The 288,358-nt window shown below is 40.6% G+C and overlaps 2 protein-coding genes and 1 pseudogene across 4 annotated transcripts in view; 1 reads left to right on the forward strand and 2 right to left on the reverse strand.

The window, feature by feature from the left end:
• Positions 1 to 11,020, forward strand: part of SLCO5A1 (solute carrier organic anion transporter family member 5A1) — a 118,519-nt gene extending 107,499 nt beyond the window's left edge. For 2 of the 3 annotated variants that reach the window (XM_029222827.1, XM_029222828.1), the window contains 4 exons: positions 1,821 to 1,980; positions 4,316 to 4,557; positions 6,638 to 6,702; positions 10,022 to 10,479. In XM_029222827.1, coding sequence (XP_029078660.1) covers positions 1,821 to 1,980; positions 4,316 to 4,557; positions 6,638 to 6,702; positions 10,022 to 10,479 — 925 coding nt within the window. Of the gene's footprint in view, positions 1 to 1,820; positions 1,981 to 4,315; positions 4,558 to 6,637; positions 6,703 to 10,021 lie in introns of all 3 variants that reach the window. The other variant, XM_029222829.1, reaches the window with a different exon arrangement.
• Positions 11,021 to 25,249: 14,229 nt separating this feature from the next.
• Positions 25,250 to 186,834, reverse strand: SULF1 (sulfatase 1). Its single transcript, XM_029223225.1, has 22 exons — positions 186,512 to 186,834; positions 151,852 to 151,946; positions 98,099 to 98,171; positions 97,562 to 97,791; positions 83,454 to 83,693; positions 74,367 to 74,518; positions 71,784 to 71,953; positions 60,582 to 60,732; positions 59,460 to 59,635; positions 57,613 to 57,741; positions 57,279 to 57,335; positions 56,367 to 56,496; positions 44,896 to 45,112; positions 42,397 to 42,649; positions 40,777 to 40,873; positions 40,249 to 40,343; positions 39,654 to 39,719; positions 38,531 to 38,703; positions 36,749 to 36,891; positions 36,531 to 36,654; positions 34,661 to 34,694; positions 25,250 to 25,444 (listed from the first exon to the last, which is right to left on the reverse strand). Exons 4-22 carry the CDS (start codon positions 97,731 to 97,733, stop codon positions 25,414 to 25,416), a joined length of 2,610 nt encoding a protein of 869 aa, XP_029079058.1. The 5' UTR covers positions 97,734 to 97,791; positions 98,099 to 98,171; positions 151,852 to 151,946; positions 186,512 to 186,834; the 3' UTR covers positions 25,250 to 25,413.
• A 70,190-nt stretch (positions 186,835 to 257,024) lies between these two features.
• On the reverse strand, positions 257,025 to 257,772 carry LOC114895355 (annotated as a pseudogene).
• Positions 257,773 to 288,358: the final 30,586 nt, after the last annotated feature.

Below are 288,358 nucleotides of genomic sequence, written 5' to 3' on the forward strand. Positions count from 1 at the left end.
GGGGAGGGGCTGTTCTGTATATTGTTGAACTTTTAGAAGCAGCCCTGGCCTCTACCCACTAGATGCCAGTAGCATCCCTTTAGTTGTGACAAACAAAAATGTCTCCTGACATTGCCGAAATTGCTGCCCCTGTGAGAACTACTGGTCCCGAATCACATTTTAAAGGTATATTCAATTTATTTATTTATTTGGCTGCATTGGGTCTTCGTTGCTGTGCGCAGGCTTTCTCTAACTATCAAATGGTATGATTCTAAGAGTTGGTGAATATAATAATTATGAGATTCTTGTGACAATTTCTTCTGTGGAGGGATATGAATGAAGAATAGAGTTTATTTTCCTTCTGCCTCTTTGGAAGTCTCTCTTGGTATGGTTTAAATATTGCTGTGAACTTGTTCCTTCCATTAAAATTCGATGACTCAGTTATCAACGTGTGACAGAGGACACAGGAGAAAAGCCTTTGAACAAACAACACTTTATGTTTATGGATTTAATACATATGGTTGGGATGGACTAGGCTACTGGGTGAGTGGTTACTCAACATAGTCATTAAAGGTAAGTCCTGGAACATAACAGACATTCCAAACTATCGGCTGAATGGAGGGAGGATGGTAGTTGGGCAGGTGAATGAAGGATCTGCTATTGCCAGTTCATGAGGCTTTAGGAAGGGTACGTCATCAGTGACACCTAAAAATGATGGTCATGAAAGCAAAGGAAGGAGGTCATTGGATGTGAACATTCAGAGCCCCTTTCATCCTTCCATGATTCCCTCCGGGTACCTGCCTGCCTCTGTCTTTCCATAGCCATTTCCTTACATCTCTCTCTCAGGCCCTATATCCTTACTTGCCTGCCCTCCTCCCCTTTTTTAGATTTTTTGGATGTGGACCATTTTTAAAGTCTCTATTGAATTTGGTACAATACTGCTTCTGTTTTATGTTTTGGTCTTTTGGCCACGAGGCATGTGGGATCTTAGTTCCCCAACCAGGGATCAAACCCGCACCCCCTGCATTAGAAGTGGAGAGTCCTAACCACTGGACTGCCAGGGAAGTCCCTTTTCCCCCTTTTATATTTCTTGCCTGAACTGATTTTATTAGAGTTTAAAATATTGTATCACTTCTTTGAATCAGACATCATGATCTCATGAAAAAACGGAACCCATCACGTTTGCCTGTAAATCCACATCTGGGCATTCTTGAGGGAAGGAGAGTTTAATGGTTCTTCTCTGGTCATCTGAATCAAACCAGTGATGTGATTCCTGACGGTCTTTGAAAAATCACCTCCTTTTGATTTTCTAGAGTCCCATGTCTTTCTTTGATAATTTATTCCAGAAAAATTAAAGGTTTTGGTCAAAGGACCTTATGTTGATAACTCTGATTGATGGATTCCATGTTAATGTCCTCATCATGATATTATTAGTTTGGCACAGAAGAGTATTTCTTCCATTTTACAGTTAAAGAAATCGAGGGTCCAATTTGTTAAGACATAGAGCCAAGTGTCTATAGTAAGTGAGTAGTTTAGTTATATGAAGGTTAGAACTTCTGAGCTCAGATCCGTATCACCAAGATGGAGGATAGGATCGAGGTATGATAAATAATTTGATACGAACGTCGTACTGAATCTGTAGGACCAGAAAATTGAAACATTTTTCTTCATGTTTTGTTTTAAAGTCATAAAAATAATTATCTAGGGTGCTACGTCAAGGTACCATGGCTTTGATTTCATGGGAATATCTTCTCTAAAACGGACACATGACTGAACATGAAGAACTGTCCTGTGAGTTTTATTTTAGCAAATTTTTCTCACGATCTACTTTTTTCTCTTAGACCTTCTCTGACCATGCCACATAGGAATCTGACAGGAAGCTGCAATGTGAATTGTGGTTGTAAAATACATGAGTATGAGCCAGTCTGTGGATCGGATGGAATTACATACTTTAACCCTTGTCTGGCTGGCTGTGTTAATGGTGGTAACATGAGCACTGGGGTGAGTATATTTCACAAGTTCCTGTACTGTTGTTAGATTTCATATGCAAACACAAGGCTTCAGTCTCCCTTTTCAAGAAACTTCAAATAATCTACAAAATACCTTCTGTCAAACACCCAGAGGAAAGAAAATTATGCAATACTATATCATTTTTTTTCCAGGGATGATTGGAGCATTTGTGTATAGTGATCTGATTCCACATCAGCACGCCCCTGCTTACATTCTGTGCCAACCCAGTGAAATTTTATAAGGTTGAATGCTAGCTCTCTCCTTTGTTACCCTGACAGGGCCCTTGTGATGGGCTTGAAGGTCAAGACGACCACATTTGGTGCTGATAGAAGAGAATAGGAGAGCACCTCCCCTGATCAGAGCCTGTAGATGGGCAATGGCCATTTTTCATAGACTATCAGTTCAGACTTTTTTTTTAAACGTTCAGAGTAAAGATATTTCTGTCAGTTCAAGAATAGGCTATTTTGAGAATTCCCTTCCCCGTGAATTATAAATAGTCTGTAATACTGTGGGAGAAGGTTTTCATATTCTACTCAGTTCTTTATTGAGCCTTGTTTCATTCTTTACATAAGAACAGATTGTAGGAGGCTGCTTTCATTAAAAGGTTAAAGTGCATTTACTTGTTCTGTGCAGGCGATATGGGACTATACTGTTAACTGCCTCTTTTGGGGATGTCATATTTGATTTCTGAGTTTTAAACTATAGTGATAAATTGAGATTCCTTTTGCTGGCCCCCCGTTATGTAATTGGTGAGCTCCAGGGTGTGACTGAATTGAAAGGGACAATGAGATCTATTCTCAGTGGCTAAGTTCTTCCCTGGGAGTGAGTGAGTCCTCTGGTACAGCGTGCTTATTTTGTTTTAACTTTAAAAATAACTTTATTACACTCACTTGATATCATGCTGAAAATTGACAACACAAGCGTATAAGTAGCACATAAGCGTGAAGTGTCTCGGTCTTATCACAATTTGAAAAATTGATACATACTTTGCTAACAACAGAGGCATGGATTATTCCTATTTAAGCAGCCATGTATACAACTTGTCTTCTAGTCTAGTTATTGGAAAGGATAAATCAGAAATATGCAAAGACGTCTTGCTACACATTGTAGGGTTAACCAAACAACACACTAAAAACTCAATTCATAAAGAAAACCAAGAGCATTGCATAATTAAAACTCGATAGCAACTTTGACCAACCTTACCCGTGGCAATAAATGTGGACGTAAGTATGCCTAAGGAGGTCATGCACACAGATGACCACGTGTCCTATTTTATGGAATCTAGTTCCATTTCTGGACTATCTTTCCTGGGAGTGCAAAAAGAAGGGGGTGGAAGGAGATAACATCAGGCTTTCTGGACCTTACTCTGGTCATTTGCCAAGATAAACAATAACCTGAGGCTTCAAAACTCTCTTCAGGGGAGTGGGGAAAACATGGGCTCCTTGGGGATCATATCCCCGGGTCAGCCATCATTCTTACAAAGAGGCCCACAGTCCTTGGAGCACAGGCAGTCAAACAGTGGCCCATTTGTTCCTCCTGCTTCTCTAGGGGGTCAACAGGTCACAATGACAGTGAATTCATCTGGTGTCCATTCAGTAAAAGCAGCATAATAGGCAGGAAAGGTTAATTGGCTGTTTTGTTTGAAACACATTTTTAGTCCCTTGCATTAGCTGGTTTCAAATGAAACAGCCAATGATATGTTCACTATTATAGACGCTGAAGTCATCACGGTTGCGTTATGAATTCTCTGTATTTATTTAACAGATGTTTACTTTAGGTCCTACACTGTGTTCAGGGTTATGCTAGGCACTCTGGTGAGCACAAATAAAAATAAGGCTTAGTTGCTGTTTTTGAAGGGCTTCTTTAATTGGAGAGCCCAAGAATTAAGCAGCCATGGAAACAGCATACGATTATGACCCCGAATGAGCATATGGGATGTGAATGGTATAGAATTGAATGCTGAAAGCTTCTTATCAAACTTTAGGTTTAAACAATCTTGACCAGCAGATTGTGACGTTGTTAGATGCACTCTTTGGATCCTAACTGTTAAAACGAGGAAGATATTTTCTTTTCTTTCTTTTTCTTTTTGACCGCTCTGTGAGGCTTGTGGGATCTCAGCTCCCCAACCAGGGATTGAACCCGGGCCATGGCAGTGAAAGCCTGGAATCCTAACCACTAGGCCACCAGGGAACTCCCAGAAGATATTTTCAATGAAATATTCTGCATATTTTTAAATACTAGAGTGATTTTAGAGCATTTTAACTTTGTCTGACTATTCCTGTGCTGAATTTTGCTTAGCATCCAACTGATCTTTGTTATCACTTAGATACGGAATTACACAGAGTGCACCTGTGTCCAAAGCCGCCAAGTGATCACGCCTCCCACAGTGGGGCAGCGCAGCCAGGTCCGCGTGGTTATTGTCAAAACGTATCTCAATGAGAACGGCTATGCTGTGTCTGGGAAGTGTAAACGGAGCTGTAACACCCTCATCCCGTTCTTAGTTTTTCTGTTCATAGTGACCTTCATCACAGCATGTGCCCAGCCATCAGCCATCATAGTAACTCTCAGGTGAGGACAGCATTCAACGTCTAGGGTGGGTTATACACTCAGAGTTGCCAGAATTCCTGGTCCAGACTGCGGGCTGATGTGGTAAAACAGGGAGGAAAGCAACGTGAGATTGTGCAGGAAAGTGCTCAGACATTTACCTGGTGAACTTAAGAGAAGGGAGTTTTCCCATGTCAGGAAAGGAAAGGAAGACGGTAACATTTCATACTTCCGAACTTTCTTTATTCAGATGCGTTCTCTCCCTATAGGTCAGGGAAACTTATTTTGGGTGCCTTTGGTCCCTGAAGTCTCTACCCTAAAAGGTTCAAGTTCAGGAACTGAAAGCCGTGACCGTTGTAGCTACAAGAAACCTGGCCCTAGAGGAGGCGGCAAGTCATTTGGGGAAGTTGCTAAATTGTGCACATAGCGAAGAATATTATCTCCAACCTTGTAGATGGTTAATACTGCAGGATCCGTGCCATTGCTGCTGGTCTTGCAGTTCCAAATGCTGCTTTAATAAATTTCACTGTCATAAAATTTTGACATTGAATCAAGGAAAGGGCAGACCCGGAAACGTATTTATTAGGTTGTTCATGCTGTGCTTTCTTTGCTGTGTTACATATCCTGTTCGTGTTGTTTGGCTTCTAAGAGAGAATGTGAAAGTTACCTGAATGGAAGCCCTATTTAAAATGCTGACACCAGCACATTCGGATCAGAGCTTTGGTATTCGCAGTAAAGACTGCAGTGGACCAAGGAAGGAAGGGGGCAGCGTGGTGAAGAAACAAAAGCACGCCCACAGCAGCCTTAGGGGGGCTGGGATGCAGGGTGATGAGGGAGTGAGGGGTGTCAGTCTCTATTCTCCCTTTTATGTCCTCCCTGGTTCCTCAGTACCCCACAATGCTGGGCACCTGGTGGGATGCATCTGCTGAGACGTCATTCTTAGCAGGGCAGTTGGGCTGTTCCCATGCTTTTTCTGCATGTTCTGACTTCCCTTCTATGGGATGCTGAGTTAGACGATGTTCAGCCGATGCATTCCTTGATAGATAACAGCACACGAAAGTCCCATTGGTCCCAATGGTTGACTCACTCAGTTCCTCCATCAGCAGATACTTACGGAGTATCAAAAATGTGTTCCAGACTGGGGAAATTGCTATGAGAAAATAAAGAAATTAGGGGAAAAGATGACAAACATGCTGGTCCTTGGGAATTTTACATTATATACTAAGAACCCTATGTGTATGGGATAGAAAGGATAAAGTACTTCGTCATGAAAAAATGTGAATCATTAATAATGTAACACTTTGAACTTTAATTCTACAAGAGATGTTAAATAACCCAGATAAGGGCTGCCCATTTTATAATGTTCAAACATGGCAGATCACCAGTTGGCTTCTAACCCAAAACTTGAGAAAAGGATCCCTTTAATCTTTACTAATTACAAAATCAATAGACTCCAATCTTCCTGCCATGTGGGAATTACTTGGAGCATAAGTTTTAGGAAAAGAAGAGAATGTGAGGTGACTGGGGAGGGTTCATTCTTTTTCTAACTTTTGACTTGTTTCCTACACATTTGGGGACCATTTTTTTTAAAAAAACCTGTTTTCTCTATACTTGAGAAATTACAGGAGTCATGTTCAGTGTACACACCTACCATTCTGGAAAGTGCAGGCAAACAGAGAAAAAGAATGCAATAGTTAGGATAAAATGCTATATATATATATAAATATATATATATATATATAATTTTCTTAACAGAATTGATTTTGCAAACTCAGAGCCACTTCTGTACCTTCAGCAAACTCAGTTAGAGCCGCTCCTGTACCTTCACCTTCTATACCTTCAGCTCTGAACCTTTGTCCTTCCACCGTTATTTACACAAAAAATAGAGTTAATCGGAGTTTCTTTGCAGTCTCACTGGGGAGACCTTTATTTGGTGATTTAGCCATAATCGGTCTTGTTCTGCTATTGTTAGTAAATTCTAGCGAATTCAGTATTTTGGCCCAGCATGTTTGGTCCCTGGCTCTGCCGCTGAGCAAGCTTGATTTGACATTCATTTTCCTCAGGCCGTTATTCTAAAACATTTCTTTCTTTACCTTCTTCGTAGGTCCGTAGAAGATGAAGAGAGACCTTTTGCCCTGGGAATGCAGTTTGTTTTATTGCGAACACTTGGTATGTTCCTGTATTTCCAAGAGTGCCTCTCTGTTCCTCTTTGTAGATGGCAAATTTCCACTGTCCTTTAAAAATGGCAAGTCATTTGTTACCATTCATAGTAGCTAGGATTTCACAGGTTAGTGGCGAGGCACAACTTCCTCATTTCCTGACTTGGACTAAAAGCTGACCAATTTTGTCACTGATGAAAGAAAACAAAACTGACTTTAGATCATTTTCTCTTTCACTGTGAACATAAACTTGGGCTAAATTCCCCAGAGTTTTGTAGAGTAAGAAATCTTGAACCAAGAGATTGTTACGGGCTTATGATCCTGTTTTTTTGGTCCCTTTTGTGCCTTTGTAACATGAAAGTGATGGGAATTGGTGCTCATTTTTTTGTGTGTGTGTGAAAACTTCAATTCCTTACTTCTTTCCAGTCATTTTATTGGGCCGGGTAAAGAGTATACCGATCAAGTTTCCTGAGGAAAAGAGATTAAAAATTCTACACACACACACACACAAAAAAGAAAGTTTTCCAAACTGATATATAAGGACTAGGTTTTGCTTATTAACAAAAGAAGCTCGTTAGTGCTATGTCAATGGGGTAAGTCCCAGAGTTTATTTGGACATGAAGAATAGCCTTCTGGTTTTTACAAACACTACATCACTTGTGATGTCTTGCGACAGTGACTGGGAAACAGCGTGTGAAGTGGCCCATTCCCTTGGTGGATTTCAATGTATTTTTATATGACTTCCTCATCGTCAGGCATATTTTTTCTGTCTTAAGTGGCAGTCTGTCATCTTCTTCAGCTGTTATTTTCCCCAGTAATCAGTATCATTGTCCACAGCACAAAAAATTACTTCTTTGATTCAAGCTGCTTATTTCAATCTTGAAGGATGAAACATTTTAAACCCTTAAAAATCGTCTGGCCCTTGACAACATGAATGCGCTCTGAAATTCTCATTTTGTCTCATGTTGTGCTCGATGGCCCAGACTTAGAGTGAGGACTTGTCAGTGGGCATCAAAGGCTTCTGGTTGCTTTGAATTAGGTGGCTTATTATTTTTTTTTAAGTATCAGATTTTAATTTTACTTATTTTGCGGAGGGGGCGCCGTGCCGCATGGCTTCTGGTATCTTAGTTCCCTGACCAGGGATTGAACCCCCGCCATGACAGTGAAAGCACCAAGTCCTAACCACTGGACTGCCAGAGAACTCCCTGGGCGGCTTATTTTTTTGGTAACATTAATACTTTGAAAGCACCGTTTTCCAAAGAACGCTGGTTCAAGGAACTACTGACATTCTTTGATTTAGTTAAGAAGTTTGCCTTATACTTCTCATTGAAAACAAAAAAGTTATTTTCAAAGAAGGAAATTTGTTTAGCAAAGGGGTAGTTGAATAAGAAAAGAAAAAAGTAGTTCCTCCTTTTTGCTTGGCCTGTCTCTGATGCCAGGGGCTTGGGTGATTTCATATGGATGCGGAATAAGTCAAGAGATGCACACCACAGCGTAAGGAATTAGTGGAGGGAGAACAAACATATCAGGCATTTATTATTTAATTCAACCTTACCTTAAGTTCCACTGATTATGAAAAAGTATAGTTAGGCCAACCAGCCACTTTCCATTTCCCCAAGTGCCAAAGCAAAAAGAGAGTTTCAGGTATTTCAATGATGTTAAATTTTTGAAAAGTGAAACATAGTCGATGTGCAATATTATGTTAGTTTCCAGTGTACTACATAACAATTGGACATTTGCAAACATTACAACATGATCACGATGATAAATCCAGTAACCATCTATCCCCATACAACATTATTATAATATTATTGACCGTAGTCCTTATGCTGTGTATTACATCCCTGTGACTTATTTATGATTTAAGTTTTGTACCTCTTAATCCCCTTCATCTATTTTGCCCAGCCCAATAATGTTACATTTCAGTTGTAGTGACCATATCTCCTTTTAAATGAATACAGCGTATTTAAAAATGTATCACTTGGGGGACTTCCCTGGCAGTCCAGTGGTTAAGACTCCGTGCTGCCAATGCAGAGGGCTCGGGTTCGATCCCTGGTCAGGGTATTAAGATCCCACATGCCGTGCGGTGCAACCAAAAGATAAAAACGTACCACTCGCAGCCTCCTGGGCTATTAGCCCACCTGTCCTCTCTCCCTTCTTCCTCTCCTCCTTCCCTTCCTCCCTTCTCTCTTTTCTTCTTCCTTTCCTTCCATTCATCACTTCCTTTTATAAACTCTTATTGAGGATCCATGGGCTGTCCTGGTAGGTCCTTGGGATGTGAAGAATAAAAGGCATGGTCCCCGCCATCGAGGAGCTTATGGGTGACAGATTTACAAATAGTTTAAATACTGGGTGATAGTGAACAAAATGGAGGTGTACACAAAATGCAATGGTAATATGGTAGCATCTGAATGAGTCAGGAATTTAAAGGGGGAGTAGATATTTGCAAGGTGAACAAGTTGGGAATGGCATGTGATGAAGGAAGTCTACTTGGGTAGACATTTTTCCTTATGGGAGTAAAGAAATGTCTACATCGTAGCCCAAACAATGAAGCTGCTACTCATCACAGGTGCTGCATAAGCTGTAAAGATGAATATTATGCCTTATTTATTTCCATTCTCCAAGAGCCATTTGATGTGGTTTCCGACTTATAGGGCACAGTGCTTGCCTTATACTCTTCCTGCATCCAAGGCTAGAACCCAACCCACAAGAACTAAGTGTACTGAATTTTTGTGGATCATAAAGGGTTCTAATATGGCCAGTTGTGTATTTCATAACAAAATCTGATTTTTTAAGTTTAAAAGGAATCCCTAATTGCATTTCTTTTTTTTCTCAGCTGGGCAGAGAGGCTTGTGGGATCTTAGGTCCCACACCAGGGATTGAACCCTGGGGCTACGGCAGTGAAAGCACCGAGTGCTAACCACTGGACCGCCAGGGAGCTCCCCTCCCTCATTGCATTTTTATCAATAGAAATTTTTATGTCTAAAGATGTGTTAATGCTTTTTAGACATTTTATATCATAATATGTCAACTATAATAAATAATAATAAATTATAAAATAAATATCATAAAATCCCTAAAAACCAAAACACATCCTGACTGAGTTGCAAACTAGAAGATTTAAAGTATTTACAATTTAGTGAGCATTTCTATGATAAGAATATTATGACAAGATGTGGTACATATTTACAAAAAATCAAGTAACACGAGAAAACCACTCCCTTCAACTGGTTTTTAGAGCTAACAAGCATCCTGTTCATTTACAGATCTGTTTCCTCTTATAAGATGTGCTAACTAGTTTCCTTTTTCTTTTTCTCCAACAACTCTAGCATACATTCCTACTCCGATTTACTTTGGAGCAGTTATTGACACCACCTGCATGCTGTGGCAACAGGAGTGTGGCGTGCAGGGCTCTTGCTGGGAGTACAATGTCACATCATTTCGTTTTGTCTATTTTGGTTTGGCAGCTGGCCTCAAACTTGTTGGCTTCATTTTTATTTTTTTGGCCTGGTACTCCATTAAATACAAGGAGGAAGAGCTACAGAGGCAGAGGTGGAGGGAATTCCCTCTGAGCACTGTGAGTGAGACGGTGGGCCACACCGACAGTGCCGATAAGTCTGTCCGGACTAGATCCTGCCCAGCTTTCGGCACCCAGGGAGAATTCCACGAAGAGACTGGTCTGCAAAAAGGGATCCAGTACACAGCACAGACCTATCCGGGGCCCTTCCTAGAAGCAATAAGTTCCTCCCCAGACCAGGGGCTGGAAGAAAGCCCTGCTGCCATGTAGCCTCCCTTCTGAAGCTTGAAAATGGAAGACTTTTGTTGGTTGAGTTGAATATGGTGACTCGAGAAACACCCGTGCCTTCTTTTCTTTCTTTCTTTTTTTAACCTCTAAAGACACAATCCTCAAACCAACAAAACTCAGTATACACAGCCACTGTTGACTGAGGGCTGGATACCTCAACAAGACTGAGCCTTTCCCCGCTTCTCTCCAAGAAGAAGGAGTTTAGATAGATTTGTTACCATTTCTGAGTTGTTAATTTTGACGCTAATGCTCCAATATGGTATAAGGCTGGGTGCATGATTAACAAAATCATGGGAAGTGTGATGGCGGTGCATATCATTAGCATGCACTCTGAACAAGGGTGAGCTTGACCATGATTTTGCATTGACAAAGCAAAGTGTTTAGATACGAACACCTACTGTGAGTCCTGCTACAAAGCACAAATGAATTTGCCTCAACTATGCAATTTGATTGGGAAACTGTAAGTGCAGCATGTTACTTTTGGTGTCAGAGACTAAAGCAGATACGGTTCTGAAATTAGGAAGCTAAACTTTCCCTAAAGTACTGTTAATAGCATTGTAAGCCATAGCAGAGCTAAATATCAGGTAGAACTTTTCAAATGCTTCAAAGGAACCTTAAGCGCAGCGTGAAAAAGGGAACAGCTACTTCGTTTCATAAGACACATTCTCTTTTAGTCTATCTGCCCCACCGTAAAGGAGTTAAAGAAGCTGCTGGATCATGAACCTGAGAGCATGAATAGCAACTTCAGGATTCTTTCATAAGGGGTTTTAACACTCGTGTGCTAAACAATATGGCTAGAAACTGTCATTTGAGATGCATAATAAGGAAAGAAACTGATGGCTTTCTCATCCAAAGAAAATTGCTGCAGAAATTTTTAGTTTTTTTTTTTTTTTTAGTATAAATTTATTTATTTATTTTCGGCTGCATTGGGTCTTCGTTGCTGCGTGCAGGCTCTCTCTAGTTGGCAACGAGTGGGGGCTACTCTTCGTCGCGGTGCGCAGGCTTCTCATTACGGTGGCTTGTCTTGTTGTGGAGCATGGGCTCTAGACGCGCAGGCTTCAGTAGTTGCAGCGCACAGGCTCAGTAGTTGTGGCTCACAGGCTCTAGAGCGCAGGCTCAGTAGTTGTGGCGCACGGGCTTAGTTGCTCCGCGGCATGTGGGATCTTCCCAAACCAGGGCTTGAACCCGTGTCCCCTGCCTTGGCAGGTGGATTCTCAACCACTGCGCCACCAGGGAAGCCCTCTTTTAGCTTTTAAGGACCCACATAAGGGTTGTTGAGGATTGTAACCTTGACACTTAAAATAGTTGGAAAAAGAAATCCCACACAAGTAAGATTGAGTCTCACCTGACCATTTTACTTATATACCTGGAAGCACTAGCCCATGTGTAGCTTTCTTTTTTATGTGCAGAAAATTGCTGCAGTCACTCTGAAATGATGTCATTTAATCAGGAAGATCACCTTGAACACAGGAGGAGGGAGATCTGTGAGCTGGATTTAGGTTATGATCCCAAGTAATGGTTAAAAATTATGTAAAATAAACTGGTCTGTCGTACTGAATCCTACCTTATCTGAATCATTTTATACCTCCATTTAATTCCTTTCTATTGTAACCTTCTTGAAGTGACTCTGAGAGAGGAGTTTTCTGTTCCCAAATGCCCTTGGTGTTCAACATCCATCACCCTTTTCAGTATCTCCCAGCACATCACTTTGATTTAGATGCCACACAGATTGTTTTCTATATGGTCCTTAAGGTAGATGCCTCCTGACGGCACTGTGAACTGATGGCAAGTTAACTCATGGAATCTGGCTGCTCAGAAAAAGAATCATGACAACTCAGACTTAGGAGGGACTATAACGTACAAATATCAATATGATTGTGGACGGTGTCTGCCAATGAGCCTATGCTTCTGTAAGGCTAATTTGGGAAATGGTTTCCTTGGCAGATTTACAGTCTTCCACAGAAGGGATGAGACTGACCCATGGTTCTGGCTTTTTGCCCTCCATCCATGGCTGCATAGGTGGAGTTGTGTGAATATTCCTGGGTTCAAGGTTGTCTTCTTCTCTACCTAGGAATGTCATTGGTTAAATGGTTCTCTTGGTTGCATGCAGTTTATGGAGAGGGTTCTCATTGTTAGACTAAATAATGTCTACAAGGGGTGGAGTCAGTGGTCCCAGGTGACAAGGACTTCCCTTGGGGCAGACTTGTTCGGCTAAGTCATGAGGAGCATCGTTGCCTGTAATTACACTGTGTCTGTCAAACTGGTCAACTCGGTGTAGTTTGAAGGTCTTCAGAGAATTTTGCTGATTATCTTCTTGTCTACTCTGGGGGCTTAGTGATCCCCTTTACCCTTTGTGGGAGATCTTTAATCCTTTAGAAGAGAAAGTTTCCTTTTGTGTTGGAGCTAAAGATACGTAGATTGGGAATAGGTGTTTTCTTAATTTTCCTCTGATGGTTAAGAAACTGCACTGAGAGAATTTTAGTGGGATTGGCACTTTTTTTTTTTTTTTTTTGTAGCTAAGATTGTGTGTTCCAACACTCTTAGAATTTCTCTCTTCTTAGTAGCACATTTTGAAAAGGAGCTGCTCTTAGAAATGTATGACCTGAAACGATGGACTCATCAAGTATTAGAGACCCTCTCCGCCTTCTCTACCATGAACAGTCATCCAGTTCAGCCATCACTGACTGAGCACCATTTCCCTATCAGGCACCATTCTACCAATTACCATCTGCCAACCTATGAAATCCTTTGGGTTGATTAGGCCATAATTCAAAGAAATTGGCCTGAACTGTGCACCACAATGTTAATATTGTACTTCCTCAAGTATCTGGTACTTATAAATAGCAGATATATCATTACTGTGTTGTTGGTGAATGTAGAATAAGTGGTAAAAATCTTGGGGGACTGACATTTTGGAATATGTACCAAATAAGAGTTGTCCCCAAAATGCTTTGGGTTCTGGTGGCATCATTGGACTATTACATAGTCAACTGAAGTGACAACTTGATAGATGACACCATTTAATTGTATATATATATGAGGTCCTTTTATGCTTGATAATAAATTGGTCGTGTTACTTTAGAGTCACCACTCCTGTTAAAAGTTTAATTGCCACTCTCCGTTAGCTTAGGCTCCTAATTACTTATTTTTTGGAAAGGTCACCTTCTTCTTTTAAAAACTCTATAGATGAATGTATTATTTGACTTTAATATGCAAATGTAATATCCTGAGTCTAGCCTATTAATTTAGAAACCCCAGGGGGTGGAGTGGACGGTTAGTACACATTATTCTGGTTATCTTCTGTAGCTTGAAATCCATATCCTTTGTAGGTGGATGTAACTCTTGAAAACAGTCAAAAGTCATTCAGAACTAGGGTAGGGGAAAGAAAGGAGCAGCAGAGAGGAAGCAAATTAGCATTTGTTGAATGTTGACTCTTGGCAGAGTGTTTTTGTCGAGCACTTAATATACATCATGCATTTAAATCCTCGTAATAACTTTGCAAGATAACTATTTTTATTGTTTTTCTTTTTTTAAAACAGATCATGAAAACTGAGGCTCAGAGGGTTAGTGTGATTTGTTTAGGATTGTACATAGTGGCCAAGTCAGGGTTCAGACACATGTTTCTCTGTTGTGCACTTCTTACACTACATAATGCCGGACAGTAGTTTTGGTTAACATAGGTAAGATGTGACTATAAGATAGTGAGGTGAAGCATTTCATTTTTTGATGTGTTACTGTTTCTGAAGAGTAATTATTATTTCCTTGTGTAAAACAGAAAAAAAAATCTGTAGGAAACATCAAAATTTAATGTTTTGATTTTCAAGGTAAATTTACATTTATTTACCGAAGTCTTATATTCACAATTGTTTGTCCTAACATACCTCAAGTATTTATTTAGAGTTCCTATTTAATATAGAACAAATCCAATTTTAATGTTAACATTTAGTCTTAGTAGAGTTTCTGAAATGAATCTTAATGAGGAAAGGTGGTTCCGATTTGTTGAATCTGAGTTTGGGGGATTTCAAGTGTATGCTTTTTCCCCCCCACCCCTTTCAGAATGTTAACATTTATATTAGTTTTTTTAAGTGACTATAGCTTTTAAGTTTCTTAATAAAAGTTTTAAATGGACACATACAAAGTGTTGCATGTTCAGTGAACAGATAAGTGTTGTATGTTATAAACCAAACCACAATCCCATTGTTCCTGATTGGTACCATTAGTAGCTGCAGGAAAAAACAGGAACCTGTGCCTAGAAATGTCAGCTTACCTGCAGAAGGTAATGGCAGCCCTACCTTTTTACCAACCACCAAGACACTTCTCCCTTAGTCTGCATTTCCAGTTTGCATTGTTTGGTAGACTTGGAGCCAGAGAGTTTCTTTTTGGAGCCTGTTTTGTATCAACTACAAGTGCACCAAAGGGGAGAGAAGCTTCATAGTTTGAATGGACCTGAAGCATTTGCAGAGATTCTCTAGTTGTGCCCGGGAGCAGCAGGAGAGGCCAAGCCTGGAGTGGTAGCCAGTTATACTCTGTGACATCGTGTGCACTTCAAACATCCTACGTGGCACAGAAATATGAACGTAACTATTGATATATAGGTGCATACTGAGTAGTCTAGGTAGCAGGTAGATATCAAAATACTGCATAATTCCAGAATTGCCTAGACTGCAGTTTTGCTAATTCTGTTAATACAGACTGGTAGATATCCTTTACACACACATATTGGCATTTCCTCTTTCATGGAACGGAAGGGAGTGCCATGGCTGGTAAGGCGAAGTTCGTGGCCTCGCGCACTTTATCTTTTCTGTCTTCTCTCCTTTCCTTACCTTCCAGGATGCTGCTGGGATCTGTCCCAGACTTCTTGCCACATAGGAGTCAGATCTGTGTATGTTTGAAGAGGTTATTTTAAGCACTTCGTTTTTACTCAGCCCTAGGAAGGGTCAGATATGACGAAAACCCTCCCTGGGTATTTGCTTTTGCAGCATTAAAAAATAAATGCCTCGGTGCTAAAAGTATTTGATGATGCATGCTCACCGCAACAATGCACCACTGAATTCACAGCATTTCACTGATAAGGGGCAGCATGTGCTTTGCTTTTGGAAATCTGAAGAACTACTCAGAAAACAAGCGCTCATTACTCGTTACTACAGTTAATCCATGAACTTTACACTGCAAATATGGAGTGTAAGGGTGAATATTTTCTACGGAAAACTCAGCGCTTTTGATACTTATTTAAGCAAGAATAATCATGCTACAAAGAATTTCAGAGAGAGGGGAAAATATATTTCAGATAATCTTTTCTTATTTCTTCTCCAAAAAAACCTTACGCCCATGTAAGGTGTTTTTAATATTGAGGTTTTGAAGGTGTTGTCTTTTTCTGGTATTCTACTGTTACATAGTAAAATTGAAGGAGAAGATATTATTGAAAACTAAAGTAATTGCAGGGACATATTAAACCAAAGGGGTGAACAAAACAAGTTTAAAGTTTGTATGTAGAAATGAAAACTAAGGATAATTGGTAAGGTATTATAGTGGGCATTTTTCTTAAAATACATACCTCTACCCCAAATATTAATTTAGAAACATGAAACAGGCAGGTCAGCCTCTAACTCTTTAGTTAAAGGAAATGTAATACTGTGTCAAATAAACTGGCATTAGGATCCTAGTGGAGTGTGTGTTCAGCGTGTGTGTTTTTGTGTGTAGGGCTGTGCTTGTGATGAAAGGCTGTTTTGAGTTGTTGCGTAAAGGAGTTTGATTTTGTGATTTTTAAAATGAATATTTATTTGGAGACCTCTTAGGGTAATGAGAAAGATGTATAATTCCTGTGTTTAATGAAATCTATTGTCAATGTACTAATAAACCTTGGTTTATAACATCTTGAATACTTGATCATTGAAAATTCAGAAAAAAAGTAAAAAAAAAAAAAGAATAAAGTGTGTTGGATTGAAATTAGTTTGTCTCTTAGGATTTTTGTTGTTTGAAGAGATGAAGAAGTAACGATGTGAGTGTTTTCTCCCACTATAAAGACACAGGGGTTTAATGGGATTAAATGGGCCTCAACTTACTCTGGAAAATGGCAGTCATGCACTCCTTATGTAACTGATAACTGCCTTGAAGCCAAGTGTCCCACGTGGGATAAGACTATAGTTTCAGAAGTCTGCAGTAGCACATTTTCCATTGAGTTAGCAAAGAGAATAATATTTCACCACTTACCTATGTAAATTCAAACAGAATTTGGGGTTACAGAACTATATGCCTTGAATATGGTTCGTGTTAGTCAGGATAGGCTAAGTTATGCTTAAATAACATGCCAACCCCCAAATCTCAGTGGCCTCATAGCACAAAAGTTTATTTCTCATTTACGGAACATTTCTGTGTGGGTCTGTTCCACAGAGTTCCTCAGGGACCCAGACTGACGAGACTTCCTCATCTTGGAAGTTGCCCCATTTGGAACTTTCAGGGTTGGTTTTGGTTGCTGAGGCAAAGAGCCCAGGGAAAAGCAAAAGTCCTTTTCTCTTTCTCAGCCCGGAAGTGACACATGTCAAACTGCATTAGTCTGAACTAGTGCCATGTTCCTGCCTAACTGCTGGGATCCTGGGAGTGTCGGGGAGCAGATGGTGGGCATTTGATGGGTATTCTTCTTTGCCACACTGTTGATCGTGATAAGTTAAGGATAAAATTGGTAACCCAAGGGAAAGTCTCAAGCCTAAAAAAGAATGATTTCCAAAGAAGTGAATATCAAAACTTGATCAACAAAGCAGTTAAAGGCTCCCTTTCCCCAGTCTCTACTGAATAGCAAGCTAGTCATTGCTCAAGGGGCCCAGGAGCTGGCCTGTGACTGGAGGAAGAACTTGTGGTCAGACCCCAACCATGGAGAAAAAGCGCTGGATTTTGAGGTCTTGTCTGACGGCCAGCAGAGTTTTCTAAGTACACTGGCATCTAAAACTTTTGAGTGAGAGGCGGAAGGAGCTGAAGGAGCCATGGAAATAACAGCATGACTCATGGACTGAAGTGCAAAGTGGTTATATTTAGAAGCCAGCTTCGAGCACTCTATAGGCGGAAAGCAGGGCGATTGATTTCCATTTCTCACTCCATCACTCCCTTGCACACCTAAACCAAAAGGTCACAGTGGCCCGAGATACATGGATAATTGGAGGGAGTGTGTGCTTCTGTGCTGACTTCTGGGTAAAGCTTTCTTTTCCTCCGTGGCTTCGTGCATTTAACAAGGGAGCCGTTTATGTAAAAAGCAAATAGTAATCCCTGCCCAAGTCTACCATCTTCTCTTCAGTTATGTGTGCAATTTAAGCAAAAGGATTCTCTTGAATCTCTTCAGTATCGCACACTTTCAAGGGAGAGGCAGAGCCTTTCTGGAATTTGTGCCATTTGAAATGGACACATGAGAAAATGGTTTCTCTTTAAGAAATGAAGAGAGCAGAAAGGTTATGAAGGTGGCCACTCATCTTCCTTGCTTTAGCCCCAGCCTTGGTGAAACCTCAGCAATTTTAAGAGCTGTTAAAAAATATCCAGTGCCTTTCTTCTTTTTAAAATTGTCAGCTAGGCAGAGATGGCTTCAGTGTAGGGGAGCCAGAAAACATTTTTAATTGCACGGAGTCATTGGAAAGCAAGGAGATCAATATTCGGTGCTCACGCTTGAATTTAAACGTCAAAGTTTGATGCAATTCCAACTCATAATACCAATATAAATCAGTGGAAAGCTAAACTGTTCTTTGGCTCGCTGGAATGGCTAAGATCCTAGGCACTGAAGAAAGAGCGAAAACTTGCCACGGATCAAGTTCTAGATGTTTTCTTGTCGAAATGATAGTGCTGCCACTTTAGAAATCAATGTAAATGGCAGCTTTGCCAAGGGCCCAGGTCCTGGCGCCCAGCAAAGAGGTCTTTAGTTGCACTACAGTGACACCTAATGGTCATTATGGAAAACACAGGCTGTAATCTCTCGGCCCTTTCAGTTCCTGGGTTTGATTAAGGAGCTCCTAGTGACCGGATACATATCAGGGTTGTACGGTGGATGACATCTCCTCTTTGGATGAAACCTTTTAGTGGTTGTGTCCACTCTAGCTCTGGGTCACCTGTGCTGTTGAGGCTAGGAGGTGAGGTAACGTGGGGGAAGAGGTTTGCGGCGGGGAGGATGCAGATTCTGGAGTCCTGGGATGCCCACCTGTGCGGGGGGGCTAGAAACTCAGAACAGAAGGTAGATACCTTCACTCACCACTTCCTTTTGCCAGCAGAAAAGTGAAGCGACGCTGAGCGCAAAAAACCCTCAACATTTGTCGTTTCCTTGTCCCCCAACCTTCTGCAGTGCTTTCCCTAACACCAGGGAGCAGGGACACCCTAGTCCCAACAGGAACAATCTAATTTTTGAAAGTCATTCTCTCTGCTTACTTCGTACAGCAACAGGCGCGCCATCAGCCCAAAGTATTAGGCTGGGCACGTCCCCAAAGTCCACCACACAACTTAGAGGAAGGTGAGTTGTCTAGACCAGCATGAACTACTGTTCCACTGTCCACATTAGGTAAGTTTCTTGGTCAGAAATGGGGGAAGGAACCTATATGGGAAAAGAATCTAAAAAAGAGTGGATACATGTATAAGCGTAACTGATCAGTTAAGTGGTACTTAACTGATTGATTAAGTACCACTGAAACTAACACAACACTGCAAATCAACTATACTCCAATGAAATTTATTAAAGGGACTTCCCTGGTGGTGCAGTGGTTAAGAATCCGCCTGCCAATGCAGGGGACTCGGGTTCGAGCCCTGGTCCGGGAAGATCCCACGTGCCGCGGAGCAACTAAGCCCGTGTGCCACAGCTACTGAGTCTGCGCTCTAGAGCCCACACGCCACAACTACTGAGCCCGTGCGCCATAACTACTGAAGCCCGCGCGCCTAGAGCCCGTGCTCTACAACAAGAGAAGCCACCGCAATGAGAAGCCTGCGCACCGCAGTGAAGAGTAGCCCCCGCTTGCCGCAACTAGAGAAAGTCCGCGCACAGCAACGAAGACCCAACGCAACCAAAAATAAATAAATAAAATAAATAATTTTATCTTAAAAAATTGAAAAATTTATTAAAAGTTGAAAAATTTATTAAAAAAAGAAATGGGGGAAAGAGCAAGGTATAAATGTGGCCAATTCTTCTCACTCCCTTGGCCCCAGACTTGGTACAACAGCAGTGTTTTCTTACCTGGGGGAGAGTGTAAAATGCACAAGATATTATGTCCAGGAAAGTTTACATGGAAGGAAAAGGTAAAATTTGAAAAGGCAGGGGAATGAAAGATGGATGAGATTAAGGTGGGGAATGGGGTTATGGCCCAGGAGGGTAAATGAAAAATTAGAGAAAAATTTAGACCTGGGAAGGTGCTACTTATCCAGGGGAAGCTGGTAGTGAGAGGTTGGTGGAGAGTGGAACAAGTGGGTGGATGGAAGGAGGAAGCTTCTAGAGGGGACAAAAATCACTGGAGATTTCTGAACAGAAGGCTGAGACCTGAGCCATGGCAGTGAGTATGGATGTGTTAGAGACGGAGGGGCAGGAGGTGGGAAAGGGGCTTAGGCAGCTCTTACACCTTTTGCTGCAGCCTCTATAGGAAGTCACAGAGGCCTAATAAACACTAGGGTATAAAGGAGGGAAGGAGTGAGGGAGGGAGGCATGGGGTTAAACAGAAAGAAAAGTGGCGAAGAAGTAGGGAGGGGAGAGGAAACAGGGAAGCAGGGAGGGGGAGAGGAGGAAAGTCAGGGAAGAGGCTTTTTCTAACATTACCCACACTGCCCCTTCAAGGGAGGGCACAAACCCAAAGAAGAATTCTTGCCAGAACAGGTCGCTGTTGTTAATATAAGGGAAAGGAACACTGAAAGCCACTTTCGTGAAGATGATAAAATACCGGAGGATCTGAAGATAAGAAAATTCAATCGTGTGTGTTAACTTTGTAACATTTACAAAAAATTTTAAAAATAATTTTTTATTTTTGTAAAAAAATAATTTTTTTATTCTATGAAGAAATAAATTTTTCATTTGAGTTGATTAAAAACAAGAAAAAAGGAAGTCATGAGGCCTTAATGAACCAGGGTGGTGGACCATACTGAGGTATTAACTTCCTTAGGTATTTTAATTATCCATCAAAAATCTTTCTTTTCTATTAAAATAAATTTTGAAAATCTCAAGCAGAACTGGACTAATTTAGGGGAATTGAGGACCTTCTTATATCTGAGATCAAATCAGCTCTAAAGCAAATCCTAAAAAAGAAGCATTTAAAAATCTTTTTTAGAAGGTCAACATGTGTAGGTATGTCTGGCTTGGGGTGGGAGTGTGAAAGTGTGAAGTATGCATTCCTTCTCTCTCAACCAAAATTCCCTGCAGATGCTACCATCACAAGAATTTTTTTTTTTGGTGGTGGTATCTTAGTTCCCCAACCAGGGATTGAATCTGAGCCACAGCAGTGAAAGCATTGAGTCCTAACCACTGGACTGCCAGGGAATTTCCAGGATTTTTTTTTTTAAAAAAGAAGGCTGGGAGGAGCCTCAGAGATGATCTCATTTGCATATGGCAAATAGGTTTTGTCTTGCGTGCCAACGCCAGTTCAGCAGTGTTGATAGTAGCTGGCTGCATTGAGGATTCTAAGGATACAAATGCTCTGGCTTAATGGAGAACTGTCCCGAAGAATTAGCACTGTCTTCCCTGGGCACATTTTGGGAAAAGCAGCACATATGCTATGCATTTGCCATCCTTGATTCAAACCTCTTATTTTATAGTCAAAGAAGCTGTGTTTGAGAGGTTATGTAACTTTTCCAAGCTCACACAGATAGGAAAAACTAGAGTGTGCAGTGAAGTTAGTCTTGTCTAATTTCATGTCCGTTGTTCTTTCCACTATTCGTTACCAAATGCGGTCCCACTGTGGCCTCTCTTTTCACTAATTTGGGGTGTGTGTGTGTGTGTGTGTGTGTGTGCGTGCACACGTGCGCCCATGGGTCTTGGAATGGAGAAAGTGGAGAGGACTGGCCCTCACCTCTGCTAAATCTCTTTCTCTTCTAAATCTGTGGGGAATGCACAGATGGGAATCAGCTCAGCCCTTCTGGGCATCAGCTTCCTCGGGGATCAAATGAGACCCAGTGGCCAGCCAATCTCTAAGGGCCCTTCGAGATCTGAAATAGTCTCTCTCGTACCCTTTACACAGAGTAGCTACTCCAGGAATAGTTATTGAACTACAATGGAATTCCCTCCAGGATAGCAGCATTTGGCAGCATTTCACATTTTATAGGAAAGGAACAAGGAGGGAGGCACAGTGATGTGTCTTCGGACAACACTATTATCCGGGATTCTTCTCTCGATGAAACTGTGGTGTTTTGGACTGAACTGTGTCCCCTCAAAATTCATATATTGAAGCCCTAATCCCCTGTGTGACTACATCTGGAGAGAGGACCTTTAAAGAGGTAAAGTTAAACGAGGTCCTAAGGGTAGAGCCCTGATCCGACCTATATGACTAGTGTTTTTATCAGAAGAGACCCCCGAGATGGGTATGCACAGAGAAAAAGGCCATGTGAGGACACAGGAGAAAGTGGCTCTCTGCCGGCCAAGGAGAGAGGCCTCTCGAGAAACCAAACCTGCTGAGAGCTTGGCCTTGGACTTCCGATCTCCATAACTGTGAGAAAATAAATTTCTGTTGTTTAAGCCACCCAGTCTGTGGTATTCTGTTACGGCAGCCCTACCAAACTAATATAGATGGTTTCCTTAATTATCCAAGGATGGAACTGGTGATCCCAAAGTCCTTTGCTTTTTTCCTTTATTATTAACCTTCTGAGCTCTGGCCATTTCACAGACTGTTAGCGTCTCTATCTGAAGGGGACAAAGCTCCTCAGGAGATCTGGAGCAGAAGGAAGTGCATGGAATTTGTCAATCAGAACACTTGAGGTTTTGGAAGGTGGCGAGGTCTCCACCCAAATTCATGGTCCCCAAAGAACCCAAACTTCCTTCGGAGGGGGCCGGGGGTCCTGTCCTCTTGCTTTTGAAAAACTACATTTTTGCTGCCCAGGACCGGCTACATGATTTGCAGGTTCAGTGAAAAATGGAAACATGGGGCCCCTTGTTCAAAAACGATTGAGTATTTCAAGACGGCAACAGTAGAGAAATTAACCCAGCGCTGGCCCAGTGCAGCTGCCCAGATGCCTGCCCGGGAAGCGGCCCTCAGGTTGCCTCTGCCACATCCCACCGGACAGCAGTGAGGCAAATCCATGTGGAAATCATTAATCTGAGAGTGTTCTATAACACACTGACTTTGGATCAATTTTACAAGTAAGGCTAATGTTTAATCATGTATTGGTACACTGAGATCAGGACTCCAGTTTACTTGCAAGGAATGAGTATACCAAAAAACTTGGTTAGGGGCTTCCCTGGTGGCGCAGTGGTTGAGAGTCCGCCTGCTGATGCAGGGGACACGGGTTCGTGCCCCGGTCCGGGAAGATCCCACATGCCGCGGAGCGGCTAGGCCCGTGAGCCATGGCCGCTGAGCCTGCGCGTCCGGAGCCTGTGCCCCGCAATGGGAGAGGCCACAACAGTGAGAGGCCTGTGTAACGCAAAAAAAAAAAAAAACAAAAAAAAAAACTTGGTTAAGTTCATTTCACTGAAACAGGTAAAGTTTAAACACCTTTTATTTCAAGAAATAGTGCTTCTAGACTTTCCTGAAGCCAGAATTGTTCTATAAAAGTATCACAGAATATTACACAAGATTAAAAAACACAGTATGCTTCCTAATAACTTGAAACCTTTTTACAAAGCACATCATTCATGACCATAAATATGTTTCATCTGTCATTCAGCCGGTGACACACACATCTGATAAAGAGCTAGTTAATTTTAACATATGTACAGAGTCTATGATAAAGACTTAAAGTTATCAAAAGATTCAACTATAACATATTAAATTGCTTTAAAAGAGTTCACCTTAAACACGTAAAGGAAACATAATTTACCTATGCGTTTGAATCATCTAAAAATAAAACAAAAATTACTGTTAAGCTAAAAACAAACTTCTTGGGAAGCTGGCTAGGATACTGGTAACTTTCAATGAGGTAATAATCGTTTTGCTGGTATTTAAACATCTAATACATGACAAGAATATTTTCAAGAACACAGAATTTCAAAAGCAGTTTTGAATTATGCTTTTAAAAAATCAGAACCTAGTGAAGGCCTTAAAAATAATCACACAACACATACGGTGCATTTAAATTATGAAACATTCATGAGTTTGTTTTACTGAAAGAGTTCCTTATATAAATTCATAACTAGATATATTTTCTTAACACTTAAGCTTATTAGCCAAGTCAAGAAAACAAAACAAAGATAAAAAAAAGTCTTCAGTCCTTTTATGCTGTTAAGAAAATAATAAAAATTTAGCAATTTTAAGCATATGGTGAACACTTTGAGGCTAGGCACAGAGTAAGCAGGCAATCTTTGTTTTGTTTATTTATTTTTACTGCCAATATCCTTAGCCATGCCTTTCTGTTAATCAGTTTTAGCAAGTAGAGGTAAAACACATGCATTATTTTCTGGCAAAAGCGTATGTTGAACAATATGTGATCCATACTGTGTGTCACCCTTGGGGGTCCATTTTCCTTTGTCACACTGAGAGCAAGCAGTGAGACTGACAAGTCTGGAAAAAAAATAAGACTAACCAAATAGACATGGCATTCCGATCTCAAAGTGCAAAATCACTGAGCTAAAAACGAGGGCCTTGAAAAATTCCAGTGGTTAAAAATGAATCAAAACCACACTTTGCAGGCCGTGGAAAATGGATTGAGATTTCACCGATGATGTCAAGTTTCAGAAACTCAGAAAGGCACAATTCTAGCCATCTTGGTTGGATAACATTTATATACTCATGTCCCTACAACTTTCAAAAGATAATACTGTTTTAGTACCCCCCAAACAATCAAAACCCCACAAATCCACCCGTCTTTCTACTCTGGACGAATAGCGACTTAGGACAGAGTCCCTGGGCGCGTACCGCTCGCACGCGCACTTGACTTCCGCTGCACGGGTGTACCCGGGGGAGGACCCGGGGGAGTTTGGAATGTCGGTTGTCATGATTGCCTTTATTAGTTTACTAAGAAAAAGTTAAAAAAAGAAATACTGTGTTTAGGGTAAGGTAACATGGCATCTAATAGGAGGAGACTGGAAAGGAGGCACCGCCTTCCGGGCTCTGTAAGTCCCGCCTCCTGTGACTCTTCTCCACCTGGTCTGACATCCTGTCTTGGCTGCAGGAGGAAATAGGCTGCTCCTATTGGCGGACGCTTTGATCCCGATGAATGGAGTCAACATCAGGATGCGCGGTAAGATGCAGCCGAACTTCAGAAGCATCTTCTCTTGGAGGACCATCCTGGGGAAGTCCCTTCTGGTGCCTGGGCCCGGGCTGCACCAGCTCCGTCGTCGTGCCATCGCCGCTGAAATCAGTTTCAAGAAGATTGCTCTCTTCATGCTCCAACCACTTGTCAGTTTTATGATTTCTCCAGTGTTCAGAATTCAAACGATTAACTTCGGGCATGTCGTTATTCCATTCAAGTTCACTCTCAGGGCTGAATGTTGGTCGGTTGGAATGCAGGGTGGGAAGGTCAGCCGGCAAGGTCAAAGGAGGTGCTTCTCCAACCCTATGCCTCGGGTCTTCATCTGACTCTGCTGGTGCCGAAAGCTCAGCAGACATAGCCAGGAACCCATCACTTCGAGCACTTTTAGTCTCATTTGCTTTATTTTGCTCATGGTGACTGTTCAACAGTGCAAATACTCTATCTGCAGCCTTCACGTGATTAGTCCAGTCAACCAGACTAAGTCTATAGTTTGGTCTGTCCTCGTAGATGCTTCCATTCACACTGTATAGATCCCCCAGGCCTTGCCAGTTGACGTCTGCAGTGAGACTGGGCTGACTAACCTTCCCATCCGTCCCATAACTGTCCTCTGTGAAAAGAGATGAAGGTGGATCCTTAGTGGAGAAAATATTTCCTACTTACTGGCTAAATAACTTACATTGTTTTTGTGGTACAAGTCAATTTGAAATAAAACACTAAAAAGTATGTTTCCCTAGTAATTTGTTGTCAAGGAGGGGCCAAAGGTTACAAAAGTGACTGAATGATAATGAAATTTGGAAAGAAGATCGAATGAGTGAGAACTTCTATGACCAGGCTTGGCTGGTACTGGAGATACACTGGTATTACCGGTCAGGGGGCTTATGTTTTACTCCTGGCTCTACTCAAGTCTCCTGTGCAATCAGGAAGTCAAGTGAATGAGTCTCTCTGAGTCTTGGTCCCTCATCTGCCACATGTGGGAATAGTTGTGTGATAAAATCTTTACTACTTATAGGGCTGCTGGATGAATGCCCTGGTGGCGCAGTGGTTGAGAGTCCGCCTGCCGATGCAGGGGTCACGGGTTCGTGCCCCAGCCCGGGAAGATCCCACATGCCGCGGAGCGGCTGGGCCCGTGAGCCATGGTCACTGAGCCTGCGCGTCCGGAGCCTGTGCTCCGCAACGGGAGAGGCCACAACAGTGGGAGGCCCGCGTACGGCAAAAAAAAAAAAAAAAAAAGTCAAAGTAATTTAATGTAATAGGCAACGCTTAGTAAGATATTTTTATTTTATATTCCCTGACACTCAGTATAAAAACACATTTGAATGCAATTAAACTCTTCACAGTAAATGGATCTATTTCTTTGATTGCTTTTTTGCCCTAAAAGTTCTATCCTTTACATAAATCAATCATTGAGTGGTTTTTCACAGCATGCAAAGAATACACCAGCTTTCTCTCTCTCGGATTTTTCTACATCACTAATATGACTATAGTTCTGCAGAAAACAACAGCTTTTCTCTAGGTGCGCCCAAGAATGCAATGAACTACCCACAAAGCAATACAGATTAGCAGGAAGAGTGAGTAAAACTATACAAAACCCACACCCTTAGTATAACCAGAAGATAGAGAATTCTAGAATCTTCAAATCACCTGTAAGTGAGAAAAAAGTTAATACCAAGTCCCAGTAGAGCTGTATGTCACACTTTGGGCACCAGCCCTGGGAAGATTGCATACAAGAGAAAAGAAGAAAGAGAGAATGAAGTCAAAAATGGATTTGAAACCATTGCTGGAAAGAATGTTAACCTGAAGTATAAAACACTGTAGAGTCTTGGTAAATCGCGGTACTGACAAATGAGGAAAAGACCTAGAAGGGCACATGAATCGAGGTGGCAGTCTTGAAAGGCATCATTTCAGGGAGAAAAGGAGACAAAGGAAGAGAGAAACAGCCTTTGGAAACTGGCAATAAAGGAAAAAGGAAGCCAAAGGGGGGAAATTTCAGGTCCTGCAAGAAAAAGAGAGAAACAAAGAGATTTGAGGACACACAACCTCTTACAATCCCATCCCCCAATAATAAGAAAATAAAAAAGTAAAAAGAAAGTATAATTGGTTACACAGAAAAGGATCTTCTTAAACCAGGCATCTTGTAAATACTTGAAATTAATAGAAGCAGTCTAAATATAAACAATATTATTAGAAGAGAAAATAGAAAATAAGAACAAAAAGTCTACCATCTTATGAAAATGCCCCTGCCAAAATAAACCGTAAAGTGAAGACAACCACAACGTAACAAGGCTAAGTAAATTGAACCTTCTCAATCAAGCATCCAAGGATGTAAAAGTCACCTTAAATCAGAAATTAAAGTAGGAACCAAGGATCATATATTCAGTCAAGCTCTCCTTCAAGTATCAAGGCTACAGAAAAACAGATTCAAACATGTAAGGGTGCAGAGAATACTGCACACATCAGTTCATCTTGAGCAGAGTCTCCTAGAGGATGAGTTTCATTCATCCAAGAAATCACTGGGGAAACTTCAGCAAAAGGATTGATGGTGAGCACTTAACACGTTTATCAGATCCAGGAGTAAACCAAAATTAATGAGGTAGAGAACAGAAAAAAATGACATATCTAATTAATAAATCAAAATCCTGGTTCTTTAAAAAAAAGGATCAAAACAGATAGTCATTAGCTTACCTAATTAAGAAAAAGGGGAGAAATTTCAAATATACAAAATAGAAAATGACAAGGGAGAAATAATCATTGACATATACAAAATTTAAAACGCAAGCAACTATGTGCAGACATTAAAGTGAACAGATTGGAAAATCTAGATGAAACACATAATTGTCTAGGAAAATACATTTTATTGAAATTGACCCAATAGAGATAGAAAGCTTACACAGAACAATTTCCAAAGAAGGAAAAGAAAGGTTTATAACCTTTATATAAGTTTATAAGAACTACTATAGGAAATTTCTATCAGTCTTGTAAGAATTACACTACAAAGAAGCACCAGGTCTCTATGATTTCACAGGAGAGTTTTACTAAACCTTCAAGGAAAAGAGAATCTCAATGCTCTACAATGTGTTCCAGAGCATAGAAGATCGAAGAACACTTTCAAACTTTTTAACGAAGCAAGTATAACATTGTTAGCTGTGGTAGGCAGAATAGTGGACTCACCCCCCAAAGATGTCCACATTCCTAATCCCTGGAAACTGGGTATGTTGCCTTACATGGCAAAATGGACTTTGCAGATGCAAATTAAGTTATGGATTTTGAGATTGGCGGGGGTGGGGGGGGCGGGGTTATCCTGGAGCAGCCAGGTGGGGCCGATGTAATCCCAGAGGTCTTTTTTAGAAAAAAGGGAGGCAGGAGAGTCAGAGAAAATGTGACCTCGGAAGCAAAGGGATGTGTATGTTGGCGGGGGTGGGGTAGAGGTAGGTATTGAGATTTGAAGACGCTACATTTTCAGCTTTGAAGCTGGAGGAAAGGGCCATGAACAAGGAATGCAGGCAGCTTCTAGAAGCTGGAAAAAGCAAGGAAATGGATTCTTCCCTAGAGCCCCCAGAAAGAACGTAGACCAGCTGATAGCTTGATTTTAGCCCAGTAAAACCCATTTCAGACTTCTGACTTCTAGAAAAGTCAGAGAATAAATCTGTGTTGCTTTAAGGTACTGGGGTAGTTATAAGAGTAATAGGAAACCAGTATAATACCTAAAAAGAGAATGCTAGCATAAACAGAAAGACAATTTCAGACTGAAATCATTTATTAAGATGCAAAAATCCTAAATATTAGTGAAGAGAATTCAATACTATATTAAGAAAATAACACATGATGACCTACTGCAATGGAAAGTTGGTTCATTCTTAGCAAGTCTATTAATACAATATACCATATTAGTAGATCTAAAGAGAAAAATGATCTGCATATCTCCATAGATGCTGAAAAGGCTTTTGACAAATTCAACACTCATTATTGATAAAAACACTAAAAAAAGAATTGATGACTATTTCCCTAACATAATAAAAATGTAAATATCTTAGTCCTAAACATGCTTCTCACTTCATGGGAAAATCCTGAAAGTCTTTTCATTAAGAACAGGGACAAGGTCACATTGTACTGAAAGCATTAGTTTATCCAATTAGATAAATCAGAGACACACAAGTGGGAAAAGAAGCAAAGCTATCTCTACTTGCAAATGTATGGTAGTGTATCTGGAAAATCCAAGAAAATCCATGACAAAGTTAACTCAAAAAAAAAAAAATTTAAAAGGTAGCAGGATGTAAAGTTAATATACAGAACCCAATAGCCCTCATATACACAAACAATAATCAAGTAGAGGTTTTAAGGATGGAGGAAAACCCTATTTACAATAGTAACAAAGAAGATAAAGTACTTATAAATAAACTTAATAAGAATGTGCAAAACCTTTAAGAAAATACTTTTAAAAGCTCCTGAAAGACCCATAAGTATACTTAGCCAGATGGAAAGATGTCCTTTGCTCTTGGATAGAAGACTCAGCATCATAAAGGTATAAATTCTTCCCAATAGCTAATACTTTATAATAACTATAAATGGAGTATAACCTTTAAAAATTGTGAATCACTATAATGTATGCCTGTAACTTACATAATATTGTATATCAACTATACTTCAATAAAAAAAAAAAAGTCTTCCTGATAATTCTTTCAGAAATCAGACAGAAAAATGGTCAAAGACATAACCAGATAATATACAAAATATGTAAAATGTCCTTTGAACTTTCAAAAATACGTGCAACTCTGCTCATAATAAGAGCAATACAAATTAAAACCATACTGCCATACCCTTTTTCTTTCTTATTTGATTGGAAAAAAATTAAAAAGCCTGACAGCTGTCAAAAGCAAACACTGTCATACACTGATGATGGGAATGTAACCCTTATGGAAGAGAATTTGGCAATATTTAATACATCCACATATGCATTTACCTGTTGATACAGTAATCCCACCAATTCATGACTAGGAATTTACTCTGAAGATATTCTCAACAACATGAAATTACACTTGCACAAGGCCCTTTATTGCAGTACTATTTGTAATTGTAAAATATGAAAATAACTGAATAATACATAAAAGAGCAGTTGAATAAATTATGCTTTTTGCAGTTTTGACTTTGGAGCTAGGTGAAGGCATTACATACTAAAAACCAAAATCAAATGAATAATGATGAAGATAGAAAAAACCTAAAATGGAATACAAACAAATAAACAAACCTTACTTTATTTCAAATGAATAACATAACCATAATCAAAGAGGGCGGGGCACAGAACAAGCCCAGATAACTTTGAACATAGCACTGTTTTTTGTTAATCAAAAGAGAAACAATTGAAAAATACACTGAACTCCAGACAGCAGGTTTGTTTTTGCAGTAGTGTGATTTAGCAATTCTGAAATTGCTCTCTGTGTACCAGCAGCATTTGACAAATGACTTAATCCACTGGGGATAATGGAAACTGGATTTCAGTGCCTACCTGTCCCTCCACGGCACACTTCTTTTCAGGGTGCAAGCTGCACAGCAGCACCCAGGGCTCCTGGTCCTGACCCACACCTTTAACAGCCCTGACACAGGTCCCCTCTTCGTCTTAGGAAGCCGACCTCACCTCCAGCCCCTTGAACTCCAAACCCTGGCTTTGACCCATCTCTTGGTCTAGTGCCTTAAACAGAAAAGTTCAACAGTGCTAGCAAGGCAGCTTGAAAAGAAAACGGAGCCCTGAGATGTGACTGAGAGAAGAGACCCGGGGGCAGCTTCCTTAGGACAACACAGAGCAGGGCAGTGAAGGCTGTGTTTTTCCTTTCTGATCTCAAGAGGTTTGGATGGTTCAGAAAATGCATTCGTGTGCTGAACTCTGGGCTGCCAATGAGTGATGATGGAGATGGTGTTGGTGTTGATGAATATCTTTTTGTGTTTCTTATAAAATACAGTAGCATTCTTTTATCACTCATTACCCCCTTTCACATACCGCTTTCTTCATGTGAATGTTTTGGGCCCCCATATTATACCTGACTAATAATACCCATCATCATTGGGGCTTGCTATATGTTAGGCTCTGTTCTCAGCTTCTGACTAGTGAGGCTGGGATCTGAACTCAAGGCAGGGTGGCTTCAGTGTCTGTGCTCTAACCACAGTACTTTGCAGCCTCTAACACACAGCTATGCCACCCGTAACTGTCTACAAGGAACGCACTGTGGCCACAGGGGCAAATTAGTCAAAACAAGCAGAAGCGGTTCCTTAAAAACTAAAGGACACAGTGATCCCATTCCTGGGCATATATTTGGAGAAAACTCTAATTTGAAAAAATACATGCACGCCCATGTTCATAGCAACACTATTTACAATAGCCAGGACATGGAAGCAACCTAAATGTCCATCGACAGAGGAATGGATAAAGAAGATACGGTACATATACAACGGAATACTACTCAGCCACAAAAAAGAATGAAATAATGCCATTTGCAGCAACATGGATGGACCTAGAGATTATCATACTAAGTGAAGTGAGTCAGACAGAGAAAGTCAAATACCATATCACTTATATGCGAAATCTAAAAAAGATACAAATGAACTTGTTTACAAAACAGAAACAGACTCACAGACATAGAAAACAAACTTATGGTTACCAAACGTGAAAGACGGAGGGGAGGGATAAATTAGGAGTATGGAATTAACAGAAACACACTACTATATATAAAATAGATAATCAACAGGGCCTACTGTGTAGCACACGGGACTCTACTTAATATTCTGTAATAACCTATACGGAAAAAGAATCTGAAAAAGAATATATGTATATACATGCATAAAAGTGAAACACTTTGCTGTACACCAGAAACTAACACAGCATTGTAAACCAACTATACTTCAATAAAAAGAAAAAGTCTACTTTACATTTGGAAAAAACAAACAAGCAAAAGCAATGTGGACAGAAGCATGGTCGCTGAGGGTGGGCACGACGTGGCCTGCAGGGTGTGGGACAAAAGGGGGCAGGAAGCAGCCATGCCAGCCTTAGGCTGCCAAGAAGTGACCGTGACCGCCAGCAGCTCATCAAAGGGTAGTGGCATCTGCTTTCACAGGCAATGGGAAAAATAAACGCCCCATCAACCTGTGGATCTGATTCTATTTTGCAACACAGAACTTATTACTTTCAACTCAAGCCAGCAATTATTTCCTGAGTAGAATGGGGGCCACTTTACTGAGCTGTGTCCCTACTCTGAGCTTGTCCTAACCGGGAAAGTGACCAGTGGGAAAAAGCAAAGCGTTTCAGCTACCCTGCCTCATGGACCTCCCACGCCAAAAAAAAAAAAAAAAAAGGAAATTGAACAGGGAACAGACTGGCTTTTAAAAGACCTTCTAAATAAGCCTAAGGATTAATTTTTGAAAATTCACAAAACTGAAGGCAGTTTACAAACTCTTTTGTAGTCAGTCTCGTACAAAGTACATTTTCTAAAATATTCTTGAATTTTCAAATTTCAAATTCTTCAGGTGTGATTGTTCTCATTTTTCTCAAAGGCTTTTGTAATCAAATTGCATGATTCAAAATGCATTTTAATTAGTTTCCTAAAATAAATAAATAAAAATCGTAAAGAATCGAAGCTTCCAAAAACCCATTAGTGGTGCCGTCACGGGAGGGCTGTGGGCTGGTAAACTGGGACGGCAGTTTTTTCGGCCTTTCCACATCTGTTGCCTTTCAATCCAACAGGATGCAGTGGACGGGGGGAGCACATCAAGCACTGCCTTTGGGTGTCCAGTGAGAGCCCAGGTCTGACAGGTCGATGCCCTCCTGTTTCGTCATTTCCTGCCTACGATGTGGATGGCAGCTGAAAAGGTAGTTTGCCTCATGGATTATGAAATGGTGGAGTCTGAAAACGCCAGTCATTCTGAGTTAAAAAGGATCCTTAGATTTGTCCATTGGTAGGGAATTTAGAAGAAGAAAAAAAAAAAACAGGTAACACGAGGTTACCCTGCACACACACTTTCACTGGCCACATTACCAGGGAAGGGACGCCATGCCCTCAACACCTAAAGCTACCAAGGGTTTGCCCAAACGACCCCAGAAATGATGCATTTGGCCCCGTTCAGTGATGGTGGTGACAGGGATCAGGGTAGGGGGAGTCCCAGATCCTGTCCTTTACTCATGACTGGAGTGCAGTTAGCCATTCTTCATCTCAAAGCTGTCCAAGGATGGCTCGGTGAAGAAGAACTCTCTTCCTCATCTCTGACCAGACTTGTGTCTTAAATAACCCGTTAATACCCTTTTCCCTCTGTCATGACAGAAATAAAAGTGGGCCAGAAGGAAAATCCCGAAGCTGTAGAACTGAGCGCATCTTAAAATAACTTAAGTCAGCATCTAGTGTGAGGTCCACTGAAAATGCCCCACTTCAGAAATGTCTTAATGGGACCCCCGGGAAGCAGGTAGATCAGTCCTGGGGTGTGAGATGTTACCTCGTCAGCCCATAGCCTGCGGGAGACCCACGTAAGAGGGGGCTGTCCTGCTGTGTCTTACGTGTGCTGGTGCGGGGTACGCAGGGTGGGTGCGGAGGCAGAGTGAGGAAAGGAAAGGAGAAAGACAAGAGGGGAGAGAAAAAGAAGAGATAGAGAGACCGTTATCAAGGATCCTCAAAAGTCCAGCTTTCTCTGTCTTGTTTGCTTACACCTTCTCCGCCATCATTCAGCTTCTCATGGGACCAATGAACTGCCCTCTGAAAGGAGGAACCTGAGACCACAGCTCAGGAGGCTGGAGGAGGGTCAGGGGGGCCACCAGGGTGCCCCGGACAGGCGATAGTATTCTATTTCTTTGAGACAGTATCAAGATGGGTGACACCAGTGAGGTCCATGTTCCTTTGATGAAAGTGTTTCTCCCAAGAGGATTCGTGAACTAAAGCAGTGACACATCCGTGCCTCAGTTTCCCCTCAGTAAAGTGGTAAGGACAGACCCCTCCTGCCCCACACGGCATGTTTCTGACAGACCTGCTTGAAGTCTAAGCTTGGAGTAGAAGTTTCTGTGCAAGGGCTGCCACGGCCGCCAGGCATTCTGGGTCCCCCTCCCCGACCCTGGGGCACAGGGAGGTAAGCGTGATGGATGGGGGGCTGGAGGGGATAAGAGGGCTGGGCTGAGGGCCGTTCGTCAAGCTTTCATGTGTCAGGCACTATTGTCTCCAGGCTGTGCTGGGGCCTTTCTGCGAGACTTGATTCCAGATACCCTGACCCCGACTCCCACGCTTCCTATTCACTCACCACCACCCGGCAAAGCTTCTGAGCCCCATCACCGCTGCTTTCACCACCAAAGTTAATTAAAGGCTGTGAACGAGGAAACGCCTTCTCTTTGCCCCAACTTTGGCTCTAGCGTGCTCTTAAAATTCCCGTGACGCCTTTCATGATTTTGACTTCATAGTTCATAAAATCTCTACCTCATTTCTGTGAAGGCTCTCCACCAAATCAACGTGTAAGCACCACCAGGAAAATAATTCTCCCCCCTTGTCCCCAGGGCTCCCGAAGGTCATTCTGTTTTCTCCCTCTTCACATCATTCCGTGCTTAAAAGCACCATCCAACAAGCAATCAAGCACGGGACTGAGTGAATGCTCTGAGAGACATCTTGTTGTGACAATGAGTTGATTTAAAAGCAAAATGACAGATCTGTCCCCAGTGACACAAGACGGTGGAGAAAGCTGTTAGAACATGCATGCACCCCAAGCTACGCTCTGTACGACAAGGTGAGAAACAGAAATGAGTTAAAGTGGCTGAATCATGCAATGACTGGGAAAGAAGCTGCCAGGGAGAATAAAAAAGTGTGAATACCTGTGCAGGTCATAGCTTCCTCCATCTTTATTTCCTGATATAGGAAAATATAAGAGTAATTTATGTTAGCTTTACAACTCATAAAACCACCCACTGTGTCATGTTCCATGCACAACATCTAAACCCTAGAAAGAAATATATCGTGTGAAATACAGACAGTGCCGGAGCCCAACAGAGCTTTTCTATTAGACAGGTTCAAAATGAGGATGGAAAGCTATAAATAAAAAGGTTTAAGATAAAACGTATCAGACTTCACATGAAAAATGGGTGAGGGTGAGATAGGAAAGCCCATTTCAAAGCGATAAAACGGTACTTCCCGAAGTCCATGTAAGTCTCAGGAATAGTTAACTTTTGGTTATTTTAGACAAAACACTTGGAAAAAAGGGCCAATAATCATCTCCCTCAGGAAGCGTCTAGAAGGTGGACAGGACTACTTGAAGCGTAACGGTAACAAGAGGTCCGCCTGGCGTGTCGTTCACCACTTAGAGACTCTATCAGGTTTCACTAAGTGGAGCTGCTGTGTCATCACCAGTAGGAGTGCTATGTTCTTCAGGGCAGAAATATCCGGGTGTAATATTTCTAGTGCCTCTAATACTTGTTTCAATTTCCAGGCCTTAGGGGGCTTTTTGGGGGGTAAAATTTGAGGAAAAGGTCAACAGATAAGCAGGATATCTGAAAAGATTTAAGCTGAGTGGAGTCAGTGACCAAAAGACCTGGCTGGACTCTTCTGGCTGGCAACGAATTCCAATAAGGTTTTTACTGAGGGGTGGTGACTGACAGCTGTGATGGGACCGCCCACAGGATTTAGAATTTCCTCTGGGGTTCACAGCTTGAATGCAGTGAGGACCCTATAATGGTGGAAATGACAGGTGACGATGCTGATCATTTCAGGATGTGCCACTGCCCGCCCCCCTCCCCGCTGAGTCCCCCATCAAGGCTCATGGCTTGGGGAGCTGCTTACTTTTATTGCTGGTTCTGCAGGGGACCCACAGAGACACAGGCCCTTAAGGACACTGAGAAAACTCAGCTGCCCAACAGAGGGTTTTTGCAAATTGCTCCCCACTGCCTTTGGGTCTAGCTCTTCACCCTTTTGGGGTTGGCATGCTGTGCCCTTGGCCAGCCTCAGCTCTTTCTCCTTCCTCCTATGGACAGCTGACATTTACATTTCCACAGGAATTATGAGAAAATAAGTATTCTCATTAACCAGGAAAGAGCTGGGACGGACCCTGAAAAGAACTGCATCTCCATGAGCCAAAGGAGAAATGAGTTTAACATTGCAGACCAGGGAGGGAACATCTGGCTGATTCCATACAGGCCCTCTTATACTTTCAGATCTCAAGACCACGTTGTGCTCAAACATCTCTAGTTTCAGATGGGAAATACTTGCAGAAGAAATCTAATTCAATGTGTCGTGGGCAGGGATCCAACTGGGGGAGTTCCAAACTCTGAGAAGCAGAAATAGGGCATTGTGTGTTTCCATCCCAATTCTCTTAAAAAAAAATAGGATATCCTGGTTGACCTAGAGTATATCTTATGACTGTTGACATCCATAACAAATAAACCCCCAATACTTTCATCCCGTTTTCCAGTGGATGCTTCCATCAGGAATTGAGGTTTACTAAGAGAATGGATCTTTGGGAGAGATGGAATGAAACACTCCCCAAATCTTCGGGGGTATTAAATTTTTCATTAGTGCGCCAGAGCTAAACTAGAGAACAAAATATGTTTGGAATTGCCTGGCAAGTTTCCCCTGTAAGGATCCCAAACTAGACGTTTCTATGTCTTCTATCCCCAACTACATGTTTCAAAGGCAGAAAACTTGACAACAGAAAGAACTTACTATGGGACACAAAAATTTTTTTTTCCTTACCAACTTCTAGGCCCTTAGGTCTTGGGTTGCACTGCTTATACCCCTGACAGCTCCTGAGTTCCACCAGCTGCATGTGTAGCTGATTCAAAACGCCCCGTTCTATCGTGTGCACGGTATTTGTGAGCTGTGGATGAAGCGGCCAGGACAGTATCTTTAAGCTCACGTTCTGCTTATTCCATTTTCAATAAGCTTCATAAAACGAAAACATATTGACTTACCTGATAAGGATCAGTATTCATATCAAAATACTCCAAAAAGCCAGTGGCGAACTCACAGAAGAGAAAATTATGCGTGTCATTAACTGTCCGCAAACACCAGTAGGTGTTATTGTTAGAACTCGTGCAAGCACAGAAAGAGCCCACTGTCGGTAAGAAAGAAAAACAAAACGAAAAGAATGAGAAAACCCAGGAGCCCAGCCATTCCAGCGTTCCCTATCTTTACATTTCGAAGTTCACATTTTCTTTCTTGCAAATACTGTGCGTGTAGACGTGAAAAACAATGACATTTCTCCCCCTCTCTGTACAAATTTGCTGTGAGATTAGGTGAAGATGCAAAACAACAGTGGCAACCTAGGAGGGTGATGATAGGCTGAAGGCGAAGGTGAAGTTTCAGGCTCTTTCGTTTGCTGTCCCCTTAGCTCTGTGGGGCACTGTCTCCAAAACAGGGTGACTGAGTAGAGAACGGGAAGGAAAGTATCGGAACTCCTATTTATGGTTGTTTTAATTTTTTTTAAAGAGGGAAAAAATGGTTCCTTAATAAAAAGAGGGACCCAGTGCCTTAGCTTGCTCTGAATGTCAGATGGTCGCGTGTCACAAATGGTGCCTGGAAAGAGAGGGGATTCTGCAGTGTGGATGGGTTTGGAGGAGGCTTGAGCGCCGCTCAGTGGATTTAAGGATGACAAAATTTGTGATCTTGCAGACTCTCTACAACACTTGAACATGAGATGGACTGTCACCATGAACATCTTTTGTACCACGCAGAGGTCCACTGGTTGACTTGTAGAAAGTACGGGAAAGAGAGGTCCAATGAAAGCTTCTGCTACTCCCTCTGCCTGGGGTGCTGCACCCCCAACCCCTGTTCACATGATTCCTTCTCTCCACGCCTCAGGTTTCAGCTTCAATTTCACCTCTTCAGAAAGGCCCTTTATCCCTACCCTCTCTAAAAGGGACCCTTTTAAAAACTTTGATCACTGTTTCCTTCACAGCATTATTACAACTTGTAATTATTTTATTGATTTCATTTACTTTCTTTCTTTACCGCTCTTGGAATATAAGTGTCTTGAGGGCAGAGAAGGAGGTGTGTCTCGCTCATGGTGTGTCTCCCGTGCTCGGCCCAGAGCCTGATGGAGAACAGATCGCCAGCAAGCTCTGTGACCGTCAGATCCCCACATTCAAAGTTAAAGCTAGGCCTTTAAGAGTTCACTCAGCCTCGAGTATGTAAACATTATGTAAACATAACTGCAAACATAGACCCTGAAATCAAGATGCACCAAAACAGAAAGAGAAACAAAAATGATCACAAATAGGCCCTAGGTCTCCCCAAGGATGATCTCTGGTTTCCTGGGAGTCTCCAAATCCCGGTTTGAGAAACATTGACCTGGACTTCAAGTGCAAGTCTCCATGCACTTGAAATAAAGCAGAAATGAAGTATATTGGGGACAAAATTGTTCATCCATTTATTTAGTTCCTTAGTGGCAAAGCAGTCTTGCTGGGCCGGAAGTCGGTCAGGGTCTGGGTACTCTGTGAAATATCGTCAGGAGAAAAACCCACGGAGAGCTGGGCATTTTCAAACAAAACGTCAAAATAAAAATTTCTAAAGAAAAACGTAACTTTGGGCACAATGATTCTAGTTGTCAGTATAGACAATGATATGATGCTTTAATCTAGAATCTTTCTAGAGTCCTGGTTTCAAGCTGCTGAGTTCCTAGTCTAAGTGACCGGGCACGAGCTGCTGGCTGTTGGGACGGTGGCAGGAAGTGGCAGTTAGATGGGGCAACTCACGGTTCCAGAACGGCGCCGTCTGCCAGTGGTTGTTGTCATGCGTGAAGCAGGTGAGGCCAGGAAGGCTGCACTCCTCACCCTTCCGCTGCCGTTTCTTCTCCTTCCTCTCTTTCTTCCTCCTGCGGTTCTCCTTGAAAAGCTGCAGTTTGCTGTCTACTTCTTGAGCGGCTTCTCTGTTCCAATATAAGGGACTTTTTAATGATCAGAAAGCACTTCTCAAGTAAAAATAGGATTGTTGCTATGAATCGCACACACATATTTTTAGGCATAAGATAGCAGACACACAATAATGGATGGCCTTACTTTTCCAGAGGGCCTCGAAACACAACATGTAAGCAATATTGAAGACAAACTCATGAAGTGACGCTCTTAGAATTTTACTGAATCTTAACAGGATTGACGGTTTCTTCCTATTGACATGCAAACATTGATGGAAATAAATGTCAATGTGAATCAGTAGATCCTGTTGGCCATGCCCTTTGGGCAAGTGACTTAACTTCCTGGTGGCCCGGTATCTATCAGCCATGAAGTCAATGATTGGTCGGATTAGATGACTTGAATTAGGTTTCTAAAATTCTCTGGACAAATCCTACAAAATAGGCTTGGAAAGAATTAAAAAAAACTTTTTTTTATTATCTTGATCTTTCCATGAAGGGCTCAAATTTTGTTGAGGCTCAAATATTAAATTCCCTTTACATGCACATTTTACGATTATTTTAAGAAGATGTCTTTTTCTTCCAACTTATAGAATTCAACACAATTGCGTGCTGCTCTGCAGAACACACAGACCTAATTCAGCGAGTCCACATCTCCTAATCACTGTCCACAGAAAGCAGTGCATGGAGTACAATCTAGATACCAGCCGATACACCAGCAGAGAGCACACACGCAATTAGAGCAGAACTTCAAATGATGCTCCCTCCTGGGATTCCAAAAATATCGATTGCCATGGTCCCTTGGCAAGACGTGTGCTTGTTTTCAACTTCTTGAGCTAATGCCCTCCCAGTTGCGTCTACTTTTCTTAAGCAGCACCACTTGGAACACAGGAGTCCCAGCAGCCTTTCAGAAAGGCCCTGCAAAAAGTCCTTCACTCCCAGCAAATGTGGCAAAAACAGTTACTTACTTGAATGGGTGAAGGTGGCTCTTTAATTTCTCTTGCTTTTTCACACCTTTCTCTTTGTTGTAATAGCTGCAGGCAAGAAGGTTGAAAAGTGAGTCTTCATAATTGTGCATTTGATCAAACAGTTGATTTATATAATGGAAGAAAAATACAAGGTAGGCAGTTATTTTGTTGTATGTAACAATCTTTTTTTTTTTTTTTGCGGTACGCGGGCCCCTCACTGTTGTGGCCTCTCCCGTTGCGGAGCACAGGCTCCGGACGCGCAGGCCCAGCGGCCATGGCTAACGGGCCCAGCCGCTCCGCGGCATGTGGGATCCTCCCGGACTGGGGCACGAACCCGTGTCCCCTGCATCGGCAGGCGGACTCTCAACCACTGCGCCACCAGGGAAGCCCTGTAACAATCTTTTAAGTAAATGGGACTTTTTTTTTAAGCTTCTGCTTAGGTTTATGACGTGTTTAATTTGACATACATGGTTTAGATCATTACAATATATGATATCAATTTATTAAGCTTTCTATTGGTAAAAGAGAGAAACAAGCCTACTGTGCATCACTGCAGCTTGTGTGAAAATGAGACCATGGATGGACACACACCCACCTCTGTTTATTGCAGCCACACTCCTCAGGTTTCCTTCTCTTTAGATGTCCTCTCACCTCTCTTAAATTCTTAATTTTATCTTGCAAAGCCTCAATCTGGAAAACACGCATGTCAACCGCGGCATTTTAAGATCAACATTTTCTATACAAAGCATCTTTCTTTCCACCCTATTTTCCGTGTTTACAGCTACACAGTTACAGCTCTTCATCTGAGGTGATAATTAATTTGGAAACAAGCTGGGCATAGACTATGTCTACCTCTATATTCCAACGATGTGTTATAATAAACATTAACACAGCTGCCTCTTTTATAATTGAATCGTTTTGCTCACAGAGATTTCAAGAGGTCATGCTTTTTTCACCTTCTATTTTGTTTTCAGTCAGGAATATCGCTGTATCACTGGAGAAGCAGAAGCAGCTTGTTCTTCTGCTCTTCACATAATTATCAAAAAGATGAGTGTACACAGCAGGGCTGGCAGGTGCAGTGCGCTTTTGGAATATACCTTCCAAGTACATGGCCATGGCTCACCTCTTTATCAATGTACGCCTTGTGGTCCTTCCAGGCTCTGGCTGATTGATAAAGTTCTCTCTCACAATGGATTGTATCATTTGGAAGAATAAAGCACCTGCAAAAACCAAGCAAACAACATTAGAAACAGGCTTCTATTCTAATATGAAAAAGCAATTAAAAATAGCCAAGGGAACTTCATTATCCTCTATACCAGAGGTCCCCAACCCCCAGGCCATGGACCAGTAGTGGTCCGCGGCCTATCAGGATCTGGGTGGCACGGCAGGAGGTGCACGGTGGGCAAGAGAGTGAAGCTTCATCTGCCTCTCCCCATCTCTTCCCATCGCTCGCAATACCGCCTAGACCATCACCTGCTCCCTCCCCGCCCATGTAGAAAAATTGTCTTCCATGAAACCGGTTCCTGGTGCCAGAAAGGTTGGGGACCGCTGCTCTAACTGTTTAATCGGGATGCAAGCAGTTACCTGGAGCTGAGCTACAGACAAGGATAAGTGGGAATGTTTCCTGGCTACTGGTGAGGTCAGAGGATGGTATCAGAGAGACGTCATTCATCACAAAGATCAAGGCAACATTCAATATTCACACCCCCATGAACAAATATCACCCCCCCAAAAAAAACTCCATTTTTGAAAGCCCCACCAAATACTGTAGGAAAAAAATGTTCTCACAGTTGTAACGGAAATGGTTGATGTGAAGAAATACAGAGATAGAAGGTGGTTATTCATCCCACTCATTTTGTTACAAAGAGCCTGTCTGAGGTGTCCCATTAAGTTTGAAGCAAAGAAGCAGCCCCAGGGATGGACAGCAGGTGGGATGGGGGAGCAAATCAACACTGAATGAGAAACAAACCCGGGTCTCAATCTTTTAGCCTCTGGAACCATAACCACTGCGGGCACCAGGAGACCCGTCCCAGAGATAAAGATGCTGGCAGGGCTCACAGCACCCCACCTCCCTAAAGTGATGAAATGAAAGAGAAAACAAAGATCTTGCTAATAAATTCAGAAAGAAAAGATGTCTCTATCAAGAGGGCACACAGATTTTGGAAGGAACTGAAGACCCAGGGCAGTCGGTTAAGGCCGAGGGGAATCTCCTCCCTCCCCATCTCTGTGACTCTCTGGGATCTGGAGAGGTCAGGTGTTTCTGCATCTCATATCCATCCTCAACCCACGCCATCTTTCTGGAAGCTTCTCCGGGACCCAGAGTCCTCCCTTGGGCTGTGTTTCATTTCTGAGAGCCTAACACTGTAACTGCTCTGAGCCGCAGTGCCCATGAAGCACCGAGAGCCTTTCCAGCCCCGGTAATGTTTTCCATGTGTTTTCTAGACTCCACAAAGGTAACTGCTTCAGGGCAGCACTCCACTCCTGCTGAGTCAAGATGTGACGGCATCACTCTGGCTAAACGCCCAGTTGATCAGCCTTCATGTGAAACTGACCCAAAGCAAACGTCCAAATCTATGACTGTTTGGACTCCTTGTTGCTTCTTTAACCCCCAGGTATGTATCACATCGGCCAGCTCTAGGAACACCGTACTGCTGAGTGATATCGCTTTTTGTAAAGGGGCAAAATCATATGATACGGAGGGATGACTTTGAACTCAATCCCCGTGAACACAAAGCCTTCCTACTTGTGCGTCACTCGGACAGTGGCGGGCAGGCCCACGGCATTGCCGCTGTCGGCCAGCATCGCGTCCCCATCACCGCCGCTGGTGGCCTGGCGGCCTCTGGGCCCTTGGCGACCTTCATCGTGACGCTTGGCAATGTTTCGTGGTCGCAGGACTTGCAGTTCTTCTTCTTCCAGGTTTATGTCATATATTTCGCCTTCAAATTCGACTGACAAGGAGCGTGTCTGCCGGGTATGGACAAATCTGGGCTTGTACTCTGGAAATAAGGGAAGACAGGTTAACACGGATGGCCAGGTGTAGTTTAGGAGGGAAGAAGATGATCGCCAGGCTTGGTGAGCGTTTTGGGGAAGGCATTGCTGAGGGGCGCATCATGGTGCAGTGGCCGGCCCAGGGGAATGCACACCGGGAGAGGCAGGCCATGGTCCTGGCTTTGCAAGTGCAGAGCACTGTGTTGGATGGTGTGTTTCTCTGGGTCTCAGGCCTTTCATCCCTCAAGTGAGGGGGTAGATCCAGGTGATCTCTAAGACCCTTTCCCCTTAGGGCAGGCTGTGAACTTCTACATCAAGGTTTCAAAGTGAACTACAAAGCAGCTCGGATAAAGCTATTAGTAATAGTAATGACTATAATTAGCTGTTAATAATAAAACTATTAATAGTAATGACTATAATGAGCTTTTGCTATATATTATTCCCATCGTCCTTATCTCTAATGCACAATCATGAAAGACAGGAATTATGACAATAAATCCTCACATTAAAAAATCTATCAGATGGTCAAAACAGGCTCATGAATTTGTTATCATCTTTATATTATGATGAGAAAACTGAAGCTTTGAATGTTACATACTTTTGCCAGGTGACGCAGCCAATAGTTGTGGGATCTCAGACTACAACCTATCAGATTCTAAAGATTACAGTCTTCCCACGACACTGGGCTGCTTTCTCAAAAAGGTGAATGTTCCAGACACTTTCTATTTGCACAAATAATAGAAGATTGCTCTAAGAAAAATTAAATTTTGCAAATGCTTTCATCAGCCAACTGACTAAATGCCTGGCCGATGGACAGTAACGCCAGGGGGAGATGAATGTGCTCTCTGGTCACCAGAGACCACTGTCAAGGCTCATTGTGGGCTAGATAAGAGCTTTAACATGCACACACTGCTCCCCGCTGATCAGATGCACTCAGGCTCTGCAGGGGGGCCGGGGGGGCCACTCAGTGGCCTTATGTGTCCAGCCCGCTGCGAAAGCAGGAAGAAAGGGAGCACATTGGCTGTGAGATCAGAATCATTTCGTTCTCTGCAGGATGCAGCTCTCAGAGGAAACGCCCCTGTGCATTGGATCAATGAGAGCGCTCACGAATTCCATCATTACGCAAAAGAAGAGCATTCACTCCCGTTCTCAAACACACAATACTCCACGTGGCTTGAAAAAGTGGCCCCAGACTTCTTGAGCTTGTGCTCCACACGGAAAAGTCAGTGTGTTTTATGGTCAGTGCCTGGGGAGCGACAACTGAACTTCTTGAGAGAAAAGAGGCTTCCCCCACCTCCAAGCTGGACACTGGAGATGGCTTCTGTTAAGGGAGAGGGTCAGGGGTCCTGTCCCTTGTCGTTTTCCCATTTGAAATCTTTGTGTGAATTATTAAACCTGGCATTTTCTCTCAGGAGGAAAATCTCCAAAGTCAATTATTTTCAGCCTCTGGGGTTATTGATTCCTTTAATATTTTGTTGAAAGTTACGGACATCCAGAAACATGTGCATATATACACATAGAATATACTTAAGATTTTGGATAAAATGCTAGAGGCTCATGATCCTATAAAGTTCATTTGTGAAGGCCAGGATAAAAAAGCCTGTTCTAAGAGCTTCCATTGTCCTCTAGTGAATGATTTGATTCCCTGGTTTTGGGCATAGAATTTAATTTAATGTATCCTGCTTTCCAAAACCAGTTCAGAAAGGCGTTATCATAGAAATAAGTCACTTTTCACATTACGCCACTAGATGGCACTAGACTCTCACTCTTTTATGGAAGGTGCCGCTTCATAGGAATCTGACAGCTGCCTGAGAAGAGTTTTTATGAAGATGCTAGGCACTGCTTCTCATGCTGAATTCGGCTAGTTTGACCCCGCCAGTCAATAAGAGGAATTAGAAACATATATCATCCTAAAACAGATATGCCGTTTAAAAAAGCATTTATGCTTCTCCTGTTAGTTAAATGCACAAGCACTGAAACCTCGGAGTTTTCTTTTCCTTCTTTTTTAAGTGTGCATGTTTTGTGTCTGCTGCTTTTACCGAATATATTTTCACCCTAAGCTTAATATTCACGAAGCAAAATTTCAAATGACCTCGGCTTTCATATTGTAAACAGAACTATTATTTGCTTTTAGCCCCAAACCTGTGCATTGATAATATCTAACATGTAGATGGATCAAGACGTTTTTGTCTCCCTAACATCCATTCCCAAAGGCCTTGGGCTGCCACTGAGAGGGTCACGGCGAATGGCTTACTCGGGGTCCCCTGGTTCCTTAGGTACTGCCTCTGACTCTTTCTCTGGCTTCTGCCGGCCCGATAACCGGCATCTCCACAATTGCACTCTTTGTCATTGTCGTGGAAGCTGCGAGAGAAGAGGGGCCTCGTGCTGTGCCGGACGGCTAGCAGGTCACCAGACCCCTTGCACTTGTGAATCCGAAGCTTGCCAGATGCGTCCTCGACACACCGCCACTTCTGCAAAAGCCAACGTGAGAGCAAGTTACCCATCCCGAGTCAGGTGTTCCTGATTAAAGACTGCTGCTTTTGTTTTTGGAACCCTGGCGGCACCCTTAAAAAGAGCCAAGGACAAAAGGCCAGCTTTTCAGTGACCCTGGACTACGTTGACTCCTGTTCTCTTAGGTATTTCCTTCACTGCAGGCAAATACAGATGACCACAAAGTCATGGGAAATCAGAGCTACCTCAATGACACCAGAGCCCAAAAATTGATATATAAATCCTCAGCATCCAGTCTAAACAGAGTCTTGAATGAAACACGTAAAAGCCCTTACTTAACTCACCAAGCCACAGAGCACAGCTGTCAGGGCTGTTTTCACCAGACCCTTCTTTTTCTGGAAAAACAAACGTGGCTGCTTTGTTCTCTGTCCTTGAATTTTCTAATTGCAAGCCCGGGAAGAGTGGCACATGAGGAAGACAGAGATGAGTTTAATCTGAGTCCATCACGGGGCAAGGCGAAGCTCATACAGCCCAGACATTAGCAGATGTGCCAGGCTTTCTCTGTGCTTTTTCTTATCCTTCTACAAACAGCGCACAGCCAGCAGAAGAAGCTGCTCCCTAAAGAGGCAAAGGTTCACCTCCCCGGAGACACGCGTGAGGATCTGGGCCTGGGTTTTCTAGTTCGAGCTTTGTCTCAAGACAGCCACAGAGCTTGCAGGCTAAATTCCGGATGAGTATGCCCCAGGATCGGCTCTCAGTGCCCCCCACCCTGTTTCGTGAGTATCAAACCTGGCTGCAATAGCAGAGCTTTGCCTGGGGGTGATTTCATGTGATCCTCTATAACTGACTTAAAGATCTAATAACCTTCCTTTTACTTTTCATTTTCCCCTTTCTCCCTCCCTAAAATGTTAATCTGGCAAATAGGAAGAGCAATGACTTTTATTTTAAATTGATCGTGTTTGTTACAACATGCTACAGTGTAGTATTATCAAACTTGTGTCTTTTTTATCCCTTCCATGTATGAGTGTCACCTGTGTAAAATTTTTATCGATACTTCTTTTCTTTCAACAGACATGTTTCTAAACTGTGGCCAAAGCAATAGTATTTGTAAAATTATGCGTTTGTTGTGCCAGTTATATATTTTCTTTTTTTTGTGTGTGTGTGGTACGTGGGCCTCTCACTGTTGTGGCCTCTCCCGTTGCGGAGCACAGGCTCCGGATGCGCAGGCTCAGCGGCCATGGCTCACAGGCCCAGCCGCTCCGCGGCATGTGGGATCTTCCCCGACCGGGGCACGAACCCGTGTCCCCTGCATCGGCAGGCGGACTCTCAACCACTGCGCCACCAGGGAAGCCCAGAAAACCTTCCTTAGTTTTATAACCACAATGCATTAAAATTTTTCTTTTTTTTTTGCCCTGTAAGAGCTGAAGGGACAAGTAGATTCCTGTAGAACACAAAAATATAGGCAAAATTTTTAGTGACTTAGCCTATTTGGATTACAGCCTGCATTTTCCCATTAGCCAAACTCCTTGTTGATTTCTATGGGATAGAGATGAAGAGAAAGTGTGTTTCTTTCCTGAAGAGTTGAATTTAACCACACGTAAGGTCTGGCATGGTCCTTGGCATGGATGATGTATCATACAAACTCAAATAGACATACATATATGCATGCACATGTACACACACGCACACACACATATACCCACAAACACCACATACATACATGTACCCGCACACATTCTTGTATGAAACAGGAGCCACTGACAAAAAAGCCAATTATTTTCTATACCACGGACTCTCTGAACAAGTCATAGACCCTATTAGATAGAGTAATTATCTAGAGGCTTTGAAAACCTTCTCACCAGCAAGCATACTAGGAATTTTAATGAAATATAATTACCACACACTGGCCACAGTCATCTTAGTGTCCGATATCATGACAGTTTTTATGGCTGAGCAATCAAACCTGGAAATAGTGGCAACTAAACGGTCATCTTACTTAGAGAGTTTATAGAGGGAGGCGGAGAAAGAGAACTTTTAAAAGAATTGCATGGATATATATACACTACCAAACGTAAGGCAGATAGCTAGTGGGAAGCAGCCGCATAGCACAGGGAGATCAGCTCGGTGCTTTGTGACCACCTAGAGGGGTGGGATAGGGAGGGTGGGAGGGAGGGAGACGCAAGAGGGAAGAGATATGGGAACATACGTATAACTGATTCACTTTGTTATAAAGCAGGAACTAACACACCATTGTAAAGCAATTATACCCCAATAAAGATGTTAAAAAAAAAAAAAAAGAATTGCTCTGAAACATGCTGCAAGCCATTTACAGGCTCTAAATAATGAGATGACTTTGCATTGCAGAAGAGTTGCCAGAGTCAGATGAGAGCCTGAGCTCAGGCGAGGCTAATGCGACGTGGAATCAGCCTCAGAAATGAGCTTCGTTAAGTCAGCGCCCTCCCGAAATACAGATGGCACGCTGCCTCGCTTTCATCTTGTTTTTGGACTTTATCGGTAAATCAGTTAATGGTCAGATCCAGTTTTGCCCATCTTCTCCAACCACTCACTCCTGCAAATTCCTTTTCTGATCTCTGGGACACCATCTCAATCCTCCTCCTGCCTCTCTGACGTATGAGTCTGTGCTGATAATTTAGTGCACATTTATTCCGCAAATATTTCTGTACATCTACTGTGGGCGAGGCGCTCGATAAAACTATTTCAATAATTCCAAAGTTATTATTATTCCATTTTAGCCTTTCCAACTACACTGAAACTTGGGATGAAGGGCAAGGACCAAGTCTCTTACTCCTGAATCGTTCCCTGGAGTTAGCTCAGCGTTGAATCACTCCATTTAACAATTATGTCTTAGTGTTTTTGATGGATTATATGTAACTTAAGGCAAATCACACCTGATGAAGAAGAGAAGGTTGGCTATTTTGGTTCAAGGAATCATGTGTGCAACTGCTTGGGTGGAATCCAACCTAATGAGAAATGTCACATTATCATCACCTATTAAACTCTTACTCGATATAAGGTACTGGTGTAGAGTGCTTTATGTAAAGATTTATTCATTTAATGTTCACAATAACCTAAAGTGCTACCATAATTCATTTATTGGAGTAGGGTTTTGTAGTAGTGAATATCACCTATATTCTGCCTGGGACTTGGGAGGGGCATTTCATACCCATATTGATGTCGCTTAGTGGGAAAGTCTGGACTTTCAAGCCAGAGAAGGCTGGATTTGAATTATCAGCTTTATCACATTGCTATGGGGCCTGGGGCAACTCAGCTACACAATCTAAGTTTCTGCAGGGTCATATGAGCACTAGAGATAACACACAGGAAGAACCTAGCACACGGCAGGCCATCAACAAAGGTAGCTGCTATTATTCTTATTCCTATGACTGTTACACACAGTTTATTATTTGAAGAATTTGATCTAATGTAAACTTGATGAGAGGCAGCCATTTTTAATGGAGATAAGTATTGGGTTAGGGATCTGAAGACCTCAGTTTTACTCTTCCTTTGCTGCTAACTCTATGGCCTTGAGCAAACTGCAGAATCTCTTTGTTCTTCCAGATTCCACATCTGGTAAAATAATACTTGCTCCTCCTGACTTTAAGGATATGTCATGAGAATAAATTGCTGAGTGTTTTCAGAGCTCTGAGGAAAAGATGCACTCCACGAATCCAGAGGACGACTATTAGAACTGACCTTTAATAAGGCTACCCAGTCCTTGGGCAAGGTACTGTTCCCTGGCTGTAAACTGTCTTAAATGTAGTAATTAGGATTTAGTGGGGAGACTGAGAGCGTCACCCTCCTAACTGTGCGACTTCGGTCAAGTTACTTTCCTGTCTGAAACTCATGTTTACAACGGGCATAATACCTATTTTTTAGAAGAGTTTTCAGGTGTAAAATGTTCCATGTAAAATGCTCAGCATAGTAGGAGATGGTGATAGAACTTTGGTTACTTCCCTTTCCTGAAGTGACCACTAGGGGATCATTATAGTTTCTACGTTTTGAACTGTATATATTTCTCAGATTGATTAGGAATGTTCTGTATTCTTATTTAGACCTACTTATACCCGTTTTCATGAGGAAGAAAAAAACTTTGGCTACAACTTGTTCGTAGATACACTGCAATGAAAGCTTAATTTTACACACAGGCACACACGCACATTAGTTTTCTATTATTATACGTCTTACTACATGGATTTGGTCCTAATTCGGGTCAAATCATATTCTCTGAGATGCAACCACAATACAGTAGTTTTCTGATAACCTGATTATCCTTTAAGCCAGTGCCAGCATCATGGAAAGCAGTTACCTGCATGTGGACATGTGTTTGGAATTTTCATCTAGGGTGAGGGTGGGCAAAATGGGTGAAGGGGGTCAAAAGGTACAAATTTCCAGTAATAAAATAAATAATTCCCCGGGAGTGTAATGTAGAGCATGGTGACTACAGTTCATAACACTCTATTGCACATTTAAAAGTTGCTAAGAGAATAAATCTTAAAAGTTCTCATCACAAGGAAAAAATATTTGGGATTGACCTATGTACGCTACTATGTATGAAGTAGATGGCTGGTGAGGGCCTACTGTATAGTACAGGGGGAAGAAAAAAGAAGGTACCATCTGTTTGCAGGACATATATTAAGTTAACCTTAAAAATGCATTCCAGGGACTTCCCTGGTGGCATAGTGGTTAAGAATCCCCCTGCCAATGCAGCCCTGGTCCGGGAAGATCCCACATGCCGTGGAGCAACTAGGCCCGTGCGCCACAACTACTGAGCCTGCGCTCTAGAGCCCGCAAGCCATAACTACTGAGCCCACATGCCATAACTACTGAAGCCCGCGCGCCTAGAGCCCGTGCTCTGCAACAGGAGAAGCCAACGCAATGAGAAGCCTGCGCACTGCAACGAAGAGCAGCCCCCACTCGCCACAACTAGAGAAAAGCCTGCACAGCAACGAAGACCCAACACAGCCAAAAATAAATAAAATAAATTTAAAAAAATGCATTCCAATATACATTAGGTGCAGACAAATACTGTTTGATTCCACTTATACGAGGTACCTAGAATAGTCAAATTCATAGTCAGAAAGTACATTGGTAGATGCCAGGGGCGGGGGGTGGGGTGGGGAGGGGGAATGGGGAGTTAGTATTTAATGGGGACAGAGTTTCAGTTTAGGAAGGTGAAAAATTCGGGAGATGGATGATGGTGAGAGTTGTACAACAATGTGAATGTACTTAGTGCCACTGAACTGTACAGTTAAATATGGTTAAAATAGTATGTTTTATATTATGTGACTTTTACCACAATAAAAAAAAATTTTAACTGTGCGGTGATGGATGGTAACTAGATTTAGTGTGGCAATCACGTCACAATATATGCAAATATCGAATCATTAAGTTGTACACCTGAAACTAATATAATGTTATATGTCAATTATGCTTCAGTTAAAAAAAAGCATTTTCATCTTAACGCTGGGGAATATAAGACCACATAAGCATCCTTGTTCAAATCGCTACTAACTCAAGCTCTTGTCAAACTTTCTCACAAATATGAAATAGAGTTGCTTGTGCTGAGATTTATCTCCTGCTTTCTCTGAGATGGGGCAAGATGGGATTGGGGAGGGGAAAGGGGAGAGGGAAAAGCAGAAGAGAGAGAAAATGTTTCCTCCTTTAGATTTTAATGTGAATAACCATTTGTAAAAGTCAGTGTTGGAATGCTGGAAGAAGTATGGTTCTTGCGAATGAGGGAAAGTAAAACTGGTGAACTGACCTTGGCCAACCATCAATAGCTAGTATTTGCTGAGTGCTTGCTATGTGCCAAGGACTACTCCAGCTGCTTGATATATGTAACTCCTATAATCTTTACAGTAACTCCCAGAGGCAGGTACTATTATTACGCCCATTTTACAGATGAAGAAACTGAGGCAGAGTTAGGTTAAGCAACTTGCCCACGGTCACATACCAAGCAAGCAGTGGACCCAGGATGCAATCCCAATGGATGAGGACACCGATACGAAACGAGAGTGGTTTGGGGCACAGTGTGAGGCTGCAGGTGGGCCTCGGTTGAGGGAATGGCACCTGGGAAGACAGAGGTGACAACCTACATGCAGGTGAGAATGTTACGTTTACGAGACAGGGCGGGCATATTGGGAAATGAGAGTAAAAATTAAATAAGGTGGGGCCACATTATGTAGTTGATGGAGAAAGTGTCTGTCCTTAACGTTTGTCTGTTTCTGACTTGTTTGGAACATTATTAAATAAGGTTTGATGTTTAACCCTGCGATTTGTATTTTGAAAAATGCAAAGAAGCCGAGCATCTAGGCAGATGCCCAACTGTTCAGACTCATCCTTCAGTGCAGGCTGAAGCTAGGAGGAGGCTTGCCTTCCACACTGGGCCCCTGTGCAAATGAGAGTTCAGCCAGAGCAAAGCACTGGGGGCTCAATCTTTCTGGCCAGCTTCTCTGGAACCAGGAGAGCCAGGGCAGGGAGAGGTGGGTCAGTGGATGGTTACAAGCCATCCTGTGATCTTAACTAGGGCTCAGTGGGTTTCTGGAAACAGGCAGCCCATTTCTGGCACACTAACAATTCTAGCCAGAACTTACTGGCAAATGTCTTGTTTTTCCTGCTCTGTAGCTGGTCACAAAGGGTCTCAGGGATCTCTGGTCAGAGGGATAATTTCAGGATGACGACATAGATCCTGGAGCTAAACCAGCTTACACTCAACGTGCTACATTCTAATTTACTTTGCTTGATGCTGGGGTCCTTTTAGAATTTCAACAGATTTTTTATTTTGTACTGATACAATAGTAGAAAGGCAAACTAAATTACAAAGATGCTGGAATTCAACAACTTTACAAAAGGATATGACACTTGCTTTATAAAAAGAAAACAAGTTGCTTTTTCCTCTTAAATGACAGAGAGTATATAAAATGTACTTCAAAATGGAATGTCCAGGAATTTCTCATTTATGTAACTCCTATTTAAGGAGTCAATATCTGTACCTGGAAGAGGAAAGACAAACCCAATCATGCTCACCCAACATGAATGGTTCTCCATCTTGCCTGCTCATAGGAATCATCCAAGAGCTTGAAAAAAAAACCACTGCCACCTGGGTCCCATCCTCAGAGATTCTGATTTAATGTGTCTGGGTTGGGATTCGAACATGGGCATTTCCAAAGCCACCTAAGTGATTCTAATGTGAGGTCATGGTTGAGAACTGCTACCCAAGATGCTGTGAGGGCTTCAGGGTAGCAAATGCCATTTACAATTTCAAAGAGAAAAATCTACTGTCTTCTATTTTTGTAGAGGCAGCATGTTCTGGGGAAGAAAAGATTGAACATGAAGTGAAGAGATGCAGGTTTTGACACTGGGTTTGTGGCTTAAGTTTTCTGGATCTAAATTTCCTTATTAGGAAAAGAATATCATTCGACTAGAAGCTTTCTAAGCCTCCTTCCAACTTTGACATCCTCAGATTCCAGGTCTGTGGTTTGTAACTTTGTTAAAAAATACAGATGCCTTGGCCTCACCTGCGGACATGTCCATCTGACTGGTCTGCAGCGAGGCTGTACGTCAGTGTTTGCGAAAGCTCCCCAGGTGATTCCAATGTGCAGACAGAACTGAGCGTCACTGATCTCTGTTCTCTGTTGAGCCAAAGTCTTCAGACAGAAGTTGAGTTTGTACATGAGTGGGTGCATGTGTGCATACATGCACACATACGTGTGTGTGTGTGTGTGTGTGTGTAGTGTGTACGTAAATATGCTTGGGGGTGCAACGCCAGCTGAGAGGGTGGTGGGAATTCACGTTCAGCCTCGTATTAATTCAGGAACATGGAAGTAATGCAAACGCATATGTCCCTGCTGTCTTAATTAGTCCCTGCTGGTTGTTTTGTTCACGTGGTGAAGTGATGCCAACTGTCTGGGATCCTGGCCCATTTTAACTGCCTGTTGGCTTCACAGGAATGAAAACAACAGGTAAGATGGCCTGGAACAATAGTAACACCCAACATCCAATAGTTGCACATGCTTTACAGCTTATCTAGCGCTTTACATATATAATATCACTTCCTCCTCCAAAGACAGAGATCAAGTTTCTTTCTTGAGCTAGAAAACCCAAGACTCAGGAGAAATTAAGCTTTTTGTCCAAGAACACACAACCGAAAGGTAGTGGATGTCAATATTCTAAGCCAAACCTTTGAACTTCACATTCTTCTTTCCTATTTACTCCACTTCCTGCATCCACATTGACCCCAAACCATCCTTCGGTGACCAGGCACGGGGGTCTGGTGAGGGGAGATGCACTGTTTCTTTGGGGAGTAGGAGTGAAAGGAATGGGACTAATGGTGCTGATTTTTCCTCTACACCACACAGAAGGTCAAACCAAAACAAGATGGTGCTGCCTTTGAAGGAAGGCCGTTCACTTTGGTTAGAGGAAGAGAAGCAGGGCACAAGCCATGTGTGAATCCCATGTCAAGGGAAGGAAACCCAAGCAGGTTAGCTCTAGCCTTAGCTGTTGCCTTGTTCCTGAACAATCTCATTATTCTGGACTTTTTTTCTTTTCTTCTAAAAGTCAGTGATATTGTAACTAAAAAGATAATCTTCAAAGTGGAGCCAGATAAAAGAGCAAAAGGCCAACATATAAAGATTTATAGAATACAGCTATGTCAAGTTAGACCTACAGATTTAATAACTGCCTTGAAGAGGCTCAAAATTTTCTCAGTTCTCAGATTCTAAAGCTATGGTTTGAGCACCACCTATAGAAAGAAATCACCATTGGTAAGAGTCTAATTCTTTGCTCCATTAATTCAGGCACTTCTCAAAGAGATTGCTCTTTGAGAAGTTCTCATATATTTATGTGATAGAATCCAAATTCAGGCTGATTAACATAGAAATAAAGCAGCAGAGGAAAATTCCAGGGAGCCAAATATTAAAGTATTTCATGGGGGCAAAACGAGTTTAGAAAACTATTAATATAAAAAAGCAAAGTGAAGTTTTTAACATAGTTGGCATTCAGCACATGAGTGAAGAGCTTGTGCCAATAATCTAGTTTATCCTGCATTTGCCCTTGAGGACATATATGAAAATTTCAGCGCAAGCCATATGGATAGGTTTGCAAAACTGTATACTGAAAGGTAGGCCATGTATCTTATTCTCAAAGGGTTATAAGTCTCGCCACTTAAAGGGCTGAAATAGTAAGATCACCAATGTGCATGAGATACATTTAACACTGAATATTTCCAACTCCTGAATAGAAGTAAAGTTAGTCTATTGAAGCTGGCTCATAAAAATCATTTTAGAGCTACAAAACAATTCTGAGAGTTTAATCATAATAATACTTTGAGCTTCCATAAGAAGGATTTGAAGACTTCAAATTGAAATATAATGAATAGGTCTAAGCTTCTCCACTAAGCACTTGAAAACTGACTTACCAGAGTGCCATGAAGGCCTGGTTTTATCCCTTCCTTCAAGAGACCTCCCTCCTCACCTCTTTCTACTTCAAAGGGATTCCTGTGTATGAAAAGGCATGAGGAAATTCAGAGCATATGAGGGTCAAGTAGTTCATTATGAACATCTATTCAATACGCTAGATGCCGTAAAAATAGAGTATAATGAGTGAGGCCATTTTCATAATAACGGGGCTATTTATTTCATGTGTCTGATACCTTGGATTGGTGTTGGCTAGTTGTGTGCTTATTTAGAGGTCAGATAAATTAAAAAAAAAAAAAAGACTCACAGAAGAATTGAACTTCTCTTCACCTTGTTAATGAAATTTACCTTGGAAAGCAGCAAGAGGCCAGAGTTTTAATCAGAAAACTTATGGATCCCCAGATTGTAAAATGAGGATGTCTACGCCTTCTTCACTCAACGGATGTGAAGATTAAATTGAGCTAATGTGTATAAAACTCTGGGTGCAGTGCCTTGCATAAGACAAATGCTCGATAAATGTTATTTTTCCCTTTCCTCCAGTTTTGTTCTAAATTGCAATGACTTAGGCAGAAATTCAGTCCCTCTCATCATGACCTAGTGTATTTCTCCCAGCTAGCATAGATTTCCATCAAGAGTGCTTAAAGTAACTTGTGTTCCTATGTTCTCACTTTCCTTAAAAACAGATCTGTGTTAATTCATCACACGGTAATTCTTTAGTTCTTATTGGTAGTAGTTGGTGTTCTGGGTAGCCCTGAACTCCCTGGTAATATTTCTATTAATGAAGAGGATTCATTCTAATGAAATATTTGATGTCAGAAATTTTGTGAGCACAGGTAGAAACAACAATCAAACAGAATATGGCTTCCCTATTCATTCTTCAACCTTGGTCGCAGACTCTGTCCGCCTCTCTGGGTTAGATGACATCTGATCTTAGTCAGCATGGGGAGACCCAATCTCTTGGGGTGATTCACTGTCCAGAGGCTCAGCATCTACCCAAGATCTCTTTTTTTAAATTAATTTTTATTGGAGTATAGTTGCTTTGCAATGTTGTGTTAGATTTTGGCAAAGTGAATCAGCTATACGTACACATATATCCCCTCTTTTTCGGATTTCCTTCCCATTTAGGTCACCACAGAGTACTGAGTAGAGTTCCCTGTGCTCTACAGTAGGCTCTCACTAGTTAGCTATTTTATACGTAGTCATCTACCCAAGATCTTGATTAAGCTGCCACTCGACCCTTCCTGATGGCCAGTTAGGAGGGGCCCCAGGGATGGAGCTTTTTCCTCAGATGGAACCAGTCTCTGATCTTTCTAACCTGACTATCCATTTCATATGTCTGATATCTCGAACGGATGCTGGCTAATTGGGTGGATATTTGGAAGTCTCTGAGAGCACTGTCTTTTTTTTTTTTTTTTTTTTTTTGCGGTACGCGGGCCTCTCACTGCCGCGGCTTCTCCCGTTGCGGAGCACAGGCTCCGGACGCGCAGGCTCAGCGGCCATGGCTCACGGGCCCAGCCGCTCCGCGGCATGTGGGATCTTCCCGGACCGGGACGCGAACCCGCGTCCCCTGCATCGGCAGGCGGACTCTCAACCACTGCGCCACCAGGGAAGCCCAGCACCATCTTTTTTAGTTGGAGGAAGCCCAAGCAGTGATGAGAAGGCCCAGCTTGGACCAGTTAGACACTGCCCAGTCACAGGAAAGATGTCACAGTGGGTACTCCATGACGGCTATGGAGAAATTCTTTATACATAAATGTACATTATTTGACATGTTGAAAATATTTTACGTTAGAATTAGAGAAGCATGTGAGTCATGGTGCAGAAAAGCTGTGTCACTCACCTGCCCAGGTTGTTCACAGGCTGTCTGGTACCTGGCCTGCTGGCACAGTTCTTTGACCCTCTCGTATTTGGGCAAGTGATTGGACTGTTGGATATTCTTGTTGGATTCTTCCTTCTTACGTAGAAATTTCCTTTGACAGAAAGGGAAAAGCTTCTTCTGTGAGAAGGGATCTGAAATGACCTTCGCTGAGACCTGCCTGTTCTTTTTCCTTCCCTGTCACATGACTCCACATTCTCCAGGCAGCAAGAAATTGATATCAAGGGTAAAACCACAGGAACCCCACATTTCACGAGTCCTTTGCAAAAAATTACAAGCTGGGAACTATGAGGACGAGAGGTCAGGGGAGGAAGGGTCATTTCCTCCAAAATCATTCATTTCAAAACTCTGGGCAGAAACGTTTAGCTTTCCAGGCTCAAAGTTCTTTTCTTGTTAAAAAGCAATGATAGAAATGCTTTTCTCCCGCTCAGTGTAAGCATGGAGGAAAACAAGGACACTGGGCGTTATAAATCAAAAGGGCAAACCCAGAAGTGACTCAGGAACAGTTACAATCTCATATATTTGTCTAGTCAAAACTAGTAAAGGCACATAAGGAAAAGAAGGAAAAGCGTGTCAGGCAGAAGATGGGAAAGAAGGTTGAGAAAGTCAATTGACTGGTCCAATTAGGAAGCGAGGTGGAGAAATGCAACTGTCAATCCAGAGCCACGTAAGGGCTGTGGTCCCATCTTTGCAATTCTGATGCAACAATCATTACTCTGCTGGCCAGGGAAGGATGAGTCGCAAATGTTCAGTCTTATGACTAAGTTTATGAAATCTGCACGCTTAGTAAACCAAAATAAGGGGAAAAACATTCCCAGCAGGGAGAGCTGCCCACTAGGACTGGTGCCCAGAAGCACCCTAGGAACCAATAATTACCCTCTTTCCACGAGGAATGTATCACGCCAAATTTTGGCCTTCTTGTTTGTTCGAAACCTGAAAGCAAAATAATAATATTTACTGTTGGCATTTGGACATTTTTCCAAACGAATCTGTGCTAACAGTTTATTTAAAGCAACACCTCTCACTTCCCGCAGACCAGGACACCAGGACTGCATCTCCAGTAATACGCTATTCACAAACAGCCAAGAAAGTCTCAGCTCTGGGTGATCCTCAGGTGCAAAGGGTATTTTGCCTCTACTTCTGCCAGCTGCTGCCCAGCTCTGGGAGCCAATGTGCTCAGGGCTGGCTCAGGGGAAGAAAACTGACGCACCTGTTACCTGGCTTTTCCTGGTCCAGGAGTTTGAGGACAGACTTGCCGTCTATGTCAGGAGGTGCGTCGAGCCCAGCAATGTCCAGGATGGTAGGGGCCAGGTCAATGTTTAGAACAATCTGTGGGACTCTGCAAAGGGACAGATGGTCACGCCCCAGACCCAGCACCAGTGGAGGGTGCCACCAGGGCTGTTTTCTCCATCCCAGGACTCCCTGGCCTTCACTGCCTCTCAGCCTCTCATCTGGTCCCCAAGGGATGGTGGCTGCATCTGGGAGGTGCCTGAGTGGTCAGCAACCAGGGCCAAGAGAAAGATGAACTGGCTGTCACAGGGCTGGAGAGATGCCTGCACCCCTGAACTCTGGCCACACTGACAGACAGATTGTGGCCTGTTTTTGGTGTTTGTAAGCTGTGTGTTTTCTTCTGAAACCCAATAATCCACCACTCCTCTGTTGAACTAGGGCTCCGAAATCAACCTTCTGAAAAAGGACACAAGGTTTTTATACTTGAATTCAATCCATGCTTCCTAGTCTTGCAAACATAAAGCCTTCTCACTCTAGATCTGACACTTCCCCAGGGGTTTCCAATGATCTGGAGAGACAGGATAACATTCTCCAAAGAAGTCCTTCTTACTGCCATCCCCTCGTCTCCAGGATGCAGTGGAATGCAGCAGCGGACGAGACTCGTAGATGAGACTCAGAATATCTGGGATCTGGGCCCCAAGGCTGCCACCTCCATGATCGGGGACTCTGAGAGAGGCACGTACCCTGTCTGTGGAACATCTTCATTGTGAAATCAGGGGTCCAGGCTGGATGGTCTTTAAGGATCATTCCAGCTTTTGAATTCTACTTGCACTCTTTTCTTTCACTCTTTCCATAATTGTTTCATGTACATGATCTCATTTTACACAAAACATTTTTTTAATGATTAAAAACACATTTATTTAAGTGGTTGAGTTGCCTCCATTTGAATATTGCCTATTGCTTCCATAATAATATCAGAAGTTTTTCACAGATGCTTTTTAATGGGCAGCACCTGCTATATCTCTACTAACAGTTACACAAAACATTTTGATCGGTAGGGCATATGAAACCCATTTTACGATGGGAATATCTAGATACAAAGGGATGCAGAGACTTGCTTAAGGTGACAGAAATGGAATTCCAGTCCTCCAGGCTTCTTTTCTTAAAATTTATTTAAACTTTATTTAAAGTTCTTAAAATTTAATTTTCTTTAAAAAATTCTTCAGTAATAATTAAAAAATAAAAACCAAGGGCTTCCCTGGTGGCGCAGTGGTTTAGAGTCCGCCTGCCGATGTAGGGGACACGGGTTCGTGCCCTGGTCCGGGAAGATCCCACATGCCGCAGAGCGGCTGGGCCCGTGAGCCATGGCCGCTGAGCCTGCGCGTCCGGAGCCTGTGCTCCGCAACGGGAGAGGCCACAGCAGTGAGAGGCCTGCATACCGCAAAAAAAAAAACAAACAAAAACAAAACAAGAGGAAGGACTGGTTATTTTTTAAAAAAGATTCAAAGAAGGTAAGGATAATGTTCCTAAAGATCACATTCTGTGTCTGTGCACACAGCCTCATGCATTCTGGTAAATTTGAGAGAATGAATCACTGATACAGTTATTTTTCCTTTCTCTTGAAAGAGTATACTTTAGTTAATTTAACATGTGGCAGAAGTTGGGGAGGGGTGGAGCAGGGAGGAGGTTTTTGTCTTCTGAATTACCAATCTACATGCACCCTTTTTGTTTGGATGAAAGGAAACCAGAGCCTGAGATTGGTAATTGAATTATCTCAGACGTACACGAGCTATGACAGCTGAATGTTGGAAACAGAGAAATACGTACATCGATCCTGGTTCTACACTTGGACCACGAATAAAGAAAGGCACACGGATATCAAAGTCATATGGCATGGATTTCCCCTTGACCAGTCCAAACTGCCCGATATGGTAACCGTGGTCGGCAGTGTAGATGATGTAAGTGTTCTCCAGCTCCCCCGTTTCCACAAGCATATTATACAGCTGAAACACAGCACAGACACCAGTCAGAAGCAATTGTGATGGTGTAAGATGACAACAGTGCTGCCATGATTTCACCCAAACCTTTTTTCCATTATTTTTAGAAGGCAAGAGTTGCTTTAATAAGGCCGACAAACATGTACATTACCCACATTTTCCAGTTGCCTGCAATCCTGGAGGGAAAAAGTCTAATAACGCAGTTGATTTTGTATAATATGTAACTTTTGTGAGTCTGGTACGTTTTATTTAAAGGTTTAGTTTGCCTATTTGGAAAAAAAAACCCCACAAAACAACCTCCACCACCAAACTTTAAGGTTTTACTTTGAAAACTCCATTTAAAAGCAAATTTGACTATCATCACTCATATCTAGTTATCAAGGGTTAAAAACAGGCTATTTCTGAGCCTGATCCAGCTAGATCCAGCCTTCAGGCATGTCTTGTTTGGCTTATGTTTTAAAATTCAGGAAATTTCAAATAAAATATTTGTATTTCTGGCTTCTTTCAGAAGTCAGAGGACTTGATACTGGATCCACATTCTTACACAACAAAAATTAGTTGAAGTTGAGTAGTTGCTCCTTGCTTTAGATGGGGGCACTTAGTTTCAAGTTCACCACAAGCCCCACCATTCCCTATTGCCTTATACTGGATCTGAGTTAGCTACTTACATTATTTGCTTAATTCCTGAAGGTATTTGCGGCTATAGCCCTTGATTTATGATGTCTTGATTTGCATCTCCTCTCTGCTACTGGCTCCACAAGAACCAAGCATGGAGAGGTAATAGAAAGGGGACGAGATAAGGGAGCAATGATAAATTAACTGAATACACACACACTCTCTCTCTTAAAATGAAAAACAACAACAACAACTACAAAAACAGGATTGGCAAGAATGGGTCTACGTAAGGGGAGCTGGACCAAAACCTGTCACTGAGGCAAGTTCGTGTGCTTACCCTTTCCACAGAATCATCCACTGACATCAAAGTCTGAAGCCGTTTGCGATGTAGAACGTTTGTAAATTCCATGTGGATGGGCAGCATGGGTCCCGTGTACTGCATTATCCAGTGTTTGTCCATATTTGGTGCATAGTTATAACTAGGAGTTCTGCAAATATCCAGAAAGGAGTCTTACTATATACGCTTTTTAGCCATTTAGAGACATATCTCAAGTTAAAGGCTGTGAAATAACAATAACAATTTAGGAAAGATAATTTAGACACTGCTAAAGTATTTTTTTCTCCCATACATCTCTCTGTGTTTATATAGAGATCTGAAGTCCGCACCACCCCAAACAGCACAAGCCCTCTGAAGGTATATGGATTCAAACTTAGAAGACCAAGACTGGCAGCTAAAAATCTAATTAGTGCAAGTTCCTTTGGGTCCTTTGATTAAAATGTGTAAAAACACGTCAACATGATTGTGGTCATGTTACAAATCTACAGATAAAACTCAGAAATGTAGAAGAGAATGTTCTCATGGTGATATTAACTCGAAAAATTTTATTGCTAATTAGGCTATGAAATTTAGTCACTAATACATTATGTGCAATGATGAGGAATCAAAATTTCAATACATTTTCTTCTCTTGAATTTACTAGGGTATTTTATGGATTACTTACATATCTAGTCTTTATGAATTTTTCTCATTCCTAACCTTGTATATAGATACATTAATTAATTAATTAAAAAAATTATTATTATTATTATTATTTTTGTGGTACGCGGGCCTCTCACTGCTGTGGCCTCTCCCGTTGCAGAGCACAGGCTCCGGACGCGCAGGCTCAGCGGCCATGGCTCACGGGCCCAGCCGCTCCGCGGCAGGTGGGATATTCCCGGACCAGGGCATGGACCTGCATCCCCTGCATCGGCAGGTGGACTCTCAACCACTGCGCCACCAGGGAAGCCCAAGATACCATTAATTTAATTGGATTTGCTGGAATTATAACCAAGTCTACGGCAATATACATGCTTACCAATAGAGCTATTCATTATAGACAAATCAATATAAGTGCAGGGCATAATTTTTTGTTAACTATAGGGAAGTGGGTTCTGTTGTTCTAGGACAGGTGGTTCAAGCCTATATTTAATCTGTTGCAGAGATCCAAGAGGTGTCCATACTTTCCTTTGGGGCCACACAAAGCATGTCACCTTCTCTTTGAAATATTCCCCAACTCCCTGGACCATTGAATGTTGCTACCTCACACTCCCAAAGAACATATCTATGCTAGAACAATTCTCACAGTGAGAAATGTTTGTTTTTCATTTGACCTCTCCGCCAGACTATAACGTACTTGAACCTTTTCCTTAGCTGATAAGCATATAAGCGTTGTTTAATATTAAAAACTTAGCGAGTATTTACCACGTGTCAGGTATCGTGCTAAGTGTTTTATTCACATCGATTCATTTAATTAGCTCAGTTCTTCTGGGATATAGGTTTATCATTCCTACTTTACAGCCGAGAAAAATAAGGCTTAGCAAAGATAAATAACTTTCTCAGGTTAATAAAATTAGCGGGTAATAGAACCAGGACTTGGTTCCAAAGCCCATTCGCTTTAAAAAAATGAAAAGAAAGTAGAACGAGGGGAGTTTCCTGCATCTGAGATTGCTCTTCATATGAACCACAACTGTGCAAAGAGCCAGTCTCACAGGATAAGCAACAGTCTATGTTGATCGAGAAATTTGATTACCAGTCTCTGTTCTGGGGAGGATCCTATCAGTGAAAGATGGTGGATAATGACGACTGAAGGTGACCCTGTGGCATCATTTATTATAAAACTAGAGAAACAATCAGTCACTGTGAGCCTGGTGAGTCCAGGAGCCTCGACCGTGTTCCAGTGGTTCCGTCATGGAGGGAATTTCGCATGGGGGAACTTGGAGTTTCTGAGATGCATGATTGTACACAGGGGTGTTTCCATGAACACAGGGCTCTATAAATGCCACCTGTGACTATACATTTTCTTCTGCCAGTGGATTTGCAGCACCTCTCTTTTAATGTTTGAAAATGCTGTTTTGGTACCATTGGTCTTCCTGGTGTAAAAAGTTACCCTGATGATCTGTAAGGATGTGGGTTAACCAGCAGAAATGCCACAGCTCAAATGCCAATATAACACAGAGCACAGGAGACACTGTCCCTAAAAGTGTACAAGTTACACTCAGAAGTGTAAGTTAACTCCCCTTTAAGGAGACAGATTTGTAGGGTGGGAAAAGCACCTGCAGCTCGATTTGCTCACCTGTAAATGGGGATAAGAGCATCTCTAATAAAAAGTTGTTTTGAGGAACAACAAATCTGTCTGTCTATCTATCTATCTATCTATCTATCTATCTATCTATCTATCTATCTATCACTTTAAAGTGCCCAGAACAGAAGCCGTACCTGAGTTTCCTACATGAGCCAATAAAAAAATGTATTCTATATAAGGATATGGGTTGAAAAAAATCTCATGGCATTAAAAAACAAACTTTCAGATATCACTTGCCATTCTTTGTAAGAGAAACTTTCAACATTAACTTTCGTCTCCTTACCAAGTAGACACCTCATGAACCAAATGGTCCCATTTTTGGCCTGAAAGCGTTCTTCATATCTAAAATTGCACCATGGGCCAAATCTGACTCTTGTATCTCAGGGGCCTGGGCAGTAGGAAGGGACTTAAGCCCATGCTTCTTATTCTTCACACAGCGTGTCGCCTTACAAACAGGATTAGATTAAGAGACAGAAGAGGAGGTGGAGAGAGGGGGCTTCTAAATCTCGGCGGAAAGAGATTTTCACCCATGGGGGTAGTTTGAGGTCAGAGAAATAGAGCAAGTTGGTCACGAAAGGTCCCTCACCACTTACTGATACGTGCCCTGAAAAACAATACGGCTATAAAAGATTACATGGGGTTTCTTCATAATACCTCACCCTCTCCTCTTACTGCCTTTGATGTTGGTTTGCCTTAATTTTAAAATAAATCTAGTCGATTTTTTTTAAACCACAAAAACTCAACACAAATAAAAATTACAATAGGGAACCGAAAGGCAGGCTCACAGTGGGCCAATCATGTCCTCCACCGTTTACCTTCAAGTGCTTGGCAGGGTTCCATCCACCTCGCTTTGAGGAACAGGGAAGGTTGCAGCAAATTACAAGCCTCAAATTGGACTCCCGGATTTACAGAATGACATATGTTCAATCTGGCTTATATTAAAAGGGAGAGTTCAGGTCCGCTGTCAAAGCTGTCCTTCCCCCATCCCCTGTTTTTCTTAATTTCTGGATGTGGGAGATGACCCCCCCGCCAACACCTGCTCTGGGGATGAGATCCCAGGTGGGATCTCAGCAGGGGGGGAGGGGGGATAAGCATTTGCCTTTTAAAGGAAGACAGGCTTCCCACAGAACATCAGCTGTCCAGGGACCTACAGGTGGAAGGTTGGGGCTCGCTGGAACTGACAGTGTTGTTGAAAAGTGATCTTTTGCCAGAGACCTGTGGTTGCCTCCTGCTGGGGTTTGCCAAATTCCTGGAAGATGCAGCCTTCTGTCCCCCAGGGATAATGAAGGCTTGCTGCCCTAAGAATTGACTTACAATTATTCAGACAGAGCCTGGAGCTGTTGGCTGGCCCACGAGCCACAGAGAAGCAAGTAACTGTTTTAGGGAACAGTGGAAAACCACATATCCAATTGTTCCAGAATGTTTTGGAATCAGACCTGAATTCTCATCCCAGTCCTGTTATTTACTAGTGTGTGATCTAGAGCAACTTTTTTCTCTAGGCCTCTGTTTCCTCATCTCTATAACGGGAGCAAGGATTTCAAAGAGTTCTCGTGAGGCTTCAAAGAGGTGTCAGTGACTCCAGAGGACAAATGCTGTGACCACATCACACCCACACTTACAGGTAGCTGGGAGAGAGCTTATCACATCACAGCTCACCTGCTTGCTGTAGCAGCCCGGAGAAGGCAGGGCATCTTACTCCCACTTTACAAATGACATAGTAAAGCGTATGGAGGTGGCCCTGAAAGAACATGCTGGGACCCCTGCTCCCTCCATGATGTCACACTGAACTGCCGTCCCCAACAAGCACCTCAAAATCCCCATCATTAAAAGCACTGATCCAGGACTTCCCTGGTGGCGCAGTGGTTGAGAGTCCGCCTGCCGATGCAGGGGACATGGGTTTGTGCCCCGGTCCGGGAAGATCCCACATGCCGCGGAGCGGCTGGGCCCGTGAGCCATGGCCGCTGAGCCTGTGCGTCCAGAGCCTGTGCTCCGCAACGGGAGAGGCCACAACAGTGAGAGGCCCGCGTACCGCAAAAAAAAAAAAAAGCACTGATCCATACATTTCTTTCTATAAAAAGTAAGTCCTGAAATCATAAGCCTTCATCCTGATTTAAAATATTAGCTGCGGGCTTCCCTGGTGGCGCAGTGGTTAAGAATCCGCCTGCCAATGCAGGGGACACGGGTTCGAGTGCTGGTCCGAGAAGATCCCACGTGCCACGGAGCAACTAAGCCCGTGCACCACGACTACTGAGCCTGTGCTCTAGCACCCGCGAGCTACAACTACTGAGCCCGTGTGCTACAACTACTGAAGCCCACACACCTAGAGCCCGTGCTCCACAACAAGAGAAGCCACCACGATGAGTAACCCGCGCACCGCAACAAAGAGTAGGCCTCGCTCGCCGCAACTAGAGAAAGCCCACGGGCAGCAATGAAGACCCAACGCAGCCAAAAATAAATAAATAAAAAATAAATAAAATAAAAAATAAATAAAATAAAAAATAAATAAAATAAAATATTAGCTGCTTCTGTTTCCCATTCAGACACCTCCCACCAGCTGCTATGTGTCTATGTTTGTTGCAAATACAGAATCAAGTCTGACCCTCCAGGGCACACTGGAGGCATCCTCAAGAAGGTAGATAACACTGGCTGTTTGCTTGAAAATGGAGAGGACGAAGGACCAACTTGTCGTTTTTGAGTTTCTGTTGCTTTCTTTTAAAAAACCCTCAAAAAACGAAAATCTGTCAGAATTACAGTCACATGTGCCTGGTCTGTTGTTTGTTCAGATACATGTTTGGCTCAGAACTATGCTCCCCAGACCTCCTAACTTTCAGGAAGGTACCTGTAACCCTCAACAGATTATTCCAATACTTAAAAACGTGAGCTTTGCCCAGCAAGGCTTCCCTGCACATTGCTTTTCTCTAGTCATTGTTTGTCTGGAGTTATTGCTCAGTGTACGAGCTCGCGGATCACTCAGACTACTGGCCTTGTACGTTCAACCTTTGCCATCAACGCCAATTCTCCCCGGGCTTTGGTTTTCTTGCTAGTATTGCTTATTGACATAACAGGGATAAGAATTCTGAAAATCAATCATGTCCCCTTTCTATTTGATGGGTGGTTGTTTAGGGAGAATAATTCTTACTAGCACAGAAATAGTTTCAAGAAATGCATGTGTCATATATTAGACCCATTCGCGGCAAAATGCAAAGAACTTAGCAGTTCATTTGTACCACTGATGGTCTTTGCTGTCACCCCAGAGAAAATAAATATATTTTGAGCGTTTTGTATTTGAACATGTTTTCTTCATTTGCTCTTTAGTCTCATATGACAACAAAAATCCTAACTCTTAATATCCTTATTGGTAGCAGGATAATCACTCACTGAAAAATAGGTCTCGATTCCCAGAATAAGTTAGTTGTACAGATTTAAGACGCACACACTCAAAGCATTATATTGGAAATTCTAGACTTAATCTCCCAGGCCACACCATCTCAGCTTTCACTAAAATTAAACTTATTTAATTTAATTGACTTCTTGGAGATCTTCCCCATTTGAGTTCAAATGTCTTTAGGTGGGTAATATTTGAACACATGCAGGATAATACCAAATGATCTTGATTATAGATATATCATAAAACTTTAAAATAAAAAGGCATATCATAAAACTAATTTAAAGAGTCTTCCAATGATGCTGCAAACTCCAATTCTAATTGTGCAAAGACATACATAGGGAACTCTTCTCCTATTAATTGTGACTGTGATGGGTACTGAACAAGCCCGGTGTAGGGGAAAGATCTAGGGTCCAAGAGAGTCGAGTTTGGGCTCCAGTTTTGTCCCTATCTATTTATGTGACCTGGGCAAAGCTATTTGGGTCTTTTTTAAAAAAAATAAACTTTGGGTATTCATTTTTTTAATCTAAAAATTTATGGGATTATACTATCTCTAGGTACCCATTTAATTTATAAAACTGATTGTCCAACTATTTTCATACTAGTTAAAATAGTGTCTTAATGTCAGCTAGTTGGTGGGGTTAACATGTTTACTCATTTGCTAAACAAAAATGTATTGTACAACTAGGGCAACAGGAGCTGTGCTCACCAGACAACGAGAGGTAGAGATGGACCGCTGGGTCCTGCCTTTGGGAAAGGGCGACCTTGCCTAGCAGCAGGCCACCATTCACGTGATACTGAGTGTGAATACGGCCCCCTGGACTTGTGCAATTGCACTTCGGGGATCTGGGTAAACAGCCAGTGCAATGGGATATGTAGTAAACATAGAGAGAAGAAGAGAGTGGGAATATAGGAAAGGGAGCAATGAATTCTGCCCCAATCACAAATGTTTATGGGGGATTTAAAACTCTCTCATCTTCGAAAGCATATCCTTTTATGTATTTGTGGAAGAAATGAGGGACAACGTGCACATTCTTTTTAAAGCAAGACATTTCTTTCCAACTTTAGATAACAAAGGTGTTTCGAAAACTGTTCTGAGGCTCACACAGACGGAGTTTTCCCTTTGACATGCCATGTCCATCCCAAACTCCACTGTCAGAACAATTCCTGCAACTTAGTGCATGTGGATTGTTCTACCGAAATTTTAGATTTCACATGAACCTCTGTGTGTGTGTGCATGAGTGTGCGTGTGTGCGTGTGTGCGTGTGTGTGCGTGTACAGTCATACACATTTCCAGGTACGGAAAGAAAGAACTGTTGAATTGGAACAAAAAAAATTTTTAAGTTCATAGATGCACAGTTGGTAGGAAAGTATTCAGGGAGTCTGAGCTCTTCATAGAATCATCGGGAAGATAAATGGAATCTCCTTTCTCATAAAGGTTTTTGTCCACAGGTGCATATTATCACATCACTGAGGCCAGGAGAGAAAAGCGATGCCAAGTGAGGATGAGGCTATAGCATTACTGTGAGGATACGGGGGAGAGAATTTACTGGGAAGTGCAGTAGGGTCGCAGCCATAGTGAAGGGCTCTATGGTAACGGTGATTATAGGTGATTATCATGACAGAGGCTCCCTCAGAACTCTCAGAGGCCAGGAGTGGCTGAGCCACTGTCTGATCAAACAGCGTCTTCCGTCCGTCTGTAATCTGTTCTCATTCTTAACCGGCTGGCATAACCTCTAGCCGCAATATTGGACTGGCTTCCTTCCTTTGTTGGAACGGCGAACACCATGGAAACCTGATACATTCGCTGCAGGCTGAGGGGGTCAGATAGCTCTAACCCAAGGCGGATGAAAGGCATCTGGAAAATGCTTGACCACCAAGGAAGGTGACCTCAAGGAAAGCGCTCACATGGCTTGCATCCCCCCGCCGAAAGGGGAGAGCCTGCAGCTTCTCGTTCTGCTTTCCTAGGGCCTGCCGAATATCTCTGCAAAGCACTTAACTTCTTGCATCCCTTTGCTTGAATGCCTTGCTGTTGTTCTCGCTAAGGAAACCAGCCATTGAGGAGCTCCGAGCGCCACAATGGAAAGCTTGCCTTCAATTTGTCTCACTCCTTTTGTGTGCGGACTGAGCTGTGAACCTGGGCAGTCACTCACAGTGACAAGAGACGCACACGGACTCTCTCCAGCCCTTTCCTCCAGCGGCAGCCAGGGAGACTTTTACAACAAAGATGCCCTGAATTCAAGGATTCTAAGGTCTGCAGGAGACACAGCGGATCTCCCCATTCTAGGTACACAAAGCCCCAAGCTCAGCAGCAAACAGAAGCTGAATCACTCATCCCACTGTGTGAATTTTCATCTTCTGTGGCCAAGAGTGTTCTCCAAACTGGCACTTGCCTATAGCACATTTCGCACTTGGCAAAGATAACACAGCCCGGGCTGCTGCTTCTGTCTGTGTTTTTAGAAAAGCCAGGTGTGAGAGCCTCATCAATGCGGGTCTTAGCTAGTCAACAGACTTGTCAAGGCACCACGGACAAGTATCAACTCGTCCTTTCTCTAGCTGCTTTCCCCGAACGTTAAGTTGAACCAAACGAAGCAGCACTTTTTGTAGGTCAAAAAAGATCCAATCCAGAAAGAACAGTTTTTTATGGTTTGTCTTAACAGAAAGGATCAATGAGAATTAGCATCTATGAAGTGGCTTCTGTGTCCCAGGCCCAAGGTGGGGCCCCTTTTAATTGTCACTCATGACACCACGTCAAGGTGCTAGTTATGACTCCCATTTTACAGATGAGACAATGCAGGTTCTGAGAGCTTAAAGAAAGGGCCCACAGGCTCAGTGAGGACAGCTGAGATAGGAACCCACACTTGTCTGGCTCCAAGGCCTGAGGACTTTTCACTCTGCCATGTGCAGATTTCACTTAGTAGAATCACTACTAAGGCGCACAGGTGGTTCATTTGCATTAAAGAGGAATAATGGAAACTTTGCATGAGAAAATGATCAACTCACATATGATGTCATTCTACCTTTACTAAATGGCCTCCAGTGACTCTCTGCTTATGGTTACATACAAATCACACAAATTCCCAATATTCTGTGAATTTCTCTTTCTAGCTTTGTCCCTTATTGCTTTCCTAGGTCACATCTTAGATGGCCTCATTTACATGGCAACCACGTCTCTATGCCATATTCTCTTCCTGAATTCATCTACCCAATCTCTGCATATCAGACGCAGAAATTTTGCCCATCCTTTGCGGCCCACTTTGAATGCCTCCTGGGCCCCGAAGTTTTCCTGGTTCCTCTAAAAGATGTGCATGCTTCCTCCTCCAAACTTCCACAGCCCCTGGGATCCCTGCTCTAGCGCTTCTGGGCCTGCAGCTGATAAGGCTATTTGGACACTACCCCCTAGAGCAGGGGACCAGGACAAACTTATCTGTAAAGAATCATACAGTAAATAGTTTACGCACTGTGGGCCATACGGTATCTGCGGCAACTACGCAACTCCACTGTTGTATTGCAAAAGCAGCCATAGACAATACCTAACTGTATGAGCATGGCTGTGTTTCAATAAAACTTTATTTATAAAAACTGGTGGCAATCTGGATTTGGCCCCTCTGTGCCAACCTCTGTCCTAGTTCATTGGGTCTCCAGGGTTAGCAATTGTGTCTTCCTTGTGCCTATATCCCTGCTGTGTTGTACAATGTCACAGGTGGCGCTCCATAAATATTTGTGGAACTAATAGAATTTTAAATTGCTGGAATCAGAGATGCTTTTTTTTTTTTAAAAAAGCTATTGTTGAGGCCCCGAGAACTTTGCAGATTCCTCTGGTCCTGCACTGCTGTCTGTGCATGCCACTGAGCTGTCAGAACCTCTTGACCTGTGGCTGATTTTCCTGTAGGCTCAGGACCTTGCCCTGAAGCTTCAAAGGCAGGCTGACTTCTAAGGAGCCATAAAACACATTTTGTCAACCCCTTGTCCTCAAACTTGGGAAAACATCAGTGAAGTTTACAGTTGTGGAAAATCACCTTAGGCTGAGATTCTGTTAACGCAACAAAGGGAGCGATTTCTGACTCAAAAGAAAAGAGAAAGATGGGTCCCAGGGCATGGAAGAAGCCTGCAAAAACCTTTTTCTCTCACTGAACCAGCTGGTTACTAAATTTGCAAGTGATTGGTAATGGAGAGCCACTCACCACTCATGGGCTTCATTCATGAATTTAGGTTGCATAGCTATATGTAGGGTAGGTTTTCAGAGGCTTGTATATCCATCCACAGGGTTGATTCCAAAGCACAATGGCTCATCCAGACCGTATTCCCCAGATGCTGGAGCAACCTTCTTTGTCGACAATATTTTATGCATCAAAACACTTTCACCCTCCAAGTTCCTGGGCATGCTCAGTAGGACACCCACCCTGGCTTCATACATATTGTCAGTTCTTGTCTTTCTTTCTTTCCAAGCCACTTGATACGACAGAGAGGATCTAAGTACCACTGACCAGAAGCCAGCAGTTTATTAGTTACAATAAGATAAAAAATAAGAATAAAAAGAAAAAGTTTTCCAGGGATATGTCTTGACCAGCAACTAGAACGCCTTCCGTAGTTACTTACCTCTTTTCGTAAGGAAGTACACTGAATCTTTTTTGTTTGTTTTTTTTTCTGTCTGGGATCATAGATAGAAATCAGCGTGGATGAAAAGGGAGGATATTTAAGCACAAACAGATGAAGAGTGTATTCTGGAGGTTTAGTGACGAAGGAAACACACCAGTACCCTGTTCCCTACCTCTCTGGTGGCCAAACTTTCAGCAGACACAGAGCCAGCTGCTCTGCGTAGAAGACTGTGCTTTATCGCAATGGATAAGAAGAGAGTGTGCGGACAGAGTGAAAATCAAAATCACGTCCTTCGCTGCCTAAGTATCGACTTTGGCTAGTGAGAACGACAGGCACATTACAGCTCTCTGCTCTCTGTCCTGTCCCTGTATGCCATCGGCCCTCTACTCTGTGCCTCCCCACCCCCTCCTCTTAAAAAGAAACATCAGGTTATTTGAAAGCCTGACCTGAGGAGGTCTCTCGGGCAAGCCCACTCCAGCTGCCTCTGTAGCAATGCTAATTGCACATCTGCGGCAAAGCTGCAACAGTCCACGCCCAGGAAATCCACCCGGGTTTTTATAACCAGACCAGGGGTTGCCACCCAGCTGCTATGAGAAACACACTGCTTGATCATTATTATTATTAGATCACGTTTGTGAATATTATTTAAGACAACTGAAGGAAACCCTTGATCAAAATCGCCCCCCATTCACCCCGCATGCTTCTCTTTCTTTTCGTTTAGCCGCTTACAAATGTTGATGTGATTCCTAAACAAAGCACCTCGACAAGCCCTTGAGTTCAGGGTCTTCCTGTTCCGCAGTCTCGGGGCAGAAGCCGGTGTTCCTGTCTCGTGGAGATGCCGCGTGGAAGGAAACGGGGTGCAGGGGAGGAACGAGATGGGGAGCAAAGGAGGGGCCCGCGTTCGGCAGGTCCCGGAGCTGAGGTTATTACTCACATGTGTTGGGAAGCATTGGGGTACAGTTTTGAAAACTGTGGGGCTGAGTCCTCGGGGCCGTGGGGTGCCGCGTGGCTGATCACCATCATAATGGGCCTATGGGGATACATTCTCTTAGACATTTTGAAGTAATTAATGCTCTCGTTAGTGATTAAGTCTGTGAAGTAGTCCTGAAACATATATTTGACACAAAACAAAAATTACAAAAGGTGACATTCATCAGATCACATTTGAATACTGCTTTCCCTCAGAAGCAACTCACTGAACGAGGAGGTAAGATCTTAAGCAGTAAGGGAAACTACTTCCCAAAGGGGCAAAACATCTTCCGGAGACAGAGAAAATCAGCTGCCAGTTACCTTCTGGGTTTGCTAAAGTGGTAACGTGCACAAACCTTTTTTTAAAAATAATGTGCAATTTAGGAATTAGCCAAAAAAAAAAAAGGGTCAAGTCCCCGTTTGCCCAAGATAATGATCAGATCTGGCAATACAAATGCTCCAGCACATGAAACACCGGATACATATTTCATTCTCAGGTTTCGCTGATGTAATTCTTTGACAAAAAAAATTTAATTATTTCAAGGGCAGGAAACACCCACGCCCACTACAAATTCACAGTTGCAGAACACACACACACAGACACACACAGGCATACACACACATGCATAAATGCACAAACAAAAGATCTTTTCCTTAAATTAAAAATTCACCTGTGAGAATTACACAATAAATGCTAATGAAAGTCGTGGCCAAAGTCTGGGTGCCCAGGGAAAAGTGGCAACATTTTATCAATTAATTTATTTGAAACACTCAGTATGGGGAGCAGTTGATCTCCAGCAGATTATACTGTTAATTGCACAACTAAAATTACCCAGCTGTTGGGATTAGAGCCTGACTTGTTAATAAAATAACTTAAACCGGCAGTCCCAGGGGCTGATGCAAAAGCAATAAGGGGAAGAGGGGGAAGAAATGGAATAAAAAAGAAAAAATGAAAACTTAAAACACCTGCTTCCTCTAAGTGTGTATCACTGGCCTGGAACTCCAGTATAAAGTTTATTCAGAAAGTGTCTAGGCAATGTGCACCGTCAGAGGCTTCTAGGCATGACTAATCACATGTAGATTCAAGGACCAGAACAGCTGCAAAAGCAGTGCCCAAGGGACCAAATCTGTGTCACATGTCATTGTTAGGACAAGTCCACAGGCTAACACCTTCGTCCATGGGAGTGTCTGTTTCATTCCTTTCCTCCCTAAAAAAAGATACATATTCTTTTTGACACAGTTGTCTTTGACACTTAATCAGCTGTGATAACGGGCAAGTTACGCTGATTTAGTCTTTGGAAGGAATCTTGATTACTTTGCTCTCCTTAGGACAACAGGGAAAGAAGGGTTAATAGCTTGAACAGAAGCATGACAAGCATCCCCACAAGATAAAAAATGAGCAGTGACAATTACTGCACTTGGTAGGACAGTGCTCAAATCTGCCTCCAAGGTCCCTGCCAGCTCTCAACTTTGATGAGTTTGGAAACCTATTAGCAATGTTTGTGAATTGCTAATACGCATTCATTTGCATGCGTTGTTTTCTGAAGGGTATGAAAGAGTGAGACATACACCCTCACCCCAAGTCCCCTGTGCTCAAATCAGGCCAAGTGGAAAGACAGCAATGTGCCCAAGTTAGATCAAGTCTCCTCTTTCTGACTTCTACCAATAGCTGTTTCATAGTGACCTGTGCTAGATAGAGCAGATTCTCAGCTTCTTTTAGATAAATGAGGAAGAGATGGATATGGCTAGGAGGGAAGAAGACATTTTAGACTAATTAGCAGGCTAAATTCAAAGATATTTTCCCCTCCACTCTTGCGATCTGGAAATAGTTTTAAGTTGGCAATCACAAAACCTGTGTGACTTTTACAAAGTAATCTGGGATCCATTTGTTAGAGAACCATGGGACATGTCCATTTCATTTTCTATGACCTGATTTGGAAATCCTAGGATTGAATTGTGGGGCATGTCCCTTTCAGTTTCTATGAACTGATTTGGAAATCCTAGGACTGACAGCCTTAACAGACTTTTGTGGACTCTAACTGCCATGGGGCAGGTGTCCTTGTCAATATCAAAGTGTGATCAGACAGGAGTAAAAGCAAAGAATGTGGTTTCTCAACTTTTGATTATTGCACTTGTCTGCTGTTATTCTTACATCTAAATTGGAAGCCACAGACAGAATATACTTTCACCCCAGTGAAAAGCAAAACAGCATGAGATGAACATATGATTATGTGGATAAGTCCTCTAGAGGAGGAAAAACCCCAAAATTATCCCAAGACAGAGTAGAGGCATCTATGATTTTTCTGATAATACTTTCATCAAAGGCTGATTGCCTTTCATCCTAATGGGGGAAAAAATCGCTATTCAAAGTCAGTGCTCCTTGAGAGCCTTTTTCTTGCCTGGAGTTTAAAATTACCTTAAAATTTCTCATTCTAATACTGTGAGAATGTAGAAAGCCAATCTAGTATATGGGCTAACACACTGAAAATGGCTTTCCCCCATTATGCACAAAGTAAATTGATGCAGTGTAAAAGTGCCTGAAAATTACCTTCGCATAATCAAATCCATGCTTTTCTTTGATGCCATTGCGACAAACAGTGTAATTATAGAAACGAGAATTCTTGATTAATCCAAGCCATTCTCGCCACCCAGGAGGGATGTAGCTGCCATTATATTCATTGAGGTATTTTCCAAAAAAGGCTGCAATGGGAAAAAAGGATTTTCTCATATGAAATGATTAAGCATAACTAAATGCATCAACGTGAAATTATGACTTAAAAAAAGGCAGTGAAACAAAAGTTAACCTGGTAACAGTGGATGCCAGAATAACATTGATGTAATACTTTGATCCTTTAGCAAAGTGACACATATACATTTTCCTTTTGAATAAATAAAAGTAGTGCCCAAGTACACAGATTATAGTTCCGTAAAATCGCCACCATGATCATGATACTCTGAGTGCAAGCGATAAAAGCAGAATGTACCTTTTTGTTAAGTTGACATAACAATCAGAGAAGTAGCCAGTATGAAATTTGGAATACTGAAAGTTGTCTTTGTGTTAAAATAAGTTTTCTAACTGTTTGAGAGTTGCGAATTTCAAAAACGCTATTGAAAAACTTGTCTTTGTTTTTGCCTATCAGGACAGTACACATTTTCCCAGCCAAGGAACCGTAGTAAACTCCGTTTATATGGGACGCGGTCAGAGTTTTTATGTCACATGTATTTTATGTCATCGGTGTTTGCATTATATGTATTTTGCAAATGTGTTTATTACTGATAATCAAAAATTCTAGCAACATGGAGTTACAACCTAGACGACTAACTTTCATAGAATTATAGTAAAATAGAGGTATATGTGCTACAAAAACTCCACTGCTCGTTGAAAAGGCCACTGGAAGGCCTTCAGATTTGTAATTTTGGCATGGTCACACCCAAGAAAGGCCGCTGTGCAACAGTGGGGTCGGAGCTCTGGGATCTGTCCCTGTTTCCTGATTACTTGACACCCCTCATGGAGGCCCACTGTCTCCTGACCGGCTTTCCTATGCAGGCTCCAGGGTCTTTCCATTCTCACTGTCAGCTTCCTGAAGACCAGCTCGGGTCACATCACCTTCTCATGATCTTGGATGGCCCCCCCTCGCCTGCAGAAGCACATTGAGTTTGACACCTTGCCATCCAAGCCCTTCCTTGCCTCCGACCCCATCTTGCACGTCTCTGTGAATCGTCCCTCTCTCCAGTCAACGTGTTGCCTCTACTTGTTCTGGTTTCCACCTCTCCACCTTTGCCTGTGCTACTGTCTCTGCCACTCTCTGTATGAATCAGCCCAGAGCAGAAGCCATTTCAATTCCAGTCTTCGCCCCGATCCCACAGCACTTTACTTCTGTGGCTCTGAAGCTGTCTTCCCTTTCTTCCTGGTGGTATAGTTATGTTCACGAAGAAGCCTAACCTCCCTTAAACTGTAAGGGTTTTGAGGGCAAACACTGCCTCGACCTCATCTGTGGACCTCCCTTCCCTCATCCTTGCATGTAGTCTAGGGGCTGCATGAATTTTTGTTTCTTGAACTGGACTTCATGGAGCCCCATGCCTTCTGGGGATGGTACCTGTTCTGGACTTGTTAAATGTTGTGTTTTCAATTGAGCTATGATTTTTTTTTTAAAAAAGCTGATTTGGTCTAAATATTTTCATAGAGGAGAGCTTCAGAGTTAGAAAAGTTGACACTTCCCATTGGATTTACTTTCTTTGAAGGGCTGACTCAAGTCTGAGAAACACAGCAATGTTTATTTGTTGAATGAATATTTATATGTTGAATCTGCAAATGAGTAAATCAATCAGGTGGTCAATTAGCCAAACACCCACTGCTTGAGGATTCTGCCAGGGTCCCTGAGCAGATGGACGGGTGTGGGACAAAATGTCAGAGGGTCTCATGTCAGCTATGACTCAGGGTTTCCCTCTGAGCTGGCTCCGAGCAGTAGAAATTCTTCTAATGAGGGGTTCTCGTCTTCAGAGACTAACCACCTTTTCACATTGAACCACAAGATGATTTTCCTTTCCGACAAAAGGCAACGTGATTTAAGAGTCACAGGCGGCGGACCAAAGCCACACCCCACCAGCATGACTTCAGAATGGGACTGTTTCCAGAAGCCTTTCACTTAATAACCTCAAGCCCAGCTCTTTCTCCTGGCCTGCTCCTCTCCCCAGGGTTTTTTTCCCCACTTTTCTCTCTTTTTGTAAAAGATCATAGTGGTTTGCAATATAAAACCTGGAGCCAGCTTGCCTGGATTCAAATCCTGGCTCTGTTATTTGTTAGCTATCCTGCCGGAGGCAAGTTACTTAACCTCTGTCTACCTTCAATTCCCCTTCTGGAAAAACATGAAGATGATAACAGGAATAGTAGTACGATGGTTGTGAGGACCAAAAAGAATGAATACATATGTAAAGCACTGAAAACAGTACCTGGCACATAACGAGGGCTTATTAAATGCTGTCACTGCCAGTTTTATGATGACCATGGCTATGATCATTAGCCTTTCAACGATCTGTGCTCTGATTTTAAATAATTTACCCTCCTGCAATGCAAGGAAATCCTGTTCTAGAGCTCTGCACTTGTGCATCTGAAAACATTGCCTGAGAGGTTACACAGTTTGCTTCCCCAACCTGATTTACTTTGTGGCAACAAATTTCTCTCCCAACTGGCTGACATTTTCGTGCTTAATTAGTTTTTAGATTTTTTCTTTTCCTGCTACTTTTAGTTTTGTTCTCTCTCTGTTTTTTTTTTTCCTCTCAGGGAAGCCATAACAAGTCATTCCTGCCCTTCCCTCATTGTTTTACCCGTTAGATTATTTAGGACTGTTTTCTACCCATTGCCATGGCTATTGCCCTTTCTCTTAATCCTCCCCTTATAAACTATTCCTTGAAGTCTCTTAATAGGGCTTGTTATGTGATTTAGAACTCCCTCCAGGTTTTCGGTGTCTTTGTGTTAATGGGGTGTAAAAAATGTATTCAGTATTCCAGATGTTGCCTCACCCATCACACCGGTTCCAAGAGAGACGGGGGACCTCGTGCGTCATGAGGCAGCACCCAGCGTTGTCAGCTTCAAGTTACTCGGCCTTTCTGGTTGCCTCCTAAGACCGAGGCTCATTTGTAATCACCCCTGGCCTCTTTCAACATTACGCTTCCCGGCAGTGCTCTGCAACTGATTATCTGGGCTTCTAATTATTTTCCTCCAGATGTATTAAATCTCTTTCTCCCTCCCTAAGATGAACTACATTTTCTCGCCCGTGTTGCCATTATATTGGGTGTGGTTTGAAGTTTTTCTATCCTTTGCCACTGGCAATTCAACCCAGCTTAACTAGCTGTCTGAATATGTCACTAACACACCACCTACCCCTCCTTCTGTATCATTCTTTTCTCTGGGCCATTAAACACTTCCCTTCACAGCTGTTTAAGAAGGTGGCAGGGGGTTGTTGGGTGACAGGGAGAAAGATCAGGAAGACCTGATTATAATGATTGTTGACTTTAGGCCATGCTACTTCTGTCCGGGACTACCTGTTACATAATACTTAGAAAAACTCCCTTGAGCCATTTGAGGCAAAAGCATTTATTTTTAGGTCGGCAATAGTGCCCACATAGACAAAAGATTTCTGATGCTGTAGGGAAGTCAAATCTTATCGAATATAACAAATGATATACTAAATGAGCTTTTACTCCATGTATTATTAGATTTGGGGTGGCAGGACTTCACTGGTAGTAACTAAAAATTTACATAATTTTGAACCAAGTTAAAATTATGGTATACTCTTAGGTGACCTCGTACACATGAGTCTGGCTTCCCCAACTAGATTGTAAGTGTAGCAAAGACAGGAATCTTACTTTATAGCTCTTCATACACCAATGTCTAGTATAGTTCTAAGCATAGTGTGGCTCAATAAATAGCATACTATGGTATGCTATACCTTATGTTTGTGTACTTATCAAAAATCGATAATACCATAATTCATAAAGATAAGAATATTACTTTGTCTCACTTTTAGTGAACTCTACATTTTAAAACATCTCATATTAGAGAATAAATAAATATACTTGCTATAAGTAACATAAATAAATTTTGTAATGTAAAAAGACACGAAACTAGAAAATTGATTAATTTGTCTACATCGTTTTGTTACAAAAAGAATTCCCTCCAAAAATTTTTATTGTCGGTCTCTGTTAAATATTGGCCCTTTCACCCCAGTGATATGAAGAAGAATTAGTAGGACTAAAATTTAATTCACATGTGATTTTACATATCCTGTATTATGATTATAATTTGAACACTACCATTTTTAAAGGAATTAATATGATTATAGTGATTATAGTAAAAATTACAATATATAATAGTTTTGGACAGGAAAAACATCTCTGCATTATATAGGTTGGAAAACTGGGCTGGACAAGTTCTCAAAACAAGTTTAAGGCAGAGTAAGGATGTGACTCCAGTTCTCCACCATTCGGTTCAGGGGTTTTTTCTAACACTTGATGCTACCTCTCAAATATGGATTATTATATACTACCAAATGTAAAATGGATAGCTAGTGGGAAGCAGCCGCATAGCACAGGGAGATCAGCTCTGTGCTTTGTGTCCACCTAGAGGGGTGGGATAGGGAGGGTGGGAGGGAGATGCAAGAGGGAGGAGATACGGCGATACATGTATATGTATAGCTGATTCACTTTGTTATACAGCAGAAACTAACACATCATTGTAAAGCAATTATACTCCAATAAAGATGTTAAAAAAAAACATGGATTATTACTCTTACCTTAACATTTATGCCAGGTTTTACATTCAATTCTATACCCTCACAAGAAATTTAAACTAAAACTTTTTTGAGCAGATAGGCAGAATTTTCCTTTTTATGATAGATAATCCAGTATCATTCCCACTATACTTAGAACATAAAATGCAATAGACACGTTACTGTATTTTCCCTTCTTAAACATTTAAGCTGTTGTAGAGTCATATTTTCCATGAGTAAAGTTAGAAAAATTTAAGTTACAGCCAGTCCAAAAATACGCCTTGGTTCTGAAAAAGAAAAATCATGTCACACAATGGTAAATACAATATTGGATCAATTCAATTCATTTAAATCCATGTATTCTGGATGCCTCCCAAAATAAGCCTCTTAGTAATTTGTCTTCTCTGAGTTGTTCTTCATAAAACTGATTGCTGCTTTGTGCTTTTCTCTAGATGGATATTTATGTATAATACATAGTTCAGTTTCCGTCATTATTTTTCTTAGGTTCTCAGTTAAATGTTCCAAATAACGTATTCATTATTAGGAAAACATTAAAATCGTTATATATTGGCTTCTCCCACCTCCCCAACTAGTTTAGTGGCTCATAAATATGCTGGTTTAATACCTACTCACCAATTCTCTTAACTTCCTAAGATGTCTGTCATCCTGATGTGCTTATTTGTGGATTTTCAAATGGGTCTCTGTCCCTGGTTGGATCGATAATTATTGTCACAGAGACATCTCTACTTCCTAATTGTCTGAGACATGTCAGTATTTTCCCATCAAAGATGAATTTAAATTATGTAGCTCATTATCACTGCCATTTTAGTCTTCCAATTTTTAATTTTTCTGATTTACTAATGGGCACATCAAAATTTATTTTCCTGAGTGTATATCATCCGTTTTCTATTCATAGCTAAGTGTTTGGACGAGCCCTAAGTGTTTGGAAAAGTCCCGTTTCCCTTAAAGAATTCCTTTTACTTTACAGGATGACTCACTATAAATTCCATTATTACCTAAGTGTCTAGACCCCTGGGAAGAAGGTTGCCTTCAGAATCTGAGTTAGTTTCCAGGAGCAAATCTCCTCTCCCTGAAGAAGACAACTGATTGAAGCAGGCCTACGGGGCAGCACCAAAGGACTGACAGTTGTCGCCGGGAAAGCCTGATGGTCTGCAGCTTCATCCCAGACCTAACCCATCAGGTTAGGGTAGCATACTGGAAAGAGGCCTGAAGACCAAAGTCCTGTTGCCCACTCTTCCTGTTAGAACATCAGATGTGTCACTTCAGCAAGTCACTGTAATCTTGTAGGTCTAAATTTGTTCGTCTGAGAACAAAGGAATTGAAAAACTAATTATCTCTGAGTTTTATTCGAGCTCTTGTAGGGTGGACGCAACATAGGGTAATTGAAACAAGTACCAGAGTACACTCCACTTCTTAGAAGCAAGATTTATTTTTTCTTGGTGACCCAGTGAGCTGTGTAATGGATGGCATTTCCATTTTTGCTTTTGCCATCTGGAAGATAGCTCCAAATATGCAGCCTTTCTCTACAACTCCGTGGTATGCCTGCAGTTTGCATATTAACCTTTGCCTTGATTTTAACTGGCTCTACCCTTCGTTTCCATTCGACAGTGTCCTTACTGCTCTGTATCTTATTGTGTTTTACGTGTCTCTGCCAGGCACTTCGGAATGAAGCATGATAGAAATATATGTAAAGAAATAAGATAAAGAAAGAAATAAAGAAAGAGGAAAGATGTTGGAGTCAGGTGTGCTGGATTCAGTCTGTCACTGACTAGCTTGTGACCTCAGATAAACCCTCCTGAGTTTCGGTTTCTTCACTGGCAATATGGGCAAATCCTTTCAAAGTTTCTGGAAGAATTAGGTGAGAAAACTTAGCTAAAGTGCCTGGTACAGAGGAGGCAAGCATCAAAAATCAATTTCCCTTTTTTCCCCTTTCTTCCCCGCTGCCCAGCTTTACTGAGATATAATTGACAATCAAAAATTGTAAGCAATTATACCCCAATAAAGATGTTAACTTAAAAAAAAATTGTAAGGTGGGACTTCCCTGGTGGTCCAGTGGCAAAGAATCCGCCTTCCAATGCAGGGGACGCGGGTTCGATCCCTGGTCGGGGAACTAAGATCCCACATGCCGCGGAGCATCTAAGCCCGCGCACCACAACTACTCAGCTCGGGTGCCTCAACCAGAGAGCCTGCATGCCGCGAACTACAGAGCCGTCGTGCTCTGGAACCCGGGCGCCACAACTACAGAGCCCACGCACCCTGGAGCCTGCGCGTCACAACTAGAGAGAAGCCTGTGAGCCGCAGCTAAGACCCGATGTGGCCAAAAATAAATAAAAAAATAAAAATATCTTAAAAAAAAATTGTAAGGTTTACAGCCTGATGGTCTGCTATACATAGACATTGTGAAATATTAACCACTGCCAAGCCAATCAACATATCCATCACTTCACATCTTTGCTAGTTTCTAGTTTTTTCTTTGTGGTGAGAACATTCAAGATCTAGCCTTTTAGCAAATTTCAAGTACACAATATAATACTGTCAACTATAGCCACACTGCTGTTCACCATCTCTCCAGAACTTATTATCTTCTTTTTGCCCTTTCTTGATTTAGCCCTGAAATGAATTAGCAAGTCCTAATCGACAGTTCTAAGTTCTGGGCAGGGTTCTCTGTGTCACCAGCATCTCCATTTCCTAGGATGGACACCGTCCACACCGGTCTGGATACAGTGAGAGTTCTAATTCCCTAAGTTCCAACTCTCTCCGTCTCTCTATGTCTGCTACTAGGAATTAAATTATAAGGGAGCCTGGGAGTTGAAAGGCACTGATTTCATACAATGCTTCCCACAAACGAAACAGAATTTGGTGGTCAAAATCAGGAATCAGGCATCAGGGGACCATTTCTGATTTTGCTTCTGAGCTGGTCATCACACAGTATTTGAAATTCCCACATCAGTTATAAAATGGAGCTAAGTACATTTGCTGTTTATGAACCCTACAGGGATGTTTGATAGATTTGCAAATTGCTTTAGCGCTCGCAGGTGAAAGGTGCTATAAACTTAAATCACTTATGTGGGAAAACACACTCAGGATAAGGCACTTTGAGTAACCTAGTTTCTTTCTGAAGCGTAAGCAAACACCCTTGAGGCTCATGGGAGGAGTTTCTTCTGTGAGTGGAGCTCTTGAATGCCTGTGGATGTCAGTGCTATCATATCCACAATCAATATTTTCATCCATAAATAACAAGTATTAAGTGCGCACAAGGCGCTCTGCAAAGAAGCAAATGGCCACATATTTCCTAAGTCCAGTGGAAAAGGTTAATTTCATTTTTAAAAGAGATTTGAGAGAATACATTTATCTGATATCCTTTCCTTTTAAATCTTCAGAATAGAAAATCTGCAGACCTGAAAATCTTTTTCAACAAGTTTTAATTATGACACCCTTAATTCTTATGAATACGTCTTGTTGGTTCTGAAAAAATTATTTTTCATCACAGCCCCTCAATCAATATCTTTGTTTCTTTTCATAAAGAAATGCTCAGAAAACCCAAGGAGAGCATATAAACGCTAGGAGAATAAAGGTTTTGGGGGCAACCTGACAGGAAGGAGCCTTGCTTCTTTCTTACACTGGTATGATGTTCATGACCTCTCTGGAAGGAGGTCCCCAGTTTGCAAAAGACCAACTAACCAAACCGCTCATCTATGTAGGTTAAACAGTGATAGAAGATGTAGCAATTGGGATGCCCTCCTTTCCTGGGAGATGGGGGCAAACACTTGAGATCTAAAAGTCACCAAAACTAAGCTAAAGAAACTCCCAATGCTATTAATTATGAGTAAATAAACAGATGAATTAATAAGGTACACCTCGTTGGATGATTTCTTTCAGTTACGTCCGAATTCAGTAAATAATTTTGATAATCTATCGTGTCCCAGATCCTGGGGTAGGTGCTAAGCAATTTCAAAGCTCTTGATGATTTCTCACCCAATGGGCAAGAATCTGCCAACAATTAAGACAAGCCTCAAGCTGGGCTGCGATGCCTGGAGGTTTGGAGGGTTGAGGTAAGCACGTTCATGGGATGAAAACTCTTCTGTTGCAGGTTCTCCTGGAAAATTCCAGTTGCCGGTTGCTCTGATGGGGACAACACTTAACGTGTCTGCTGAGAATCACTGACTTTTCTCTAAGGGACCTCTCTCTGGGACGTTAACCAGAGGGAAAAGTAGAGGATGCTGAGAGACACAAGCCTCGGCTCCTTCCGCTTAGGGACTGATTGGAACTTCATATATTTCACCATGCAGTGCGTCTTCCAGAGGTGCACTACCAGAGGTTCACGGGCTGGAAAGCTCCCCCTTTACCTGTTCTGTAGCCAGTGCTGTTCAGATAGACAGCAAAAGTCCGCGGCTCGTGCACTGCCTGCCAGGGGGGCGAGGAGCAGTTCTCATTGTTGGTGTAGGTGTTGTGGTTGTGCACGTACTTGCCCGTGAGCATAGACGAGCGGGACGGGCAGCACATGGGCGTCGTCACGAAGGCGTTGGTGAAGGTGGCCCCCTCGCGCTCCATAATCTTTCTGGTTTTGTTCATGACTTGCAGGGACCCTGGAAGGCACAATGCCAGCGTTGTTAGCAGACAGCACCGCACGATCACCCGCCGATGTCACGTCACTCAGGGGCTCTGTTCCCCCTGCCTTGTTGATTTCTCTGCCTTAGCCTGAAGGAGTCTATCATTTGACGAGCTCTCGTTTCTAGAACAAAATGCAACATTTGGGATTCTGCCATCTCAAATATTTTGCAGAATAAAATTTCACACATTTCAGCTTCTCCCCTCCTTGATCACAAAGGAAAAAAAAAAAAAAAAGAAAAGCAGGTTTATCTGATCACTAAAGCTAGAATTTTAGAGACGGAGCAGATTCCAAGGCCAGCAGCCCTTTGAAGATTATCAGAAAGCACCAAAACAGAGCATCAAAACTCCTAGCCCACCACACTCGCACCATGCCACAGACATTGCAGAGATGACGAGATAGAATGTTTTCATCGTATGAAATAAAAGAGGGGAGAAGTTTTCCAATTAAGTAAAAGTCCTTCCAAAATGCCTGTTTTTTTTTAAACTGGGGTAAAGTTGCTTTACAATGCTGTGTTAGTTTCTGCTGTACAACGAAGTGAATCAACTATATGTCTACATGTATCCCCTCCCTCTTGACCTCCCTCCCACCCCCCCCATCCCACCCATTTAGGTCACCACGGATCATTGAGTAGAGTTCCCTGTGCTGTACAGCAGGTTCCCACTAGCTATCGATTTGACACATGGTAGTGTATATATGTGGATCCGAATCTCCCAGTTCATCCCACCCCCCTTCCTCCCCTGTGTCCACATGTTTGTTTTCTGTCTGTGTCTCTGTTCCTGTGCTGAAAATTGGTTCATGTGCACCATTTTTCTAGATTCCACATATATGCGTTAATATACGATATTTGTTTTTCTCTTTTTGACTAACTTCACTCTGTATGACAGACTCTAGGTCCCTCCACGTCTCTACAAATGACCCAGTTTCGTTCCTTTTTATGGCTGAATAATACTCCACGGTATATATGTGCCACATCTTCTTTATCCATTCATCTGTCGATGGACATTTAGGTAGCTTCCATGTCCTGGCTATTGTAAGTACTGCTGCAATGAACATTGGGGTGCATGTGTCTTCTTGAATTATGGTTTTCTCAGGGTATGTGCCCAGGAGTGGGATTGCTGGGTCATATGGTAGTTCTATTTTTAGTTTTTTAAGGAACCTCCATACTCTTCTCCATAGTGGCTGTATCAATTTACATTCCCACCGACAGTGCAAGAGGGTTCCCTATTCTCCACACCCTCTCTAGCATTTATTGTTTGTAGATTTTTTGATGACGACCATTCTGACCGGTGTGAGGTGATACCTCATTGTAGTTCTGGTTTGCAAAATGCCCGTGTTTAATTAAAAAAAGATCTTCAATGTAAGTTCGTATCCTCTAGCAAACTCACCACATACCTGCCAGTTTTTCTACCAGGATAGTACGAACAGTTTATATTTTCACCTGTTTCCACGTCATTTTAAAAGATGGGTTGTTTGTTTGTGAAAGAGCTATGATTCTATCACATCCAAAAGTATCTGTGTAGTAGTAAAGTGCGCCATTTGAACTGTAAAGGATGAAATTGTACATACGATTGCTGAGGAAGGAAAAAAAACCTATTTCGATTATCCAGCCAAACATGGAAGCTGAAACCCATCCAAATACTGCAGGAAAAAAAAAGCTCAGGCCAGAATTCAATCGTCTTTTCAGGACCTGTCAAGAAATGCACTACAGAGCACTACAGCCAAGGCCATTGCATTTCCATCCTGGAGCCTCACATTTCCAACAGGTCCTACTTCTTCCAAAGAAAGGGAGAAAGTCTACGTAGCTTTCCAACAAGGAAGGAAATCGTAATGCAAACCAGGCAAGCACTCAGAGCAGAAGAGAAGCGTGCAGCCATCCAAAAACCACAGTGTTTTTTTCACATACGAGCTCTTACCATTCACATAAAAACAGAAAAGATGGTTTCTAATTGGGTCTCCTTAGAGCTCCCTGAAATATGCTTCAGTTAGGGGGATTCCTAACTGCTTTTTCTCCCCTGGTTGTATTCAGAGGATCAAGCAACCTTTTTGCCATCAGTGGATAACATGTAGTGAGCCCCCACTTCATGCTGAGCATTCATTCTATTGACCTCAACTCTCTGGACTGATCCCCCAAAGTGTAGCATTAACAAAAGAAATGGAAAATTCTCTGCTGCCTCTGATCTTCAGCAGTAAACTAACCAGATGAGAATTTACATATGAAAATTGCTTAGGGAAATCTGCAGAGCAAGGTAGGCGTGAGTGTGGATATAGCAGTAGCAGGACCTATAAAGACAGCGGGGACGAGAGGCAATGCTTAATAAGAGCTCTGCCACAGGAGATGAGGACAAATGGGAGGAAAGGAGGAAGAAAAACATGGGATGGGCGAAGTGTGTTGTGGGTAGCACGGGGAAGGTGGTATGCGCGGTGCACTGGAGGTGGGAAGAAGTAAGTGGAGTGATGAAAATGGCACGTGGATTTTCTGGAATGAAAACGAATATGAAGACTTCTCTTGATGAAATGGGAGGCAGATTTAGCCAATAGCTTGGAGGCTGGGCAGAGATGTTTGGATTTGACGGAATAGACAAAATGACGGTAGAGCAAGTTCTTTGTCAAAGGCATGAAGGACATGATAAGAAAGGAGTCTTTGAGAGGTGTTGCCATGGCAATGGAAGTATGTGCATTGTTGGATAGGTGGGGAATAGGTTGGTCCATCAAGGGTACGGCCAAAAGGCTGCTGAACCCCCCCGGCCATGGGGTGGTAAGAACCTGAACTGGGCTGTGTCTTTAAAATAGAAGGACTCTTAAGAAGCAGAACCAAGAGATGTTGTAATGCATCAGAAGGCTGTGAGTTGACTCACAGTTTTCAGCCTGGGAAGAAAACTGGAAAAGTAATGGTTTCACTGTTACTCAAGGAGTAACTAACAAGAAATATGTCCTATAGAAGATCAAAGAAGTGCATTTTAGAAATGTTGTGTTTTATATTTGTGTTGGTTGATCACACAGGGGGAAAGAGCCTGGAGAAAATACATGAAATGAGACGCAGGAGTGGGGAGAGAGTTCGAGGTTGATGCCAAAGTCCACTCCCTTATTACTCTTTCCTCTTTAGAAAACTGCAGTGATTACTTACGGTAATAGCTTGAATTTTGGGAAAACTCAGCAAACACTGTTGACCAATTTTTATTGCCTAATAGTCTTTTTATGTCAAAGAATGACTTCTCAGAGTTCCCTTATGAGCCTAGCTGGACTCAAATTAAAAAAAAAAAAAAAATGCAGCTGGAGGCCATCCTCCAAGGTCCCGAATCACAAAGCTGCAGCCTCCAGTTTACAGACTTATTTGGACCGCAGTACAGGATGGGAGGTGAAAATCTGATCTAAGGTCAAATAATCTACAAACTGGGGACTAAAACTCAGCCCCTTGCATCATAATTGCCCCAGCCAGGACTCTCCTCTCATTCTAAATATCTCTCTTTTCTTCATTGACTGAGCTGGTTGTACCAAGGAACTAAAAAGTCCCTCCAAATGCTCTGCTTCCAACCGGCCCACACGTCAAAGGGAACAAAGAAGACACTTGGTCCCTGCAGGTACTGTGACCACGGTAGCACCACGGGCGGGGTTCCCGGATGTGAGGTTCCTGAATGTGGCTTCACGTTTCTCAGTAAGGAGAAGGTTCTGAGACAAGGCTTCTCCAACGTTAAAAATCACCTGGAGCACATGTTAAATCCTAGACTTCTGGGTCCACCCTGAGATGCTGATTTAAGTAAGACCCGGGAAGGACCAGAGAATTTGCATTTCTAACAAGCTCCCTGAGGATGCTGGCGCGGCCCCTCCCCACTCCTGGAGACCTGGAGTCACTGACACGGAACCAGCGAAGCCTCAAGCTGGAAGAGACTTTAGTGGGTGCCTCATTTTAAGTGATCAAAGTGGCTCAGACCGCTTCCAAGGCTGTAAGGTGGGCAGAGAGGAAGAGGAAACACTGATTTCATACTTTTACTCTCACGGATTTTCTACTTTACTCCCACTTCTAAGTGCTTCCCGTGTAGCAACTCATTGAACCCGGACAATAGCCTTCCATAGCAGGTGCTACTATTTATTATTTTCATATCAAGGATGATAAAGCTGAGGAGCAAAAAGGTTAAACAACGTGCTTAGGGCCACACAGACCCTAAGCAGCAGGGCCCGGATGCAAAGGCAGGCAGTCTGCTCAGGGACCACGCTCTTAAGCTGCGTCTAGGCTGAGTCCCGGCTGTGACGTTGACGTTCTCAAGACTGAGACACAGAAATGATGTCTGCTTGGAGTCAGGATATGTCTCATTTTCTGTAATCTCATATCTTGCTTCATCCGGCCTCTTAGGGGAGATGCTAACAGACACTGAAGCCTGTCTCCTGCCCTCTTAGGGGCTGAAGTGATTCAAGTAGCTCGAGCCCAGGTCGAGGTGAGTGGGCTGCAGGCGTGTCTGTCTTCAGAAGCCGACAGTCACACTGGTGTTCAGTGCTACCTCTGACCTCGGACTCCCTGCGTAGACACAGATGATGGAGCACAGGAGTCATATACCTCTTCCCTCTGCCGCGTCGCTGCACTCCAACGAGGCAAGCGAAAAACTCCTTCTTCTCTTTTATGGCTGTGCAATGATTCATGTCAGCCAACAACACTGCCTCATCCTGCTTCTACAGCCACTATGATCGCACCATTGATATTTCACTGGGAAACTACCAAACACTATTCTGCAAAAAGCAACTCATAATTATGCATCTCCAGCTTGAGAGCAGTGGCTGGGACCATGTCTTGTCCTATAGCTGGAAGGACTCAGTTTTGTTTTAAGCTGAAGCTCCCCACTTCTTTGGGTTTCAGGCCTTTGGTGCCTAAAATGCAAATCGTGTTGATTCTTAGTTATCAGAACAATTATTTCATAGGAATGTCATGAAGTTTAAGGCTAAAGAATCATACCAAGATGCCCAAAGCAGGGCTTCAGAGGGTGAGCACGAGAAGAGAAAGAGCCCTGGATTTGGACTTGGGGGGAAACACCTGGGTGTTTGTCACAGATGAGCTTGAACTTGAACAAGCCCTTTACCCTCTTTTTTCTCAGATGTAAAATGCAGCTAATAATAGCTCCTCGGACTAGTTAGCAGGGCTGTCGAGCAAATGGCATGAGCTACAATTTTAATTTGTGATCACCTCAGCCCCAACGTGTTTCCTTTACTCTTGCATTTTCCATCTCCCTATCTGTAATCACATCTGAATTCCAAAGCTAAGGTAAGAATACAGAGGTTGCGATAGGCTGAACTTCCGTGTCCTTCCAAAATGTATAGGTTGAAACCTAACACCCAAGGTGATGGTATTAGGAGGTGGGGCTTTGGGAGGTGATTAGGTCATGAGGGTGGAGCCCTCATGAATGGGATCAGCCCCTCATAAAAGGGGCCTCAGAGGGTTCCCTTGCCCCTTTCTCCATATGAGGACGCAGTGACAAGACAGCCACCTATGAACCAGAAAGTGGGTCCTCACCACACACCGAATCTCCTGGAGCCTCGATCTTGGACTTTTCAGCCTCCAGAGCTGTGAGAAATAATTACCTGATAAACATCTGTTGTTTATAAGTCACTAAGCCATCCAGTCTATGGTATTTGGTTAGAGCAGTCGTCACGGACTGAGACAGAGGTCAACTGCTTGTTCTACACTTCAAGACATAAAATGTTAATGCTGGCTTAGAGACATCAGTTCCCCTCCACCCATCACACATCAGTTCCCCTCCACCCATCACATCACACACTGTTCCCCACGCCCCTCTTAAGCAAGAAGCCTGACTTCAATATCATTTAAAATTGTCCTGGGAGGTGGAAGCCTGACAGGGATGTTATGAAGTGACCGTAATTAAGTCCAGTAGCTGGCATGGGGGCACTGCTGACTGGGCTGGCTTGAGGACAGGGAAGGTCCAGGCCACAGCTGAATCTTGGGGCTGCCAAGAAAAGCTGTCCCAGCACCAGAGCTCCAGGCTGGGACTGGGGACATCTGCCATTCGCTCTTGCAGGGGTGGGGATGCTCGGACAGCTCAGCAGTGACCGAGACACCGCTCGGTGTCAGGAGAAGTGGCACTCTTTGGGAATCCTGCAAGATCCACCATGTTTGCAATTCTGGTGGAGTTAAAAATCAAGGCTCCACGAATGGTCCTTTGAGGGGGTATGTGCTAGGTTACTGGGACTAGACAGAGCCATAGCCAGGAATTTAAATCATTCTACAGGCTTCAACTCACATATTCCCAAATCACATGTGTGAAAAAAGGTCACGAGGGAGAAAATGTCCCACTAATCGGAATGACTTTACCAAAATCACACAGAGAGCCTGGATTACTTCACGTACACGTTAAACTTTACAACAAAGCTTTGCCTTTCCTGATTCAAATATCTTAGCGTTTGATTATTCAATATTTCATACTATCAAGCATTAACATTTTCATCGAGGCTGTTCATCATGTCCAGAAAAACTCACAAAACCAGAAATTCAATAATAAATTTTGTCGTCATCATCCTTTAAGGAAGTCCCAGATATGTGGCATTCACACACACCTGGCTTCATAGAGCGACACACCTCCGTGTGAACTGCCACAATTCATGGTTTGACGAGTGATAACGACAAGCAAACACAACTCATTAAATGTGCAGGGTTGTTTCTAGACGCCATTGTTTTATGATGGGGTAAGGTGAATGATTTAAATATATAAATGGCCTGGGCTAAAGCACATCCCTGCTATTTTCCTATGCCAACAGTTAACTATGGAACCTTAAACAGTGATAGTTCCCATATTAAAAATGGCTTTATTGGTCTATTGAAAATTTTAATTCTGAAAGCATTAAAAAGATAACATGATCACACAGTATACCTTTTTCTACCAAAACTGTGAAGTTGGTAGGAAAGAAAAAACAGATGTTTCAGCTAAAACCAGAGGAGGGAAAACAAGTTGGGGGAAGAAGGGACCAAGAAGCAGATAATAAATCTGTCTGGCATGTTTCTAGGTCACTAGGACTCATTATTTTTTCCCCTAAAGAGCTAAAGGCCATTAAAAGTGGGAACTAGTTTTTTAGGGGAATGGAAGTAAAAACGCCTACAGGCTAGACAGAGAAGGTAGGCAGGTACAAGAAAAGTCACAGAGCTTTCGTCTTTCCAGTTTTCTACGTTTGATAGAGATGTGGGTATACAGAACTCTCCCCTGACTATAAGAAAATCAGCAGGATGGGCATGATGGCAAGTGATCCTTGGCCTAAGTGTTGGGGAGCAGTGGAGAGTGGTGGGGACGGTGAGGGTCTTGGGAGGACACGCCCCACCTAATGGGGGCAGCTTTGACTCCCCTTCAAGCATTTAACTGATGGCTGCCTCATGGGAATGTAAGCCCTCATTCTTCTGAACTTTCAAGAAAAGTCGGAATCTGGATTTCTTTTCTTTTCATGTAAAATCACCTGATCTTTTAAAATGTTGCCTTGGTTTTAAAAAGTGTGCTGGTCAAGCAAAACACATCTGTGGGCTAGCTCTGGACTGTAGATCCCACTTGTGACCTCTGCTTTAGACAAAGTGTTTCCATGTATTTAAGATTTCTTAATTCTCCTTATGATCTAAGAGAAGCATTGGGTCAGCGTTACTGAGATGTTAGCACCAGTCCAATTCCCTAAGAATTTAAGAAATGCCACATTGAGCCAGATCAATGTTCTAACCAGCTCATTATTTTGTTTCTCAGAGTGGCACCCAGGGACCATTTGGGAAAGATTTAGAGCCTAATCTCTTTGACTCTAGTCTCAGAAAGTTAGGGGAGTCCCATGAACATTTCTGATTTTCTTCTTTTTGATTTGTAAAATATTTTCAAGTGCAGGGAAAAACAGAATAAATAACATGTCTCCTAGCTTTGTCAAAGCTTAGCATTTGATCACAGTTTCTTCAGGTACATATTTTCAATTTTAAAATGAAATATGGATACTGCTGAAGTACTTGGTTACCACTCCTTCCCCAGATGGTAGCCATCATCCCAAACTTCATGTTAATCATGTCCATTTGTGTTTTTCTAGCTTAAAAAAACCCCATAATTCGAAAATATACATGTACCCCAATGTTCACAGCAGCATTATTTACAGTAGCCAAGACATGGAAGCAACCTAAGTGCCCATCAACAGACAACTGAATTAAGAAGATGTGGTACTGGGAATTCCCTGGCAGTCCAGTGGTTAGGACTCCATGCTTTCACTGCGAAGGGCGCAGGTTCAGTCCCTGGTTGCGGAACTAAGATCCCATGAGCCATGTGGCGTGGCCAAAAACAAAAAATAAATAAAATAAAATCAATCCTACATTATTTTTAAAAAAGAAGATGTGGTACATATATATACAATGGAATATACTCAGTCATAAGAAAGAATGAACTAATGCCATTCACAGCAACATGGATGGACCTAGAGATGATCATACTGAGTGAAGTAAGTCAGACAGAGAAAGACAAATATCATGATATCGCTTATACGTGTAATCTCAAATATGATACAAGCGATCTTGTTTACAAAACAGAAATGGACTCACAGACATAGAAAACAAACATGGTTACCAAAGAGGAAAGGAGGGGGAGGGATAAATTAGGATTTTGGGATTAATAGATACACACTACTATATATAAAATAGATAACTAACAAGGACCTACTGTATAGCACAGGGAACTATGCTCAATATTTTGTAATAACCTATAAGGGAAAAGAATCTGAAAAATAGATATATATTTATGTATAACTGAATCACTTTGCTGTACAGGTGAAACTAACAGAACATTGTAAACTAACTATACTTCAATTTTTTTAAAAAAGGTGTAAATCTCCACCCATTAACTTTGCCTAAAAACCTGAACTATTTACAGGGAGAGGCATAACCTGAACCACTTCTCAAGTTGTGGAAAAAGCAAATCCAGAAGTACAGGGACCGCTGGTTAAATTACCTAATCTTTCCATGGATCAAATGTTCTCCTGGGATAATGATCTCTGTCCTACCCACCCAACTTGGGTGGGATGACAATAAAATGCGATAATGGGAATAAATGTTCTTTGGAAAAAGATAAAGTGTTATCCACATATGAGGTTCTAGCACTTTTATTAGTAAATTCCTCATGTGTTTCACTCCTTTCACAAAGGACTAGTTTACTTTATTTGTCCTCATAGTTGAGGGAGGGGCCCCAGTCCTACTTAATAAGAGCTTTCCTTCCCAGCTTGTTTCATAAACTTGGATTACAATCCTTCTTAGCCTTTGTCTTTCCAGACAAAGAGATACAATTGTTTTATTCTTTTCCAAAAGGAAAAGTATTCTATTACAATTTTTGTAGTTGTTTTCCTAAGCCTTTTCTAAGTCTGTTATATCCTTCTGGAGGCACAGAAGCCAAAACGCCTGCAGTGTTACAGGTGCAAAAGTTTTGCTTAGGTGAAGATTTATTCAATATTTGGCAAACATAATCCCATGTAAGTAAAAAATCAAACCAAAACAAACCATGTCAAAACCACAATTAGAGAACATATCACACCCATTAGGATGGCTATTATCAAAAAACCAGCAAACAGCAAATATTGTCAAGAATGTGGAGAAACTGGAACCCTTATGTACTGTTGGTGGAAACGGACCATGGTGCAATCGCTATGAAAACAGTATTGCAGTTCCTCAAAAAATTAAAAATAGAATTACCTATTGATCTAGCAACTCCATTTCTGGGTATATACCCCCAAAGAATTGAAAGCAGCATCTCAAAGAGACATTTATACACCTGTGTTCATAGTAGCATTATTCACAATAATCAAAAAGCAGAAGCAACACTAATGTCTAACAAGAGATCAATGGATAGACATAGGGTGGATATACATATAATGGAATATTATTTAACCTTCAAAAGGAAGGAAATTCTGAGACATGCTACAACACAGATGAACAGTGAGGAAGGACATTATGCTAAGTGAAATAAGCCAGGAACAAAAAGACAAATACTGTATGATTCCACTTATATGAAGTACGCAGAGCAGTCAAGTTCATAGAGACAGAAAGTAGAATGGCGGGTGCCAAGGGCTGGGGGTTTAGGGAGTTACTGTTTAATAGGTATAGAGTTTTAATTTTATAGAATGAAAAGAGTTTTGGAGATTGGTTGCACAACAATGTGAATGTACTTAACACTATTGAATTGTACACTTGAAAATGGTTAAGAGGAGGACTTCCCTGGTGGCGCAGTGGTTAAGAGTCTGCCTGCCAATGCAGAGGAAACGAGTTCGATCCCTGGTCCGGGAAGACCCCACATGCCACGGAGCAACTAAGCCCATGCGCCACAACTACTGAGCCCGCGTGTTGCAACTACTGAAGCCCGTGCGCCTAGAGCCCGTGCTCCGCAACAAGAGAAGCCACTGCAATGAGAAGCCCGCCCACTGTAACGAAGACTAGCCCCCACTCGCCACAACTACAGAAAGCCCGCGCAGCAATGAAGATGGAACGCAGCCAAAAAAAAAAAAAAAATTGGTTAAGACGATTAAAAAAACACAAAAGCCAACTAAAGTCTAGAGCAGTTAAGTGTCAAGAAAGATTATGAGAGTGTTACAATCGGCCAGGCAAAAGTCTCCATCAAACTGGACCCACTACCAAGAACATAATTTTTCTGCTGAGAAAAGAAGTCTTCTCTAAATTTTTATCCATGGTTCACAGCGGTTCATCATCAACTTGTTCTGCCAGTAGGATAACAAGACCCATCTTAGCTGTCATCTCGGAACCTAGGGCGTGACCATGTACTTACAGGTTGTTTTAGGAAGGGCTCAATAAATATTTGTTGAAGGACGGATTGAGGGAAGGAATCATGGTCAAATGTGTAGCTGTGGAGACCCAGCCCTAATACAGGTCCTGAGTTTACCATTTCCTAGCTCATCACAGCCTATGTGACTTCTCTAAGCCTCATTTATCTTTAGTATAAACTGAAGAGAGTAATAGTAACCACTTCATAGAGCGACTGTGATGATTAAATGAGTGAATGCTTAGCCTGGTATCTGGGTAGGAAATCAAGGAAGGAAGTAAAGGCAAGGCAAACATGTAGGAAAGAGCTGGGTTGATTGAACCTGGCTGACGACTCTTCACCATTATATCCATGTGCTTCCACTAGAAGCCAGTGTTTAATAACTGCTTAATAAATATCTACTGAATGAATTCATTAACTATAGGATAAGGTTGAAATTTTGAACTCTTAAAAATACACTGATCAAACAATTCCTTAATTTATTTTAAAGACAAGGGTTGTATATTGAAGAGGTAGATCATGACGGATACTTGCATTCATTTCTGGGAATTGTGTTAGCCTTTTCAGGCCCCTGTGGGTCCATTTCCAGTTTACTGAGCACCTACTAGATTCCCAGCACAGTCCCAGCATCAGGACTACAACATAAATAGAACACTACCCTGCCCTCTAGTTGCTCTCAGTTAAGTGGAAGAGACAGGTAGGGAAGTACATGGTGGATTTAGGGTCATACGCTGGAGGCAGGTCCAAGGTGGTGCAAAGGAAAGTTTCCTCCACCCTGCTGGACAGCAGGATCGTTTTGGTAAAGAAGACCCCCCGAGGGGAAGGCATCTGGACTGGGTCACGAAGAATAGGTAGGGCTTCGCCAGGTGGAAAAATGGGGAAAGGGCAGAGGGGATGAGATGTACAAAGGCATGAAATATAGGTGAGGGAGATGAAACCACCAGACACCTTCAGGGAAGTGTAAGTTGTTTCCATGGAGCACAGAGCAAAAGTGAGGGAAAGGGAAATAGCCTTACAGAAATAGGTAGGGACAGATGCCCGGCGCTCATCAGCCTGCAGAGGAGAGGGGCTTCACCGTCTTGGTAAAGAAACCCGGTGGAGGGTTTTAAGCAGCAGAGACCTGATCAGATACTTGCAGGAAATGAAGAATAGGTAGGAGGGGCCAAGACTAGAGGGCACAGGTCACGTGACCAACCAGTTAGGGAAAAACTGGGAGAGAAGAGAATGGCTTCATTGAAAAGGATGGATATGAGAGATGTTAAGGGAAGTGAATTCAAAGGTCTTCACTTTACTTGCCCTGTAGGTGAATGAAAACTTAAACCACTAACCACATACGTACTAAAGTCATACCTGCAAGACTTTTCATTTTGGCATGATGCCTGAAAATTCTTGCTTAAGCAATTAAGTGAGAGGGACTTCCCTGGTGGCGCAGTGGTTGAGACTCTGCGCTCCCAGTACAGGGGGCCAGGGTTCAATCCCTGCTCAGGGAACTAGATCCCACATGCATGCCGCAACTAAGAGTTCACGTGCCACAACTAAGGAGCCCGCCAGCTGCAACTAAGGCCCGGTGTAACCAAATAATAAAAATTAAAAAATAAGCAGTTAAGTGAGAGAAAACAGACTCTGCAAGTCACCTCCAATAATCATTACCTCTGCTGGCTTTTAGTGCCTTTGTTTCCAGCTGAACCCAAAGAGTTGAATTTTTGGGATTCTAGGGTTTGGTTTCCAATTGGAAATCAAAGTCCCTATCCCTGTGGATCAAATTCCAGCCTGGAGGGGTTTATCCTCAAAGACCCTAGCCAGAGGAGCTCTGGAAAGAAGCCCAGGGTGCTCTGCTAGCAGGAAGTCTAAAAGCTACTAGCGACGGTCAAGTTCAGCGTGATGGATAAGCCTAGCTGAGCGATTTCTTGAGAGCAAGGAATTGCGTCCAGGAATGGAAATGAGTGATGGTGACAACCTGTAAGGGCAAGCTTTTCATTTGTCCTAGGTACCCTAGAAGAACTTGACCCTAAGCTTATGGGCAAGACCATAGGGCCGGGCCATTAAAGAAAGTGAGAAGGTGAGAAACCAAATCAGGTGATACAGAAGCTCAGCTGAAACACCAGATGTTGGCAGGCTTTCTAAGTGCTCTAGAATTAACCCAGGTGAGCGAGTTCTTCAGAAAAGCATCCTGTCTAGGGTGGTAGCAGTGAATTACTACCGGGAGGATGTGCAGAATACTGTGACTTTCAATTCCCTAACAATCACAAGCTGTGAATAAAGGAATCACCTTAATAATAATGACCATCGACAAGTTTTTTTTTTTTTTTTTTTAAGGCTTCCGTCGTGCAGGCTCAGCGGCCATGGCTCATGGGCCCAGCCGCTCCGCGGCATGTGGGACCTTCCCAGACCGGGGCACGAACCTGCGTCCCCTGCCTCGGCAGGCGGACTCTCAACCACTGCGCCACCAGGGAAGCCCCGACAAGTTCTTTTTGTATCCACCTATGTTCATATGCAGAGCAGAGAATTACAGTCATAATCTCATACTCTTTGAAACAAATTTGCCCAAATATCTTGAAAAGAGTTTTCCAGGGCTTCCCTGGTGGCGCAGTGGTTGAGAGTCCGCCTGCAGATGCAGGGGACAGGGGTTCTGTGCCCTGGTCTGGGAAGATCCCACATGCTGCAGAGCAGCTGGGCCCGTGAGCCATGGCAGCTGAGCTTGCGCGTCTGGAGCCTGTACTCCCCAACGGGAGAGGCCACAACAGTGAGAGGCCCGCATACCGCAAAAAAAAAAAAGAGTTTTCCAAGGCGCACGATCCAACACTTGACTTCTACAGTTTCGTGCTTCCTCTCGCCTGCCATCTTCCCATCCTCCCAGCCCACCCCCAGCTTCAAAACCTTAAGATCAGAAGAGTCAAGTTGAAACACAAACCAAATGCTTTATCATTAATATGAGTACATTTTATAACCCAGGGTGTTGGTTCAGGTACTACCATTATGTGTCAAACCCCCAAAAGTTAACTGACTGTTACTGATAATGCAAGCCAGTAAATCATTTGAGCGAAAGAGACCAACAAGCGACAAACCAGTGTCTCACCCAACTCCACGTCTTGATCATCAGTGAGCACGAGAATGATGTTGGGTCGGATGTTTTTTCGCTCCTGCTGTATCCGGCCTCTGAACCTCGGGGATCTGATGGTTGAACCGAGGCTCCCCAGTAGCTGTGTGCCCAGCACAGCCAAAACCAGAGCACAGCAAGAATACTTCATTGTGCTTGGTCCAATGTCGCAAAACTGACAAAACGTCTGTCTCCTGGTTCCTGCAGCTCTGGGCAGTCAGAGAGAAAGGGAGAGCGAGAGACGAAAATGAAATCCAAACCCCAGACACAGTTGCAGAAAAAGGACTACAACTCAGGGAGAACTGGCACAAAAACTGGCAGAGAAAGGGCTGCCCATGAGTCAGAAGCGGCAAACCCTACCAGGCATCAGGTCGTTTTTCTAAGCGCTTGATTATTTTGCAAATTCACTTTTGTCCTTTATTCTCATTCCAACTTTTCCGATTTCAAAATTCATTGCCAAAATAGAATTTCCAACACAGAGCTCAGATGTAAAAGCTTTCTGACAAGAGCTAATACCTTGAATTAGGTATCCTGGTTGAATAATCAACTGCTATACTCAGAGGTATTCAGGACGTCTGCAGATGGGGTCCTGGAAGGGGGAGAAAAAATACAAAAGGAAACGTCAGTCAAGGATTTTGACACAGAGTTTTGGTCTGAAAGAGTCTCTTGAAACAGCATAAATATATATGTATAGATATGATTTATATATAAGTATAATAAATAGAAATGTAATATATAAATCATATCTATACAAATATATTGATATAATTTTAAAAATCTGTACTCCAAAAGGGAGAGACAGAAGGAAACCACATTCAGAACTGCTAACAAATGACATGAATAATATCTTAATTTCATAATCATAAATACGGTGATCTGGGTATCATCCCTGCTCACACTTTAACAGTACTTTAAACATCCCCAAGAAAACAAATGACTGATAAGGAAGAACCAGCAGTGCCTGTGAAACCACAGTGCACTGGAGTGTTTGCATCTGGGGAGCGTTAACTCACCTGCGTACGATATTGAGTACTTATCAAGCAGAATGAAACGCAAAGCTGTCATTTGTCATCTGCATGAAGTCACTCACTGCCCAGGAGAGTTCTTTTTGCTGACAGAGACTTCATAGTAAGGGGCTGGGAGGACAACCTTTCCCAGCCTCCAAAAAGCTCCTAACTGTGCTTCATCAATCACCGGGGGAAGGGATGCTTCCTCCCGGCTGGGCTGGTCCCTCAGCCCAGCCCTCGTCCCCAGCGCATCGGCGCCTAAGGGGACACAGCCCTCCTCCGCCTGTCAGCACCAGCTTCACTACTGTTCAGAGCCGGTGCAGCGCCGCTAGCTGAGGTTTGGCTTTGCCGCAGCAGATCTCAACCTGCAAAGCAACATGACTGATGCGCTCTGAGGCTGGAGGTTAGAGGCGACCCTTCCACCTTAAAAAAACCCAAATCAAATCAAATCTGGAGGGGAACACTGTGAAATCTTTGCAAATCTGCACAGGAGGAGACTTTGGAAAGGGTTGGAAAAATGCCCCTTTCACTTTAGAACGCTAACCTGCTGAAAGCTGGTCTCTTGGACTTCCGAAAGATAGCAAAGGGCTCATTAAAAAAACCAAAAAAACACCATCTTTCTCTTGAATGTCATGAGGGAGCATCTGTATGGGAATTTCGACTGCCCTAAAATTAATGAGATAGCAGCCCGCTCCAGCAGCCACTCTGTCCCCACACACCTGAGGGTCTGTATTTTGATGCTCAACAATAAACGGGTATCAGATAAGTAAGCATCACGGATGAAGTGTGAGGACTGCAAAGCAGAAGGAAAGGGACTCCATCGCTCCCTTCCGCGCCTTAAATTCTGGAGGGTGACGTGGAGCAGCGAAAGAAGAATGAAGAAAGACGCTGTACCGTTTCCCCCTGCCATACACATTATTGTGTTTTACACAAACACACACGCCCCTATTATTTTAAACTTTTTGAGCTGTTTTGTAAACAGTTCTAATGCTTTTTACTTTGCAGCCTGTAATTATTCTTTGGGAGGGAAGAAGGGAGGGGGAGAGAGAGAGAGAGAAGGACTCAGTAAGAACTAGATTTTAAAACAAAAGTCCAGCATCTGCAGCGAGGCAGTCCTGACCACGTGATCTGCAGAGCAAAAAGCAAGCCACCTCCGACTGATCCTGTGGCTTGAGAAAGTCAATATGTATGGTTTGGCGTGTGGTTCTGTTTTTTGTTTGGTAATAACTCGGCGTTATTTCAGTGATCGCGGTGCCTTCTGAACGCTGAAAGCCCGCAATTGTTCTGCCTTGACTGTTGGGTTTCTGGGCATTTGTTTTAAATCATGAGAAAACTGATACAAGCATGAAAGGATGGGAAAGCAAAAGAAACGAGTGAAACAATGGCCTTCTCCCACAGAGCGTGCATTAACCTAAGAGTTAAATACAGAAATTTCTTAGGGGGGGTTGGTCCTTGAAGCAGCAAAACTTTGCCCACCTCTCAAAGCAGGTGACGTTGTGTGAAGAGAGAGTCAGCAGGGTTTCCTGTATCCGCTATGGTTTAAACTAACCTCTGCTGACAATGGTGACCCAGAAAATACAGTCAGACTCATTGTATGGAGCGAACAGCAGCGCTTGGTTTAAATAATCAGTCACACACGCAACTGAAAATTCTTGACTATTAAGATGCTGCTAACATTCCCTGGAACCCAATCAATGTTCTGGGTTATTCTTTTCTTTCTCGTATTTACTTTACTTCTTCCTTTAGGAAAAAGAAAATTAGCCTTAATGGTACCTTGTATAAACTACATTGAAAATCATTTCCTAATAAAGAAAAGGGACAGCAGAGAAGATGCACGTTTTACCTATAAAGTAACTTTTCTCTCTGGACAGTTAAAGGTGCAGAAGAGACCTACGTTTATTTTTTTCTGCCACAATTTATTATCGATTCAGGGGATTCATATGTAAAAGCCGAGAAACTGAGTGGTAAAGAAAATGGAACTTTCAGACAGGTCTGGCCAGCAGGAGCGCTCCCTTTACTAAAACACACAAAACACACAACTCTGAAGAAAAGTGCACACAGACAATTCTTTATTCAAATATGACCTTTTAGAACCTGTCATCCTCTCACTGCCTGGTTTCCAGCTCCAGAAGGAAAAGAAGAAAAAAAAACCTGACAGACAAAATGCAGACCTCAACAAAGGAGACAACGATGCAATGTTTGAATTGGATACTTTGTGGCAGACAGCAAGTGTCCTTAGAGACTAACAGCTTGTCTTGAGAAATAGTTGAAAATGGGAGAAATGTCAAAAGAGGTTTTTCTCACACATGGAAAGTGAGCTTGAGGAACGGTTGCTGTATTCACGAATCAGGACCAGAACACAAGATGCCTATTCTTCAAGCTCTAAAGTGAAAACACCAATTGTAGCTACGGCCAATTGGTGGGGAAAGTTTACAACACTTTGTTTGGGGCAGTCAAGCCAACTATAAATGTGACATTAAAAGTTTCAAGTCACATATAAAAGAAAGAAAAGACTGGGAAGCCTTCAAGCCAACTGGACAGAAAGTCTAGTTCACATATGCTTGTCCAGCAAAACCCCATACTAAATCAAAGCCCTCGTTGCCCCAGTAGGTTTAAGGGGGGGGTCTCTGTCTTCAGTAAGCCTCCCTTCGTCTGGGCAGCTGGTGCCGAGGTAAAGGGAATGGTGGCCATATGCTTGTCCACCACTGTGGTTGTCAAAGTGTAATCTGGGACTTTGGGGGGACCCTGAGATCCTTGTGGGTGGAGTCCACAAGACCAGAACGATTTTGAAGAATGCTGACACTTTACTTCCCTTTTTCACTTCGTTGACATTTGCACCGATGATCTAAGGGCAATGGTGGGTAAAGCTGCTTTTGTATGAATGAAAGGAGCATCACATACAGTTAAAAAAAAAAAAACAGTTTCACTCAAGATGAAGCAGTAAAATGATTAATTTGATTAAACCTTGACCCTTGAATGCACATCTTTTCTTTTAAGTTTTCTGTTTTATGAGAGAGAAGGGACACATAAAACCCTTTGCAGCCTATGGAGGTGTGATGCTCGTTGAGGGAAAGCACTCGTGGGACTGAGTTGCCAGGTGAACTAGACAACTTTTTTCCCTGTTTTTGCTCAAACGCTATTTTTAGTTGAAAGAATTACTTGGACTTGGATTTTTGGCAGGCATTTTCTCAAGTCGTGAATGAAATCAGACTGTCATTTCAAGGAAAGCAACTGACGGTATTTGTTGTGTTTGTTGCCAATGACAGAAATCTAGCTTTCAAGTCAAAAGCAGAACTTTGGAAAACTTGTATCTGCCACTGTGAGCTTAGCAGCTTTCCAATATGTAAAACCTTTCCAATGACACTGATGTTGATATTAACGAATGTTATTTTATGGTACTGTACAATGAAATGTGTCAACACTTCGACTATTTGCATAATTCAATGAACCAATGTTTCCCAAATGACCAAATACAATGTTACAAAATCATACACGTGTAAAAAAAATTCATTCAAAGTGCAAGATGACCACTGGATTTTAATGTAACAGAGTAGGAAAAGCTCATTGATATGGTTTCAGATTTCTTACTACACCTAACCTTTAGGAATCACTTGTCAAGTTTTGGTATAGTATCAAAGAAGATCTACAAGTATCTGAAAAAAGTTCTTGAAATACTTCTTTTCCAACTATTTATCCATGTGAGGCTGAACTTTATTCCTATACCTCAACCAAAACAATATATGTCAACAGATTGAATGCAGAAGCAGATATAAGAATCCAGTTCTCTTTTATTCAGATAAATATTAAATTTGCAAAAATGTAAAACATGCCACTTTAGTCACCAATATTGTTTTGGTTTGGAAAATGTAGTCATTTTTCATAAAATATTATATATCATTTAACATATGGATTTATTGTTTTTTAATTAATACTTTTAAAAATTCTCAGTTTGAATTTCTAAGTATCAATAGCTAAAATCCCCATAAACACAAGCTTAATAATATAAAAGGATAAAATCACAATTTCAATAATATAAAGGGATTCCAAGCCCAAAGAATTTGAGAATTACTGGCCTAGAGTATATTTGGTTCCATAGTTAAGCCCGGCCTTTCACCTCTAAGGCTACAGATTTGGCCCTAGTCACAAACGTAATTCATTTTTTTTCCCCTTAAAGCCTTGAAACTCTCCTAAGTTCTAAATGCCTGCAAATCTAATGAGTGATGACATTCTGTGATGGCATTCTGTGTGTGTGTGTGTGTGTGTGTGTGTGTGTGTGTGTGTGTGTTTAATCTGAGGATAACACAGAACTTTATAAATGAATGTCCACAAATCTAAAGTATGTGAGAGACAGGCCCAGAACAACCCACTCAGCACAGAAATCAACCTCTCAGGGATGGGGCAATGGAATTGTTTCTAGTACAAAGCAATGCCACTCCAGAGTGAAGACAGAGAAAAAAAAAAGGACACCATAACCAATCACAGCAGTGGGGGAGATCAGGCCAGCAGCATGCAATTATTCAAAGCTGAATTTAACCAGAACACACTTAGTTTATCGTTAGAGTGAAGCAAAATAGGATTATACCAGCAAGAAGGTGGTACCTACCCTCCCCCATCCCCCCCCAACGCCAATCGACATAGTTCCCACATTTCCTAGGGTCAGTTTACATGGCCCTTTTCCTTTAATTTTGACTTTCAAGTTTGCCATATATCACTTTTTTTTTTTTTAGAGGAAGCCTTCAGGATGTGCTAGCTTCTTTATGATATATGTGAAACCATGAAGGAGCTAATTTTTTCTTTTAAAAACCCCATAGCTGGCAAAGTTCATCTACTGTTAATCCCAAGAAAGCCTGCTTCCCGATCTAATTTATTACAACTCCAAGCAAAGAAGATAGACAACAGTCTCCCTCTGGTGCGGTAACATTTTTATACCCCTCGAATAATAAATCTCTTCCGATCACCAACGACAGCTGGAAAGTGTGCATCTCTGACCTGGAGCACCTTTGGGGAAATCCTTGGCTAAATGATGAGATCCTCCTTGAACAATGTTTGCTTTTCTTCCCTTTTTTCCCTTTCTGTTTTCTCCCCCCAACACTGTAAATCCTGACATTGGAAGGAACCTTGAAAAGTCATCTATTCACAAAATTGTTAGCGTTGGTTATCCCTGGGGTACGATGAGGGAGAGGGACAGATTTTATTTTTTTTTTGTTTAAGTTGGATTTTTTTCCCATGATCTTTGCATGATAAAAATAGAAATAAGTAAGTTTTCTAGGCTTTCCCTCTGTTTTTTCGTGGAGGAACAGAATAGACAGAAAGAGGTAAGCAGTGATAAGAATGAAGTGAGAGGTTACAGCAAGAAATGTACTTTTGAGAGTTAACCCACAAAGGTAGCAAATAAAACCACATAACAACAAGCTCACCAAGAGGATTTTGGAGAATGCAAAGGGTCCAAGACTGAGATTTGTCCAGCTCTTTCAAATTGAAATTAGCAAAACAAAGAAAACCAAAGTGACCTAAAAATTATGAAAAAAAACCCCCAGAAGGACCTGATATTCCTGAAGCAGATGCTACAGAGTGTCCAAAGGGTCTGATAATGGTCACAAGTTTTGATGGTGGCAATGAGCTCCAAGATAATGAGAACAAGAAGACTGTTGAACTTTAAAAAGTGGGGCATTGGAAATTTCAGTTTGGGTCTAGTGCAAGAATAGCATATTGATAAAAAGAACCCCAAATGTGGTCTTAGGCATCTTAGCTACTCCTTATGGTATATGATTTATTACATTAAATTTGCCTTTGGTTTCATATATTTATAGCTTATCTGTATTGAAGTATCTGGAGGTATTGCATAAGTCAGCAGAAATAGTTTGTTGCAATAACGACAAGAAAAAACCCCAAATATCAATGACTTAACACACACTACAAGTCACACAGAGTGACGGGAGCTTTGCTCTGCCTGGTCATGCATGGATGTGGGCTGATGGGGGCACAGTTGATGTGTTGCTGCAATAGCTGGACCAAGAAGCAGAGGAAGAAAAAAACTGAAGAATCTTGCAGAACTTTTCATGGCTTCAACCTGGAAGTGACTCAGATCACTTCTAATATTTCATTGGCTGTAACTAGTCACATGACCCCATCCAACTGCAAGACGGCTGGAAACTGATGGCACAGCTGAAGTGTGCTGAACACTCCTGTCTACCACAAGCATCAAGTTTCATCAGTACCCTACGTATTTATCTTTTTTTCTCACTAGATGCCTGCACACGCACATACTTAAGATACATGTATAAATATATTCACACATGCAGATACATGCTTAAGTAATGAAGAAACATAATCTTCGTAGCTTAAAGTTCTACCATTCCTAGGTACAAAAAATGCACCTTTTAACAGCTTTGGGAATTGGGGGGACATGTTTCATTTTAGTTTGTTTCCCTGATGTACATAATCTGGTACAGTATGAATTTATTTTAAAGTTCCACAGTTCTTGTGATACATTTAAGTTGAAGAAAATATTTTAACAAATACAGGTAGGTGCTACATTTAGATTTCAAAAGCACTTCTCAAAATATTTTCTTGTAGATAACATCTATGTGAGGAAAGAAGAACACCTGACTTAGCTTTAAAAATTAAGCCACAGTCAAGAGAGTTCCCACTGGCTTACTTTCTACGCTATAAAGCTTGCTACCAATATAATGCTCTTTAACATTTTCTAAGGGTTTAAATACAGAAGAATGGAGACACAAGCTCCTTCTGAGGGATGCTGCTGGCCTCACGCGGAGTCATGACCAAGAAAGGGAGGTCTGGGAACACAGAGTGTGAAAAACAAATGTGCATGTCAAAAGACAACAAATTCTAGTTCTTAGCTCAAGATTTAGGGACAAATTATGGGGAATAGCTCTGTTTTTTAAAGTTTTCTTCCAAAATGTATTATTTACAGGAGAACCTTTAAAGAAAATCAAACATCCATCTTTAAGTCAACTCCTTTGCTCAGAGACCCATTTTCAAGGAAACCCTAAAATTCAGACTAGTTCATGTATTATTTCAAAAATACTTCCTTCACAAGTTGTACTGGGAAATGCTGGTTTGAGGTTTTTTTGTGTTATTGGCTAAATATATCATTCCAAGCCTTTTAATGACAAAATCATCTTCAACATGTGCTTTATATGCACCTAAATCCGTCTACTGTCTTCAGATTGTCACCTTCCCTTCAGCTGTATACTTAACTCCCAGTGATTCCCAAGCATAGCTGCACATTTATCAAGTAAAAAAAGCAACTCTAGGGCTTCCCTGGTGGCGCAGTGGTTGAGAGTCCGCCTGCCGATGCAGGGGACGCGGGTTCGTGCCCCGGTCCGGGAAGATCCCACATGCCGTGGAGCGGCTGGGCCCGTGAGCCATGGCCGCTGAGCCTGTGCGTCCGGAGCCTGTGCTCCGCAACGGGAGAGGCCACAGCGGTGAGGGGCCCGCGTACCGCAAAAAAAAAAAAAAAAAAAAAAAAAAAGCAACTCTACTTAACTTTCAAGTGAAATTCAGGCCTGCAATCATGGAAAATATTATTATAGTAGAACAAACTGAGTAGCTAGCAGGCCTCTCTAGGAAAATTAATTTACTAATTTTAGCCACAAAGCACACAAAGCATACAGCAAAGATAAACTGTCTACCCATTTTTATTGACATCCATCTGATTTATGACATTCTTGTCCAATCAAATTCATCAGCTTACCCTCAAAACAGTATTTGGACACAGGGATATTTATCACAGTCTTCAGGTGAATAGCACCTGAAGAGACACAGTAGGACATTTTTAAAACCATAAATTCACTGATTCAAATCACAGTACTTGCATAAAAGGCCTGTAGTAACTTGAAACTTAAAATATGACTTCTGTCTTAGCTTTTTGTCTGGACAGAAGCTGGGAAATACTTTAGCTAACGAAAACTCAAATTTTACTCTACTGTTAAAAAAGAGTGAAGTTTATGAAGTTTTAAGCAAAAGAATTTATAGAAGGAAAATTTTAAGAGCTATATTATCACCATAAACAATTATCTGTCATATCTGTAAAATAATCTTCCTGAAAAGGCTCAGATTATAATCTATGTCTATGGACATTTGGGGCAAATGTATGTTTATTGTCACTAGAGCATCTTTATAAATAGATGTTTACAGCTGGCCAACTCCTTAAATCTCATCTAACCATCTATACTACAAACACCCAATGGTGCTCCATGTCCAGAATTTATTTTCTAACTCCTCGACTTTGTTTGAAACCTTCATTTCTCAGCACACACAAGACCAGCACTTGTCACACAAAAGAGCTAATATAATTAAACCAGATGATGTGTCCCACAAGTAAAATCAGCCATTCACGAAAGCTGGTCACCAGAGGCCTTTTCAAACAATGCATATTTCAAAGTAATCTAAAGTAATCCCTTCTCTCCACAGATTTGGTTCCCATGAAGTCTTAAGCACATGTGTGCTGTAAAAAAAGAGGCTTATTAAAATCTGATGTGATATTAGAGATTATAATGCAACACAGTTGGGCTGATTTTAATACCTGAGTCTTCAAGAAGAAAGCAATTTTCGATTTTATTTGTAAGCTTACTAAAACATTACCCATACAAAGGTACATGATGTTTACTTAATTAAGGAAAAAAATAAAGAATGCTCCCCTGTTAGCTGAATTGGGCTTGTATCAATGTACAGAATTTGCAAATAAAAGTGGAGGAGAAGCTAAAACAGTTTTCACTGATGGAAAGATTAGCAAAGCACAGCATGTATTTATAACTCTAAAGAGTGAGGAGCTTAGATTGTTTAGACAATTCCTTGTAAAGTTGTGAATCTCCAGTATATCATTCTTTTGGCTCGCTCTGGTGAAACATTATCAAAATGTGTCATATAACGGCATGATAGCTTCAAAATACTAGTTGCCGTCATTAGTAGAACTGGATTATTAGGTAAGTCTGACTGCCTATGAAGCTTACCAAGACCTCCAGTCCTGGCGGATCTCTGGAGGATTTGTTTATTTTTCCTGATCCTTTTTCTATGTCTTGATTGTATTTAGTTTCAATTGTGGATGAAAATACAAAGGATTAGATTTGATATGCGGTCCCTCCATTGCAGGATCTCCTACCTACAGCTTTGTATCCTTGAAACGCAAACAAAGGAAACATGTACAAGATCATGAACAGGTTTGCAAAATGAGCAAACGGCAACACCCTGCCACAGAAAATCTGCTGTTCCTCATTGGAACATGGCTTCGCAGAACAGATCATATATGAAAAAGGAGAGAAGCAACCTCTACTCTAGAGAGCTAATGTGAAGGAGACTTGAAAATATGTTATAGCATCTTTGAGTTTGAAGGTGTTATGGAGTAAATGTTTATGTCCCCCTCCTTCCCCATTCATATGTTGAAATCCTAACCCCCAGTGTGATGGTATTAGGAGGTGGGGTCTTTGGGAGGGGATTAGGTCAGGAGGGTGGAACCCTCATGAATGGGATTAGTACCCTCATAAAAGGGGCCACAGAGAGCTCTCCCACCCACCTTCTACCATATGAGGACACGGAGAAGATGGACATCTATGAACCAGGTAGTGGGCTCTTGCCAGATACCCAATCCACTAGCACCTTCATCTTGGACTTCCAGCTTTCAGAACAATGAGAAATAAACGTTTGCTATTTAAGCCGCCCAGCCTATGGTGTTTTTGTTATAGCAGCCTGAATGCACTCAGATGAGGGATCTTAAAGTTCACCTAGATTAACTTTTAACTAATGAAGAAAATTTCTCTAGACCATCAATGAAAATGCCCCTGTCTAGGTAACACAGACCTTGTTAGGAAACCTGTTTAGTTTTGCGTAGCTAAACAGGTTAAAAAATTCTTTTTTTTTTTTTTCTGGTACGCGGGCCTCTCACTGTTGTGGCCTCTCTCATTGCAGAGCACAGGCTCCAGACGCGCAGGCCCAGCGGCCATGGCTCATGGGCCCAGTCGCTCCGCGGCATGTGGGATCCTCCTGGACCAGGGCACGAACCCGTGTCCCCTGCATCGGCAGGTGGACTCTCAACCACTACGCCACCAGGGAAGCCCAGAAATTCTCCATTTTATTGAACAAAAATCTGTCCTCTTCTACGTGTTTAATCATGCTCTATTCTACTAAGCCACACAAAATAATTCTATTTTCTTCTCAATAACAAACGACTTAAATATTTGAAGATTGTTTCCATCTAACCCCTGAATCTTTTTCTCTTAAAAAATATACTTATGTGGTACATTGTGGGAGAGCAGTGGAAGTGGTTATTTTGAATTGGGCCACTGGCTTGTTAAGTAGTGGATCAATAGATCCCACAAAGCTGTAGTTACACAGATAGGAAGCCAGTATATTTAATGTCCATCTGGCTCAAAGGAATTCTGACTACTACGCTACTAATCAATGCTTTCCAAGTTCACTATGAAACATTTCCTTATATAACACTACTTATATAACACTACTTATATAACACTACTTTCGTGTTTGGACTAAATTCAACTCAAATATCTTCCAAAATATGCATAAGTAACTTGTTGATCAGTTTTATTGGAGAACAAAGCCAGACAAGAAGATGAAGATCCAGGCTAAGGGTCCTAATCCAAGGACTAGACATTTTTCATTCCTTTACAATTTAGTCATTGATTTCTCTCTAGATTTTGAGGAAGCTTTCCTTCTAAGAAGAAACATTTTCTTTAACACATTTGGTTCCCAGTTTCAGAATACTGGATACTTTATTTTTTTATTATTTTAAAAATATTTATTTATTTTTTGGGGGTGCATCAGGTCTTAGTTGTGGCACGCGGGATCTTTAGTTGTGGTGTGCGGTCTCTTCTTTGCAGTGTGCAGGCTTCTCTCTAGCTGTGGCGCGTGGGATCCAGAGTGCACGTGTTCAGTAGTTGCGGCGTGTGGGCTTATTTGCCCTGTGGCATGTGAGATCTTAGTTCCCTGACCAGGGATCGAACCGGCGTACCCTGCACTGCAAGATGGATTCTTAACCACTGGACCACCAGGGAAGTCCCTGGATACTTTAAAAGAGCCATGCAAGAGAAGAACAACCATTTTGCTATTAAACAAAGGCCCCAAGCTCAAGTACTTAAATCCTAAGGTAGAGCAGTGGTTCATTATAATCACTGGAGGTCTTGTTAATTATTCCAGAGTTCCTGCTTCAGGGGTAGGGCCTAAGAAATTGCAGTTCTAACAAATTCCTAGGGGATGCTGCTGCTTTTAGTACTGGTCCAGGGTAGAGCAATCAACCGACTAGCATTGGCAAAAGGAACGGTAGATGGAACCAAGCCTGGGGCAGGTGCTTCAAGTCTTTTCATGAAGGTTGATCTCTCAGGCCTTTGCATTGGCAGAGACAGCTGATAATTCACAAAATGGGACACTTGAGATTGCCAATTATTTCATAGCTGGTAGGACCGTTCCGTAAGATCATCTTTTGCAGAGTTGCCGAAAAGGCAAGCATTCCAACACACTCACTAGGAACTGAAAGAGTTTTCTGCTGGACAGCACATATCCAGAAGTGTTCTTCAGAGCAGCTTTCAAATGACCCTCTAATATCCCTTTCTATATATTCTCTATCAATGTCTGAAGAAACTAGATTCCGCAAATCCTTGAATACATGAACTAGCAAAGTCTGACAGCGGCCCCGTGCAATGCTGAACTTTGTTACATTTATTAAACAACTGTCATGTACTAAGGTAGGTTTGCTACCACCAAAATTTGTTTTCCACCTTTAGGTAAATTATCACTAGAGATGAGGGCAGCAGAGTGAGTTACTGCTTTTGTTTGGAGGAAGCCCATCCTCAGTTTGCTAATTCTGTCCAGCTGTTGCTGCCAATCGCCCACTCTGGGTCTTTTACCCTCATCCATCACCTCCTCTTTGACACACTGGCAGACAAATACAGATGTAGTGAAACAACAAACCGACTAAATGACACAGTATGATCCCGGGAGATCTCAACCCACCATGATGCGTGACGCACGTTAGGTGCTCTGGGAAACCCCAAGCTGAATTCTCCGTCTCCCACTGAGCGAGAGGAAGGAAAGATATGAAACCACAGAAAAGTCAACTGGAAAAGTAGGACTGAACTTCCCAGAACTAGGACAGTGGGTGTAAACAGAGCAAAGGTCAAGTTTGCAACCTTCCAACCTACTGTGTGCATCTTTAATTCTTGTAGCAGACACTTCTCAGAAGACTGAGTCGTCCTGGTCGAGAAGGGGCAGGAATTCTGGAGTCCGGGTTTTCCAGCTGCCCGATTTCAGGATGTATAGTCCAACACCATGTGCTGGCTGTGCGGACCCAGGCACTTCTCAGAAGTGGCACATCTTGAATTTGTGGCCTTCCCCCTCACCCCTTCATTTTATTGTCGATTTCTCCTCATTCCTGCCATTCTACTACCCCCATATGCTCCTTGACCACCTAAAGTTCTTCACCACTCCCTCTTTCCTTTTGCTTTCCTGAGTCTCCAACTTTCTACAATTCCCAACATGTGGATCAGACTTTACCTTTTAACCAGAAGTAACAATTTTTGCTAATATGCGTTGAACACGTCCCATGTACCAAACTTGTCATCAGCTCCCTTTAGCCCCACCATGTACCAATGAAGCAGGCACTACTATTGCTTTTTTTTTTTTTTTTAATGAGGAAACTGAGATTCAGAGAAGTTAAGGAATCTGTCCAAGATTACACAGCAAGGGGTAGAATTGGGGCTACCTCCCACCAGAAACTTTGTTCCTAACTGTTCTGTTTTTGTAGTATTTTCTCCTGAAGTGCATTTTCACTTGAAAAGATCTTGGAGGCCTAGTGAATTCTGAACCTGCCAAATCAACAGGGAGAATTTGGGGGCAAAAATGGGTGTCAGGTGTTGCTGACGTTTCCAGGCAGCTGTCAACGTGCCTTAGAGCATCTCCCCCAGGAGCACGCGACAGGGCATTGGTATTTTAGCCACACACCACGTACAGGTCCCCTTTCACCTTCCAAACAGAAGGGGACCCCTCAGAGCTCAGTAAAACAAAGAGTTGTTGCTGGGCGAGAGAGAGGACTGGCGTGGTTGAACATGAATATTCAAGACCACGAGTCACAGCTCCATGAATTCGGGGGTCTCCTCCACTTGTATTTAGCACTGTGTAGTTGCGAGACAACTTGCAGTGATTAATTAATCCTGGGTGCCGAGGCAGAAGGTGAAATAATTTGTGCGTAGTCATGAAGTTGGTCATTCTCAGGCTCCGAGTTAGCGCCGGAGGGCTTTACTTTCCCGAGATGGAAAGAAGATCGGACTTGACTTTCTGCTTTGTGCCTGTGATCCCAGAGATCCACAGCTACAAGCCCTGAAATTTTCTATAAGGAAGGCAGGTGGCTGCCAGCTGTCCTTAACCCACACCCTCATGACATCATCCTCAATATCACCAGTCCATGTAGACTCCATCCACTGAGACCACCCTCTCCTCAGTGGGCCTTGCTTCCCGGCCCACAGAAGCCCTCCCCAACTTGCCACGTGGAGGAGGGGACAATCTCGTTCATATATTGCACATGGCTGCTTGTGGCCGTTTTTCCACCATCTCCTCAAGTGCAATTTTAACTGAGGTCATTCATAGTAATACCTCAGTTACCCATCACAGTTCGGGAAAGGGTCTCCAAATACGTAAATTTCCATGAAACCTTATTTTAATTATTTAAGGGCAGGAGCTTCAAACAAACAAACAAACGGGAACCATTTTAAAGCACACTGAGTTTGCAAAAAAAACCTCCCAAAACTCAGAGGCTTGTAACAACGAAGGAAGGGGTATGTCTCCCTGTGTCACATGGAGGCTGCAGTGGTGGTGGCTTTCTGAGGGTTCCCACTCCAGCCCTCAGGCCGAGGCAGCAGCCCTGATGCGAGACATGCCATTCTCATGGCAGACATCAGGCGCGGGAGAGCTGGTGGAAATCTGGAATGCCGCTCAAAGCCATCTGCTTCCACACGGCATCTGGCGCACCTGCTTACCTGCCTTTGGCCAAAGCAATACATGCAGTGGAGCCCCGGGTGGGGTGGGAGTAGGTTTTGCTCCCTGGGAGGCTCTACAAGTCCTGGGCAGTGGGCGGGGACGCTGAACTCTGGTCACTTCTCTGGTGGGGCAGGGATGGCAATGATTGGGATCACGATTTAATGTATGGTGTGCACTTTCAAAAATTAATCACAGGGGGCCCTGGTGGCACAGTGGTTAAGAATCCGTCTGCCGATGCAGGGGACATGGGTTCGAGCCCTGGTCCGGGAAGATCCCACATGCCGCGGAGCAACTAAGCCCGTGCGCCACAACTACTGAGCCTGCGCTTTAGAGCCCACGAGCCACAACTCCTGAAGCCCACACTCCTAGAGCCCGTGCTCCGCAACAAGAGAAGCCACCGCAACGAGAAGCCCGCGCACCACGACGAAGAGTAGCCCCTGCTCGCCACAACTAGAGAAAGTCCGTGCACGTCAACGAAGACCCAACACAGCCAAAAATAAATAAATAAAATAAATAAATTTAAAAGAAAAGATAGGAATACTAAAAACAAAAATCACATATTTCCTAGTCTTCAAAAAATACTGGGAATGATGTCACTGTTTTGTTTTGTTTTATGGCTCTGGGTCATCATCGTTAACATAAATACTGCTTTTAGCTATAATTCAGACTTTTTCTGTGGGATACTGGGATATGGAAAGCTGTCTGCGTAACACATAAGTGACACGGGACTGATACTGTTTGGAATTCCTTAGGAATATTTTTCACGGTGTTGTTTTACCTCCGTCGCTATCCATTATCACTTCTAGTTATTATAAGGGTATTTACCTCTCACAACTCCACTTGCCCTCTGCTAACACACTAGGGAGATGCTGAAGAGATGGCTTGTTAAATGCACGTTTAAAGTAAGAGTGAAGACATGAGAGTCTCCCTCAAGCGCAGTACGTGGGTGGGTTTGGCGCACAGACTTTGGGACAAACGTCTGGGTATGGGCGCTTCATAGGCTTATTAGATTCCTTCTTGTTCTCGTATGTCTGGCTGGTTGAGGTGTCAGATAAGCAAAGTCAGGGAAGACTGGGTTTAGAGTTGAGTTCCACAGGAGCACCCCTGCTTTGCCATTTTCCATATTCTTTCCTAGACAGTTGACTAAGCACTAAAACTCCCTGTCATTTCTTGCTCAATTCTGTTTACTTTAATCACCACACATACTTAATTCAGTAGTCTTGTAGAGCTCCTGGATAAAGCATGATTGGAGATAATGGGTGAATGAGGGAAGAGCCCTGCTTTCAAATGGAGAGTTATATCCAGTGCCAGGTATAATACAGATCCAGAACGTGCTGGCGACTGCCAACTTTCTAAAGGTTGGACAGATATCACACTTGATAGCCCCCAGCTAATATTCAGAAAAGACGAAAACTCTAATTTGAAAAGATACATGCATCCCAATGTTCACAGCAGTACTATTTGCAATAGCCAAGACATGGAGGCAACCTAATGTCCATTGACAGAGGAGTGGATAAAGAAGATGTGGTCCATATATACAATGGAATATTACTCAGCCATGAAAAAGAATGAAATAATGCCACTTGCAGCAACGTGGATGACCCTAGAGATTATCATACTAAGGGAAGTAAATCAGACAGAGAAAGACAGATATCATATGGTACTGCTTACATGTGGAATCTAAAATATGATAAAAATGAATGTATTTACAAACAGAAATAAACTCACAGACATAGAAAACAAACTTATGGTTACCGAAGGGGAAAGATGGGGGAAGGATAAATTGGGAATTTGGGATTAGGAGATAACATACTACGATATATAAAATAGATAAACAACAAGGACCTACTGTACAGCACAGGGAACTATACTCAATATCCTGTTATAACCTATAGTGGAAAAGAATCTGAAAAAGAATATATATACACATATATATAACTGAGTTCCTTTGCTCTACACTTGAGACATTGCAAATCAACTATACTTCAATAAAAAATTTTAAAAAAGGCCCCAGGACTCCCTAGAATGTGCACGATATTTGCTTTAGGTTGATATCACCCTGAACACCATAGTGGAATCAGATGTTCATTTTTTTTCCGATGAAAACAAACCCCAAAGAGCATATTAGCCTGTCAGGGTAGATGAAAGTCAAATATTTCCAACTTGGTTAGTGGACAACTATTTCTTAGCTGGTACTTTTCTCTGATATACATTTAGTTTTCTTCTGAAAGCCTGACCTTACATTGATAGTAATTGAACTGTGAACAAGATTTTTCATACGCTTAGGTGTTTTCTTGTATCTCAAATCCCATTAGTATCTTTGTTGTTTTGTGGATAAAATAACTCCTCCCATGTTCACAATGCATCACAATTCAGGAAAGACTTTGGCATGAATTATTAGTATTTGTTCTTCACAACAGCTTCTATAGGAGGCTAGAGCAAACATTATTTTTCCTTCTCCAATCCACCGCCATCCTCCTACAGGAGGTTCAGAAAGCTGAAGCTGAAACTCACAATCATGTCTTCTGACTCTGAACCTGGTGGCTTTTTCCCCTAATAAATCAGTTCTTTTCCATTTTACCCCATTATTTTGTGAATAATTGCCAACTTGATCATCCCTGGACACAACTGTTAAAAACATACAAACTAATGTAATGCACAAACTTGCAAAGAAAAAATGCATTTGTATGAGTTTCAAACTTTTCATTGCAACTTTTCATTGCAACTCAAGGAAACAGAATATTGGTTTTTAGGTTTACTTATTCTTTCTGCACAAACCCACAACCAATGAAAATACAAAGAAGTAATAATGTCCCTAGTAATGGAATAGAGTGAGTTAAAGTGCTAGGGCTGCTTTCTAATAATTTCAGCAGAACTATTACGTTGATCAGAATATCCTTAATAGAATCTTAGGTTAAAAAACGTACGGGAAAAACAACTTTTTGGTAAAAATATGTCTATGAGATAATTTGGATTAAATAAGTTGAGGATTAATAACTTGAGGAAAGCCTTGAAGCTATGTTGATTTTAACATTTTAACAAAAGCAGACTAGAAAGTTAGATGGATTACACCGCTGAAAATACATTTGTAGGTGACGTGAAACTCAGTGAAACTCAGTTGAACAGGAAAAGACAGCTTTGTAGGAAGTTTGCACCTTCTCAGTGGACAGCGGCCAGAAAACTTGTAGTTGTCTAGGTAGGAGTCACGGGGAGAGGGCAGTAGGACCTACCGATTATTCCTGGAAATTCACCTCATCTTGAGTCATTGCTTGGCCTGACCATGGGGATGAATGGAGAGCCCAAAATAATATTCCATCCAATGATAAGAAACAACTTTATTTTGTCTGATGGTGACACCCTATTTTTCTCCAGATAAATTCTGAGCTCATATAATTTCTGTCACCATTTGTTGGAAGGAGAACAGAGTTTTGACTGACACAAATGGTTTTAAATTATATGGCAGGGACTGTTCATTGCTCACCTCCTCATTCATTACCATCTTCATTCATAACAAGATCCTGATTTTATGTGCAGTGGTTATGCGCCCAGCTTTAGGTGACATCTCCCAGTTCTCCTTACAGCTCCATGTGCCCACATGACTGAATCTTTTCCAGTGAGATGTAATGAAAGGGTTATGTGGGACTTCTGGGGTGGTTGCATAAAAAAGGGTGAGTGGCCATTTGTCATATAACATGGATGGAGCTTCAACAGTCATCTTTTTTTTTAAAAAAAAAAAATTGAAGTACAGTTGATTTACAATGTTTCAGGTGTACAGCAAAGTGATTCCGTTTTATATATCTATATCTGAATATGTGTATATATACATATATATATATATATATATATACACATACATACATACATACAGTCACATTCTTTTTTAGATTCTTTTCCATTATAGGTTATTACAAGATATTCCTAATTCATCCCTCCCCCTCTTTCCCCTTTGGTAACCATACGTTTGTTTTTTTTATGTCCGTGAGTTTATTTCTGTTTTGTAAATAAGTTCATTTGTATCATTTTTTTAGATTCCACATATAAGTGATATCATATGATATTTGTCTTTCTCTGACTCACTTCACTTAGTATGATCATCTCTGGGTCCATCCATGTTGCTGCAAATGGCATTATTTCATCCTTTTTTATGACTAATATTCTATTGTGTGTATATGTGTGTGTGTGTGTTTGCCATACCTTCTTTATCCATTCATCTGTTGATGGACATTTAGGTTGCTTCCATGTCTTGGCTACTGTAAATAGTTCAGCAGTCATCTTGAACCATAAGATACTCTCATTGATGGAATGTTCCATGGTGGAGCAGAGAGGGAAAAAAGCCTGGGTCCCTAGTGACTATTATCCCAGCCCTGACAACCAGACTCTGGATTTCTTTTACTTGAAAGAACAAAACCTTTTGTGGCTAAGGCACTATTATGATTCCTGCTATGTGTAGTCAAAATCCCTAATGACATCTTCTAACTAACACTATTATTTTTTTCCCTCATTCTACCACCATCCTATATTTAAAATGTTAGGAAAACATGGGTTTTTAAAGCAAACCAGAAGAGTTTGATTTATGTTCAAAATAGAAAAAAACAAAACCTGTGGTTAATGAGAGATTTGAAGACATAAGGAACTACACAAATAAACGTGCAATTACAAGTTATGGTAAATGCTATGAAATCCATAGGGGCAAGTGGGAACACGAAATTCTCTCAGCAGGCTTTAAGCTCCAACTAATAATTAACTAATATTTAAGGCAGTTTAAGGTTTCTGGGTCAATTAAAGAATGTCAGAAATCACTCATTAGCTATGGAAATGAAAAGCAGAAATGGATTCCTCTATCTTTTGGTAATTTCCCAGGCTTCAAGTGGATTTCATTATGGTGTGAATTGCCCTTTAGCATCTTACAAAAAAGCCTGAAGTCTTTTTGTAGACAATAACCAGTACTCTACCTGAGTTTTCTTAAAAGAGGTTAAATTGTAACCCCCGCAATGATAAATTTTCATATTTCACATCCAAAGGAGGAATTTTCATACTTTAAAAAAAATTGCTTAAGATAGTTTATTATTGTCTTACCTAATTGCAGAATTTTATTGGATAAAAAGATGGTAACAAAACAACCCCTCTGAAGGAATGCTGAGACATGTTTATTCATGAGAAAAACTTAATTACCTCTCTTCACCTGCGGACCTTTTCCCTTTTTTCCTTCTCACTCTTGCAAATGAGACTTCTGTTTTTGGTTGAAAATACAGATTCTGCCTTAACTTGAATAGCAAGGATTTTCTAAAAAAAACCTCCTGAAACCCAGGGCCTCTATGCTTTAAAGGAATTTTAAAAAAGGGTTTGTTCTTTTTTTTTTTTAAACACCTTTATTGGATGGAGTATAATTGCTTTACAATGGTGTGTTAGTTTCTGCTTTATGACAAAGTGAATCAGCTATACATATACATATATCCCCATATCTCCTCCGTCTTGCATCTCCCTCCCACCCTCCCTATTCCACCCCTCTACGTGGTCACAAATCACCAAGTTGGTCTCCCTGCGCTATGCGGCTGCTTCCCACTAGCTATCTATTTTACATTTGGTAGTGTATATATGTCCATGCCACTCTCACTTCGTTCCAGCTTACCCTTTCCCCTCCCCGTGTCCTCAAGTCCATTCTCTAGGGGCACGACAGAAATAAAGAAAAAGGGTTTGTTCTTCATATATGTCTCAGTTACGTGTCAGTTATATACCTCAAATTAGGATTTTAGAAACTCAAAGTAATACATAAGTGACACACTATTCTTAGACTGGTGAGACTGACTCCATAACAATTACTAATGGTTACTCCAACGTTGCCATTAATAAACTAGCAAAGTTTAGGAGGAAAAAATATGAATGCACAAACAAAAATACCTTATTCAATTTGATTTATGTTTAGCTACCAGGAAATGGAAATTATTTGGTAAATTTGATTAGTGTAGATTGTGTTCTCCAAACTGTTGCATGATGTGGCACACAAAGAAAATAAAAGTATCAATTATGCACAGCACATTGGAGTAAGCAGATGAGGGGACTCTGGCCAAACTGGCCCTTCCCAGCCATCCTGAACTGCGGACATGGGCATCTTGACACACCTGTCATCTCTTTTTTTTTTTTGCGGTATGCGGGCCTCTCACTGTTGTGGCCTCTCCCGTTGCGGAGCACAGGCTCCGGACGCGCAGGCTCAGCGGTCATGGCTCACGGGCCCAGCCGCTCCGCGGCATGTGGGATCTTCCCGGACCGGGGCACGAACCCGCGTCCCCTGCATGGGCAGGCGGACTCTCAACCACTGTGCCACCAGGGAAGCCCACACCTGTCATCTCTTTGTGGCCCACCGCCAACGCAGAGGGACTACTAGGATGTTGGGTTCTAGAGAACTGAATTGGGCTATGAGGATTTTAAACTGATGTTGCTATCTGTCCAAAAAATATTATGTAGAGATATTGAAAATAGACTATTAAAAAAATCAGAGCCTTAATTTCTATATTTGTATGTATTATGTACCATGGTGTTTTTAGAGTAAAAAAAAAAAAAAGTAGTCTGATTTGACCAATAAGAAGAATCAGTTGGACAACCAACCTAAATGTCCACTTCACAGAAGCACAGACTCATAGAAGTCATAGACTCATAAAATCAAGGATGGACTTTGCAAATCATCTTATTTAACTTATTTTAGAATTGAGGAAATGGAGGTCGCAAGTAATCAGTGATACCTCAAGTAACCAAATGTATACTGTACAAAGATTTTGCATACCTTTTCTAATTGGAATCTCCCAGTAACCCTTGGCAGTACTCCCTATTTTTGTAGGGGTGGAACCAGATTCAGAGAGGCTAACTGACTGACCCCAAATGGCTGTTTCTCAAGGCAGAGAAGGAACCCCTCACCTTGTACTCTCCTACTACATTACAGAACCTTCCATCATGATCACATGTGAGCTATCCATTGCACTTAATGCACAGCTAAGGCAGTTTCCTTCGAGTTCCATGAATATTTTCACTGAGGCCAGTTCTGTCTTAAGGGAGTTGCTCAAATGAATAAATTGCGTTTGTAGCATGAAGAAATGCCATCACCCCTACCCCACCCACATCCCTAAAATTTGCGAAACCCTCTCCAACTTTCTTCAGGGTTTTAAAGTGGTGACGCCCAGGAGAAGTTATGTCACTGAAGAAGGTATGGGAGGGTGTACATCAGGTATATTTCCCTGGAAACTTACCATCGGTCTTTCACTTGTGGATTCTATCTGGCAAAAGGAAAAAGAAGGCATAATAAACATTTATCTAGAGTGGAGCTCTCGAATGTCATCCTGTAGCAAGAACATGCACTCCTAACCATGGTCTCAGCAACACACACAAGTAGGCACAGAAACCTGGGTGGGAAACACCATCCCCAAGCCAAACAGCCTCTGCCTCTGTCCTGGCACGGAGACAGCTCCTTGAAACAGAAGTAGGCCTGCCAGAGCAGAAGGACAGACAGATTTGGAAGTTCTGCTGTCTCACTTACTAGTCGTGTGATTCTGGAAGTCAACATCCTCTCTGAATCAGTAGTTTCTCGTTTCTAAAATGTAATAGCTCTGCCTGTCTTCCAAATGAGTGAAAATTCATGGAGTACTTGATAAACACGAAAGGACTTGTAAATATTAGGTACTGTAATATTTTGGTCTCTATTTACAGAAAATAATCTATGTCATTGTGTCAGAGGGAAAAGTGGCTTAGCGTCTTATCAGTGTCTCTGTCTTCATGGCACAGCTATCACTCCATGGATATGATGGATCCGGAGCCCACATGGATCCCATTTCTCCATCTATTCCAGCACCTTCCCCCCTCATCAGATCAGGTCACTCAACCTGTCGATTTTGTCCTCTAAACGTTTCTCAGTTCTGTTCCCCTTTCTCTATTTCTTTCTTCACTACCATAGTTTATGCCGCCTTCTTTTTTCCAGATCACTAACAGCTTCTAATGGTCTGTCTCCTACCTGCTTCCTCTTAAATTCATCTTCAACTCCCCTGGGGAACCAGAGCAATCTTCTTAGATGCTAGCCTAACCACGTCTCTAACCTGTTCAAAACTCAACGTCTTCCCAAACATGGCGTTAGTGTTAAAAAGGCCTTCTAGATTCAAGCACCAGCATGGTATGTGCCCAACCAACTCTACTCCCACCAAAATGGTTGATCTCTTGTTTATTCACTAAGAAAATTCAGACATCAGTGAGGCCTTCCTTGACCTCGCCTTGCCACTCACACACTGGGAATTCTATCACTGTCCCTCTAAAGCCCACCCAGAATTTAGCACACCACAGGGGCTTGGTAAATGTTTGTGGAATAAAAGAATGGATGTCTAGATGGTAATGTACTCCTTTACGAGTGCTTCTTCAACCCAAATGTAAAATATCTTAAAAAAGGAATTGGCTGCCCCACCCCCTGGTATTTTCAAGCCTACCTAAGTATCTGACTAGCAATTGCCTGGGAAAAGATCTTTTCATATCTGCATATCATAGTATAATAGAAGAAAAATTAGGGCACGCCTTTTTCAAATAGCACGTGATCTTTCATCTTTAAAAGGCTTTCCTTTTTCAGTGAGCTGCAATCTTTCTCTGAAGGATCATTTTCATTCAGTAGACTCAAAAAAAGAATGAAAAGCTGTGAACGCCTGACTTTACTCCCAACCAGTTTGAAAGCCATCGCTTAGTTCTTAAGTTGTCCTTTCCGAGAACAAAGGCTCAGGTATTTGGATTCCGAAGCCTTCCCATCAGCCTTTGGGCAAATGAGGTGATAGCAAGGTGAGTGTGAGAGCAGAGGGAGGGATTCTCGGACACACGTGCCCCTGTTCTTTTCAAAGACAGCCCTGAACACTAGCCGGTATACAGCTGCAGGGCTCAGTCCTGGCTTATCTCACTTTGTTTTGGAAATACACTGCAGGTTGCAAACAGAAAGAAGACTATAGCGTGGGAAGGTTTAGGCATGACAGGACTGTCTGTTTTTTCTCATTGCCTCATTTTTGCTCAGTGCTTTGTTTTCAACTTTCCACAGAAAACATTACTAACTATTCCTCCCTCATCTTCTAGAAAAGTGCTTCCAAAACTCACTAAACTTCCCGCCTACCTGGGGCAGACTCCTGAATATTCGAGAAAGGGGTTCTGGCCTTAGTGCATGAGCCTAGAAATCTCAAACCAAATTTTTAGACACTAAACACAGCAAATGGGTGTGGGACCTGAAGTTATTTAGTTTCTAGGGCTTGTGTAGGAGATCAGGGGTGAGAAACATGTGCCTGGAAAGAGTTCAACTGCTCAGAAAAAAAAAAAAAAAAGGCAAAACAAACTAAGAAATCAATATGCAAACAAACAAAACAAAAAGCAGGCTGATTACTTCTCCCCCCCTGCCCCCCCCCCCAGCAAAGTCATTTTCTCAGGTTGTATAATATTTCCATTCCAGATGCACGGTTAAAAGAGCCCAGAAAGGACACAGCCTCCAAGGAATCTGAAAACCAGCTAAAGAAGCGAGAAGTTGAAAGTCAAAAGTTGTCATCTTATATTGCACAAAGCACTACACGTCACAGACTCTCATTTCAAACGTCAGAGGTTCGCCTCCATGCCTCTGACATGATGGCAGGCATGAAGCATTTCTGGAAGCTGCTTTGCCCTTTATGGGAAAAATGGGAAGCACATGATTTGACTGTCATGGAACAGCTTAGTATGAGGAAGACTCTTCTTGAATGAGTCACATTTCTGAGGTACCCCTAAGATGCCCACACCCATGCTGAGAGCAGAGCTAAGAATTTTTATATCTCTATAATATGGTATACTCTTGGAGACCAGAAGCTGGATCAAGAAAATCTCTTAACAGAATTATACATATTTAATCATAGTTTCTGGCAAAAGAAATCCACAAATAGGACATGGGTTGAGGTTATTAAGAAGAAATGTATGAAACTACCAAGTGATTGATAACCTCAGGGGCTGAGAAGGAATTTGCAGCCAGGGTGCCAGCATTCATTCAACAAACCTCCAAAGCACCACCCTGCGTACCATGTGCTGTCGGGGATGCCCAGAAATCTGGGTATTTGCACCTGGTTCATGAGCTAATCTCCTTCCACCTGCAGAGAGAAAAGGAGAGGATGCTCTGAAAGTTCCAACTCAGCTTCGCTCTCTCCCAAGGGCACAGATGCTCTTACGGATGTGCCCAATGTGAGTCAGAGATGCTAAGAATAAAAGCTCACATTGATTGAGCCCACGGTAGGTGCCAAGAACAGTGCAGTAACAGCCCATAAAACTGAGGAAGCAGGACTATTTTCTCCATTTCAGCTGAAGGAACTGAGGTACAGACAGGTTAAACAGATTTTCCAACGCTACATGGCTAGTCGGGAGAGCCACGTTGGGCAGGAACATGGTTTTCTACCATCTCACCAGACTTCCCGGCACTTTCCACTCTGTGTCGTGTTTCTGTAGCTTATTCTTCTGAAATACTGGCCTAAAAATTGGACAATACATCTGCCACACTGCTCTAAATGAATAGACTCTTATCTAGTGAATCAACATACCAAGCAACCCTAGGAGAAGGAAATATCTTCCACTGTCTGGGATCTGGGGCTCCATCCTTAGTAATTTTGTTTGCCAAATGATTATCTTAAAATGCAACCCACTTTAGCCTGGAGAATGTGGCTAACGGGTTCCCGTCTGCCACTCCCCCCAGCCAAATGTGCTGAGTAGTGGGGTGTCCTGCTTACCACAGACATTTATAAACATAAATAGCAGGCTGCAAAGAGAGTCTGAATGTCCTCTGATACATCGTAGTAATGGTAGGACATCAGCTGTCTTTTAAAAAATTTACTTTATTGAAGTATAGTTGATTTATAATGTGTTAGTTTCTGCTGTACAGCAAAGTCATTCAGTTATACATGTATACACATTCTTTTTCATATTCTTTTCCATTATGGTTTATCACAGGACATTGAATATATTTCCCTGTGCTATGCAGTAGGACCTTGCTGTTTATCCATCCTATGTATACTAGTTTGCATCTGCTAATCCCAAACTCCCAATCCTTCCCTCCCCCACTCTCCTCTCCCTTGGCAACCACAAGTCTGTTCTCTACGTCTGTCAGTCTGTTTCTGTTTCATAGATAAGTTCATTTGTGTCATATTTTAGATTCCTACATGTACGTGGTATCATATGATATTTGTCTTTCTCTGTCTGACTTATTTCACTTAGTATGATAATCTCTAGGTCCGCCCATGTTGCTGCAAATGGCATTATTTTATTCTTTTTTCATGGCTGAATAATATTCCATTTATACATGTATCACGTCTTCTTTATCCACTTACCCGTAAATGGGCATTTAGGCTGTTTCCAGACATCCACTACTTTTAATTTAAATTGCAAGTGACACTCAGGATCATGGAGTTTATACAAAGTATGGAAAAAATGAATTTCTGTAGCACATCTGAAGAAAGGGAACAACACTCACTTTCTGATCCTCTAAACACTGTTTGAATCGGAACTAGATGATGCCTTCTTATGAGCTGCAAGATGAATTTATGCACGTAAGCACAGGCGTGGGGCTTCGTGGCTCCCACAAACAAGGTGCTTGTGCTCAACACCAAACAAAACCAGAAGGATTAGATGGAGGAGAGATGATGTGTGCAAAACACCTGGGCATAAATAGTATAAAAAATAATGATCAAGTCCAATCGATGGAGGTTTCCAGCATCTGGGTGATTTTCACCATCAAGTGTGGGGTGCTAGTGATGGCAGACAGGGCTCTCGTGGTTTCCCCTTGGACAAGGGTGGTTACGTTGTTCTCTGCCAGTTGGCATGTGGTTTACCAATTGGAACCTTCATCTTATCTAAGCCAGTTTCACGGATTTTATATTAGAAGTATATAAGGCTAGAGCTTTACTTCATATGTCATGGCGCCAGAGGGGCTATTTGCCTTTTTCGTATCCAGCAACTGCCTTCTATTTTTGTAAATGGCTCTGATTTTTGGCTTTGGTGGAATCATTTCTCCCCCCCCTTGGTATCCCATGGACTCTTAGGAATATTCACACCTCCTGCCCCTCTCCCATTATGGAATGCATTCTTTTTCCCTCTCCTCAGCAAGAGTGATTGTTTCAAAGACTAAGCATTGGCCAAAGCCAAGTCATTCAGAGCTGGTGAGACTCACTTCAGAAGCTATGTTGTTTGAGCTGAGCACTGTCATCCACTGACTTAAGACTGTGAGGATGAAAAGTTGGAGCGGCAGCAGCCACTTTGTGAACATGAGGGCATACACATGTCTAAACACAGAGCTCTCTGCAGCAGGCAGAGCCAAGAGAGGCATGGAAGGAAAAAGAGTAGGAGACTTTAACTGAGCTCCAGTACAGCTCCAGCTGCAGTGAGCAGTGGTCCGTGGAATTATCATTTGTAAGCCAAAACACTCTTGTTGCCTAAACCAATTTGAGCTGATTCTTTTTCTATTTCAACCCGAAGTATTCTAAATTACATACACACACACACACAAAATGTAAAACTTTTAAAAAACAGCTTGCTTTTATGATTCAAACAACCCTTATGAATCCTACTATTATTTCACTTCCAATCAGCACATTCCTATCTGAATTATTTAAGATTTTTTCACTTAAGAATTAATTATGAATGGTGACTTTTGTGTTTAGGACAATTTAAAGATACAGTTCTTGTTAAATATGTATGACATTGATTGTATCAATGTACCATTCATTTCACAGGACTGGGAAATTTGCAATCTCGCCAACCTCCTCAAATTGCCTGTGAGTACTACTATCTTGTCTCATTTCTCTGAAGTCTCAAAAGAGTGGGGAAATAAAGTCTTAGAATCCATTCATTTGTCAAGGAAATGCAGTCCGTGACATATGGGAGATCAAGCTGATTTCATCAAAGTTGAAGGTTGAACTGGTAATAAAACAGATATAAGTAAAAGGAATGTAATATTCCTGCTTTTCTGGCAATTGTTCTTATGTATTATAAAACCTCAAATGACTGGTGATGCTTCTAGAAATATTTCCCTATTCTTCACAGCTGGTATCTCCAAGTGCACTAGATCCTTGTTTCTTACCGCATACAAAGAATTCCCTTAAAAACTGAGTTAACAGTAAGTCACCCATGTTACTTACTGTTGACCATGCACGATTTAGTACGAAAATTGACCATGCACGATTTAGCAAAAAGCCATTGTGTATCTCTTAATTTAGGAGTTTCTCAAAGATGCGTTTGGCTCTAAAGATGTAATATGATTTTACAGACATTTAAACAAAGCATGTGTTAATGCTTCCTGAATTTTTCAATTTTCATTTGGCCCTTGGAGATTGCCTATTTAATTAGTAGCTACTTCCTGCATGAACTGCAAAGTAAGTGAACCGAAGCGTTCAATAATGTGAAACGTACATTATCAAGTATATTCAGTCTCAAGGTGAACTTGGATCATGTAGCTCTCACTAAAGTCATTAACAGAAGATCTTCCTAAACCACTGAGAGCTTCCTTATCATTTCCATTCCATGTCACGGTTTTTGTCATTATCATAACCACTAAGAATAAAACTCCCTTAAGCTGGGAAAAATAGTCGACTTTACAACTGAACCTTGCAAATATTTCTCTCGGTCCGTTGTTTGCCTTTCAACTTTGTTTATGGAGTTTTCAGCTATTCACAACCAGCCTTTGATTTTAATATCACAGTAGTGCCAGATTAGGGGTAAAAATAACCACATTCTTTCCAACTTGTTTGGTTTTGGAACAAATGGCTCACGGGCTTTTAGAGTTAGGTTTTACCACTCTCCACAGCCCAACACGACCCTGGCCTCGCTGGGATTGTAGGTATCTGTGATCAGGTTTTTTAACAGCTTTCTCATAAAAGCAAGCACATAGAAGATTCTATTAGAAACAGTAAGAGTCAAATAATTGTTCTTAATCACTTGGTCAGTCAAGGTTCTAATCTGTGATGTTCTTATATTAGTACATTCAGATTAATCAATATCCACATCGAAATTTTATTTGTATTCACAATTATTCTGATTAGTAATAAATCTATGATATCTAAGAGTCAAGCGGGTAGTCGCCCACTTTCCTCTTGCATTCTTTTTCCATTTTCTTACTGTAGAATGCATTTAAAGACCATACAATGCATTCTCTTCTTTCAGAGGGTAGTGAAAGCACTAGTTCCTTTCTGTGTATGAGCTGACTTTTCTAACAGTTAATAGTGGCGGCGAAGTATCTGCTGTTGTTTTGGAAAAAAAAGGAGCTAGTGACCTGTTTTTCACAATGCTAATGAATCTGTTCTATTCATATTGCTGTCCAGTGTTTTGGTTTTGTTTTGTTCTTTAAAAATTGAAGATTTTCTACAAATGGAACTACCATATGACCCAGCAATCCCACTACCGGGCATATACCCTGAGAAAACCATAATTCCAAAAGAGTCATGTACCAAAATGTTCATTGCAGCTCTATTTACAATAGCCTGGAGATGGAAACAACCTAAGTGTCCATCATTGGATGAATGGATAAAGAAGATGTGGCACACATATATAATGGAATATTACTCAGCCATAAAAAGAAATGAAATTGAGCTATTTGTAATGAGGTGGATGGACCCAGAGTCTGTCATACAGAGTGAAGTAAGTCAGAAAGAGAAAGACAAATACCGTATGCTAACACATATATATGGAATTTAAGGAAAAAAAATGTCATGAAGAACCTAGGGGTAAGACAGGAATAAAGACACAGACCTACTAGAGAATGGACTTGAGGATATGGGGAGGGGGAAGGGTAAGCTTTGACAAAGCGAGAGAGCGGCATGGACATATATACACTAACAAACGTAAGGTAGATAGCTAGTGGGAAGCAGCTGCCTAGCACAGGGAGATCAGCTCGGTGCTTTGTGATCGCCTGGAGGGGTGGGATAGGGAGGGTGAGAGGGAGGGAGACGCAAGCGGGAAGAGATATGGGAACATATGTATATATATAACTGATTCATTTTGTTATAAAGCAGAAACTAACACACCATTGTAAAGCAATTATACTCCAATAAAGATGTAAAAAAATAAAATAAACTCAAAAAAAATTGAAGATTTTTTTCTCCCTAAAAATAGAAAATTCCTTTAAGGTTCAATGAAGCTTAAAGCTTTCTCATGGGTCTGTTTTGAAAAACTTATATTAAGACATAGAATGACTCGTTTCCTTGCAAGACCCTTGGGCAAAAAAAAAAAAAAAGACTTTTAAATAAAAGATATAAAGTTTGAGGTTCTATGATGACCTGAAGAACAATTTCGTCATCTAAATGGATATGTTGCTTCATCTAAGGGCTTGTGTCTCAATGTTCCTGAATGGAGAGTGGTGACTGCATTAATACCCTTGCTTCCTATCCCCTAACTTGTGTTCCTCTTGGAGTGTCAGTAAAGCTAAAAATTATCCTACTGTACGTCATCAGCGGGCAAGTGAGTCTCAGGTCTTCAGCTGAGACTGCCATTAAGGATGTGAATTCCTGAACTTGGTAGTAAAGCATTCCCTCCAAAGAGGGTGGTGGTGTATTTAATCAGCTTAGCCTCTCTTGCCTATGGTGACCCTAAGCTGTGGAGCCAACGCATAAGCAGAAACAAAGAAAAAAGCCTTCTTGGGAATTACAAAGAAAGAGAAAAAGAAATAAAAAGTATCATAAAGTGTCTACATTTAAAAAAATGATTCCAGGATAGAAAATACTTCTAAGATGATGTTAAGATCTAGAGTCCCAGTAGGGACCTCTCTCAGTCACAATACAATTGACTTTTCAGCTTCCATATTAATTACTGTAATCACAACTCCAAAGCAGCCAAATGTATTGACTAAGAAAGACTTTTCTTAGGGGTTATAATCTACACACGTTTTGGGGGAAAATAACATGATTTTAAAAAATGAGAAATCACTTTTTTCTCCACCAGTAGAAGGGAACACTCAGTGGGCTGGCATGGAGACGGAGGAGGCTGGTGGCGGCTTGGCTGAAAATTTGCCGTGAGAACAAAAACTACCTTGGGAGTTTACTGTGGGCAGAGTGCCCTACTGGTGGGGAAAAGGGAAATTAAAAAGGAATACTATTATTAAGGAGATACCTATATTTTTGGAAGCTCTTCATTCATACATATAGGCAAACCTGAAGATAAAATAGCCTTGGGCTTCCCTGGTGACACAGTGGTTGAGAGTCCGCCTGCCGAGGCAGGGGACACGGGTTCGTGCCCCGGTCCGGGAAGATCCCACATGCCGGGGAGCGGCTGGGCCCGTGAGCCATGGCCGCTGGGCCTGCGCGTCCGGAGCCTGTGCTCCGCAACGGGAGAGGCCACAGCAGTGAGAGGCCCGCGTGCCGCAAAAAAAAAAAAAAAAAAAAAAGCCTTTTAAAGATCAACACTTATAAAGCAACATGTACAGTCTACGGAGAGCATGGAAGTGAGCTAGGCCTGGTCGTCGAGAAGTTAGTTTCAAGTGGTACTTGGACAGTGTGGTGAGTAAAACCCTTGAATTTAAGTCCCAAATCTGCTTCTTGCTCCCTGAGCTTCTGTGGGCAAATTACTTACCTTTTCTTAGTTTTCTCTTTTGTAAAGTGGAATAAGAATCACGCCTATCACCTCCTACCGTTCTTGTGGGGATTAAAGAGCTGGCAAGAGCGCAGAAATGCTAGCATCCTCCCGGCACACAGGAGGCCCTCAACGTGTCCTTTCCCTTTTTCTCACTCCATCCGTTCTCAGAACTTCCTTATGCAGGATACCAATAGCTCCAACCACTTTGGAAAGGACAGCTGTCTGATTTGATATGTTGGTCAAAAGGCATAGAAAGTGTTAATTTAGGTGTGGGTCAATGCCAGTATTGAGGGTGAGTTAGATTTTCCTCTTTCTAAAATAAAGGAGCCAGACTACATGTCCATAAACAGCCTATGACCCTTGACTGAACCCTAGAAAGAAGTACAGACAGTTGCAGGCCTGTGTTGAAGAATGGCTGCTGCACACCACCCGTTTATTAATGGTACTGTTGGGTGATGTGGGTTTGTTTTTCTGCTTTAGGGCAAGACCAGCAGAGAGATTTCCTAAATGATGAAATAAAAAATGAAAAACAGTTCAGGCAGTTGTTTTGAGAGGTTCTCCATGGATTTCATAGTTTTTCCTCTACTCAAGTAACCAGATGAATCATGGTTGTTTTGACTGTGATTTCATGAATGAGAAGTCAGGGCGGAACAGGCATAACCATGTGATGATAATAAGCAAGTTTTGGTTTTCTGGAGACTTCAATTTTCTCATTTGTAATAAGGGGTGGTGGAGATATTGAATTATCTCTAAGGCTCATTTTAGCAAAGAATCTCTAAGAATAACAGACTGAGCCTTCCCAGTGGTTCACTATGTCTCAGATTCTGCACAGACTGTAGTCCTGGCCATTGATAGGTATCCAATAAATATTTTGTCACATAAACGAATGCACGTGGAGAGTAGTCCTAAACATGCCTACTTCTTCTGTCTGCTCAAAGTGCTTGATGGCTGAGTGTCTTGATGAGCCTTATATTCCGACACAGGCCTACACTTGATGTCAGCAGTAGGGCAAGAGGATGCACCAGTTGCTAGTCCAGCAAGATTCCTCAAACTCTAGTTTTCCTGGGACAGATGGAGGGCAGATTGCCCGCTGCATTCATAACTCTTTGAATGTATTTACTGTTTTTATTTCATCTCTCTGTTGGTCTCGCACTGAAGCCGAAAACATGAACACCAAACGGTATCATTAACAACCTGATCATGTGTGGCAGCCAGCCTCCAACACAGGCCCCCATGATTCTCACCCCCTGGTAGTCGCCTTTGTGTAACTTAGTAGGGTGACCCAGGTAACTAACAGCATATTGCAGATACGATGGAGTATGACTTCTGAGGCCACAGAAATCATTGCTGCTCTACCTCGTTGTCTTAGATCACCTGCTCTGGGGAAAGCAGGCCGCAATGTTGTGAGGACACTCAAGCAGCTCCGTGGAGAGAGGTCCACTTGGCAAGGAACTGAAACCTCCTGTTAACGGCCAGCACCCATGTGCCAGCCATGTAAGTGAGCCAGCTTAGAAGAGGACCCTCTGACCCCAGTCAATCCCTCAGATGACTGCAGGCCTGGGTAAGGTCTTGGACTGCAATGTCATGCATGACTCTGAACCAGAACTTCCCACAAGTTCCTAACCCCCAGAAATTATATGAGATAATAAATGGCGATTGTTGTTTTAAGCAACAAATATTCAGGGTCATTTTTAATTCAACAATAGATAACTAATATAATAGGATTCTAAAGAAGATTGATTTCATGAGTGACTGAAGTCACCTTTCAGTTTCATAGTGAGAGTTAGTGTTAACTGTTAATAATTCATGAGAATAAGGAGTACAGGTGTCCTGAAAGTTTAGCAGCTCTATCAGTGATGGTTCAAAGGAATTTTCTAATGGCTTTTTCATAAGATCCTTACTTCTTTTCTCCTTTCTTATGTACAAGCACTCTTTTCCGATCTATCACAGTGGTTTATAATAAGCATGAGTTTGGGGACTGGCAAGCTGGGTTTTGATTTGGGGTCTGCCGTGTGCTAGCTAAGAGAACTTGCACAAGTTAAAACTTTCTGGACTGAAGCTTCCTCATCAATACAGATGATGTAATAGTACCCACTTCATGGATATTGTGAGGGTTAAATAACCTAATATATGTGAAGTTCTTAGGACAATAGCTAGTACACAGTAAGCTCCCTGTAAGTTACCATTTTTGTCACCAGTTTATTTTCACAACTTAAACATATTTCCCCTCTCATAGTTTCTACTTCTTTTTACCATGATCCCCGCCTTCCCCAGCGAGACTACGTCTCACCAGTACTGATATCCCAAAGCCATGCGTGGTGATCTCATTTCATCCCTACCCCCAGACCTAAGTGACACCCTGCCTCAGGTGACATTGATATGACTCTGTCTTCTAAGAGTTGTATATCTGAAAGTTGGATTTTTCACAGAAAATTTTAGGTAACCAAATATTCCAGTTTTCTAGGCAGAGTTTACCAGTATATAATTAAAGAAAACCAAGTATTGCAAGAAAAATACATCAAGAGTTGCCTCAGTCTCAAAGCACAATCCTAAACTGACCCATCGTTTGAGAATCAGATCTAACTTTTTCACTGACTTCTTCTGTACGAGAGAAGAAGTTAGAATTCGCTCCTGTCTATAAGATTTTTCATTCTTTTTCCTATTGGAGTAGTGGTGGGAGAATTATGAAATCCAACCAATCATGACAACTGTCCCATCTCACAGGAATTGTTGAATTGGGGATTTAGCGTGGCTCAGAAAAATTAGCGTATTTATACAGTCTGCCAATTCTATCTGAATTCAGTGGTGGGACAAAGAGTAGAGGAGAGCAGCAGGCGGTTTCATCAAAATCTCCGGGAGACTCTGAACTCCTCATTTTTAAGGTTAGGAGGCAATGTGCCAAAGGTCACGTGGGGCAAAGGGCAAGAAGACTGAAAGGGATTAGAAGAAGATAGAGACTGTGGGCTTGGACATAAAAAGAGTTACTGGGAAAGCAAGAAACTGGTGAATAGATCACATTTTATTGTTTGGCTTAAATTATTTAGCAAAACTAGCCTTCTTTTAGTTTAGTGCATTATCCTCGGGGTGGGGAGGGTGTAGGGAATCAAACTATTTACACATTCCCGCTTTCTCATCTCCCTCATCTTTGTCTCTCTCTGCTCCACCCCAGTGAAACACATACGGGTTTTATTATCCGAGCATCATTTTCATCATGCATTTTCCCTGCAGTTCTAGAGAAAGAAAAATACTCACACGCATATGCACACACACGTGCACGCACACACACGTGTCCACACTATATGGATAGGAACCACACGATGAGAATCTCATTCATTTTTAAGGCTTTAAATCTGTATGGATAATGGTTGTTTATTTTTCATTTAATCTATCTATCCAGCTTTCTGTCTATCCTCTATTTACTTAGGGACATGTGGAAAAATACATCCTTTGGAGACACCTGCAATTCTGGTTTCTGCGTAACTGGTATTTTAAGTAAACCAAAACGCTGTGCCTGCCTAGTCCCTAAGCTGCCCAGGAATCTCCTGCTGACACCGGCCATCCTCTGGCTTGGGGCATCTGGAATGACACCTTTGGCCCTTTCTGCAGAGCCCTTTGTCCTTCTGACCTCCGGTTCTTTCCTCTTGCTCTGCTGGTCATTCGCCTTGTCTTTTCACTTGCCCCCAGTGACATGGCTATTGTAAGGTTTTTGTAGTATTTTGGTTCCTGCTGCAAGGCCTTCTATGGAACAATATGCTGGCTAGCGGGTTGTTTCCCCTGTTTGCAAACTGGACGGGAACTCTCAAGACCATCCTCACTCAAGCCGCCAGCTGAAGCCAAACAAGAACCATTCACACTGACGTTTTATTGTTTGTATTTCTAGAGTTTTGTTTAAAGTACTTTTGGATTATTCCCATCTTTCAGACACTTACAAGAGATGGTTATTTTGATTGTTTTTTCTATCTTTCTCATGAAGCAAATCCCATAACTTGAGTGGAACTCACAAAACCTTGCTCTATAAGCTTCAGTAAACAAGTATTTTGAAACAGAAGCATTTAAAAATATTGACTAATAAAAAAATCATTTTAACAGACTGACTAATAAAATCAAATTTAAGAAAAGACAGTTTGATCTTTGGGAATAAAAGTTCGTAAGTTTAAATTCTTCTTTGCATGAAAACACAGCCAATAGCTCAGGGAGGAAGCCCTTTCTGTTTCAAGGCTATTGAAGGAGGGCTCTCTGCCTGGATGTTAACTGCACTTATAATATGAGGAAAGGGATTTTGTTGCACTCAGAACACCTAGTTGATGAAAAAGTTACTGGGAAATATTTCGTGCCACGGTCCTGAGCATCCTTAAGCTGGCGAGTGTCAGCAGAAGTCTGGCATTTGGTTGTGTTAGCAATTTGTACTTACGAACTTTACAGTTCTTGGGAAGATCTGACCAATTTTCATTATTAACTTCCTTTTTTTTTTTTTTTTTTTTGTGATACGCAGGCCTCTCACTGCTGTGGCCTCTCCCATTGTGGAGCACAGGCTCCGGACGTGCAGGCTCAGTGGCCATGGCTCACGGGCCCAGCCGCTCCGCGGCATGTGGGATCTTCCCGGACTGGGGCACGAACCCGTGTCCCCTGCATCGGCAGGCGGACTCTCAGCCACTGTGCCACCAGGGAAGCCCTTAACTTCCTTTTTTAAAATTTATTTTATTGAAGTATAGATAATTTACATCGTATTAATTTCTGCTGTACAGCAAAGTGATTCAGTTTTATATACATACATTCTTTTTCATATTCTTTTCCATTATGGTTTATCACAGGATATTGAATGTAGTTCCCTGTTCTCTACAGTTGTTTACATTATTAACTTCTAATCATTTTTCTCAAATATATTCTAACAAACAATAGAGCTGGAGTTATCAGCCACTCACGAGTTTTAAGATATATGTACCAAGAGCTATAAAGACCACTCATTACCCCTGTAAAGATGCAGTTTCTCGCAATCACACTGGCAGGGAGCTTCAGCTCACGCCAGGCAGTCTTAGGGTCATCTTAGAATGTAAGCTTCTGAGAACAGAGCCCACGGGTCACACCCAACATCACATCCTCACAATATCCTGCACATGTAAGGTATGCATTGACATTTATCAAATGGAATGAATAATTGAGATTTGCCATTTCAAGGGAAGTCCACAAAGCCCTCTTCACATGGTGTCAGCCGCCTGGGAAACTCACTGTAATTTATAATTGCTATTATAGTATAAGCAAGATCCTAATTTATTAAAAACTCTCTACTTAACGTTCTTTTCCCATACGAATATTTCTTTCTCCCTACCTGATTTCCCAGAAGAGTGCAAGGAAGGTTTCTTCTGCTTTACTGATTTTTAAAACAAGTCACCTGGTGTCATCCTTGCCCTGACTCACCACAGGCAAAGACAGGACTCAAAAACACAAAAAGGTAAATTACTCTGGGGAACTTCTACCTGGCCATCTTTCTTGATTCCACTCCAATAAAAAACAGGATTTGTTTCCACTACAAAATGAAACTTACAACGGGATTAACAGTCAAGTGACTTAGTCTCACTGAGCACTTTCTGAGTATCTGTGGGCTCAGATTTGTACAGAATCCGACCAAGGTGCCATTCCTGACTTCCAGGAAATTTTTTTTCAAATATGCCTATGGCATCAAGAATGGAATATGGCTTAATGATGAAAATATAAAAATTTGATCATCTCCCCTGAGCCATCACCAGGATAAACACTATTACTTTTACAGGCATAAAATCGTATAGATGTCATCAAAATAAATTCACATCTGAATGATCTGTTGTTAAAGTAGGGAGAAGATGCAAAACCATAAAAAGGGGTAATAAAGCCACCGCTATACATATAAAGCACTATTCACCGCCCTTCAGAGATTTCAGCTCTTTCTCCCAGCAAAGATACTTGGCTTAATATTGCCAGAATGCAAGCCTAGACCATCTATGCTTAAACTGGATTCCTTCTTCTGTGCTTCTATTGTTTGACACCTTTCTAAGGACTTTCATGTTTATTTCACTGTAAATCTAGAAGCAGCAAGTTATGGGGCATCTCGATGGCTTCTGGCAGGGGAAAGGGAAAAAATTCATTGTGGCAAAATGTCACTTTTTATGAAATGTAATGATTTATCCAGGTTCACGGGTAACCACGCTGTCTTTGAATAATATAATTCTGGAAAACTGAATGCAAATTTGGGTGTATCTTCTGACGGTTATGTTAAAATCTTCCTTAAAGTCTGCCGGCTCACCTGCCGGCTTGCCTGCACCTCTCTCCCCCTCTTCCACCTTCAATTTGTGTGTTCTTATTTCTCATCGTATTTCAGCTCGTGTTATTAGATTACATAGCCTACTACTTCCATAGATTGACCCCAGGACATTCCTCCTGATTTCCAAGTGATTTTAGCTTCTGCTTCACTCTCACCCTCCTCACTATGCCACTGTCTGAATTCTTGGAAATTTCAAAGTTCGTGATGTGAGCTTACCAGCTCCATAGCCTCTACCTTTCTGGACCACCTCTCCTCTACCCTAGCTACTCCCGGGGCCGATCTAGTCAATCCCCAGCCCTTAGCAGTACCGGGCTAGTACTGTCACCTTCCTGTCATCTCAGTTTCATGCCTCCTGCCCTCAGACGTGTCTTGTCTTTCCACGATGCCAACCCCAGCAATTCTCGACGCAGAGGGGCTTTTCAGTCCTTTGATCCAACCACTCTTTGACCAGCCCTTCCTCCCTTGACATCCTCAACCCCTCCTAACTAGGTCAAGGTCATTTTACACAGTCATTATAATGAGTCTTTGCAAATACTCTCCACCCACTTCCTTCTCCATCACTTCACCATCCTTGCTTGGCGCACCAAAACCCTAGTGAAATCCAACTCCCTGCCTGCTCCTCATTTGTACCTGTGCAAGTAAACATGCCTAGAAAAAAAACGTGTCGCCCGGAACAGTCCCAAGTGCAGCCACGCAACCACACTTGCTCTCCCTCGTCCAGGTGCTCTTCCATTCTCTGAGATGCCCTTCCAGTCACCTCCCCTCTCCTCACACCCTCAGCACTCCTCCTTCACTCGAGCAGATCACTTCGGTTCAGACTTCACTCAAGAAATGGGAGCAACTGGAAGAGAACTTCCACAGGCTTCCCCCCACCCCAGTCCCCGAGTTGCTCACCTACCAGCCTCTGCACCCCAATATCCTGCTTTCTCATCTATTCGAGTCGATGAATTATCTGTGCTCTCATTGTCTAAAGCCAGTTCTACACCTGCGTACTAGGCTCTACTTCTTCTTCTCTCCTCTTCAAAAAATCTTAGCGCCAGCAACGCTACCCTCTTTTGTTCAGATCATCATTCTTCCTCCCCAAATTACATCTTTCCCATAAGCATGAAAACATGCTGTTATTTCTTCCATCTTTTAAAAACCTTCTTGTCTCTCATCAACTGCTTCCCCACATCCGTTTGCTCCGCCTGCAGCAAAGTCCTTGGGAGTGTTGCCATATTTCTGTCTTAGTTTTGCTTCTCCCACTCTCTCATACGCCTACTACAATCAGGCTTTCTCTCCCTCTACTTCACCAAAGTTGCTCTCAGACTTGGCACCAATGACCGCCAAGAAGATCAATCCAACGATCAGTTCTCAATGCTCACCATGCTGGACCTGCCGTACATAGTTATTCACTCTCCTCCCTGAAACACTGTCTTCATCCAGTTTCTAGGAAACCGGAAACCCCTCTACCTTTCTTCTTTTCCCATTTCACTGGGTTCCTCCTCGTTATCTTCTGTTAATCTGTCCTCTTCTCTTTGACCTCTTAATGTTGGAGTACCACAGAGGCAGACGCTAGTCTTTTCTTCTTTCCTCTGTCTGTACTCACATCTTTGTTGATATGACGCTAATGACTTCCAAGTGCAAACCTCTATTCCCAAATACAGACTCATAAACCCAACCACCTGCTGACTCAATGATACCTCCACGTGGAGGTCTAACAGACACTTTGAACTTGATTTCCAAAACTGAACTCCTTCTCTTCCTCCCCAGAACTCTTCCAACTGTAGCCTTTCTGATTTCAATTAATGACAACTCTATCCTTTCAGTGGCTTTGGCCAAAACTTTTTTTTTTTTCCCGTACGCGGGCCTCTCACTGCCGTGGCCTCTCCCGTTGCGGAGCACAGGCTCCGGACGCGCAGGCTCAGCGGCCATGGCTCACGGGCCCAGCCGCTCCGCTGCATGTGGGATCCTCCCAGACCGGGCATGAACCCGCATCCCCCGCATCGTCAGGTGGACTTCCAACCACTGCGCCACCAGGGAAGCCCAAACTTTTGAAGCATCCTTGATTCTTTTCTTCCCCACCCCTCCCAATACCACATTCAGTAAGTCAGGCAATACTGTTAACTCTGGCTTCCAAGATAGCTAGCATCTGACTACTTTTTACTACTTCCACTGCTATCACCAAATCGGAAGCATTCTTCTCTCTTTCAGTAGGCTTGTAATCAGTCTCTCCTCACCTTTGCCATCTGTAGTCTACTTCAACATGACAGATAGAGAGAGGCTTTTAAAGCAGAAATGAGAACGTACTATCCTTTTGTACAAAATCCTGCAATGGCTTCCGTTTCATCCAGGGAAATAACCAAAAGCCTTCTCATGGTCACAGGTCAGGTGCTGGTCTATTGTGACTGATTTGATCTCATTTTCTACCACTCTTCCATCTCCTCACTCTATTTCCATCATCATGGTCTCACTGTGGTTCCTCTAATGTGTACGGATCTTGGAACTTTGCTGTAGCTCTTCTCTCTGTCTGGAATTCCTCAAGATATCCGGTTGCTACTTTTTTTTTTACATCTTTATTGGAGTATAATTGCTTTACAATGGTGTGTCTCACTACTTTCAAGTCTTGTTCCAATCTTACATCTCAATGACACTTTCCTTGTGAACCCTCCTTAACATTGCAGCCTACACTGATTGCTAATTTTTGCTCGACTTCTCTTTTATTTCATAGTACTCACTACTTTCTAATATACTATATATATTTGACCTATGTATTATGTTTTGTTTTATTTTATGTCTTCTGCCACTAAAATGTAAGATCCACAAATGTCAGGCTCTCAATACTTCGCTCACCGAGAATTAAATGATGCATAAGTGAAGGAAGGACACAAAAAAGAAAAAGTGAATTAACCTGGTCTCACTGAGCTATTTATTTGAAAACCCTTTTGCTGAGACTTCAAAAGAAATTCTTTCCCTAAAGTGTTATGCCGGACAGTAAGAGCCTCTGTTATGGAGTCGGACTGGTTTCTCAATTAGAATGGGTTCCAAGTAGCTGAGAAATTCTCCCTCACCTTATACTAAAACAAGGTATAACTGTGCTTCAGCTGCTAGGACACACTCTGGGGACATAATAATAAGAGCTTTTTGGAAGACGGAACTAGGTGAGTGGCCTCATTTTAGGGTCAGATATAAAATCAAAACTCAGAGCAGGTTCATCGAAAGCCTGGCCAAGTTTCCTGTAAGCCTGGCTCATAGGGAAAGAGAAACTAAGCTGATACATCATTTCAAATGGAAACTATGCAAAATTCAGTGGCTTTATGTGGTTTCAACCCCAAACCAGGTGGAACCTGAGGCTTTGGCAAAGGTTCACTTTAAATTCTTAACTGGGGAATGTAAATCAAGGGGGGAGGGAATGTTGGAGAAAAACAAGCTGAAAGAAAACCTTCAGTTCTGGAACCACAAACGTAAATCACTGCTCTGTAAACGTCATCTCACTCAGGCTTTAAACAAGTACGATCATTATTTTGAAAAAATTTCCCTCAACAATGAACCAGCTTTTGTTATCTTATATTAGCATTTCAGGGCTCCCTCACACTCATGTGGAGATCAAAGCATCAAGATGAAAAGGTGAGTTGCCAAAGGTAACTGGAAGAATGAACCAAGGTCGCATTCACAGCTGAGTTCCTGGGCCTGCAAAACTCCTGCCTGTCATTGAAGGGAACCAGAGATACAGTCAAAAAGAAACAAAAGGAAATTTTAAGAATCCCATGGATCAAATGTGATTAAGTATTAAAAGGCTGTGGTTTTGATAACAGCAATATTGTATGAACCCTGAGTTGACCTATAGAGCAGGAATAATTTATCAGTAATGAGTGTGTGTGGTGTGTGGTGTGGTGTGTGTGTGTGTGTGTGTGTGTGTGTGTGTGTGTTTAGGACTGGAATAATTCTGAATTTTAGGGACCCTTTAAATAGTTAGGTAAAAGTATTCTAATTATAGGAAATTTCCCATGTCCAGAGATTTTAAGCATCACAGACTTTTAAAAGACTTCCACAAATCCTATATTCTTCCAGATACAGGTATTTCTCATATACAACCGCTTGTACAGGTGTTGTATTAAGGTTTCAGAGAGAAATCTTTAACAAGAAAATGCAGGACTTCTTTTCTGCCCAATTTGTGCAGTTGACCGTAATTCTTAATTTATAAGTCTATTTTTGACCACAGAGAGAAAGCTAGATAGACATCTGAAAGACCAACTCAATGTATCCTGCTGTGTAAATGAAAAGCCATCACAGTCCGTGGCCATCAGAGACTAAGGTAAGTGAAACTATAGTCTGAATGTTTATAATCCTGGTATATACTTAGTGGCAGAAATCCCTGAAGGTACGTAACTGCATTTGCCAACTTCAGGAATGTTAAAAACAGCCACCACTAATTTGAATTCTAGAGTAACTTGTCATGAGCGTCCTATAGGTACCTGAAAACGTGTGATTCCTATTTCTGGATACTGGCGTGTCACAGCTATAAGGAACCTTAAGTAATCTTAATGTAAGACTAGCTTACCCTAGCATTGATCTCTAGCTTATATGAACTCAGTTTGATAGATTTTTCTCTATTGCTTAAAAAAGCACATGTTACAGAAGCACTTATATATTTACACCAATGTCTGAACTAAATACAGAGACCCTAAATATTGTGGATCAGTTTAACAATAGCCATTCATTCTTTCATTCAATAGTATTTACTGCGCCTGCTATGTGCTAACTCCATGTTAGGCATTGAATGAGACCCTCTTACTGCCTTGAAAGGTCTTATTGACTAGTAAGGAGAAAAGAAAAAAAACAAAGTCTGAATACAAATATGGTGGGACTTCTATTTCCAGGCAAGATGGAGCAACTGGTATCACACCAATCCTTCTGCTGTAAACAGCCCGAAAACAAAGTATATGAAGCAACCATCTCAGACACTGGACGATAGGCTGTGATCTGTGAGAGAAGGGACACAAGTGAAGTATGTCCCACTAGAGACACTTTTCTGGACTATGGTACAAAGAGCGGGACCTTTGTACATGAAGAAATATTGGAAAAATTTCCAAATGTGTTAAAAAATGTAAACCCACAGATCCAAAAACCTGAACTAATCAAAAGCATGATGAATACCACAACAGAAACACACAAGTGTAAGCCTATGAGAAATTTCAAATACATAATTTTCCTTGATCACTTTCTGCATACATTTTTCTCCTTCCTTCTGCACATCCACTTGGAGTATTCATCAACTCCTCCACTATCCTCTTACCAAGTGTCAAGATGGTTGGAATATGTGGTGATGAGAAGGCGTGGAAGCAGAAGTAGACAATGAAAGCGTAGAATGAAAATATAGAGAAATTCTTTTCTATTCCCTTTGTTCTCCACTGGCTTCTTATTCACTAAATATTTTCTTCTCTTATTTTCTATTCATGCCTTACAATTAATTTACCCCAGTACCTCCTGTTTAAAGCCCCCAGGTTCTCATATCCTCAACTCTCTCACCAGGCTTCTTCCATCAATGGTCCTTATGTTCATTTTGCCCCATCCATCGACCTACCTTGTAAGTGCCTCATGGTGAAACCCCATCTTCTTTCCCTCCCTTAAGCCTTTTCATCTCTCCTAAATCCTTTACTTCCTGGTTCTGAAATTTATGTATCATTAGAATTTCAGGCCTGAGTATTTCATTAGCGTTGGTTCACAAGAGAAGGAGGAATCTTTACTCTTTTTGCAGCAAGGGCTGGGGAAGCAGCTAGGGGATGATAAGCATAGATGAGAAGATGGATTTCTAGTATTACAGCCTGTTACATGAAATGCCTTTTTCCTACCAAAATTTTAAACTTCTTGCTTAGATTTCTAAGCAGGCCTGCTAAGGCATTTGGCCTTTAATAGATCTATAAAAATATGGCATCAATAATAATGTTACTGGATAATAGTATAATATAGACCAAACCACCGGTAGGCTGGTTTATAAATGATCATCTTTATTTACCGTTGTCTCTTTGTAACCAGGGATCTGCCTGTATTTACAAACAACCATATCAACGAACGTTCCATCTCAGTGCTTGAGAAAATCTAGGGTCAGCCTGAGTAAAGGAAAAAGTCAAAGTCACTTATGTTTCCATCCTGTATTCTTATTGCACCATTTTCCTGACAAACCTCAGATGAGAGGTACAATTCTCATCTGAGCAGTGATCCAACCCTTGGTAGGATACAGTAAAGGCATAATCTTATAGAATCTGGTCATGTAATCTTAGAACTGGAAGTGAGCACCTATATCATATCACAGATGAGGAAACAGAGGCCCAGAAAGATTAAGTGCCTTGCCCAAGGTCACACAGCCAGTTAGATATGCAGGTGGGACAAAGTCCAGGCCTCCTGAAACTTCCCCTTATACTGTCACCCTTTCAATATCTTTATAGACAACAACAAAAATACATCTTAGAACCCCTTCCTAGAAAACTTATTAAGAGTGTGTGTTACTATTTGTTTCTCACATGTTAGTGTTTGCTGGAATCCTTTCCGTCTCTTTTTAGGAATATGGCTGAAATGAGGGCAGTCAGACAGGAAGACTTGACTCTAACTAGTGCATGGGTGGGCCGTCCTCTGGCCCAGCGACTGCTGCTGATCAAACAGCACGTGGCGTCGTGGCTCTGCCTTTTTGCCTCATGGGAGTCACGGGGCTTTGTTCACATAAAATCACCTTGTTTCAGGCATCTGACCACCAATGTGGTTTTTCTGCTATCTCCATCTTGTTATTTTTTGGCCATGAATGTCTGGACCATGAGGCTTGCAGCTGTCTCTGTAGTGTTCCTGTGTCCATACGGTTATGGTCCTTCAGAGTGATCCCTTGTAACAAGCTACTTTTAAAAGACGTTGATGTGTGGCGAAGAGCTTTGGGGATTATTCATTCATTATTCCACGGGGTCCCTGCCTTTCATAACAACTCTGTATGTGCCTGGTATCTCTCACTAAACTCTACAGACAGATTTAGGTCACAGGCTCCTCTTCGATATTTAATTCTGGGTCTACTTGCATAGGAGCCTTTTAAATATTCAAATACTTAAGCAAATAGAAGAAAAATTGAAAAATGAATTTTAAAATTTACTACTAGGAACTGGCCCAGGCCAAAGCATGGCTCCCTCTTTTGGGTAAATCACAAAGCTCAATATAACCAGAAGTTTGCAACTTTGTTTTTTATATTAAAAAATGAGCATTTATTATACACTCAACTGTGTGCAAAGTGCTGTGCTAAATGCATAAGAAATGGAAAGATGATAGTATTCCAGTCTCAAAAAGCACACACTCCAATGTGAGGCAGAGACAGGTAAATGACAGTACAGTACAAACAAAATTTCAATAATATGAACCGTAATTAAAGTATGAAGTCCCCAGGCTTCTCAGATTCATGCTATCTGTGTGGCCCTGGGGTTGGTGCTTTCCACACACCTTCTCTCTGAGTCCCTCACAATAACGTTATGAGCTAAATGCTCTTTTCCACACTTCACTGAAAGGCACCAAGAGGATCAAAAAGCTATGCCCACAAGGTCGGAAATGGTGGACTATCTCCATGGACATTTCTTCCCTCACACCAGTGGTCCTCGGGGGGCCTTAAAAAGGTTCAGACTTGGTTCTGCACACCATGGACGGCCACTGCACTGCTGTTGATGCCACGATAAGGATCACCTTTAATTTTCACTTGGGAGACGATGAAGATGGCACGAACAATACTCACTCACTTTTCTACTCCTTCTTCGGTGTTGTGGGGACTTGCCCACTCTTGGCACCCCTATATACTTAATGGTGGAGAAGGAGAAGTGGAGAACCAAATGTCAAGTTTATTATTTTAAGATCCTGCAGCAACGTTCAATATGCAGTTAGAATTTTGAATTTTATATAAAAATTTTTTTTCAGAAGTATAAAATATAGGCAGAATGAGTGCTCTCCATTGTGTGAAAACTCTCCCAAATATTGAGGAAACCACTCTTCATCATTCTCTAAGGATTTTTTTTTCTCTCCTTTCAACAAGGGAATCTTATTAATGGCACAAACAGAAAAGCAAGATACAGTACAGTTGTCAACCTAAAGCTTTGAAATTCCATCGTCATTTAAATGGTGATAGTTATAAAAAAAAATCATCAACTATATAATTTACAAACAGAGGATTGAGAAAGTTTTCCTGAGGCAAATCCATCTTATACTTTTGTGGCTCTCTGCGTCCAGCTCTGTGGAGCCGCGCTGAGGCAGGGTCTACACCAGAGAAGAAGTATCCAGCCTATTTGAGGATCAGAATCCCAGCCCACTGAATCATTAGAGCCTCCAGATGGAGAATCTTTGTATGGGATTTTAGTAATAATTAGTTTTTATTTGTTAATATATGCCAAATCATGGTTGGCTGGGGGGAAAAGCTGAGGCTAAGGCTAAGCAAGTCTAAAGGGAAATCAGAAATTAAAAAATTAAACACTGCTTTAAAACAAGTTCTCCATATGGATGTTCATACTATACTCCCAAAGCACTTTCCCATTTACTATGTCATTTGACTTTCTCAACAACTGTTACAAGTGAACCAATGTAGATTTTAGTTGTGTAAGCGTAAGGTATTATTTTTGGTATTATTTGTGAGGCACATGTACATGTGCTACTTCTGACCAGCACCAATTTCCACAAGGTGGGTGCTGTGGCCCGTGACTGGTTTCTATATATTGCCTGTGTGTGTGTGTGTGTGTGGTGTGTATTTAAGTGTATGGAGTTATGAGCAGACTAACGTTATAGGAACTTATCTACTTTGTGCATTTCTGGATTTAAAAAATTTTCACAAATAATAGTAATAGTTAACTTGCACAAAGCACTTCACTGAGTGTGAGGCATTGTTCTAAACCCTTTATGCATATGGAGTCATCTAATTCTCTAAACAGCAAAACAAAGTCAGTATTATTACTGGCCCCCATTTTTCAGATAAGGACACTGAGACACAAAGAAATTAAGCTACACAGTTAACCAGTGGCATAGCAGAGATTCGAACCCAACAGTCTGGCTCCCAAATCTGTGCTTCTAACCACGACTCTACACTTCTCTCTTGCACCACTATAAATCAGAAAAAGAGAGTTTCCCATTTTAAGAAGAGAAGATCACCTTTGCTGGTGATAACGCTCGAACTTCTCCCAAAGGCTCTTTTCACGTGACCCTAACACACATCACTGTGTACATTTTCAGACACCCACGAAGGCCAATAGCTCAGCCTAGTGATTACCAGGTAGATGGATGCATGGTCTTACAGTCTCAACAGGAGCCCGGAAGAAAAAAAAAATCCATGTTTCGATAGTCCGAAATATTGTCTGTCACATTTAGGAGCTGGTTGTCACTGGAACAGTTATTCATACATACATATACCAGTCATAGCACACAAACTCTGTCTTAATATTTCCATAGCTAGAGAGAAAGTTCTTTACACTAAGATGGACTTCCAAACCAGAAATGTAAATTACACTCCTCTCCTTTCACCCAGAAGCAACGTTTCAGCCCTTACAAACTACGAAGCTGCTACTGTATCTGACATTTGAAAGACATTCCTCTATAAATCGATGCTTAGGGGTGGAGAAAACAACCAGACAATTAAATATTTCCCTAAGAGAAAGGCAATCTTGTGACAAGCACTGACAGAGGGCAGGAGGATGTCGTTTTTCCTCTCTGGCCTCTGTCTGGGGGATATGCAGGTGGTGGCAATTTCTCGATCCATTTGAGCGCCAACAGGAGCCAATCAACAAGATCTTGAAAGCAACAGCCCCTCTCCCCGGTGAGTTGATCATACACATCTTTTTCCTAATCATAAAGATTACTTGGAATCAATCGTTAACCTGAATTCCAACAAGCATATAGTACAGTAGGAGCTATTTTTTTCACTCTTATTTTTTATTTTTTGCGGTACGCGGGCCTCTCACTGTTGTGGCCTCTCCCGTTGCGGAGCACAGGCTCCGGACGCACAGGCTCAGCGGCCATGGCTCACGGGCCCAGCCGCTCCGCGGCATGTGGGATCTTCCCGGACCGGGACATGAACCCGTGTCCCCTGCATCGGCAGGCGGACTCTCAACCACTGCGCCACCAGGGAAGCCCTTCACTCTTATTTTTAATGCTTCAACCAGTAAAGGTATTTCATTTTGAAGCTTTTCTTAAAAAATGCACCGACTACATAGTTATAATCCAAGTGATTCTACAGCCTTCCATCTTTGCCAAGCATTTTTGAATTTTTGCCAGCTATCAAAAATACACATTGGGATTAGTTTACTGGCAGAGATATAAAACTAAAAGAATAATGAGGGAGAAATAAGGTGCTGGGAATAGCACAGTCTGATGGGAACTAATGATTACCAGGCAATACCTTAGCCTTTTAATATTATAATAACAATAGGTTGTGTTTGAGCAGCTCTAAACACCTGCTCCCTCCAAAGGTACTTTGACATCCTTTATCTTGTATTTACAACAGCCCAGTGAGGGAAGGGGGATGAATATATGCTAATTGTGTAGAAAATTACATAGTAAACAAAATACCTATAATTAGAATCAACTCTCAATGCAGGGTTCTTTGGACAGCAGAATTTTGTGACTAGTTATATTTTGATATACTTATCATCGGGAGGGGTATTCTGAATATCTATATCCCGTGCAGCACAGCACTGATGTGCTGAAAGGCTGCTAGTTCCCTCATGACCACTGTCCATTGCTGAGTATCATCATGTCTGGCCAGGCCAGACTCCTATGAATATTGTAGGATGGATTTAACCTGCTGGAGCATTCTTCCTTCACATAATAACCAAATACATTTTAATGTACAAAATGCATCCAACCTTTTCTTGGTAAAACTGTAAAAGCAAATAATTTTAAAATTAATTTTATGGTAAATCCATTGTAAGAAGCCATGCCTGATCTACTTGCTTAGTAAATAGTGGATTTGCTTAAACACTTGTATTTTAGCTGCCATTGTCAACTGGCTATCAAGAATGGACTCAAGATTTCTTTTAAAGACTACTAGAAAATAATCAGAAAAGAAAATTAAACACTGTCCTGAAAACTTGGGGACTTCTGATGGTGCTGACCATTTGTTCGGAAATATTTTGGTTATTTTTAAATTTTCAAATAATTATTCTTTCTCAAAGGTCCTATAGCCTAACTACCTTCCACTTAAAAAGAAGGGAAGCAGAAATCACTGCAGTTCATGTTGGAATCTGCCCAAATTAGGACTCCTTCAAAATGTGCCTCTTTCCATTTTGATAGCCACAATCCACAGCAGCTTCAAAACACTTTTGTGGCATATACATCACCACCTCCCTACACCCTCACCACACAAGATTCTCTAGTCATCAGAGCAAAAAACACGAGACAAATATGAATTCCCACTGTAATCCAATTTTACTTTCACATCTTTGTATATTCTACAAGAGAGAGAAAGGCCTTGTCCCTAAATACATATATGCACCCGAAGACCAGTGGTTTACCAAAATAAATCATTTAGTTTTACAAATTCTCTAAACCACAGATGCCAGTGTAAAAAGGCTGCAATGTTTCAGCTCTATTACAAATATGCAGCAAAAATATCCTAAAAAAAGGGCCTCAGTCAATGACTTATTTGTTTTAAGCCCTATTAATGCAATACAACAGAATATTAATAACAGGATCTGACCCTACCACGTAATTATTCCAGGGATAACTTCTTAGAAAATCTAAACTTCATTTGTAATTGTGATGCCCTCTTGTGAAATCTAAGCAGATGAATGAGGTTAAGTCAGGACACTACTGAGAGAAGGAATCTAAAATTGAATGTATCTGCCACCAGTGGCACTAGGCACTTGAGATCGACACAGATCAAATGCTTCCTCTGTAAGCAGAATTAATCAGTCCTAAAAATGTCTTAACGTGGTACAAGGCAGTATTTCTTTTCAGGAAGTGCCAACTTTCTACTGAGAAATAGATTCTGTCTTAACTTCAGAACACCCTTCAAAATTACCCTACCAAAAAGGCACCAACTTAAGGTATCTGGCCTGACACCAAGCTGTGTACTTACACTCTGCTTCTTAAAATTCAGTGTTGTAAGAACCCGAACACTGTCCTAAGCTGTGGCTCAGTGATCTTAAAACATGTTGTGAACCTAGTGTGGGCCATTTTTCAGCACTGGATGAAATGATTCTGCCCTTATCTGTCTTCAAGATGTCTTGGGAGATATCTTAATGTGAGCAGGGTCCTTAGACCCCTCCTAAGAAGCATGACCACAAAGTAATCTCTTGTAACACACGGGTCTGGGCAGAGAACAAGACCATTGTGTGTGACCTGATTTCATTTCAGTGAATGTCCCGGTAAAGAATGACATCATCCCATTCTTTTTCTTGATCTCCACTTGTGACTGTCCCCCCGCACTCATCATAATTAAACTGCTTCCCCCCCTCCCATTCCCTATTTCTCATCCCCACGGGCATTGCTATTTTCTTCCGAACTTCCTGCCTGAATGTTTCATTAAGGCAAGAGCAAAGGCTTTTCCTCTGGTCTGTCAACACTGCTGGAGTTTGCTTCTTGGCTACATGAGACAAAGCATTATTCTAATGGCAGCCAGAGCAGACTGAGAGGGTCATTTGCTGGGACGGGTCTCAGTCAGCTGGGAATGGAGAGCAGCCAGTTGAAGATGGCCCGCCTGACGGGCACAATGTTTCTCATCCCACTGGAGTTGGATTTTCTTTAAACACAAACTCATTGGCTTGGAGGATGTATTGTCTAAACAGATGCATTTAACTATGTACCTACCATGTCTGCACATTTGTATACTTGTATGAACCAACACTTGCTTTATCACTTAGATTCATACTGCAAGACTCACATGTGAAAGTATTTCGTTTCAGACGGATGGAAAGAGGATGCAGGAGAAGACCCTAGTTTAAAAACCGGCATGAGAATGCAACCAAGTCGAATTGCTGTGCGAAGGAAGGCACTGACTGTGGTGTTTTGAGTATTTGCTTTTATAAGGAAAAAGCAAAATCAACTTATATCCCACATCCATGTAATGGAAGATGATACACGAATTTAAACTATGAACGATGAAGACAATGCAGAAACTGGAAACCGTTTTGATAGAAAGGTAGGTGAAAAAAAATCCAAATAAAATTGTCTGTTCTCCAAGGTCCCAAATATGTAAGCTATTAGGTAGTACCATATAAAATTACTGCCTTTGTAGGTCAAAAAGAGTCAAATAGGAGTATTTCTAAGATTCCACCTAGCGAATTTTCATATAGAAAAGATTTATGGGCTTGGGTTAAGGGTGTGTGTTTTTTTAACCTTAAAAGAAGTTCCTATTAGGTAGCGATTATATTGTTTTTACAACAAATACATGATTTTAACAGACATTGGGATTCTGTGTAATAAATTGCCTTCTTTGATGAGAAATGTTAAGAGTGGTCACAAGAGTCTGCTTCTTAGCACGCCCCAATTCAGCTCTCTATACCCTGCACCAAGTTTTACATGTTCTTGGATACCAAGACGAGGATAATGTTAGTGGGTTTTAGGGTTCACATCTGAAATTGATTCTTTGAAAAGATGTTGCTTACTATTACAGTCTATGGACAATTTTTAAAAATATTTAAATTCAAATTAAGGTATTGAGTATAACTTAAATAATTAAAGTAATATAAATAAATAAAGTCCCAGGGAGGCAGAGTTAAGGCATGCTTATAACATTTTCCATCTCCCAAAAGCATCAGCAGGGCTAGGAAAGGTCTTAATTGCCTTACAAACAACATAGTCACTGTTCTAAGTTATCCCATCTGTGTGCACCAAACCTTGTCTGACAGTGCGGTTTTTGAGTCCCGAAGGTACAATAGCGGCCATTCAGATTTTGGCAGGTGTATTTCAAGCTGAAAACCAAGCTCCACAAAACATAACGGTCTGTTCCACAGGTGTGAACATTTTTGACAAGAGCTCTCAAAATCTCCCCCAAGCTGTGAAGTTTAATTGTCCTTTTGGTGTCATTATACGTGAATACAACCTATCTCTCCTTGGAACAACAGAGAATCTTCCAGCAATCGAACAGCCAGGAGACGCTTGGGCAGCTTCTGAGATTTGCGTATAACATCTCCTGGTTCTGTTTCTTGCATTATGTATTTTGGAGGTGATGCCAAGTTCACTGAACTGCAGGTAAGCAGTTCTTAAAGCTGGAAAAATATTAAGTGAAAGGACTTTATACCCCAATGACACAAGCAGAGAGGCAATCAAAAATGCACAGGGCAGCATTTTGAAACCCTAAGACTCGTTAAAATGGTCCTATTTTCTAAACCTGCCTGTCTGAGCACACACAGAAAGGACCCATTTCTTTCTACAAAATTTGCCAGCTGGGAGGACTGTGGCTATGTGAATACACGTGTAGTGGTGGGAAGGGGCTCAGCCAGCTATCTAGTCTAGCTCAAATGATGGATGAGGAAGGGCAGAGATCTCTGAAACTGGCAGCTGGTCAGACATTGAATTTGAATTTTCCAGTCCAAAGACAAAAAAAGCAGACCGGAGCCAGCTCTAACAGGGGTTCCGCAGATTTTTTTTTTTTTTTTTTTTGCGGTACGCGGGCCTCTCACTGTTGTGGCCTCTCCCGTTGCAGAGCACAGGCTCTGGACGCGCAGGCTCAGCGGCCATGGCTCACGGGTCCAGCCACTCCGCGGCATGTGGGATCTTCCCGGACCGGGGCACGAACCCGTGTCCCCTGCATCGGCAGACGGACTCTCAACCACTGCGCCACCAGGGAAGCCCGGTTCCGCAGATTTTTAGGAAATAAGTGTCATGTGTGTTAAATTTGAGCAAGTGATTCTGATTTCATCCAGTATTAGAGTAAATGCATTTCTATTTTCTTGTAATAAGGATAGGCTGAGAATTGAAAGGATATAATATTGATACTTAAAGTGGTGAAATGACTCATTAGAGGTAGAAAAGTGTGACATGAAAGATTAGTAACCAGATAATAAACAACATGGCATCCCAGAAAAGTGGCCTCTTCGTAGCACAAGAGAAACTAAGACAGATGCTTTGAGAAATCAAGTCTTCAGTGACCTCTTGGGAAGATATAGAGTTTCCAGCCTCTTCTATAGTTAATTTTGAATGACATGATACCCAAGGACAACCTGTTTCTTTCTTACAGAAAACTTGATGCACTGGACTAACGGTTCACAAGGAAAAGGTTTGGCAAACTGACTCAAGACGGTGAAGCAGTCTTAAGAAGTCACAGTTCTACTGTTGATTGAACTTCTTCCTAAGCAGATATCTTTTTCAGTTTGTTTTGGAATATTTTCCTCTCCCGTTTAGAGTTTCGAAGTAAGGAGACCTAAACTTCAACTTGTCTTCTCTTACTGTTGATTTAGCTTGGGAATAACCAGCATCCAATACCTTACTGGTGAGATCCCAGACCAACTGCCAACAAAGCTCTGAGAATTAGAGAAAATCTGCCTGTGTTCATGATTTTATGTCAAGGAATGAACCCCAAGCTCCCAGCCGTTTCCCTTCTTCACTTGCCATTTGTAGTATGAGGACAAAATGTTTAATCCCATAAGTATTAGAAAGAGAAGCTGGAGAAATCAACCCTCAAGAGACAAACCTGAAATTCGGGTCAGACTTGAAGATTTTGTTTTGTTTTGTTCTGTTTGTGTGAGGTTCATGAGCTTTCTGGTGATTAAAGGATTTATTCCAAGTCAGCCTGGGCTAACACAAGAGTTACAATGAAAATCAAGCAAAGGGCAACAATTCTGAAGGGCTGCAAAAACCAAGAGGAACTCAACAGTTTCCATGGTGTTAGTTTTCAATGAGGGTGGAAACAACTTTCAAAGTTGACATCTGAGCAAAGACTCATGGTGTGGGGTATAAACCCGTATGAACCAACACCCCTAGGGATGTTTTTGCAGCCAAGGTTGTGTTGCTGAGATGGGTCTCCGTGGCCTGCCCTGGGTCCCACGACACTCCTGGCACCAGTGTATGTGGCCAAGGCAAGAAACTGTAGGTCAAGCTGTGAACAAGACAGGTGACATCTGTAGTTTTCATGCCTGAAACTTTGGATGACTGTGCATAGCTGGCCTACCATTAACAACCCCTCTAATTCCCCTGAGCTTCCTGAGTATCTCATGACATGTTAATAAAGTTACATGATTCTTCAGATGCTTCTTTTGCCATTCCTGGAGACGAATTTCAAGAAATGGCTCTGCCTTTCAGCTCTCTTAGCCAAGAAGGAGGAGAATGCTTACAGGAAGGGGCGGGACTATTGACTCCTGCATTTCTGATAATTCCCCACCTGTGACACATTCCCCTCTTCAAGTGACATGGAGTACCCGGGTTTAATTAGTGCCTTGGTTTAATTAATCGAGACCAATATTTGATATGAGTACCTTTGAAGATTTTCTGCAATTATTCTGTCTTGGAGAACCTGCATGTCATTTGCCAAATTCACCTTCCTCAGATGATGGTGGCTGGCCGTCAGCACCTATGATGGAAGAAAGCAAAAATGCCATCAGTTGCATTTCATCAGTGATTTATCTTTCAGATGTTGCCCTTTCACACCTTCAAAGGAGGACATCATTAGGAATAGCATTCTTCAAATTTCATCCAGACTGAGTTTCTCATTTTTTTTAAGTTTGTTCTTTAAAAAAATTTTTTTTTATGTGGACCATTTTTAAAGTCTTTACTGAATTTGTTACAATATTGCTTCTGTTTTATGTTTTGGTTTTTTGGCCGTGAAGCATGTGGGATCTTAGCTCCCTGACCAGGGATTGAACCTGCACCCCCTGCACTGCCAGGGAAGTCCCCAGACTGAAGGTGATTCTTAAAATCACTCCAAGAGACTTTGAAGTACTGTGGGTCATTCAATCCTTTTATAGAAGTTTCCATTTGACTTTCTCTTCATCAAGGGAGAGACTTTCCATTAGATTCATTTCATATTATTCTCTAACTGGATTTTGTAAAGCCAATAAAGAAGTCTTTCTTTTTAAAGGTTTACAAAATGTTCCAAGTTTAAAAGTTGAATGACGTCTAATTTCAGGTTCTAAGACCTATTTTAAAGGAAAACATGCAGAATCATGAAATCTTCTAAAGTGACTGCAAGCTACTATTTGATGAGTAGCAAAGTAAGCATTTTCAAGTGGTTAAATTTGTTTCTATTCTGCATTTATGACAGTTGAAATATGTAAGTGACTAAAATCAACTTCGATACTTTGAATACGAGGAAACACCCATTTTAATGCATTAAGTATTTGATGAAGCAATCTTGCTGACATGAAGAGCACATTTAACACATGCATGCTATATATAAATGCAGATATGATATATAAATTAGAGGAGGAAAGATATATAGTAGCTATATCTTATAAGGATATACAAGCTATAAGACATAAGCTAGAAGAATAGGAAAACAACACACACTATTTCACAACCCCAAATTTCCTTTACATTTAAAAAATATTTCTCTTGCCTGTATAATACTAAGACACTTCATGTGGAGCCCTCTTACCTCTTCACTAGTGAATATTCTCAGAGGTAATGGGTGTAGATTATTTCAATACAACAGACCTGGAATCTCTTCTTGTTCTGAACTGGCCCTGGTGATTCAGGTTAAATGTGGACAGTCCCAGGTCCTCTGCTCTGTTCTGGAAGCTTCACTCTTAGGGAGACTGTTGTGGTAGGAACTCCCTGCAGCTGGCCTCCTGCTGCAGGACTCTTCCTCCCATGCCACCCTTATCCTTATCACGTCTCTTTCTGTTCCCGGCAGATCAACTCTTCCGCCCATTTCCGCCACCCCCTGTCATCTGACACACCCAACCCAGTCAGCTTTTGACCATGCCCCTGTGCTTCTCATCCTGGAAGTTGGTGAGTTCTAGAAGAACTTTTCTATTCTCTGATAACATTATAAGTTATTATAAGCATCACGCAGATCTCCACTTTTTATGTATGTTCCAGGAAGACATATAAATGTTTACATTTATAATTATGCACGGCACCCTGTGATCTTCCAAAGTAAAATTTTACATTTGAATGTGAGGCTATAAGTATCTGGCTGTGGTCATGCTGGATTATAGCCTATCGTCAAACAACAGCGTCCTTTCTCTGTTATTCGCAATCTCCCACTGGGAGCAGCAGGAATTCCAGGCTACAGAATCCATTGGCTATTTTGACCTTGACCGAATTACTTCATTTCTCTATGCCTCAGTATCCTCCTCTGAAAAATGAGGATTAAAAATCGTTATCTATTCCATAGGGTTGACGTGAGGATTACATGCAAACATCCACGTAAGAAATTTAGAAGAATAAGTGGCCAAGAAACACTGGCGATCATTATTACTGGCACTGGATTTTTTTTTAAGCCAGTAATAAAGATACAACTTCCCTTGCAGTAGTAGTTTGCAATCAAAAGACATTTTCATGGAATGAGACCAGGGTTTTCATCCATTTTATAAATGGAGACTTTGCTTTGTCATCATTAAAATTATAATGTGCAGGAGAATAGTGTAATAATTTAGAGCTATAGGCTATTAAAGAAAGAACAGAGGCAGGTATTTATACGTGCTTGATAAGTGTACGCCTGTGAGAGTCAAATACTCCTGCTGTGCTGAATGAAGTTTTATTTGCCAAGAGAGAGTAAGGAGATAGGATGACTGAACCACCACGGTTTTTAGTTCCACAATCTCGACACCAGCAGATGGATTGCCTGGATCCTTTCTGCTTTTATATGTGCCAACTTGTAATAATTCACTATAAATAGAGTACGAAATGTGCAATGGAAAATTTTAATTAAAATATTTCTCTCTTTTTCTTTTACAATTTCATTAATGAACACTGGTTAAAACAAATTTATTCTTTAGTTTCAGCAAAACAGCATCATTTGGCAAATAAAACCAATATTACTAATTTTAACCAATTAATTTGATTCCAACCAACAGAATATTATTGGTTTATGGTTTTGTTTATATTTAATTAGCAATCTGTTTTGGATTTTCAATGATGTAAGTGTAATTATATTATTGTGGATTTATAGTTATATAAATGTAATTAAAGTAACTTAAGCGGGGGCTGCTTATTTCAGTAACGGTTTAGTAGATAATGATGGAAATCAGTACCAGGGCTCAAGTCCATAGCTCAGGTTGGCAAGTGCTGCTGGAGAGCACCCATCAGCCTGGCTTCCTTGGGATCCGAGCCACGAGACCCTCTCCATGCTTTCATTTCTGCTAGAAGAGTTTACCTTTATCCCCTCCACATATGAAAATTCTAAGCATCCCTCTGGGATCAGCTGATCACCTCAATTTTCATTTCTCTCTCTCCCCAGAACACTTACAACATTTAAAATCTGGGCTACACGATATAGCATCTAGTGAGAGGGTCTCCACTGCTGCCTAGACGGGGGAAGGTCTCGTCTCTCTGGTCAGGTTTTCAGATTCCGAAGTGTGAGAGTTGTACTTGGGGCTCTGTCTACATTTTATGCTCTAATCACAATGTGGCCCCAGAACACCTTGCACGGATTGAGCATCGCAGTGTAGTCAGGATCTGAGTCACTCATGGACACTTGGGTTGTCTGGGAGTTTATTCAAGTTTTGGTCAAGTGTATCTAATCTGAGACCCTGAACGGCTCCTGCAGCAAGAATAAACGAGCGGCCCACAGCCCTAAAGCTGGGCCACACAAACCTGAATGGAACAGGGAACCACTGGCTCAGCTTTGGGTCATTTTGTCCTTCCTTTTTCTTAAGCCAGACCTATCATATTTTCTGCAGGCAATGACTCGGCCTAAGACTCCGATGTATATATGTGTGTGTGTCTGGAGTGAACTTACATGAGTCTCAATGTCTCTGTTCGTAAAATAAAAGGTAAGGTTGGAAGACCTCCAAAATCACTTCCTGCTCTAAAATTCTATAAAATGTTGGCACGTGTGCCCATTCATTTGACATTAACATCCACAAATAAGGGTGGGTGTGCGCCAGGATTTCACCTGCTGATAACATGTCGGGAAGTTAAGTTTGATGGTTTAAGAGCTGTACTTTTGAAAGTTTGGCTTGGCTTCTCTCTCTGTATTACTGTGTTATTGCTCTTAGCACTTAGGGATCCGTGCTGGAAAGCAAGTAGATGACTGAACTGAGCTCTCCTGGCTTTCTCAGTTGTTCAGAAACGGAGCCGCATTTCCTGGCTCTGAGACTTTGTGAACTCATCAGATTTTGCTGCAGAGAAATGTCATTAAAATAACAGTCCCCGGTGGGAAACACTAGCACCATTCATAGTTAGTGAAATGCTGAAACAGTAACTGGTATTTTAAAACTATGGATTGGAGGCCTTTCTTTATACTGTACACACGCATGCGTTTAGATAGATGTGTAGAAGAAATGTTTGTTTGTTTGTTTGCTTCTTAAGCAGCTGTCCTTTAATTGTCTCCTAAAAGTGGCTTTAGCCCTGTTGCAGAAATGCATTCTCTCTCTGCTCCCTTCACCTTGGAAAGTAATAACCGGTTCCAAACTGCTTTCCCTAAGGAGTTGCCGGAAGGTCCAAAATGTCCTCATTAGAAAGCTTACACCGAGCCACACAAATCTTGCCATTGTGGATGGTGCACGCATGTGGGGCTATTACTTCATGCACAATGACATGAGACCAGAAAACACGTGAACAGGAAGCCAAACCCGAGAGAGTTGGGGAGCTTCCAGCTTTCCAGAGAGAGCACAGAAATGATGCAAAATTCAGCAATATTCTGGACTCAGGTGTCTGGGGGACAGAACAGCTGCACCCCAGCCCTCTTCAAACACTGCATAGGGCAGTACAGTGGCTCAGGCGGCACCCAGCCTGGACTCGGTCATTATGCCGGCAAACCCCCAAAGATTGTGAGGTTGTAGCCCTTGCTTAGGATGACAAGACTTTAAATGGCTTGAGTAAGCTAAAAGTAGAATGGCCAGCACCATATATGGAGGAATAAGAAGGCCAAGAAACCCCGGCGATCACTGGCGATCAAACACTGGTAATCCTCACGTCAACAATGTATCAGTATATTCCTCACCCTTTCAATCATGCTAATGGAAATTCCCTCCAATATATCTTACTCCTTCTTTAAAGAATAAACTTTCCCATGATACAAGCTCACCCTATTCTAAAGTATATATTTGCTGATTATTTTGTATAACTGAGATAGTAACAGTTCTTTTCTGGGTCTCTTCTTTCTTTCTTTTTTTTTTTTATTGTGGAAGCATTTTTAGCAAAAATAGAAACCTCTTCATCATCTCCAAAACCAAAGATAATCTCTGAAGTTTGGGGAATTTGAAGTGAGCTATCAGAAGCCAGATGGAATTCAGATTACCATCAAATACTATCTTTCTGATGAGTGATAAAACTTTATATTTAGAGGTGACAAGAGCTTCTTAAATCTGCTTTTAAATGTGTTGATACAGTTTACCTACCAGGAGGAAATATTATACGACTTTGTGAGACCAGCCATGAAGGCTGGGGCTCAGCCCCTTTCGTAATAAATGGTATTTGCTCTGAAGTGTTCAGGTGGGGTTGAGAGCTCTGAAATCCAGGAAATCTGATAGAGGCTTTGCCATAGAAGATGTGAAAGGGTATAAGAAAACTAAGGTTATCAAGTAATCAGACCTCAGCTTCCTGTCTGCTAATTAGATTGTTTTCTATTCATTCTACATGTTAAAGCTCTTCCCGTTGTTATCTTTAAAAAACTCACAAACGTGACATACCTCTCCTTTCCAGTTACCCACCATTCAAGTCAATGGGAAGAATTTCCTGCTCAGCCTAAAGAAGAAGGAAATGTTTGTGGGGTACATCATGCCCAGGTAAGAAATCATCTCCTTTGCTTTAGTCTTAGAAGTTTCCTCTTTTACTCTAGTCTCTGAGTGGGCCCCCAATTCAAGGGAAGTGAAAAAACCCTGCTAAAGAAAGAGCTGCTTCTTGATGAATAAGTATAAATTCTTCATGAGTATGTGTTCTTTATGAATAAGTATTCTACTTGCCCACGGATCTCTTTCCCAGTCTCCGCTCATTTCTGAAGGCTCAGAGGATGTACATATTTCTCTTTTTGAGGGTATACAAAGTTATTGGCAAGACTGCTCTGGACATGGCCTCCCTGTTGAAAAGCGAATGGGAAACAATCCACTCAACAGCGGGGATATGAGATGAAAGCTCAGAGCCCCATGAGCCCAGAGACTGACATTTCTTGGGGGAACTGAGCATGACGGGTAGAGCCCGGTTTTTATGTTTCTTCTCTAAACTTCTAAGATAAATCTGGCAATTTTATACTTTTTAAAACCCACTTTTTACATATAAGCAATATCATTTGTATCATTTTTTTTAGATTCCACATATAAGCGATATCATGTGGAATCTAAAAACAACGATACAAATGAAATTATTTACAAAACACAAACAGACTCACAGACATAGAAAACAAATTTATGGTTACCAAAGGGGAAAGGGGTGGAAGAGGGATAAATTAGGAGTTTGGGATTAACATATACACACTACTATATATAAAATAGATAACCAACAGGGCCCTACTAGCGCAGGGAACTATACTCAGTATCTTGTAATAACCTATAATGGAAAAGAATCTGAAAAAGAATATATATATATATATATATGAATCACTTTGCTGTACACCTGAAACTAACTCAACATGGTAAAACAAGTAAACAAACAAACAAAAACAATACCACTTATGTAAAAAAAAGATTAAACGAAAACCAACTTTTTTTTTTTTATTTTTTGGCTGCGCCATGCGGCACGTGGGATCTTAGTTCCCCAAACAGGGATCGGAACCCATGCCCCCTGCATTGGAAGCCCAGAGCCTTAACCACTGGACTGTCAGGGAAGTCCCCAAAACCGACTTTTTATTTTACTTGATGTTGCAGTTTAACCTCTCAAGCCAGCATTACCCCAATTAATTCAATTTCCTTCTATGAACTTGTACCTCTTCTTGTTTTATGGTATTCTATTCTAGCTACCCAGCTGACCAAGCTTAAAACTAATATTATAGACATTTCCTTTGTCTTCATTCCTTCATTCAGTCCTCAAGTTGAGAATGTTCCACCTTCTAAATCTCTCTGGAATCTGTGCCCTGTTGTCCACCTACACTGCTCAGACCCTCAGCATTTCTCACTTGTTTACGACAGTAGTCTTTTAATCGGTCTCCTAGTTTACAGCATTATCACCCCCTAGGCCTTTGCCTAACCTACATTCCACACTGGAGAGTAGATGATCTATATAAAATCTTCCTAAAACATAAATCACATCTAGTCTCCACCTTCTCAACCCCAAGCAGAGTCCTTCCTTGTCTCTCCATTGGCTCAAGAGTAATCTTGAAAGGGCCAGGTCTGGGGAGGTAAGGAGCTTGTGCTGCAACGCTTCCATCATTGAGATGGGTTTGCTACAAACAAAATAAACCAAATAAACAAAGTAGTCTATTGAACCGAATAATGTCTTAGTGATGTAGGTGACATATTTCAGCCCAAGCTTTTTATATGGATGTGAACCTATAAAACAAACTTTTTTTGGATCATGAGCTGGTCTAAAAAGACTCACGAGCATGAGTTTGAGTTTTACTAGAGTAATGGGTCCAAACACCTCAGCATGAAGCACCACAATACCCATGATCGGACCCCCGACTAAATCTGCAGATTCCCTGGATTCAACATTCCAGCACCAACTGAAACCAGTTCCCCGTCCCCTGGCTCTCACATAGTCCGCTCTCCAGTGCTCTTCCCTTCTGAAATGTCCTTCCACACCTTCTGCTCTTTTTTTTTTTTTTTTTTTTTTTTTGCGGTACGCGGGCCTCACACTGTTGTGGCCTCTCCCGTTGCGGAGCACAGGCCCCGGACGCGCAAGCTCAGCGGCCATGGCTCACGGGCCCAGCCGCTCCGTGGCATGTGGGATCTTCCCGGACCGGGGCACGAACCCCTGTCCCCTGCATCGGCAGGCGGACTCTCAACCACTGCGCCACCAGGGAAGCCCCCTGCTGATTCTTTAAAAGTCACACCAATCAACATCATCTTTGTAAAAGTTCCTTTGACTTTCACTGGGGAAAATTACTTGGGCCTCAATTCTGTCACTTAATCACAACACACTTCTGTTTTTTGCAGGTGTTATATACTGTTAAGAAAATTAATCTGTTGTTTTGGTCTGTTTCCTTGGACTAGGAACTCTTCCAGGGCAGGATATTAACCTTCTTCATTTTGGTATCACTAGTGTTCAGCACAGCATGCAATACATGGTAAATGCTCAAAAAACCAAGGCACTGAATCAAAGATGAAAAAAGGGAGTAAATGGAAAAGCCCTAAAATTGAAAGAAACTGCTATTTTCAGACACTGTGCTAGATACTTTACATATATTATTTCCTTTTAGTCCTTTCAACAATCCTCTCCTTGGGGTAAGTAGTATTGGTCTCCTTTTATAGAGGTGAAACCTGAGGTTGAAAATCTGAAAGATCTTGCTGCTGGTCGCATAACCACGTAATGGCAAAACCAAGCCTCCAATCCAGATCCCATCACAGTTTGCGTTCTTTCTGCCATGACTGAGTAGGCTTTGGAGGCTAACGTTGAGATTACGTGGCTGATCTTTGTAACAAAATTAGCTAGAGTATAGAATTTTAGTATTGACAGCTCACTTTTAAATTTAGGGGGAAAACCAAGTAGAATCCAGTCTCATTTCCAACTTTAATTATGCCTTAGAATTTCTTGGAAGCCACAGAGAATTTTAAGTGGAAATCTCATTTAAAGGGAATCTTAAAAATAGACCCACTTTTATAATGGTTCCCATGTTTGTTGAATAAATAATGAATAAATAGCTCTATTGCATTCTGAAATTTGATATGAAATCTTTCCACTTGGTTTTGGGTATTACACCATCATGTAAGATACTGAACACTGGAGAGTTACAACAAATGTGAGGTTAGGATGATTAAATATATATATATGTATATTTAATTAAATATATACATACATTTGGGTATCCTGAACTCTTTTATACACACACACACACACACACACACACACACACACACTGGTATACACACATTATGTGTGGTTTTCATAGCTATTCATCTAAAGATAAAGGCAATCAAACTCAATGGATACATCATAGCACTTAACGGCACTAAAAGTGAGAGGCCTTGCTTTTCTACATTACTGTCAACTTATATTTCTTAGTTTTCTTACCTGAAATAAAGACTAATTTTCTATATCTCATAGTACACCAACTTATAATCATGGTTTTATAAATGCAAATTGAACAACTACCCAAAATAGAACTTTATTTTCTTGGCTTATTCATTTAGTGAATCATACTTTCTAAATGTTCAGAAATTGTAACTCTCTTAGTGTTATCCTAGAGTTTTAAATTCATCTTTTGTTGAGAGACAATTTCTCAAAGCCATGAGCATCACCCCTGAGAAAAATACTCTTGTTAATTCAGCATCCCTTACAGACACATAGTTCAATAACAGAGCTCGGGGGTTTGCCAGTGCTTAAGAAGTTTGTGCCCATGTTCCTTTGATATTTAGACCCTTCAGCTATGCAGTGAAAAACTTAGGAAGAATTCACATGTCCACTCTAGTTACAGTGTTTTGCAGGGTTTACAGTGAAAAACTTAGGAAGAATTCACATGTCCACTCTAGTTACAGTGTTTTGCAGGGTTTACACAAGCCAGTGCAAGTTTCAAGCCTACGCCAAAAAATGGGATTTATTTCATAGTGTGAAAAGAAAATTCCAACAACTATATTTGCCTGAAATTGTGAGCACTGAAAGCAGAGAAATTGAAGCTGGAAGTAGCTGCATCGTTTCTGGATGCCTCACAAGCCAGGTGAATAACCAAGGCTCCTTTGTAGGGCAAGATGTGTGTGTGAGTGGAGAACAGTCAGCCAGCACCAGGACCGGGACACGGGGAAAGGGGCAATTTCAGCACTTCCTCTTGGTGCTATTTTGTTAATAAGTGAATTATCAACAGAAACCTCTTTCCCTTCCTATTACTTTTAGGAGGGGCCCAATCTGGGTGGAGGACTTTAGCCAGAAACACATTTCCCATCATGGCAGCGTCTGAGTGCGGGAACCCATTCTCGCGAATAAATACGATGAAATGGACAAGAGCAGTAAAGAAACTTTGTTTCCCTCCTTTGGAAAGAAAAAGCAGAGCATCATACTTACAAAAGTCGCCTTTAAAATCTTCTCTGGAGAACAAGCTCTGGGAACTGGGAGCTTGCGGAGGAGCAGAGATAAGGTGCGAGCGGGGCTTCCTTCCTCCTTCTGGGGGCGAGAGTCATTGTTCCTTATCTCCCTGACCTCCGGGCGCAAGGGGCCGGGAAGGCCCGGCCTCTGACCCCCTCTGCCCTCCCTCCTGGTCTCAGCGCCTCGGGTCGGGGTTTCCTCTTAGCCGCTCCAGCCGCCCAGCCTGACACGGGCCCGGGGATGCATTAAGGCCAGTCTGTGAAGTGCCTGCGAGATGCAGAGGGTTATATAAGCCCGCGTATTATTATCATAACACACCCCCATAGAACCAAGGCTGCCAGACAAACAAAAGGCAGTTCCAAGAAGGGGAGGGGCAGAGGCAGAAGTTACACTGGGGGTGAATTTCGGGACACTGCTGAACTGGCTGGAAAAAAAGGCAACTCAATATGTGTATGCAAACCTCGGCAAACAAACTGAGCTGCAGCTGGCTGGCCGGCCACGCGGGGAGGCTCCTCGGAGGGAGGGGCAGTAGGGGGGGTAGGCAGGGCTTCCAGGCTGCGGTCCCGGCTCCCCCTTCCCCGGCACCCGGCACAGTAGCCGCCCGTGGCGGGATGGAGTGGATGAGGAAGATGTGGTATTTGGAAAGGCAGACGTTCCAGAGACCAAGTGCTTAGTAAACACGGATGTTTCTCAGACTCAGACCAGGTGCTTCTGTTGCTTTGCTTTCGTCCTGGTCTCTTGTTTTCCTAATGATGGTTTTCGGGGAGTTCCCTGGGCCGGGGCCGAACCCTCTATGTGCATCCTCTATTTTCAATCTCCGTGGGCCCCCGCTTTTTTTGTCTGTGGGAGCAAGACACGCAGCCAGACTGTTCTTTAGGCCAGAGCTTGGGTCTGAGAAAGTTCTGGTTCACTCTGAGCACCCATCCTCCCTGCGACCCTCCCTCCCCCATCCTGCTACCTCCAGTTTTCTTAGATGATTATTTTCCTGCCCTGTTCCTGGCCCTGCTGCCCAACATGTGAGGAGCTTCATCCTCCTGGCATTCGTGGCTTCCACGTGTCACCCCACTAATTACCCGCTTCCCATCCTACCGCCCCTCACCTACTCCAGCTCATGAGAATATGAATCATTCTCTAAAGAAGGCCTTTCCGTTCCTTCCCCTACCGCCCTTCCTCACATCCTCTCCCTCAGCCTGGAATGTCCTCACTCCCGTTTCCTTCAAAGCACAGTTCAGATCCCATCTTCCCCACAAGATTTTCCCAATTTCCCTTCTTTTCTCCCCATTGACCCAGCACTTAATTCTTCATGTGCATCTGGTTTCGTAAGTCTGGGGTCTTGTGTGGTTCTCCGGGGTGGCCTAGGACAGGCACTTCGTGAGTGTTGAAGAAATTCAGCTGACAGCCGACGTGGTGTCACCTGGGCCATCAGTCTTAGAGTGGGGGGGCCCCATGTAACCTCCATGGGCTCAGGTGAAAGCCTGTGTTGATGGGCTCTTGAAGCTGTGCGGTGGGCCCAGGAGCGTTTGTGATAGGCATAACTTTGGGGTATTGGAAATTTTCATAAATTAAAAAAAAGAAAAGAAAGCTTTATAAAAAGTGGAGAGGAATGTCTAACCTTGAGTCACATTCCTTTAGGACATGTGTTCATGAGGGTACCAGGAACTGTGGCCTCTACTGAGTTCCTGCTACTGCACATCAGGAGACCTCTGACGTGGAACTTACTTCCTAGAAGGCCAGAAGAGTTCCCGAAAGGTGAGCTTTTCAGAAACCACAGACTTCTGGGATGTGTTTTGTGAGAGAACTTCTCCACTGTGGAAAGAACGCAGACTATCACAACAGCAGCTCCACATGAGAACAAGAGCTCTCTGGTGACTTATGATATGGGGTGAAGTATAGAACGCGAGCTGTCAGGTGTTGAATTTCTGTGGCTAAGCATTCAAGTGTTCTTCGAGACTTTCCCCTGTTAGTCTCTGGTGAAAGCCGTGTGCTGTCGATGCCACCTGTGGTGGTTGGATGGACCGTGATGTCCTTTAAGAGACTTGGGGTGTGTCGACATGCTCTCCCATGCACACAGAATGTTCAGTGAATTAGAAGAAGTTTCCTGCTTCCACTAATTTGGAACAATAAAAACTGATTCAGGTTCTAAAGAGGAATTTTGGCCTCCAGTTCTTGAGGTCTGGGCTTCAGGAAGGACAGCGGTCTCATTGCAATTCAGTTGTTCACATGTAAGATCTGTCGTTTTGTTCTGCTCAAGTCAGAGCCATAACCATTGTTATTGGTACCATGTGTGAGTCCCGGCTGGGTGTCAGGCACTGGCTAGATGTTTTACACGCATTCTTAACATAGCGATTGTCCTAAAATAGAGCTGTTTAAAAAAAAAAAAAATCTTCATTTCACAGATGGGAAAACTGGTCATACAGCTTAGGAAGTGACAGAACTAGTATTTGAATCTAAGTCTGTCTGTGATTTTTCCATTCTGCTGAAAGCTGGAAGAAACCTTAGAATCTCATCTGCTAGGTTTCAGACTGGGTTCCGAGGAGCAGTAGACTTCCAAGGAAGTGCTTCAGGAATTTGGGGTTGGCGGGGGGATAGGGAGGGAGCAAATGTGAGGAGGAGACCAAGTCACCTGGGCTTGGGTGCCATTCACTGGATTCAAACAAAGAAGTTTCATTTCTGTTTTATAGAGTGACTTTAGACTTTGTTTAAAACAGGGCTTTGCTACTAAAAAAAAAATTATTTTGAAACTCTAGAACTCGTTTAAATTCTTCATTAAAAAGGTATACAGCTTGAGGTTCAGAGAGATTAAATGCCTTGCCCAAGATTTTATAACAGGCCCAGCATTAACTTCAGATGTCCAAGCTCTGCCTGGAACCCCGGGTCTCCCTGAGTCCTTTATCTCCCCAGTGGTTAAATTGCAGGGAGAGTGAGAGAAAGTCTGACCTGTGTTTCCTGAAAACTGAAGGCAGGCATACTCTTGACTTTGGCTTGATAGACCATTTTCTGTCTCTTTGGCTCGGAGTCTAAATTAGTCAACATTCACCTCGTGGCAAATGAAGATCAAATGAGGAGTAAATATGTAATCTGTCTGGATGATTTAGGGCTCTCGTCCTCTTTTCACAGGAGACACCATAGGTGTGGCAAAGACATTACTCATAGGTGTGGCGAAGACATGACTCTTAAGGGGGTCAGTATAGCCAAGGGGAAGTGAGTCTCCTGTAAGTCCACATAGCTTGCATGGCTTGTAAAGTCTAAGATTTCACATGCTGCTTTGACATCTTTGAGCCTCACGGGGCCCCGAAGGGCTGTGAGTTCCCCTACTTTTATCTGCAGTGCTCCCACCGAAGTGGAAAAGGCTCCCACAGTGGTTAGGTCCCCGATAGCTGGGCATCATCACTCCACCTGGGCCTCATCCTAATAGGTTTCACTCCCCTGCCAGCCCACACAGTCATTGCAACAGGCCAATCACATCGTCCCTGGGAACCAGGGTACCACTTACCATCTTGTTACTACAGAGCCTGCTCCCCAGAGCTCCTTCTTTTTTTAAAACTAATTTTTATTGGAGTAGAGTTGCTTTACAATGTTGTGTTAGTTTCTTGCTGTACAGCAAAGTGAATCAGTCATACTTATACATATCCCCTCTTTTTTGTATTTCCTTCCCATTTAGGTCACCACAGATCATTGAGTAGAGTTCCCTGTGCTATATAGTAGGTTCTCATTAGTTATCTATTTTATACATAGTAGTGTATATATGTCAGTCCCAATCTCCCAATTCAACCCACCCCCGTGCTTGGTAACCATGTTTGTTCTCTACATCTGCATCTGCTTTGCAGATAAGTTCATCTCTACCATTTTTCCAGATTCCACATATAGGCGATATTATACGATATTTGTTTTTCTCTTTTAGACTTAACTTCACTCTGTATGACAATGTCTAGGTCCATCCACGTCTCTGCAAATGGCACTATTTCGTTCCTTTTTATGGCTGAGTAATATTCCATTGTATATATGTGCCACATCTTCTTTATCCATTCCTCTGTAGGTGGACATTTAAGTTGCTTCCATGTCCTGGCTATTGTAAATAGAGCCCCCCAGCTTCTTCTTGTTCCCTCTGTTCCCAAATGTGCCTCTGTGTTGCCCCATGTGGCACAAAGTGTCTGCTTCCCCTGGGTCATTAGTGTATGTGACTAGTATAAACTGTTCTTGATCCCCTGTGTCCCAAGTCAGATGTCCTATGTTTGTTCATCCCAGAACCCTAGGGCAGGAGTCCCTCCGTCCCCCACGGGGTGAAGAGGAGGTGAACAAAACAATGACCAGAGGTTAATGCTAATACGAAATGGAATTTTCAGAGAACTAGTGCCAAATATCACATCCTTTGGAGTCTTGCTAAGCATTAGGCTATTGGCAAATAGAAATGACTTTTAACTGAAATTAGCCGGAACTGACCTAATAAACTGACCTTTATTAATTTCAAGGCCCCTGAGCTTTCCCATCTGCCCTTTTAAATTTTTACCATTCTCACCTGGAGATTTTTGCAAGCAACAGCATCGTTCTCTTTCCTGAGATGGCTTAACTGTAGTCCTGCCCAAAGGCAAAGGAATCAAAAGATGACCCTGCCATGCCTGTCATTTAAATCTTTACTAACAGCATTCTTTCAGAACAATGTAGCAGAAAGAATTTTTCACATCTCTACAGACAAGAGATTATAATAAGCAGGGTTTTTTTCCATCTGAAACATCCCAATATTAATGTACAATATATTCTCAGCCCTAGAAACAAAGCCTTCGATGTAATTTCTTTCCCTGTTCATGAGATTTACAATAGGAAGGTCATGTTTGTACTAGATTTTGGCTTGAAATTAATCTTCTTTTCTCCTCAGCATTTCTGTAGAATCCATGCACTTCATTATTTAGTCATTTCCAAATATTAAATGCCGGTCATTTTTGAACAATGATCTAATCTTCCCTTTATGGGTGGAGAAACTGAGTTGTGAAACTTGCAAATCATCGCCAGGACACAGATCATTCTAAAGTTTGTGGCTACCCGTGGAAATGCTTTTCTTCCACACATCTTAGATTACAAAATAAAATTGTAAATTGTCTCATAAGCAGCAAGTATGACATCCTCCAGTTATTAGAAAGTATTCATTAAAAGCTCATTTGCATTTTGCCTTATGAGAGAAGCTTTATGGAGTAAATAAATACATTCAAACTCCACCACCAACCTCAACACAGGCTGTGCTAGAATCATGTTCCCTGTCTCTGGACTGTGCCTCATACAGATCAAAATATATTCTTAGTTCAGTTGGACAAGGGTTCATTTGAACCACATCTGGTGCTCATCAAACCTCTATTTTAGGAGTGGGGAATTCTTTTTCAGAGATACATTATGTCTGGAAGGTCTATGGCAGCAAACAATCCTCATTAAATTTCACAACATTTTACCAACATATATACAGTACTCGCTTTTATGTGATTACGGGGCCCAGGCAAAACCCTGCGCGGTCACTTCAAAGAATTCCTCACTTGACTAATTCTAAAGAGTAAATTGATTTTCTCATCATTTGTTGTGTTTGACAATAGAAAGGCTGACACAGCAACATTGCTAAAATGACATCTCCTTTCTATTCAAGGGGAAGGAATTCGTGTTAATATTCTTAATGACTGGCATCTTTATGAGAAATGTGAAATCATTTATCCTCAGCAATAACCTGCCGAGGATTAAAAAGTACTTGGTACTTAGAACGGAAGTCATCTGTCAGGAAAAATTATTTAGACGGATGCAAATGAACTGAATAAATTGGCTTCCTAATTATGGTGTGTATATTCAAGTTTGTTAAAATTGGTTTGAGCTGAAGAATTTGGAGAGGATCTTTCAAGAAGTGGTCTGACATTCTGCTGGAGGAAAAGATAACATGTTCGTTTGATAAATTCCTTTCATATTTCCTAAGGATTTCTGGAAATGATTTAAGAAGCAAGGGCATGTAAATCAAGAGAAAACGCATTAAGTAAGCGCACGTATGTCTTGCTAATTTGGAACAACAGTAATAATGCCTCATGGAAAACACCAAACAGCGTGTTCATCTTGATGCCCTAGATTCTAAATAACCAATAGTGTTTTCCATGGGGGTTTGTTTCAACCCTCTCAGGGCCGGCTTGGGCATTAACCCAACGGAAAAAGTCTAAGCCAGCCCTTAATGAACGATGTAGAGACCAGTCTGTATTCTGTAGGAGTTGTCCCACTCTTAATGGGCGTGGTGTTGCACACCAGTTAGCAAGTCTTTATTGGAATCTCAGTCTTCTCTGCCTCGCTAGCTTGATAGCAAACCTTCATTTAGCTCTTTACCAAAAAGCCTAGTAAACTGTGAGAAGAAGCACTTTACTGGCATTGGCAGTTTAATTAGTCTGGAAAAGAAAGGGTGTACATTGTAGGCAAATGTAAACTCCCTCATGTAATTAATGATGAGGTTTTACTGTTTAGCATTTATGTAGAACTTTCTTTTGAGAAAAAAAAATCGGCATTGATTTCTGAAGACAAACTGACTTGGGTCCAAATCCTAGCTCTACAGGTGTGTAATTTTTTTTTTTTTTTAATTTTTAGTCTAGGTCCTTTTCTTCCAACTAGAATGACTAGTACAGGAATAATGAAGTCAGAAAGTGAACAGCAGTGTCTAGCACGTGGTCGGTACTCAGTATCATTCAGTTTCTCCCTCCTTTTCTGGCTCTTTTAGGGTGTTCGTGTCCTAATCACTAGTTCAGTATTATTTGCCCTGAGTCAGTAAAAAACATTCCTTTCCTCAGTGAGCATGAACTAAGCGGTGACCCTGGTAACAGCTGCTTAGGTTCCTGTATTTAAATATAAATATTAAATGATATAAAGAGATAACAGTAAGGGTCTCTTTAAAAAGACAATGATTGATAATTATTAATAATAACCTGAATGTTGTTGTTGTGACTTCAGCCCTGGAGACAAACAGTTATTCAGGGCATCTGGTCAACTCAAGCTGTTAGGGTTGGTGTCAGAAATCCAAAGAAAGCTTTTTCTTTCTTTGATGCCGAATTCAGTTTGCCCCCTCCAGTCTTTTTGTGAGCAGGCGGAGGAAAAAATGGCAAATGCAGGGCTCCCCTGGTGGCGCAGTGGTTGAGAGTCCGCCCGTTGATGCAGGGGACACGGGTTCGTGCCCCAGTCCGGGAAGGTCCCACATGCCGCGGAGTGGCTGGGCCCGTGAGCCATGGCCGCTGAGCCTGCGTGTCCGGAGCCCGTGCTCCGCAACGGGAGAGGTCACAACAGTGAGGCCCGCGTACCGCAAAAAAAAAAAAAAAAAAAAAAAAAAGGCAAATGCAAAAACATATGCTAGAGAGCAGGGGCTGGGCAGAGCACAGGAGCACAGACTGGGCAGAGAAGATGAGGAGAAAGCAGAGGCGTGGGGGACATAGCTGACCGCGGGGCTGAAGTCTCTGAGGGTTGCTGATAGAGGATGTGCTGAGCCCAAGACAGGAAAAAGCCTCGTTTTGCAGAATCTGCAAGTACCCGTGTCTGGGGCTGGCAAGTGCATTAGTAAGAAGAACCAGAGATTAAGAGCCCAAGCCTGAGGCAAGGGTGATGGACAGCAGGAGGAGTGATAATGGGCAACGCCTGAAAGGAACTGCTTTAATGCTATAAACCGGTGCCAAGTGGAGAAACCTGAGACCCGATGTGTGATTGACTTCCACGAATGCACTTTTTACCCTGAAATTCCCTGACATTGCAGTCAAGTTAAGCTGTGCACTTAAGGTGTCTGTGTGCTGGGGGGCGGTGCACGGGGTAGGACAAAGGTCATATTACTAAAGCAGGAAGGAGGCAGGAGAATGTTGTCCTCTTGGCTCACCTAACTCTTCTTGTTTGAGGAAAAATGGATACAAGTGAATATTATTGGAAACTGGTGTGGGAAGAAACCACAAAAGGGACAGCTGGAATCGTGGGCTGGAAGAAAGGAGGTGGAAAAGTATATCCCCTGTATCCTGCCACTTCCCTTGACCTCACGTCTTCCCTCACTGGTCCCTTCCTGCATCGTCAGCCGGTACCTGCGAGGGCACCTTACATAGTAAGTCAGCTGTGTTCACCTTTTATCCTGACTGGTTATAGCAAAGGGAAAAATCATGGACTCCCAGCAGTAAGACTGAGTATGACTTTTGTCACAGAGACAGGAGATTATCCAAAAAAGGTTATCCAGACAGTCGAAATCTGTCAGATTATTGACAGAGCAGTTCAAGTTTCCAAAAGCTGGCTTAAAAATTTTTTTAAGTGAAATTTGGTTTCTTCTTTACATTTTTTTTTCCCTGGCTTTGAAACTGTGTTTTGCTTTAAAGCCGAGGTTTGGCAAATTGAACCAACTCAATTTTTAGGTCTTGTATTTAAGTATTTAGATCATGACGTCTTAGAAGCTTTTTAATAGAGAACTCCAAACATCATTTATTCATTTAACAAACATTTACTGAATGCTTAATGTGTGCCAGGGGTTGCTGCTGATACAAATAGGATGTGGTACCTGCTTTTTCAAACATATGCTTTTCCATACAAACCGTGTTCCTGGAAAGAATTCTCTCGATTGCAGAAGTGAAAGATCACTGAATATATGGAAAAGAAATTGGCTAAAATATCAACTGAGCTTAAAGGAAAAAAGGGAAAATGTGGAATAGGACAGTTTAATTAATGGTAGGAGTTCGGAGTGGTCCAGGTCCTGCCTTAACCCCTGTAGTTCTACGCATCAGTCAAGTTAGTCAGGCTCTCAGACATGTTTCCTTGTTTGTATGATGGGGACCATGAGAACTGCATGTCATAGAGATGTTGAACAAATTAAATTAGATAATGTATGTAAAGTACTTACTTGCACACAGCAGGTACATATTCAATAAACCTTAGCTGTTATTATGTATAATATTAGTAAATAAAACACAGGCATCTTTTTCAGTCATTTAGTTTTGTTCTTTAAGAGAATGTTATTTTTTTCTATTACTAAATAAAGCATGAGCCCTAGAATTTTCAGATACGGTCATTAGGAGTATAAAAGGCATTGGAATGTCAAGGGCATAAATTGGAAAGAGTACTGGTTCTGGAATTTTAGGACCCGAGTATCTCTCTGCAGAATATGACTGCCAGTTAATAGCTATGAACGATAATGATACAAGTAACCTCCACAGCCCGTTTCTTAATCTGTAAAATGGGACCAGTAATGCCTGTGCTATCTACTTCATCCAAAGAGTTATGAGGATCAAATAAAATAGGATTGTGAAAATGATTTGAAATGGGTAATATGATATATAAATAAAAGTTACAGCTAAATAGTAATTATGAGTTTCCCCTGAGCTATGGTATTGATGACTGACTGGCAAAAAATGTAACTGTGGTTTATAAATATTTTAAGTGGAAATTACTTTTCAGTTTATACAGGAATAGATTATAGGTTTGGAGGAAGTGTGGAGAACTAGAGACCTGGATTCTAATCAGCTCTATTAGCATATGCAAATTATTTAACTCCCGTGTCTCTGTATCTCCTATAAAAAAGTTTGTATTTGAAAATAATTACAAAGAAAAAATCTGAGGTTTGGAGAATTGATCTTACAGAAAAGTTGCACAAATAATAGAAAAAACACTTGTATACCATTTACTCAGATCCATATATTGCTAATAGTTTGCCCCAGTCTTTTTATCAATTGGTCACTCACTTTCTCTTTCTATGTATTTATGTATGTTTGCATGTATATATTTTGTTTGTTCTTCCTTGAATTCAATGAAAGTTGCATACCTCATGGTCTTATAACCCTAAATATCTCTCAATGACACAGGTACTTAGTTGGGTGACATGCTCCACAGGGTGGTAAAAATCAAATGAAATGTTGGAAAGCACTTTGGAAAGTATAAATTGTTATATAAAATTAAAAGTTTCATAAATTGGGAAAAATCAAATTTCATAAAACATCAGAGGAATTACTAAGGAAGGACAAACTAAGGCAGTCCATTTTCAATGTGTATAAGAAGCTAAAGATTGAGCAAACTTAGGAGTCTCTGTGATGAGTGAGGGAAACGAGAAAGATGCTCTCGAGTTATATTACTTCTGGAACGACCTGCATCTTTTTTTGTGTTGTTTTTTTATTTTTAACAGTTTGCTATTTTATGTGGTCTCTTTGGTGGAGATTGTGAGCATGTTTGAGAAAAAATCATAGAAACTCAAGGACAGTTGCTGCTCAGAGGCGGAACAAAAGAGCTGTAAAGAGTTTGGGAAGAGTTCAGCTTTAGTTCTACTGGTCCTCCCTTTGAGTAGTGGAAATGACCTGCTTTATTTTCATCATAAACAACAGTTGAGATACAAATAAGAAATAGGAAAGCATGTTTTATAGAAGTGGTCAATGTATAGGCTTAGTTGAGAATAGTATGAACAAAGTATTCTTAAGGACCAAAGACATAATTTTTCATAGAATCCGTTTCCAGCACTCGCTGTGATTAAGGTTTAGCTATATGAAAAACAGATAATTATTCTGCCAAATTACCTCTACCTTGACAATAGAATTCTCCCTTTCATCAGCAGATGTAATACTGGTAAGCCTGATTTCTTTATAATAATAACCAGGTTTCCAGTCACACCCTCCAGTGAACTGAAATATAGCCAATAACTTAACAATCTGAATGCAAATACTCTTTTTCCTGTGGCATATTTCTTTCATTGCTCTGAAAATTATAATGGCTTTCTTTAGGTACTTATAACAACAAAAAGAAATCTAGGACATGTTTTGAAAACAAAACTATTTTTTCAAAAAAATGAAAACCACACTTAAGGATTCTAAGTTAAGCTTTTATTTTGAATTATTAAATTGTTATTCTCAATAGTGCAAGATGAAAAATGTAAGTTAATGGTTATGAAAGACATTTATAATCCAACAATGATTAATTTTACTTCCTTTACAAATAGATCAGTTTTAGACATAAATTATGTAGGTATATAGTGGTATATATACTCACATAATTTATAAAGCTGTGAAGAATATGGCTCTTATACTTCTCTTGGGAAAAGTCCAGTACCTGGGGACATATTTAAATGTTTATTTCTCAATGAGGTGACATCACTGAGGGACAGCCCAACTGATGTAAGGCAACAGGTTTCCCTAATGTAATATATTTGTAATCACTTGAAGCGTGAAGCAGGGAAGTAGGAGCTAGAAGCCATGAGTTCTAACACTGATTACTCCGCTCACTAGCTCTCTAGAATCCTCTCTCAGATTCAGTTTTCTGGTGTGCAGAAATGCCATATTTGCTTTGCTTACCTAAAGATTGCAAGTTCCGATGATTTAACTCAAGGGAAAATGTTTTGAGGGAGTGACGGTAAATACTGTCATCATTGCCTGGGTAGCATTCTTTCGGCAAAGGTTAAAAAGTGCCTTTACAAACAAGGCTCTTGATAACAAAGCTACAAACTTTTGAATCAGTGCTTGGGTATTTCTGGTAGAATGGATTTTCCGCAAAGAATACATTTAAACAGTAAATGCTTTTGCTGGTATTTGTTCCAGTCCCAAGGATTCTCTGCAGTCCCTGACTTTTCATCATGGCAGCAGCAAGAGGGGCCATGGGAGAGCTGGGTTCATAGCTCCATGTTCTCCTTAGTTCTAGGGTACAACTGACGCATGAACTCCGGTTAATCCTGGTAGAATTTTACTGCCTTATATTTTTGATAAAGCCTGGCCTATAGAACTATCTCTGATAAGAATGAGTTTTAGGATTCTTAGGCAGGCTTCAGTTTCCTCAGATGTAAAATGAGGGATTTTACGTAGATGATCTCTAAGGCATATCTCTAATATTCTGTACTTCTATGATATTTTCCGTGCCTTTCCTGGGAAATCTAGCCTTAATTCTGATTATTTAAGAAAACTACACGACATAATATCTGGTAGCTTTGACAGAATGTGTGATAATTTCCTCTTTCTTCTAAGTGATTTAAAGCCTCTCATCTCACTGGCAAATTGTCCTACAAATGAGAATGTGATTTTGAGCCGATGAATTTTTACAGTCAAATCCCACGACAAAGAACAAACAAACAAAAACCCCCCTGAAAACAGTATGATTTACTGTGGGGTTTACAGGTGTTTTAATTTACGATACGCAGCAGACAGTGGATACTTTCATTCAGGTGGGACGGGTCTGTCTAGCACTGTCCTTAAAATTCTGGTCTCGCCGTAGTTTTACATGTCCTTAAAAATGGAATTGTCACAATCACCTCAGTTCAGCTCTCAAGAGAAATTAATTGATAGCGTAGACTCCTGCATGGCTGGCGTGTGAGTGACACCCAGCTCTACAATTTCGCATCTAATCAAGGAAGATGGGAATTCTAGTTGGCCTATTGTCTATTTGAATCTGTTTCTGGATGGAATCCAGCTGGCTCAAATGTAGCCCTGGGACAGTGATGTGGGCAGAAGAAGGAAAAAAAATTAAGCCAGAAAACTGGTGCATGAGACAGTGCTTTCCACATTGTCAAGAGAATTGTAGCTGTGAATTTACTTTTGATTAGTTTCCTGAAATTTCTCAGTGACTAAAATGCAACTTTCTATCCCAATTATCCTTGATTATTCTGGCTATGACTATATAATGAAGACCTATATATCAGATATACCATCTTGAAGCTATGCTTGATAGATGCAGAGGTTTAAAACTTAACTTCTACCTTATTGTTTCTAATAGTAAAGAGAGGGAGCAATATTAAAAATCTATGAAGAATAGCAAGAAATGCAAAATTGTACCTAATTAAGAGCTAAAATTATACGGCAACATTTTAAGTGGTAAGAGATCACCTATGAGAAGGAAGTTATTAACAGTTGGTATAGCTAGGAAAAGAAAGTTCCGTGGAAGTAAGGGGGTAATTTTTCTTCAAGGACGGGTGAGATGTGGACATTCACAACCATAATGGGAGGGCAGTCCGAGCCCAGAAAACAGTATGAGCAAATCCTTAGTAGCAGAAGTAAGCAATGTAAATTTAGGAGATGCTGGACCAGCTTAGGAAGAGCAGAAAGCACATTGGGGAAAGGGGATGGTTGTAGTGGAAAAGATGATGTGGGTCCTTAAAGGCTGGTGTTTCATTTAGGCTGGATGCTGTAGGAAACTGGAAGATGGCTATTTTAGAGTAATGGAAGGGCAGGATGAAAACAGTGCTAAAGGAAGATGACTCAACAGTGATATGTAAGATGAATGGGAAGAAGAAAGATAAAGTGTAAGCTCCATTTAGAAGCAAGAGGTGACACAGAACTGGATTAAAGTCCTTCCCTGTTACCCCCACCATCGTTTTTAGTTTTAAGGAGAATGTTTTATTTATTTAGACTGGTCTTAAGGGAAGAGCAGAGTTTTCCAGTTAAGGAGAATAATGTAATCTAGATGGAGAGAATGGCAGAACAAAGGTAAATAGGTAGTGGGTGGCATGCTCCTGAAAGGTTAACTTGCTCAATATCTCATTATTAATGGTAGCCAAGTTCTAGAATCCAGGTTTCCAATGTTTTTCCACTTTACCACCCTACTTCTTTTTCCCAGCTATAACACTACTACCACTATTTAGCAAATTTTATTTCATTGCTAGTCACATTTTAATTTACTACTTGCCCAGCATGAAATGTGATTTACCTGAAGCCAATGAGGCAGTCCAGTGGGGTTTTCTAAGCTTCCAAAGGGGTTAGAACAGTGGCAGAAGCAATTGGAAAAATATCTCCAATTCCACTTCTGAGATAACTGTAGTGGTTGACCGGAATGGTGGCTCAGTGGGTCTCTGATTTTAGAGCAAAACAACTGAGAATAACAATCGCTATGCATGAAGTGTTTCATAAAGCTTATTTCCTCTCTGTTTTCTGTCCTTATTTTTGTGTTTTTTTTTGTGTCAAAAAACATGACTCTAGGACAGAACATGTTTTGACTGGTATTTTTTTCCCCCTTCCTCTCCATTTATTCATTTTTCTTTTCTTACAAGGACCACGCTTCTCCCGTTGAAGAAGTCTTTGTACCCCTGAGACAGGTCGACAAGCTAACATGTAGGAGTAGAATCCTAAATTGAAATCTAAGTTTAGACAGTCTGAGATGAAGGAGGTTAGGAATATCAGTCCACATGCCATACCTTCATCTCCAAATATGCACATGAGCCCATTGACCTACGTGGACACTAGCTGAAGAGACCTAGTGTTAAACTTGACAGCTAAATCCAGCTTTCGTGTTCGCTGTATATGATGTTTATTGCTCTAATGATGGCACTTGTGTATTCTATCTTTATCCCTTGGTTCTTTGCCCTGGATGTCTCAAGAATGACCAATTCAGTCATTAGCCATTAATAGTTTCTGAGTGTATACTGACTCATGCCAGTTCAACCCCCATGCAACCCTAAATGAGAACGAGATTTACAAGTGCTAATACTTAGGCTGGCATTTCTCCCATAGGAACCAGGGAACATGGTTCAGAAAACTCAGTTGAGTAAAATAAAGTGGGCCAAAGTCTTCATTAGATACTTGAACAGAACCCAAGTCTCTTTTGAGGAACCAAAATGCTGTCAGGTCTCCACAGGTCAATTTTATTCCCACAAATTTCTAGCAACAGGACTACATTTTAAATTCCAAATCTGGCGGACTCAAGCTGTGTATTCTTTAATCGTGCTGCTCCCAACATCTAGTGCAAGAGTGTGAAATGGCAAATATAATCGTCTACCTCTAATAAAATTATACCTAATCCTGAAAACTATTCATTGATTTAGTATCAAGAATGGCTTTCCTGTTTTGGAGAGAAGCTTAAAACGAACTGTGGCTGAAACAAAATAAAAGGGTGGTACAAGAGGAAGATAGAAAGCAAAGCAGGGGGTGGGGTGGGAAAACCTTAAAATTAAAAATGATTTGTCTTTGTAGTTAGTGAAAAAGGGAGTGTCAATATCACTTGTAAAATGTCATCCATACATTCTGCAAAAGGATGTCAACCAAGGTAGAAGCTGAAAGTTCTGAGCAGAAGCAACTTAAATATTTCATCTCTTCTTGCCTCTAGACTCTTTAAATTATATGTCCCTCTTCAGCAACATTTTCTTAGTTGAAAGAAGAGAATTATAGGTATTTTGCAGAAGTAGTTTGTTGTTCTTGACTTGAAAAGTCCCTTGCTACCCTAAAGTTTAAAAACACTAGAATAGTTATTGGGTCAACTATTTTCTTAATCTGAGAAAAGATTCTTTTTATCTAAGGAGGAATATGTCATAAAAAACATCAGTTGTGTATGTCTTATGTCCATTGATGATCAGAAAGTTAGATTTTATCTGTTTAAAATTATGTTACTGAACATTTATATGCACATATATGTACCTGTTTGCATTATAAAGTTATCCCAACCACAGCTTGGGATATTTATGGTCTTGTAAAATGAAATTCCACTTCCAGCACCCCCATTTTCCCTAGGTGGTGTCGCCATTCCCTGGCTACCTGGGCTTGAAGCCTCAGTGTCTTCTCTGTCACTTGTCTTTCCTTTGTCCTCTATTTGACCAATTACCAAGTTGTTGATATGGTCATTTAGTTCTTCACAATGTTTCTTACACCCATCCTTTCCTCATTCCCAATGTCACTGATGGGAACAGGCAACCCTTTTTTTCTTTTTTTGGACTCCTGGTACTCTCCCAGTTGTGTGTTCTCTCTCTGTATCTCTCTCCCCCTTCCTGAAAAATCTACTGCTTAAACTTCCTGAGGCATCTATTTCAACGATGAAATCCAACCTCTCTACCTGATGTCCTGATGTGTCACCATACTCTAGAGTCTGGCCTAAGTTAGCTGACATGACATGCTTAAAATAGAAAAGAGTACAGAGGAGAGACGACCAAGGACCATACTCTTTTTTTTTTTTTTTTTTTTGAGGTACACTGGTCTCTCACTGTTGTGGCCTCTCCCGTTGCGGAGCACAGGCTCCGGACGCGCAGGCTCAGCGGCCATGGCTCACGGGCCCAGCCGCTCCGCGGCATGTGGGATCTTCCCGGACCGGGGCACGAACCCGTGTCCCCTGCATCGACAGGCGGACTCTCAACCACTGCGCCACCAGGGAAACCCATCTTTCTCCTCCTCCTTTCTCATCATCTCTCTCTTCCTCCATCACCCCTCTTCCCTCCCTCTTCCCCTTCCTTTCCACCCTCTCCTCTGCCGAGTGCCTCTCTTCACTGTATTCACAAATCCTCTGACTCAAAAATACTATGTCTTGGCTTGAAAATGACATACACAGTTTAACTCCAGGCCTTAACTCAAGTGGTTCCTTCTGCCATCTTGGAAAAAGAATACAGCTGTTTGAATCCTGACTAAGTTCTAGGCGCTTAACTTTATTATCTCATTGAACCTCGGGAACCACACTTTGTGATCACCGTATCCCCATTTTATAGAGAAGGAAACTGAGTAAAAGAGGGTAAATGAATTGTCCCCATGGAGTTTGTCAAGAATGGAGATGAATCACAGCTCTGATTCATCTGCTTCACGATGTGGAGACAAGTCTTCCCCGGCTCCGGTTCCAGCTCCTCCAGTAGGGGGCTCTGTGGACATCCCTTTTAATTAGTATTAATAATTGATACTTAACCACAAAATTTTTTCCATTGCTACTAGAAATTTTTTTTTGTAGGGGGCGCATTTTCCGCTCACAGCTAAACTAGAGATTCCTTCAGGGCAAGGATGGTGTCCTATATTATTTTGTACTCCTCTCAGCACTAGGATAGAAATACATATCACAGGAAGTTCTTGAGTACACACGGACTAAATGAATTAGCACATTGACACAGCTTTCTTAAGCCTCTTCCTTTTGACTCCATTTAGAAGGCACCTATGGCTCTTCCTTAGACATCAGATCAAATACCAAAAAGTAATTTAAACTGTTCGATATTGAGCCTATCCCTCAAATCTCTTTTACTAAATTTAGATGTCATATATGAAAAGAATGGGATAACACATGTGAATCCTCTAGGTGTCTCAAATAAAAAATATTACATACCCCATGCTTTTATTCATTTGCTATATCCAGAACATTTTCTTTTTTCTTGCCAGCGTGAAGCTCTCAAGGGAAAAAAAAGGAACATGTGATTTGTAGGGGCCTCTTTTTGCGGGGGATGCACTTCTTATAGATGAAAGTTAAAAGCTGAAGTTTCTAGAATTTCTGGATGCAACGCCAAGCACATCTGTGTACTAGGACGTTCTACTCAGGGGAAGATTGATTATTGGCAGGTGAAGGTTAAGGGGGAGGCTTTAAACTGGCAGGAAGTCTATTCAGAGGACGTGTTATAGAAGGGTGATTTTGATGCTGAGCCATATTAGTGATAGGAGTTTGAGGCTAATATCCACAGGTGCACACTTCTAAATTAACTTATCAATAAATGCACACTCTGTATGCGTTTCGTCTGTTCCCCCCATGACCCTGGTATAGCTAATATCTCAAAATAGGCTAACCTTCAGCTTTAGTTAAGTTAATACAGCAGGTGTTGCCTGTGAGCTATAACACCACGCCACAAAACTGGGCAATAAACAGAACCCCTGTAATTCAGATTCCCATTCTGTTTATTAAGAATGTGCTCGGCCTTCCCTGGTGGCGCAGTGGTTGAGAGTCCGCCTGCCGATGCAGGAGACGCGGGTTCGTGCCCCGGTCCGGGAAGATCCCATGTGCCGCGGAGCGGCTGGGCCCGTGAGCCATGGCCGCTGAGCCTGCGCGTCCGGAGCCTGTGCTCCGCAACGGGAGAGGCCACAGCAGTGAGAGGCCCGCGTACCGCCAAAAAAAAGAATGTGCTCTTATTGCTCAGAAAAATGGGAAAATGCATAGATTGGTGTATTTGGGGCCTCCATCAAGGGAATGAATACAGGAGGATTTTCCCGAGTTCTTGAAATAAACTTGTTTTAGGCCTATTACGTATTCCATGAAGTGGAAAAGCTGCATATATTAGTAGCTTTATTTGCAGATGGGAAAAAACCATAAAACAAAGTAATAAAAAAAACTAGTTCAGGCTTCCAGTTAATTGTAGCAATAGACCTTCTTTCTAGCAACCACAGTTTGTAGCTGAGCTGAAGATTTGGACAAAGCCAACAACAGAATAGAGATGAAAACTGAGGAGAATTTAAAAAAAAAAACAGAGGAGAATAAAACAAAAGCAAAAATATGTGAAGGTAGATGAACATCTACTTCAGAGTCAATTGTTTTGAAACAGAAAATTCAATTATTGTAGCTTTTTTTTTTTTTTTTTCCTGGTACATGGGCCTCTCACTGTTGTGGCCTCTCCCGTTGCGGAGCACAGGCTCCGGACGCGCAGGCCCAGCGGCCATGGCTCACGGGCCCAGCCGCTCCGCGGCACGTGGGATCTTCCCGGACCGGGGCACGAACCCGCGTCCCCTGCATCTGCAGGCGGACGCTCAACCACTGCGCCACTAGGGAAGCCCCAATTATTGTAGTTTTATAACATGATTGGATATGGGATAAAACAAGTCCCCTTCTTACTATGGTTCTTGTCTTACACAAGTGTCCTGTCTTGCCCATGAGTTTATCATCCATGTAAACTTTCGAATCTTTGTTTTACGTTCAACCAGAGCCGTCTGGGCTCTTGCCTGTTCCCAAACACTGCTCCCACTGTCAACCATCGAACTCTCTTGTGTGAGAATTGGTTTAGTATTTTCTGAAATGTGTAGATTAATTTGGGGAGACTCTACCTTTTCACCAAGAAACACGTGTCTGCTCATTTATTCAGCACAGCCATTCAATATCAACCTCACCCGCTACAGTTAATGAACAGTGGCATGGCCAGGTTTCTTAGATTCGCAATTTCAAATATGCAGGAATATTTTCTTACAGATTTCTAGCTGTGTAGTAAAAAAGGAGATCAGCATATAAGAAAAGGTTTTACCTTTGAAGGTCGAGAGGAGAGCTACGTTTTTTTTTAATTAACGAAGGTTTAACATACTATGGCGCAGTTGAACGTGTATCCCATATTTTGAGCAGCTAGTTTATCAGCTAGTTTATCTGCAGCTAGTTTATCTAAAGATGAGGTCAAGCCACGTAACTGTTAATGCTTCGCTTTGGAAGTTCTATAGTCATGTTTGCTAGGAAGAGAGAGGCATCTCCAGATGTATTGCCGTGCCCTTCGTTTAGAGGAGTTCCAGTCTCTTTCCTCTCCCTGGTCTGGGGCAGGTGCAGACCAGATGATCAGGATTGGAAAGAATATGCTTTGATCTGTCCCAAGATCCTGAAAACTGAAGCTGAATGACCAGCGTCCAAGGATGGATTTGCTAGGTAGCATTTAGTGCTTTGTGAGATCATTTCTCTGTCAGCTGCCCTTCTGGGGAAAGGGTACAGAGAGACAGCTCAGTGTTTGATGGTGGGTGCAGAGTCTGGGAACAGGCCAGAGCTCACGCTGATTGCTTTCAGCTTTTTGTTCACTTTGGTTTAAGGGTGAAGGACAGCAAAGGTCCAAGCCCCTTGTTTTGTCTAAATGGTATCTTGCTGTACCAGTTACTTCTGGAAGTCTGACCTGACTCTCTACAATGTTTCACCGAGTTATGATTTCTTTCTGAACAGTGGGCCAGGAGGAAGGAAGAGAAGCACATGACCCTTTGGTGAATTCAACGCCCTGCTGGGGTCCACTGTTCGGGCCCTTTGTTCCCCCAGCCCTATGGGAACTGCTCTTTATTATCTTTTAACGCAGGACCCAGGACTCCCTCCTCCCTGCAAAGGGTATTCAACTGTCACCATTTTCCCTACGGGTCCATTAACTCAGTTGCTCCAAATCCCTAAATGCCAAAAGCAGCTCCTCTGGACCTCTCTCTACCCCTGCTCCCTTCCCCAACCCCTGCCTTTGGTGGCAGAGAAAACAGCTAAAAGAAGACACACTTTAAATAAACAGATAGAATGAATGATTGACATGACCGAGATGAACACAGTCATGCATCCTAGATCTATATCTGCATATGCATCTACCCACCTTCTCTCTCCCCCATTTATTGCACATGTGCTGAGCTAGGTGCTTTGTGGTTTTCTCTCTCTTCATAACATCCCCAAAGAAAGTATTCCTATCTTCATTTTACAGAGGAGGGAGCTGAACAGTTAAGTCACCTGTCCAAGGCCATGCAGCTAGTCAGAGGGGGTACCTGGATTAGAACACAAGTCTGTCTGAACCCAAAAACTGTACTCTCCTGCTTTCAAAATCATGTTTGAAATTTCACACCATAGCGGGGCAGCTAATAGATGTAATTCCTACCGCGGTTATAGAAAGCTGAAATAGGAGGGGAGTTTTCAGAAAATACTCAAGCTTAATTTTGGACAATCATTTCACACATTCTGCCCAAGTGGCATTTTTCCTAAGCTGCCCCCAAATACAACCAATCAAGTTTTATCGGTTTTTTTTTTTTCCGTTTCTCTTATGAATGGAGAGGAGACTATTAGAGCCAGTAAATGGCTCTAAAGTGGGGTAACTAGAGAGGAAAGTGCCTTGGATGTCTGAATGTCCCTGTGAGCTAGCCAACACCCATTTATTAGTGAGGCATAAAAGTGGACCAGGCCAGTTCCTGTCTTAGGAGTCTTCACTGTACCTGAGGAGTCAAGTGATAAAAAGGCAAAGTAGAAAGTAGGGCTAAAAGAAAACAAGGTAATTGTGCTAACTGCAACCCACAGATAACCAATAGCCTCAGTGGAAAGAAAACATCACTGGGAGATGTAGTCAGGGGAGGCTTCCTGGAGGAGGTGGAACTTAAGCGGAAGCTTTGAAGAATGAGTATACAGAGGTGATGAGGATGTCCTACACACAGGCTTATAAACGTAGAACTAGAAGGAATATCTCACATGATGATAAACTCTCATTTTGCAGACAACAAGATGGAAAACTAGAGTGATTAGGGGTAAGAGAAGAGACCAGGAAGTGGGGGACATTGAGCTGGCCACTTGAGCCACAGGGAAGGGTAGACTTCTGCTGCTGTAGGGATTTGGTGGGAGATACAGTTGGAAAGTTGGGGCTGAATAACACAGGGGTAACATGTCGGACTGAGAAATTCAAACTTTATCCTGTGGACAGTGAGGGTCCATGTGGTAATTCTCAGCTGAGAAATGCTTTGATGGAAGCCGTGTTTTAGGAAGCTCCCACAACTGGTGGACAGGAGGGAAGTGGAGGCGAGAGGACCCGTTAGGAGGTTGCTGTAATGACCCCCATGTGATTGGCTCTTTGCACTGGAGCGGTAGCTGTGGGCCAGATGTGGGTGACGCTTTAAAGGGAGGACTCACAGAATTTGATGACAGATTGGCTATGGGGGTGAGGGGAATATTAGGGAGAAAAAAAAGCTAACAGGCTAATACCCCTCCTCCTCAGCATATTGAGTTTGAATTGAAAATATTTTAAATAGGAAACATATTTCAGGACAAACTTTTCTCATAAAATATCTTCCTTCAAATATCTTTTTCCGCCCATGGATCTAACATAAAGGAAAGGTAAATTCACCATATGACCATAGACTTAATTTCATACATGAGCGTCCTTTTCTTCAAAGTCAATAATGATGATTAAAAATAAAATTCTATTTAGAGTCAGCTCCTTAAACATTTTAATCCCCTTAAATTTACTCCATGCTCTCCCCACAAAAAATATTGCAGAGGGAAAAAAGAACCAGATGTCCTGACCTGACCCATTAGTTGGCCTCATCCACCTGGCAAACGGTTGGTGAAATCTCAGTACTCAGTATTAGAAATCCTGCTTTCTGGATTCCTAAAGGATAAACCATTTAAATCTAAAACACAAAAGAACCAAGCCCCTATCCTTTCCCATATGGGTATATAATTAAGACAGTAAATGCAAAGTGTCGCACGTGCCACTCGTCTCTGCTATTACAATGGAAATGACCACAGCAATCTGCTTGAAGTCACATAAATTTCCTTAGGAGCAAAGAGTAGAGCCCTTTTAGTTCTTTGATGAAGGTTCCTGCTTATCATCTACCACGAGTTCAATGATTATCTGCATTCATGTATTTTAGTTTTCCACGCCACTGTCAAAGTGGGTTTTGTAAGTTAATGGATCAAGCTTTCAGATCGCTTTTCGCCTCTGAGATTTGTCACCTTACTGCGTGCCTAGATCACAAGATGCAGCCACAGGGCAAGTCGAGATCTCCCTCAGCCCCACCCCCCAGTGATTTTTTCACCTCTCTGGGAGGGATACCCAGGGCGCTCAAACACTTTCACAGCTGTTAGAATACTGATGGGAACTTCATGTGTGTTACCAGCACAAGTGCTGTCAGGAAGAAACCAAATGTCAAACTGAGGTATGTAGAAGTCACCATAAATATGCCTCTGAATGTTTCCCATCTGGAACAGTGGCTTTAGATTTTGACAAGAAACTGGGATTGCCCTGCGGGCAGTGTCTTGAAACAGACCCTTTGGGTTTGTTAAGTAACTTCACTGTCACCTAAGCCTTGTTAGGGGCAGTAACACACAACGTTGCCTTCTCAAGGTGTGAATTTATAATTTCTCAACACTTCCTTTCTTGTTTTCATCCTGCCTAAATCCTGCGGATGGTTGACTTTTCAGGGGTGGGGGTGGGGGTGGAGGGGATTCTCCCATATTGCCAAAATCCTGGGCGGGCAGCCCGGTGGTCAGTCTGTAACATTAGCAACATGTGCTTGGGATTGGGGCTCCCATGGCTAAACAGGGACTTGCCTTTGTTAGATGCCATCACGCCAGATCTCCTGGAGGAAGAGCCCATTGGTGAGGAGGGACTTGACTTTCTCCTGAAATATCTCTGCTATGGTGAAAAATGGCATTGGTAGCCAGCACTGTACCTGCTTCCAGCCTGTGCTTATAAGCCTAATCCTGACACGATGCCAGATATTAGTTTGCCTTTCTGTCTTTATTTTTTTAAAACCCCAGTTCCATTGTAAAGCTAAAATGGAATGACTGGAATTCCAAAAGACTGCAGCTTATGAACTTAGTCCTGTTTGGGTTATGTAATATTGGGAATCGGATCTTACTCAGTTGTAATAACCGCCTGGTTATTTATGAGGATATTTTCTCATTGAAGAAGACTTCTGAGACTATTTCAGAGAACACTCTGAATAACAGCTAGATACTATACTAACAAATTCTTGGAATCTTAATTTTTTAAAAAGAGGATTAATAAACAATAATGGAAAAGAAAAAAAAATACATTTTTAAAAAGAGGATTAAAAAAATCAACTCTCTTGTGGCCAAAAACATATGTAATGCAACTTGGAACATAATTTTTCACGCATCTTTTTGCAGCTGAATACAAAAATCACAGGGCATTAGCCATAAATTCTTGTTATTCAACCTACAAAACAGCTCCTATTTCAGAACAGCTTATATATAGTATTATTCACAGACTCTCTCACCTGCCAAGGGTGAGGACAGTGTTGGGTTTCTCTATGCAGTGTGGAAGTCCAGTAGGAACAGGAATTTTTAAGCACCACAGGTATCTGAACGCTGACGTGGGAGCGCAAGTCTGTCAGGGTGCAGAAGTAACTCATGGACTCACCTTGCTGGATCACAAACTTGAAAAATGAAAATTTTATGTCTTTGATCCCTGTAAATATAGGGCATCAACTTGAAAGGCCTTTGTCATACCACAAATTAAGCATCAGATATAAACCCCATTGCTACGTTCAGTTCAATCTAATTTTCATGGTGCTTTTGTCAGAGTGGTTAAATTATTGGCTACTCACAGATACGATGACAACTCATTTTGTGTTACTGGATGACCATTCATTTCCAGTGACTAATTTGTAATTAAAACCTTTTTTTTTTTAAACGTTTGTTTAGAACCAAGCCAGAAAATCTATTTACATTTAATTAACACTTCAGAGAGCCTGTTTAAAAACACATAAATGTAGGGACTTTAACGATCCATTACAGAGATGCTCCTTTACTTTTCAGTGACTTGTAAAACTTTCACAAACAGATCTGCAAATGAATTACCTCCATCTGCTCCCCTGCAGCTGCAAAAGGGCCGTGTTAAAAAGCACTTTCCTACTTCTTCCTTTTCTGCTTTTCTTCTAGCTCTAAGCATTTTTGTTTTAAAGACGCTCTCTCAGCTGCTCCGAAGGCAGCCCCTTCTCTTAAGGAGTTTGCAACGTTAGAGTCCATCTCCAAATTGTTTTCGAAACACTTTGGTCCATCACAAATCAGACAGGACCTACATTGCAAAAATCGGGAAAGAAAGCTTTTCCATCTCTGCCAGCAACTCAGTAATAGACTCTTCAAAGAATCTTGATCAATTGGGTAGTAAAATGCAACAGTTTGAAAGAGACTTTTAATTTTGAAAGCTAAGATACATGCATTCTTGGACTTACCCATCCTTTATGAACAATTTAAAGCTCTTGTTTTGAGTATGCAACGAGGATATGAAAGGGTGGGGACCAACACCGCTTCCAAAGACATTTTCTGAGCTACACCTTCCAGAGCAAGGCTTGAGGAGTGTTAGTTCTATAAAGACAGCCAAGCACCAAGCTATGTTCACTGTTATCTGTCAGCCGTACAATAGTAGCGTTGATAGGAGAGCAGCAACTGGGTTTGACAAGTGTGCTGTGCCAGCATTCCATTCAAAAGTATGTTGAGAGAGAGAGAGAGAGAGAGAGAGAGAGAGAGAGAGGGAGAGAGGGAGAGAGAGAGAGGGAGAGAGAGGGAGAGAGAGGGAGAGAGGGAGAGGGAGAGAGAGGGGGAGAGAGAGAGAGAGAGAGGGAGAGAGGGAGAGGGAGAGAGAGGGGGAGAGAGAGAGAGAGAGAGAGAGGGAGAGAGAGAGAGAGAGAGAGAGAGGGAGAGAGAGAGAGAGAGAGAGAGAGGGAGAGAGAGAGAGAGAGAAGGAGGGAGGGAGACAGGCGCATTCAATATCTTTCACTTTACCTGAAAAAGCTGCTTCTCTTGTGGCTGCAGAAAACGAATTCCTCCTCTTCTTCCCCAAGCAAGTAGTTCTCTTGCCTGCAGCTCCCGCTTGGAGAAGACCACACAGCTCCAGCGAGGCAGCCTTCCTGAACCTAATCCCCACTCCAATGTGATGACACACACTAACCCCAACCATCTGGTGAAACACGTCCTCGAGCACTCAGCACAGTGGTGTGTCAAGACGGGCTGCCCAATCCATTTGCTGGGGCTGGGTGTCTCTCACTGACTGGAGGCTGAGGGCAGGGCTGAAACTGGAGGTCTGAGAACTCCCAGTCAAGTAACCTGAGATTTTCCGAGAGAAAGAACTGCTATAAAAAGGGAGGACGTGGGAGGTGCTAAAGAGAAGGTGGAGGGAATTAATTATGCCGGTGGCCAGTTGTGCGGTACTTTTCACAACTCCTTGTGCGCCCCCGGGGGACCGTGGGGACCCTCAGTAGGATGCACAGAAACACTAAAAATCTTTTCCTGCCAATCTAGGGAGGGCAATCTACTCAGCGAGCACCCATCCCCCCCCCGCCCCGCCCGGGAGATAAAAAATTCATCTTGACATACTGATAAAGTGTTCGTGTGGGAGTTGTTTGCACTGAAATGTGACATCTACATTTTGAAATCTACACTCCTACCTTCCTGTGATGAGATTGCGGCTGTCTCCAGCATTCCTGGGAGGAAGCGGGTGGGGAGTGCAGTTAAGAGCAGAAACTTCTCTCTTCTCACAGACAGCTCTTCACGGTTTGTCAGGGGCTGAACTTAAGAAACAGTCAATGAAAATCATTTTCGTTTCTACTCGTGTAAAATAGCACGCGCTCCCATAGATAAAGGCGGCTTTTTGAATCACTCGCTGCCTTCACAGACATCTCTTTGTAAAAAGCACTGGGTACCAGAGGGCTGCACTCTGTCATTGATTATTTTTATTGGCTTCTAGTTAATTGCACTTATAATGTCCATATAGCTCAAACAGCTCATTAACAATTTTGCTTTGAAATGTTTTCAGTTTGGGGCCATTTCAATACCTCCTTCTTCTGTGCATTTCTTTCTTTCTTTCTTTTTTTTTTTTTTGAGTTGTCTGAACTGTTTTATAGAAGTAATTACTTTGATAGCAATTTGAATGAGAAAATGGCTATACTTGTTACGGTACTTTTAAAGAGCTATCTGGAAATAAATTAATTGCCTCAAATCTTACCACTTAAAAAAGCTCCATCAGACTTCTAAGGAATTTTGATAACCTGAAACAGAAAACAGGAATTTGAAATATTAACAACTCCCTGACCATCTGTGGGAAGCCAACATTTTAAATATTGCACTTTCTGAATTTCTTTGGACTTGGAGGGGGATCACGGGGGGAAAAAAAACCCTTTAAACTTGCCTAAAGCATGAAAATCTAGACTACAAATAGATATCTAATACTCAGAATGCCCATATCACAGAGAGAATTATTTCAATATCTAGCAAAATTGACTAACTTTTTTTTTCAGGAATTTTTGTGTGATATTATATTAAGATACTTAAAAATGACTTCTGGTACAATTTTCCGAAGCACAGGATTAGAGAACCATTATTTTCAGACAATTAATTTTTCCTATACCTGGGCTGTAGGGAAGAAGGAAAAAAAACAGTATTGGAAGTTGGAGTCCTGAATCATTTGCTCAGTTTCTTCCCAGAAGTGATTATGAGGTGTCTGTTTCACAATATGTAGTAGATTCACTAAACCATTACTGGGAATCAGCTAAACCCAGATACATAATCAACACTGGAACATTCAACAATGGCAAGTGGTCCCATGGGGCTAAAACTTCCCTTGGGCACCATAAAATTTTTAATAGTGCCAATTATTGCAAAGCAATTTTTTCATTAAAAATTTTTTTTTCTTTTGGCTAATCCAACCAGACCCACGTCTGGAAATCTGGATTACCTCAACTGCATAGATTTTGAAGACCCTGGAGACGTTATTAAGGTAGTTTGCCCTCTCTTAAACTGTAAATTGAGTAACAAAAGTAAAACCTAAGAAACTGTAAAGGTGTTGAATCACGTTTTATCAACCCTGTGCTGGTAACACACCTTCTGTGAGACATTTCCCCAGTGATCCTGGCTCTGATCCACACGATTGTGGAAAGAGCTTTTTAACAGAAACATTTCTCTTCTCTTCTCAATCGTAAATCTTTTCCTAAAATCTCAGTCACTACTTCTCTTTTATTGATAACTTCAGTTATTATGCTACCTAAAACTTGCTCTAAAATTAAAAATACAAGTGGAGCAACAGATCTTGCCTGTTCGCTATGATCTTAATCCTTGTCCTGTGCAGTGCCTGTAAACATTACCTTTCACAAGTATTCTAAAATGAGTCCACAATGACACATTTTGGGGTTGATGTTCTGCCATGCTTTTGTTAAGGAAAATCAACTCAAACAAAGACCTGAAGCTGGTGCTGCAGGATAAGATCCGGGCTCCCCTTCTCTCTGTAACCAGCTCCAGTGCTCAGCAGTGTCAGTTTAGAAGTTAAGAATTTTCCATTACCTCTCTTCCCTTCCCCTTGCCATCTGCAAACAGTTTATTTTTTAAGAAAAAAAAAAAAAAGTGAAATTGATTCTATCTTGAAAGATCGAAACCTAAAATATGACACGTTCTAAAAGATGATATTCAGCTTTTGAATGTCATGTTGATCAGGGTGAGGTTGTGTGCAGAGGGTATGGCTTCATCACAGGAATTAAGTAGGGACACTCCTAAAATGAAAGATTAATTGTAGGTAACGGTGATATTGAAAAATAGCCCTTCCTATTCTGTTCCCACAGTTAAAATGTCCCTTTACTTATTAGCGCCAATTAGTTTCCATGGTAACCGGCCAGCCCTTGTAAACCCCTGCTCTGAGCTTCGCTCATCTTTGTCTAGACTGAGCTCACCACCCTTCTTCCTCCACAGATGGCAGTTTAGCTGGGTCTATATCTATACCCATATCTTTTGCACACATGTAACAGGCACGTAAGTGCCCACATCCACATTATTCCTAGTACAATGGTGGCCAAGGGAGAATGGAAGCGGCATTTAATCCCTGAGCTACAACGCGTGCATCTGCTGCCACACTAATTTTTCCCCCTCTTGGTTATTGTTTCTTCCAGCCTTGTTCTATTATCAGCTGTTTGCTGCTTGTAATTTCTTTTCAGGGAAGCCAATACAGTATAATAAAAACCTCATTAAACAGAAACACCTATCAGCCTCAGAGAAAGCCCTGAACGACTCCTTTTTGTCTAAAGAATCATTAACGTGAAAAAGAAAAACCACTTGTTTGTCATGCTTGGGAAAAAGAGAACAAAGCCAGCAGAAAGGTTTACCAAGCCAGGGAGCTAATATAAAGATTTAATGCACTTAAGACACCATGGTTCTTTGCCCCTTGTGCTGCCAGTTGGCCAAGAATCACAACTTGGGCTCAGTAAACAAATAATCAGGGAGGGTGAGTGAGCCTGCCGCTCCAGACTCCTGGCGGGGAGGGAGGGAACAAGGATCTGCAGCATCCTGGCTGTCACAGGCGGCCCTGTGCCCCAGGGCCACGGGCAGGTGATGCTGCTGGGGTGCCTGAATGTTAGTGTGACTACAGAAGAATCCCATGGAAAGTGGGGGAGGACCGTCAGCAAAAGCTTGAAACTGTGAGAACTTAGCAAGACAAGGGCTCTAATAATTTGTGCTGACTTTACTTCTTTGGACACAACTCTATTTTATTGTTATTTTTTTGGCCACGCTGCGCGGCATGTGGGATGTTAGTTCCCTGGCCAGGGATCGAACCCCTGCCCCACGCAGTGGAAGCACAGGGTCTTAACCACTGGTCCGCCAGGGAAGTCCCACAACTCAATTTTAAATTAGTGTTATTTTGAGGTAAACCATTCCCTATAAGAATTGAGATGATACCAACAGCTTGGAAGCCAATGCTTTCATTAGGGCTGTGTTTAATCTTGATAAGAGTAAGTCAAAATGGTAGTCTTAGATTTCTCCTCTTCGTATAACCTCGGCTACCACTGCTTTTCCAATACTTGTTTTGACATAACTAAGATCCAGGTTCCCCCAATTCTGCTGCTGAAATGTTTTACTCTTAAAACAAGTTTCTGAGGTTGGCTCTGAGGTCATCTTAATCTACGTATTAGAAAAGAAAAAAGTTCTGATCACCAATGTTTTATCTGATAGGATATGGGAATCTGGGGCGCTCCTTATACAGGTGAATTTTTTTCTTTCATGGTAACATCCCTTTAGGTTTTTTCTTTTAAAACAAATGGCAAATGTCTTCTAAAGTACCATGACGCTAGAAATACATGTAATAATTAGCCCATTGCTATTCATATCATGTAAAGTGTCTGTATATGCCCAATATATCTTATAATTTGGAACATCCTGCACTTCTAAATTACTCAGGGCTACACAGACATTCACTTACACTCCCTCAGCTAAACTTTACTGTCTTTATTCGCGTTGAACCAAATCATTCTCAGAAAGAGAGGGGAAATTATTGCCAGTTAAATGTTAAGTCACATGGTATGCAGCAAGCATTAGGCTTGTTCGTGTTGTCAATGACTGCAGAGCTATAGGGGAGGTGACACTAGAGCCAGTGATGACTTTCACGTCAGATGGATGGTTTTATCACTGAAGTTAAGTTTCCTCCAGGAAGCACAAGCCTAAGTTTGCTGAAAAGGGGTAGGTAGCTGTGCACTGTAAATAATTTTTGGAGGATAAAGGGGAGGGTGCTGAACCACTTAGGACAAAACAGTGACCCACAAATGGGGTAATTTAATAAAAGACACTGGATTCAATAGAATATGGCAAATAGGCTAATAAAAAATTTAAAAACCTATTTGAAATCCATATTTGTGGAAATCAGTGTTTGAGGCGTTGGACAGTAGTCCTCGTTTGAGCAGATAGCTAAATTTATGAGACATTGTATTAGAAAGTATAGATATCAGGTAAGAGAAAAATAAGAATTTTGGCTGTAAGAACTTGAGGTTTTATTGGATTCGCTTGGAGGTAGGATTGGGCTATTTGAGATGGGGTGTGCATCCGAGACCTAAAGAGTCACATGTTTGTCTTTCATTTGTATTATGTGTATTTCCCAGTTAAGGTAAATAGTGTGAATGAAGGGAGAAAACTGGATGCAGGGATGGGCATCACTCATGTCCAGAGAATAGACCAGAAGTTTGCCTTTGAAAGAGATAGTAGATAGAATTGAATCCCTGTATTTTAGAGATGAGAAAAGTGAGGCCAACCAGCAAAGTCATTGGTGGGACGAGGAATAAACCCCGAGGGTTCAATCTATTAGCTCACCTCTTTTGCTCTCAACAGCATCATGCACTTTTATTAGAAAGAAAATACAAAACTGCAAAAATTCTCTTAAACTGGAGTAAGTATGATTATTGGTGTTAAATAATTTGAGAAATTACTGGGAATTCAGATGCACGAAATACCTTTAGTTCCGCAGTGTTTCTTCTTTAAGTCATTAGAGTGATTAAAGCCGTGGGATTTGGTAGCAGGTGTAATCCTAAAGGCCACAGAGCTTTCCTTAGTAATCATTGGGTAAAATGATTTTTCTTGTGGCTATCCTTTATTGCAGAAAGTGGGATAGATCCCAGGGGACACATCATCAACCTTTCTTACTTTCATGGATTGTTTTCAATATACAGGATTAGAGATTTGAGGATATCTCAATAAGATTAATGCTATATTGATTTAGGGAGAAATGGATATCAGATCCTGAACTGAAATTTTTCCTTGCTGGGGCCATAAGAATTGGGAAATAGGGCAGGAATATGTCCCGGTTATTTGCCTAATGTCTGGAAAATTAACAAAGGTATAGTGCCCGATATACCAACCAGAATCATGTTTTTAAAAGTAGAGTTCACTGCTTTTCTGACATTTATTTGAAAAATTTAAAATATAGGGCTGGGCCTTAGGCAAGTGGAAGATATAAAAAATTTAGTGACAAAAACAATCATCACTGAATGCCACAACAGGACACCACAGAGGAATGCATGCCTACGGCAAAAGTATTCCATAAAACAGATAAATAACTTGTCAGTAAACAAAGGAAAAAGAGGGAGCGCTTCCTTCTCTTGGGCTCACAAGCCAATCCATTTTAAAATTACAAACTCTTCAAGAGCAAAAACTGTCTTATCTTTGCATCTCTTCTCTTTAGAATTTAGTACAGTGCATTTACAAAACAGATTTTCAATATAAGTTTCCAGTGCTGAGGGTTGCTTGTCTTGGCTGAATTTACAAATGCTGCTTCTTGAATGACCTAGCTCAGTTTTTTGGGGGGAGATTAAGTAGTTAGTTTGAAGGCCCTTCTGAGTCTATAGCCAACCTGCTGAATACATAGCTCTTCAAAAGCAGAATATAGTCCCTTGACATATTTTTCTTTCTCATTTTCAGGAGGGTAATATGGTTCTAGTACTCAACAGTACTGGGAAGTAAGTACCCGTGTAAAAGTTTCTGAGTAACAGCTGCAGACTCACACTTGTTACTGTTACAGTCTTTGTCAAGAAACCGAAGCTAACAGATGTTAATAAAAAAAAGTTGATTTCCATAAAATATAGAGTTTGTTAAATGAGCAGCCATCTTCAGTTGCTTACTTAATAGGCCAATGGAATTTCTGCAAGCTAAATAAAATCTTGGATTTTGTTAGATTCTTTTAGAAAGATATTTGACAGATTGACATTATTATCCTATCCTTTTGGTGGTCTTTCTTAGTCATCACGCACCAGGATACGCAAAAAAACGCAACTGTATAAAATAGAAAACTCTGCTTCTTTTTCTCTTGCTAGTTGTAGTTTGCTTATTATTTTGACCATCACAATTTCTTTCGCATCACTTGCTTCCTAGGAAGGCTGTCAAAAGAGCAGTCACAATATTTATGCTGATTTTAAAGGCAGATTTATCAAGTATTTTCCAACAGACCTCTTTTTTAAAAATAGGACATCCCTAAGCCAGTGTTAACTCTTACTTATGCTAAATAGCTCTTTCTGGTCTAATTTAACAAAAGCTTTGATTTCAAGTGTGAATATGTCAGAAGCTAAAGATGAAGTAAATTTCTTTCCTCTATGCTTTGCCTCGGTGAAGGTTTCTAATCAATGGTTTAGTTGCCTCTAATGTCATCAGTGACAATATTCAAGCCAGAAGCTATAAAATCGTGCACTTTTAGAGGTTCATTACCATGATTCTTAATTTATTTTTAAAACAAACGTAACTACGTTTTTGAAAGTCTATTCTCTGAATTTTATTTTTAAAATTTATTTAATTTTCTCCTGCTAAAGTAAACCTTGCCAGCGTTGATAAAGCTCTTCATTTAAAGATATTACTCTTTAGTCCAGCCTTTTTTCCCCCTGACCTATCCCATGAAAAGGACTGTCTCTTCTTCTAAAGTCTGTCGTTATAATCACGTGACACCTAACAGTCTTGGAACACTCATTATCAGAGAAGCTTTTCCATATATTCACCCGGGCTATTTAATTAACCATCACAATACCCCGATGAGGAAGATCCTATCATTATCTGCATTTTACAGACAAGAGTATTGAAGTTTAGGAATAGAAAGTGCTCTACTTGAGGTCAAACATCCGGTAAGAAGCAAAGCCTGGATTTGAACTCCAACCTTCAGGGTGTATGTCACTAATGAAGTTGTTCTCGTTTCAACTCTCTAACTTCTATTTATGAGACTTTGAAGGTGGTAGGGTCATTCCTCAAGAATGTCTATCACTTTGCTAAAGCCCAGTTGTACTCACGTTTATATGTGTGTTTAGGAAGTATAAGGATACCTTCCAGAAGGAAAGGTTTCAACAAATGGGAGAAATAACTCCCCACTTTTGCTCTGAAATGAGAGACACAAGTGAACCCTGTTAGAAACCAGACAACAGGCCCAAAATGGAGTCACTTATGCCAAGCCCCACATCACCAAACCAAGACATCATTAGTTTCGACTCTCCCAGAAATGGAATCTTAAACCAATCAGGAATTGCCTGATTAGCACGAGGGAGGTGCTTTGCCTGACAGACCCCTGCCATGCCCTAAAGGAAAGTGACCTCGCAATAACCAGCCTTCTTTTTCCGTCTAATATAACTTCCTTGTTCCTGCTGCCTTTTGCCTATAAGTCTTTCATTTTGTACAGCTCCTTGGAGCTCCTTTTTATCTGCTAGATGGGATGCTGCCCAATCATGAATTCTTGAATAGAGCCAATACGATCTTAAAAACGTACTCAGTTGGATTTTGTTTTTTAGCACCTAAGGAAGGGTTTTCCTACAATGCATGATCCGTCTCTGACGTTTGATCGGCAGGATCTCATTCCCGCACCTAGCCAATGCATGGACACCGGGGCACCTAGGACGCAGAAGGTGCTATTTGAGGTGATAGTAAGTAGCAGTGAGGCAGGTACATGCACCTATCTACACCTGCGTTCTCTATATCAGATCCTTGGTCGCCTTTCATTTTTGTAAACCTCTACATCTTTTGCAGGGCTGAATAGCCACATGCATTTGATTTTTTTAAAAAATATGACTGCCCCAGGGCAGTCATTAAATACCATTCTTAATCCATCATTTCCAATTCTTTTAATTAATCCTAGGGGAATTTTAATTGACAGGCATTACTTTCTCAGGACAACCCCAAGCATGCTTTTCTGATGCTTCGTTTGGACCAGAAGTGAGTCCTAATCCCCTAAAGATGTTTGATAACAGTTTAAACCACCGTGAGCTCAATTATGGGATTAGAAATTAGATTTTGAAGTAGCCAAGGGGTAAACGTAAAGGGTTCTAGCATTTTTAAAAAAGACTATGGCTTTTAATCCCCCAGAGATATTTTTTAAATGGTTTGTCAAAATACGTTAAAAAAGAAAATTTGATATCATATGGTATCTTCTACTTTTATTACCTTGCTGGCTAAGTTGCCTAGGAAATTGATTAAACTTTCTTATTGGTTATAAAGATCTCCTGAGTAAAATACTTCATGTATCTCAGGCTCCCTTATTGACTAAATAAAAAAATAAGTTTTTCCTAGAGAAAATATATCAGGGCCTTGATTTTCAAAGTATGTCAATAGGTTTAGGAAGGTACTTCTTAACCTTTGATGATAAAGTCATTAATGAGACATTTTCTGGAAAGAGTCACTTGAATAAATTCAAGGCACTTTTTTGAGGAGGTGATTTAAAGTTAAGTAAATGGGAAGACCTGAATTCAAAGGAAATTTGTTTTTAGAGAAATGCCTCTATCAACTGGCAGAACATTCCGTACGTCACACCTATGGAGAGTAGCAGAGGGAAGGGTTCCAAAGCCCTGTTTTCTGATCATCTTTCAGAACGGAAGTGGCAATCAAGCATTTGTATTTTGTTACCCTGGAAAGTGAAGCCTTTAAAAGGGACAATTTAAAGTGTTTTATTATTGCCTTAAATGCTATTGTTCTCTGATATTCATGGTGTTACGTGATCATGAGTATTAGACACCAAGTCCAAATTGTAAGGATACTTTCCTCATGGTTGCAATGGTTGCAAGGGAAAGAAAGAAAGAGAGAAAGAAAGAAAAACAGAAAGAAAGGAAGGAAGGAAGGAAGGAAGGGAGAAAGGAAGAGAGAGAGAAAGAAAGAAAGGAAAGAAAGAAAGAAAGGGAGGAAGGAAGGAAGGAAGGACGGAAACTCATCAGGGCTCTATCTTGGCTGTTTTGAGCCTCATTAAAATGAACTCAGTATAATATCAAACTCAACACAGAAGCCCAGTCTTCTGGGAGATGGGAAGAGGATTGCTTACACAATCTTTAACATAGGAACATTGGGGGTCTAAAATGGAGCCGATGCTTCTTCTAACCCTGAAAGTCTCCCAACTCACATAGCCACGAGAATCACTGCACACACCTTGGAATTATACGTATCCTGAGAGCTACAAAGTGGAAGTTTAGGGAAACTGATGCTCACAGAAAACTCTTAACCCTGTTGATCTCTCTCATATCTGAAATTCCTCTGATGGAGATTTATCTGGTTTAATAGGTGTAGTTTTAAAAACAAAAACCATCTGCCCTTCATTCTTCAGAGAAGAAATTTGCCAACTCATGATGAGGATATTGGACTTTGCATGGGAGGGTGATGTGGGAAGGATGGCAGAGAAGACAGAAAGAGGGGTGGGAGGACGTCAAATAACATCTGTGCCTAGGATTGACCTTTCGCTAAGCCAGGGAGTGAGATTCCTCCATACTGCATGATTTAGTCGAACTGCAGATCAATTAGGCTTCTGCTCCTTGCCTCAAAGGTAACCATATTTATAGCATCGTGTCATCAGGAAAAATGTTTTCTTAGGTTTCCAGACACCAGGAATCCAAAGTGAGTTGGACACTGTGTTTTCTGTATTATTTATAGGAAGTTTGGAAATGAAAATTAATCTAAAGCTAGTGTTAGCAATAAACTTATTTTGTAAGCATCCAGACAGCCCCCAAATTCCTATATGCCTTTGGAAAGTAATGTACCCTCCCATCTCCCTTCTTTCACCCTCACCTCTGCAGTGCCTTTGGGGGACCAAATTCTGCAGACCCTTGCTAGAGATGATGTTGTCTAGGAGAATATAAGGCTGGAGGGAAGTTTCTAGCATATTTTAAAAAAAAAGTGATTCTGCTATAACTTAATACAGCCTTGTGGTATATATTAAGTGTGGTATACATTTACATTTGAAACTTTATGCTTGTAATCCACAAATATATAATGCAATATAATTGTGCCCTTCATACAGTGATTATAAGATATATCAAAAATAGTAATTCCTAGTACACAACGGAGAGCACGGGCTGGAAATAGGACATGCATTTAAGTTGAATGACAAACATCTTCCTTCAATCCTTTTAGAGTACTTCTGGGTCTATAAATGTAATCAAATTTGGAGATACTATCAAAAGTCTGACTTGGGGTCTCTTTGTGGATGCTCAATGCAGACCAAGGCCACGTGCAGTCAAGGAAAAGGACGTATGGGAAGAGTCAAGATGGGGAGGAAGGCTTAGTGAGTGGGGTCATGATGCAGAAACAGGAAGGGAAAGGGAAGGGAAGGGGAGAGAGAGAGAGATCAGAGTTTGAAGTACCACTAATTGGAGAAGGTGAGGTCCGAGCTAGGCAGAGGGAATGCTGTCATAGTGCAGAGGCTTGGATTGGATTTAGGAGTTCGTGACGATGGATAGAAAAAAGTTTCAGGCCAGGAGAACAGAAAACCATTGCAGAATCTGGAAGAGGTGTGTACATTTGCCTAATTAATATGTGATAGTTGCCAAGCCAGAGGCTTTCTTTTCTCTTCCCTGATTTGAAACACTCACCTAGAAATAGCAGATCAGGAATAAGAGGGTTGGAAATTTTTGTACAGACTGAAGCAGTGTTCCTGGACAGGATCTTGTGATGAGAGTAACAAATGCTGTTCTCCAGTAAGCCCGCCTCCAGCAGCTGGGAGTGAAGTCCAAAGCCAAAATGCTGGTGTGTATCCAGAACATACACACTTTCCTGTCATCTATCTGCACAACTTCTATTTATCCTGGAAAGTCCTGCTCAGGTGTCACTTCTGCAAATATTTTCTACCCTCACAGACAGAGACAATCATGCCTTTCTTTTTCCTGCTTTCCCGCTTCATTTGTACCTCTGTGATCGTACTTAAGGAGGCACTAATGTAATGATCTCCGGACATCGTGGTCTCCTTTACTAAGACAGTGAGCTCAGGATGGTTCTTACATGTCCGGGCATTTCGGTGCGGTTGGCAGTTGAAGTCCATGGTACCCACCCTCTGAGGATCATAAGATTAAAAGTGTGGCAGCCTGCAGCTGTCTCACCCTTGGGATTGGCAGGAGTGGAGTTTGTGGAAGGCAGAAAACTGTGAATAATGTTGCTGCTTTGATAGTTTTCAAATGTTACCCTATTAGGAGTACTACCCTGTTTAGGGGAGGTTGATGTCAGGCATAAAGGATAGAAAGTGAGTGCTAATTTGGGAGGCAGATCACCTTGGTTCCATGTTGGCTCTGCTCCCCATTGTTTGAGCATCATGGATGTGTTGCTGTGCACTCTTGGGATTCGGTTCTCCCATCCGTGAAATGGGGATGTTGGAAGGCTCCAAGGTCCACCTTAAAGTCTTCTGTTACCCCTGTGGCCCTCCAGGACCCTGCTCTAGGCAGCCACATACCATCAAAATGTGGCTCCCAAGTTCCCTCAAAATAATCCTGGGACCCGGGACTTCCCTGGTGACGCAGTGGTTAAGAATCCACCTGCTAATGCAGGGGACACGGTTCGAGCCCTAGTCTGGGAAGATCCCACGTGCCGCGGAGCAACTAAGCCCGTGCGCCACAACTACTGAGCCCACGTGCCACAACTACTGAAGCCTGTGTGCCTAGAGCCTGTGTTGCTCTGCAACAAGAGAAGCCACCGCAATGAGAAGCCTGCGCACTGCAAGGAAGTTAAGAGGGTTAAGAGTTTTCCCGCTCGCCGCAACTAGAGAAAACCCGCGCGCAGCAACGAAGACCCAATGCAGCCAAAGATAAATAAGTAAAAATATATTAAAAAAAAATTAATCCTGGGACCCTTCACTTTTGGCCAAATCCCATATTTCCTCTGTTCTGTTGTTGCAGACCTAGCGGGTCTGAGGAGGAAGGACAGCACCTGGGTTGTGCATTTCTTCAAACCCCACACAGTGTTGTGCTTCTGCTCCCTGTGGAGAGAGTGTAAGAGCATCTACCCCTGTTTGGTCCCTTCGAGCACAAGACTGGCCCTGCTGACAGTGTGGCGGGGGGTGGGGGGACATGGTTATCTTAAAGTTCATCCTATATTGCTTTCTTCGTGGACCTAGACAAGACCTGGAGGTTCATACTAGCTCACACATTCTCCCTGCTTAGTGCAACAGATCTGATGATCTCCCAAAACCTTTCTGTGCAAACTTTCTGTGGATTCAGGCCTGCTCCCTAAGCTGCTGTGCAGGATGGGTTTGCAGAGACCTGCCGGGAGGTCACCACAGGATTGAGGCGAGAGGTACTGAAAAGCTGAATCTGGGGGTTGGCAGTGGGGATGGAAGGGTGCAGGTGGATACAAAGACCATTTGAAGGAAAGGTCAACACAACTTCCTGACTAATGGGAGATCCCGGATGAAGGAAAATTCTGAGTGAGAGAAGACTGTAACCTTTCAGAGTCGTGACTCACTCACTTCTCTTTGGTTTTGGATTCTATAAATTCAGAGGATTGGGTACAGGAGAAAAATGTACAAAATGGTACAGGAGAAAAGCAGGAGACGGCGGATGTATTCAGGGTGGAATTATGAATATGTTAAGTATGAGATGGTGGTTTGAGAGCTGGAAATACCCGTCCCTGAGCTCAGGAGAGAAGTGAGGACTAAAAATACCAGCTGGATCATCGCATCTGGAAAGTTGAAGCTTGGGAGGGAGAAAGGATATAAACAGCAGATCTGTGCCCAGGGACTAAGTTTGGAAGAAGCACTTCTGTTTGACATGGGAGAATCCAGGAAAATTTTAAGAAGACCCGATTACCAATAGTATCAAATATTAAATATCATCAGAAAAAAGAGGATGGTTGGGTTTCACAGAAAATAAGCAATCTTTTTAAAGGAATCCTCTTTTATCTGGGTCTCTTTTTCTTGAGCTGTTTGTTTTTATTTATCTCCCAGCTTGTTTCTTTTCTTTTCCTCCTGCTTCTCCCTATTTTCTTCTTTAAAAATTTATTTTGGTAGACTATTCATAAAAATTCATTTTAACCATCTTAACTTGTACAATTCAGTGGCATTAACTGCATTTATATGTTCTGCAGCCATCATCACCATCCAGGTCTGGAGCATTTTTATCACCCCAGAAGGTAACCCCACACTCATGAAGCAAGATACCATGAAGCAGTCACTCTCCGTGGCCCCCTCTCCACAGCCCCTAGCAATCTCTAATCTGCTTTCTCATCTCTAAGGATTTGCTTACCCTGGATATTTCACATAAATGGAATCATAAAGTAAGCAGTCTTTCATATTTGGCTTATTTTACTTAACATGATGTTCTCAAGATGCATCCATTTGTAGTCTGTATCAGTACTATTTTCCTTTTTATGGCCAATTAAAATTGCATTGTATGGATATACCACAGTTATCTATTCATATATTGGTGGACCTTTGTATTGTTTCCACCTTCAGGTTATTATGCATCACGCTGCCCTGAATTTTTGTGTACAGGTTTTTGTGTGGACATAAGTCTTTATTTCTCTCAGGAGTGGAATTAGGGAGTGGGTTGTATGGCAATTCAACGTTTAATTTATTGAAGAACCACCAAACTGGTTTTCCGCTGTGGCTGCACCATTTTATATTCTTGCCAGCAATGTATGAGCGTTCCAATTTCTCTACGTTCTCACCAATGCTTGGTATCTATCTATCTATTTATATATTGACATCTATCTATCTATCTATTCATCCTAGCCACCCTAGTGGGTGTGAAGTGGTGTGTCATTGTGGTTTTGATTTGCATTTTCTCGATAACTAATGACATTGAGCATCTTTCCATATATTTGTTGGACAACTGTATATCTTCTTTGGAGAAATGTCTGTTCATGTCCTTTGCTCATTTTTAAATTGATTTGTTTTATATTTTGTTGTTGATTTATAAGAGTTCTTTATATATTCAGGATATTAGACCTGCCTCTTGCCCCCTCGCCTTTTAACTGGGCTCTGAAAGGAGTTATTTTGGTAAAGAGTCATGAGAAGATGTTTCTGGGCAGAGAGCACAGTGTATACCTGTTGTCTTAGTCTGCTCAGGCTGCCACAGACTGATACCATAGACTGGGTGGCTTAAACAACAGAAATACATTTTCTCATAGTGTTGGAGGGCCAGCATGGTCAAGTGCTGGTGAGAGCTCTCTTCCTAGCTTCCAGAAGGCCTCCTTCTCTTTGTGTTTTCTGAGAGAGGGAGAGGGAGAGGGAGAGAGAGAGAGAGAGAGAGAAAGAGAGAGAGAGAGAGAGAGAGAGAAAGAACGCTCTCTGTTATCTCTTCTTATAAAAACACTAATCCCGTCATGAGGGTTCCAACCTCAAGACTTCATCTACACCTAATTATCTCCCAAACGCCCCATCTCCAAATATCATCACACAGAAGTGGGGGGTTTAGGGCTTCAACATATAAATCTTGGGGCACACCAACCTTCACTCTGTATCACCCACAAAGGCTCTATGGGGGAAAGGGCATGGTGAGTTAGGCACTGAGGGTATATCTCTGCTGCTGGATCACTGGGAGCCTTGGGGAGCCTGGTCCCACTGAGGCTAGTGCAGTGACAGGAGAGCCAGATCATGAAGACCAACCCTTCCCAATCCTAATGTGCATAGGAATCACTCAAGATCTTGTAAAAATGCAGATTCTGATTCAGTAGTTCTGGGAAGAGGTAGAGATTCTACATTGTGAAGTCCCCAGGTGAGAGTGATGTAGAAGCAAGAACGTACCCCCAAAAGCCTGCTAAGGATAGTGATCTTTTCTATGAGCAATGATAAATTGTTGAATGATTTAAAAAAGTAGAGTAACAAGATCAACTTTGGCTTTTTAAACGCTTACTCTTAGTTGTCCAGTGGAAAATATATTGGAATAGGAGAAAGGAATGAAGAAAGAGTTGCTGAATTAATCAAGTTAAGTAAATTAAGGACTGTGTATTCATACAACAGAATGTCCTATAAGCATTAACAACAGTGGTTATGAAGACGTTTTCATAACATAGAAAAATACTTAGGATATAATCCTAACTAAAAAGGCAGAAATCAAAATTATATATACAAGTTGGCTTCAACTTTGTAAAACAATGGGTGTAAGAGGATGCAAACATACCCAGTTGTTAACAATGACTCTTGAAAACAAGAAAAATCTCAAATAAACAACCTATCCTTACACCTAAAGCAATCAGAGAAAGAGGAACAGAAAAAACCCAAAGTTAGCAGAAGGAAAGAAATCGTAAAGATCAGATCAGAAATAAATGAAAAAGAATGAAGGAAATGATAGCAAAGAGCAATAAAACTAAAAGCTGGTTCTTTGGGAAGATAAACAAAATTGATAAACCATTAGCCAGACTGATCAAGGAAAAAAGGGAGAAGACTCAAATCAACAGAATTAGAAATGAAAAAGGAGAATTACAATGGACACCACAGAAATACAAAGCAACATAAGAGGCTACTACAAACAACTCTATGCCAATAAAGTGGACAACCTGGAAGAAATGGACAAATTCTTAGAAAAGCACAACCTTTTGAGACTAAACCAGGAAGAAATAGAACATATAAACAGACCAATTACAAGCACTGAAATTGAAACTGTGATTTAAAATCTTCCAACAAGCAAAAGCCCAGGACCAGATGGATTCACAGGCAAATTCCATCAAACATTTAGAGAAGGGCTAACACCTATCCTTCTCAAACTCTTCCAAAATATAGTAGAGGGAGGAACACTCCGAAACTCATTCTATGCGGCCACCACCACCCTGACACCAAAACCAGACAAAGATGTCACAAAAAAAGAAAACTGTAGGCCAATATCACTGATGAATATAGATGCAAAAATCCTCAACAAAATACTAGCAAACAGAATCCAACACCACATTAAAAGCATCATACACCATGATCAAGTGGGATTTATCCTGGGGATGCAAGACTTCTTCAATATATGCAAATCAATCAATATGATACACCATATTAACAAATTGAAGAATAAAAACCATATGATCATCTCAATAGATGCAGAAAAAGCTTTCGACAAAATTCAACATCCATTTACGATAAAAACTCTCCAGAAAGTAGGCATGCAGGGAACTTACCTCAACATAATAAAGGCCATATATGACGAACCCACAGCCAACATCGTTCTCAGTGGTGAAAAACTGAAACCATTTCCACTAAGATCAGGAACAAGACAAGGTTGCCCACTCTCACCACTATTATTCAACATAGTTTTGGAAGTTTTAGCCATAGCAATCAGAGAAGAAAACAGAAATAAAAGGAATCCAAATCAGAAAAGAAGAAGTAAAACTGTCACTGTCTGCAAATGACATGATACTATACATAGAGAATCCTAAAGATGCTACCAGAAAACGACTAGAGCTAATCAATGAATCTGGTAAAGTAGCAGGATACAAAATTAATGCACAGAAATCTCTTGCATTCCTATACACTAATGATGAGAAATCTGAAAGAGAAATTAAGGAAACACTCCCATTTACCATTGCAACAAAAAGAATAAAATGCCTAGGAATTAACCTACCTAAGGAGACAAATGACCTGTATGCAGAAAACTATAAGACACTGATGAAAGAAATTAAAGATGATACAAACAGATGGAGAGATATACCATGTTCTTGGATTGGAAGAATCAACATTGTGAAAATGAGTATACTACCCAAAGCAATCTACAGATTCAATACAATCCCTACCAAACTACCAATGGGATTTTTCACAGAACTAGAACAAAAAATTTCACACTTTGTATGGAAACACAAAAGACCGTGAATAGCCAAAACAATCTTGAAAAAGAAAAACAGAGCTGGAGGAATCAGGCTCCCTGATTTCAGACTATACTACAAAGCTACAATAATCAAGACAGTATGGTACTGGCACAAAAACAGAAATACAGATCAATGGAACAGGATAGAAAGCCCAGAGATAAACCCAGGCACATATGGTCACCTTATCTTTGATAAAGGAGGCAAGAATATACAATGGAGAAAAGACAGCCTCTTCAATAAGTGGTGCTTGGAAAACTGGACAGCTACGTGTAAAAAAATGAAATTAGAACACTCCCTAACACCATAGATAAAAATAAACTGAAAATGGATTAAAGACCTAAATGTAAGGCCAGACACTGTAAAACTCTTAGAGGAGAACATAGGCAGAACACTCTATGACATAAATCACAGCAAGGTCCTTTTTGACCCACCTCCTAGAGAAATGGAAATAAAAGCAAAAATAAGCAAATGGGACCTAATGAAACTTAAAAGCTTTTGCACAACAAAGGAAACCATAAACAAGACGAAAAGACAACCCTCAAAATGGGAGACAATATTTGCCAATGAAGCAACTGACAAAGGGTTAATCTCCAAAATATACAAGCAGCTCATGCAGCTGAATATCAAAAAAACAAACAACCCAATCCAAAAATGGGCAGAAGACCTAAATAGACATTTCTCCAAAGAAGATATACAGATTGCCAACAAACCCATGAAAGGATGCTCCATATCACTAATCAGTAGAGAAATGCAAATCAAAACTACAATGAGTTATCACCTCACACTTGTTAGAATGGGCATCATCAGAAAATCTACAAACAACAAATGCTGGAGAGGGTGTGTAGAAAAGGGAACCCTTTGCACCTTTGGTGGGAATGTAAATTGATACAGCCACTGCGGAGAACATTATGGAGTTTCCTTAAAAAACTAAAAATAGAACCACTATATGACCCAGCAATCCCACTACTGGGCATATACCCTGAGAAAACCATAATTCAAAAAGTGTCATGTACCACAATGTTCATTGCAGCTCTAGTTACAATAGCCAGGACGTGGAAGCAACCTAGGTGTCCATCGATAGATGAATGGATAAAGATGTGGCACATATATATACAATGGAATATTACTCGGCCACAAAAATAAATGAAATTGAGTTATTTGTAGTGAGGTGGATGGACCTAGAGAGGTTTCACTCTGTCATACAGAGTGAAAGTAAGTCAGAAAGAGAAAAACAAATACCATATGCTAACACAGATATATGGAATCTTAAAAAAAAAAAAGTTTCTGAAGAACCTAGGGGCAGGACAGGAATAAAGACACAGATGCAGAGAATGGACTTGAGGACACAGGGAAGGGGAAGGGTAAGCTGGGGCGAAGTGAGATAGCAGCAGTGACATAAACACACTACCAAATGTAAAATAGCAGTGGGAAGTAGCCACATAACATGGGGAGATCAGCTCTGTGCTTTGTGTCCACCCAGAGGGGTGGGGTAGGGAGGGTTGGAGGGAGACGCAAGAGGGAGGAGGTATGGGGATACATGTATACGTATAGCTGATTCACTTTGTTATAAGCAGATACTAACACATCATTGTAAAGCAATTATACTCCAATAAAGATGTTATAAAAGAAAAAAAAAACATGGAGCTGCAGTAAGACAAAAATAAACACTGGACTTTAAAGATAAAAAAACAAAAACAATGCCTCTTGAGAGGTTGGATGATGGGTGATTTTTGTTCTTTATTTTTTCTTCTGTATCATTTTTCTACCATTCTCACCGGATATTTATTTGTTTAAATTCCTTTCTAAACAACCACCAAATATTACCAAAGTTATCAAAGACCCGGACATTTCTCTTTATGAATCTTAAATAAACCACCACAGAACTGCAGCTCTAATACAGTAAATAGGAACGCTGGTAGAATTCATTTCCTGGCCCTTCATAAGGCGCCATGCTGCTGCTGCTTGTCAATTTCACACATGCTATTTCTATCCATTCAGAGCTGACAGCTTGGATTTCCCCCTCCATTGTAATAGCTGTTCTCTCTTCTGGCTTCCCCAGGCTTGCATTTGGTAACCTTTGTCCTTTTATTTGGTACAAGCCAAAATGCCATCTTTGGAAAACTAATGTACCAGAGAAAATGGTAGCATGAAGCCACATAACCTACTGTTCTTTTCCTTTCTGCTTGTAAAGGTTATTATTAGAGCTCATTTTAGAGAATTTCAAATCCATTCAGAGTATCATGGATGTAAAATTTTCTAACGAAAGCAAAGCTTTTGATGTTTGGGTTTAAAAAGCTGCCCAGCTTCTTTAGAGTTCAAATTTTCATACATTGGCACAATTGATCAAAGACTTTAAGATACGGATAAAAGGCAATTTACCTATAGTTGTTTTGCAATCTCAACATTATTATTATACTCTTTATTTTTTCTGACCCATCTCCCTGTTTGAAGGTGTACTTTTTTACTAACATATATTGGTCTCACGTTGTTTCTGATCAGCCTGAGAAACCATCTGGAAATGATTGAGAGTGACGTCACAAATCCAGCATTATGATTTCAATGTAGTATCAAAGAATAGGAGGAAAAGAATCCAGGAGTGGAGAAGCTTGATTTAACCTTTAAGCACAAACATTTAACAGGGTAGGAAGAGGCAAGAAAACATGATAAAATGAAACATTATTCGCGGGCATTCAATAGGGTAGTTGGTTTACCTTGAGGTTCACCTTAGTTAATGTACTGGCACCCACTTTTTATATTTATTGTGGGGAAAAAGAGAAAAATGGTCATTCAGGGTAGGTCTGACAAGTGATGCCGAAGTTAAAAGACTTTGTCCTGTTGCATTTGGCACAGTGTCCTGAAGCTAAACGCAGATGACTATGGAAAAAGTCTTCAACTGGGGCTAAAGGTCATGAGCAAGGACAATAGAGCTGGGATTTGGAGGAATTCATACTCTACTGAAGAATTCCTAGACCATTCATGAAAGTAACAGATTGCCTGGTCACCAGGAAAAACGAAAATGAAAATGAAAACCAAAGCTAAAAGAAAGCCACCCCTAGAGAGTGAGCAAATGATTAGAAGGGGGAGATTTCAGGAGTATGAAAGGGTGGGAACCTCGAACTTTGATGTGAATGACCCTGAAATTACAACTAATATAGGAAGTGGCATCCTTATATCTCTAGAAACTGAACTCTCCGAACCTGAGTTTGCTGTTAAGAATATTAGCTCATTCTGGAGAGAAATGTATGTTTCTAGCTGACCAGAACAGTTGATCTCCTACTTATGGATTTCAGGCAGAAGCTAAAGGAGGTGAATGAATTTCAGGGAGGTGATGTGTCTGGCATGGTGGAAGGACTTTTATTTGAAGCAATCAGAGAGCAGCAGCTCCAGAAATTTTTTCCCTTCTATTTAAATCAACAGTCCTGCACTTTTCAAGACCATTCCCAAATATAATGTATTTGTATATCTTTTAAATATCACTTTTAATATAAATGTGATTTATTGAACACATCCTTAAATGTAATTTAATTTTAATGTCTTTTCAAAATATCTTTATACCGTTAAATGTAGTCATTCATTTAAAACAACAGTATGGAATTGTTTGTTCTGATTTAGGTTTAGAAAATATAGTCACTATACTAGTTCATAGACTCTCTTTGGCTACCCAACTTGCCCAAAGAGATGTTCCTCTAAAGTGATGTTGTTACTCTTATCATCATAGAAGTTATCCAACTATTCTATGAAAGCATTTTAATTTAACATTTACCCTTATAATAATATTTATTTACCCTTGATTTTCTTGTTCTTTATTTAACTACAATATACCCTAAATAAAACACGAATAGACTCTTATTTTTTAAAGTGAAAAAACAAACAAGCTGGCATACCTATGGAAAACTAACATTTAGAAGGAACACATACAAACACATTCTACTGTCTGTAATTTGATGTGAGAATTTTGTAAACACCCAGGAAAGGCAAAAACATGTCTTTCGTTCCCTGTTCCCACAGCAGTAGAAGTTCGTAAACAGATCGCTGCAGTCTCCTTCCGAATCTGATTAAGGCTTCACAGTAATCTGTGGAATACTGAACACAATATTCCAGACGTCACTAACATTTAGCTAAAGTCTGCACTTGAGTTCAAAAAGCATTTGCCTATCTGGCTTTAGAGGAAGAACATTTCACGTCTGTTGATAATTTTGGAGAAGCGTATATGTGATTTTATTTAGAAATGGAATGATTTCATATTTTTGCTCAAGTGCAGTTATAAATTTATGGACAAGACGTTCCCAATTTACAAATGTTCCGTTCGTAGGTTGTTTAAGACCCATAACCTATGAAACAGCAGCTGGGAGTGTGGGAGGACTCGGAAAGGAGGCAGAGCGTGTTTTCCTGATTTCTATCAGCGCAGCAGCGCACTTAAGAACCGAGTCTTGTAGAGTGAGATGCTTCTGGCTTCAGCTTTCTTGTTCATCATGTATCACATTGTTTAAATTCTTATCTTTAAGCTTTAGTTCCCTCATTTGTAAAATGGAGCTGTTTTCAAAATATAATATGGTAGCTCAGACATAGCACTTAAGTTGGTACATGGTAAGCCCTCTATAAGCGTTATCTTTGATTAACAGAGAGATTGAATGTCTCTTGTCAGTAAAATGAAGACAATCCTAGTCAATTCTAAACTTTTTTTTCAATAGGGTCCTTGGTACATTTTTTGAATTAGACACCTCCTGGATCATGGAGTATGCTGACATGATGCAGGTGGCACAAAAAGCAGTGTCCGAAGAACTGTAAACCATAGGCCCTGGGTCCTGCTTGGTCTTTAACAATCGTTGAGCAAGTTATTTAACTTTACTGGGCTCTCCGTTTCCCACATAATGTTATGATTCTAAGATGCTATGATATTAGGTGGTATTATTTTAGAGGGATTTGGAAATTGGGAAATCTGTGAACTAAGTCCCATCCACTTACTCTTTAATGTTTTTCTTTGATTCCCTCTCCTCACGCTTCTCAGGCACCCACCCACCCACCTACTCAGAGTACCTATCCAGGTAATTCAAAAGCAAGTCCAGTCTACATCAAGTCAAAATTTATATGTGAACCCAAGAGAAATGAAAACATATGTCCACACAAACACTTGGATACAAACGTTCAGAGCAGCCTTATGTGTAATAACCAAAGGTGGAAACAATCCAACCGTCCATGAACCAATGAATGGATGAATCAAATATGGTATATGCACGTAATCAATATTATTTGGCTATAGAAAGGAACGCAGTACTGATACACGCTACGATATGGTTGAACCTTGAAAACGGTATGCTAAGTGAAAGATGCCAGTCACAAAAGACCACATAGTGCATGATTCCATTTAACAAAATGTCCAGAATAGGCAAATCCATAGAGACAGAAAGTACATTAGTGGTTGCCAGCAGTGGGGAGTGACTGCTAATAGGAATGATGTTTCTTTTGGGGGTGATGATAATGTTCTAAAATCATTGTGATGATGGTTGCCCCACTCGGCCGATAGACTAAAGGTCTTTAAAGTGCACATTTAATTTATTTTTTAACTAAAAATTTTAAACTAACAGACTTTATTTTTAAAAGCAGTTTTAGGTTCCTAGCAAATTGAACAGAAGGTACCCCCTTCAGTACCCCGTATAACCCTCCCCCCACGTGCCTAGATCCCCCGTTATCAACATCCCCCAGCAGAGTGGGATGTTTGTAACAGTTGGTGAGCCTACATGACACATCACTATCACTCAATGTCCCAAAGTATAGATTTTAAATGGGTGAATTGTAAAGTATACGGATTATATCTCAATAAAGCTGTTATCTGAAAATATTCTATTTGAAAAAGATACAGAGGACAACATAGTGACTCCTTCCTCTTCCAAGTAGTTTCTAAGGAGCTCCCTGTGATACAAAACAAGCTTGTCTAAAAATGTCGGTAAGCCATCACTGAGTCAGGAACACATCTTGGTGTCTTCTCTTCAGGACGAAAGGAATCATTTCAGAGGGAGTGGAGACAAAAGTGAAACAGACTCAGCACCTGCATTTTGTAATAGGGTAGGCGGCAAACTGAGATCACTCTAGAGATTAAGGTGAGCAGCCAAACAAATCTGTATTGTGTTAGGTTCTCCCTAGAGATAAACGAAAATAAATCTGGTTTGAGGATTCTGATCATTTACATTTGCTCTTCGCTCGATTTAAATTTTCAAAATACTTTATTGTAATTCCTAAAGATAAAATTCTAACCAATAGGACCAATCGAGTAATCCACGAGCTTATAAGGCAATGGTTAGTCACCTTCTCCCTCCCTTGCCTAATGCTGGGACATCTGACTTCTGTGTTAGAATATAGTTTTTGTCTTGCAGACTTGCTCTAGACGCTCGTTTTAACCTGATGTTATCTATTTGTGTGTAGCAGGTAACTGCAAATCATCTATCTGTTCATTAATGTTAAGTTCCTAAAGATCCTTCTGTAATTCTTTTTTTTTTTTTTTTGCGGTACGCGGGCCTCTCACTATTGTGGCCTCTCCCGCTGCGGAGCACAGGCTCCGGACGCGCAGGCTCAGCGGCCATGGCTCACGGGCCCAGCCGCTCCACGGCATGTGGGATCTTCCCGGACCGGGGCACGAACCCGTGTCCCCTGCATCGGCAGGCGGACTCTCAACCACTGCGCCACCAGGGAAGCCCCCTTCTGTAATTCTTATCACTAGTTTAGTTCTCATTATTAGGCACTATGAAAAATCTTATGCACGGTGGTTAAGAAAAAACCCCACAAAACCTCAGAAGCAAAATAGGTCTCACCCAATCCTCATATAAAAGCAAACAGAAATAGAGAGTCACAGGGTAGTTTTTCTGTCATGTTACTTAAGAAAACTAGAGGTGGGGATCAGTGGGGAGTTCCACGCCTGGTTGCCAGCTCGGATGTTCTATTAACTCCTAATAATTGAGGAAAGCTGCTTCTTTCTTCCACTTCTGCCGGCAGCAAATAAGAAATCACTCATCCTTAGGAGTCTTGCCACTGGACTTTCTGCCTCGCTGCTCATCCTGATGAAGATGCGTGAGTCCAGGAGCACACAGACCCATGTAGATCATTTCCTCTTCCCAAAGCAAGATGCACGAGGGGCTCCAAGTGCAGGGTGTGCGTGTGTGTGTGTGTGTGTGTGTGTGTGTGCGCGCGCGCGCTTGGACTCAAAGTCAGAGACTAAACTGGAGTGGGATTGCCGTTGTCTACACTTGAGGGGCAATTTTAATAGAAACCATGAAAGATTTCAGCAAAGTGACAAGAGAAGAATAAGATCAGGTGGAGAGGGGATTGAGTGGATTTTCCAAGGCCATTTCCTTTCGACTATCCAGGCCCGGTAAGCTCTGCTGTAAAATACGCTGCTTTCGGCATTTTCTTCCTACAGTTTCAAGCAAAGGCCCAGTGCTCCCCAGAGTCAAAGCTTTGCCTGAGTAAAGGTGGGAAGAGGAAGTTGCCTGGGCGAGTGAGAAGTGGTGGGAGGGAGAAGTTGCCAGAGACAAGAAAAAGTGAGCTGCTCCTTCACTTTACTGTAAAATACACATCCTATAACCTGTACTATTTTAGGTGCACAATTCAGTGGCATTAAGTATATTTACAGTGTTGTAGAATCGCAATGTTAGTCTCAGATATTTGTCATCATCCCAAAAGGAATGCCTTAAGCAGTGGCTCCCCACTCTCCAGCCCCTGGCAACCACTCATCTGATTCTGATTCTAGGGAAACTTGTACATGAATGTTCCTAGCACTATTCACAGTAGCTAAAATGTAAAAACAAACCAAGCATCCATCAACAGATGAGTGAATTGGCAAAACGTGATATAGCCATACAGTGGAATATTATTCAGCCATGAAAAGGAACAGAGGACTGATACATGCTACAACACAGATGAACTTGAAATACTGAACTTACCATTTCTGTCCTTAGGAAGAATGAAGGCATCAGCAGGGGAGTGGCAGACTATCACACAAGGGTCCATAGACCAAGCTCTGGGAAGGGTTTCTCTACCCTAGGGCTCCAATGAGGTCATCAGCACCCTTCAGGATGTCAGATGCTCCTGCTGTAAAACAGAGAAGCAACCTTACTTCTGCATAGGTTCATTTTAAGAACTTGAATTGTTTCTTTGAAGTGCTTTAAAAATGCCTTAAAACTGGCAGTGAGTAATTTAGGGGTTAGAGAGCATCGGGAAAATAAATCAAGAAGGGTAGAATTACCAAACAGCCTAGCCTTCCTTTCCTAATTTTTGGACTCACTTTCCTGTGTTACGTCTCCTCCGTTCCCTGCTGGTTCCCTACCCATCTCCCTCCTATACACTTACCTGGTTGGGCTTGTCTCCTTTCTTTGAAGCTGTTTGGTGATCTGTTCCCTCACCTATGCTCAGGGACACCTTGTGTGCTCAGTACTTAGCCCAATGTCAGGTGTATAGAAGACAGTGCTCCATAAATGGTAGTTGAATGAATCAAAGAATAACCTTCTTCTGGAATTCAATGGGACAGATAGACATTGAAGCAGGACGTTATCTCCTGAACGCCACTTTCCCCAAACTCCAGATCCGTCATCTGGAACAACTCTCTGAACTTTCCTATCAGTGGTAACCCTAGTTCTTATATTTTGTGCCTCCTGGGTATAAAAATATTGTCCTTACTCACCTTCATAGTTCCTATAGCCCCCATAGAGTGATTCACACAAAGATGTATACCATAACACTCACTATATTGAATTACTTAGAAAACCTACAAAATAAATTAAAACCCTTTCAGACCTAGCTAAAATACCTCTGGGAAGCTTTCTGAGACAGTCCTAGGTAGATCTATCCCTGTCCTGTACTCTGATAGCCCTGTTTATGCAATTTTTCTACAGCAGCCAAAGATTTTTGGTTTAATGTTCTCCCGAGGAATTGTGAGGTCCTTTAAGACAGAGACACCTTAATAGATGTTCACTGATTGCATAAATAAGTGGATGAATTCTACTAATTCTAATTTTTCTTTTATGAAATAGGACAGGCTCCATCAATAATAAAAGGATTTGATAATGAAATAAATTATGGAAGTAAGCTTTGAAGATGTGTCCATTATGTCATTTGGGAATTTATAATTTTAAAATGTAGTTTAGTAATCCTATTTTCATAAAAATGATTTTTAGTTTCTCATACTTTTAGCACCATTGTGTATACCTATAGTTGAAAGAACTTGATAGTTTTACAATTTACGTTATGAACAATAGCAATTCTCTCTGCCTTGCCCCAGAGTTCTCTTCCCAGAGGCAAACACTTTTTTTAAGCTGATTTTTTTTTTTTTTTTTTTTTTTTTTGCGGTACGCGGGCCTCTCACTGTTGTGGCCTCTCCCGTTGCGGAGCACAGGCTCCGGACGCGCAGGCTCAGCGGCCATGGCTCACGGGCCCAGCCGCTCCACGGCACGTGGGATCTTCCCAGACCGGGGCACGAACCCGTGTCCCCTGCATCGGCAGGCGGACTCTCAACCACTGTGCCACCAGGGGAGTCCTAAGCTGATTTTTATATTGAACTCCATATCTCTAAATTCTACAATTTTCTTGCTATTTCTGACTTTTAGCTAAGGTATGATCCATCTTCCCGTATGGATAATATTTAGTTCCCTTTCAGCTTCCTCCCCTCCCCACATACATGTGCTCTTCATCCTCTCAACATTGTTGTATCACGGTTTTGATGCCATCAATAGTCAAAGTTTATATTATCATGACAGCATAAATGTAAATGCTATTCACAGTGGAGCCCTGTACTAAGTAGTTCTTCCTTTTTCTATCAGCATGTTGTGTTTTCTCTGAGATAATTACCTTTTTTAAAAAAAATTGACATGAATGCTATATATTATTATTTTATATAGTTGTAAAAAAGTTAATCCCGACGTGGTGTGAATGTTGATCTGTTACGTGAAATATTTTCACGTCTCTCATAATTCAACCTTCTGGAATATGAATTAAATATTTTACAATTATTCTGTTTTTATTTGCTTCATTTTCTTACCATTAATAGTTTTAACTCCAATGGCAGTCATCTGTCTAAATGCCGTGGTACGTGGAATTAGTTAACCTGAACATGCAGAAGAGTTAGCGACACAGGAAGGGCATGAGGGTATGAACCACGCCCTAAAGACCTAAAGACTGACCAGCAATTCTCTTGTTTTTATCTTCTGGAGGAAATCCCGGCCAGAGCCTTCCGAGCTGCATATACGCAGCCTCCTTGACTCGTGTGCCAGGTCAGAGTCGCCATCTTGGGTCTGCCTCTTCATCCTCTTGCCAATTCCTTCACTTCTCTTCAGAGTGGGGTCTCCTGTTTCCTGTATTCCATTTTTCTTAGTTTATGACCTCATTCTTCAGGAGTGTATTTTGCAAGAGCTTTCAGAGAAAGGATGAAAGCAATGTAAAATTTTTGAGACCTGGCTTGTCTAAAAATGTCTTTATTAGCCCTCTGACTTGATCTGAAGTTTGGCTGGGGTTGGAGTTCGAAGTAGGGAATACTTTTCCTTCAGAGGTTTGAAGGAACTGCTCCATTGTAATTTTTTGTTTGCTGCCTACAGGAATGCATTTTTCTCCTTTATTGATATATAATTGACAAATAAAATTGTAGTAAAGCATACATAATGATTTGATATGTGTATATGTTGTGAAAGGACTGTTGCCATTGAGTTAATCAATACATCCATCACCTGACATATTTACTTCTTTTTTTCTAATAACACTTAAGTTCTACTCTTTTAGCAAATTTCAATTATAGAATACAGTATTATCTGAGAAAGACAAATACTGCATGATCTCACTTATATGTGGAATCTAAAAAAAACTCAACTCATAGTTACAGAGAACAGAGAGGTGGTCGCCAGAGGTGGTGAGTGGGGGTGGTGGTGAGCAAAATGGGTGAAAGGGGTCAAAAAAAAACCCCTTCTGGTTATAAGATAAATACGTTCTCGGGATGTAATGTACAGCATAGTGACTATAGTTAACAATACTGTATTGTAGATTTGAAATCTGCTAAGAGGGTAGATCTAAAAGTTCTCATCACAAGGAAAAATACTGCAACTATGTGCAGTGATGGGTGTTAACTAAACTTACTGTAGAAATGACTCTGCAATATACCCGTATATCAAATCATGTTGTACATCTTAAACTGATACGTGTTGTGTGTCAATCGTATCTCAATAAAATCGGAGGAAATAATAAAGTATTATCAACTATAATCACTGTGTTATGCATTAGATCATTAAACGGTATTCACCTGACAACTGAAAGTATGTATGCATTGTACCAGTCTTTCTCTACTTCCTCCATCCCTCAGCCCCTGGCAACCGCCATTCTACCTCTTTCTATGAGTTAGCCCATTTTGTTCCAGATGCTACATATAAATGATACCATGCAGTATTTATCTTTCTCTGTCTGGCTTATTTCACTTAGCATAATGCCCTCCAGTTTCATCCATGTTGTTGCAAATGGCAGAGTTTCCTTCTTTTTTAAGGCTGAAGAATATTTGATTGGACATATATGTACACCATATTTTCTTTATTCATTTATCCGCTGATGAACTCTTTGGTTGTTTCCATACCTTAGCTATTGGGAATAATGCTGTAATGAACAGGGGAGTACAGATATGTCCTCAAGATAGTGATTTCGTTCCCTTTGGAAATATACTCAGAAGTGGCATTGCTGAATCATGTGGTAGTTCTATTTTAAATTTTTTGAGAAACCTCCATACTGCTTTTCTTAGTGGCTGTACTAACTTACATTCCTGCCAACATATTCAAGAGTTTTCCCTTCTTCATATCCTTGATGGCATTTGTTATCTCTTGTCTTTTTGGTAATAGACATCCTAACAGATGTGAGGTGGTGTCTCATTGTGCTTTCAATTTGCGTTTCCCTGATGATTAGTGATGTTGAGCACGTTTTCATGTACCTGTTGGTCATTTGTATGTCATTGGAAAAATGTCTATTCAGGTCATTTGCTCCTTTTTAAATTGGGTTATTTGGGTTTTATTGTTTTTGGGGGGCAGTTTGTTTGTTTTTGCTATTGAGTTGTATGTGTTCCTTGTATATTTCAGATATTAATTCCTTATTTTATACGTGGTTTGCAAATATTTTCTCCTATAGGAGTCTCTTATATTCTGTAGCTTGCCTTTTTATTGTTCATTGTTAATTGTTTCCTTTGCAGTGCAGAAGATTTTTAGTTTGAAGTAGTCCCACATTTATTTTTCTTTTGTTGCCCTTGCTTTTGGTGTCAAGTCCAAAAAAATCGTTGCTAAGACCAATGTCAAGGAGCTTACTCCCTTTGTTTTCTTCTGGAGGTTTGATAGTTTCAGGTCTTACATTCAAGTCTTTAATCCATTTTAAGTTAACTTTTGTGTATGGTATAAAAAAGGGGTCCATGTTTCGTTCTTTGCATAATTAAGCATATATGCATGGGTTTATTTCTGGGCTTTCTATTCTGCTCCATTGATCTACATGTGTGTGTTTATATGCAAACCATACTGTTCTGATTACTCTAGCTGTGTAATCAGGAAGTGTTATGCCTCCAGCTTTGTTCCTCTTTCTCAGGATTGCTTTGGCTATTTGGGGTCTTCTGTGCTTCCATACAGATTTTAGGATAGTTTTTTCTATTTCTGTGAAGAATGCCTTTGAAATTTGGATAGGAATTATATTGAATTTGTAGGCTGCTTTGGATAGTATTAACATTTTAACAATACTAATTCTTCCAATCCATGAGCATGGAATAGCTTTCCGTTTATTTGTGTCTTTTTCAAATTTTTTCATTAATGTTTTATAGTTTTTGGTGTACAGATTTTCCATTTCCTTGGCTAAATTTATTCCTAAGCACTTTATTATTTTTGATGCTATTGTAGATGGGATTGTTTTATTGATTTCTCTTCCTGATAGTTTGTTGCTAATGTATAAAAATGCAACTGGGGGACTTCTCTGGTGGTCCAGTGGTTAAGACTCCACGCTTCCACTGCAGGGGGCATGGGCCAAAAAAAAAACAACAACTGTTTTCTGCATATTGACTTTGTATCCTATAACTTTACTGAATTCATTTATTAGTTCTAACCGTTGTCACAACTGTGTGATTTATAATGAATATATTAAATAATTATAAAATATCTTGTGATTCATAATAAAAAATATATATTTGCTCTTCATTCCCATTCCTGACACAGAGCTCTTAAAACCCTTGGAATTTTCTAAGTTATAAGAGTAGTAAAGGTGTCTTTGATATCCATAACAAACCCCTTTCAACCACACCTTGGTGTATTATAATATGTCTTTTGAACAGCACCTAAGGATGGAGGTGGTTGCCTGGGGAACCAAACATGTGATTGGAGGATTGAAACTTACAGTTCCCCCCTTCCACCCCCCAACCCCCCACCTCCAGGGAGGGGAGAGGGGCTGGAGGTAGAATCAATTGCCAACAGTCAGTGATTTAGTCAGTCATACCTATGTAAGGAAGCTTCTATTCAAAAAACAAAGACAGGGTTTGGAGAGCTTCTTGGTTGGTGAATACATGGAGATTTGGGGAGAGTTGTGTTCTCAGAAAGCACGGAAGCTCCATACTTCTTTCTATGTACCTTGCCCTATGCATCTGTTCCATATGAGTGTCCTTAGTTATATTCTTTTATAATAAACTAGTAATCTAGTAAGTAAAATGTTTCTCTGAGTCTGTGAGCTGCTCTAGCAAATTAATTGAAACCCAAAAGAGGGTTGTTGGAACCTCTGATCTATAGCTGGTCAGTTAGAAGCATAATTAACAACCTGGACTTGCCACTGGCATCTGAAGAGGAACGGGGGAGGACATCTTATAGGACAGACCATAAACTATGACCTGATGCTATATCTCCAGGTAGATAGTGTTAGAATTAACTGCTCGATGGTGTGGGGAAAAAACCACACTTTGGAATTGGTGCCAGAATAGTACAGTTTTTGTGGAGTCTTTAGGGTTTTCTCTATATAAAATCATGTCATCTGCAAATAGAGACAATTTTACTGCTTCCTTTCATATTTGGATGCCTTTTATTTCTTCTTCTTGCCTAGTTTCTCTGGCTAGGACTTCCAGTACTGTGTCAAATAAAAGTGGCAATAGTGGGCATCTTTGTCTTGTGCCAGATCTTAGAGGAAAAGTTTTCAACTTTTCACCACTGAGTATGATATTAACTTTAAGCTTCCCATATATGGCTTTTATTATGTTGAAGTACATCCTCTCTATACACAGTTTGCTGAGAGTTTCATCATGAATGAATATTAAATGCTTTTTCTGCATCCATTGAGATAATTATATGACTTTTATCTTTCATTTTGTTATTATGATGTATCATATTGATTTATGAATATTGAGCCATGCTTCCATCCCTGGATCATACATTAAATCCCTCTTGATCATAACGTACGATCTTTTTAGTGTATTGTTGTATAAGTGATTTACCCACCACCATTATAACACCAGAGTGGTCTGAATTTAACTACGTATTTGCTTTTAAATATACTCTTGAATTCAGAGTGTTAATATTTGTTGTTGAAGATTTTTACATTTATGTTCATCAGGGATATTGACCTATACTTTTTATTTTTTGTAATATCCTTATCTGGCTTTGGTATCAAAGCATATTTTGACCATTCTATGACAAAAATCCCTGCACAAATATATATGAATTTAAGGTTGACTGAGAAAGAATTGAGGTGTTTGTGATAAAAATAGAAACTTACAACATTAAGAATTCTAACGTTGGAAGAGAAAGCCCAGTAGTAGGAATGTGTGAAGAGCATGTTTAAATTAATAACACCAGGTAACATTTACTTAATATTTATTATATGCCATATACTCTTCTAAGCACTGCACACTTGTTAACGTATATAATCCTTACAAAGCTCTATGAGAGAAGTGCTATTATTATTTCTATTTTATAGATGAAGAAACTGGGGCACAGGTTAGTAAAGTAACTTACCTAAGTTCTTTTTTTTTTTAATACAGCAGGTTCTTATTAGTTACCTATTTTATACATATTAGTGTATACATGTCAATCCCAGTCTCCCAATTCATCCCCCCACCCCGCTTTCCCTGCTTGGTATCCGTATGTTTGCTCTCTACATCTGTGTCTCTATTTCTGCCTTGCAAACCTCTCTACATCTGTGTCTCTATTTCTGCCTTGCAAACCGGTTCATCTGTACCATTTATCTACATTCCACATATACGCGTCAATATACGATATTTCTGTTTCTCTTTCTGACTGACTTCACTCTGTATGACAGTTTCTAGGTCCATACACGTCTCTACAAATGACCCAATTTCGTTCCTTTTTATGGCTGAGTAATATTCCATTGTATATATATACCACATCTTTATCCATTCATCTGTCGATGGGCATTTAGGTTGCTTCCATGACCTGACTATTGTAAATAGTGCTGCAATGAACATTGGGGTGCAAGTGTCTTTTTGCATTACGGTTTTCTCTGCGTATATGACCAGTAGTGGGATTGCTGGGTCATATGGTAGTTCTATTTTTAGCTTTTTAAGGAAACTCCATACTGTTCTCCATAGTGGCTGTATCAGTTGACATTCCCACCAACAGTGCAAGAGGGTTCCCTCTTCTCCACACCCTCTCCAACATTTGCTGTTTATAGATTTTCTGATGATGCCCATTCTAACTGGTGTGAGGTGATACCTCACTGTAGTTTTGATTTGCATTTCTCTAACAATTAGTGATGTTGAGCAGCTTTTCATGTGCCTCTTGGCCATGTATATGTCTTCTTTGGAGAAATGTCAATTTAGGTCTTCTGCCCATTTTTTGATTAGGTGGATTTTTTTTTAAATATTGAGCTTTATGAGCTGTTTATATATTTTGGAGATTAATCCTTTGTCCATAAATATTGTTTGCCAATATTTTCTCCCATTCTGAGCATTATCTTTTCTTCTTGTTTTTAGTTTCCTTTGATGCAAAAGCTTTTAAGTTTCGTTAGGTCCCATTTGTTTATTTTTGTTTTTATTTCCATTACTCTAGGAGTTGGGTCAAAAAAGATCTTGCTGTGATTTATGTCATAGAGTGTTCTGCTTATGTTTTCCTCCAAGAGTTTTATAGTGTCTGGCATTACATTTAGGTCTTTAATCCATTTTGAGTTTATTTTTGTGTATGGTGTTAGGGAGTGTTCTAATTTCATTCTTTTACATGTAGCTCTCCAGTTTTCCCAGCACCACTTATTGAAGAGACTGTCTTTTCTCTATTGTATATCCTTTCCTCTTTATCATAGATTGGTTGACCATATGTGCATGGGTTTATATCTGGGCTTTCTGTCCTGTTCCATTGATCTATATTTTTGTTTTTGTGTCAGTACCATATTATCTTGATTACTGTAGCTTTGTAGTATAGTCTGAAGTCAGGGAGTCTGATTCCTCCAGCGCCGTTTTTTTCCCTCAAGATTGCTTTGGCTATTCGGGGTCTTTTGTGTCTCCCTACAGATTTTAAGATTTTTTGTTCTAGTTCTGTGAAAGATGCCATTGGTAATTTGATAGGGATTGCTTTGACTCTGTAGATTGCTTTGGGTAGTATAGTCATTTTCACAATATTGATTCTTTGAATCCAAGATCATGGTATATCTCTCCATCTGTTTGTGTCATCTTTGATTTCTTTCATTGATGTCTTATAGTTTTCTGAGTACAGGTATTTTACCTCCTTAGGTAGGTTTATTCCTAGGTATTTTATTCATTTTGTTGCAGTGACAAATGGGATTGTTTCCTTAATTTCTCTTTCTGATCTTTCATTGTTAGTGTATAGGAATGCAAGAGCTTTCTGTGCATTAATTTTGTGCCCTGTAACTTTACCAAATTCATTGATTAGCTCTAGTAGTTTCCTGGTGGCATCTTTAGTATTATCGTATAGTATCATGTCATCTGCAAATTGTGACAGTTTTACTTCTTCTTTTCTGATTTGGATTTTGTGAATAAGAGTGGTGAGATTGGACATCCTTGTCTTGTTCCTGATCTTAGAGGAAATGCTTTCAGTTCTTCACCATTGAGAATGATGTTTGCTGTGGGTCTGTCATGGCCTTTATTACGTTGAGGTAGGTTCCCTCTATGCCCACTTTCTGGAGAGTTTTTATCATAAGTGGGTGTTGAATTTTCTTGAAAGCTTTTTCTGCATCTATTGAGATGATCATATGGTTTTTATCCTTTAATTTGTTAATATGCTGTATCACACTGATTGATTTGCATGTATTGAAGAATCCTTGCATCCCTGGGATAAATCCCACTTGTTCATGGTTTATGATCCTTTTAATGTGTTGTTGGATTCTGTTTGCTAGTATTTTGTTGAGGATTTTTGCATCTATATTCATCAGTGATATTGGCCTGTAGCTTTCTTTTTTGGTGACATCTTTGTCTGGTTTGGTATAAGGGTGATGGTGGCCTTGTAGAATGAGTTTGGGAGTGTTCCTTCCTCTGCAATTTTTTGGAAGAGTTTGAGAAGGATGGGTGTTAGCTCTTCTCTAAATGTTTGATAGAATTCACCTGTAAAGCCATCTGGTCCTGAACTTTTGTTTGTTGGAAGATTTTTAATCACAGTTTCAATTTCATTACTTGTGATTGGTCTGTTCATATTTTCTGTTTTTTTCCCGCTTCAGTCTTGGAAGATTATACCTTTCTAAGAATTTGTCCATTTCTTCCAGGTTGTCCATTTTATTGGCATAGAGTTGCTTGTAGTAGTCTCTTAGGATGCTTTGTATTTCTGCGGTATCTGTTGTAACTTCTTTTTCATTTCTAATTTATGTGATTAATTTTCAAAATGGAAAGAACATTTTGCAAGAAAAAATAAAATAAAATTATTTTTTATTAAAAGAAATCACTCTCTAATCTCTGTATATATGCCCATATAAGATAAATGACTTAGCAGCATGAATGGATATATCCAAAGGTGTTGTATTGGTTAACTCAATGGGATAAGATGGTGGTAGGTGGATGAGGTGAGGGATGGGAATGTATGGGAAATGATTATTTTTGCATTTCTACATATTTATTGTATTATTTAATTGGTTACAATTATATAATACCATTATCATCTGACAAATATCAAATAAAGAACTGTTTAAGAATAAAAACAATATATGTATAAAGAGCATAGCTTATTCTTTTTTAATTTTTAAATGAAAAATGTATATACTTATTGACCTATTTCTTGCTTTTTAAAAACTAAAAACCTCTAAATTTCTTTTGAATGAGGTTTTCGAGGACAATGAAACATCAGCAGTCTGAATTTAAAGAGTGAAATAAAAGAAAGGCACAACTATGTATGTATGTATATGTATGTTTACATATGTAAGTATATTATGAAGCTATGCCACTTAAGAAGAAATAGAGAAAAGTGCATAAAACAAAAAGGTCCAAGTAAAAATCAACAATGAATTCAGCAGTAGGTGCTCAGTGTCACTGATTCTGAAGTCTCTCCTTTTGAAAAGTCACTTTAATGAGTACAAAACCAACCATTTTCATTTTCTCCAGTGTATCCACTCTGTTGATAGAACTCTGATTAGGAAATTTTCCCTTTTTCTTCACTTTTATCATCAAACACCCTGAAAATAAGAGAGCAGCAGGTCTTGAAGCATGGGTCTCTCCCATCACCCTGAAATTATTTCTATTTCATTTGTGTTTTTTTTTAAAAAACTCCTTCTTACAAAAGAACAATAGAGGGACCTAAATTTCTGTCTTAGCACTAAATGCATCTCAGTGCTGTGGAAACATTTCATTTTCTAGAGATTTCAGGGTCTGCATATTCCCTGCTGTTATAGTCTTTATTAAAAGAAAAAGACAGGAGAAAAGAACAGGAGAAAGAAAAGAAGAAACTCTACAGGACAAGAACACTAAACCCCAAGGGTGGTTAATTTCAATTTGGAAGTCTTTCTTTACTACTCCAGGGACACTTATGTCAATGTCTTAATAAGGGAAGTAAAGCTGTTTATACGCCTCAGAGCACGGGCGTTCAGACCAGAAAATTGTCCTGAAGGGGAGAAGGCCAGCCCTGCCTTGGACCAATGACAGCCACATAGTAAACGGCCTCTTTTGGGGAGGACCAGATGACACAGTTCGCAGAGGGCAGGTTTCATGTTGTCACTATTAGGTCTGGAAGGAAAGTGTCTTTGAAGGAACTTTTGTTTTACCCCCTTGCTCCCAAATCTTGAAGTCATCTCATAAGTATGTTGGAAATAATCCTACGCAAATTCAATTGAACTCTGTTTTTATAATGTTCAAATAATCTTGTACTGTGAATCAAACTGCTATATAAGGATTATATTTCAATTTTGATATCATGCAATATTTCTATATATAAACTCATAAATTATAAAATATGATGTATCAAAGACTTGGTTCCATTTGCATTTTGATAAACGTAAAAGCACATGGAAAACAGAGCTATCATTTTATTTGAATTTTTAAATATTCTATAAGTAATATTTAATGATATTGAATTTATATTACCCCATTTTTGCTTTATATTACTTAGGCTTTGGGGTTCTTAGTTGTGGTTTGCCAAAACAAAAGTGTAAAAATAAAAGAGAGAGATTTATCCAAATATTTTTAAATGTATAAAATGTATATTTCCTATAAAGATCTTTTTTTTTCTTTCCCTTTTTCTTTTTTATTACAAAATCTGCCTCAGTGAAAGGGCCCAGATGTTTAGGGGTAGGTCACTTAGGTTCAGACTTTTATGTGGATTTCCCCTTGTGGGTTATAATTGTAGGGCTCCCTAATTAGTGACAATTTCTTTAAAAATTTCAACTTACATATCTTTGCATTGACAGAAGATCTTCAAAAGTCAAGTTCAAATAAAATTTTGAAACCAATTTTGTAAATTTTAATGAAAGTCAACTTAGATATATTAGCCTGCATTCTTTCAGTTGCAAGTGATAGAAACAAACTGAAACTGACATTAGTATGGAAAAGAAGTGCATTTCTTTCTTTTCATAACTATGAAGTCCAGAGGTCCATATATTGGCTTCATATATTGCAATCTATAGAAACTTTCTTTCTTCCACTTTTTCTTCTTTTTTTTTGTTATCTGTATTGGTTTTAATCTTAGACTTTTCCCAGTGGTGGCAGAAAAGGCCATCAGCAACTCTGTGCTCATGTCTTAAAACCTTAGCAGTTTCAGGAGAAATCCTCTTTGCCAACATTTCTAGCCATTTATTCTGATTCATATGATTTGGAACATAGGACAATCCCTGAATTAATCACCATGTCTAGAGAAATGGAATATTCTAATTGGCCAAGTCTGGGACAGGTGCTCATCTCTGAAGCTAGGACATAGGCTCAGTTCCTTTCGAACCATTAAGATTGGGATAGAAGAGAAAAAAAATTCCAAAGCATAGTACAGAAGACTGCATCAGTGAGTTTGATGGTCAGTGCCTTTTATCATTGATCAAGATTACTAGCATAAAAATACAGAGAGTGCACTAGGATTCAGAAGATCAGAGTCTTTGTTTATTAGCTGATGGTTTTTAGACAAATAACTATATGAATTGTATTTATAATTATATATTATAATTATTATATATTATGAATGATTATAATTTATAACTTTAAAATTGTGCTTAATTATTTTTGAATTAAGTTTTCTAATCTGTGAAATGGGCCTCATCTCTGTTTCATTGTTTCATTTGCAACCTACATGGTGACGAATCTCCAAACTTAATCTCTAGATCAGATCTCTTTCTGACATAGAATATTCTCTTTGGAGGATATTCCCTTGCTCTCTGGATCTCCGGATTCACCTTCCCCTATCCCTACCCTGTCACAGGCCCCAGGAGGCCTACCTTTGTGGACACAGGCTCCCTTGCCCTCTGACTTCCATCTGTGTTTGGTTAATGAAAACCAATGGCAAAGGATTGTGGGGCAGCAGAAAGAGAGGTGAGCATATTCATCCCTTGGTGCCCTTCCTCTCAGCCAATGGGTTGTTAGTGACTGTGATCCTGTACTGATGGCCATAGCTCTTGATTATAGCTAGAGCTTAAGGTCTCCTTGGGTTGGTAACTCCTCCCTTTGCTTATCCCTTCAAGCCTGGATGTGGTAGAGCCTAGTTTTGATTGCTAGTCCTGGGGTGTTTCATCATTTCTTACTGATTTCTTCTACACTACTCACAACTTTGTAAATAGTTTCTTCATGAAGTCTATTCAAATGCTTTTTTCGAGTACACCATATATTTTGTGTTGGGACCCTGACTGAAACAGTTCTAGACAAATCTCCAAAGACATCCCAAGTTCAATAGTTGGAGAATTCCGATTATTATCTCAATTCAACTGAAGAGTATTTTTTTCCTTCGTTAGAGGCGACACTATCCATCAATCATTCCAACTTAAAACCTTGTGTCATCTTCAAATGTTCATCCTTCTTTGCCTTCACATTCAATTGGCTTTTAAATGTTATCAATCTTATCTCATAATTATTTAAAAAATATAATCTCCCTCACCATCCCCATGACTAAATGGCCCCTCTGTTAGTTCAGTTTTGATGGTCCTATCTTTCACATGATCACAAATCTGACCATATCCTTCTTCCTCTATAACAAGTTCACATTTCTAGGACTCTTGGTCAAATACAAGATAACTCTGAGATCCTTTTAAATGCTCTCAAGACCTTTCACAGTATGGGTTATCCTTACCTTCTAGGACTGTAAAACTCTTTGCAATACCTTGAACACCCCATTCTCTTTCATGTTTCCATGTCTTAGCACACACTCTTTTCTTTGCTAAAATGCTCTTTTCCCTTTTCTACTTAAGATAAGCTGACTTATTCTTTAAACAATTTTACCTTCTCTGTGAAGAAGTATCAGTGCCTCATTAGTCATTTGTTTTCTATGTTAAAAATACATTGTATACATGTTTTTAAAGCACCGTGTCATTTCAATGTAGGTAATAGTTAATAATGTCTGTTCCCCAACTTGATCATGGACCCCTTAAGAGCAGGTTCTGTATCTTATCTATTTTTGTAGTATTGGTGTCTAGTTATAAAGCCTGATACATAATAATCTCTTTAAAAATAAAGGACATTCAAGAGAATGAAAAGACAAGTCATAGATTAGGAGAAAATATTTGCAAAACACATATCTGATAAAAGACTTTTATCCAAAGAACTCTTAAAACTCAACAATAAGAAGACAAACATCTAAATTAAAATATGGACATAAGATCTGAATATACACCTCGCTAAAGAAGATATACAGATGTCAGTCAAGCATAGGAAAAGGTATTCAACATCATATGTCATTAGAGGATTGCAAATTAAAACAGTGAGATACCACTACACAACTAATAGAATGGCAAAAAAATTTTTTTTAATTTACAATACCAGATGTTGCTGAAGATTTTTAGCAACAGGACTGTCATTCATTGCTGGTCAGAATGCAAAATGATATGGCCATTTTGGAAGATAGTTCCACAATTTTTCACAAAGCTTAACATAGTCTTACCGTTTGATCCAGCAATTAAGCTTTTAGGTATTTACTCACATAAATTGACAACTTACTTCCACACAAAACTGACACACAAATATTTATAGTATCTTTATACTGTCCTCCAGTAGGTGAATGTATGAATAAACTGTGGTACATCTAGGCAATGCAGCATTATTCCATGCTAAAAGGAAGTGAGCCACCAAACCATGAAAAAACTTGGAGGAAACTTAAATGCATATTACTAAGTGAAAGAAACAAGTCTGAAAAGGCTACGTATTGTATGATTCCAAATATATGACACTCTGGAAAAGGAAAAATTATGGAGACAGTAGTAAGATCAGTGGTTTTCAGGGGTTAGTAGAAAGGAAGGGATGAATAATTAGGGCACAGGTGATTTTTAAATTGGAGAAACTATTCTGTTTGATACTGTAATAGTGGATACATTATGTTATGGACAGAATATTTGTGCCCATCCAAAATTCATATGTTGAAATCATAATCCCTAATGTGACTGTATTTGGAGATGGAGCTTATAAGGAAGTAATTAAGGTTAAATGGGGTTGTGAGCTGGGGCCCTGATCTGGTAAGATTAGTCCCCTTCTAAGAAGAGACACCAGAGTGTTCTGAAAGCTCTCTCTTTCTCTCCACCATTTGAGGACACAGCAGGAATGTAGCTATTTGCAACCTGGAAGAGAGCCTCAGTAGAAACTGACCTGCTGGTACCCTGATCTTGGACTTTCAGCCTCCAGACTATGAGAAAATAAATTTCTGTTGTTTAACCACACACTCTATGGTATTTTGTTATGAAAGCCTGAGCAGACAGACACAAAACATTATGAGTTTGTCAAAATGCATAGAATTGAACAACACGTAAAGTGAGCCTTGATGTAAGCTATAGACTTTAGTTGATAACAATGTATTTATATTGATTCGTCAGCCGTAACACATGTACCATATTAATGCAAGATGTTAATAATAGGGGACACTGTGTATGTGGGAGAGTGAGGGCATGGGAACTCGCTGCTTAATTTTTCTGTAAACCCAAAACTGCTCTAAAAATGATCAATTAATAAAGTAAGTTAAAAAATTTAAATTAGTGAAAGAAAAAATGAATACCTTCCCTGCTTACCTCACCTCCTAGATTTATTGTGAATCTACACTGAAATCATGTGTGTAAAGTACTTTTCAAAAGATGCAGTGCTTTTTCACACAATCTGGAAGTGCTGTTTAAGAAGCTGAATTGCTAAAAGCAAATAAATATTGATGAAGATACTTAACTCAAAACCAACTCTGGGGGGACCTTCAAGATGGCCGAGGAGTAAGATGTGGAGATCACCTTCCTCCCCACAGATACATCAAAAATACATCTACATGAGGAACAGCTCCTACAGAACACCTACTGAATGCTGGCAGAAGACCTCAGACTTCCCCAAAGCCAGAAACTCCCCACATACCTGGGTAGGGCAAAAGAAAAAAGAGACACAAAAGAATAAGGATGGGACATGTGAGGTCTTTTGGTTTGGGTAAAAAATACAATGTAAACTTGTTGTCACTTGAGTCTACATGGTAACATTCTATCATCAAGTGGCTAGAGCAGGTCCTGAAGACACAAATTTATTCTAAGAACAGGTGGGCCACAGTGCCAGGGCACTGGCTCCTTTGCCCTCTTCCAATCTATACCCATTCCTCATGAGGTTTTCCCTAAGGCCAGTTGACTAGTGGTACATGATGGGCCAACGCTAGCTGGAACACGGCTGCTGCAGAATTGCAGTGCCCATCCTGGCTCTGAGGGATGTTATCAAAGCCAAATCCTCCAAGTAAAGGACACTGAGAGAGTTTCATCCACTTCTCCACTTTCCTGGAAGGAAATTTTGCTTTTGATTTGAAGTTCCACTGATTCTTGGGTAGTGATTAGTGGTTTGATCAAATGGTCAGGGACTTGGGGAGACCACAATTGGAAGACTGGTGAAAAGAAAGTTTGGGGAACAGGTATGTAAATTGGCCTCTTAGACTGGGAGGATATTTGTGCCCCAAATGAATATTCATCGTAAGTGTTCCCTGTTGAAGAGGTTCTGAAAAACCTAGTGCACAAAATTTCCTGCTCTGTGGGTGGCAGCCTCTTTCTCAGTCATCTCAAGGCTATCAATGGGCATATGAACAAGGGGGCTTAGGCAGCAGGGATAGAAACCTGAGAATCTGGATTCCTCCTCCCAAAGGTGGATCAAACTACTGCTAACTAATGCTCAATTGGTCTATTGCAAATATGCAAGCTAAGTCCCCAAAAGGGCATCATGTTCTAGCAGAAGGTGGATTATGTTAGGTCTGTTCTGTTTGGTCGAACTGTATTCAATGGAATAAGTGCTTATTTTCAATATACACTTGTTTTCCCTGCTTGCTATACCTGACTTTAAAGTCACTGCTTATCTTATTCACTGTCTTGGTGAATAAGACACCAAATGAGTAAGACACTTTGATGAATCACTTAACATTGATTCTGAACAAGAAACAGAAAAAAAACATGGAATGAACAGTGGAGGAAAGATTTATAAAATTATAAAGTATCAGCTATATCCTCATGACTATTTGAAGATGTGAAGCTACAGCGTTACATTTTCTTCCTTGTTTGGTATATGTGTGTGTGTGTGTGTGACTATATGTTTGTGTGTGTGTGTGTGTGTGTGTTTCCCTCTTTCACTTTCCTTTCTACTTTATATGGGGTTAAATGTGAGCTGGTTTATTTGGCAGTTATGGTTTCCAGGCATCAAGATGGAGTAGTATAACAGGAATAGAATGGAAGTGAGTCGAGATTTGGAAGAAAGATTTTTTCTGATGTTCAGTTTTAATCTTTTAAAATTTTGTTTAAAGAACTAGTTGTTCTCCCATAAATTTGAAAAACAAAATACAGTAATACAGTTCATGGAAGCAAAAAAATGTGAATAGTTCATATAGCTTTTATAGATGCATCTGAGTACGACTGTGTAACTAGACATTTTCTGTACTCTTGTGTTTCTTCATTTTAAAATCAATTTCAAGTCCAAGCTTGTTAATAGACAACAAGTATTTGCAAAGTTATACTTTCATTGATTGAGATATGAACCACAGCTCACAATGAAAGTATGCCTTTAGCTCAGGTTTAAATGTTATGTTTCTACTTTTTTTTTTTTTTTTGAGTTTCCTTCTGAGGTATTTATTGCACGAGAGTCTGACCAATGGTGTGTTTCAGATCTCAACAATTGTGGAAATTAAAGAACAATGGTCCTCACAATCACTAACCATTTAAGCCATAGTTTTTGTTGGTTTTACCAAAGGACCAAATGATTAGATCTACCAGGACTACCAAATAGTTCTAAGTACATATTTGAGGCACAAACAACATAATTATTGGTAGGGAGAACTGCAATTTTTTCCTAGTCACTTGCCAATTTTAGAAAGTCTCCATACTTTGTACTTTGCTCTGAGACAGTCATTCTTCTTTTATAAATATTAGCTTAGTGATTAGAAAGAACACTGCCTATACAAAGTATCTAACAAATCGATGATAATTATATTTATTGTGAATAGTAATAGGCCACATAAATGGTAATGAACTTTAAGATCTCAAATGTAATGATTAACGTTGCTGATTTCTTTTGCCCTCTTCAACAATTTTTTTCATGTACCCCCTTCCTTTGCAGAAATGTATTTTTTTAAGCTATGTAACATGGATCATGCATCAAATTAACATACATTATTTCTGATCTATAGTTTAGGTAGGCAGTCAGGTAGCATTTTGACTTGTTGAGCCTTAAATAAATTACAAAGCTGCCATTATTTGATTTCTAGTTTTCTTTTTAAAACTTTCATTTAATAATTTTATGAACTAGACTTTGAAAATAAAAGTAATGCACACTCGTAGGAAAAGAAATTCCAAAAATATATGAAGAGATGTATGCTAAAAGTGAAGTCTTTATACCCGAATTTCTATTCCTCATCCAAGAGATAATTGCATTTATATTTTCTTGCATATCTTCCTGGAGATTGCTATGCATTATAAAAAATATACCTGGGGCTTCTGCTTCTGGCAATTGCAAACTAGGTAGTTTGGACAAACCCTCCCATTCTGAAGACCTACAGAAGTTGGACAAATTTTGAAAACTCTCTTTAAAGGCACTGGAGAGCTACCAAAATGGTGAGGGATTGTGCAGCCAAGACTCTGGAGAAGAAGGATTTCAAAGAGTTGAACATGGCATTTGGGGCTACTTTAGTCCCTAGAAGTGCCATCAGTTCTGAAAGTATGCTTCAGTAGATACATGGGCTAAAGGGATGAAAACAAGTTCAGGTTCCACTAAGGAGAATTAACCCACTCAAGCTTTGGACTGGGATTCAAAATGACTACGTTCCATAAGTAATGATAAATGGAAATAGATCAGTCCTCACATGGAGGAGACCCAGGTTTGAATCATCCCAATTCATGACTGGATAGTTGATCTGGGATTGCTAGTGACTCTAGCATACCTGCCTGTCTGAAGCAAATTATCATTTCAGGAAGAAGACGGCATTCTCCAAAGCCTCATATTATTGCTATAATTTTTCATGTATAACCTCCAGCATTAAAAAAAAAGCATATGAAGAGATAAGATCATGTGACTAAAAACCGAGAGAAGGAACAGATAGTAGAAACAGATTTACAGGAGATCCAGATAATGTACATATCAGAAACCAAATTTAAAGTATCTATGTTTATGTTTAAGAAACTACATAATGAAATTGAAAATTTGGCATAGACTTAGGAACTATAAAAAAGAAACAAGCAGAAAGTCTAGAGGTAAAAAATATAATAAATGAAATAAAGAACTGTATCAATGGATTTCACAGCAGATTAAACAAAGATGAATGGAGAATAAATGAACTGTAAGATAGATCAGAAGAAAATATCCAAATATCCACATTATAAAGAATAAAGAATGTAAATACAGAAAAGAGCAGAAGAAACATTAAAATATGGTGAAAATGTCTGACTCTAGAAGGGTCAGAAACAATATTTGAAAAGATAATTGCTTTGAGTTTTCTCAAATTATGTGTAATATATATATAGATGATATATAAATATAATTTTTTTCAGCAATGGAATCAGACTATATGCACTGTTCTGCACCTGAATTTTTAAAAAATTATTTATTTATTATTTATTTTTGGGTGTGTTGGGTCTTCGTTTCTGTGCAAGGGCTTTCCCTAGTTGCGGCAAGCGGGGGCCACTCTTCATTGCGGTGCGCAGGCCTCTCACTATCGCGGCCTCTCTTGCTGTGGAGCACAGGCTCCAGACGTGCAGGCTCAGTAGTTGTGGCTCACAGGCCTAATTGCTCCGCGACATGTGGGATCTTCCCAGACTAGGGCTGGAACCCGTGTCCCCTGCATTGGCAGGCAGACTCTCAACCGCTGCGTCACCAGGGAAGGCCTGCACCTGAATTTCATTTTACTTAATAATGTGTGTTGGACCTCTTTATTAGTTTTTTATGACTGCCTAGTATCTAGTTGTAAGATAGAATTGGTTCCTTAAATTCTAGCTAAAGATGAAAAAATACATAGAATTTGGTGTGAAAATTCTGTTTAAAACCACTAACACTGTAAAATTCAGAACTCTGAAACAGAGTTTTGCAGAAGGGCCCTTTTCCCCTTATGCACACCGAGAAATGCCCAGGTTAAGGGTTCATACTAGAACACACAGAGGACCCAAATTGTCTCTCTCCAGGGATTCTGTTAAAACATAATTAGGACAGTGTAGGACCTTGGATTAAACATTTTAATCTCTGGTTTTCCACTTTGGGTCTTCTCTGCCTGCTCCTTTCCTGTCCAACAATCTAAGATGTAGATCTTAACGGTCATTGAACATGATGATTTGGGAATTTTATAATGAAAGCAACTTACCAGTCTTCTAACAAATGAGGAAATCCAGGCCCAGAAAGATGAGATGTCTTGATAAGGATCAGAGAGTGAGTCAGTGGTAAAGACGGGATTAGAACCTGGACCCTGTGTTCTTTTAATCCAGACAGCATTTGCCTGATCCCCGATCCTTTCCTCCTCTGTTACAATTGAAATACATTTTAATAATGTTTATATATCATTTGACTATAGAAGCTAATTCATGCCACTCTATTAGCTGGGGATATAGAATAAATAAGATACTTCTGCAGAGGCTAAATAGATTGAGGATTTAAAATGATTATGGTAAAACTTGTGAATGTAGTACTGTTTAATTGAAAGTGCTTACAAGGCATAGCATTTATTAACAAAAGACAACTTATCAATAATTCTATCATTAAATTAGATTAATTTTGCTATAGATTTTATTTTATGATGTCAGTAAATTATATACACAATAAGGTATAACTCTAAAGTAGAGTCTTATTTTTAACCCAGAAGTGAATATTTTTTGTGCCATTTCTTTATACTCTGTGGCTCATGTGTCTGTTTGAGGAAGAAATATATTATAGTGGTTAGCCACATGAGTTTTGGAATTCTACAACCATATTCACATCTCGACTCACTTCCCTTACCAGTTGTGTGACCTCATTCAAGTCTTTTAACTTCCCTGAGGCTCTTATGCTGAGGCAGAGATTTCTATTGTACTAATAGCCATTTTATTTTTCATTCTTAGTAACAGAATCATGAGTTTATTTGAGGCAGCAAAACATCCAGATTAATCAACACATTTTCCAACCTCCTTTATTGCTAAATGAGGCAATGAAGATAAGATAGTTGATTTATCTGTAAGACGTATCTTTTGTCCTTTCTGCCAGAAGTGTGGTCTTGATGGGGAGATGTTTCTTGGCTTCAGTTTGGAACATAAGCCTTTACATCATTCTGAAATGAAATTGAGAAAGAAAGGAAAAGAAGAATATATATATATATATTTTTTGTGGTATGCAGGCCTCTCACTGTTGTGGCCTCTCCCGTTGAGGAGCACAGGCTCCGGACGCCCAGGCTCAGTGGCCATGGCTCACGGGCCCAGCCGCTCCGTGGCATGTGGGATCTTCCCGGACCGGACACGAGCCTGTGTCCCCTGCATCGGCAGGCAGACTCTCAACCACTGCGCCACCAGGGAAGCCCAAGAAGAATATGTTTTATTTTATTAAATGTGCTTCTTCTAATGGATGTCAATGAAATAGTCTTCCTGCTCTCATTTTTACTGGGATTTCAGGAAGTCACATTGATTTGGCAATATTTGATTTCATCATATATACATATTTTAAATATTAGCCTTTTTTGGTGGCTTATTCATTTGGCAGGCTATAAAACTCCACATTTTTTTTTTTGGGTCAAAATTAAATCTGTGAAATAAGTGTTGTTGTCCCATGCAGGGTGTGTGCAGTAAGAGCACTTCTGTATAAACCTGGTGACTCTGAAGGTAAGTTAAAAGAATGGAAAAGTTGAAAAATATCAAATAATAATCGTTTACACTGATTTACCAATAAGCCGCTAATGTGGCAGCTTGAAACACACACACACCATGAATGCTTTGTTGCAGGCTCACATCAATGGAAACCCTGGGTCAGGAAAGTAATGAAGCACAATGAAAACAATAGCGCTGCCCCCCAGCCAGTACATCCGTATTACCAGACTTCAAAGCTCATTATAGATGCTGGGGTATTTGATCATTCCACCTCTATATGGTAAGGCTATAATTCCCAACCAGAAACTGAGGAAGAGGGATTAAGTGATTTGTTCAGACTTTAGGGAGCCAAGCTAAATCCCGGAGGTTTTGTAGTAAGAAAAGAATTTTCTTTGCATACTTTCCACGAAAGAGATTTAGGACTTAATTAAAATTATACACATCTTGAAATACATGAAATTCTAAATGCCAGTCAAGGCTGACCTCGACCTTGGTGGCTTGAATACTTGCAGCATAAATCAATTCTATGGGTTATTGTTGTAAGTTTTTCAAGATTTTCCAGATGCTTCTTCCCTTAAAAAATCTAAGAGATTATTTTCATTTACTTATGTGTATATGCAATTGACTGAGGAAACCTGTAAATGTCATTTTCACTGATTGCTTGAGTATGGGTGTACGTGCATGCGTGTATTAAAATATACAAGATAAATTGTGGTAAGAAAATGAGAAGATAGGGTTATGTGCCCAGCAGGTGTGCTTTTTCTTTCAATGATGTCTCCTATGTGTACTTGAACTCTTTGGGGAATAAAGTAGATTAGAATAGTTTCCCAACTTTCTTGATAAATGAATTCCTGTTGTAATACATAATCTCACAGACCTCCTTTATGAATGTTTACAATCATTTTACCATTTTATGAGGTTTATAAAGAAACTATTTCATGTAAAAATTATATCATCACATTATTGAAATTATATGTATAAAATTTATTTAATAAGCTATTTAATACTATTCATAAAATAGAGGTAAATTTCAAAATTTCTCCATTTATCAAGTGACCCATGTTATTTAATTTAAATATGAAAGAAAAAGAATGATTTGTCAATAAACATAATGTGGCATAATAAAAATTCTGCACAATCACCCCAGTATACTATCCATCAGACCCATAGAATTTTCAAAACTTTTAAAAAAGATTAATATATGCAAGTGTGGTATTTGCAAGCACCTATCCAAAATTATATACTGTGCACACATATCATTTTTATTACAATAAATGTAAAGTCAATTTAGATATATTAATCACTATATTTGCTCTTTTTACCCTCGTTCTGAAGTACCAGAGGCAACTTGGTATAAAAAGAGTTGCTTAGATGAATGCATTGTAAGGGTCTGATGAGCAGTATACTGGGGTGATGGTGCAGAGGTTTTATTATTTTTATGGTCTTCAGTAAGGTTCTATATTTGAACACGTGTTCCTTACAGTTCTTATATTTATTCCCTAGTCCATTATGGATATAAATTGGACTATATATGCCATGAACCAAAACAATAAAAACTTGCATCATCATCAAAAGTTCCTTGGTAGATAATGGCGCACAGGTGGGTGGTAAGTCAAAAGAGAGACCAAAACATAAGCAGGTTTTAAAATTTCCCTTCACTAATTCACTGTGCATTCTCACTCAGTATGTAGATAATGGCGCACAGGTGGGTGGTAACTCAAACGAGAGACCAAAACATAAGCAGGTTTTAAAATTTCCCTTCACTAATTCACTGTGCATTCTCACTCAGTATGTAGTGGGTACTCTTAAATCGTTCCTCCTTAAGGTAGAAATTATTTAAATATTTTTAATGTTATTTCAGTTTTTAAGAATATAAATCTCCTTGAACTCTTTGCCAAGTTCCAGTGTTTCTCACATCTTCACTTAGAGTACACATCTAAATCTTGGGAAGGTGATTAAATGCACTGATCTTAGCTTGGTTATTCAATATTTGAGCTATTTAAAAGTAAAGGTTAAATTAAATAGCAAAGACAGAAACACACAAGGAAAGGAAAATCAAAAGAGAAAAAGGTAAAGAGAAAGCTAACCAATTAAATAAAAATGCACAGCAGGGCTTCCCTGGTGGCTCAGTGGTTAAGAGTCCGCCTGCCGATGCAGGGGACACGGGTTCGTGCCCCGGTCTGGGAGGATCCCACATGCCGCGGAGCGGCTGGGCCCATGAGCCATGGCCGCTGAGCCTGCGCGTCCGGAGCCTGTGCTCCGGAACAGGAGAGGCCACAACTGTGAGAGGCCCACATACCGCAAAAAAAAGACTCTTTCCTCATCCTCTGTGTCCCCCTCACACCCATCCTTCTGTGCTCTGAACACCATGTGCTCTTACCCCCCAACCCCTGGTCCTCCACCCAGCCTCCTCCTGGTTCTTGCCCTTGGGCCCCAAGTTCACGTCAATGCTCCTTCATCTCTCAGCCCGTGCCATCAGGGAACTTTCCCTTCACCCCGCACCCAGGCTAAGTTACATTATCCATGTCCAGTATAACACAATGTGGGCTTCTGCTCCACAGCACTTACCAGCACTGTTCATCATTAATGTTATTTATAGGCTTATTTAATCAGTGCCAGTCTCTACTCTATATCGTAAGTTCCAAGAGAAGAGGAAAATTACCTGCTAAAAACTATACTCATGAGGCTCAGCGTGGTCTCTGGTGTGTAATAGGTGCTCAAATAAATATATGTTGAAGGAGGAAGAAAGGGAAAAAAAGGAAAGAAGGCAGGAAAGGAGAAAATAACAAACAAAAGGAAGAAAATAATACTAGAAGAGGGGGTAATAAGGCCAATTAAATTAATTGGTCTGATTCAGCAAACATTTGTTTGATGTCTATTATGTAGAAAGGCAGTGAAAATAGGAGTAGACTAGAGATAGACCCACACTGGTGGCTGTAGTGAGAAGAATGAGTGAAGAAGTGGAGATTGGAAGATCACATAGCCCACCCCCCAAATGAGTGTATGATCTGGTGCCTACTGTCTACTCTCTCTCTTTTTTTTTTTTTTTGCGGTACGCGGGCCTCTCACTGTCGCGGCCTCTCCTGTTGCAGAGCACAGGCTCCGGACGCGCAGGCTCAGCGGCCATGGCTCACGGGCCCAGCCACTCCACGGCATGTGAGATCTTCCTGGACCGGGACACGAACCCGTGTCCCCTGCATTGGCAGGCGGACTCTCAACCACTGCACCACCTGGGAAACCCTGTCTACTCTCTTTACTCTCACTCCAACTTACTTTTTCTCTTTTTCTCTGTTTTTTTGTTCCTATCACAGTAGATGTCACCACTTCATCCAAGTGTAGAAAATGCTTTTTGAGAAATTGACAGTACAAGGATGGTGAGAAATAGGGCAGTATCTTAGTGGAGCTATGGGACCATGGGACGTTTGAGAGGGACTTTATTGCCAATTGGAAATCGCGTTATTTTATCTGAAATTTATCCTAATATTATCAGATAAAACCAAAAGTAGTAATTGCAGTATCAAGTTCTGAGTTGGGAATGTAGGACCAGTGTTTGGTAGAAGTTGATTCAGGCAAGTGTGTTGGCTATTTGATATACGTTTATTTATTCATCCATTTACTCATTCAGAAACATTTCTTTACTATCTCTGTTCAAAGCACTAATTTAAGATGCTTATCAGGGATACAGTCATAGGTTAAAATCTGGTCTTTAGTCTCAAGAAAATTATAAAGTAGGAGGAGAGATATGAAATAGACACAAAATTCAAAAGTATCTTGGAATATAAGTCCCATAAAAGATCTATCAAAAAGTGATTTGACAGCTTGGTCATTCATTGATTATATAAGAAATAGAGGGCACCCACTATGAGCAGGGTACCATCTCAGTGGAAGGGAGAATTCCCCGGCCTCACTACGGCTGGGTCAGGTCTACCTGCCGCTAGAGGCCTCTGCTAATGTGCTGCATCTTCTCCACCACCTGTGCTTCTCCTGTGAAGCCATGGAACCCATCTTTCAAGGGCACAGAGACCCAAGAGCAGGTGGGAGGTCAGACCGTCTTCTTCCCGGACACCCTACCCATCTCTTCTTGTCCTGCAGCAGTGAGTTGTCCAGCAAGGCTCTCGTTTCCAGAAATGCTAAGATGAGAAGCAAAAAAGGGTCAGGTTCTAAGGCTTAGTGAGCATCCGGGTGGGAGCAGATGCCAGTGTTCCCTTTTATAGGCATTTCAGCCTGTACCAGAGATTTCCTCCAGTGCCCTGCCTCCCTCTGGGGAAAGAAAATCTCATTTCATGAACTTTGCAACTTCATGAGGCTGATGACTCAAATGATCCTTTTCTCTGTCCTAGTTCTTTCCTTAGATTGGCTGGGGCGGGTGTGGAGGGGTAGGGAGAGATGGGGTTGCGATGTTTGATTGTGGTTGGGTGGATTTCGCCACTTTTTAGTAAAGGTGGTAGTGGTGGGGCTTGTCTGAACTCAGTTGTAGTGGTTCTTGTTCAAATGCTGGTATTCATGCCACTTTTCTTCTTTTCTTTTGTGTGTGTGATTTTATTTTTTTAATTGAAGTATAATTGGTTTACAGTGTGGTGTTAGTTTTAGGTGTACAGCAAAGTGATTCAGCTATATATATATATATATATGTATATATATATGTATATTTATACGTACATATATATATATATATACACACATGCCCCCCAGTGTTCATTGTAGCACTATTTACAATAGTCAAGACATGGGAACAACTTAAATGTCCATCAACAGATGAATGGATAAAGAAGATGTGGTACATACATACAATGGAATATTACTCAGCCATAAAAAAGAATGAAATAATGCCATTTGCGTTGGACCTAGAGATTATCATACTAAGTGAAGTAAGCCAGACAAAGACAAATATATGATATCGCTTATATGTGGAATCTAATTTTAAAAAAAGATGCAAATGAACGTATTTACAGATATTGAAAACAACTTATGCTTACCAAAGTGGAAACATAGGGGGGAGGGATAAATCAGGGGCTTGGGATGAACATACACACACTACTCTAAATAAAATAGATAACCAGCAAGGACCTACTGTATAGCACAGGGAACTATACTCAACATTTTGTAATAATCTATAAGGGAAAAGAATCTGGAAAAGGACTTGGGAGCTGCTAAACTCTTGAAGTCAGCTTGCTAGTACCCAGATGTATCATCCATGTTATAAACATGCTTTCTTTGGTTGACATTTGCTTGATTTGTTTGACCGAATATTTATTTTTTTTAAATTGAAGTATAGTTGATTTACAATGTTGTGTTCGTTTCTTGTGTAGAGCAAAGTGATTTCAGTTATATATTCTTTTTCAGGTTCTTTTCCATTATAGTTTATTACAAGATATTGAAGATAGTTCCCTGTGCTATACAGTAGGACCTTGTTTTTTTTCTATTTTATATATAGTAGTTTGTATCGGCTAATCCCAAACTCTTAATTTATCTCCTTTCCCCTTTGGTAACCATAAGTTTGTTTTCTATGTCTGTGAGTCTGTTTCTGTTTTGTAAATAAGTTCATATATATAATTTTTTAGAGTCCACATATAAGTGATATCACGACATTTGTCTTTTTCTGACTTACTTCACTTGGTATGATAATCTCTAGGTCCATCCATGTTGCTGCTAATGGTATTATTTCATTCTTTTTTATAGCTGAGTAGTATTTCATTGTGTAAAATCTTCTTTATCCATTCATCTGTCCATGGACACTTAGGTTGCTTCCATGTCTTGGCTATTGTAAACAGTGCTGCTATGAACATTGGGGTGCGTGTATCTTTTCAAATTTTCTACGGTAATTTGTTTATCTTATAAAGGGAATAACTAGATTTTTAAAAATAGAACTTAGTTGAGACTTTGCTTTTTAAATGATTTATAATAATTACAGGTATTAATTTTTTGTTCTTCATTTTACAGTCACATGGGAAATTACCCTTGTGTGACAATACCTCAAAATATATTAACCAGGCAAATTCAAACTATCCCAATGGTCATGGAACAGAGAAGCTCACAGGCCAAATTAAAATGTTCAAATTACGTGGTTTATTAAATCATTTAAAAACACATAGGAGAAGTAAGGAGAAAAAGAAGGGAGAGATTAACACAAAACAGGGTATGAGCAGGGTGGAAGGGCCGCACTGCCTGATTCCTGATCCTTTCTCCCAGACTCATAAGTCCTCCCAGCTGATGGTGTGGTTCTGAATAAGCCCAACAATTGAAACATACCCAGAGCCAACTCACTCACTTGCTGTATCCAAGAGAAGCAGGTAAATGTGCCTGATCCCTGCTGTGATTTGCCAATTAGCCTCACAAACTCTGCGTTTTATCTGAATTTCTTGAGCAAAGCAAAGCCAGAATGAGGCCATGATGGGTGTTACCAATGGGTGGCCAATTTATAGATAGCATGGCTGTCAGCATAGACGTGACATGATCTATAATTATTCCTTGGTCTTTCCATCCCTTTCTATATGTAAGTATCATTCTTTTCTGTTCCATCATATGTTCTATTTATTTTATGTATCTTTAACTTGTCTTAGAGGTTACTAACTTACTCTATATTTAATAAATCTTGTCTCTGCCACCCATGTCTCTCAAGCTTCCTGCTTACTCACTATCAACAATTAATACATCCTATGAGTTTCATCTGTGTCTCAGAAACCGCTTGCTTAATGTCTATGCTTAACCATTCTAAGGGTTTTATTCATCCCATTTATTTTGCTTGTTTTCCATAGCAGAGTTGAATATTTTCAAACAGGATAGCAAACACACATTACCTTGGCATTTGGCAATGATCTGAAAATCAAAGAATCTTAACCCTGCATTTCTTTAATAACCAAGGCCAAGAACATATCTGTAATGTTTGGAAACTTATTTAGCTTGCTTTTACTTTGCTATCCTCTTCCTAACTCCAGTAGTTTAGCAATGTTTAATTTATTAAAGACATTGGCAATTGCTACTAAATAATTAACTTAATCTAATTTTATCTTGCATTCCTTTCAAGGTTTATTACTAGCATTTGCATTTGGTTTTGTTTCTGCAGGTATAACGTGTTTTTAAACTTAGCATTGTATATGTTATATGAAGTTGATACATCTGAGCAAAAGTACACCAATTCCTCTTGCCACCATTGGATGCTGTTAACAGTTGTTCATGGCTGTCGTTTTGGACTAGCAAACATTTGGGCTAGTGAACAACTATTTGGAAGTGAACCCGTTCTCACGTAGAGGAGCTCCTGAACTTTTAGATGTTACATTTATCTTTCAGGAAAGCGAAAAAAAGTCAATTAAAACTATTTGAGCTATGTGATGATTTTAACAATGCGGCCTTTTTCAAAATGGATACACCAATATCCATTATTATAATCAGAAACACAGCAGGATAAAATTCCACTTAACAATAGCAACAAATTTATAGCTGGTATAAACTTAATAAATGGACAAGGAGATGCAAACTTTCACTCATGCATAAAGACAGAAGAAGAAAAATCAGAGATATGGCAAGGTTTCAGAAAATATGTATCACTCTGAAAAAGTTACTTAGACACATAATTTAGCCAAAACAAAGAAAGATGAAAGTTCAGAATTCAAGAATAAGTTACGATGTAAAAGAACTGTGATGGACACATGAACCCAGTAGCATCTCAAAATGAGAACATGACCGCCCAGGATACGCAGTATTCTAGTTCTGTACCATTAGTAGTGTGTGTTCTAGGACAAGAACTGCAAAGCACACTTGAACTTAAGCAGGTTTGTTGCTGGCATTGAAATTAACTCATTTTATATGTATTGTAGAAAACAGTGAATGAGTAAATAATGTTGATATTATTGGGAACCTGGGTTTGGAAGGATATACAGGTAAGCAATGGAAAAAGGAAAAATCCTGTGGTGCAGGATTTGAATTGGAGATGTTTAAGTATCAACTCATTTGAACAAAATGTATTTCACAGCTCCGTTCTTTGAAAGAAACTAAAGCAATGACACTCAAGAAGCAATGAACATAGATATCACTTACATCTTGGTCTCTAATACCATTCCCCAGCAAGGGATCAAGGCTTCAAGGAAAGATGGCTGATTCCGGGTCTGGGATAAGGAAGTGCAAGGTGTGCCTAGAACATTTTGTGGTTTAAAAAGAAAGTGCTCAAAAAATGGGAATATGTCCAAAGGTCACAGGAATTGGCTTAATGGAGAGCTTTCACTGACCAAATCTGGAATAATTCAAGCATCAGCATGAGTAATAGTGGTAAGGGATCATAACACATTCAATAAACATTCGTCCATGAATCCATTATGATATTAAAAAAAAGGTGAGGAAGCAAGGACAAAAAACTTTTCTCTGCACAAAAATTCTAGCTAATAAAATTAGAAAAATTACTATTTTACAATAGTAAAAGAATTGCTTGATTATGCAATCAATTATACTGATAATTATGCACATTATCAGTATAATAATTGATTCAGGCAAGGATTAGCAATTAACACTAAAATTCCTTATTAATTATAAAGCAATAAATGTACCTTTTAGTAGGAGAGCTGATAGAAACTACATTAACCAAGTGATCAAATTTAGTATCACCACTATCGAACAAGTGGAAATATATACCTCCTGATGTAATAGAGGGGAAAGCATGTAATATCACCTATGCTGCATTCTTGCTGCAAAGTTTACTCTGAGTCTAATCATGAGGAAATGATAGACAAATCCAGACACTTTCCAAGACCACTATCCTGGAACTTTCAAAGGTGTTAATGCTAAGAAGGCAAAACAGATAGAGGGAATCTGTTCTGCCTAGATTCTTCAGAGATACTGAAGTATCCGGGGGTGAAGCGTTTTGACACTGGCAACTTTCTTTTTTTTCTTTCTTATCTTTAAAAAAATTTTATTTTATTGAAGTATGGTTGATTTACAATGTTGTGTTAATTTCTCCTGTACAGCAAAGTGATTCAGTTATACATATATATATTCTTTTTCATGTTCTCTTTCATTGTGGTTTATCATAGGATATCGACTATAGTTCCCAGTGCTATGCAGTAGGACCTTGTTGTTTATCCATCCTGTATATAATAGTGTGCATCTGCTAATCCCAAACTCCCAATCCTTCCCTCCCACCCCCGCTTGGCAACCACCAGTCTGTTCTCTATGTCTGTGAGTCTGTTTCTCTTTCATAAATTCACTTGTGTCATATTTTAGATTCCACATATAAGCGATATCATGATATTTGTCTTTCTCTTTCTGACTTACTTCACTTAGTATGATAATCTCCAGGTCCATCCATGTTGCTGCAAATGGCATTATTTCATTCCTTTTTATGCCTGAGTAGTATTCCATTGTATATATGTACCATACCTTCTTCATCCATTCATTTGTCGATGGACATTTAGGTTGTTTTCATGTCTTGGCTGTTGTAAATAGTGCTGTTATGAACCTTGGGGTTCATGTATCTTTTTCAATTATAGTTTTCTCAGGATATATGCCCAGGAGTGGGATTCCTGCAACTTATTTCAAATGGCTTAGCATTTACCTATCTATCTATCATGAAAATGAGCAAATATATCAAAATTGGTAAATCCAGATGAAGGGTGTACCAATTTTTTGTTATCCTATTCTTTCAACTTCTCTTTAGGTTGAAAATTTGTCAAAATAAAATGTGGAGGTGGAGAGGAAAGAATATTCTTGTTTAGAAAGGGATAATGCAGTTAGTGATTAAAAAAAACTAGACTCTGAAGTAATTCCTGTATTTAAATCTTGGTGCAAATTTAAATTTACTACCCATGTGAACTTAGCCAAATTATTAAGGCAGTAACTTCTTACTAAGCAAGTAATATAAGGCAAATGTAATAAAATCTCTTATATTCCTGCCAGTGTTGAGAAAAAGAAGATACCAAATAATTGCTGATTCATTGATTCTCACTATATGTGATACAGGATTTTGGAGGCAAGGGAAAAATGGCTGGACTCCTTGGAAATGCTGGGATTTGTTCACAGCCTTTTCCTTTGTTAGTATTGTGCCTAAGAGTAAATGAAAATAAACACTAATGTCAAAGAATTTGTTTCCACTTTAAGCAGAGTTCTCTTATTTTCAAAATCTCTGTTACTCAGGATTTAGCACAAGTGTATTAATTATGTTTGTTTTGGTTGTAAGTGACAGAAAGCCATCTTTTGAAGTAGCTTAGGCAGAGAGATTTACTGAAGGGAAGGGTGAAGAGATAAAACACAAGAAGGGTAGAGATATGACTGGGTGTCAGCGACACCTGGAACTTGAGGCATGAACGCTGACAGTTGCCTTTCATTTCCTCCCTTTTTGATTTCTCTGTTGTTAGTTTCATCCCCTCTAATGGCTGATCCTCTCTGGGGCAGGGAACATGATCATTAAAAATAACGGTTTCTGGGCTTCCCTGGTGGCGCAGTGGTTGAGAGTCCGCCTGCTGATGCAGGGGACACGGGTTCGTGCCCCGGTCCGGGAAGATCCCACGTGCCGCGGAGTGGCTGGGCCCATGAGCCATGGCCGCTGAGCCTGCGCGTCTGGAGCCTGTGCTCCGCAACGGGAGAGGCCACAACAGTGAGAGGCCTGCGTACCGCAAAAAAAACCAAAAAAACAAAACTGTTTCTCGGCTTCCACTGCGAGAGATAGACCAACTCTCTACATTGAATTCAAGTCAAAAGACCTGAGGAAGGAATGTGATTGGCCATTTTGGGTCAGGTGTCCACTTCTGGACCAATCAACTGTGGTCCTGTGTTTGAGGCGAGTAGGTAGAATTGTGTAAGATCACCACTGCTCATGGTTGGAGTTGGGGAAGTTAGGGAAGGAATGTGATTGGCCATTTTGGGTCAGGGGCCCACTTCTGGACCAATCAACTGCGGCCCTGTATTTGAGGGGAGTGGGTAGAATCCTTTAAGAATCACCTTGCTCATGCTTAGAATTGGGGAAGGCTCAGTTCCAGAAGAAGTGCAGTGCTGGCCAGACAGTGATGTGGATGTCTGCAACACCAGAGTCTCAAGGTTTATTTCTAATTTTGATCACCAAGAAACATAGAATACAATTCAAGATTTTATGAAACAAGTACCTTATTAATACATCCTTTTTCAGAAAAATAAAAATTTGGAGAATCTGAATAACTCATAGAATTTCCAGGGAAAATATAAAAATCAAGTTAAGGTAGAAAGTAAGCAAAATCATTATTCTGTTTTTCGTAAATGAGGTATTGTTTGGGTGCTTCCAGGGTGGAGAGAGAAGCAGTGTAGTTTAATTATGCATCCAGGTCTGATAATTCAGAGCAAAAATAGACTGTGACATCATTAGGAGTAAGAAAATTGTAAGTCACACACAGCAAAGAGGTTAAGAGAGGTTAAACTGAAGAGTTCCCACTTAACACTGTCCCTGTAAAGACCAGCTAACTCAAATCCACAGCCGCGATAGTTGCTTTTGAACTGTACTTGACTTCTACAACTGAATATCTTTAACTCCTATATACCTGGAATTTTACCAAAAACTTCTGGGAACTCTTTCCATATTATTAACATTCTTAACCAGTGAACATGTCCACAACAAACAAGGGAAAATAGACTTTCCCTCTGAAATGTTTCCATGCTTTACAGTGTTTGGCATCCCCTACCTCTGGCGTTCCCCAGATGATAGCAAGAAGCAAAAATCATGCCTCATAATGTGACAGATGGCATATACTACTTTCAAAAAGTAGTTAAGGGTAATTGTCCAATTATGAGGGAATGGAGCTGTGGGTAGCAGAAGGAGCCAAAATTGCTCAGTCTAAGTAGATGATGTTGAGTGTAAGATTCAGCTGGCCTGGTTTGCTACAGTTTGTCTGGTTCCAGGATCTCATGCCAGGCGCTTGGATGTACTAGGGTAACTATTTGTGCTGTTTTAAACAACTCTTGACAAAGTGAATAGATTCAATGTTATTATCCCCAGTTTGGTTCCCAATGAGAGAATAAGGGAGTAAAAGAGTGCAAGAAAGGAATAAATATGTCCAAAAGGCACGCATTAGGAAGCCACTTTCATAGAATAACCTATGGCTTCACGTCATTAAATATTACATGCAGTGAATATTAACTAGAGCAGATCAACAGTGGGTTCCCAGAGCCAAAGTATTTCTTCTTAGAGGTGACACTCATATCGCTCTGTAAAAGGAAGATGCAAGAATTCATTGCACTTATAAATGCTGTGATCTTGAGTCTAGAGCCAGAAATATGACAAGCATATGTTCTTGCAGATATCAGAATTTAAAAAACATGTTGCTTTGTTTGCTGAAAATGACCAGGGCAAAGAAATTAAAAAAAATAAAAGCAAGTATTAAAATCAGTTGGAACTTGCTACCCTTGCCCGGTAACCTGGTATTTGCGAAATGTACCATGTTTTTAATTTAAAAAAGAATAAAGAAAAAAGAAAAGTGCTTTTGGCGAATTCCATAATACCTCTCAACTTTAGGGTGATAGGTGTGTGAAGATACCTAAATATCAGAATCATAGTGGAGACAATGTCTGAATTAGAAACTCACAGTATAGGTATTAGATTCAATAATAGGTATTTTTACAAGTTACATATAAATCCTAGTGGAATCCCTAATAATCTGGTGACGTATGGAAAATTCACAAGCCAGTGTTAACCGAGACAGAGCCCGGAGAGGTGGAGAGCTGAGGACAGTTAAGTCCGAGGGGTCACCAGTGCAGGATCTGAACCTGATGTTGGTTTCTTGGCGTTTATATTCAAGTTGGCCACAAAATTCTGTTTGTTTTAACTATTTCCCTCAGTGAAATGGTGACACCAACTTCTCACATATGGAAACATTTCCACACCACAAAAGAGGAAGAATGAGATTTCAAAATAATGTCATATGGGATATGCAGTCCCTATGGAGAGTACTAGATAACATTTCATATAGCAAAAGTAATAGTCAATCAAGTTTGTATCTCTTCCCTTTTTTTTTTCTCAAATCCATTTCTTAAAAAGAAAGTGCTTTCTGAATCCATTTGACACTATGGACTACATTTAAAAATATTGATTCTGGGGCTTCCCTGGTGGCGCAGTGGTTGAGAGTCCGCCTGCTGATGCAGGGGACACGGGTTCGTGACCCGGTCCGGGAAGATCCCACACGCTGCGGAGCGGCTGGGCCCGTGAGCCATGGCCGCTGAGCCTGCGCGTCCGGAGCCTGTGCTCCGCAACGGAAGAGGCCACAACAGTGAGAGGCCCACGTACGCCGCCCCCCCCACCCAAAAATTGATTCTTCTCCTTTATAATCTTGGCCTGCTTCTCATTTCCTAGAACAAGTTAAGTAAGAAAGAAGTGTTGTATTCCATAAAGTTCAATGGCATGAGCTTCTATTTATCAAAAAAAAAAAAAAAAGGAATTCCAGAAATACCTTTTATATTACCTGATAAGGTTTATTTTAAAATATAATAAATATGATAATTTTGTGAGCAAACCAATTTTTACATAATATAGGTAATATTCATAAGGTAGCACAGTTATCTTAGATCTAAGAAAATCTGCTTGATTGTTTGCATGATTGTAATATTCCCACTAGGTTTCTTTTATTCTTTTACCTTTTGAGGAAAGAACAAAAAGATGGAAAACAATTTTTTTCCCCTCATGTCTTCAAACTTTCCAGAAATGTTATATCTCTCTTTAAGATGTCACTGATGTTAGTTGCGATTATCTATAAGAGTTGGAATTTTCCTACACTAATGAAAACTTGGCAGGCTGGTAAGGATGAAAGGGTTTACATTCACTTGTGTGAGAGCATTGTGCCCATTTTATAATTGTTTCAATTATTTAAGTTTTAAACATCTAACTCCAAATTTCGTTCTTTTACAGCACTCAGTTTTGGCAGGTAGTCGCTTAGGCTAACATCACTGAGCAGCCCCTGTTGCTTGCACAATATTCCTTTGAAACAGTTGTGTTCAGACACATTGCATAGCAATGAAAACCATTGTTCAACTAAAACTCTTTGGCCCTCATACCACTAATGGGGGAAATAAAAGCTCCATCCTGTTTTTAATTAGTGCTCGGCCATATAGCACATGACTATAAAAATACTTATTTTATTGTATCATATAAAATTTGTGCCACATTTGTGAATGCAAGCCCAGTGCCATGCTTTAGTATGGCTTCTTAAGTCTATGTCAGTGAAAATGAGGAAAACGCGACAAAGAGAAATTGAGAACTTGCTCAATGAATACAGACTAGAAAAAAAAAAATCAAGTGGACCACCTATGGAGTTATGGTTAAAAAAAAAAGAAGTATCAAGAGGATAATATTTTGCATTAACCCTCCAACTTTCCGCTACGAAATATTCCATAGGGTGGTTTTTAGAGCTTTGTGGCTAATAGGTACAGTCTCACAAACTACAGGCTACATCATTTTGAAATCGGAGTCTTGGCAGAAAGATATAATCAGGCCCTCGCCATAGGATACCATTTTCAGTAATGAAGGGAAAATAATCAGTGCAGCAACCGTTAGTGGAAACAAAATAGGGAGGAAATAACTATCAATTCGTAATGGCTGTGACCATTACCCTCGAATCTAGTCTCCTCTTGAGTAAGGCTGCTGCACCTGGCACTCGTGCACAGAGGCAGCTGACATGATACAGAGGCCAGGCCCTAATGGCCTGCTTCCCAGTCCTTCGAGCCGGTCACCATCAATGGGTGCAGATGTCTGTGAAGAATGATCACTCTTAGGTAACGTCCTTCAGTCATGATCCTGGAGTCCTTGTAGCAGCCAGCAGCTTGAGTTCTTTTAACATAAAGGCCAGGCCTGAATGGTCTTGGGAAACCTTTGGTAGGCCGGGCTTTAGATGTTCTAAGCAGACTGTGCAAATAATTTACAACAAAAGGCCAGGTTCATTTAAAAAGAGTTTTTTTTTTTTTTTTAACATTAAATCCATGTTATGCTGCTTCTGATAGTTTCTATAAGTTGATAAGCTTGTCTGATGTCGAATTCTGAATTTTAAGCACATAGGCACAAGCTGGCTAGACTATCGTTGGTTCTTATTAAGCTATTGAAAGGGAAAACTGGAAGGGAGCTTTAAATCAGGTGCATTTAATAAAACTCTGAGTTGGCACAGAGGCAATTGTGTATGTTTTCTAGTGGAGCTGGTGCTGGAAGTTTATCACCTGTATTACCTATAGTTAAATGCTATTTCGCTTCCATAAAATACCATTATAATTTCTATCAACTATCATTACGGTATATGAATAGTGGATGAATTATCTTGATGTTAAGAGGCAAGTAATATAGCCATTAGATTTACTGTATTTTAATAGTGATTTATGGTTGTCGATTAACCATAACTTGCAGGAGAAGGAAAAGGAGTTCAAAGAGGGCTCCTTAGGGCAGAATAAGTGCTCCATTTAAACTAATAGATTAACCGTGTTTATTACCATGATCAATATTGTCCAGCTGAGACAGGAAACAATTCTCAATAAAGAAGACAGTTAACATACTATTTTAAGGGCCAAATTTTTGTTCTCTTTAGGATTCTAACTGAAAGGGAATGTTTTCTTTATCGTTCATGGAATGTTTTTGAAATTTGGCTTAAGCTGGAATCATTGACTTTTTATTGTCGGCCCTTCAATGCAATCTGTCTTCTTCTGGGAAAACACTTGTCCTCCCTGGAATTTGTTAACACTTATTTGGATGGGCCAGTAGGAGTTGGCAAGAGGCAAACTGGGCTATGTGAAATGTAAAGATTTAAAGAACGGCATCATGGTTTCCTCAGCACATACACTCCAGCCCCTGGACCAACAAAACAGCGTATACAGTGAGCTATGTTCTAGGCATAGCTCAGATCATTCTTATTCAACATAATATGAATTCTGTCTAGGGTATACATGTTCACTTCCTGGAGAGACTAGTTTATCTAAATTCAGTGCCTTCCTAACAGAATAGGACAGAGACCCACTGGATGTTAATTCTGCGTAGTAAATACTATTTTTAAAGCCAACAACTTCCCTCCTCCCACATTTTTTTGAGAGATGGTGACTATGATGTTCTCTTCTGGTATCTCTGTGAGAGTACGCTAGCAATGCATCCCCAGACACACATTTCTCACATCTATTTCTGAGATAATGAAATAAAACTAGATCTCAAAATTGTGTTCATTATTTGGAAAAGATTGTTATGAGGTTTTAATTAGAAGTTATGTGCACTGAGAGATTTATGGCTGTAAATTTCTCCGTACACATGGTTTTCATTATAACGGCAGTGAACCAATAACTTTTATGGGATTCCCGCCGCCCACCCCTCCCTCTGCCCCCTGTGAAATTGAAATCATATTAGAGGTCACCCAGGTTTTCGAAAGAGAAGTGAACATTTATAGATTTTCTTGAAACAGGAATCCTTCTGTTTAAGAAATAAGCCAGAAATATTGTAGAAAAAGATGAGCTAACTTATTCTTTGTCATTAAGTGTGGGAAAATAAAAACTATTTGAAACTTGGGCTTGTTCTAACAGTAATACTTTTCCTTTCGGAAATGAATATTTTCTATAAAGAATGTCTTAACTCAGGGTTGGGTTGGCGTTCACAGACAGATTGATGTGCCCCAGTCATTTTACCATCATATCATATATCGTTATGTCAAAAATCTGTGCAAAGACACAGCTATTGTCCTCTATGAAACACACACAGATGCGCGCACACACACACACGCACACACACACATACCAGGTGGATTGCTGCTTTATAATGTGGCCTAGGTTATGAAATGACTTGTATTTTCCCTTGGTGAAAATTATGACTATTATGTATAGTTAAGCAACTTCATATTAGAAGCTGTAATTCTAAAATCTCCTTTAGTTCCCTGGGGTGGTCGTCTGAATCCATCACCCTCAATACCAGAAGGAGAAGATGGGTAGAAGTGACACTTGACTTTTTTGAAGCAGAAGGACCCTTTTAACATGGAGAATGTTTTCTGTATTCCCATATTACAGTTATTATACTTTTAAGAGCCATTGATTGAGAAAGTAAATTTTGCTAAATATAATATGAATGAATTCAGTAGTGTATAAAATAAATTGATAATTATAATTGTATGTACATACATATGCATATAATAGTATGTACATACATATGAACAGTATGCAATATTGTTTCCAATATGCCATTTATTCAGTCTAAGAATTTGAGGGACCTGTAGATTCAGGAACTCCCCTTCCTTGATTTCCTTACGGGTTAGTGACTATAGATTTGAAACTATTGTTTTAAAATTATATTTAAATAGTTACGGTTCATTTTAAAACAACAGCAATAATTCCTTCGGGACCCTATAGGAGAAATGTCATTTGAAGAAAGTAAAATCAGCTTTATGAAAATAGTTCTGAATTTTGCATTAACACTGCAAAAGAATTTTATTTATAAGATTATCATAACCCTGAAAATGCAATATTTAAAACTTTGGCAAACTTTGGGCTCCTGAAAATAATGTCTGAAGACCCTCCCACCCAGGTTAAAAAAAAAATTATTCAGATCGAATATTATAGGTGACATATGTGTCCTACTGACCCCACAAAATAATCCTATAGTATAGTTGTAATTATCCCCCCAATATAGCCAAAGACGGGCAGTGAGATGGGAACTGCTGTGGAGGCAACATGCTGGACAAATAAAATACTGGGAAGAGAGTTTCCCCATCCGGACCAAATGGCAACCAGGAAGCTTAGACATTAACTCAGAATAATAGGTGAAGAATCCCAGCGTTGCTGAAGGGTGGACCCAACCTTAGGAACTGCATAGCTATTGTGCTGCAGACAAACAACACGTTATACAGAGAGAACTGGGCCAAGGCTTTCTGAGGACTGAAGCCAAGTTGGCTTATAGCAGGAGTAGAGGAGACAGCTACAAACCCTCTGAAGACCAGGAAGAGAATATTTCAGGTTTCCATAGGAAAGGTCCAGTAGACCTGGGTAGGGACTGAAAATGTATGTTAAACGCATAATAGGAAATCAATAAGTTTAAAACAAAAATGAATGAATGGTTGTTTTAGTGACTGTTATTACTTTATGAATGCCCCTAAAACTCAGGGGTATAAAACAATCATTTTATTACATTTCTGGGTTGTGAGGATTACGAATCTGGACAGGCCGCAGTGGGGATGGCTCATCAAAGGCTGGGTAGATCAAGATGAAGAGCCTGGAATCATCTGAAAGTGTTTTCACTTACATATCTAGAAATGGCTGTTGGCTGGGACCTCACCTGGGGCTGTCCACTGGAACGTTCCATCTGGCCTCTCCAGGTGATCTGTCCAAGGGGGCCACCTTGGGCTGCCCCATGGCATGGCTCCTAAGAGCATGGAACCCAAACGCCCAAGCAAAGCTCTATCGCCTCTTATGACCTATAGCCCCCAAAGTCACATGACATTACTTCTACCATAATCACAAATTCAAGGGAAGGGATCACAGACCCCTCCTGGCACAAGAGTCAGACTCGTATTGTAAGAAGAACGTGTAGGAGAGGAAGTATTGTTGCAGCCGTTGTTGGAAAATAACAATGGTCATAATTCCAAGTGCTAGGGAGGCGTGAGACAGGAGTCTCTAAAGTTGGTCTGGAAAGGTCTGAAGCACAAGAGAAGAATCTTTGGAGTGAGGAAAGAGAGTACTTTCTTTTTCCAGGTTATCATTGCCAGTCTTAACATTATCCTTCTATGCTCCGGGCTGGAGATGAGTCTAAGCAGCTCAGCCCCAGATCCAGCCTCCACGGAGAGAAGGTTCTAGCTGAGAGGGGCTACTGGGTAGCAGCTAATAAATGAAGTTTCAGGTATTAGCAAATAGAGACAATGCTGAAGCAAACATATGAAGAACCTAGAAACTTGTCATTTTTCTCTTGCTATAATGATAAGGGGCACTAATCTTTTAAAGATTAATTGTCTAGTTTTGGGGATGGCAAGGAAATGTCAGGTTGGGGAGACTGTTCTACTCATTCATTCATTCATTCATTAATCAACAAACATTTGGGTGCCATTGTGTGCCAGTCTCAGGGGAGGAGAGAACTTAAAGAAAAAGTGTAGTTAGTGCCTAAACTGACAGGTTAAGGGAAGCAGCTGAATCGGGAGATCAATGGGAATAAGAAGAGAGGGCCAAGACTCGTCTAAGGAAAGAACCTGGGGGCTCAACTAGCAGGAGGCCTAACACCTGCCATATTTATACTCTGGTCGAAATGACCGGTCAAGGGACTTCCCTGGTGGTCCAGTGGTCAAGACTTCACGCTTCCAGTGCAGGGGGCTTAGATTCGATCCCTGGTCAGGGAACTAAGATCCCACATGCGGTATGGCCAGGAAAAAACCCACAAAAAACAAAGCCAGTCAGGACTCACAGAAAAGCAAAGCTAGGCTAGATCCCAGTTGGCGGATGCTTCGAGCTGGAACTCCAATTAGTTCCATTGCAAGCATTTTTGACCCAATGTTGTGACTCAGATTCAAATATCCCTTCATGGCCCTTTGTCCCTCTTATTTTCTTTATGCTTTAAAATGTCTATTGAGAAATCTATTTTAAACTATTTTACTCAAAAGCCTCAACATTTTTTATGCTTTGGGCGTCTTTTTCCATTTTCTTAACTATTTTATTGTTGATGGAAACATCACAGTACGGAAACCGTCAGCCAATGCTCAGTTTTTCCTTGGCTGATTATCCAATAAATGAGTGACTAAGTATTTTGTTTTTCTTCCTGAAAGCTGTCTTCCTTTCAGCTCTTTTACTACTTATTAGGGCACTATGGGCAGAGGCATGCAGAAACAAAAATGAAACTCAAAACACTTTGCCAGTTATTGAATACCATCTCCGCTAAAATGATCAAAGAAAGGAGGTAAGTTCTAGTTACAATATTTTCCCCCAATTACCTACAGACTTCAGTTATCCATGCAACCTTGTTTGAGCTCTCCACACAAATAAATGAGATTCTTTTGTGATCGATGTAAATTTGCAAGTCATATCTTTTACATAGGATTTCTTATTTTATAAAGTCCAACCTCCTTTTAGATGCTCTTCAGCTAGGATTCTGGATGGCATTTAGGTTTATCAATCAGATGCTCAGATGCCCTTAAGTTAGAAGCAAGGCAACACCTATATGTCCCCTGTTTCTGCTATTTTCTCTTAGTTGACCTTGAATGACATTGATCTTTGGCAGCTTTATGATTGTGGCAGTAGTGGCGTGATTCTAGAGTTTTCCAGTCTTTCACATGCCTTCTTGATCATAGAGAACAGCTTCTCCCTCTGTGGTGTAGTTCTGAGGAACATCTGTCTGTCTAGACCCGTGTTTCTTTAGCCTTTCCATAAATTCCGTAAACCATTAAATAACCATTAATCAACCTTTCAGTAAGCCTTTAATAAACTAGCTAGAATAGATTCTGTTCTCTGAAATAGGTGGGAAGTTTGGCTGGCTGACGTAGGGAAATCAACTTCCTACAGTGTCCTGGATATACAATAGTATTAACGTAGGATTACATCTGGTATTCAGAAAATGGATTTTAATGCTAGTTTTCTAGAAAACATCAGCCTACACATTGTTCTATAGAGGCTCATCATTTAGAATCTGTGATGGGGTTGACTCCAAGGACTTGTTCTCTTCCAGAGTGAAAAAGCCTGACTTGTTTTCAGGTAACCATGTAGCCTGCATTTCCTGGTCTCCCCTTGGAGCTAGGCACGGACGTGTGACTAAGTGTCATACCGTGAGATGTAAATAGAAGTTATTTTGTGTGTCCTCTGGGAAATTATTTTTAAAAGATGGCTTTCTTACAGCTGCCTGTAAGAATAGAGCCAACAGGATGTGCTTAACAGATTCGTTGTCAGGTGTGAGAAAAAGAGAACCAAGGAAAACTGTATGGCTTTTGGTCAAGGCTACTGCAGGGATAGATACGTTATCAACTGAAATGCCTTATGAACTGAAGGCTGTGGTTGGAGGTTTGGAGAAGCATCAGTTCAGTTTTGGACACGTTGAGTTAGAGATGTATATTTGAGATCCGGGTGGATATAGCAAGTAGGCAATTTGATATATAAGCCTGGATGGAGTTCAAGAGAGAGGTCTGGGCTGAGGCCGGGGATGTTTTGGAGAGTCTTTGACATTTAGGTGGTATTTAAAGTGAAGAAATCCATGAGATCATCATGGGATTGAGCATAAAGACAGTAGAGAAAAACAGGGACTGAGCCCCGGGAGCTAGACATTAGAGGCAGGGAGAGGAGGGGAAACTAGCTAAGGAGACACACAGCAGAGAAAATAGTGACCTCAGAGAAAAGCCTAGAGAATACGGTGTCCTGAAAGCCAAGTGGAGAGAGAAAGGAGTGATGATCTGGGTCAGATGTTGCTTATATTCTCTAAGGTGAATACTGAGCATTGGCCACTGGATTTCCCAGTGCCGAGGGAGTGGTGAAATGACAAGAACAATTTAGGTGGAATGGTGGGGATAAAATCCTGTTTGGAATGAGATTACAAGGATTCCCATCCTTGCCTGATGGGTTTTCCACTGAGTTGTGTCTATCTAAAATGTGGGAGGATGTCATGGGTCAATAATTCCTGTGCTCCCCGTTCTTTGTGCGTGCATTGTGTTTGTCTGTTAGGGTTGTTTTTCTATGAGACCCTGCTATTGCCTAGGACACTCTGTTTCACAGGGTTTACTTTCTTTTTGTCCAACCCAACCCTACTAGATAAGCACTTTTGTTATCTCCATTTAAAATGGAGAATCTAGGATGCAAAGCCTTGTCCAAGCTCATACAGCTCAGAAGGGGCAGAGCTAACACTTGAACCCAGGCAGTTCGGCTGCTGAACCCAGGATGAAAAACTCCACTCTCAGAGGCACCTCTGAGGGTGAATATGACACATTCCCAACAACCAGAGGAGAGGAGACGTTAGTAGGAACAGAGAAGTAAACAGATAACTACCACGTGGCTGGAAAGAGAATTTCGGCAGGAGCCTCTAAATCAGCCCTGGATGTTCTAAGTAGTCTTTCTATAGAAGGATGGGCTGACCTGGGTCCTGTAGAGCAAATAAGAATTAGATGAAGAAGGGACCATGAAGGAAGTCCCTTCCAGTAGGGGCAGTCAGTGATGCAAATGTCCAGGCGTATCAGAGAGCAGGGCACATTCAAACAAGGGTCTTATCAACAAAGGTCTCATAAGCTCTTTTAAAGATTCTAGATTTCATCTTGAGACAAATGGAAAATCATTAAAGGATTTAAGTAGGAGAATGATGTGTTCAGATTTGTAGACCAAAAAGATCACTCTCAAATGCTTTTGGGTAGAAGATAGTTGTTTATGCAGTTTCTCCTACAACTAGAGGAATCAAACAAATATAAAAACAGTTTCAAAGACAGCAGAGAGATGAAGAAGCAACAAGTAATGGATGAATTGGCATTCCTGAGGGAGGGGTCCCACTGCAATTGGCTGAAGATGGCCGGGCATTTTCTTTCCTGGAGACATTTGCTAGTTCTAGGTTCATGTAGGAGAATGCTACAAAGGGTAAGAAGAGGCATTTCAGCTTTTACATCTCATCGATATGATAGACTGGAAATTTAGAGTCCCAAATGCGTGGGGATACACACAAGAGGCCATGAACTTGGCAAAGGGCTTCCAAAAGATAGAGTGAAATCTTCCATAATCTGGTGGAGTTTAAGAAACAAAGCCAAACTCATGGGAGTGGGCCTGCCTCAAACACATGTAAGGGTCTTCCTTTAAAAAATTTGCCTGATCCTGAAGCTGTAGGACTAGGAGGCTACAGAGACGTGATGGTTAAAGGCAGCAGGAGGGAGGGGGCTGCAGGGTGTGTGATCAGCTTGTGCACAAGTCCCAGATTGGTTGGCATCAAGGTGAAGTTTTGAGCGTCACCAGTCTTCTGGTTTGTCTCCGTGCTTGCGGTTGGCAGTTTTCATCTGGTGGGTCGGCTTCCTGTAAAAACAACTTAGGAATGCGGGTCAGACCTTTATCTATATCCTTCAGGGAACTGGGAGTTCGGGGACTCTGCTGCGTGCTTGGGTGGTTTATAGTCTAAATTGTTACCAGTCTCCTGGCCCAACAGCTATTTGTTTCTATATCTTCACATTTCCTAATCATTAACTCTTGAGCCAGCCTTTGGAGACTCAAGGGAGGCCTGGGAGATGAAAGCAAAAGCCTTCTACTTCAAAGGACAGGGCACAGGGGCTTGTATGCATGTTCAGCTATCTGCAGAAGATGTCAGGGCTTTGCTCCGAAATCCTAAAGGTCTGTGCTGTGATTCACCACTAGGGGCTTGTCAACACCTCCATGTAGCTTTCCTCTCTGCCATCGCCCCTTCAAGCCCCACTGGATCTGCTGGGTCACGTGGCCCGAGTGGCAGGGTGGCTGGAACAGCAGCCTGGACCTGTTGCAGAGCCCTCTCTTGCTCTGGACTCCACTCAAAACTAGCAACTTTGAGGGTCACTCGGTCAGTGGGTCAGAGCAACACATCTAATGAGGAATATGTTCCCCCCCGCAAATCCCAAGAGGCCCCCTAGGTGTTCCTCTTCCTTGGCTGTAGGAAGGACCAGAGGCAACAGCTGATCGTTTACTGTAAAAAGACCACCTTGACAAATCCCACACCATCGGACCCCTAGAACTTTCACCGAGGTAGAAGGCCTCTGAATTTTAGTTTGATTTGTTTCTCACCCTCTGACACACAAACGTTTTACCAATAAGTCTAGAGTACTTGCTGCTTCTCGCTCCCTGGGCCCAATCAGCACCATGCCATCGATATAATGAAGCACCGTGACATCTTGTGGAAGGGAAAGGCGATCAAGAGCCCTGTGATCCCAGTTTTGCCGCAGGGCAGGAGAGTTGATGTGTCCTTGAGGTGGGACAGTGAACAGGTATTTTTGGCCTTGTCAGCTGAGAGCAAACTGCTTCTGGTGGCCTTTTCTACAAGTATGGAGAGAAGTGGTCTGCATCTTTCAAATGTCTGCCATCACTCCAGGGATGCAGAATTGCTTTTGATTTGCTATTTCCTAGGTAAAGGCAGGTCCAATGGCTTCCACTTGGCATTTCCCACTCTAATAGCCCATACTACACAGGTCAGGAAACCAATGTGGGGATTCTGCCAGCAGCTAAGTATGTCTGTTCCAATTACACGTTCTGGAGCTGGGAAAATAGCCACAGGACGGGCTTAGGGACCACTGGACCCACTGTGAGACGGACCTGAGTGAACTCCATTGATCACCTGACCTCCATAAGCCCCTACTCCGACTGAAGAGCTACCGTAACGTTTTGAGTCTCCTGGAATAAGTGTCGGTTCAGAGCCAGTGTCCAGTAATCCAATAAAGGTCTGATTATTTTCATTTTCCCAAAGTACCGTGGCAAAAGGCTGCAGGTCTCTTTGGGGAAAACTAGGAGAAAGATTAACATTGTAAACTCTGGGTAGTGTACTGGGGTCCTTCCTCAAGGGGACCCAGCCTTCTCGATTCAACGGGTTCTGGGTCTGTAAACTGGCTCACGTCTGGGAATTGATTGAGGAGCTGTTGACTCTTTGTTTTTATGAATCAAGTTAGATTTTTTTTCACTTACTCTTGACATTTTATGTTTATACAGATCAAGTAAGAATTTAGTAAGCTTCCTGTCTATTTCACTTTTAGGAACACCATAGGTCTGTAGGAGTCAGACAATTCTGACTGCCGCTTTGACTCAGGAGTTCATTATAGTAACCGCATCCATCCATCCTTTACTTTTGGAAGTTGACTCCAAATTGAGGAACCAGCTCATAGTTTTGTATACAATCCCTTTCATTACTCCAGAAAAAAATCATGCTCATCATCTTACATCCAGTGTCCAGTAGAAGCATTTGTGGGCTAAATGAGAGTGAGGTCAACACAGAGGACAGTGGAGATGAGAGAGAGACAGAGAGAGAAGGAACATAATTGTTGATATTTGAATCTTTGCATCTAGCCCCAAACCCTGGGGAGTGATTTCTGCAAACCAGTAAACTCCATCTTGGTCTAAACCAGGTTGGTTTGGGATTTTGTCCCTTGAAGCTAAGGAGTCTTAAATGATATAGTCAGATTTGTGTTTTAGACACAATTCTCTTCCAGCTTGAAGAGAGGATAGATTTGAGGAGGGAAAAACTGGAGCCAGGTTGACGGTGCAGCGCTCCGAGTGAAGGGTCATGAAGATTCAAGAATCAGCTCTGATGCTAACAAGGTGACTTTGAGTTGTTACTTAACATCTCTGAGTTTGCTTCCTCTTAAGTAAGTGAGAAGTAATAATATCTTGCTGGATGGGAGTATGGTAAGGATGAAATGAGATCACATATGTGAACGCCAGAAAGTGCCTGGTGCTCCGCAGCTGCTCAGGAAACACCTTGTCTGTCTCTCGTTTGACATCAGGAGGAACTAGGTTTTCTCTTCAGGCTCCTTTTTTTTTTTTTTGCGGTACGTGGGCATCTCACCGTTGTGGCCTCTCCCGTTGCGGAGCAAAGGCTCCAGATGCGCAGGCTCAGCGGCTGTGGCTCACGGGCCCAGCCGCTCCGCGGCATGTGGGATCTTCCCGGACTGGGGCAGGAACCCGTGTCCCCTGCATCGGCAGGCGGACTCTCAACCACTGCGCCACCAGGGACGCCCCACTGTTAATTCTTAATTTGGGCCTGTGTGGTGTTGCTCTGATTCTTAGAAAATACTCTTGGCTTTTATAAAGGCTTTTGAAAATCCAAGCAAGATGTAGGTTTTCACAATAAATAAAATACCCTCCACATACAAAGCTCACTTAAAAATTGCATCAGAAGGTAAGACTTCCTGTCCACAGGTCCAAGTGTTGGACATCCCCTTCGGTTTATCGTTAAGGCTGATATGAAGTCAGAACTGATAGTGTTTATAGCAAATATTTAAAAAATCGTAGACATAAAGACCATTTAGATTTGGATTCATTTCAAACTCGCTGATTTTAAACCAAAAGAAATGGAAGATGTTATCATCTTAGGTAAGAATTATTCATTTAATTAACCTCCATTTGTTCATTAAATTCCCACTTGGTTAAGTTCTGTGGAAGTGCAAAAATATAGTTTATGTAAGAATCTAACATAAAGGAGTTTACAATCTAATGGGAGGGGTATATGTGAAAACATGTAACCTCCGATTTTTTAAAAAATTAAAGTATAATTGATATACAATGTTGTGGTAGTTTCTGGTGTACAGCAAAGTGATTCAGTTATATATATATATATATACATACACACAAATATATATGTACATATATTGATATATATAACTGAATATATTCAGATTCTTTTCCATTTAACTTATTACAAGATATTGACTATAGTTCCCTGTGCTATATAGTAGGTCCTTGTCGTTTTCTATTTTATATAGAGTAGTTTGTATCTGCTAATCCCAAACTCTTAATTCCACTTCCCCCTTCCTCTTTGGTAACGATGTTTGTTTTCTATGTCTGTGAGTCCATTTCTGTTTTGTAAATAAGACCACTTGTATCATATTTGAGATTACACGTATAAGCGATATCATGATATTTGTCTTTCTCTGTCTGACTTACTTCACTTAGTATGATAATTTCTAGGTCCATCCATGTTGCTACAAATGACATTATTTCATTCCTTTTCATGGCTGAGTAATATTTCATTGTGTATATGTACCACATCTTCTTTATCCATGCGTCTGCCAATGGACATTTAGTTCGCTTCCATGCCTTGGCAACTGTAAACAATGCTGCTCTGAACACTGGGGAGCATGTATCTTTTCCAATTAGAGTTTTCTCCAGATATATGCCCAGGAGTGGGATTATTGGATCATATGGTAGCTCTACTTTTAGTTTTTCAAGAAACCTCCATACTGTTCTTTACAGTGACTGTACCAATTTACATTCCCACCAACAGTGTAGGAGGGTTCCCTTTGTAACCTCTGCTTTTGATCCAGTACTAATCCATTTATCTCCTCCAAGGATTTTGTTGCATAAATTAATACCCCCGCAGCCCTTCTATGTCTTTAACCTCTCACACTTTACTAGCATCTTACCCCAGTTCTGTCAGCTTGTCTTTATCATCTAAAAATGGACTCTCTTTTCTGCATCCACTCTAGCTGTAGTACAGTCTCTTTTCCTCCCTTCCTAGGCATGTTTCTTGCAAGAATTGTCTCCAATCCTTTCTCCTACCCCAGCTGTCCTGCATCTGACTCTATCATTCAACAAAGAATGGTTTCTGTATGTGTTGCCTTGACCACGCACGACACAGTCACTTCTTAATCCTTACCTCACTGGTGGATTTTGACACTACGGACCAATAAGCCCTTGAAATGCTATTTCACTGGCTTCTCCGACCCTACCTGGTTCTTTGCTTACCTCTCAGATCATTCACTTCTAGTCTTGTGCATGCAACCATTTATGTTTATTGATGTTTTGGAGGATTTTATTCTGCTCTTGTTTCTCAATGTATTTGTTTTAGGCAATCTGATTCACTCTCTTGGTGTGACCCATGATACAAAATAATTTATTCCAGAGTCCAAATACCAGAGGCATCCAAGCAGGAGCAATGGTCTAAAAGAATTGTTTACTGATTTCCCACTTTTTGATTATACCTTTTTAATGAACAAAGGACAGTTGACAATGTGGTAACAATGTGATCTGATTGGCCTGGATGCAGATGGACTGCTGGTCATGACAATTTTCTCTGATCCAGACGATATAGACAAGTGGCACAGATAATAAAGGACAATCATAGCAGCGAGAAGGCAGTCTCATTGGAAACTTACAAGTAGTAATGATTTAGTCTGGTAACGACAATCCAAAGTGTTGAGTTACAGTTGTGTATACTACATAGATCACAGCCCTAAATCCATGTAATGGAAACAGAACTCTAGTGTCTACATCCAAAAGACGTGGGGGCTGAATCAGATCCTCTTTGTTTTTGTTGTTATTATAGTCTTTTAGAGTTAAGGTATTTAAAACCATGTCCTCTGCTTGGAGTGACATCTTCAGTCATTCAAGCTGTTTTGGACTCAGACATGATGGTGAACAACAGAGGGTTGCTGTTAGCTCAACATGACTGAGGAACAATGCCAAGGGAAGGGTCTCAGATCTCTTTTATACGTTTTTCAAGACAGCCATTGAGTAGCTGTAGTATAATCTAATCCCTACTCTTGTCTTATTTTGGGATGCTGAGGCAGGTTTCTCTCTCTTTTTTAAAGATATAATTTGCATACAGTACAGTTTACCTGTTTTAGATGTACAGTTTGATGAGTTTTGACAAACATATACAGTTTTTACGTAACCAACCCCAGAATCAAGCTATAGAAGATTCCATGACCTCCATTCCTGGCAACGACTGATCGACTTCTGTCCCTATATATTGCTTCTTCTAGAATGTCATATAAATGGAATCGTACAGTAGAAAGCCTTTTATGTCCGTCCTCTTTCACTTAGCATAATACTTTTGAGATTTGTCCATGTTATATGTATCAGTAATTTGCTCCTTTATATTGCTGAGATGTAGTCCGTTGTATGGATGTGCAATTTGTTTATTCCTTCACTGATTGATGTACAGTTGGGTTGTTCCCAGTTTTTGGCAGTTCTGAATAAAGCTACTGTAAACATTGGTTTGCAGATCTTTATCTGGGCATATGTTTTCATATCCCCTGGCTAAATATCTATTGATAGAAATGAGATTGCTGAGTTGTATGGCCACTGATATTTAACTTTTTAAGAAACTCTCAGTCTTTTCCCAAAATAACTATACCATTTTGTATTTTCACGAGAAATTGTTCTGCTTCCTTGCCAGTACTTAATAAAGAGAGATTTAAAAAAAAATTATCCGTTCCAGTAGGTGTTTAGTGGTATCTCACTGTCATTTTGATTTGCATTTTCCTAATGACTAATGATGTTGAGCATCTTTTCATGTATATAGTTTATATTTGCATATTTTCAACAGTAAAGTATCCATTCAAACTCTTTGTTTTCATTTTGTTTATCTATTTATTTGTAATTGGGTTGTTTGTTTTCTCCTCTTAGATTTTGAGAGTTCTTTATATATTCTGGGCACAAGTCCTGTGTTATATATATGATTGCAAACATTTTCTCCTGGTTTGTGGAATGTATTTTCATTTTCTTAACAGTGTATTTTGATGAGCAGAAGTTTTAAATTTTGATCAAGTCCAATTTGTCATTTTTTTCTTTGATAGTTTTATGAGGTATTTTTTTTTGTCTTATTAAGAAATCTTTGTCTAAGCCCAGGTCATAAGTATTTTTTCCTGTTCTCTTTGAGAAACGTTATAGTTTTAGATTTAACTGTTAGGTTTGTGATTCATTTTGAATTAAATTTTGTATATGATGTTAGGCAAGCTAGTTTATTTGTTTTTAATATGTGTATCTAATGAGTCTAGCATCATTTGTTAAAATGACTATCTTTTCTCCATTGAATTACTATAGCACTTTTGTCAAGAAATCAATTGGCCATATATGTGGGTCTATATCTGTACTCCATTCTGTTCCATTGATTTATATACATTTTGTTTGTTTGCTTATTTTTTCCACTATCAGATTGTCTTGATTATTGTAATTTTATAGTAAAACTTGGAATCAGGTATTGTAAACTCTCCAATTCTGTTCTTTCTCAAAATTGTTTCAGCTACTTCTACTTTAAAAAAAGCGTAAGTAAGCACACTTTGTAAAGTAAGATGGACTTTTACACAGGGCACCTGTAGACGGTATACGTTTCCTCTTTTTAGTAGGTAAGCAGGTTATATCTGAAAAGGGAGACAGAGATCTTGGAACTCGCTTAAGAACAAAAACTGCAATCTGTTGAAATCCTGGGAAGGAAGGTTGTTAAGGGTGATGTCTGAGTGCTGAGGCCCCAGTAGGGGTGGGGTGAATCTTTCCTGAAGAGCTCCTGGAGCTATTTTGACTGTTTGATGTTCCCTGAATACACCTGACTTTGTCACCTTCTATGTCTTTGCACATGGCCCTTCTACTTAGAACGTCTTCTCCTCCTTACCTACTTGGTAAACTCCAAGTAGGTAATCATTTATTGATTGATCGTTATTATTATTATTATCAATAATCACTTATTATTGATCATTTATGACAAAGTTCAAGCATCATATTAAATTGAATCTTCTCTGTTCCAGATGATGTTCCATGGGTCCTCATAGCTCTCTATGAAGCCCTTTCTTTTTTATTTTAAATAAATTTATTTATTTAATTTTGGCTGCGTTGGTTCTTCGTTGCTGCGTGCGGGCTTTCTCTAGTTGCGGCGAGCAGGGGCTACCCTTCGTTGTGGTGCGCGGGCTTCTCATTGCGGTGGCTTCTCCTGTTGCGGAGCACGGGCTCTAGGCGTGCGGGCTTCAGTAGTTGTGGCAAGCCGGCTCAGTAGTTGTGGCTCGCGGGCTCTAGAGCGCAGGCTCAGTAGTTGTGGCGCACGGGCTTAGTTGCTCCGCGGCATGTAGGATCTTCCTGGACTAGGGCTCGAAGCTGTGTCGCCTGCCTTGGCAGGTGGATTCTTAACCACTGTACCACCAGGGAGTCCCATATGAAGCCCTTTCTTAGAGCAGCTCCCACCTGGGATTATATTTAGTTGCATGTCCCATTCCTTAATGTTGATTGACTCAACATTAAGCATCTACTATGTATCTATCAGGTCTCAGTGTGGTGCTGGAGACATGAAACTAATAGGTCAGATTCTCTGCTTCCAAAGCAATGGAGTCTAATGCAGGGAGCCCACCATGTAGACAAATATGCATATGCAATAAAGGCTTACAGACTGGGGCGAGAGGGTGCAATTCTGGTAAAAGAAGGGAATGATGAGGAGAGTCAAGAAAGCCACATGTGGACTTCCAAGTGGACAGCTCTTCACACATGCTTAGTCTGGATTACAGTATAAAGGATTTCACTTATCTAAAATATTTTCTAATTCAAATGTCTTAGTTATTAGATTCACTTTCTCTTCTCCCTCCATTGTTTTAAATTGTTAATATTTTTACAATACTGGTATATTAGTGGAGGATGTGCAGTTAGGACTTCTCTAACTGTCAGTTTTAATTGAGGCCATAAAAAAGAGTTGGAATTATATGAGAGATCTATTAAGCACCTAATACTTTTGAGGCAATGTACAAGGCAATATAAGAAAAACAGTAAACAGTGTAATAAAGAAAGCTTGCTGTGTACTTGATGTGATAAGCCACAAATATAGACAAATACATAAGAATTTATAACACAAACATTTCAATGACAAAGGGATCTCATAAGGCAATGCATTATTATCCATCAGTTAAATTGCCTGATAAATAATTACTGCAGGAGTTCAGAGGATAGAGGTGGTCAGCAAGTTTTTTTTAAAAAAATAATTTTAGTTTTTTATACAGCAGGTTCTTATTAGTTATCTATTTTATACATATAAACGTATATATGTCAAGTTTTTATGAAGCTTCGTGCTGAAGGACAGGTAACATTTGGATAGACAGAGAGGATGAGGAATTTATGACAGTGAATGGTGCAAACGGCTTTGACTTTGGATTCAGAAAACTGGTTTTTCTCCTCATTTTCAGAGTTCATCTCTTTATGAAGACTTTAACATTTTCAAAAAACAATTTTAAAAGTTTTTATACAATTTTTAAAAATTAATTTTTGTTGGCGTATAGTTGCTTTACAATGTTGTGTCAGTTTCTGCTGTACAGCAAAGGGAATCAGCTGTATATATATATATATATATATATATATATATATATATATATATATATATCTCCCCTCTTTCGGATTTCCTTCCCATTTAGGTCACCACACAACACTGAGTAGTGTTCCCTGTGCTCTACAGTAGGTTCCCATTAGTTATCTGTTTTATACATAGTTGTGCTTTTTACACAATTTTTAAAGGTTACTTTCCATCTACAGTTATTACAAAATATTGGCTATATTCCCCGTGTTACATCTTTGTAGCCTATCTTATGCTGGATAGTTTGTACCTCTCACTCTGCCACCCCTATATTCCCCCCCACGCCCCTACTGGTAACCACTAGCTTGTATCTGTGGATCTGCTCTATGAAGTCTTTATTAACACTTCCCTCCCTCTTCCTCCCACAGGGAAGAAGGGACTCCTTCCCAGCCCCTTGCATTCTCACCATGCAGTGTATGCACATCAGCTACAACACTTTGTAGCATTTTCAAAAACTTGTCATTCTGTTACTTCTTTGCTCTGTCACTTTGAGCAAGTAACCATACCTTTCAGCCTTAGTTTCTTTTTTAATTTTTTATTTATTTTTATATTTTTTAACTTTATTAGAGTATAATTGCTTTACAGTGGTGTGTCAGTTTCTGCTTTATAACAAAGTGAATCAGTTATACATATATATATGTCTCCATATCTCTCCCCTCTTGCGTCTCCCTCCCTCCAACCCTCCCTATCCCACCCCTCTAGGTGGTCACAGAGCACCGAGCTGATCTCCCTGTGCTATCCAGCTGCTTCTCACTAGCTATCTATTTTACATTTGGTAGTGTATATATGTCCATGCCTCTCTCTCATTTTCTCCCAGCTTACCCTTCCCCCTCCCTGTATCCTCAAGTCCATACTCTAGTAGGTCTGCATCTTTATTCCCATCTTGCCCCTAGGTTCTTCTGACCATTTTCTTTTTTTTTAGATTCCATATATATGTGTTAGCATACGGTATTTATTTTTCTCTTTCTGACTTACTTCACTCTGTATGACAGTCTCTAGGTCCATCCACCTCACTACAGATAACTCAGTTTTGTTCCTTTTTATGGCTGAGTAATTCCATTGTATATATGTGCCACATCTTCTTTATCCATTCATCTGTCGATGGACACTTACGTTGATTCCATGTCCTGGCTATTGTAAATAGAGCTGCAATGAATATTTTGGTACATGGCTCTTTTTGAATTATGGTTTTCTCAGGGTATATGCCCAGTAGTGGGATTGCTGGGTCATATGGTAGTTCTATTTGTAGTTTTTTAAGGAACCTCCATACTGTTCTCCATAGTGGCTGTATCAGTTTACATTCCCACCAACAGTGCAAGAGGGTTCCCTTTTCTCCACACCCTCTCCAGCATTTATTGTTTGTAGATTTTTTGATCATGGTCATTCTGACCAGTATGAGATGATATCTCATTGTAGTTTTGATTTGCATTTCTCTACTGATTAATGATGTTGAGCATTCTTTCATGAGTTTGTTGGCAATCTGTATATCTTCTTTGGAGAAATGTCTATTTAGGTCTTCTGCCCATTTTTGGATTGGGTTGTTTGTTTTTTTGATATTGAGCTGCATGAGTTGCTTGTATGTTTTAGATATTAATCCTTTGTCAGTTGCTTCATTTGCAAATATTTTCTCCCATTCTGAGGGTTGTCTTTTCATCTTGTTTATGGTTTCCTTTGCTGTGCAAAAGCTTTTATGTTTCATTAGGTCCCATTTGTTTATTTTTGTTTTTATTTCCATTTCTCTAGGAGGTGGGTCAAAAAGGATCTTGCTGTGATTTATGTCATAGAGTGTTCTGCCTATGTTTTCCTCTAAGAGTTTGATGGTATCTTGCCTTACATTTAGGTCTTTAATCCATTTTGAGTTTATTTTTGTGTATGGTGTTAGGGAGTGTTCTAATTTCATTCTTTTACATGTAGCTGTCCAGTTTTCCCAGCACCACTTATTGAAGAGGCTGTCTTTTCTCCACTGTATATTCTTGCCTCCTTTATCAAAGATAAGGTGACCAAATGTGCGTGGGTTTATCTCTGGGCTTTCTATCGTGTTCCATTGATCTATATTTCTGTTTTTGTGCCAGTACTATCTTGATTACAGTAGCTTTGCAGTATAGTCTGAAGTCAGGGAGCCTGATTCCTCCAGCTCTGTTTTTCTTTCTCAAGATTGCTTTGGCTATTCACGGTCTTTTGTGTTTCCATACAAATTGTGAAATTTTTTGTTCTAGTTCTGTGGAAAATGCCAGTGGTAGTTTGATAGGGATTGCATTGAATCTGTAGATTGCTTTGGGTAGTAGAGTGCATTTTCACAATGTTGATTCTTCCAATCCAAGAACATGGTATATCTCTCCATCTATTTGTATCATCTTTAATTTCTTTCATCAGTGTCTTATAATTTTCTGCATACAGGTCTTTTGTCTCCTTAGGTAGGTTTATTCCTAGGCATTTTATTCTTTTTGTTGCAGTGGTAAATGGGAGTGTTTTCTTAATTTCTCTTTCAGATTTTTCATCATTAGTGTATGGGAATGCAAGAGATTTCTGTGCATTAATTTTGTATCCTGCTACTTTACCAGATTCATTGATTAGCTCTAGTAGTTTTCTGGTAGCATCTTTCGGATTCTCTATGTATAGTATCATGTCATCTGCAAACAGTGACAGCTTTACTTCTTCTTTTCCAATTTGGATTCCTTTTATTTCTTTTTCTTCTCTGATTGCTGTGGGTAAAACTTCCAAAACTATGTTGAATAATAGAGGTGAGAGTGGGCAACCTTGTCTTGTTCCTGATCTCAGTGGAAATGGTTTCAGTTTTTCACCATTGAGGACAATGTTGGCTGTGGATTTGTCATATATGGCCTTTATTATGTTGAGGAAAGTTCCCCCTATGCCTATTTTCTGGAGGGTTTTTATCATAAATGTGTGTTGAATTTTGTCAAAAGCTTTCTCCACATCTATTGAGATGATCATATGGTTTTTCTCCTTCAATTTGTTAATATGGTTTATCACATTGATTGATTGGCGTATATTGGAGAATCCTTGCATTCTTGGGATGAACCCACTTGATCATAGTGTATGATCCTTTTAATGTGCTGTTGGATTCTGTTTGCTAGTATTTTGTTGACAGCCTTACTTTCTTTATTTGTAAAATAGAGATTCCTACGTCTGGGGGTTGTTCTGAAAGTTAAATCGGATGGTGTGTACAAAGTAACTCAGATAGTGTGAAGTCCACACAAAATCTCCACAAATGTTATATTTCTGTCCATTGATATGACCACAGGCTTGGAGAGGGAATGACAATAGTGTATGTTAGGAGCAAGGGAGAGGAACAAACAGACACCCTGGGTCTCTGTGGAGGAAGATGAGGGTAAGTGGAAGTCCTTGCCCATATGACACATTTCTAGTCCTTAAAATCAGTGTCTTCCTAACATCAAAAAAATTGTAAAGTTACACCAAACAGATGAGGCTTATATCAGCCTTTAAAAAAATCCTGTTCAACCTATCAGTATTAAAAAAAAAAAGAGTTATTATTACTCTTTTCTATGTGAATATTTCCTATTGAAAATCTACAACTGATTTATTTTTAAGGTTAAAAGAATCAGATGCTCATTTTTTGACCATAAGTTTTACCATTTGTAAATGTAATCATGGAAAAAAGAAAATAAAATGTTGTAGTTTGGGAATCTGAAAAGATTGAGAAAAAAATGTTTATGTTTAGAAGAGTGTCCAGAAATGTTTAAAATTAATTTATTACTGATTTTGATCATCTCGTTTCAAATCATTTAAATTTCATGTTTAGCTTTATCGAACTCTGTGCAAAAATTTTGTTTCCAGCCAGAGATGCTCATGAATGAAAAGTAGTTATATACATTTATAGGTATGAAAACCATGAAGTAGCATAAGGAATGCTCTGTTCAGGTCTGGTCAATGTAGACATTGTAATGGAGGGAATATGCAGTAAGTAAGTGAAATTTCAATTGCTTGGAGCCCACAGACATCCTGTAGTCAGAAGAATGTCAGTTGATATCTGTGCAGCAGCTACTGTATACTTGAAACTTTACTTGTTATTTTCGCTATTTATCCAAAAAAGAAAAAATAAGAAGAGCAACGAAAAGAAAAGAAGAAAACAAATTGCCCTTTTTTCCATGCTAGAAGCTCAGAGGACAGTTCAGCCTGCAAAGATGGTGGGTACAACTTCTTGAGGAGCGATTGTGTATTGAAGGACCTAAAACTGAGCAGAATGACACAGTTGGGCTACCTCCGAATCTCTTAACCATCTTCTTTAGATGGAAATCTAGCCCTTTCCTCTAAGACCAAGCTGTTGTGCTATAGTTTGACCCACCATCATTAAATACACGTGCTTATACACAAAACAGACAAGGAATCTCTTTCCTTATCCTTCATGAAACCGCCCTGCATTGAAATAAAAAGGAATCATTCAAGAAAACAGAGCTTTATTAAGACCATTGTTCCCACTTGGAGAGTCTAAGCCAAGGGCCCCTGCCGTTTTAATTTCCCTAAAGAGGATCACAGTAAAGATTCTAACTCTGCAATGGGATTAATCTGTAAACTCCACACAGGATGGAGAAAGGCAGGAGTTTGATTTAGGTGTTAATTATAGGAGCATATTCACACATGGTACACGTCAATCAACGTTCCTACTGGGTTTAAAACATCCACAAGAAAATTCACTCCAGAGAACTCCCAGTTCTTGCCTTAAAGTATGTATATCAAAAAACTTAAAAAAAAAAATCAGTTTCTTGTGGGATTGATACACGCTTATAGCAGCTGGCTGGGACCTATAGCATTGCCCTGTGATGGGACCTATAGCATTGCCCTCCTCTTTCAGGGAGAGAGAGAAAATGGGGAGTTTTTCATGCTTTTCTGAATTTACAACATCTGATTCAGGGCAGTCATGGCCCAGTTAGGGTCTTGAAAAGCAAATGCGGCCCTGGCAGCTGCGGAAATTTCTGGAGAAGAGGGGAAAAAAATCTCTGTGAGGACTCAGCGTTTGAAAGCAGCAGCCTCTAGAATCCCAAAAGTGCAGTCATATTTTTCAGCAAGAAAACCAGAAAAATAGATTCATTAAGTTATGGTGATGTCTCTTTTACTGTATCAACAGTCTTTTAATCTGACAAAGGACTCAAGGCAAGAAAAGTGGTACCCGAGTGTTTTGATCTATTGCAGCTAGAGTTGTAATTAGTAGTTCTCTTTGCTCGAAGTTCCCTAAAAAAGCAAGGAAAAAGGATGGGCAAAGATACTGGTAGAGAGAAGACGGTATGTGGAGCTGTCTCTTCTTTGTAAACCTGTTGCTGTCGTATAACCAAGAATGGCTGGTAGAGAAATGCTGATTTATTAGAGGCTGCACACTTCCTCCCATGATGACTGAATACTGAGCTGGAAAAAGAATTAGCCTAATTGTTAATTCCTAAGTAGTAAGCTAACTCAAAACAGCTAGCTTCAGGAAAATTGTTGATATACTGACCAAGTCTCTTTCTCAAAGTACTGATGAAAATATGAAGGAAAAAGCAGACCAAGTTTTACTTTTAAATAGAATTTCAATATATGTGGAGGAGTGGGGATGGGTGAGTAAAATAGGTGACGGAGATTATGAGGTACAAACCTCCAGTATATAATAAATGTCATGGGGAGGTAATATACAGCATAAAGAATATGGTCAATAATAATCATAATAACTTCATGTGGAGACAGATGGTTACTAGACTGATCATGGTGATCATTTCATAATGTCCGCAAATATCAATCACTAGGTAGTACACCTGAAACTAACATAATATTGTACGACAACTATATTTCAATTTGAAAAATTTTAAGCAGTAACTAAATATATGTGGGTCACAGTTTACAGAAGGGTGAAAAATCCAACTGGAATCTGAAAAATGCATTCTCTCCTTATCTCCTTACAGTTTTAATAAGCCCCTAAATGTTAATAAAACATGGTTATCTCAAAATATACTTTTCAGAAGACATATTCTGTGTCAGTTAAAGAGTTTAGCCCATGAGCACTTTAAAGAGATTTATCTGAATTTTATAGTTAAAAAAAAAAAAAGGCCACGCTTATCAGTTTTGCACCTGTGATGAGAAAGGCCTTTGTTCTACGAAAACCCACAGTCTCAGGCGCAGAGACGGGCCACAGCCAAGGATGCTGTGCTTCCAGCCACCTTTGCTTGCTGCCAGGTACCCAAAAGCTCCATGTGGAAATGGCAGGACAGACTCTTTCCCTATGTGGGAACTCCAGAAAATGTGAAACCTACCTCAAGTTAATACCGGGATTTCTTTTTTTTAAACTAATCATGACAAGATTAATACAGAAAATTCAAACAAGAAAAAACAGGGTCTAGCTCATTCCCCTGAGGTAATAGAGGGGAAATTTCTAGGGAGATCGGGTTTCGTTTTTGTATAATTACACACTGCATTGAATTTAATTATTTCATAGTTAAATGCCTAAAAGACAAATGTCTCCTCAGTATCTACCTTCATCTTCTTTCTGGTGTAATCACATTTTTCTAGATTGTTTGGATGAGAAAGTGGGTTTTATGTAACGTTCGAAGTCTGGCATGAAATGAGAGCTCTATTTGCAAAGTGTTTTCATCATCTATTATTTAGCTAAGCTCATTTTATGTGAAAAATTAAAAATTGGTTAAGGATCTTTATTTGAAGGCCAGAAGTCCTTATTCTCAATCCAGCTTCCCGAGGCTACTGTTGGACTTTTCCAGGTCTGATCATTAGACCGTTTAAAAGGTCAGCTCCTGCCTGAGCCACCCCACTGGGCTGGTCACATACTGGAAAGAGGATGAGGTTTTGAAAGATTTATCTCAGAGGCCAGAGATTTCAACCCAGCGTCAGACATTCTGTAACTTTTCTCCATGTGAGTTAGACAACGTCGTCTGTCTAAATTAGGTCCAGAGTAGATTTTTGCCAAGTGTGGTCATGGGAAGAATGTTGGTGGAAAGACCTGCTTTCTTTCTAAGTCTAGCTCTGCCACTCATTTGCCACTGGATTCATACTCTCATTCTACATTTATTCAACCTTTGTGAATGCCTCTCACATGGCCGACTGATGGCGCGTGGTTGGTTTTCTTCTTACATGTCAGAAAGAACTATAGCTGACTAGCTATGAGCAGGTCTCTGGACTCAGATAGTCCCCGCTTTGTGACTAATGTGTCCTTGTGTATTTGCTTCCTCTCTCCAGGCCTCAGTTTCCTCATTTACAAAAGGGGGATCATAATTTATATTTCACAGATTTGACTGGGATTCAGAAGAGCCACTGAAGGCAAAGTGTGTGGTACAACACCAGGCCAACTGTAGGTGTCCTTCAAACAGCAGCTGTTGCTGTCACCTCGAGAAGCAGAAGCCAGTAGGGGCCAGTGGATTCTCACTGGAATGAGAATCAGAAGATCTGGTTAGAGTCCTTGGTTTACCACTTGGCCTTGGGCAAGTAATTTAAACTTTTTCAGCCTGAGGCCATATCTGTACAGAGAAGACAAGGGAGTCATGCCTACTTCAGGGTCCTCTAGTGGATTAAAATAGTTGAGTGTGGAAACGCTGCCTTTCGTCTACCTCTACCGCCCATCCCTCAGCATCTAGAAAGAATGTTGTACAACACAATTTTGGTCTCACTGAACATTTGTCAGGACTCCCAACTTCCTCCAGAATTAAGTCCAGATTTATGAGCATGGTATGCTAAGCTGTGCACCCCAGTCTCTTGCTTAGGTCACAACCGCTATTCCAACCCACCTTTCCATTATCTCTAACTAATTTCTTTTTTTTTTCTTTTTAATTGATTTTTTAAATTGGAGTATAGTTCATTTACAATGTTGTGTTAGTTTTTGCTGTACAGCAAAGTGAGTCAGTTATACATACACATATATCCACTCTTTTTTAGATTCTGTTCCCATATAGGTCATTGCAGAGTATTGAATAGAGTTCCCTGTGCTATACAGTTTCTTCTATTAGTTATCTATGTTATATATAGTAGTGTGTATATGTCAACCCCAATCTCCCAATTTACCGCCCCCCCTGTTTTCCCCCCTGGTAACACAAGTTTGTTTTCTACATCTGTGATTCAATTTCTGTTTCGTAAGTAGGTTCATTTGTACCATTTCTTTGGATTCCACATATAAGCGATATCATATGATATTTGTCTTTCTCTGCCTGAATTCACTTAGTGTGGTAATCTCTAGGTCCATCCATGTTGCTGCAAATGGCATTATTTCATTCTTTTTCATGGCTGAGTAATATTCCATTGTATATATGTACCACATCTTCTTTATCCATTTGTCTGTCAATGGGCATTTAGCTTGCTTCCATGTCCTGGCTATTGTAAATAGTGCTGCAATGAACATTTGGGTGCATTCTAACTAATTTCTAATCCCATGGAACCGACACACATTTCCTCCAGCACGCTTTACCTTTGCACAGACTATTCCTCCTACTTAAATGTCCTTTTCCTTTTTTACGTAGCAAGCCTCCCTCCTCATTTAGGGTTAGGCTCTCGTGTATTTTCTGCCGACTTTCTTGACTACTCAGTGGGGAGTGAGCTCATCCCTCTCTCCTCCGATCTAGCAATTTGTCAATGCCTTCATTCTGGAACAAACAGATGGCCTTGGGTTTTTATCAACATATATATTTTCTTAAGAATAAGAATAGTGTTTTATTCATCTTTGCATCCCAAGAGGCTAGGACAACGCCTGACATGTCTTTGGCATTTGGTAAATTATTTTTAAACAAAGGAAAGGAGGAAAGGAAGAAAGAGTTAAAGTTATTATTGTTTATTTCATTTTTACTGTAACAGGCAAACCCATAGTTTTTTAAGTTAAAAAAGGAAAAGGCCGTAGGCACTTGGAACACATTACTCCAAAGAGCCAGTCTGAGCTGAGCTGGCCCTCCAGGCAAGAGGAATCTCTCAACTACTTTTTTTTTTTTTTTTTGCGGTACACGGGGCTCTCACTGCTGCGGCGCCTCCCGTTGCAGAGCACAGACTCCAGACACGCAGGCTCAGCAGCCATGGCTCACGGGCCCAGCTGCTCCGCAGCATGTGGGATCTTCCCGGCCCAGGGCACGAACCCACGTCCCCTGCATCGGCAGGTGGACTCTCAACCACTGCGCCACCAGGGAAGCCCCTCAACTACTTTTAACAATTGTAATTTCAATATTTTTTGGTATTAAAACAACAAAGGGGTCAACCTTTTCTTTCTTCTAGTACATATCAATAATACAGAGGTATTCCTAAGGAAAAATTATTAACTAATTTTAAAATGAATTACATGTGCCTATGTAATCAGTATAAGGATTTTTCTTGGTTTGGGTCTTCCTAGAAAAATTATAACTGGTCTTAATAAGAATTGGAAATAAATCCTAGTCAGGTGTCATAAAATTTCAACATAAATGACTAAAAAGTAATTACCAACCCAAGACAGAAAAAAGAAATGGTAGGAGGGGAGGGAAATAGATATAAGAAAAAAACACGATTTGGAGGCTTTGAAGCTTCATTAATATGGTGGTCAGCTGGGTCTAGGCTGACTTCCTGACTCCTTCACAAGATATAACTAAGTTTAGGGGTAAGATTCAGTTTGCATTGGGACTATGTCCAGTTCCCTTTCTTATCTTTTCCTTCACATCCAAGTGTCCAGGTATTTTTGCTGTTGGTCTCGCCATCCTCCCCTGGTCTCAACCGGTCCGTGAGCCTCTGAAGTGACCCAGGCCCACAAGTCTCCTTTTCTCCGCATTACAGCCTTACAGACCGGTGGCTTTCCAGAAGCGCTCATCTAAAGCAAACTGCTAAGCAAATCCACACTACGGGGTTTCACATTTGAAGAGAGGTCAGCAAGTTAACCAAAATACATTTCTGAGGGATAGAATTTCAAGGGGTGTGAGCAAGTGAAGTGTGAAATTTCATGCCTCTGGAGGGAAGCAACATTAGCCTTGGAAGTCTTCTCAGTTCAGGCACTTCTCAGCCATGGGTTGTTGCCGCCATGTTTTCTGTCACCCGGGGAAACGGAAGGGACGGGAGGAAATAGCGCTGCTGGAGCTGGTGGGGCAAGACCTGGCAGCAGATGGCTAAAAAATGGTAGCACACAGTGAAGCATGCGGCGCTTAAATCGGCTCGATGTTGGCATCTAAGCATTTCGTCTGCAGTTATAAATAATATTCCCTGAAGCCCATCTTTTAAAAATGGTTATTGGAGTATAGTTGATTTACAATGTTGTGTTAGCTTCTGTTGTACAACGAAGTGCATCGGTTATACATATACATATAAACACTCTTTTAGATTCTTTTCCCATATAGGTCATTACAGGGTATTGAGTAGAGTTCCCTGTGCTATACAGTAGGTCCTTATTAGTTATCTATTTTATATATAGTAGTGGGTATATGTCCATCCCAGTCTCCCAATTTATCCTCCTACCCTCTTCAGCCCTGGTAACCATAACTTTGTTTTCTACCTCTGTGACTCTATTTCTGTTTTGTAAATAAGTTCATTTGTATCATTTTTTTTTTAAGATTCCACATACAAGCAATATTATAGGATATTTGTCTTTCTCGGTCTGACTTACCCTGAAGTCCATTTTTAAGGCTGTCAATACACACTTTAAAAATTCACTGTTAAAGTTTCAGTGAAAATTCAGGTTTAATGAAAACAAAGCCACTGGACAGCCAGCTTCTGATTATCGCTGTGGAGCAGAAGACATAGGGGAATGGCCATACGTTCTCAGTGAGCCATGAGTTTTTATTTTAACTGGAGTGTAAACTATGCCTTTTTAAATGCCAAGCAAGTCTCTTAAAAGAGGGATGCAAAATCACTGTAAAAAGACCTCGAGATGTCGACTAGGATAAAATCATAGAATCTGGTGTTGGGAGGCAACTTAAGATCATCCTCCCTCTGACTTTTACAAGTTGCTATCACTTGAAGAAATGAGAGCACAGGGTAAAGGCAAGAATTTTGCTTAGAAACCCCAAAACCTCAGTTATTCTCTGTGTCGCACTTCTGTTTGCATGATGTCAGACAAGTCACTTTTTTCTATAAGGGGTGGTAAACTGGTAGTGAAAAGCCAAGATTCAGTGCAAACACATGTTTTGGTTTTCCTACAGCATTTCCTCCTAAAAATCTGGATACCCAGTTTCTGTTGGGAAAAAAAAAAAAAACTGTGTGTGTGTGTGAGATAATCAGTTGATCTTGGGTCTCATTTTCTGTGACACTTGACCAGAGCTGAGTAGTACCATCCCTTTGAGCTTTGTGCCATGTTGGTGGCCACTGTCCTCACCACTCTCTACTCTTATCCTGGCCCATCCCTTTCATTCATTATCTGTATTTGAAAGGCACTGAGATCGCTGAATTAGACATCATGTATCAACATTACTGTTTGTAAAATGGGCAGGGGGGAGGGTGACAAATGATGCTAGTGAAGTAGTTTCCAAATTTAATTGATGATAGAAATAATGGAACATCTCGATAAAAATACAAATTTTGGGGCCCAACACGTCTAGATTCTCAGTGGATATGGGATGCAGGGAGGGGGATCTCTGATTATTTTTTTTGTTTTTTCAAAGTTCTGCAGTCTACGCCAGCAATTAGCTAGGGTTAGAATCCTGACTTAAACGATCTCTAAAATTGTATCAATCCAACTCACCCCAGAATTCTAGTTTGATAAGTCTTTTTCAGGTCAATGGACTTCAATGCATTTAAGGCTCTGGTGTAATTATTAAATCCAATTAGCCACTGAGTTAAATTATTTTCAGTCAGCCTTAGGCTATTTACCATAACATCCCCCAACCTGAGATCTGAATAGGAGCAAAGGGACCTGGGAAGTGAATACCACTCATCTATCACTGCCACATTGAAGTGACTCATTCACACAGCAGGTAAAAATTCCCACAGCCTGCTCCCTCTTCTGAGGATATACATATTAAAAAAGAAAGTCAGGGAAGAGAGAAACTTCTTATCAATGCACCATTTGAGTGTAAATAACAGAAGGGATATCCAGGATTAAGGGTACTCTGATAAAAGGCACATTCTTACACGGGCCTTTTTAACTTGTGTTCAGGACAGTTTCCTAGAAACTTGAAAATAACAGGAAGGATTTAAATTTGATGCAGTGGGGTCTTTAAAAATTCGGCCCAAGTCTTTCTGTTCTTTCAACTCGCCCTTCAAGGTATCACAATGTGAGAGAACACAGACTTTGAGTTCAGACTGCCTAATATCAGAAAACTGTGGACTGATGTCTGTAGACAAGAGGCTTGGGGAGCTAAGTGGTTTCTATGGAGATGGGAATTAGTGAGGGAGTGCTTTCCTTTTGATTATTCTCCATCTTAATAGGGACCATTTATCTTTTTCTGAAGGAATAAGGACATCTTTGGGAACAATAGCAAGGCTTGAGTGAGACTGTTCCATGTTAACTATCTTAAAATATCAAACCCCTGCTTCTTTCAATAATAAATCATGAGGTCTTGGATGGTGGCCTTTGCCCAAGTAGTCTGACTTGATCTTGTCTCATGACAAAATCAGGAAATCCATCTGAGTTTGGTATGATTTATAATATTTCAAATATTAGTATATTATTTTAAAGCTGAGATGTATACTCAGTATTTGTAATGATAATCGCTTGAATTCATATTTAGTCTCTGGACAATACATAATGCTTTTAGTTATATCTGAGAAGTAAGAGATATGAACCAACATTCCTATTTTTTCAAATGGAGAAACTAAAACATAAACAACGGACGTGATGTTTTTCATAATCTGTGGAAAATGAATGTGAGGATATATATAATGTTTCTGGAATCCAAATTTAATGACTTTTCTTTTTGCATTCCCATGAACATTTTTTCTTTTCTTATTCTTTGCTAATACATAACTGTAACACAGTTGAATTAAATAAAAATGTATAAGGTAAAAAGTGAAAGTTACACAAATTCCACTACCCAGAGTTAGCAACTGTTGTCTCTTTAACTGATATCTTCCCCAATATTTTTCTTAGTCTATATATATATATATATACACAGATATATGGATGATTTATTTCCTTACATTTTATAAAAATGAGCTCCTATGCAGTTCTGAAACTTTTTATCTTGACCATATATCATGGACTTTTTTTTTTCCTCTGTGTCAGCACATCTAGGTTTACATCTTTTTGCCTTTTTTTTTCTTTTTAATGGGTGCCTGATAACTCATTACACGGTTGTACCATTATTTATTTAATCATTTTCTTATTTTGGACATTTAAGTTGTTTTCCCTTTTTTTTCCCCTTCTCTTCCTCCTCCTTTTTGTTTTCTAAGAATATATTTTTAAAAAATTTTTATTGGTGTATAGTTGATTTACAATGTTGTGTTAGTTTCAAGTGCACAGCAAAGTGAATCAGATATACATATACCTATATTCACTCTTTTTTAGATTCTTTTCCCATATACCTCCTCTTCTTTTTTACAAACAATGTTGCTTTAATTTACATTTAGAAGTTTGGTAAGTCTATCAATATGTCCTTTAAACAGGAACCAGTTTTCATTGCAGCAAAACCTCTAAGAAGGTGCATTCTCAACGCGCTGATGTAACAATACACTGGATGGTTTTAATGAAAAAAAAAATCCTTTTAATGGTATGGTGAAAAGTGGTAACTCATGGTCCCAATATATACTTCTTTGAATATTAGTGAGTTCTTTGATTCACTTTGAACCCTTTTTTTTCCCACTTTTTAAAAAAATTGAAATATAGTTGATTTACAATGTGTTAATTTCTGCTGTTCAGCAAAGTGATTCAGTTACATGTATATATACATTCCTTTTTATTTTCTTTTCCATTATGGTTTATCACAGGATATTGAATATAGTTGCCTGTGCTATACAGTAGGATCTTGTTGTTTATCCATTCTACATACAATAGTTTGCATTTGAATGCTGGAACATTTTAATCCCAGGGGTTCTCAACCTTCCTTTCACATTGAATCTCTTAGAGGATTTGTAAAATTTCTGATGTTCAGGCCAAGGCTACAATTAAATCACAACCTCTAGAGTCAACTACCAGGCATCAGTATGTTTCAGAGCTCCTCAAATGAGTCCAATGTGCGTAGCTGGCTTCATGGCCCGGTGCTCAGAAGGCGCCCAGGCTTGATTCAAGGCTCTGCTGTCACTGTCTTGAAATTCATAATAATTTTATCTTTGACACTGTGTTTTTTATGTTAAGTTTGATGGGACCAGGGAGCATGCCATTCATGTATAACCTCCCTGATGCTCCATGAGCACTGAACTCTGGTGGACCCACGATGTATGGGAATTCAGTGAGGTGTGAGATACAAAGTGAGTACAAGTTAAGCGTGTAACCTGTAAGCGTGTTACATCTACTCCTGAGTAAGTGGGGGAGATGACAGCCCAGAGAAGCTTCTCTTTCCAATCGAACCAGAACTTGCTTCAAATGCAGAGGATAACAATGATTTCTTAAGAACTACAAGGGACCCTATCACACCATCTCTTACTTACATCACTTCCCTGTATTAGCCATTTCATTTACACTGCAACTTTCTCTTACTTGGAAGGAAAGGGAATGATAAGGCAAAACTTTTCTTTTTAGACCTTCCTTATTCATCGGGAGATAGTGTTGGTAGAATGTGTGTGAATCAAAAAGTGAAATAAAGACAATTGATTAGTTTTGTGCAACATTTCCACTGTTCTAATAAAAATAAAATATGTGCTATGAAATACAAATTGTGTACTTTTGGTGATTCTACATATGAGCTGAATGCTCTTATATTTGCTTTTAAGCCTAGCATTGTACAATATAAAGAAAATGACAAAATTTTATAGTAATTTGAGATTTAAAATTTTCTTTACTTAGAACATCATTAAATACCAAATAAAAAGCACTTTTACCGGTCAAGAGAGAGAATGTGGAAAAAAACCTCAGTGCTTTAGTGCCCTTTTTCCTATGTTTGAACAACGAGCCCTACATTTTAGTTTGCATTGGGCTCCACAAATTATGTAGCCAGTCCTGCCAATGTATAGTCAAGTCTGAGAATCCATTTAGGACCTAATCCTTACCTTACACTGTATAAAGTTCTCTTCCCCTTCTACTTGGTCTCCAGTGCTATAGTGTTTTGTTGTACTTCAGTTGTTTATGGTTTACTTTACAGGAGTGTAAATTTTTCCACCCTAGAAGTCACCTAGAAATCTAGGAGCTGTGAAGGGTCTAGAAACATATGTGTATAATTGCTTTTCTGATAGAAAGATAAATTGTAGAATTCAAAGTAATTCAGTTTATATTTTTTAATATGGTTATAGGAGATATCCTATCACTCTTCAATAGATTATAAACTCCATAAAGGCATGATTTTTGTCCCCCTCCCAAGAATTACTAGCATGCCAACCATATAGCAGATGCTCCAGAAATATTGCTGAATTCATTAATCACCAAGTTTGCAAAGATCGAGTTTTTTAATATTTAAGGTTACTCTTCTCACACATTTGTGCATTCCAGTGATAAACTAAGTGCTATCTGATCACCAACTCATCTTCTTAGATTTCACTCCGTATCTTGAAGTAGCTGTATTATCTCTTATTGACACTTCGTTCCATGGTCATGGTAAAGTCATCTTTGAGGAGTATTTTTAAAAGGTCTTATTGGTAAAATCTAGTTGTTTATTTGGAGATTTGTGATGAGCTTGGAGATCTCCAGCAGAGGAAGAGAATCAGATGTATACAATGAACATTAGGAATGTTGTCCCAGGGAGAAGTCACGGGCCATGGACCACAGGTGACCTTGTCCTGAAGCTGACCCCTTTGTTGGGAAGACCTAGAGTGGAAGCAGCCAGGTAGGACTCCCCCCTCCTGCACCTGGGCCTGTTTCAATAGACTTGTAGCTGGTGAGAGTAAGGATAGCAAAGACACTTCTCTGGGAAAATGTGATAAGGATCTAAAGCTGATTCACTTTATTATGTAGCAGAAACGAACACACCATTGTAAAGCAGTTATACTCCAATAAAGATGTTAAAAATAAAGTGAAGGAAATTTGTAGGAAGTGTGGGAATCTATCAAACAAAATGATAGACCAAATATATATATAACACACACACACATATATATATATGATATCTATCTATCCATCTATATGTGAGTAATTTCCAAAATTCTGAAGTAACAAAATTAAAATGTCTCTCTCTTTTGGGCTGCCTGTCCCTAAGCATATTTTCAGAACCTCCTTAAAGAGACAGAAGTTGAATTATTGCCTAAGACTCTGTCAGCATCAGGACGTGGAGGCCCTATGCACTTAGACAGTAAACTTGAGTTTTGGGCATTACATAATCAGATCAAGTGGTGCTGGCCTCATGGAAATTAAAGAGAAGAGGATTATATTTAGTTTATTTTTAGACTAATCTTAGTGAGCATCACAGACAAGGATATTACTTTTTTAAATGAAAAGTAGACTGTTTACCATGCACAAAAGATCATTTGTGCTACCCAAATCTATGCTAATCTCCATTCCAAATCCCTTAGCAACTGTTACTTGGTTGGAAAGGTTTAATTTTCATGAAAGGAAGAAAACTTTCAGAACTTGTTGCAGTGAAATGTAGTTTGGGAGAATTGAGTTGTTATTAAAGATATTAAAAATTACATAAAGCGATAAAATGGTTGTTTAACATGAGTTTGAATTATTCTTGAAATGCACCAAAATCTTCCTAAATCTGCTACTCAGCTAAGGTGCTTTAATCCCTGCATTGTCATACAACATAGTTAATAATAGAAATAGAAAAGTATAGCAGAACAGCATGTGAATTGGAGATTAAAAAGGCTTCCCAGAGTTTTCTTTAAGTAGACATTCATTCATTCATTTTCTCACTCAAAAAGTGGTACATGAGTATCTCTCATGTACTAGATTCCAGGCATAGAGAAGAGAATAGATCTAGTGCCAGGCCTGAGAGCGTTTATAATCCAGTGGGAATATGAATTTATAAACTGATAAAGGTATGAAATATAACCATTGTTGTGATGGAGTTACGAGGAATTTTACACAGCTGAAAACTTAAGTGGAACTGGGCATACACCCAGAGAAAACCATAATTCAAAAAGACACATGCACTCCAAAGTTCATTGCAGCACTATTTACAATAGCCAGGTCATGGAAGCAAACTAAATGCCCATCAACAAATGGATAAAGATGTGGTACATATATACAATGGAATATTTCTCAGCCATAAAAAGGAATGAACTTGGGTCATTTGTAGAGATGTGGATGGATCTAGAGACTGTCATACAGAGTGAAGTAAGTCAGAAAGAGAAAAACCAATGCTGTATATTAACGCATATATGTGGAATCTAGAAAAATGGTACAGATGAACCAGTTTGCAAGGCAGAAATAGAGACACAGATGTAGAGAACAAACGTACGGACACCAAAGGGGGAAAGCGGTGGGGGCAGGGTGGGATGAACTGGGAGATTGAGATTGACATGTATACACTGATGTGTGTAAAATGGATAACTAATAAGAACCTGCTGTATTTAAAAAAATAAAATTAAATTAAAAAAAAACCCAAGTGGAATGGAAAATTTCTAGGAAAAAAATATAACATACTATTATTGAATCAAGAAGAAACAAACCATATTGTATCAGCAGTTAAAAATATAACAACAAGAAAAACAAAGAAAAAAAAAACCATGGAAGATCCAGGCCATTTATAGGCACATTTTCCCAAACATTTCAGGAACAGATAACTCCTATATTTTGCAGCATGTTATAAGTATTTGTTATATATATTCATTAGTGAATAAATAAAGAGAATAAGCAAAGAGGGAATGCATCCCATCTCTTTTTTTGAGGCTAATATAATCTTGATAACAAAACCAGACAAGAACAGAGCAAGAAAGGAAAATTATGATCTAATACCATTTATGAAATAGATGTTCATATTAGATTCATATATATATGTTTGTGTATGGATGTGTATCTGAGTATGTGTGTATAATATAATGCTTCATAATCAAGTTGGGTTTAGTCTGGGAATATAAAGAAGGCTTAAAATGAAAGAATTTATTGATGTAATTCTCTACATTAAATACTCAATGACACTAAACAATGGATTATCTCAGTGGATGCAGAAAAATCATCTGATAAAACTCTGCTTCCTTTCATTATAAAAACTCTCTGCAAAGTAGAAATAGCAGTGAATTTCTTTTACTTGGTAGAAAGTATTCATCAAAATTCTGTAGCATACTTAATGATGAACAGAAGAATTTCCTTTGAAGTCAGTAAGAAGAGCGGCGACCTTGCTCATCATTGTACTGGAGGTATAAGCTAGTTGTAGTAAAACCAGGAAAAAAAGGCATGAAGGTTGAAAAAACAAACCAACACTTCCAATATTTACACACTATATTTACATATTTGTGATTAAAACCCGAGAGGATCAGAGAGAATCTTATTAGAACTAATAAGCAAACTTGACAAAGATTCTGAATAAAATACCAGTATACAAAAATCATTTATATTAACATACCACAGCCACAAATAAACAGAAAATATAATTTATAATGTTCTTTTTTATAATAGCAATAAAAACTCTGATGGGCCTAGGAATAAATCTAACAAAAGACATGGAGTGGTTTCAGCTGCGAGAAAAAGAAAATCGTATCTAAATCATGAGGACATTTATTGTTTAGTGAAGAAAATGTCTGAACGTATGCTTTGGCAGCTCAACGCCGTTGGCCGTGTTCTGGGTCCTTTGTGCTGGTTTTGCTCGGCCATCAGGGCTGGCTTTGTGGGCATGAGATCTGTCAAATCAAACAGGGGTCCACACTCAGAAGGTCTCTGTGCTTGGTTTAGTGCTCTGCTGTTTGGAAAGTCTTGATAATTTTATATTTGAATTTGTGTTTCGTAAATGACATCCAATGGGACAGTGGCACAAGTGTGTGAGCAGAGGAGGTATGTGTAACTTGCGTGTCTCATTCCTTGCATCGTCTCTGTGATATCCTGCAAGCACAGAATTCCACTGGACCCACAATGCATGGGAATTCAGTGAGACTCAAAGTGAGGACCAGTTAGCCGTGTTCCATCTGACTGAATCAGGGAGATTACAGCCCAGGGAGGCTATTTTTCCATTCAAACCAGAACTTGCTTCAGATACAGAAAGGAAGCAGTGACATTCTGAGAGACACGGACAACCAAGGGTCCCTATCATATCCTCTCTTACTTCCGTCACTTCCCTGTATATTAGCCATTTCATACTGAAAAAGATGACATAGGAGAAAAGCGAAAGATAGGGCAACCCATTGTATCTTTTCCTTTCAGTCCTTGCTTACTTATCAGTAAGTCCAAGGTAGAGAGTGTTGGTTGAATGTGTGCAAATAGAGGCATGAAATAAAGACAACTGAGTTAGTCTTGTGCAGAATTTCTACTCTTCTGGTAAGAATGAAATATGTATGCGTGTCCAAGCTATGAAATACAAATTATGTAATTTCGGGTTTCTGCAAATGAGTTGAATACTCTTATATTTGCATTTAAAACTGGCATTGCATGATATAGAGAAAATGGTAAAATTCATGCTAACCACTTGAGGTTTTAATTTTTCTTTACTGAGAACTCTATTAAACTGCAAATAAAAAAATATCATGGCAAAGCAAGAGAGAGTAGTACCTTTAACAGCGCTTTATCGCTGCTTTTTGGACAAGGGGCCCTGTGTTTTCAGTTTTGTATTGGGCCCTGCAAATTATGTAGCTGGTTTTGTCTGCCATCCTCAGCTTAGTGCTTGCCCTCCATCTTCCCCCCTGTAAGAGTTGTCCCATAATTGCCAGACTGCTTTCAAAGGTCCAGGCATCAAGTCTGCAGCTGAGGCAGAAAAAAGATGGAAGAGTTGGTGACAGCAAGCTTTTCTATTATAGTCATTGCCTTTATCAGGAAGTTAAAAGTCTTTCCAGAAGAGGCTAACTCTGGACCCCATGGATACTTTAAGTTGCAAAATGAATGGAACAGACAGCATCTGGAAAACAGGATAGAAACAGCCAAGCTGATATCTGGCTACAGATACTGCCGAAGCCAGGGGTTGGTAGACATTTTTTGTAAAAAAAGCTAGGTATGCTTCAATGGCCATCTCTCTGGTCAGACACTTGATGCAACGAGTCATGTTTGCTGCTCTAGTGTGCAAGTAGATATAGACAACATGTAAGTAAATGGGCGTGGCTGTGTTCCAAGAAAAGCTTCTCTACATAAATAGGAAGTGGACAGATCCGGCCTGTGAGCTGTAATTTGCCAACTCCCGCATAGAGCTTCATTTTGCTTTGGTTGCTGAATGGTGGACCACGGGGTGATGATAGTAAGTAGATGCCATTTGCTGACTATCTACCGCACGTTCATCACCTGAGGCTAGGCTTGTTGCCATCTCTAAAAAAATTTGTATTTTGTTATCAAGGAAGAAAAGTTAGAAGTTTGCTGGGAAGGCAAGTAGCAGAATCTGCTACAACATAAATGAAGACTTGATTGAAAGGAAATTTACAAATACATAGATGGAAAGGCTTCATATAAAGATGCCACTTTTCTGCAAGTTTATCCATTAATATCATGCACTTCCAATTAAAATTCATGCAGATTTCTCATGGAATGTGACCAGCTGACCTTAAAATTCATATGGAAAAACAAAGGATTAAGAATAGCCTATACAGTTTTGAAAATGGGTAATAGAATTAACAGGGGAATTTGTCCTACCAAATGTCGATACTTGTTATAAAGCTGAACTAATTAAGATAGTGGTATTGTTTCTGGTCTAGAAAAACAAACACATCAGCAGAAGAGAAGGTTCAGGGACAGATCTGTGTCTATTTGGTAGAGGAAGCATTACAAACAGGGAAAGGTTGGAGGATTCACCATGTAATGCTGGGGAGAATTAGTTATTTCATCAGAAAAAAATTAGATTCCTACCTTATCCTAATCACAAAAATCAACTCCAGGTCACGTAAAGACATATATGTAAAAAGCAAAATGTTCATGATCGTGGTAGAAATTTAAACTTGAAGTTAAGAAAGATTTTGAAAATAAGAAAGAAAAAGTATTTTGATGAATCTGTTTGCATTAATATGAAAAACTTTCATAGAATGAAAGACATCAGAATCAAAGTAAAAAGGCATTACAGGGAGTGGTGGACATTAGTAAAGCGTAGAATGAAAAAACGGTTAGGTCTGGAATCTATAAAAACAATTGGATAAAAGTGGGTGAATGATGTGAACCAGAAATTCTCCAGAAGAAGGACCCTGAGAGGCCCACAAACATATGAAATTGATTCCCAGTCTTGCTAGTATCAGGGAAATGGCAATTAAACAACAATCAGAGTTCATGTCATACCCATTAGATAGGCAGTCAGTTTTTAAAAAGTGACAATTCAGGAGTTGGCAAGCACGTGGGACAAAGTTCTCAAGCACTGCTGGTGGGATTATAAACTAGCACAACTAATGGTGGTGATTGTTTTGTAATGTATAGAAATGGCGAACCACTATGTTAGGCAACAGCAACTAAAATAGGGTTGTAGGTCAACTATACCTCAGCAAACAACAGACAAATTCATAGAAAAAGAGATCAGATTTGCGGTCATCAGAGGAAGGGTGTAGGGGGAAGAGAAATTGGATGAAGGTAGTCAAAAGGTACAAATTTTCAGTTATAAGATAAATAAGTGCTAGGGAAGTAATGTACAACATGTTTAATACAATGAACACTGCTGCATGTTATATATGAAAATTGCTGAGAGTAAATCCTAAGAGTTCTCATCACAAGGAAGAAGCATTTTCTTTTATTTTGTATCTGTATGAGAAGATGAACCTTCATTAAACTTCATCATGCTTATTCATTAAACTTATGCAGTGCTGTATGTCAACTATATCTCAATAAAACCGGAGGGAATAAAGAGTAAAAAAAAAAAACTAGCATAACTACTCTAGAAGGAAAATTGGTAAAGATAGTAATGTTAAGGGTGTACTTGCTGGTTGACATATGTATATAGTACACACACACACACACACACACACACACACTAGGATGTGTCTGTCTGACACATCCAACACTCTCTTTTTATAACAACATCACCCTCTTTTTGATTCCGGACAGAAGTCAGTATAATGCCATTACCTAAGTATAAAGGAGAAATAACATCATAAAATATGTATTTCAATATGTATGTGCTTGGGAATAATGAGGAAGTACATGCCTGCATAGATCACGTGAATGGGATTTTTTAAAGTACAGGTTTGTTTTGGCCACTCAAAAGTTCCGTTACTATTGGTGATGAAATTTTCCAAAATGGCAAACGACTTTTTTTTTTTTTTTTTTTGCGGTACGTGGGCCTCTCACTGTTGTGGCCTCTCCCGTTGCGGAGCACAGGCTCCGGACGCGCAGGCTCAGCGGCCATGGCTCACGGGCCCAGCCGCTCCGCAGCATGTGGGATCTTCCCAGACCGGGGCACGAACCCGTGTCCCCTGCATCGGCAGGCGGACTCTCAACCACTGCGCCACCAGGGAAGCCCCGCAAACGACTATTAATGAAGCTGTGAACAAAATATAATCTTGCCTCAATTTACATAGTAGTTACATTGAACATCCAGGATACATGAACAATAGTTTGTGTTCATATGTATAAGAAGGAATAAGGTTCTAGGCTTGGATTACTTATAGACAGGTTTTTCATTTACACAAAACTCTTACTGTAGGATACATGACAGGTCTTTGTGCTCTTGGCTTCAGCACAGGAAATGCCCGGAGTGCCACCCAATCATTGTGACAACCAAACTGTCCCCGACAAAATGCTGAATTGTTTCCTAAGGGGTGATCCTGCCCCACTGGAAACAACTGCTCAAGGAAGCCTCTTATGTGGACGCAGGGAG

The sequence above is a fragment of the Monodon monoceros genome, unplaced genomic scaffold, assembly GCF_005190385.1.
Source record: "Monodon monoceros isolate NGI ecotype Baffin Bay Population unplaced genomic scaffold, NGI_Narwhal_1 Super_Scaffold_14, whole genome shotgun sequence".
In the NCBI taxonomy this organism is placed as follows: domain Eukaryota; kingdom Metazoa; phylum Chordata; class Mammalia; order Artiodactyla; family Monodontidae; genus Monodon; species Monodon monoceros.

Excerpts from the sequence above, each read along its gene's own strand:
- SULF1 (XM_029223225.1), bottom strand. The coding sequence starts at position 97,733 with ATGAAGTATTCTTGCTGTGCTCTGGTTTTGGCTGTGCTGGGCACACAG. Across the intron at positions 57,336-57,612 it reads CAGGAAAAGCCAGGTAACAG|GTTTCGAACAAACAAGAAGG; the intron begins GTGCGTCAGTTT and ends TTTTGCTTTCAG. Across the intron at positions 38,704-39,653 it reads AGCCACCTTCACCCATTCAA|AGAAGCCGCTCAAGAAGTAG; the intron begins GTAAGTAACTGT and ends ATATTGGAACAG.